Source organism: Nasonia vitripennis (genome assembly GCF_009193385.2).
Source record: "Nasonia vitripennis strain AsymCx chromosome 3 unlocalized genomic scaffold, Nvit_psr_1.1 chr3_random0008, whole genome shotgun sequence".
Classification (NCBI taxonomy): domain Eukaryota; kingdom Metazoa; phylum Arthropoda; class Insecta; order Hymenoptera; family Pteromalidae; genus Nasonia; species Nasonia vitripennis.
The window spans coordinates 1-215,644 of record NW_022279628.1 but is presented as its reverse complement, the minus strand read 5'-3'; the positions used below and the strand labels follow the sequence as shown (position 1 = coordinate 215,644).

General features: G+C 38.0%; 5 protein-coding genes across 12 annotated transcripts; 4 read left to right on the top strand and 1 right to left on the bottom strand.

The window, feature by feature from the left end:
* Positions 1 to 50,232: 50,232 nt before the first annotated feature.
* On the bottom strand, positions 50,233 to 109,591 carry LOC103315351. 3 transcript variants are annotated; one of them, XR_004227179.2, is made up of 5 exons: positions 108,336 to 109,591; positions 52,691 to 53,001; positions 51,517 to 51,778; positions 51,284 to 51,358; positions 50,233 to 51,210 (listed from the first exon to the last, which is right to left on the bottom strand). XR_004227179.2 is itself a non-coding variant. In XM_031927007.1 (5 exons), the coding sequence occupies exons 1-3, from the start codon at positions 92,276 to 92,278 to the stop codon at positions 51,730 to 51,732; spliced, it is 1,008 nt and encodes a 335-aa protein (XP_031782867.1). In that variant the 5' UTR covers positions 92,279 to 92,305; the 3' UTR covers positions 50,233 to 51,210; positions 51,284 to 51,358; positions 51,517 to 51,729. The 3 variants fall into 3 exon arrangements, 2 of the variants coding, with proteins under 2 accessions (XP_031782867.1, XP_031782866.1); XM_031927007.1 differs by lacking the exon at positions 108,336 to 109,591 and adding an exon at positions 91,631 to 92,305; XM_031927006.1 differs by lacking the exon at positions 108,336 to 109,591 and adding an exon at positions 91,631 to 92,305 and having other exon boundaries at positions 51,517 to 51,625.
* LOC103316743 lies at positions 103,700 to 107,911 on the top strand. Its single transcript, XM_031927008.2, has 5 exons — positions 103,700 to 103,914; positions 103,996 to 104,106; positions 105,457 to 105,639; positions 106,268 to 106,444; positions 106,518 to 107,911. Exons 2-5 carry the CDS (start codon positions 104,014 to 104,016, stop codon positions 106,746 to 106,748), a joined length of 684 nt encoding a protein of 227 aa, XP_031782868.1. The 5' UTR covers positions 103,700 to 103,914; positions 103,996 to 104,013; the 3' UTR covers positions 106,749 to 107,911.
* Positions 109,592 to 110,708: 1,117 nt separating the features above from the next.
* Positions 110,709 to 192,814, top strand: Ints3 (integrator complex subunit 3). 6 transcript variants are annotated; one of them, XM_032601835.1, is made up of 8 exons: positions 110,709 to 110,730; positions 110,872 to 110,979; positions 111,146 to 111,744; positions 111,812 to 112,373; positions 112,443 to 112,638; positions 163,860 to 163,992; positions 164,069 to 164,620; positions 192,481 to 192,814. In XM_032601835.1, the coding sequence occupies exons 2-8, from the start codon at positions 110,899 to 110,901 to the stop codon at positions 192,584 to 192,586; spliced, it is 2,229 nt and encodes a 742-aa protein (XP_032457726.1). In that variant the 5' UTR covers positions 110,709 to 110,730; positions 110,872 to 110,898; the 3' UTR covers positions 192,587 to 192,814. The 6 variants fall into 6 exon arrangements, with proteins under 6 accessions (XP_032457726.1, XP_031782856.1, XP_031782855.1 ...); XM_031926995.1 differs by lacking the exon at positions 110,709 to 110,730 and having other exon boundaries at positions 110,747 to 110,979; XM_031926996.1 differs by lacking the exons at positions 110,709 to 110,730; positions 164,069 to 164,620 and having other exon boundaries at positions 110,746 to 110,979.
* Positions 192,815 to 203,345: 10,531 nt separating this feature from the next.
* Positions 203,346 to 204,606, top strand: LOC100113581 (ras-interacting protein RIP3-like). Its single transcript, XM_032601841.1, has 3 exons — positions 203,346 to 204,033; positions 204,112 to 204,195; positions 204,274 to 204,606. Exons 1-3 carry the CDS (start codon positions 203,469 to 203,471, stop codon positions 204,576 to 204,578), a joined length of 954 nt encoding a protein of 317 aa, XP_032457732.1. The 5' UTR covers positions 203,346 to 203,468; the 3' UTR covers positions 204,579 to 204,606.
* Positions 204,607 to 204,813: 207 nt separating this feature from the next.
* On the top strand, positions 204,814 to 207,078 carry LOC103315298. The gene is made up of 2 exons (XM_032601840.1): positions 204,814 to 206,001; positions 206,077 to 207,078. Exons 1-2 carry the CDS (start codon positions 204,983 to 204,985, stop codon positions 207,050 to 207,052), a joined length of 1,995 nt encoding a protein of 664 aa, XP_032457731.1. The 5' UTR covers positions 204,814 to 204,982; the 3' UTR covers positions 207,053 to 207,078.
* The last annotated feature ends 8,566 nt before the right edge of the window (positions 207,079 to 215,644 follow it).

The window sequence follows — 215,644 nt, the reverse complement described above, 5'->3', positions numbered from 1 at the left end:
CTTGGGGAGAAGTTTCCTCCAATAGCTGCGCACACCGTCCTTTTCGATGTTAGGACCGGCGTGAATGTACATCTCTTTAAGAAGATCAGAGGGCTTCTTGCTACCTAGAGCGCTTCTCTCGAAAAGTTTGTCAAGACGCTGTTCAACAGTATCGGAAAACTCTTTTAGCAGAGCTTGTTTGACTACCTCGTACCTGCCTTCAAGGGGAAGGTTACGAATGGTGCTGTCTATTCTAAGGGCAACATCTCTGCTCAAGCTGCGCCAGAGAGTGGCGAATTTAAGCTTGTCATCAGTGATGTTGAGAACCTCGAAGTTGATTTCGAGACCAACGAACCAGCCTTCTGGATTGTGAGTCCAGAAAGGACCTGGATTGATTTTCTGAGCCAGAAAGGCGTCTGAGTGAGGACGAGAAGCGTCCGTGTGTGTTGGAATCAAATCTGCAGGGACCAAGCTGCCAGGAGCATTGGTTGCAAGTTGGTTCATAGTGGTTTGAGTATCCGTGTGAATCGGATTACTCTTAAAATTATCGAGAGACAATGATGCACTGGAAACAGGAACTCTAGCTGATGCCGAAAAAGAAGGAGCAGTCGGATTGAGAGAAAACGCTTGGTTTGAAGTGCTGAGAGCAGAGGCTCTGTCATTTTCTACACCGGAAGCGAGAGAAGTTTGTAAACTAAGCCTATCCGACAGCTGGTCGATCTGAGTCTGCAATGGAGCAACTGCTCCCTTAATCAAATTGGGAAGCTCGAGCTGAAGACTGCTTAGCGTAGCTTCTAAAAAAGCCTGAGCATCAGAGATTGGTTGGCCCAAGGAAGGATTGTCCTTGCCAGACCCCGTGCCCAGGGGTTCATCCTCAGAATCACTGTGTACTAAAGGCATGTTGGAGCCGAAAATTGTGCCTGATCGGGTCTTACTAGGAGACTGGCTGTTGCTCGCAGAGTGCCCGCTGGCGCTCATGAACGCTGGGAAAAGCTGCTCAAGATTGACAAAATTGCCTATTGGGTGCACGCAGGCACCTCACAATATAAACGCTACTAATTGTATACGGATCTTGAGCCGCACGCATACGCAGGGACATAAAACTAAACGCTACTAACTAGATTTCTGCTACGAGGTTTACAGTGTGACTAGCGCAAGTGTGCACGCAGGCACTGTATACAAACAATAAAAAATTACGCATACCTCGTGCAGAGTACGTGTATGAAAGAAAAGAAAAGAAAATTTGAATAAGCGCGCTAGCTAGTCGCGAACTATCGTGCAAAGCTGAAGTTGGCATCAATGAGCCATAAGAACACTAGTTGCTCGCGAACTACTGCGCGAAGCGAAGGTTGGCATCACTGAACCACGAAAACGTGCTGGCTGGTTATACCGAATCAAGGTTGGCATCAATGAATCACCGAAACGCGCTAGCTAGTTGTAAATCGATGCGCGAAGCTAAGGTTGGCACTACTGAGCCAGAAAAACGCGCGCGCTGAGAGAACGAAACAATTGCGTCATGGCAAGATGGCCGCCGAATTCTCGGAAACGAATTCCGTTGGCGCGCTTTCCTACGAACCGCCGCACGCTTTTTACTAATTGACGCGCACTTTTTTTATGTTCGACGCGCACTCGAGAAATTCCCGCGAAATACCTGGGGCGCTCGATGATGCGATGAGGAGAGCGGGGCAGACCTGGAGGCTCCGGAGACGATGTCCAGGTTGCCGAGCCGCCCCGCTGCCGAAGACGCTGCTGCGTTGAGAGCTGCTGATGATACTGCTGCTGCGCCGAAAGGCGGTCGCCTGGACAGGCTGGCCGCGGCGACGATGAACCGTTGAAGGGCGGTCGCCTAAATAGGCTGACCGCGGCAACGATGGCAAGTTGAAAGGCGGTCGCCTATATAGGCTGACCGCGTCGATGACGTCGCTTTTCCGCAGCAGGGCGGTTGCCTGAATAGGCTGACCGCGGCGATGATGCCGATGAATGCTGCGGGGCGGTCGCCTGAACAGGCAAACCGCGAGGCGGAGACGCCGAGTCCAGCGAGCAGCTAGCGGGTGCAAACCATCAGGCCGGCGAAAATCCGGCGAGGTCCCGCGCAGCCCTCTCCATGTCGGGGTCACCAATGTGGGATATGCCTGGTCCGGCTGGACCTGGGTAGAGGCCCACTTCCTCTAGGAGATAATTGGAGAGGATAATGACGTAGCCAGGACTTCTGCAAGAAGAATGTTTATTAGAACAAGTGTGGAACGTACATCCGTTCGACTCGAGAGCCAACGACTTTCTGATCGCGCGCAGGCGGCGAATTCTCCTCGCCAACATGGCGGCTTACCCCCACTCGGCGGAAGAGGGGAGAATCCCTACAACTGAACAAGGTCAGTTCACCAACAGCCCTGACTGACTACCGTCCAATTTCTCTCCTCTGTTTTTTATCAAAGGCGCTGGAGTAGCTGGTGCACAGGCAAGTCTCGGAATATCTTGAACCAAGACTACTCATTGACAACCTACAAACAGGCTTCCGCACCGGTCACAGCACACAGTCTGGCTTAATTAAGCTGACTGATGATGTCAGGCTTGGCATAAACAAAAAGAAAGTCACGCTTCTGTTTCTATTTGATTTCAGCAAGGCGTTTGATACGGTGTGTCACGTCAGGCTCCTGAGAAAGCTATCCTCTTTCGTCTTCTCCAAGCAGGTCATCCGCTGGCTTGCATCTTACCTTACGGGAAGAAAGCAGGCCGTTATTGGTGACAATGACGAGCTCTCCACCTTTCGGCCCCTGAACACCGGTGTCCCGCTGGGATCGTTTCTAGGTCCCCTGCTGTTCGCGTTGTACATCAATGACATTGGTTTTTGCCTGGATTCAGATGTGTCCCATATAATCTATGCGGATGACTTGCAAATATACAGCCAATGCCACCTTGAGGAGCTCGATTCTCGTTCTGACAAGATGAGAGCTAATGCCTAAAGGATAATGGGCTGGGCTGCACAAAATCACCTTAAACTTAATGTCCTGAAAACTAAGACAATTGTCCTGGGCTCCTCCTACTACATTAATACTTTACCAACTGTTGCTAACACCTACATCAACATAGGGGGAGCCCGGGTCGACTATGAATCATCCGTGCGCAATCTGGGGTTGGTGCTTGACTCCAAACGAACGTGGAAAGAGCACGTTACACAACTATGCAAACGTGCTCACTCATTAATGTATAGGCTTTACTTTTTCAGGAAAAGTACCAATCTCAAGTTGCGTAAACATCTCGTGCAAGCACTCCTATTTCCAATCATCGACTACTGCTCATTGGTATACTGTGACCTGACCCAAGAATTTGACACAAAACTCCAGAAACTCGTAAACACGGGAATTCGATACATCTATGGTGTAAGGAGGGACAAGCACATCCCCCTACAGGCGTGAACTGCAATGGCTTACAACTTGCCGGACGTAGAAACTACTTTGCAGCCTGTTTTCTACGAAAACTGTTTAATACAGCTGTGCCTTCCTACATCTTGGCCTTTTTTGACTTTCACGTCGCGCACAGGCCTGTGAGGGGGGAGGTGACGCCTCTGGACATCCAGACTTTCAAGACGGATACGCTGAAAGGTTCATTCCATATAAGCGCCTCATACCTCTGGAACTCGCTACCATCACGCCTTCGCAACACTACATCCATGTCACACTTCAAACAATTAGCTAAACAATATTTTTATGCACTTGAAAACTCATCATCATCTCACAAACACTTACACTCCTCCACTCTATATATATCATTTCACATTCACTCTATATATATCATCTCTCTCTCACACACACACACAAATTATAACTGGTTTTACTTTATACTGTTATTTTTGAATTGTACAACACAATGTACAGAAATAAAACTTATTTAATCTAATCTAATCTAATCTCTCTCTGTCTGTCTCTCTCTCTCTCTCTCTCTCTCTCTCTCTCTCTCTCTCTCTCTCTCTCTCTCTCTCTCTGTCTGTCTCTCTCTCTCTCTCTCTCTCTCTCTCTCACTCTTCTCTATTATTTTGCTCTGTGAACAGTACGTATATACAAAGTACGGAGCATTTAGTCGATAATACAATCGATATTATATTTAAATTTACCCTATGACTAGTACGGACATACAAAGTACAGAGCATTTAGTCGATAATACAATCGATATTATATTTAAATTTACCCTATGACTAGTACGGACATACAAAGTACAGAGCATTTAGTCGATAATACAATCGATAATATATTTTAAATTATCGAAAATCGCATAAAAATCGGTGTGAAAACAGCAAGATTGTATCAGAAGAACACGCATGTCAAGAAGGTAGCTACTTCTAAGACGAAAGAGAGATTTAGCTGTTTTTTTTATTCGAGTACATTATGTTGTACAATAATTATAAACGCATAAGTAAATAAAAGATTAATTAATAAAAGGGTGAAAATGGATCTGTTAGTGATTTTGTAGAGTGAGAGTGTACAAGATGAGATAATGAAGTAAGCCAGAGTGAGCATGTATGTGTGTGTGTTCACTACGATGGTCTTGATATTTGCGGTGTTTAAGCATCTAGCGTGATAGTAGATATCACAAAATTCACACTTTTTCGGGTCTTTATGCTGGTTTGTCCGTTTACAGTTGCCGTATGGTTGAAATGGCACTTCCACTTTCTTTTCGCCGTTTAGACTCATTTACGTCGATAACTCACTGGCAGTTGGTAAAGTAGAGATTTGTAGAAGGGTGATAAGTTATCGATAGAGCGAAAGAGTAGCTGTTATGACTCTTACCACTAGATGTAGTGATAGTAAAGAGAACGCGAAAGTACCGACCTCGTGTTATGTGGAATCGCCTTGATTTTGCTCCTACGACGCGGCAGATATCGCCTCGATGTTGATTGTAAAGCCGAGCCGAGCAGATTTGTAGGTTAGGAGCAGTGCAGAAAAGTTGACAGAAAAGAATTGCAGCCTCCGGTGATTTATATATCACTGTGAAGGTTGCAATAAGGTACGTGCAATTAGCTACAACAAAGAAAGCCCGAAGGCAAGATGCGTTAGAAAAGCAGTGTAGAAAAACAAGTGATCAGCAGAGCTGTCAGTTCTACTTACGAGAGAGAAAGAGACAGAGAGAGAGAGAGAGAGAGAGAGAGAGAGAGAGAGAGAGAGAGAGAGAGATCACACTGGCCGGCGGTGACCGTCGAGAGCCGAGTCGAGCGCGCGTACCGCGTGACGCCACAGGCTACGGCTTTGGGGGCTAGCGTGCGTAAGCGCGAGAAAGAGAGAGAGAGAGAGAGAGAACCGTCAGCGGACTGGACCTGGGCCAGTGGCCCGCCGCACAGTGGGCAGAAACGATCAAAACTACGCGCGAGGCAGTAAATCTAATCCAAATAAAATCATTTTTTTTAATACTCGTAATTATGTCTGCTTTCTTGTAGCACTACGGAAATTCACTTTTTAGGGGTAGAAACCACCCCTATCAACCCCTAAGCAGGCTAACACACCTAGCTCTGGATAGAGCGAGTTTAATCAACTCTTTTCTGTAAGAAAATTGAGATTTCAACGACAGATATTCTTACCCACCTTAACCCTTATCTTTGTCATCCCCACATACTTTTACAACCATCATAAACTATCCCTACCAACCTCTAAGTAGGCTTACACACCTAGCTCTGGGTATAAGAAGTTTAATCAACTACTTTTTTTATAAGAAAATGTACATTTTAACGTCCCCAAAGCAACAAACATTAATTTCTAATTAACTTGTTCTTGACTAGATTATTTAAAAAAATCTGTTCTAATCATTTGTAAAATGGTTTCACTATCATAAAATATTGTTTTGTGAAAAATTTTAATTGTTTCTTTTATTCAAAATTAAAAAGTGTATCAGTTGTTAAAAGTACGATGTTTAAAAAAGGATGTTTATGGAATACCTTAAATATTATCATTCATTTGCTTACTGAGCTAAAGTTATTAATTTGTCAATTCTTATTATCAAACATTACATACGTATAAGCTTTTAATTGGATTTGAAAAAAAATAAATTATGAAAATTTTTAATTGCCTACAGGTTTGTAAATCGTAAAATAATGTCACTTTTGTTGATCTTCCTCTAACTCATATAGCATAGTTCTCGGTTAACTAAACTAATTATAATTCTGAATCTATCCATTATCATGTTATTATGCTTTCACGCATAAGCATTACATATACCTATTCAAATTTGTCTTTGCGAGATACTAATAATAATATAATTTTCTATATTTATAATGCTTTTTACAGGTAAGTTTGAGTTTGTAATTCGTGTAATTCAACATAGTAATACAGCATTGTAATCCAACATTTTTTTCTTCATTAATCATACAATTTTTTTTAATTAAATGCTTCTGAATAGATGCATTTTGTAAATACTATAAATTTATGAATTTTATTATTATTTAAGACAATAGTTGTGCTTGCAGATTTAGTGTTTTATTCATTATTCAATAAGTACGGCAACATTCATGTTGATATTTAAATTACATGAATCATTCTTTAGTTAATTTTCGTACTTTTCATTATAGGGTGCATTTCTTTTTATATTTTTACATCCTACCAACTTTATTTATGTCTCTTATGTTTTTTGCAATCTCTAATCAATAATTTACATTCACCATTTTGCTATTTTTTATTTGTATTCATTGATATAAATTTCTTTATTTAATACCATACTGATACGATACCTACTAATCATGAGTTTTTCCATAAAAAATGAAGAACTATGTAACTTACTGTTTAATAGAAACATCAACAATAATACAAGTGAAGAAGAAATTCTGATGACTAGTATAAAATTTAAAAATTCATTTTCTGAAGAACAATTGCAACTAATCAGACAAAAAATAATAAAAATATTTTTACCCAACTTTAAAAAACAATGGCAAAATGTTTTTCGCAAAAAGATGCTTTTGTTAGTAAGTACAGTCAGTATTTAAAAAAAATTTACGATAACTTTTAATTTAACAAGCCTTGGAAGAAGTTCTGCAGCAGCTGAAACAGAATCAAAGCAGTCGGATGATCAAGCATAATGGGGCCGTACGCGAAAGTCTTATGAGGAAGCATCTGATATAACAAAAACAAGACGTATTTCTGATATTTCTTTATTGTATAGTGCTGAAGAATTAGCCAAAGCGCTTAAAAGAAAGATTGCACAAATTTCAGAAACTGAGATTGGGAGTCATAAGAACACTAACAATCTAACATTAGCTATGTATGCAGATACTAGACTTTCTAAAAATAAATATCAACATTTAAACGTTCATCTTGAAAGGATTTGTGGAAGTAAAATATTAATGCCCTATGATTGTATTAACGAAGCAAAAAGACTTTGTTATCCTGATGGTATAGAAGTAAATGGCTCTGGCGCTGAAGTAGACTTCATTTCCTTACTAGTTCATACAGTAAAGAGAATACTAATACAGATTGATCGTACCTTATTGGAAGGAATTGAAAATGAGACATTATTACTAATTGGAAAATGGGGAATGGATGGTGCTTCCGGGCAGCAAACAACAAGACAAAAATGGACACATAGAAGTTCTATGTGTATGAGTGACGATGATGATATTGATCTATCTAATAGCAACTGTGACGATAATACTTCAAGTGATGACGTAGAGGAAGCTCAACTAGGAGTTCTAATGCAATCGAGCAGTGATGCAACCGTTTTCATAGTTTCGTTTTCACCACTTCAGTTAAAAGCTAAAGATAGAGTTATTTGGACTAATAGTACACCTAATTCGGTTCATACGTGTCGGACAGTCAAATTTGAATTTAGAAAAGATACTTATGAATACGTAAAAAGCCTATATGATTATTATACAAGTGAATTAAAAAAGTGCGAGAAAGTTCTATTAAAATCGATGATTTGTCATTTAAAGTTGCTTATGACATTAAATGCACTATGATTGATGGTAAATTTTGTAATTCTTTAACAGGACAAAGAGCAACAAATTCCTGCAACATTTGCGGAGTAGGTCCAAAATTTATAAACGACTTTAATTACGTAAAAGGTCGACCATGTTTAGAAGAATTTTATCAACTAGGGCTATCAAGTTTGCACTGTATACGTTGCATGGAATACCTTTTAAAAATTGCATACAGTTCTGACTTTAAAAAACCTCAAGCATTATCTCAAGAACATAAAAGTTCGAAAGAAGATAGAAAAAAGCATATACAGAAATTATTAAAAAGCAAATTATCACTAACTGTCGATGTTGTAAAACAAGGAGCAGGAACAACAAACACAGGTAATGTTGCCAGAACATTTTTTGAAAATGCAAAGGTTGTAGTTGAGTGTATAGGAGTGGATGAAAATTTAATCAGTAGATTTCATAATATTTTGCAGGCTATTTCATGTATCATGATCGACTGCTCAGCAGTAAAAAACTATTGTGAAGAAACATACAAAATGTGTATATGATTGTATGGATGGTACAAAATGCCTCCGTCAGTGCATAAGCTACTAATGCATGGTAGTGACATAATAAGTTGTTTCGAAATCCTATTTGGTTGGCTAAGTGAAGAACCGCAAGAAGGCAATAACAAGATCTTTAGAAGAATTCGTCTAGAAAACAGCCGAATGGTGAACCGAATAGCAAGTAACGAAGATGTAATGCACTACCTTATGATATTATCAGATGTGGACATTAGTACACTTAGAATTAAAGATGAGATAAAAATTAAACCTTTAACTAAACAAGCGCAAGAACTTTTAATTTCAAATTTGTGACTTATAAAGCAGTAAAACTATCATTCTCTTTTTATCTATTTATAAAACTTACAAATGAAAAAAAAAAACAAAAATTGTTGAAAAATAAAAAAAATGAAAAAAATGAATAAAAAAGAAAAGAAAAAAACAAAAAAAGAAGAAGTGTGATGTAGTTCGCCTCCACGCGGTGCACTTTGGAAAACATAATGGGATTAAACACATGGCTAAACGAACTACTTTTTTGAAATACTTCATTTAAGTTTAGATTTACATTTTACAAGTTACCAATGTAATTTTGCAAATTTTTATAATCATTCTTACATAATTTTTGAGTTTTCTGCCTGTGTATGTAAATAAATGTGTATGATAAAGTAGTTTATGATAAAGGTGGATTGGATTATTGGAAATTAAAAATTTTTTTATTTATAAAAAAGTAGTAGATTAAACTACCTGTGGATAAAATATTAATTTCCTTATAAGATAAGCAGTTGATTGAACTCGCTTTACCCAGAGTCTGGTCGTTTAGCCTATTTAGGGGTTGGTAAGGGTGGTTTATGAGGGTTATGGGTGTCTGTGAAGATACAAAAGATTGGGGTTAAGGTGGGTAAGACTATCTGTCGTTGAAATCTCAATTTTCTTACAGAAAAGAGTTGATTAAACTCGCTCTATCCAGAGCTACGCGTGTTAGCATGCTTAGGGGTTGTTAGGGGTAGATTATTAGGGTTGTAAGGGTATGTGGAATCGAAGTATGTGAGGGTTAAGGTGAATTAGCCTATCTGTAGTTGAAATCTCAATTTATTTACAGAAAAGTAGTTGATTATATTCGCTCTACCCAGAGCTAGGTGTGTTAGCCTGCTTGGGGATTGTTATGGGTAGTTTATGAGGTTGTAAGGGTATGTGGGAATAAGGTGTATCGGGGTTGAGGTAGGTTAGCCTATCTGTGTATAAAATATATATTTCCTTATAAATATGTAGTTGATCCAACTCGTTTTACCCAGAATCTGGTGGTTTAGCCTGCTTAGGGGTTGATAGGGGTGGTTTCTACCCCTAAAAAGTGAATTTCCGCAGTGCTACAAGAAAGCAGATATATTTACGAGTATTTAAAAAAAATGATTTCATTTGGATTAGATTTACTGCCTCGCGCGTAGTTTTGATCGTTTCCGCCCACTGTGCGCCGTCTGCTGCACGAGCACGGCTTGTGTATGAGCGTGCGAGAATACGCCCTGCGTGGCCACATTGTGCGCAGGCGGCATCACTGCCAACGCGTTGTAGGGAAGGACTGGTCAAAATACAGAGTGCAATAAACTGTTAACCATTGTGAGTGATTATTTTCCCCTCTCCCTAGCGTTCTCCCAAACGTGGTGATCGCGCCAAATCCAACGATTAAAAAAAAAATCCTAGTGCATGCGAGGCCCCAGGTGTTGCACACCTGTGGTGGGAGGCACATCGTGGCAATAGATAAATTTTGCTCTGAAAAGACCTATGCATCGGGATATCTACTGGAGTGTAGGGGAAAAGTTTGGCCAGCACGAAAGTATGACAAAATCGGAAATAGTGAGAGATTCGCAGAGATTGTGCGAATTGTTAACCAGCCCTGAACAAATTGCAAATTCCATATTTCCGGCCAATGACGGAATCCTCAATGTCAGTTGGGTCGATAATGATGATGACAATACTAGAATCGAACCGTTACCATTGTGCAACGTGGTTATCGCTGCTTACACCACGGCACTGGCTAGACTTTTCTCTGAGTTGTAGTCGCTAGATGAACGTACTAGGGCACAGATTCCATCGTATATGTGAGTTCAGAGAACGGTGATAATGATGAGTATGAGCCGTTGACGGAGCCATTTTTAGGACAGCTTACGGACGAGCTGGCGAGCTACGGGCTTGGCTCCTTTGTCTCCAGAGGTCCGAAATTTTATGTAAGTACCGAACACCCGACGGCTGTAAATCGTGTATATGCATTTTAAAGGTATCCGATTAAATGGATCAGCAAGCGAAAAAATTAATTTTGCACGAGTGCGTGAACTTGTGAGAGGTGAAATACCGCCGGTGTTTGTGTGCTTTGTTGTGATTCGACGTACATCTCTGCAGTATGTTATCACACGCTCCGAGTGTAAAGTGTGTAAGTCTGTGTATTCCAAGCGTCGCTTTATAGCCGACAATAAAAGCTACGTATACGGGTACATAACCTGGATAAATGTAATCAATAAAAAAGAATGTATTCCGAACATGGCATTTTATAATTCAATACCTGTAGATATCGATTTTCTCCTCTCCTCCTCCTACTCTCACTCGTTTTTCTTCTCTACTGCGCTTAGATCCATCCGCAGCGAGGAGCCAGAGCATACTGACTTGTGTCCGGTTAGAATGTCTGAAGCCGCTGGAGCGGAGTGCGCGTCTCAAGCCTCCCGGAGGGGCGAGCCGTATGGCTAACCTTTCGAAAGCCTCACAGCGCGCGCACAACCGAGCTCCCAGGATGGGGTGGCCTAATGACTTGCCTTCGGCAAGCGTGACGACCTCTTGCGCATGCGCGTGAGAAGGGGGCCCCGCACCGCGCGTTCATGGCTCTCCTCCGCCAGGGGGCGTTACAGATTCTCACGTGTTATACACTCCTGGTGTTTCTCAGTCTGACGATCATCATCATCATCATCATGGTCGTAAGTTGGAGACATTTCTAGACATGTATGATTTGCGGTTCCACCTCGTGTGGCAAGACCGTGTTTGTCAGCAATTTTTTCAAATACATCGCACAGATGAGCGATACACAATTTGAGCGTTTATTTTGAAGTTAATACTTCTATAGGCTTGCCGGGTACACATTTTACTGGGGAGTGAATCGACGAGTGGCGACCGTCACGGCGGCGCGACAGACCGATCGTCACGAAAGCAGCGGCAGCTCTCTCTTCCCACCACGCACTCTTCGCCGTGCATGCTCGCACAACTCTTCCCTTACATATCAGCCGCACTTAATTACACACGCTGCAACCGGCTATCGGTTTTCTCGGATTTAGGACGCGCTAATATAGCGGTACCTTTTCATGGTACTTCAATTTTTTGCGTCAACTAGACGACGTGACCTTTTTAATATGCGCAAAACGTTTGCAGGTAAACATTATTGACTTATTGCGGTTAACATTAAATGCACTCTCTAAATCTCGGATTACGCACGTTGTGTCATAAAATATCGTACGATACTATTATTCTTATTATATTTTCTTTATTCGTATTATATTTTGCCTATCCTAAATTTACTAGTTGATCAATGATTACTTCACCTAAGATTTTTTAATTCTCTGTCAAAGTTGCGATTAAGTTGGGAAAATAAGAAAATCGCGGCGATTTACGCATCAAAATCACTAAATCAAAAAATTATAAAAATTTATCAGAAAAGTTACAATTAAATGTATCCTTGTAGATTAGTACTTTGCACTCAACGAAGACGCATTTGAATTTGCGTCGAAGATTAATTCATTTCAGTTTTGCCACGAAGACTATAAAGTACATTTGCAGTCCCGCTGCGAAGACTAGTAGAGATCCCAAGCGACCGAAACTTTTGATTCTCGACGATTTGATGCGCGAGTCGTCCTGTGCGAGTGTAGTTAATCTATTTGCCAAGGGCAGCCATCATTGTAATTTGAGCATTTTCTTTCTCTCGCAAAATCTCTTTCATCGGGGTCAGCGAGAAATATAGTTGAATTGCGATTGCTCGCAAATACAGCATCTTGGCCCTCTTACTATCTACTGCTGGACTTGAAGCAGGATATACCGGAAAATTGTGAGTATCGCCCGTGCATATTTCCGTTCGATCGGCATCAGTATGTGTATGTGCCGTGCAAATAGATTTAAAGCAACGTCATTACTGACAATGTCGTTCCGTGCCTGCCAGTCGTTCGTGTGTGATGTATCGAGCAACATCGAGGTTGGCAGAATCAGCAGCAGACCAATCAACATCTGAACAACAACAGCAGCAAAAACGCTATCCCATTAGGCGAAAGTATCTGGATATATTGAAAGTGCTGTTCTGTCATGGCAAAGCGCTGCTGCGTCAAGCCTGTCCCAAACTTGTGATAAGCCTGGTCGAGTGTGTACTGAATCTTCTGCGTAGGAACGTGCCACTGAGCAGATGTTATAAGAGCAAGTAACTTATAATTAAAGCTTAAAATCTCAAGCATAGAACATGCTAGGAAAATGATTTTAAGTACCTTAAGACTGTATCGATCGTGTGAGACAGCACCAGCAACAACAACAACAATAACAAAAATAACGCCAATGTTTACTAATAACAGTAGCACTGTCAAAGACAAGGCAAAAGTATGCTATGTATCAGCAGGTGTTGCAAAGGTTTCTACATTACAGAAAAAGTAGCGAGGACGATGAAGTCGGCAATGAATTGTTCTTACCGACCGCCGATAAAGCACTATCACAGTCACCACACTCAATTACTACAAATGGTCATGGCGAAGTAATATCTAATCTACATACTATCAGTAGTGTACCGCCAAGCCTTCGTGGAAATGCGCAAAATTTAATTAATAGCTTACGTCGGTCTAGTAACATTACCTGGAATAAACTTGGCACTGTAACGGTAGATGTCGTGCGTGCAAGAGGTGTTAATATTGTAGACTTGGTAAATAAAGCTGTGGAAAGTAGAAAAAGGCCTATTTCTCGTGGTTTTGGTCAGTCTGTTCGCGTACTTCGCAAGACATACATTCTTCTGGAATTTATAGGCAATCAGAAACTTCATATTGCTGTAGCAACGGCTCACTATGTTTTATTTTAACTTGGGTATGGACAAAATTAAGTAGCTCCTCTTACAAAAAGGATAATAAAACTAATAACAGCATTGGAAAGCTTAAGAATAGTAGATTAAGGGCAGCAGCCAACACTACGATAAATACTTCAGTAATATCTATAGCACCACCTGCTAAAAAACAAGTAGTATTACTAAAACAGCCCAAGCTCAAAGATATAAACGGGCAGCACCACAAAGAGTGAACTCAGAGTCATTTAGCGTGCTAGACACGTTAATCAATCGAGTGCCTTTCGAAATACATATACCGGAATACCAGTTTTTCGGACCTGGCACCAATCCCGAGGAGAGACTGGCATGTGGCGAGTCTGGTAGAAACCCTCTAGTGAGGAGAGAAGTATCGGTCTATTGACTTTTTTATGTATGGTCAGTAAAATCGCTTTTGATAGGGTTGATCAACGATTTAGGCAGGCTATAAATCGTACAAGGAGAAAGAGGTCGAGGTTAGCCGGTAGGAGACAGTTGTGACGAGATACGAGTCTCGCACATGTAAATACATGTGAAGGCGACCACAATAGACGCGGCATGCGCAGCGAGCGCGCGCGCGCGTGCAACGAACGAAAGGCGAATCCGCACGACCCGGATTGAGCGCGCGCGCAACATCCGCAGGGCGAGTTCGCACGAGCACGGAGCGCGGCAGCCGGCGAGCGACTCAGCGACGACGCGCTAGGCGGCGCACGCGGTGCGTCGTGAACGCACCTATACACATCCGCGCCGCGCGCCTTTATAAGGCGGATAGCGCGGTGCAACGGGCAGTACTACTCGAGCTCCACTCCGGGTAGTATCATGCGTGTCAAGACCGTACTAGATAGTAGGACGGGCTGCGCAAGTCTTACAAATAATTATTTATTCGCGAGAACTAGCCTTCGGCTCGAGAGCCTGTTCTGTTACTAAAGTTACACGCGGACTGTGGAATTGAGGATGTCCCGCGCTGCTAGTCTGCACGGACGCGTATTTTGCGTGCGGACGGTATTCTATCCTAGACTGCGTTTGGCGGACGTGTGTGTCCGTTGTACTTACTGTCGTAGCAGACAAGTCGCTTGTGACACTTCGGTGTCCTGCGGACTCTACGTTATGTCCGCTCAACTCGTTTCGTGTGTGGATGTCGATGGTTAGTCCACAAGTAAAGTACTCTTACCTGCACGTCGTGACTGCGAAGCTGATTCGAATTTATTTGTTCTGATTGAGGTTTAGTTATTATTATCAATTTAATATACAAGGGTTTTATTTATATTGATTGTTATGTTTTTATTGGCCCAGAGCACTTCACAGACGTTCAGTTTACAGAGTTGATGGAGATTCGCTATATTTAGCTTAGGATGTTGTCGTTTTATAGTTTTATTTAGTAAGTTTAGTCTTATTTATTTATTAATTGTAAAGTACTTATGATTTATCTTAACAACTTTATATTATTAATATCCTGCGCACTCTAGATGGTTCTAATCACCCTTTGTGGCAGATGCTGACTGTATTATCTACACGCGTTCACATGGCAATTTAAAATAGGGATGGTCAACTGCTCTTGCTAACGCCGGAGATTCCACTCGACGGACCTTAGCTTGTACTTCTCTCTGTGGCACTGATCTGTATTCAAAGGGCTCTCCGGTGTAAGCTATGCCAAAGGACGGATTTAGCACGCTCCCAAGGTGTTGGGCGGATTTAGCACGCTCCAAACACTAACACTAGCAAGCACCGCCGCTTCACCTTAGAATCAGTTGTAGCCGCCAGTGAGTAAGTCACTACGCAAAAGGGCGCTGCGTGGATAGGCTCCGGGGTTTTTAAAGTCTCGGTACCGATTCACGCAGTTATGAAATTTAGATGAAAAAGATCGTGGTAGTCCAATCAGCATTCGCCACAAAGGATCGACGCGTACGCCTTGTAATCGTCTTTCACGCTCACGAGGAGCGCTGACATAGAGGTTTTCGTAGCTCAGTTGTGTAATGTCGCAGTCGGGTGCACCTGCGATCCGTATGCACTCTCTACGTGCTCACACGGTTGCCGGTTCGCAGGATGTACAAATATATAATTTAAGTGTATAAACGTGGGACATTACATGCGCACACGTTACTACAAGGAATAGCGAGAGATAGACCTACGCCGACGAAATCATCTCGTGAGCCCACGTGACGATTTGGTAGACGAAACCCGAAACTCCGAATTGCCGTCGTGAGCACACGAGGCAACCCGAAACACCCGAGCGACACCGAGCCTCGTCTACGTGAGCACACGTGGGCGACACCCGGTGCCACCATAAAATCCTAACCTACATTCCGACATATTACTGTCTCCCTATACCACTGTGAGCCCACAGGGTTAACAATAGTTCCGCCGGCGATTCGCGCGGTCATGAGCTCGCGTCCTGGTGAAACAAAGTTAAATTCCTAACCAACAAAGCCAGCCTTACGCCGACATCTCACGACTCGCTTTATCTCTGTGTGCACATAGGATAAAGAAAAGAACGAGACGAGCGACGAAGATTTGTGAAGCAGTGCGCTCACGACTCCACAAATCCGAGGGATACCCTCAAAACACCGTGACACTATCATGGCGGTGACTATGCGCACACAGAGCGGTCGAGATCGTTGTTACACGACACATCCGGATCGCCGTGCGCACACGACTCCACCGTACCGAATGAATTCCTAATCAAAATCCGCCACCGACCCGTCATACCGCCACCGAACCGGTACACCGCAACCGCGAACACCGAATCATTCTTGTAACGAAATCGCGTATATATTCTTGTAAATTGTTAACCGCGTTAGTTTAAATAATTCTACTTGTAAAGGCGAAGTATTTTTAACAAGACGCATAATTGATTTATGTTTCAGCCGGGATTTAACAACTGATTCCAAATGCTATTGTTTAATTAAGAAATATATTTTGTTATTGTTGAGAATATAAAAACAGACTGTTTTTGCTCCTTTCCCCTATCCTGATCCTGGAACCGACTGACTATCCAGTCTCTTGGACTCTGAAATTCTTTAGAATTGTGAAAGTCGATACGACGAGATAGCCACCCGTCTACACACTCGAGGATCTGGAGGGTAAAAATTGACGGCTATTTTCACGAACAGCAGCTGAGTGCGTTAAGATTTATCTGATGAGATTTTTCATATTGACCAGGTACTGCGCAGTAGGGGCAAAGGAAAGAAGAAGGGGTATTTTGTGAGTTGGAATGAATACCCGGAAAAATTCAATTCTTGGGTGCCTGCTACAGATCTTGTAAATCTACACATATCCGATAACGACGACAACAATAACAACAAAAATGATGATGACGGATGAATTTTACATGGTTTGGTCCTGTAGCAATATATATGTTTACCCCGAGAACGCTGCCAATCGCTTTACCACACAACCCCCCCCCCCCCCAAATTTTTGTCTGCGCGGCAATTTGTTTGTCGGCCTCACCGAAATTTAAATAGCTCTTACCTTTCAACATATATCAATGAAGGAGAAAAGAGAGGGAGTCGTCTGTGTAACAATAAAATCAACACGCGATACTTACACTAACAATAAGTTACGCAATGATGACGGTGATGATGTTGATGATGATTATCAGGAGACTTTTAGTCAAATAAAATGCGGCGTTTATGACAACCTTCATACTCTTTTGTTTCGTAATACAGGTTTCTTTAATAGTGAGAGGCAAGGAGACTCACTCTAATCAAGCACCCCAAAGGGAGCACAATCCTATTACGTCCACGTCGTTGTTCCTGGGCAATACTAAAGTTAGGATATAAATATGGACTCCACATAACATTTGATATTGCATTTTTGCACTATTGACCTTACCAAATTGGCTTTGAAGTCAGCAAAGCATAATCACATTTTAAGTCAATTATTCTCTTAATGTTTATTACAATAACAAAATGATAATTCTACGAAAAAATTGAAAGGAAAATAATCTTAGGCTGATACTTCTTATTTGACCTTGAATTGACCTTCTCAAGGTCACTAAGGCAAACTTGAAATGTCATTTCCGACGTAGTTTTTTCCGCTGCTCCGTATTCCGAGGTCAAAAATAGGGGTTCCCGTTAAAAAAATACAATGACCTTCAAATGACCTTGAAAATCGAGTTCAAGGTCAAAGGTGTTGGTATCATTAGATGGCCCCTTTTGCTCCATTCAACTTTTGTCAAGGTCATCTTTCGACATCAGTAAAATAAAACCAGACAAACAGCTGTTTAGCAGTTTTTTTGTTATTTGACCTTGAATTGACCTTCTCAAGGTCACCAAAGCAAACTTAAAATATCCTTTGCGACGTAATTTTTTCCGCTCTATCCGATTCCAAGGTCTAAAATAGAGGTTCCTATTTAAAAAAATCACAATTACCCTCTAATGACCTTGAAAATCGAGTTCAAGGTCATAGGTGCTTGTGTCATTCGATGGCCCCCTTTACCCCTTCAACTTTTGTTAAGGCCATTTTTCGTTAAAATTAGTTTTTCCATGGTTTTTTGTCGTGGTCGGATTAAAATGAAACACCCTGTATATGGATAGACTACTACTTAGTGGTGTTGAGGTATGTGTACATCTTGTGCGTTCTCGTGACTTCTGTCATATGGATACCTGCGTGATTCTGCGTATACTGTACACATAAGCGAGGCAACACTATTGTTTCGCCTGGCTCACGAAAAAATGCTTTCTAAAGTCACAGCAAAGTATCCGCTTACACGGGTAGAAGTGAAAAATGTAACCCTGAACAGTGGTGTGCATGGTCAGTTGATAGATAATGTAATACTAGGTCAATAGTCGAAAAGAATCTTCATTGGATTTATTGAAAATAAGGCTTATAATGACGATACAAAACTCAATCCGTTCGATTCCAAAAATTTCAATATCAATTTCTTGTGTTTGTTTGTGGATGATGTACAAGTCCTACCAAAACTACTACAGCCTTTTTCAAATGCCGGTAATTCGATAACACGCGATGTTAAGAAAAATGTGTAGGAATCCGGAGCTAGCTGTTTTGATTTGGAAAAAACTAGTGAATGTAGAAGACAACAATTATAAAATGAAGAAAACTGTTTTGAACTATGAAAAAACTACTGTCTTCACTTATTAATTTTCTAAGTTGTAAAATATTACACCTGAAAAAAATCCAACTGAAGTATCTAGCAAACTAAATAAAACTGAAGACAACAAAAAATTACTGTTATCTGTGTCTCAATTCCGCCTTTTTTTTGCTATCTGCAGTTGATAAAGTTTTTTTTTCAATTCTGTTCATTTTTCTTTTTCGTTAGGGATTGAAGATATCGTTATCATTTAATATAAAAGTAAATATCGTATTATGTATTACTTTTTAGTACAGAATATGAATGTTATGATTGTTATAATCCTACAATTTACATTATATTATAAATGTAAATAAAAAAAATGTTTAATTAATACTATTTTATTGTTAGATTTTGTTAATATAATTGATACTGTTGTCCAATAATTACCAAGACTTTAAACATTTTTTAATATTCAAAATTTATTTCTATTTTATTCTATAATTTTAAAACTGGTTCTGTGTACAAGTAGCTATAACTACTTTTATAGAATGTTGGCTGTATTGAATATATTCATTTATATTCGACGGTAATTGATTCTTATGGAACGTTTTTGAAATCGCGCTATTGATTGGTTAGAATTTATCAATCGAGCAACCTGATTGGAGCATTTCAAAAACGTTCCACAAGAATTAACTACCATCGAGTGTACAACTTATATTTAACAGTATATTTAATAATGACACGTCAAATAATTAAATGTCATTAGAATTAATTTTTAAAAAACGCAAGCAAAGCGAGCGTTTTCTGCTTGTATTATATTAATAATGGTATGGGTGTGCAGCGATTTCTCAAAAATTTCTCATTAGACTTGAGAAAAAATGATCAAATTGCCGAAGAATTGGTTGCTCAGCTGTAAGATAATATTGAAAAATTTGTAAACGTGAAACGATGAAGTGAGAGGATATTTAGCTTACACAGCTTCCAAAAAATGCAACCCTACAGATTTTCTTTTGCTCTACAGCACCAATGATTCTATTGGTCTTCCACTTGTCACGGGACTGTTCCTCATTGGTCTCGCCTCCCATTAAATGTAGTGGTTTTTTAATATAAGCCAGCGTAGTTGCAGCACAGAGAGCACAGTTCTGTATCACAAGTTTAAGGTAGAAGTTCTCTCTTGGTGACAAGAAAAAGTATAAGAAGAAAAAGATGGCCGGACAATAGAGACATCACGATAGCCAGGCTCAGAACAGCCAGATTTCCACCACCACCACCAAGTATCGCTATCATCAAATTCTACCCATGGTATTCGGCTTGAACAACTCCTATGGAAAAATTATTCACATAGGGCTGGAAAATACCTCAGTCGGTTCTGATGACTTTAATCTGGTTGAGTACTAACGAATTTTACAGACTAACTTTGCCGTTCGCCGCCTGGCTGCAGTTTCGGGAGCAGTTTGACGAGATCGACTGATACTTCCAGGCGTACAGCGAGGAGGATATGCTGGATCAGCGAATCACCATTTCCGGCTTCAGCATCAGATTCATGATCAGCTACTCCGATCGAGCATTTGAATTGCTAAAGGATGATGAGACGACAATACGCAAAGACTCTGGCAAGTCTAGGGTGAAAGAAGTGCGTAAGCCTTCACTAGCGTTTAAAAGAGTGACCTTCGATAGGTTAAAAGTCTTGTCTAAAATAATAAATCATAAAATTAAGTACTTATTAAAAGTTAAAGAGGCTATAGCAATTATTGTGAAAGAGTTGGATGACTATAGCAAAGACAAATTAGTAAATAGTGAAAATGCACAGTACACATATATGGAAATGGAGGTTGATGCAGAGATAACAGAGCTGCATGCATAACACAAAGGAATGCGCACTTAGATCGCCTTGGCAGCAGAATCGATGAACTGATGGAGTATGTCAGGCAGACACAATGTGCACAAGCAAATTAAAGACCTTGCCCGAACCATATGAGCAAGCTACAAGAATCTCTGCATCACAGAAGATAACTTACTGCAATGCCAGCGCCCGAGAACAGAGGGGAGGGAAACCCAGATAACCCCAAGCCTCAAATCCCGATGGAGGAAGTTTCCACAGGATAGATGTGGAGGAAACAAAGGAGCAGATAATCAAGCTGAAAAGACAGCGTAGCAGAAAGTCGTCACAAGAAAGTCAAAGAAAAAGGAGGAAAAGGCAAGCAAAGAAGATAAAAGTGTCCCTGGCGTTGCAAACTAGAACAGGGCCAGCAAGACTTCCCAGACCAGATGCTTTAATCATCAAGGCTGCAGAAGGAAAGAGCTATGCAGACATTTTATCCAAAATGAAAGCGGCTCTGTCACTTAAGACACTGGGAAATAGCGTAAATAAAATACGCAAAACAGTTGCAGGCGATCTTCTGATAGAGATTGAACTCACAAAAGAAGTGAAAACCTTGGACTTCCAAGAAGCAGTTAAAGCGGTACTAGTGGAAGGCGCCACAATAAAAGCACTCCAGGAAGAAGAAACCATTAAAGTAAAAGATCTGGACATGCTTACCTCAAAAGAGGAGGTATTAAAAGCACTACAGAAGGAAATTGGCGAGGAGAACAGCATAGAAGTCTCTACGATAAGATCTCTGCGAAAGACGTATGGTGACACGCAGATTGCGGTGATACAGGTACCGGCTCAGATAGCGGCTAAGATCACTAAGCTACAGAAGATCAGAATAGGATGGGTAAACTGTAGGATCCGGGTGGCTAACCACAAAAACGAGCCGCTTAGGTGTTATAAATGTCTAGGTTTTGGCCATATCGGCAGACAGTGCACAGTAACTGAAGACAGAAGTAAGCTTTGCTTTAAATGTAGAAAAGATGGGCACAAAGCAAAGGAGTATAAGAACCAACCCAACTGTGTACTCTGCAAAGGAGGCACAGGGGGGAAAAGTGACAACGCAGCTGGTAGCTACGCATGCCCAGTTTGCCAAGCTGCAGTAGAAGCCACTGACAGACGAAAAAAATGAAAATAGTGCAGTTGAATATGAATCACTGCGCGACTGCACAGGACCTACTGAGCCCGTATGTCCGCGAGACAGAAATCGACATAGCCATCGTCTGTGAACAATACAGAGACCTGGACAAACCATCGTGGGATATGGACAGTACTGGTAAAGCGACGATATGAGCATGCGGAGACGCCACTTTCCAGGAAAAAAATGACAAGACGTAATAAAGGATTCGTACGCGCTAAGGTCGCAGGCGTACACATTTACAGCTGCTATACTCCACCCAACACGTCAATAGAACAATTCAGACAACTGTTGGACCAAATGGTACATGATGCTGTAGGAAGAAAACCGGTACTGATAGCAGGCGATTACAACGCCTGAGCAGTTGAGTGGGGCAGCCAAAGGACGAACGAAAGAGGACAAGCGCTATTGGAAGCATTCGTCCTTCTTGACTTGGTCTTAGTTAACCAGGGATTTTCTTACATATTTCAAAGAGGAGACACAGGCTCCATCATAGATCTCACGTTTGTCAGCAGCTGCCTGATTGGCTCAGTTAGATCGTGGATGGTGAGCGATCATTACACAAACAGTGACCACCAAGCGATAATAATGGAGATAAGAATATCAAAACAGAGATCCAACGGGAGGGCAACGACAAAAAAAATCGGCTGGAAAACGAAGTATTATGATAAGGAGACATTCCTGCTGGCTCTAGAAGAAATACAGCTGTCTGGATCTGCGAATGATAAGGTCGAGAAGGTAATGGGAAATATTACCCAAGTCTGCGACGCAACAATGCCAATGATAACTCCCAACAATAGACGACCGCCAGTATACTGGTGGGATAAACAAAACGACGGGGCCCGCAAAGAGTGTCATCGAACCAGAAGACATAAACAGCGGGCTAGGAAGAAATACTACAAGACTGGTCGTGGTGAAGAAATAGTAGACGCTCTAAATAACGAAATGAAGAATGCTAAACGGATACTCAAGAGGAAAATCTGAGAGAATAAACGACGGTGCCTGAAAGAGCTACAGGACGAGGTTGAGCTGGACCCCTGGGGGCGACCGTACCAAGTGGTAATGAAGAAGATAAAGGGAGGTTATATCTCCCCTCCTAAAAGCCCGGAATTGCTCGATCGTATTGTGACCACGCTGTTTCCCCTTTAACTGGAAGTAACAGCTATTCCTGAAGCGGAGGCGAATGACGAAACCATTCCAGCAATCACCACAGAGGAATTACTGGCTGCATGCAAAAGAATTGGAAACAACAAGACTCCAGGCCTGGATGGCATACCCAATATTGCATTGAAACGAGCTATACAGGCACGCCCCGATGTCTTTCTGGACTTGTACAACTCATGTCTTGAAGAAGGGACGTTTCCTAAGAACTGGAAGAAGCAACGCCTGGTGCTACTACCGAAAGGAGATAAGCCACCTGGAGAAGCTTCCTCGTACAGACCACTCTGCATGCTGGATACCCCGGGCAAGATCTTAGAGTGCATAATTGGTGTTTGAATAGACCAAGTCATTGAAAAACCTGGCGGACTTGCGGAATATCAATATGGTTTCAGGAAAAAATGGTCCACTCTTGATGCCATAAGCTTAATAGTTGACACCGCTAGAACTGCAACAGAAGGATAAAGATGGAAAGGAGGATCTAAGAAGTACTGTGCTATTATTACACAGGATGTTAAAAATGCATTTAACTCAGCCAGCTGGGGCAAGATACAGGAGGCACTACGGAAAAAAGAGGTACCCGCATATATAAGAAGGATTATGTCTGACTACCTAAAAGACCCTTTTGTATGACACAGAGAGTGGCATGAAAACCTATCAAGTAACCGAAGGGGTCCCACAGGGGTCAGTGCTCGGCCCACTATTGTGGAACATCATGTACGATGGCGTACTTAGGCTAGAGCTACCCGATGGTGCAACAGTTGTAGGGTTTGGAGATGGCATTGCAGTAGTGGTAGTAGCAAAGCAAAAGGAAGAGGTGACGGAAATTGCAAACGAGGCAGTAAGTATAATCCACGATTGGCTAAAGCAGACTGGACTTGAGCTTGCTAGCCATAAAACGGAGGCTATTCTTATATGCAGTAGTAAGAAAATTTAGACAATAACGCTGTCAGTGGACGGACATGAAATAGACTCTTAGCCGACCATTAAGTACCTGGGAATCACCATAGACGCCAGACTAACGTTTAAGCAGCATCTTGAGAGGGCGAGCAATAAGCAATAATACGGTGTTATACGGTGCCCCAATATGGGCGGACGCTGTGTTGGTGAAGTCCTATGCACGAAAGCTGTCAAAAGTTTATAGGAGAAGTGCATTGCGGGTCGCTTCTGCCTACCGAACAGTATCAGAAGATGCAGTGTGCGTTATTTTAAGTATGCCGCCTATTGACCGCCTAGCAACAGAACGAAAGAATATATACAAAGAAAACCGGCCTGGTGACAATACTCAAAAGGAAGTTTGGAAATCCGCAAAGGAACAAACACTAGCTGAGTGGCAAAGACGATGGGACTTCAGTGGAAATGGGCGATGGACACACCGCCTCATACCATGTATTGTTGGCTGGACCAATAGACGACACGGGGAAGTGAATTAATACCTTACGCAGTTTTTGAGCGGACATGGGTGCTTTCGAGCTTACTTACACTGCTTCAAGATAGAGGATAATCCAAATTGCCCAGTATCTTTGGAAGCAAACGAAGATGCGGAACATGTCTTCTGCAACTGTTTGCGATACGAAATGGAACGAGAGGGACTCGAGCAGTACCTTGAGGCTAGGGTGACCCCTGAGTCAATGATGACAGCTATGCTAGCGTTGAAAGATGGCTGGTACGCAGTAAACAACTACGGAAGGACTATTATCAAGAAGGTTAGAAATGACGAAGAGAATAGAAGGGAAGAACACGGCAAAATGGCTGAGTAAAACTGTTGCTAGACGAAAGCCACTGGGTAATAGATACAAAACGCTCCTCAGACTAATGCAGAGGTACGTAGGTCACAGAGTTGAGCTCTCACTCCCCTGCCCGATGCAGAGGAACGTAGGTGTCGGGGTTGAGTCTGTCCAGAGGATGGCCGGTCGATGCTGCTCGAAGTAGACGTCCGGACGATGCGGCAAGAAGCAGACGGCTGGACGATGCAGAAGGAAGAAGACGAGTTTGATCCTGAACCCCTAATCACCTTGGTTGATGGGGGATATACGGAAATGTCAAACTTCAAAGTTGGAGAAGCCAGTTGGACAAAAAGGCTAGTTAACGGGACCCACAGAAGTATTGTTCAACGATACTACCTATGGGGATCCGGTGTCTGAGGGCCACTTGTGCAGAGCTTGCTCTGCCTACGCGATATAAAAAAAAAACACATACACACACCCACCACACACATACACACGCATACAATACAAATACAATCCGGGATGCTGAGCGAGAGCGAGATAGCATATGGGAGAAGATCCGAGACAGACTGGACTTTATGGATAATATTGTGTCAAACGCATCCAACATTAATAAATCTGTTAACAGCGATCTATCGGCGATTATGATCCAGGTTAAGCGGCTTGAAAGAGGACTAGTGGCGCTGGAAACGAGCAAGGAGAGCCTTGGATTGATGCTAAAAAAAGCGGAAATGTCACCGAACCAGCAGCATATTCAGAAGGAGGACAAGGCATCGCAGACGATAGAAGCATCAAACGCGGTGACGACAAGAACGCTAAATAAGCGTAAGGCAATGTCACCAAGCCAGGCCAAAGAGTGACAAGAAAACTACGCTAAAAGAACGAGGAAAAATAAGGAAGTATCCTCTGTGGAAGTCGCATCAAAAATCCAATCACAGGTGTCTCCAGAAGAAAAGGCAGACCCACCCTGGCAGGAGGTTATTACCAGAAAGGAGAAAAAAAGGAAAGAGGAGATACGTGAAAGCACTATTGCCAAGAACAAAAATGGCACTAGAAAACCATGGGAGAGACTCACCAGGCCTGATGCACTTGTTATAAAAGCTGCTGAAGGAAATTCGTACGCTGATATTTTGCGGAAAATAAAAGTGGACCCTAAATTTATTATACACACATTGATGCACACCACACTGCTTATGTACACCAATAAAAGAAACAAAACCAGCACAGTACATAATGGAATGCTCACCAGATATATACAAGTCAATACGTGAAAACGACAACAAGGTTTTTGTAGGACATCAGTGCTGTAAAGCCTATGATCTGATAAACATTACCCCTTGCTACAACTGTGGAAGATACGGACATAGTGCATCAAAGTGTAGGAATAATCCTGCATGTATAAAGTGCTCTGATAAGCACAATGTAAGTGTATGCAATAACAATAAAATCGAGTGTGTAAACTGCATATTTAACAATAATAAATTCAAAACAAGTCTACCAACAGATCATCTGCCAACAGACAGACTGAAGTGTTCTATACTCAAAAAAAAAGATGAAAAAATATATTAACTCTATTGATTACCCAATCGCACCTGTATTACCGGCTTATGATGAAACAAGTGCAATTAAACAAATACACACAATACAAACTAACAGGTTACTATATCAGAGGTCAGTAGCACCAGGAAAGAACGTGGGAAAATTCTAAAGAGTTACGCAACTCTAAAGCACCAGTCAGCAGAATTATCCAGCAAACACAGCAGTTGAAGATTTTCAATAATGGAAGCACAAATAAATTTAATTGAAGAAATACAAAATAGTCGAAATGAACAAGAGCGGATTTATAGGGATGTCGAGACTTTTAATAAGAATAGAAGTAGTAATAATGATCTTATTATGTACTTAAACATCAGAAGCCTAAAGGCCAATTTCGAAAAGTTACAAATCCTTCTTAAAAGTCTAAAAATAAAACCATATGTTATTGTATGCACAGAGGTATAGAAATTAACACACTATTAGTATTATAGAATAAAGGACTACAAATTATATTACAATTACGGCGACATCAATAAAAATGACGGTGTTGTGGTTTATGTAAATGAGAATGTTAAACATACTAATGATACGATTGTAATAGGTAAGCTTAGAATACTAAACACAATTATCTCCCTAAATAATAAAAAACAACTAGAGATCTCATCGTTATACAGATCACGCGGACTAAGTTGTATATAATTTAATCAGAATCTCAAAATCTATTCAGATCAGAAAAAAATGTAAAAAATCATATTATAATTTGTGATTTTAACATAAATATACAGGATTACAATCATATAAGTGTAGAGTTCCTAAACAACCTTCTAGAAAATGGTTTTCTACCAGAATTTACAAACACAACTCTGTATATTTTGATATTAGAACCTACATTTGCGCAAAAGGCAAATGTAATTCATACAATATACGCAAACATCGTCGTATCTCCACCTACAATTACAACAAAATTAATAATACATATCCAAATGTTATTGATAGTTTAGACGATATAATAAATGATATTATAAATACCTGGATGCTCAAAACTATAAACAATAAGGCTAATATCAAATTCATTAAATTTATTAAAGTAACATGTAATGACTTGGAAAACATCAAAAATACTAATATTGAAAAATATAAACCAATTGAAACGATCTTCTTCGTGATAGATGGAATGGCTGCAGAAAATAGCAACAAAGCAAGAAATAGAGAAGCAACTGCCGCACCTGGACAGAAAATCACGGAATCAGCCAGCCATAGAATGACCTTTGACGACATTAACTATCTAGGATCAAACAAAGCCTTTTTCTACTTTGACAGAGGAATAAGAGGGAAACATGTTTTTACAAACTCAGTGTCTTCTCTCAAATTACAGTCACCGTATAAGGACATAGTAATAATAGATGAAATAATTTTCACATCAGACTGTAAATATGACTCATCTAATCAGCACAAAGAATCGTTTCCACACTATAGAGTTACCTGTGCGGTTGGACTTACGTGACCGGCTAGGCTCAACTCAACAGAGAAAATGTCGTACATAAGAGAAAAAATGCAACAACGGATAGATTTATGACAGCAAGATAAATGTTAGTGCGAAACTAGTGAAATAGTGCGAAATATGAAAAGTGCCATTATACAAAGTTAGAATATAATATTTTAAATGTTTCTTTACAATACCAAATTACAATACAAAAACATAGAATCTAAAAAATTATGCAATATAATCTTATTTAATGAGATCTTTAATGTCGTCGTCGTAGCATTACTCGTATAAAAGACCAAATCATGGAATCACTTAGTAATAATTAAGAAAATGTTAACAAAATTTTTATATATTAATATTAAAAGGATTATATGTCACTGTTAAATTTTTTTATTAGAAAATAATATATATTGTCATAAGAGTTGGGAGAGTTTAAGGATTCTTGTAACCCGACCTACTTTTGTATGCATGAGAAGGGTGGTATAAACTGTGTCTGGAAGTTCGACATGGTTTCATGTTATCCTTATGCATGAATGGAGATTGTATGGTATGTTGTATGACTAGATGTTATTGCTGAAGAAACAGCAATAACTAACCAGTACTCATGTATTTTTAGTATTGTTAATCCGGACCTAAGTACAGGAAATATTGTTTTTCTCTGCAGGATTGCGTCGTTATAGTAGTGTGTTATTGTGCAAATAATATAGTTGTGACCGAGCCTGAACGTTGCGCGATTCGAACACTAAGAATCGCGCATAGCTACCCTTAGCAACGAGATCAACGACGTCGTGGATGTTGTTGTTTAGTTAGAGTCTGGTTCTGTCAGCTGTTGAGAACAGTTGTGTTTACGATTGAATAAAGAGTCCGAGTTCAAGAGTGATTTTCTATAAATAACGTGTTGTTATTTTTATTATCCGAACCCGGTCATCACGTTTTGGGGGCTCGTCTGGGATAATTTATTCAAACACCATGAACGCCGAATTGGATTTTTGGTTATGAATTGCCTCACGGATTGATGAACAAGAAACGCATCCTGTTGTACGTAGTATCAGAGAGAAGGCTATCATGGAAATCGCGAAGGAAGATCAATTTAGGAAAGATACTGAGACAAGAATAGAACCGCTTGAGACGGAAGTGAACGATCAAGAATTGGTCGAAAAGTCTGTGTATTTGCGTTCTGAAAAGTTCTTAAAAATCGTAAGAACGCCAATTCAAACCCCAAGAACATCAACTCAACCAATTGCATCTCCAAGAATACTCTCAAGAACTGATCTGCAAGTTGAGCAACTACGGAATGAAGAATTAGCAAGGCAATATCATTCAAGCTTGCTGCTCATAAACGGCTGTGTCGATTTGCTTGAAAAGCAAAAGGATCTTCAACTACAATTTAAACAGCTAAGTCAATTGAACACAAACATCACAAACACAGACATAGAAACAGACATAATCACTGAAGGGTCAATTTTTGATGAATCGAATTTAGTTGACACACATTTGATACACGTCAAGAACGAATTAGAATTACCATCTAGCAACACAGTTAAACACCAGAATGTGTCATCGATGAATACCGTTGTTGATGACACTATTCTAAAACTACATAGACGTGGAGATACACTTAAAAAATATCAAAAAGACAGATTTAGATTTTCCAAAATTCTATGAGTTTGACAAAGAAAGATGCGATACTGCAGATGTTGGGTTCGTTCCGTTTCAGACCAGCAAAATCCGGTTCGAAAGGTTTATTGAGTGAGATGTCTGGCTTTTTGATGTCGTCGCTCCCATCTTTGCCGTTCGATGAAGGAGATCGGATACGAATGATGACATCATACACATCCACGCCGTTCGATGGAGGAGGCTGGATAAGAATGAGGCTGTTCCTGTAATGACACGTACCAACAACGACGAAAAATCCTGATTAAGACATTTCACCCGATTGAGACGCATCAACCCGAATGTGACCGAATCAAACCGATTTATGAAGACTACTCTGCTCACGGTTCTTTTGAGCCATGATTTTTCCCGTGAGCGTGAAGGTGAATACCGGAGTAGGGAATTGAGGAGAGGTTCCATGGCATGCCAACTCCCCACTCATGTCCGAAGGATGAATTTGAATGTGTTCGATTGAATTCAACCGCTTAAAGCTTGGATTCATGAAAGAGATTAGTCTTTTATTCCTGTAAGTGATGATTGGAGTCCGCATCTGTAAACGCCGCTCGGTAACTTGACGCCTGGTATGGGTCAAGGTAGAGGACGTTGATGGGATCCTGTAAGTCATCATTGGAATAAGACGAGGATTGTTTTCAAGAGACGGGTCCGTCTTAGTCCTGTTAAGCGATGATTGGAATGGCATCTGTAAGCATTGCTCGGTAACTTGATGCCTAGGATGGGTCAAGATAGAGGATGTTGATGTCAGTTCCTGTAAGTCATCATTGGATTGTAAGAGGATCAACCCGCTTGAAGGATGGATGATTATGATTGTCGGGACGACAATCTAAAAAGAAGAGGGCAATGTTGTAACCGAGCCTGAACGTTGCACGATTCCAACACCAAGAATCGCGCATAGCTACCCTTAGCAACGAGATCAACGACGTCGCGGATGTTGTTGTTTAGTTAGAGTCTGGTTCTGTCAGCTGTTGAGAACAGTTGTGTTTACGTTTGAATAAAGAGTCCGAGTTCAAGAGTGATTTTCTATAAATAACGTGTTGTTATTTTTATTATTCGAACCCGGTCATAACAATATCAACTCTGTATCAAATGCAATTGTTTTGTAACTCTGGAGTTAAATAAATAAATATATAAATGAATATATATATATATATAGTCACGTGTGAATACTTACACGTATATAGCGTTGCTAGTTATAATGCAATCGATGCATAAGTCAAATACCTAACCTACCTACCTGAAACCGGCGCTACTTTTGCACATTCAATTAACGATCGAATTACAACTCGTGGACGTAGCCGTGGCATATCTATCAAAAGGAATGATCCACACTACGATAAGTCACATGTAGGGAATATTACAACAAGAAAGGTTAATTCCAATAGATTAACTGCAATCGTTGAAAGTTCACTCGCGAAAAAACACCTATTGAAAAGTCCGAAATAAAATGACACTGTTGGAAATAAATAACAAAACGTTGCAACAATCTAACCTCCCTGTCAGATATAATAACGAAACCATTTCCAAAAAGTTTAAAAATGTTTAACGAAAATGATCCATTCGCGCTTAAAATCAAAGAAGAAAAATTCGACGATTACTTTTCAGTTCAGAAGCCAACTATTCGTGAAAGTATGTACAGCGGGCTTAACTCTGGTGCCCTAGACACAGTAAATGATATCTATAATAAAAAGCCAATCATCGCCACAGCTCAAAATAACAAAGTTAGCTCGATCGACACGAGACACGACTTTAACGACGCACTTTATGCAGAACACCAGGGATTAACCTTTGTCGAACAGCTGTTCGCTAATATAAGCCTTAATTGATCAATCTTAGATGAATTACCTAATCCCAAAAATCATGGGCTACCTCCTATAGGAAATTATTTTGATAAGCTTATGGCAGAGAAAAAATCGAGACGATATCGAGACGGAGGCTGGATCTTCTCGTTACACCAAGCACTAAACTTAATTCCTTATTACGACGGATCTAGACTTGCTTACACTATTTTGTCGCACAGTTCGCTACTTGATTCACGAATTCGGCCCAGAATCCGAACGCTGGGTGCTCAACTTGTTCGCATCGAAATTTCGGAGACATGCTGCTAACAGCTATACTTACGCAGTATAGTGGCGTTGGCGGAGCGGATGAAGTTTTAGCTGATCTTAAAGTAATCAATCAATATGCGGGAAAAATTGGTAGAGACTACGGACTGCGCGTTCAATTATTACACAACCGATGCCGCTGTTGTCTCTTGCAGTTACACTTTGAATCAAAACAAAAAAAAAACACCCGTAATAACATTTGCGAAACACAGAGCTCATAGCTGTTCCGCGACGAGAGCATATTCGCGACTGACGATGCAGTGCATCCGCCTCACTGCGCGCACTGATGATTCATCGGTGGTGGTAATGGAGGTGGTAGTAGTGGTGGCGGTAGAACGTGCTTTTGTTTTTCCGCGCGTGAGTTTCTGGCGTCTGAGAACTTATTGAGAGCGCGCGAATAATTTCACTGTGTCGCTGCTGCCGCCGCCGCTGTTGCTGTTGATATTCAAATGAAAAAAGAAGTACCGGACGGAAACTGCGCATAGGCGTGGAGACATCAAAATTAAAAGCTTCGCCAGCGTGCGAGTCTTGTGTTATTCTTATGTAAATAAAAATCAAGTTCTCCGACTGTTCTTCTGTTATATAAATGCGTGATGTGAAATGCAGTGTATAATAGCCTTCGCGTTTTTGTCGCGAACGCGCGAGCGATTCATTACAAAAAAATGTAATAGTTTTGCATCACTCGCTATACATGTACATAATGCACGCGAAGAATATCCAGCTTTCTAATATAACCAGTGTCTAATTCACAGCGCCGTATACAAAATAAATTACAATTTTTTGAAGATCGACACAAGTGTCTGAGTCCAATGAACGTTCAAGAGCCCATTCAGCGTGATATAGAAGAGTTCCAAGAAAGGGACTCAGGATGGACACTGAGCGAAATTTTGAATTTAAGCGTAAACATAAACAAATATAATCCGATGCGTTCAAGTTCTTTTATAGATTTACCTGAATTTAGCAAACGGAAAAAGGCATGTGTCAATGTACAAAATTTTGATGACGCATGTTTCAAATGAGCTATACTGTCAGCACTGTATCCTGCTAATCACCCAAATCGTGTATCAGAATACATAAAATATGAAAAAGAACTGAATTTTCAAGGAATTGAGTTCCCAGTTATGACAAAGCAAGTGCCTAAATTTGAAAAACAAAATAATATTTCTATCAATGTTTATATTTTAAAGTAGCATAATGAGATAATTCAAATTTGTACCAATTTACATTACAAAGGATGAAAAAAAGCCATATATTAACCTTTTGCTTATACAAAATTATTATACATATGATGATACCGATGAGCAGGTGTTAAATGATTTAGAACCATTAAGATATCACTACGTTTGGATCTCATTTGGTCTCTAGTCAAATATCGAAGAAAAATCATCGTAAATACATTTGCCATCGATGCCTACATTATTTTTTAGATGAAGATAAATTAGCCCAACATAAAAAAGATTGTGCTCAAATAAACGACTGCTGTTTAAAATTACCTAAATTATATGACAGGTTCCTCGCATTTAAAAATGTCAGTTATAAAGGAAAACTTCCGTCCGTAGTTTATGCAGATTTTGAAAGTTTTCTTAAACCTATAGTTGGTAACAACAGCCTGGCATACCAAGAGCATGAAGCATTTAGTATTGGCTATTATTTAAAATGTAGTTATGATGACTCATTATCGAGTTATCACAGCTACAGAGGTAGTGAGCCTGCGAAGTGGTTTATGAAAGAACTTGAGACCATAGCTAATCGAGTCGATGAGATTTTAAAAAATGTTGTGCTCATGCAAGCACTAACATGGGATCAGCAGCATGCTTTCCAAGTAGCAACAGTATGCCACATTTATGAAAAACCGTTTAATGATGGCAAACGAGTAAGGGATCATTGCCATTTAACGGGCAGGTAATATATATTTTTACATACTATAAAAAATACTGACGTTTACATATCTCACTATAAAAAATACTTATATTTTTATTTCAGATATCGAGGTGCGGCATACGAAGAATGCAACTTGAACTATCAAGACTCGCATATCATCCCAATTATTTTTCATAATTTCACGGGCTGTGACTCACACTTTCTCGTCCGAGACATTGCCAGCACTTTTCCAGGAAGAATAGAAGCTTTATTTCCTTCATCAAACATATTGGTGGCTGCGATATCAAGCTCAGATTTATCGATTCTTTTCGTTTCATGGCAGTATCATTAGATAAGCTATCATCATATCTTCAGGAATTGAATATTCTCAAGCAAGAATTTAGTCAAGATACAAGATACAAGCAATATTTACCATTGACAGATGAAAAATTTAATTTGCTCAAAAGAAAAGGTGTTTTTCCATAAGAATACTTGGATTGCCAGGAAAAACTTTCAGAAACGGAAGTTCCATCGATAGATAAATATTACAGTAGCTTGCATACTAGTGAATTTTCCAATGAAGATTATGAGCATGCAAAAAATGTTTGGCAAGCATTCAACATTTCTAATTTAGGAGAATATTCTAATTTATATTTGAAAACGGGTGTATTGCTGTTAGCTGAAGTTTTCGAGAATTTTCGCAACACTTGTCTTTTAGCGTAAGGCCTGGATCCTGCACAATACTACACAACACCTGGATTAACGTGGGATGCCATGCTAAAGTATACAAACATTCGACTTGAATTGCTAACTGATATTGATCAAGTGATGTTCATTGAGCGTGTTATAAGAGGTGGCGTGAGTCAGTTCTCTAATCGCTACGCTCGCGCAAATAACAAGTATATGGCTGATTATGATCCAGAACAAGAATCGAAATACCTCATGTATTTCGACGCCAACAACCTTTATGGATGAGCTCTTAAACAACCATTACCTTATGCAGATTTTCAATGGGTTGTTATGGGAGAATTTGGCTAATTCTCCCTTAAAAATATATTATTTGTTTTTTTAATGAGTCTGATGTACACGAACAGGCGATTCGCACGACTTGCTTCCACGATCAACACTCTTACTCTCTCCTTTCTATCTCATTAATTATGTGATCCCAATTAAAATTTATCTCAATTTCTTACCTTGATCTTTTTGATATGTGAGAGACACTAATGGTCCGATCTTTTCCAAATAATATTTAGTGATTTTGAAGGATGGATTGAACAAAATACTCCAGTTTATTGAAACCAAAATTCCGTTGTATTTATTCCTTTTTTTTTTATTTTCGACCAATAACAATCCTGTATTCGCTAAATTGAACCAATGAAATCCTCACTAAACCGAAAATAAATTACTTTTCTCTTAATTGATTCTAAAAGATGAATTTCTTTCTTTGTCTAATTGACTCTACAAAAATCTAAACTCTTGGATGAACTCTTAATGGTCCGCCGGCTTCGTCGCCCGATCACGGAGTGAGAGAGCAGCGTGGTTCGAGAGCGCTCGGAAGAGGTTCCGGACCTCCCACACGCTGTCGCCAGCTTACTTCCCCTTAGCCGCGTTACAGTGTCGACGCTTGTTGCACTCATTAGGCCTTACGGGGCCTAGCAACTAGTTGCGCGCCGAAACTGCAACGTAGCTCCGCACGTGCGCCTCTAGCCGTTGGCGGGGAAGTTGTTTAGGTTAGCGAGATTCTTAGCCACTTGATACTTTTGTGGCCTTGAGTCTGGCTGTACCTTTTTACGTGTGGAACTTTCTCGATCCTACTTTTGAAATTATTATTTCAAATGCGAGATCGGGAAAGTTGTCACGTAACAGGGTTGAAAACATTGATTTTAATGTGGCAGATGATTCTGAATTCGGCTACATTCTCGAAGTTGATTTGGAATATCCACAGCACTTGCACGATCTCCATAAAGACTTACCGTTCTGCCCGGAGCACAAGAAGCCACCGGCTCGAAATTTGATAAACTATTGACAACTGTAGATACAAAGTCACGCTATATTCTCCACTTCAAAAATTTGAAACAGGTTCTTCAAAATGGATTGCAGCTTACAAAAATTCACAGAATTTCACGATTTAAGTAAAGCCCTTGGTTCGAAGCATATGTAGATTTGAATAGCAAGATGAGACAAGAGGCTAAAAATAATTTTGAGAAAAATCTCTACAAATTAATGAATAATGCTGTGTTTGAGAAGACAATGGAGAATGTGCGGAAGAGAGTGAATGTCAAGCTGGTGAAATACTGGGAAGGTAGATACGGTCCATAGGCTCTCATTTCTAGACCAGAATTTTATAGTCGTACTATCCTTGATGAGAATCTCGCACTCATTGAACTCAAATAGACTGAAGTTTTAATGAACAAGCCAATTTATGTGGGACTGTGTGTATTGGATTTTTCGAAAACTCTAATGTACGGCTTCCATTATGATTATATGAAACGTGAGTTTGGTAAAAAGTGTAAACTGCTCTACACAGATACTGACAGTTTGCTCTATGAAATTGGCTGCGAAGATATTTACGTTTTCATCAAACGAGATATTCAGAACTTCAATACTTTAGATCATCCAGTGGAAAATATTTTTGGAATGCCTTGTGTCAACAAGAAGATTGTCGGTCTAATGAAAGACGAGTGCTGTGGACAAATTATGACCGAATTTGTAGGACTTCGCAGCAAAATGTATAGTGTGCGCATAAACGGAGAAGATTGCATAAAAAAGGTTAAAGGTGTGAAAAGCAGTGTCGTTGATAAGACAATTACTTTTGACGCTTATGTTAAGTGTTTAACAGATTATTCCACGCAGCAAACTGCCAGACACTCCTGAGTGCAAACTGTTAGGCAAACGAAGCTAGCATTAAGCCCCTACGATAACAAGCGGTATTTAATTCCAGGAAAAACGAACACGCTTCCTTGGGGCATTACCGAATACTAAAGAATGATGTATAAAGAAATGTTATGAATATTGTAAAATAACTTTATTTTCATATAGCCATTACAAATCTGATTTATTGATCCAACTATTGTGAGAATCATCAAATCCTAACCATTTTACATATAACTGATTCCCACGCTTTTTCTTATTACTAGGTACTTGTAGCCTTTGCTCTCTTGTGCATATGGCTGCATCTCCATCAGATCAGCTTGCCGTGTCTCATTCAAGCTACGCATTATGAACCTTTGACGCTGATAATTACGCTAAGCTGGTTTATGAAGTTCATCTACTAGTCTAGCCTTTTGAAAATTTTTAAGCAGAATCTCATATAATTCACTAATAGCTGAATCTATTTTTCTCAGTTTTTCCGCGTTCTCATCTTTAACGATTTGTATAGATAATTCTACAGCATCAATTGATTGTCTCAGGTCACTTAATATCGTAAACACTGTGGATCTCCGTATGAATTCAACGTTGAAGGACTGCTAAATTCACTGCATCGCTGCAAAAGCAGCTGCTCTTGCCATAGCAGGCACGATGAAAGCAAAATCCAAGTTTGGTATGGGTCTAAAACGATGAATGAAGAAAAAAAACCATCTATTTCACTGGCTAGAGTAATCAAAGCTGCTTCTATTTCTGCTATTCCCAGCAATAACTCTCGCGAAGTCATTCGTAGCGCACTCAAGGCTGCTCGTCAAGCTGTAAGTAAGGCTGTAGGGAAGAAAAGTCTTCGTGTTCCACGTGTGCTGCCAGTCTCTTTCAAAATTGGAGGATTTCTACCATTTCTTATTCCAATATTTGCTGGTTTGAGTGCGGCAGGTGCATTGGCAGGTGACGCTGCTGGTATCGCTAAAGCAGTGAATGATGTTAGTGCTGCTAAAAGGCAGCTTAAGGAAAGGCAAAGACATAACAAAACGATGGAAGCTATTGCGATCGGCAAGGGTCTATATCTCAAACCTTACAAAGAGGGTTACGGTATGTACCTAAAACGTGGATAATTTCGAGGTGTCTACATGCGAAATGCACTACTTACGAGTGGACCACGCCATCGTGAATCGGCAATCATCAATCTTGATAATGAAAGTGGACCTGGCACGCATTGGGTTGCCTATCAAAAACGAGGCAACGATGTAGTGTATTTTGACAGTTTTGGTAATTTACAATCACCTCAGGATCTCATGGAATATTGGAATGTGAATGGAGTCCAGTATAATCAAGAGAATTATCAGGACTTTAACAGCTAGAACTTGCGGCTATCTTTGTCTAAAAGGCTATAGCCGGGTTACTATGGTGAAATGGCCCCCTTGGAAAATGTATATATGTTATATACCATTCGATGGGGGATAAAAAAAAACTCCCATAGCCAAATTTTTAGCTCTCTGCCTAGTGCGCATGCGCAGTAACGTCGATAAACGTGTTTTTTTGATTTTATTTTTTTCTGAAGTCCCTATAGGATAAAAATTTTTTTAAAAATTCACATTGGTGTATTTTTATGTCATGAATAACTGCAATTTTTTTGGGATTACATAACCTCAAATATCGGATCTAAAAAAATTATTAAAGTTTTCAATCGATATTTTGACCCCCTTGTTTTTGAGGTGCAACTTTTTGATTTTTTACAACTCGATTTGAGCCAAAAACTGATTTTTTTGCCATTTTTTCACGTTTTTAGCTGGTTATGTTACAATTTAGTTACTAAAGTGACTCCTTTTGAGTAGTTTTGCATATCTTCCCATGAAAACATAATCAAATGAAATATTTTGTTCGCTCCAAGCCGTATTTTTTATATTATCTTACGTTTTCAATGATGGTCTTATCAGAATTTGAGGTAATAAAGGGTTTCTCTCTATATATAAAAAGAATATCGCCGCTGTCAGTGTCTGCTTTTCTCTTTAACCTAAAAATGCCCTCATTTGAGTGATTTAACGCCGAAAAAGGCCATTTTTGGTACCATGTAACCCAAAACTAACCTAAAAATGTCATAATGCAAGGGTTTTCACGCAAAAAAGCCTGTTTTTAGCTAAACATAGCCTTGAAATCGATCGTTTGAGGGTACTTTTGGCGTCTTGTGGTCTTAAAAAGGCCATATTTGGCTTATCTGCCTCTACTTAATTGATTATTCAAAATCTATTGACAGTAATAATTATCAGGTAAAAAGGAATTGAAGTTAAGTATGTTCAATTCGTACAAAGTATAATTTATTATCTTCATAGGCTATTTAAAATAAATTATGGAACGTATACAAGTAGCTTTTTAAAAATAACGAATGTTCACAATAGAAAAAATGATTCACTCATCATTGTCACTATCTTCATCAATACACACTTCAATTTGATCATTAAGAAACATTTTAGACAGAATTTCAGCTGGTCGTATGATTTTTGATAAATATCTTCCATGTGAAAGATAATAGATTATGGCAGCAATATGCGCACAACATCCTATAGTACGGTTACCGTTAGCACAATCACAACAGTGTCTTAAGATGCTAGAATAACCAATACCATTTGGTTTATACTCAACGAAACATTTGTATTGTTTTCTGTTAATATGCCTGGATTGAACTTCAAGTTTGAGAATATTGTTAGTCTCTTTTGAATATCCAATCTTCAAATTATTATCTGCGTCAAGCATTTCCGCTAAGTAAGATATTGTCTGTTTAAGCTGATATGTTCCTGTAAACAGAATTTTCAAATCTTTTATTGTTAATTCAGGAAAGTCTGGTAAATCATCCGAAGTTATTATTTTAAATGGTAGTTTCCGACGACTCCATCTTTTGTCTGCTACTAAAACTGCTAATGTATTTTCAACATTTTTTCTAGATTGCATAGCACTAAATATTTCATCTTGCATGTCTTCATCAGAATCTAGGCGTTTGCCAAACAAGTTATTTAAGTAGCAAGAAATGTTACAATAAGATCCAGTATTTTTCACCATTTTATTATCAAGTTTGTGATCTAATAACCTATATTTTTTCTTTTGAACTCCGTGCACTGCTTCAACAACCCATCGCAGTTTTGTCGTGAATCTTGTTTCATTTGATTCTTGCGTAGAAAGTTGAGATTTTGAACCTTTGAGTGCAGGCATCAAAACAATATAACGCATATTTTCTAATTTTTGTTTAATGTCCCTGAAACCTCTATCCAGTATAAAAATGTCCCCTTGGCGAAGAAGTTTCTGTAAAATATTCTGCTTCTCTTCCAATATTTCAATCAGTATTGTAGCATCATTTTTATTTGCAAGATATGGACCTAACTGGTCAACAACATAACCATTAGTAGTACATATAGTAAATGGTTTAGTCAGAGGAACTTTTTTTTGGCCTGAATAAGATTTTCTTTGGTACTCGTTATTAGAGCTTTTTTCATGCCTTATATAAGTACCATCAGCAATCAAAATAAGTTGTTTACCAGGATGTAATTTCTTTGCCATATTAGAAGTTTGATTTTCAATCAATTCATTTCTGTCTACATTTTCTAATCCAAAGTGTTTTGGTAGTAAATCTTTTTCGAAAGATAATAATACTGATTGACAAAAACGAGATACTTGTTGTTCGCTTTCAATGTCAAATATTGTAGAGATGAGCGAGTTAGAATTCCCAGAGCGCATTTTGAATAAAAATACGACAATGGCTTGTGTCGCTGTCCTTACACAGGAATTCTTCAGAGAAGTGAGTTGATCTTTAAGATAATTAATATTTTCCCACGTTAATCCCGTAAAAACTTTCAATTTTTTTTCAGGCATGGAAAATTCAGCTACTGTATCTAATAAAGTTTCGTCTGCTTTCATTGATAATTGACTCAAAAATTGTAGTAATTCATCAATATATACCGTACTTGTAGTGGAAAAAATATTAATTTTATTCAGTTCATCTTCATAAAATCTTTTTTTAATTAAATGTGTGCAACAGCATCTATTGCCATGTGGAATAAAAACATTCATTTTACTATAAACTTGAATTCGGGCCTCTAAAGGAACTAATATATTATTAGTCTGTTTTTGGTACCCACAAACAAAGCAATATTTATGTGCCGCAATCGTCCTTTGAATAAGTAATTCCGTGGTTGCTCGTACTTTTTGTTCCTTTATTGTGTATACAGATGATTGTGTACTTTCCTGAGATGATGAAGTGACAGTTAGCTGAGAAAATGATTCAGAAACATTTGAATCTTGAGACGAAGCAGTTGCTGGAACATTAACCTTTTTAGGTTTAGAGCTTGATATGTATTTGGCTAATCGCTTTCTACATGAATCACAAATTACATCATGGATGTAAATATCTTTATTTGATAATTGTTTAGCATATTCGATTTCAACTTCAGATTCGATTTCCTTTTCTCGACCAATTGATTTTCTAATATAAATATTACACATGGCACATCTTCGATCATCGCGTTTCCTGATGTTATCTGACTCTTCATTACTATTAGATGCCATATTTATTTAACCATTAGACAAGAAGATCACTTCTGAAATAATAAAATATAAATATTTTACAATACATTTAAAAATGCTGTTAGTTAGTTTTTAAAAATCTAAAAAAATTGTTTGCCTTTTTTTAAATTAAAAACTAGAATGAATAATAAATATTACAAAAATATTATAATCTAAGTTCTTGTATAATCCAGTTTTCTCAGTAGCTTTACATGAAAAGTAAAAAAATAATATTGCCTAGTAAAAGTGAAATAAGTTGTATTTCATTTATAAGTTTTTTAAGCAAATAATTTTTTTTTGTCATAAAAACTGTATTGAAGTGCTTGCACCTAGTGATTTTATAAAATCAACAAACCTATGAAATTATTATATTCAATTTGTTTTTTTGTAAAAATATGTTCTTGTATCTAGACATGAATAATAGTGTATTTTAAAATAAATAAATAATGTTGTTTTTAATGATGTTTCATATACGTATGTGTTTAAAGCATAGGTTAGCTTGTGTTTACTTTATTCATTTTACATTTTTTTAACTTAAAAGTTAATTGACAATTAATAAGTTCGCATCCTATTAGTTCTATTTTTCATTTTTATTATTTCTCATGTATTGTTTTTATGTAAAACCAAATATTTTTTCTCATCTCATAATAATTAACTATAGTAAAAATCACATCATATATAGTCATATGCAGATATTTATGTGCATTTTTTATTAATTTGACAGTATTTTATACATAAACAAATTAATTATTGTTCAAGACTTTCTATATTTTATCAATTTAATCATACTTGTATAATTAATATACCGCATTACATCAAAACATGCAACTCATCAATCGTCAAATCCGTTTCTAGCAAAAGTTTATTGTCATATTTTATTCAAATGTTTTTCCTTCTTAATTTTATTTAGTTAATAGTTTCAACAACTTTATGTTTAACTAATTTCTCATTTTACTTTATGTGATTAGCCTAAATTGGTTAAGTTAAATAGATAAAGACTCGTTCCCCTTACATGCATTGTACGTATATCTATATCTATAGGATTGAAAATTCATTTTTATTAATTACTTTTTTGTTAGCTTATTGATTTAAAATCTGATTGCTATTTTTGTTTTAGGATAAGATCGGATCTTTATGCGAGTACTAAAACAGTTTATAATTTAATGTTGGTTTAAACTTTTGATTTTATGCAAGAATTTAATAACGTACACAACATGTTTTTCTTATTTAGCGTATAAAAAGGTCTAATAATTATCTGTTATTATTATTACATTATTATATTATTATATTATATTATTATATTATTATATCATATTATTATATTATTATATCATATTATTATATTACTATATTATCTGTCATTATTTTTGATACAATTACTCTTAATACTACAGAATTAATAATAAAAATTTTATTTTTCTACCCATTAATAAGTCTTACTCTGCATATACCGGTAAAATACAAGTGTATTTATTATAAATACATGGGAGATTTTTTATTTATCAGTAGGTTGGTTACAGTATTTTTTTCAAAACTCAAAGTGTCGGCATAAAAATAACATTTTAGATATTAATAATAGGTTTTGATTTTAAAGAAGTTATTTAACAAAATATTAATTTATTGTGTAATATGTATTAGAAATACATATAACCCTAATATCAAAGCATATAATCTGTGATGTCAAAACTTTTGAAAAACTTTGTTAAATCTTCATTTTTTTAAAAGATATGTAAAATATATAGTACTCACTTTAAATATACAAGATTGTTAGTTTTGAAGTAAACAGCAGAAAGATTTAAAGTAGCCGCGTCAGCCTTCGGTTCCAACTAACTCCAATGTATTTGAAAATAAATACTTAACTACTTTATTATTTTTTCTAGTATTGCTATCAATTATCAGTCAAAAGCCGAAATAGTAAAAAGAAAAATCGAAACAATTTTTATTTGCTAGATTTTAATTTACTTTAAAAGTTATAAACTTATACTAACAGCGTTTTCACCATTCACTTGTATTAGTATATTATGGAGAAAGTACAATTGAGTCCGTCGTCCCGTACCGACCTCGGGACATACCGTCTGAAATAAGCTGTTTTTACGGGATTGGCTAATTCTGTACCGTCGATTGGGTTATCGAACAGAATTAGCCAATAATATAAAAGTGACTTATTTCAGACGGTATGTCCCGGGGTCGGTACGGGACGGGACGGGACGTATTGTACTTTCTCCCTTATATAGACAATTGTAAGAAAAAAAAAATTAGTTTTGAAAAAAACAATGTTGGCCATTGGTTTGCACATCGTTTAATTAATTAAGAAATCAAAATACTTTATTTGTTTATGCTCCTGATAATTCTTAATTTTATGATTGACCATTCACTACGCAGATCGTCTGCATTGCAGCCGCCGCGTCAACCGCGCGGCCAAGCATAACCTTTTATTATAAATACAAATAAACAATAAACAAAAAAGTGCGACAGAGACAATACTTTCGACCAATCACAGAACGTTTAAAAAGAACATAACATTAGCCATCAGTTTTATAATAAGGTGATATCACAATTCTGATAAGACCATCATTGAAAACGTAAGATAATATAAAAAATACGGCTTGGAGCGAACAAAATATTTCATTTGATTATGTTTTCATGGGAAGATATGCAAAACTACTCAAAAGGTTACTAAATTGTAACATAACCAGCTAAAAACGTGAAAAAATGGCAAAAAAATCAGTTTTTGGCTCAAATCGATTGTGCCACCATTTTTAAGGAAAAAACGTTAGTGCCATCGTAAAGAACGGGAAAAAGTACACAGAAAATGTCTACTTAAAAAGTTGCACCTCAAAAACAAGGGGGTCAAAATATCGATTGAAAACTTTAATAATTTTTTTAGATCCGATATTTGAGGTTATGTAATCCCAAAAAAATTGCAGTTATTCATGACATAAAAATACACCAATGTGAATTTTTAAAAAAATTTTTATCCTATAGGGACTTCAGAAAAAAATAAAATCAAAAAAACACGTTTATCGACGTTACTGCGCATGCGCACTAGGCAGAGAGCTAAAAATTTGGCTATGGGAGTTTTTTTTATCCCCCATCGAATGGTATATAACATATATACATTTTCCAAGGGGGCCATTTCACCATAGTAACCCGGCTATAGCCTTTCTGTTAAATGATATATAAGTGTTGGTTATGCTTTAGCTGTAGTCAGTAGTGTTAAAGTAGTCATGGAAGATTTACTAACACTGAGCATGCTTGGAACCTCATCTGTACTGGAAGCTCAATATTTTCCACCACTTGAACTGTCACCAAGCAAAAACTACGTTCTCGGGCTTGTGGAGTTGTTGACATTCAATTCAATACCCAACATCGATACAGGCAATAAAAAGTTTTACGTGGAAGGAGAAGTTATAATTTTGCCTACGGGCAGCTACGAAATTGAAGACATTGAGAAGAGTCTGAAAGAGGCGCTAACATCAAAAGGCAGAACACTCAAACTCAAGCCGAACAACAAAACCCTTTGATGCATGATCAGGTGTAATCAATCAATTGATTTCAGCCTGAAGATTCTATTGAAAATTGTTGGGGTTCACGAGTCGTGAATTGTCACCAAATACTGATCACGAATCCGACTTGCCTGCACTGTCAAGACTATAAATAACTTGCAGCAGCACCTCGTCGATCAAGATGGTCATTTAGTTAATTTTCGTGGTGAAGTTATAACTATTAGATTACATATAAAATCAGTCTGAGCATTATGGGCATTGTGTACAATTCTAAAGTAGGTAAAGGCTATAATACTAACTTACCATGTCGTCGACGAGTGCTCAAAGCGCTAACACGTCAAAACATACAGTTCCTAAGAAGCCTGAGTCTAAAAGTAGTTCTTGGAAAAAAATAAGCTACATTCTATTGTGCTGCTTTCAGCGAAATGGAAGAGGTACTGAGCATACAGTCACCTGTCGTATTTGACGAATCTGTTGTGCATTACGAGATTCATGCGCATCAGCCCTATACTATGTCAAATTTCAACAACAGCGATGAAATTCGCATAGGTATACAACATCAAGATTTATGTGTACTGCCTTCGCGCAGTTCATTACACATATGCGGAAAATTGCAAAAAGCAGATAGCACTGACCTCACGGGCACAGCGTTTGTAAACAACGTCATATGTCATCTATTTGAAGAGATTCGTTACGAGCTCAACGCCATAGAGATTGATCGATGCAAGAATGTGGGCTTGGCAAGTCTCATGAAAGGATTCGTATCATTTAGCCCCAGTCAGAGCTCAGTGATTGAAAATGCTGGCTGGCTCGATACTGCAGAGACTGAACGGCAATTGGTAGACAATAATGGTAACTTTGACGTATCAATCCCACTTAGCATGATCCTAGGCTTTGCTGAAGATTATCACAAAATCGTTGTAAATGCCAAACACGAGCTCATTCTCACAAGATCAAATTCCGATGTGAATTCTGTTATGCAGGCGCAAGTAGCCGCGGCTGGTCAAAATGTTTACGAGGATTATCAAGTTGAAATTACTAAAATTGAATGGCTAATGCCATATGTGCTGCTCTCGGATAAACATAAACAACAAAATTAAATTGCTGAATTACTTGGAAAAGGATAGACCTGTCACCATGAGTTATCACCATGAGTGGGGATGTGAAAAAAATTGTGTAAAGGCTGCTGGGAGAAAATCTTATAAAATGAGCAGCAGCAGCTTGTGGTAGGCAGTCAGTCACGATGGAATACGTACTCGATTTGCAAGGATTCAGAAAGCCTGTAAACGAATTTGTTGTCAAGGAACTTGCCATAGTTCCACTAAATTCATACCTTTAGACATTGGTGTTTTTTTTCAAGCCGCCCACCCTTGGCGCAGACTCACAGCCAAGTACAAGTCTGAAAATCTCTGACTGAAACGTAACTGAAACGAAACTGGCTAAAACGCTGTAAGTATAATGGTCTATCTTGGAGTTCGGGAGATGTGGCCTACGAAGAGCTCGAAAATGTGTTAAAAACTGTTCTACATAACGCCAGTGTTGTGTACGCCAGAGGAGCTGAGAAGAAGCGATGGCTCAAGAAATTCAATTTTCACGTAGTCGATATGGGCAAAATGGGCTTTTCCTCATTACAAAGGCTGAAATATGATATTTTGGAGCCACTCTGCCCACACCATAGATTTGCATTTAAGGAAAACTGTGCGCACAAAAATGTATTGTTACTGAAAAAATTTTATCACGATAATACGCCATCGCTGGAGAGGTCACTTAGCCAATTTTATTACACAGAGCACCTATCTTTTATGACTTTAAACGATATAGCATATTTACCGCGAGAATTTCTTATAACATTTGCCGCTAATAGCATTGAGCAAGCTTGGGATAAGCTGCCAGAACATTTAAAGCTAGACTCTGAAATTTTGGAGCGCTTACGCTGCCGAGAACACAATTCCATTGAGAGTGGAACCCCGCCTTTAAAAAGAGATTGTGTACAGTGTAAACTGAATGCTAACAACAACAAATAGCTACATGGAAAAGCGGGTGCGTTTTCAAGAAAAGCCAACAGTTCATTTAATGTGTACATGGGCATATGCACATAAAAATGCACGTTGTGGAGAGTGGGAGCAAGCATCCCGAGATCGAGAGCGTTTTAAATTAAGGATTGAAAGAACGGATGAAATTATTGTTTCAGTTCTTATGAAAAAATTCAACGAGTTAACCACTCTTACTGTGGACAAGACGATATAAGTATAGAGCATATTAGGCTTTTCTGTCATTTACGTTTTGACGCTCATCAAAAATGGATGAAAATAAAAGCAGTGCAGGATACGTTTCACCCCCAGATTGCAAGAACAAAAAAATACAACAAAAAAGAATACTTCTCCAAAATTTTCTACAAACACATACTCATTGCCTGGAAAACAAGGTTATAAAAGGTTTTAGCTAGGCGAGAATCATCTTTGCGTTATAAAAGAGCAGCCAATACATCAGCTTCAGTCATTCCTCGTAGATCGCTCGCTGCTTAAACATCAGTTTCAGTCAGTACTAATAGATCATTCGTCGTTACTTGAACGTCGCAAATGGATTTTAATGAGATAAATCGTCTCGGACGCAAGGATTTCCTACCGACGAAGAAACTAGCAAGTCTTGAGCTAGAGAAAAAATATCAGTTCACCAGTGTGATAGAAATCAAGACAAAGTATGGGGATAGAGTCTTCGTTGAACTGGAGGATTCGTTTAGCGTTTTTTTACCTGCAATAATGAGCAAGATACTAGCTGAAGATTTTTTCAAGCAATTGCGCTCAGAATGCAAAATAAAAAAATATACATGCAGTGTTTTGGAGGTGTAATGAATAAGATAGAATTTGGTTATTTCGAACAATAAAAAAAGGAAGTTTTATATGTGACTATGATTATTGTTAATCCTTGCTTTCTGATCCCTATGAATACTACGAAATTCTTAAAAGCTAATAACAAATATTGAATTTCAATCAAACTGTGACTGAAACTTGATGCGTACTTTTTTAGTTAATTTATTTGACATTTTTAAAACCGTTTACAGCCAGTGGATTTTCTACATTTGATAGTAAATCATGCTAATTCATAAGATAAAAGAATGCATGTAAACAAGTTCCAGTATACGCAGTTATAACGTTATTAAACGTGCATTTTACGCACTATGATTTACACGAAAAGATGTCATTTGATAAATCTTACATGCGCAAAGCCGAGAACTTTCTCTCTTTAAGTCATACGCGATAGAGAGCAGCCTGCTGGAGACAGCAGGGGGGTATGCCGTCCGAAGCCGCCCTGCAGCAGCCGCTGACGCATCACCACCATCGCACAGCTCTCGTCACACTTTGTAGTCGAGCATATTATGCCGATAAAGATGCTCGACAGCAGAGAGTATGCCACCCGAAGCTACCCCGTGCATGCACCTCGGCGACACTCACAAAACGCAGCGAGCGAGCGAGAGAGAGAGAGAGAGAGAGAGAGAGAGAGGGAGAGAGCTTTCGATAATACGCATTCGCCATGTGAAAGTGCGTGGCTCGCGGAACAATAGATGAAACTTGATCCGCGCACGGCTAGCTGCATCGAGTGCTGCCGTGTGTTCGAGAATTTTCTATCTCTTGATAATGACCTTGAGTAGCTTCCTGCAGGTAGCAGGGAGTATGCTGCCTGAAGCCTGCATCCTGTAAATACTTTTTAATGCAGGATTAAAAAGCTTCGTATTGACGCTGTAAAATGCCGCAAGCATGCACCGGCCGCTGACGCATCTCCGCTAAAACGTGGAGCGTGTAAGGGAGAACTCTCGATAATACGCAAAACAGCAGTGCCTGTAGATAAACACACTCGCGCTGTAACTTGATCCACATGCTCCACGCCAGTACGCTAGAATATTCTAATGCGTAATATTCTGCTGGGGTGGTGCAAGAAAGAGCTCCCGATGTTGCAGCTTGGCCTTGAGCAGCCTCCTGGACAATGCTCGTTGTCAGGAGTAAGCTGCCAGAGTCTCCTGCATGCATCGTCGCTGCTCGCATGAGTTTATATAGGGGTAGGGAGGCGCAGCTTTGCTCTCTCACCTGCACAGGTGAGTTAAAGCGTCGAGTGGTGGGGGGGGGGGGCAGTAAAGAAGACCTACTGCTAATGCTCGGTGTCAGGAGTACCCCTTTTCATCCCCCCCATCGCTGTCTTCGCGCTGCACACCTGGTAAAATTTCTTACCGACTGAGACAGGTGTGCTGATCACTACTCACACACACACACACACACACTTAAAGGTTGGCACTGCATGCCCATAAGAACCTATGTATAACGTGTAGTTGTAGTGGTGAGATCGCGTGTATGTATATGAAAAAGTCGAGTGTTGGGGGGGAGGGGCCAGAACCGGCCTTGTTTAGCTACTTATATTTTGTAAATTTTGCCTCTAGTTGAGCATATGAGCACGCATTAGATTTAGAAACGTAAATTTACACGCATCTTTTAGAAGCCGAGATGATTATAGGTGAACCATCCTCTTCCGCATCTTCACAGATTACATGACCACATGGTATATACGCGTGTATCGGCTTATTAATCTTACATACGTGGCAACAGGATGCTGAAACTAAAATTCAAAACGGTTAAAATTTTTTGAAGTTATTATATGAAAAGAATAATTATTCAGTAAAACATGTACAGTCACAATCATGTCCTTCAACGTCTGTAGATGTTGGCAAGCTTCAAACCACTTACGTAGTTCGGCAGCCGTAGCTATTACTAGCAAGGTCTGATTGAAACTGTAGTAAAACCATCGTTTCCTTCAATACTTTTTAATTAATGTATAAGGTTCACTTTACAAAGTGTTGGCAAACCTCAGTCCCGCAAGGGATTGACAGTTTGCAGCGATAACAAGGTCCGATAGTTTAAAAATTAGAAATATTAATCATTTATGTTTCAAAAATCATCTGAATATAATTGAACATAAACCAAACTTCACAAATCTTATAAAATAATATATTCTTTTTTCATGCACGAGTTAAAAAAAATTAATTTTTATAAATATTGATAATTATTAAATAATATTTAAAGTAACAATTTACTGACTTGTTGGTAAGGTGGAAGATCGCCTTTGTATGACAAGTAAGTCTAAAAATTCTTTGACTGTAATACTACCAAGTGGTAAAATTTAATTAATTAAAAAGCCAGTTAGCATGTTATTGGTAAATTTATTTATAAACGTTTGATTATTTTACCTGTGGAAACGACGTTCGTAGTACGCGAGTTCCTGATCTTTTTGATACATGTCCCGTGTCCAGAAATATCGAGGTGCGCGATGATGCAGTAAAGCGTCATAGCGCGTATTGAATACGTATGCTGTCTCATACATTTTTTGTATATTATAAACAATATGACGATTTACTAAATAAGATACATATATGTATAACCATAAACAAATTCTTAAAATTGTCTTTACCTAACATCATCCAGAGACCTGGACGATATCCGATTGTATCAAGATGGTGGTTGACATTTTCTGAGATGTTGTCGCTTTTTACTGCTCTTCCAAAAACTCAAGAACAACATCTTATTGTGGATTCTCTGGTACAACTAATGTTATGCGTTTTAATATAAAATATTGGGCATAACTGTTTTACTTGCATATAGTGAAATAAACACCCTGATAATTGTGCATTCAAAAACACTGTTCGGGTGGGTGTTATTAATGCTGGCTCATAATCCGATATTATACGTTCTACGTTTCTTCGTAATTCGGGAATAAGGGTACAAATAAATGTAAACAATGCTGTGTACTGTTACGTCTCCGCGTGTGAAGCTAAGTTTTTAATAAAAATTAATTACTTAACTTTTGATGGTAGAAATGAGACCTAACTGTTCCACGGTCAAGGCAATTTTACAAGTCCTGCAAAGGGCTGGTGTTGTTGCAAGGAGAATATGTTAAGTTTGGCTGCTTAGGGCTGCTGTCACCACTCCTGAAGATGTTTGAAAGTGCCGGGTCAGGAGGCCCGGGTAAGAAAGCCGTAGAGTGGACTCTGTCTTCAAGCCGGTCTATCCGCTCCTCGATTTTATAAGTATAATCCTGTATTATACTTATTTTGCAAATTGGATGAAATGGTATCAAATAGTCGTAAGACTATGTATTTTGTAGCAGTAAGCAAATGAAAAAAAAAAAAAAAATGACGTAATAACTCTAAGTTTTAATACTCGAAAATAAAACTCAAGGATCAAAAAGGTTAAAGAATACTATGAAATTTATTCAAGCGAAAATTATAAAGTGACTGCTCAGTTAGAGGTCTAGTCGAGGACTTATCGGTTTCAGAATACAAAAGCAGTGTTACCGGAGTTGGCTATAATCACTTTCTTACTCTATACGCCTCTTTCTTATACGCATGAAGAATAATATAACTTTGTTCTTTAGTATAAAATAATTATTATAAATTTCATTGCGGTTTCGATGCTAAAATGTAGGTGAGAGCTTTTACATGATTTTAGTATTTTACATTATTTTTCTGACTGCAATATTAAGGAAGATATGAGGTCCGAAAGACGAGAAAAGTATCAGGAGAGCAGGAGATCTAAGGAGGTACGTCACGCTATTGAGAGGCGGCTGATAATGGTTTCTATTAGTACTGGATTTCAGGAGGTAGTTGATCATGGTTTCTGTTACTATTGATTTCTGTAGAAAGAGTGCGTTTTTCTAAAGCTAAAATAAAATGTGTTTTATATGTATGAATAATATAATTTTTTAAATTTCTAAATTTACTCGTAGCAGAGAGATTATATAAGGCACTTATGGTCATGACTTAATCTAACGGATATAATAGAAATAAATGTTAGTAAATTAATAATAATATATGTGTATATTGTAAGTGCGTTTTTACGCAGCATGACTCGTTTGTTATTCGATTTATTTATCTTCTTTGGATAATTTCTCATTTACCACACGGTAGTCGGTTACCATACGATAGTCGGTACCGCGGGGTAACAACTCTCTATGTTCAAACGGGTTAGCAGTTGTCGGTAAGTTATCGACGCTAGTCATGGTAATGGGTTCAAATGCAGTGTATGGTTTTCTACGTTCTGATTTCTGATTTGATTGTAAAGTATTATTTGTCTTTTTAGAATCGAAAAAGTTTGGCTGTGAATTGGCTGACGTCACAGTACATAGCACTAGTCATTCGATTCGTTAAAGCGTAAATGACAGGAAAACCCTGAAAAGTTGTAATTTTATATAATTTGTAAAATAGATGTAAATAATAGACAATTATTTTATATATTTCTTACGACAAGCAATCTTGTAAAATGTATAATAAATAACTGTTTGACATAGACAGACACAGCGGGCTCTCATGGTCTTGGCTAGAAGTAATAAAAAAATAAGCGTAGATAATTAAAATATACATAATTTAAAGACAAACGTAATTTTTTGGTGCCATAATTTAGCACTAAAAAAACACTACAACCTCCGTATCATGTTGTTTTGTTTTATTATAAATAGATATCAGTAAGATACTTACGTCAAATGTACTGTCCATGTAAAGCACAGTGCAATTTCTTAAAGGCTCCATTATCTCTTCATGGATAAAAACTAAAGCGACGGATCCATCAGTCCCTGTACATGACCCCCTATAAAATCCAGAGATTACTAGTGCAAATATCCTTATAGAATCTTTGAGTTCATCGAGACTGTGCGGAAGAGGTGGTACATTTAATCGTCGATGAAGTAACATTCATGATCTTAATCTTTCTAATGTGAAGTGTCTCGCACCAACTCGATTTCTAGTATGTGCAAAAAATATGTATGTATTTTATGATCAACAATATTTTTAGAGAAAATGGTTTTTTTTCTATCTGATGTTGTCCCTCGGTGGTGATCAAGAATATTGATTTGTCTGTATCGGTCTTCCCGAGGCAGGTTGTGTGGTGAGAAAGGAGAGAAAAAACTTTAAAACATTGTCTCTTTTCTTCTCAACGTTTCGACGGACAATGCTGCCCTCATCAGGAGACTGATGTAAAAAATTTGTGTTTAATAAAAACTTGTTGGTGTATAATAATGTACAGTGTAAAATAAAACTTACAATTATAGAGAAAATCAGTACAAAATTTTTTAGATTCTAATTCGCGCGAGTCGAAATTTTCGTCGCGTTTATATAGCGTAGAGCAATGAGAAGAGAGTCGAGCGGCCGTCTTGACAATTTCTTCCGCTATTGACGTCAGAGCATGGCTTATGTTTGTTTTGTTTGCAGCTGGTGTATAAGAAGAGTGTATACTGTATTTAAATTTTGTGTGTCTTCCTTCTTATTAATACCGTTTTCTTGTAGGTGTATGTGTAGCATTTCGGAAACTAGTCTTTTATTTAAATTGATCTCTCTATCTTTAATGTGATAATTATCGAAATTGAATGTGTGATTCAAATTGTTGATGTGATCGGAAATTACAGTATTGTTCGATTTTTTGTGTTCATTCACACTGTACATTATTATACACCAACAAGTTTTTTTATAAACACACATTTTTCACATCAGTCTCCTAATGAGGGCGGCATTGTCCATCGAAACGTTGAGAAGAAAAGAGAAAATATTTTTTCTCTCCTTTCTCACAAAACAACCTGCAAATCAATATTCTTGTATTCTTATTGTTATTATGATGTTTTTATAGATATCTATAATAATTTATACTTAATTATTATACCTTAATGACACTTGATTGTAAATAACATCAAAGGGATCGAAAGTTGTCTCACACACTCTATATATCTCTTTTCTAAACTCATACTGCTGTAGGCAATCTTCTTCAATAGGATGCGGAATGTGTTCACGCACCTGTACTATTGACAAATCGTCATTGTCAATAATTTTGCCTGGACAAGCTGTGATTGATCTTGTGTTGCATCGATAGGTGGGTGTTTTTATACCCGGTCGCCAATCGCGATTATATAGGTAACCACCATGAAAATACTTAGTGGAATCCTTTCGAATACCATCGAGTACTGTCGGGAATTCCTGCAAATTTTAAAAGCTATAACTTAGAATCTATAAATTGTAATATATAAGTAACTAAATAAACATGTATACACAAATTAATTAATATAAATGGCATTGAGAAATATTAAAACGTATTTTCGTTAACCATTATGCATTTGAAGATTATCAATTGAGTAGTGAATAAAATAGTTAAAATAAAATAAAGTTACTTTGTCAAATTACAAAATAAATAAATAACGAATATAATATAAATATGATATCTAAATAAAACTAATTGTTGTACTTGAATAAAATAAATTACTTGTGCAGCAATTTTGATACGTAGGAAAACTCGCCATCCAATTTCTCACACACGTGCAAAAGAAGTCAAAGAAAAAAAAGTCGTGAGAATGTGGAAAAAAGACAGAGTCAGTGAAAATTAAAAATGAATAATTTTGCGTTAGTGGAACAATTTGAAAGCAATACTTTTAAATCTTATTACAAAATACGTAGCGGGAAAAAATGTAATCTTGTAAAATATGCCCTCCTTATCCGACCTGCTTTCTATTATATTATTATTATTATTACTATTATTATTATAGAATAAAGAATGTACTTGGTTTAAAATGAATGAACATTGTAAAAAGGTGTGGAAAATTTAATATTTGTATCTAACGCATCTAAATTTTTGTCTAACGTGTAGTGAAAATTACAATTAAAGAATAGTTTTAAATCGCGTGCACGTTTGCGGAACGAGTTGAAGGCGAGTGCGCATAGCGAGTCAAAGCCGCGTGGAATCATAAAAGGGAGCAGAAGGCCGTTTTTATAAGACATGTCTGATTTTCGCGTTTTTTGGGCTTGACAAAGGGCTAATTGCCGTTTTACGACTTGACCGTGGACTGGACGAAATACTCATTCAACATACTCTCAGGTCCTCCTAAACCACTACTACTAACACTTGCAATTGAGCGGTGATGCCATCTATGTAAAAACAATTAATTTAAGAAAATTTAGGTAATTTTCAGAAGCGGGTGTTAAAACTCTTTTGCACCTGATAAATTTTTTTTTCGTCAGACGGAAAACAGCGACTTTAGTCTCACTTTTTAGGCTTAATAAAATCGAAAATCGTGCACGTCTTCTAAAAAAATAATGTGGGAATGCGTGCTTAGAGTATGTGTGCGTGATAGAGAGAGAGAGAGAGAGAGAGAGAGAGAGAGAGAGAGAGAGAGAGAGAGATAGGTCTTTATTTGCTAAAAGCAAAAAATAATACAATATATATCACAAAGACTGTGTCGCATACAGTCTAACAAAAAGAGAAAATAAAATATACAAAAATACCGTCACATAAAATCACATAAAATCACATTTCGTCATATTTAATTATCACATTAAACTTTTCTAATATTACGCTGTACATTTAAGGTTAGGTCATAGACCTATCCGTATTGCACGTTTGAAATCTAAAAATACGTAATACTGGAAGAGTTTTTACGGCCTAAGGGCCGAGTTTGACTAGATTAAAACTATATTAAGATTAAGAATGCAGAGCCAGAGGGCTCAAAGTCATCACGATTCAGTGACCAGCAGGTGCCGCCGTAGTGCCCCCTTGAAGGAGGCGAGAGATGGCAGGTTTCGCAGAGTAGAAGGGAGAGAGTTTCAGAACCGAACACCCTGGACCTGGAAGGCCCTAGCCCCAGTTTGAGTACTCACGGTAGGGATGCTCAGTTCCGGGGGAACTCCCCTACTGGAGGGTCTTTGCTTGTGTTTATTAAACTGAGGCCAGATACGAAGGTTCACCGATCCGGATTATTCTGTATAATAGAATGGCCTCAAAGTAGAGCCTTCTGGAATCGGTGCAAAGCCATTCTAGATGCCTCCGGTAAGAAATGTGTTCATCCCTCCTAACCCCGAAGATGAATCTCACACACGAATTGCTCAGTTTCTGTATCCGTATTCGTTGTTCGTTAGACGCGTCCAGGATAGTCACAGCACAGTAGTCGATGTGCGGTTGTATAAGTGTCTCAACTAGCCTTCTACGAAGAGTCTCAGTGGTGCAGCCCCTGATAAACCGCAGGCTATACAGGGTTTTATTTACTTTTTTCGTGATAGCATCCACCTGCGATTTCCAAGTAAGTTTGCTATCCAATACAACACCGAGACTCTTGACCGTCTCACCGAATGGGACGATCACTCCGTCCGGCAACGGAACCCCAGGCAAGTTCCATGATTTAATATCGTTAACGTTCTTCATGGACTCGAAAAATATAGACTTGGTTTTGCCGGGTGAGAGAGAGAGAGAGAGAGAGAGAGAGAGAGAGAGAGAGAGAGAGAGAGAGAGAGAGAGAGAGAGAGAGCTAGATAGATAGATAACTTTATTAACACCAGTGGTCACATTACCGTATGGCGTATAACAATCAAACTACAATAGTAAAATAACATTTCTGAATGAATTCCAAAAAATTACGCAATCTATCAAGCACTTTCAAAGTAAAACAAAATAATTTCAGCGCAGTATAACGAAATTAATAGCGTAGGTTACGCTCTCCTCTCAATGTATGATGCACGCTTATGCGATTTGAGTCCTCTGTCCTTGCGCACAAAATTATAGCCAGTAATATTAAAGTTCGAGGATTCATGCAGTGGCGTAAGCCATGTTTCGGAAATGGATAAAATGTCAATTTTCAAGTTAATAATAAATTCCTCGATTTCAACAAAATGAGCTTTAATAGAATTTGCATTTAGCTGGGCTATGCACAACGTACTCGATACTGTTTTTAACTTATTCTCAATATCAACAATTGACAAACAGCTTGTGTTGTTATATTTCTTTGGCTCGCGTGATTTATGTCATTGCAATGATTCTATCGCGCTAAGTTACTATATTAATAATCTCGTGTCATCTTTACGTACTAAAACATTATCATCATGAACCCAAACATATTTGTAGCCTAACGAACGAGCATGATTTTTGGCAGCAGGATACAAATTATTCGCATATGGCGACAATATTTCATAGAAATTTATAATCGAATCACCTCCATTAGTGTACAAATCACGCATCTTTAAAATACCACTAGAACGCTTAACCTTGAGGACGTTGTCGCGAACACAAAGTGATTTAAACTCGATAACATATGAGTAGGTACCTATATCTTGTGACTGACCATTTGGAATAATAGCCTTCCGCGCATGTCTTGATTTGATCTCCTTATAACTGTACACATCAGATAACTCGGAGTCTAAGTTTAATTTATGAAACATTACAGCTGTTAGGTCTTCCAATGGGGTCTGGCAATTTAACGGTATTCCTGTGACCTTGATTTCATACTTCGCATTACCCCTTGCCTGTCTATTTTTTAAGCCTGTAAGTTCGATACGCAATGTAGCATTTTCCTCCTCCAAATCTTGCAAACGCTTACTATGCCCTGAGATGTCTACGAGCAACTTATCAACTTTTTCAGTAAGGTTGTTAGTTGTTACAGTTAGATTGCCTACGTTTGAGTAAGTAGAGACCACTTTACGAACAGCAAGTTTGTCATCTAACGAAAGAGTGCTCCAATCATCTGGTACATCCATAGCGCAATTTCCTGACGCAATGTCTTGACTAGAACTATTTGAAGTACCTGGTTGGGTATCTAAATCCGTACTATTGCTAAGCGAGCTAACGTCGTGAAACGAGTCGGTATTTAGATCTCTAGCGTTGTCGAAAGCAGAATCACGATTATAAATTTCGGTGGAATTTTCACGCTGAGCACTGATTTTGTTTAAGCTATAAAAAGTCGATTGACAGCAAGGTTTACAAACCTTCGCACTTACAAATACACATACTCATACCGCTACGAGTTGGCTGTGGTGCTCAACTCGTTACATGCAACGGGGTGAGACTTTACGTGAGAGGAGAGAATCACAAAAGGAGATGCCGGGAGCGACAATCGATCCGGCGCTCCCGAGATCTCTAGGCGCGCGTGTTACCGCTTGAGCCAACGCCGCCCTATTTCGGCACTCTCTATCCTGCCTCGATTACCGGCGTGGCGAGGGACGTTGTTCCTCGTTACAATGTAGCTAATTTGGTACAATAATTTGATGGAAAAGTATTTCGGTAAATGAATATATCAAAAAAACATGCCAAGAATATGTTATCACCAGCAGATTTAATTCCAATTTTAAAAATTAAATTAAAAGGGGAATTTTACAAGGCAATGTTGAATGCAATAATCAATACTATTGAAGATTTCATAAAAGCAATACGACAAATATACCCATCTACTGAGAATATGCACTCTCTGTATGGGCAAATCGAAGAAATTTTGCAGAAACGAGACGAATTGGTTCTTAGTTTTGCCAATAGATTGCAAGAGTTAGTGCTGAAGATTAAGGACAGCAAAGAAGTACAAGATCTCACAGCAACAGAAAAGGCCGCGATTGAAACTAAAATAAATAATGATGCTTTTCAAGGTTTTAAGGAAAGTTTAAAGCAAGAAATCAGAATAGAATTGGGAGCAGTAACCGATTTAACAGAAGCCATTACAAAAGTGATAGAAATAGAATCGAAATTCAATAAAAGAGGAATTTTATGCAATAAAATAAATAATATATATAGCAATTCGAATAATCACAATACAAGTAATGCTACTATATACGCGTGTCACATCTGTGACAGTTATGGGCATGAAGCATTATTCTGTCATAATTCGGGATGTGAATATTGTAAAAACAAGGAGCATTTATCGAACAACTGCAGAGAAGTTAAAGATGAAATTGAATTAATTTGTAAATTTTGCAATAATCAAGGACATTCTACAGACACGTATAAACTGAATAAAATTCAAGGCAATCGTTGCCAATATTGCCAGGTTATGGGCCATACTGTGACTCAATGCCCATTTAAAATAGAACATGAATTGCGTTGGAAGTGTAAGGAAAGTGGTCATGATCCAACTGCCTGTACAAAAAAGGTAGATATTAGCAATTCATGTGAATTTTTCAATAGCGCGGGCCATACGATAAAAGCATGCCCAGAGGTTATATGCAAACGATGTAATCAACTTGAACATCCAGTAATAACAGATTTATAATGTGCTCAATTTGTAATGCAGAAGACCATGAAGCCATATAATGTGAAAAAGTCAAAATATTAGTAGCGCAACACAAGACAAAATCTTTTCAAACGAATTTTCAATGTCAAGTCTGTGATGAAATAAGGCACTCAGCTAAAAACTGTCCTCAAATAGGTAATTAACAGCAAAGTTTTAATAATTCAAATAGTAAATATCGAAATTTTAATAACTATGATAATTTTAGAAAATATAGCAACTATAACAATTAAAATACTAATTTTCAAAATACAAATAATAGCCAAATAAAGTGTGATTAATGCGAAATGCGTGGTCACCCTGTATATAAGTGTAGAAAATTGAAGAATTTAGAAAGTATTGCTAGAAGAGAGGAAAACTGCACATATTGTAACAAAAGCGGTCATAACATAACAATTGTACCGAAGTAAAATCATTGGAAATGCGCGCGAGTAAATTTTGCAGTCTCTGCAAAAATACAAACCATATGAGAGAAGAATGTTTCCGATTACAAAACCAGCAGAGCGTAGAGTCGGGAAACGAATAAAGTCTTCTCAGACCGAGTGGCCGAGAAGTTGCACACAAATCCACTCAGCAATACAGAAAACACGGTTAAAACAAATGTCGTAATATCGTCTCAAAATTAGAACAGGGCAAATTATGAAGATCACGATCGGCAGGAGGTTCAATCGCTTGAGGAAAAAGAAATCAAACTAGAAATATATCATTTAAAATTGGATGATTTATTAGAATATATTGAAATAATAAATCCTAATTCTAAAAATTTATGTAATTACTTGTCGATAGTGGAGCACAAACTAATATAATAAAGCAAAATCAAATTCCTATAGGAACACAACTGCTAGGTAAAAAAAAATATTATTATACGGCATCGCAAATAATTCGACAAAAACATTAGGTATAGTAGAACTACCGATAAATGGCAAATACTTTGATTTTCACGTAGCACCTAATGATTTTGTGATTCCATATGATGGAATACTTGGAATTAAATTGTTAAGAGATAGTAAACTGCGTTTAGATGAAGGGTACTTAGAGGTCAATAATGTAAAATCAAAAATGTAATACAAAAACCGGAATGAAGTTATGCCAAAAAGAAGCTCTGAATATAATTTTGAAAGAAATTATTCGCGACAATGATGCATATAATATCGAACAACAAAATATTTTAAAAGAAACGGATCATGAGAATAATATTGATAAAATCAGAATGCAAGATGAAGCAAATCAAGAGATTTTTGAAGAGAGTAGAACTAGCAAAATCAGTAACATAGAGGATGAGTTAAAGCAAACTGAACAATCACATGAAAAACAGAATACAGAGATATATGAGGCAGAACCATTACTAGAATATGATAGTGTTACTGAAAACACATTTAATAATGATGTTTACGCCATTTTAAACACAATATCAGAAATCCACGAAATAAATGACAAATCAGAATTACAAAGTTTACAACAAAAAGATAAATGAAAACAAGCCTAAAAAATTGGAAAATTTTTTGAAAAATGATGAGAAAAATATAGAAAATTTTATTTGACGTAAATACAGTATTACGAGAGCAAGTAACGCCTGAAAAAGCGCCAACCTAAAGCAAAGACCTGAATTATAAGGAGATATTAAATATTATGAAGGAAAATAATATAAAACTATCTAAAGCGAATAAAAAAATTATTTTTGAAGAAAAAAAATATCAATATGTTTTAATAGACATCGATTATATACCAGAAGGGGCTTAAGTAGTAGAAGTATTTAATATAGATGAGAAATTAATTATACATATAGAAACTGAATTTTTAAATAAAAACCAGGAAAATAAAACCAGAAAACCGAGTCAGAAAGAAAAATTGCGAAAGATTGCAATTAAAAAACGGAGGTAAAAGAAACGACGAAAGAATCGAGCGCATGATAAATCAATATCCAAATGTTTTTTGGATAGAGGACGATAAATTAGGTATATGTAACGTAGAACAACATGAAATCAACTTAACTTCTGAAAAGCCAATATACGTAAAGCAGTATCCATTAGCACATACATCTAAGGAAATAGCTTTAAAAGAAATGGGCAAATTACAAGAAACGAAAGCAATCAGAGAAACAAAAAGTGCGTCCAATGCGCCAGCGTTAGTAGTCCCGAAGAAGGAGCTAATCCCAGGAGAGAAAAGATAGATTAGTGATAGATTATAGAGCCTTGAATGGGGTGATTATAGCCGATCCATATTTACTTCCCAATATTAATGAAATTTTAGACTTAATTGGAAAGAGGAAATATTTTGATGTATTAGATTTAAAATCTGGCTTTCATCAAGTAAGACCTTCGGATATTCACAAAACTGCATTTAGCCTACATCCATTAGGAAGATTTGAATTTGTCGTCCTATCGTTCGGTCTTAAAGACTCAGCCCGGACTTTTCAGCGGGTTATAAATAAAGTTTTAGCCAAATATATTGATAAAATATGTTTTAATTATATTGATGACATCATTATTTTTAGTGACACGATTGAAGAATTAGAGGAAAGATTCGGTCTAATAGCTCAAGCATTAATAGAAGGGGGGCTCAAATTAGAGCCGGAAAAATGTGAATTTAGCAAGACGTGCAAGGGCATGTTATTAGTGAAGCAGGTATAAAACCAGATGAAAACAAAATACAAACAGTAAAGAAATTTTCAATTCCCAATAACGTTAAAAATGTTAGGCAGTTTTTAGCTTTTATAAATTACTATAGAAGATTTATTAAAAATTTAGCAGAAATGACTAAGCCACTAACCATATTACTACAAAAGGATAGGTCAGTTACGTGGGGATTGGAGCAACAAACTGCATTTGACAAACTCGTAGAATCATTATGTTCAGCACCGGTCTTACAATATCCGCAATTCGATACACCGTTTATAATAACGACGGACGCAAGTCAATATGCGTTAGGTTGTGTAATTTCTCAAGGTGAGATTGGCAAAGACAGATCAATAGCTTATGCATCAAGAGTACTGCAGCCTGTGGAACTTAATTATGCGACCTATGAAAAAGAAGCTCTGCGTATTATGTATGCTCTAAAAACATTTAAAAATTATATTTATGGAAATAAATTTATAATTGTAACTGACCATAGACCACTGTTATGGTTGAAATCTGCGGATAATAAAGAAAGATTTTAGAGATGGAGATTAAAACTAGCAGATTATGATTATGAAATTGTGTATAAGGCTGGAAAACAAAATACAAATGCAGACGCATTATTGAGGAATCCTGTACCAAAAATGAATATATGCCCAGTAACAAGAGCCCAGAAAAGGCGAGAAGAAAATCAGACGTCGCAAGATTTGACAAATAATGAAAAGATAAAAATTATAAATGAACAAAGATCGAAACTTCATAATAAGAAGTTACAGATAAAAAAACGCAAAAGGGCCAAGTACAAAAGTCTCGAAAGAAAAGTGTACCAGAGTAGGAAAAACGACACGATAAGCAGAAAAATATAGTAGATTCCAAGAATACGATACAATTTCGCAATGATAATATTATTCAGAGTCATTAGAAGACAATATACGGGAATTATTAAAAAAGGAAAATATTCATTGGAATAAAAACTTAAGTGATAATGAATTTGAAATATTAAATAAGAGTAAAAATAAAATTGTTGTTGTATGTTTAAATACAGCCGAATCAGTAGTTACTGTTAAAGCTAATATCATTGTTATTCCAGTTATTAAAAACAATATTTTTGCAAAAAAATTATTTAATATTTAGCATTTCAAATGATCTAAGGATAAATAATATAAGTTGGGAGGAAATTGAAAAAATTTTGAAAACTATATTTGAAAGTACAAATATAAAGGTTGTTATCTGTCTAAATAATATAGCTTATGTAGAGGAAAAGCAAAGAGATAAAATATTTGAAATGTTACACGCTACTAAAATAGGAGGACAATTGGGTATAAATAGAACATTTTTTTTTTGTTTATCTGGAGAGTTGGAGGAATGCATAATGCACCATGACAGGAGTCGTGCGAGACTCCCCGTGTGTGAGGCTCTCCTGGTGTGGGACAACACCAGGCATACTCACTAAAACTCCCGCTCTTAGAAGGCCGCGAACCCCCCCCCGATAGCCGCTTTCGCATTCCTTCGGGGGGTCGCCTGTCTTAAGCTATTCTAGCCGACAACTAGTCTTGCAAGCAACCGTCATTGTTCTTCGCGCGGAGAACCGTCTCCACATATGCCGTTATCTCATCCTAGTTCTGCTTACTATCAAGCATCGTTTCAGCTACAGTCTCGGGCGTGAACGCCCCTATCGTCAGATCCAGTACTCTACGTTTCTCGGCCCGGGGGGCCCAGCGGGGGCAGTCAAAATACGTGTGTCTCGCGTCGTCCCGTTCGTCACCGCAGTACTTACACCCCGGTGATGCTACCCTGTTCATCGCGAACAGGTAGCTTCTAAAGTATCCGTGACCGGAGAGAAACTGGGTAAGGTAAAAGTTAACCCCCCCCCCCCACTTCCTGTCCACCCACGGGCATACATCTTTAATAAGGATCCTAGTCCACCTAACCTTTGGACATTCGGTCCACCTAGTCTGCCAATTGCGCATTGTTTTTTCTCTTTCTTCCGCGGCGATCGAGATGCTATTCGACGCTAAGCGAGCCTCGTAGATCCGCTTGCGTTCAGTCGCGAGAAGATCCATGGGGATTACCCCCGCGATTACCATCGATGACTCGGCCGCGACCGTCCGGTAGGAGCATGCTATTCTAAGGGCCCCCCTTCGCTGTACTTATTCATACTCATCGCGTCGACCCACACCTCTGCTCCGTATAATAGGATAGAGTTGGTGGTCGCCATGAGTAGCCGCCTGACTGTTGGCTTAGGCCCGCGCACGTTGGCCATGAGTCGGCTAAGCTGACCTATCCTAGTCATGGCTTTTTTACAGACTCGATTTAGATGTTCTCCGTAGTTCAGCTTCGTGTCCAGAGTTACCCCTAGATACTTTGCTGATGGTTTCGTTGTTATAGTCTCGCCGCCTACCTTCATCGGTATGATGGTAGGTATGCGCTTTCCTGTCAGGAGGAATATTTCGGTCTTATTAAGCGCTAAAGTCAAGCCGTGCTTCGACATCCACCATAGCACTCTACTCATAATCGCGTTTAGTTTCGCTTGCGCGATGTCCACGTTACGTGCCGTTATAACCGCGGCTACGTCGTCTGCGTATCCCACAAGCATCACGCCTCCCGGCATTTCGAGTTTTAGAAGCCCGTCGTACAAGATTCTCCAGAAGTCCGGCCCTAAGATCGAACCCTGTGCTACTCCTGCAGTTATAGGTCTTCTTCTACGTCCCTGCTTCGTGTCATACTCTATAACCCGATCCCTCAGATAATCTTCCGTAAGACGCATAATGTATTGCGGCACACCGAAAGACTCTAAGGCATCATGTATGTCGGTCCATCTTGCTGAGTTGAACGCGTTTTTTACATCTAACGTTACCAAAACTACGATGTCTCTAGTCGCGTGTCTAACCTCTTCTACCCTCTTTACCGCGTCTGTTACCTCTCTGATGGCCGATCGGCTCTATCTCGTCTCCCGCTTCGCGTACGGCGCTAAGTATTCGCGGTTTAATCAGCGCTTCCTCCGTCTTTCCCATCGTATCCAATAGACTCAATGGTCTATAAGAAGTGCCCGCGTCCGCTTCTTTTTTCGGTTTTTCGATAAGGACTAATCTTACCCTTTTCCATCTCGAGCTGAATACACCCTGTATCAGTCACAGATTGTAAATTTCCAGTAGCAGCTCCGGCCGTTGGATTGCGACGACTTTCAGCATTTCCGCCGGAATACCATCCAGTCCTGGTGTCATGCCGCTTTTCAGGGATGAGGTTGCCGCGATAAGCTCGCCCTCGGTGAAAGGGGGTATCTCGTCTATCGGCACATTCGTTCTTTCTGCCTGAGGTCTGATGGGGTGTGTGGGAAACAGCCCATCGATTACCTTTTCTATCACTTCTGCCTCCATGGGCTCCGTTTGTTTCATTTCGCCTATCTTTCGGGTAACGATTGCATATCCGTCGCTAAATGGATCTTTCTCCACTTCATCGACAATCTTTGCCCAACAGCGTCGCTTACTTTCCTTTATCGCGTCCCTCAGCCTTTTTCGCGCCCGGTCGTGTCTCTCGTACAAGTCCTGGGCTTCAGGCCTTTGTCTTTTCAGAGCTTTTTGAGCCTCCCTCCTAGCGTGAAAGCAATCTTTTCTAAGTTTTGCAATTTCCTCCGTCCACCAGTATACCGGGTGTCTTATATGGCCTCAAGACACCCTTGGCATAGCTGCGTCGCACAACTCCGTGATGGTACTGCTGCTTGCTTTGTGGATTGGATATCCACCGTCTTGTGCTGTTGGCACCCTTAGGGTTTCCAATTCCAGGATTTCTTGTGTATTTTCTTGATGTTCGTTATTGGTCTCCATGTTTAGTAGTTTTCTTCATCCCGGCCACCCGGATCCCCCTGTCTATAGGGGCAGCTGGTATGGCCCCAACACATGACTGAAGGCGGTACCAGACTGGGCACATCATACCGGGGTATAGCACGCGCTATCGAACTAGTCCACCTCGGCTCTCTCGAACCTCCCACCACGAACGAAGGTGCTCGTTCTGAAGGTGCTCGTTCTCTCTGAAGAGTTTCCGGCAGACGTTATTCGATATCGCGCACTCGCCTAAGCCGATTGACCAGAATTGGCTAGATTCCGGCCTCCCGTCTCGCACGTCAGCGGAAGCCAAAGATGGGTCAGGTCACTTCCGCATGCAACTTCAGATCGCCTCGCCACCCAGGTTCTCCTTTTGGCGGCTCACGGGTCGCACCGCACGGCCAACACGGCGGTTCGCTTGATTAGTTAGAGAGCAGCGTTTCGCTCGTTTATGGGGAGTGCTACTCTCATAAGCCCATCGCCCGGTCAGCTGCTAAGGTGTTAAGGCAGCTGCCTTCGACAAGGAGCGAACATTTCGATGGGATAAATAGAACATATAATAGAATAAAAGTTATAGGAAAATCTTAAGGTAGATATTCAAAACAGAGTAAATACATGCGAGGATTACCAGAGAAATAAGCTAAAAAGAATAAAAATTAAACAACCGATATGGTAATTAGAGATACACCTTTAAAAACTTTTGACAAAATCTGTATGGATGTAGTAGGTCCATTTAATGTTACTAAAAATAATAAATACATACTTTCAACACAGGATCAACTAACTAAATTTATAATTATAGCATTTATGACAGATCAAACGGCGGAATTCGTTAGCTGACGCGTTAGTTAAGAAATGTTAGAGGAAACAGATAGAGGGGCAAATTTTACAAGAAAACTATTAAAACAAGTAGCGCGTAGATTTAAATTTACAAAGATTGAAATTACGACATTTTCACTCCAATCGAATGGTTCTTTAGAGAGAGCTCACCACCCTCTGTGCAAATATATAAAAAATTTTACATCAAAGAAAATCGAATAGGATAAGTTGGTAGAGTTCGCACAGTTTCATTATAAAACGAGCGTTCATACGAACCATAATTTTACACCACATGAACTAGTTGGTTATCCAGCTAGAATTCCATCTAGCGAAACATTAAAAACCGCTGCCAAGACATCGGCACTTAGCTTCCTCCTATTCCGCTCGTGGAAGATAATTACATGTTTTCTAATAAATCTGTTTCGGATGTATGGTATCTTTTGACGATTTGAGAGTTTAGTTGCATGTACTCTATATGAGTCAATCAGGTAGAGGAGTAGGGTGTCAGTTAAAGGGATGAAACAAAAATTTGATTATTATAACTTTTCCTCTAGGAGGAAGCTATATAGGAAAAATTATAACACTAATAGTAAAATTTGATATAATTTTATAAATAAAATTTATAACCTTAGATAAACAATTTTTTTAGTATAATACTGTTTATTATCCAGGACGAAAATGTTAAAAAATAGAAGAAAACTCAAATAAAAAAACTCTCATAATTTGCCTTACGCGCCATGCATACGTGTATGTGTAATATAATCTAAATTTTTATGAAGCTCTTTAATTTAATGTAGATTATGGATGCATTATGGAATTTTTCTGTTTGTTCGCTTTGATCAGTTTTGTAAAAATTAAATCTTAAATAATTCAAAATCTAATAGAGCTAATAGGCAGCCTAGAGAAAGGGATCAAGACACCATGAAAATTTGCCTAAATCCAATTTTTAATATGGTTCATGCCTTTTTCTTGAGTTATCGTGGTGTATCGTTTTTCAGTAATTTTTTTCTCACGAAATAATTAGTGAAATAACTTGATAATTAGTCACTAAGTAATTCTTATCATTCTTAATCACTATGATTTTTTTCAAAAATTTCCGTAGAGTATTTATCGAGTTACAACGTTTTCAAAAAAATTTGAAAAAAAATTAAACCTCAAATACCTCAAAATCTTATTGAGCTAAGAAGCAGCCCAAGAAAGGAGATCAAGGCACCGAGGAAATCTATCTAAATCAAAATTTTTAATATGATTCATGCCTTTTTTCTTGAGTTATCGTTGGGAAGAGATTTTCAGTAATTAAGATTTTTCTCGGGAAATAATTAATAAAATAACTTGATATTTGTACACGAAGTAGTACTCATCATTCTTAATCACCATGCTTTTTTTGAAAAGTTCTATAGAGTAGTTATCGAGTTATCACGGTTTAAACAAATTTTACTTTTCATCGTATAACAAAAAGCGACGACCGATAATCTGGATTCTCTGCAGTAAAAAGATAGGTAATTTTATTCTCTTTCAGGTACATATTCAATAATTTACTTTTATGAACTCTGATCCACCCGGTAATATCTGTTGAGTGGACAAAAGCTTTCCCTATGCTCTGAAGTGGAAGACCCACCAGAGGAGAGCTGCTCACGTATTGAAGGAGGTGAGTAGGGTCTATCCACTACGCATGCCCCGCACGCTTAGGTAAACCACGCAGCTATTAGACTGATGTGTGAGGTACTACCATCTCACCATGAATCTACGACCAGATGGCCCACCTAAGAACAGGGTACTACCATCTTGCACCGATGACACAACTGATGGGGGGATGGGAGAGGACGTTCTAATAAAAGGTCAAAATTATTTATATTTTGCAAAGAGTTATTCATTTATTCTTTTAATAAACATTTGTGAGCGATGCTGGATCTCAGCCTACAGGAGATGGAGTGGACTGCACACATACTCTTCGAGAGCCTGGGGCTCATGGACTACTAGGTATGGAGGAGACCGGAGCAAGCAGCGAGTACTACCATTCGCACGTTACTCAGTTGAGAGCCAGATCATTAATGCTCGCTGCTGGCTCCAGGGCTCCTTATATACCCGAGTTGCTCTCTCTCTCTCTCCTGTGTTACATGCGCGTACGCCATCTACCCGCGCATAGGTAGACTATTTACATTTGGCTACTAGCGCCACTCGGTTGGTAACTTGCCTACGCCAGGCAAGTTATCTGTTGCTGTCCTCTTATCCCCGGGCTGGGCCTGCCGTCACAAACATGGCGAGATCAACTACTATCTCACACAGTTTTTAACCGGGCGCGGATGCTTCAGGGCTTATCTGCACCGATTTAAATTAAACGACAGTCCGAACTGCCCAGCTTATTTGGACGCTAACGAAGATGCGGAGCATATTCTCTGTGACTGTTCGCGATACCAAATGGAGCGAGAACTCGAGTGTTATCTTCAGATCAGAGTGATACCTGAGTCAATGATGACAACTATGTTGACGAGAAGAGAAAAGAAGGCAAAGACAAGGCGAAACAGTGGAATAAAAATGTAGGTAGACGAAGGTCACTGAGCCGTGTCCGGACGACGCAGAAAGAAAAAGACGTGATGACGACCACATCAATTAGAAGAGGGCGTAAAAGACCTGAGCCCCCCGCGAAGCATTACTCGACGATCGTACCGCGGGGAACAAGGGCACAGAAGATGGAGCTAAGTCCGCCTTTACCGAGGGTCGATAAAGACAAAGAGGGCATTCCATGGTACGGTTGGGTGTTTTTCATCTGTCCGTAAAAAAGATGGGTTTAGTCGGTGTGAATCCAACACACGGCTCACATTGCGGATGGGGCTGTTTCGACGATCCCATAAATATAGTCACGCTACGGTCTTTCTAAGATTTTTTCTAATACCTCTTCTCCGAGAGAGAAAAAAAACACACACACACACGGACATTTTCCAAAAACACTATATTTCGATTGAAATTACATCAAAACACAATTTTAACATGTTTCTAGACAAACTCAAAAAATCACTATTACAATGCTTCCTCTAGGAGGATGCAAAAATCAGAGCAATTGACAACGTTTAATGGATATTTAGAAAATCTTGTATTAAAAATGCAAGAGATGGCAAAGTTAGCTCGAGAAAATTTGATAGATTCAAAATTAAAATCAAAAGCATATTATGATCAATTTATAAATCCAATCGACCTAAAAATTTGTGAAAAGGTCTGGTTAATAAAAGAACTAAAATCCGGAAAATTTAGAAAAACCATAATTTGTGTCCATATGAGATCTTGAAAGTACATGAAAGAAGTAATGTAACTATCCATTACAATGGAAAACCAAAAACAGTTCATACAAATAAATTAAGTCGTTCCCATACTTGATACTACAATGTTTCAGGAATATGAACAACATGATTATTCGAATGATAATAATTTTTACGTTTTTTCGAAACAATCACGCTATAAGAGGATACGACGGCGGCACAACAACACCAAACATAACAACATTCTCTCTACTAGACTCAGGAGAATGCGACTTCTACAATACACAAGTAAATTCAACAAGCGTCAACATCGAGCTGATACAAGTCGCTGAATTCCGAGTAGTCACGGTAATACAATGTAAAATAGAAATCCACCGAACAGTATCAAGCTGTGGAATCTTCGGATATCTTATTCCTACAGAAAATGGAGAGCAGGAATATATTTATGAAATAAGTCATGAACAATGTAAAATTATTCACGAGACGGGAATTTTTTAAGTATGATAATATTCACACAATAGCATATAATATGTGTACCAAAAACGGTAAAAATTTTGCATCTAAAGGAATGATACAATTAATTACCAGTTTCATCAGGAAATGAAACCTGATTCTTAACGCCAAAAACGCATGTTCTGGTGAAGGAGGGAGTTCAAGTAAATTGTAACTCAATACTACCTACATACTACAGGATTTCGGAGGAATGGATAAAATTGACACCAACAGTAATTAAAATAGTATCACCGCATATTTTGAAACCAAACACGAAGATTGGATGGACATTTGAGTCTGTCGAAACATTGGCAACGATTGGAGTGTATTCTCAAGAAGAGTTGGACTAATTACTGTTGGAGTGGTGGATAAATAAAGACACTGTGAGGTTAATAATAATTGTAAATATATTGTTGAAAGTAAGTGGCATAAGCCACGAGTCGGCAGTACATTCGTTCAGCTCGGAGTCTAACAGGCAAGAGAGAGAGAGTATAGTACAGTATCGCATAGTCTGACTCCACGGAGCCGAGTATACAGTATAGTATGCGCTTAGAGTATATACGCGAGGCATGCGCACTGAGCTCGCTTTCGCTCGAGCTTATCTCGTTGCACGAAATCGTCGTCAACCAGTAGATGGCGCGACGAGTACCTTTTTTATGTATTACGACTGTATAAATTCACATATTACAACACGCCTCCTGAATTTTACAGTCGTGATATTTTTACATTATAATTCGATACATTTGTGTTACATGAGTTTTTAATTTCTCATACAATTCGTCATCGCATTTTAGATTAATTGAATTAAGAGCATTTCAAGTGAACTTGAGTTTTACAACTGAACTTGGCGATTATTACTTTGAACTTGGATTTTACAGTTGAACTTGGCGATTATTATTTTGAACTTTGGATTTTGTATAAACGCTTTAGATTAGTCTTAAAAATTGTTTAGGAACTTTGTTTTATCCAGAGTCTATGTGAAGATGTCTGCTAGATTACATTTTGAGTCAACTTTTACAATGTCGATTTCGCCCATTTCGTAACTTTCATTTATATGTATAATGATATTGCACTTCGATGTGCTTTGAGTTTGGAGTAAAATTTCCGAATTTAGCGACCGCGATTGCTCCAGAATTATCTTCGTATATAGTTGTAGGATCATATAAATCTATATCGAAAGATTCAGTTAAGAAGTTTCTTATAAACAATATTTCAGAGACTGCTTTGGATAGAGCAACGTACTCTGCAAATGTCGAACATTTTGTTGCCGCACCTTGTTTGTGGGTTTTCCAAATAATATAATTACGTATCCGGTTGTGAATTTTCTATCTCCATTGTCACCTGCGAAATCGGAATCTACCATACAATCTAGTATTTCGCTATTTACATTATCACAATATGTTAGTTTTAAGTCTTTAGTCTTGTACAAATATTTTAAGACTCGCATTGCATACTTATAGTGAGTTTGATCAAAGCAACTTTGATATCCACTTAAATAATTTACGCTGTATGATATATCTGGTCTTGTGCCTGAGCTTATATATAATAATTCGCCAATCAGATCTCTATACTTAATTATTTTATTTTATCTATTTCGCTAGCTTGACCTAATTTTAAGTTTTTCTCCATTGGAGTATCATATAGTTTGGCATTTTCTAGATTATATTTAGCAGCTAAAGACTCAATATACTTAGTCTGATCAAAGTCAATTTATCTTTATTATCACTATAATCAATATCAATACCAATGTATTGACTAACTTTTCCCATATCTTCCATTACAAGTCTTTTCATTAGACTAGATTTTACTTGTTTTATTTTGTTTTTATCTTTGCAGCAAATTAAAAGATCATCTACAAAGACTAGTATGTATATTGTATCTTTGGTTCTATTATTTATGTATAAACATTAATCATAATTACTTCTAACAAAGTTTAAACTTTCCATGAATTTATTAAAGCAATTATACCAAGCTCTTGGGCTTTCTCTGAGCCCATAGAGTGCCTTATGCAATTTGCAAACTTTATTGTCTCCTATTTCATAACCTTTAGGTTCATTGATATATACTTCTGTTTTAACATAGCCATTCAGAAAGGCTGTTTCTACATCCATTTGTTCTATGTACAAATTATTTTTGCAGCTATATGACAATAAAATGTTCAAAGTTTGCATTTTACCTACAGGTGAATAGACATTATCAATGTATTCTTTTTTGTTGGAAACCTCTATCAACTAGTCTTGCTTTATATACATTATTGTTTTTTCTTTTAAAAACCCATTTAACATCAATTACCTTTTTATCTTTTGGTCTTTCAACAATTTGCCAAGTATTATTTTTCTTTAGACTATTAATTTCGGAGTCCATCGCAATTTTCCATTGTTTATATTTATTTTAGTTTAACGCCTCCTCAAATGTATTCGGTGCATTTGCATCAATGTGATTTACATAAATGAAATGAGTTACTGGATTTCCATATCTGCTTACAGGACTTTTCTTTCTATTGGATTTTCTTTGCACTTTTGAGCTTGACTTATCATTCTCGGCAATATCAGAATTTAATTCGTTATTTCTACTTTCCCCGAAGGTCTGAGTAGAGATATGAGATTTAGTTTGATTTGAATTTACATCATATTCATTAATTTCGGATTCATTTTCCAATATCTCATTTTCTACATTTATAGATTTGCTATCTTCCAAATCTCTGTCTTTTTCATCATCAAGTTTTTCTAAGCAAATAATTTTAGTATTTAACTACTTGTACATGTCTAGCATGAATAACTCTGCCTTTGACTAGAACTTTATAGCCATTTTCCACATAACCTACTAGTACTCCTAATTGGGCTTTATCATCCTATTTGCTTTTTCGCAAAGCTTCTGAGACTCTTACAAAGACTGGACTTCCATAAATTTTCAAATTTTCTACGTTAGTTTTGTTACCAAAAAATATTTCATAAGGAGTTTTGTTCTCCGCTGTATTGGCAATTGTACGATTTTTTAGATAAGCAACAGTTTTCATAATCTCTTGCCAATATCGCCTGTGTATTTTTGCTTCTCGCATCAAGCATCTACCTATATCCATAGCTGACCTATTGTATTTTTCCGCTACTCCATTCAGTTCATGGACGTACGGTGGACATGTTACTAGTTGTATTCCCCTAGACAGTTTAAATTTTATTTACCGTTATCACATTGCAACCGTTTTACCTTTTAATTGAATTTATTTTCTACTAAATTCACGAATTCTTTCAGGCAACTGTCAGTTTCTGATTTATTTTTAATGCAAAAGATTCTAGTACATTTACTGTAATCATCAACAAATGTTACAAAATATTTTTCTTCACCATAACCAGTTGTGTTATGTGGGCCGTTCAAATCAGTATAAATGAGTTCTAAGATTTCGGTAGTTTTTGTTCTACTATTTTCAAACGGTCCATTGGCCATTTAGCTTTCAATGCGATTTGCACATTTCATTTCCTTACTTTCAATCTTTTCCGGCAGGCCTTCGACTAATTTGTTATTCACTAATTTTGATAAATATTGAAAATTTACATGGCTAAGTGCCCTATGCCAATTCTCTTTATCAGTCAGTTTGACCAAATTAAAATACATTGATTGGTACTTTTCTTAACTACGAAGATTTTCATGAAATATAGATTGTCTTTTTTATTAACAACTGCTATTAATTCTCTACGTTTATTGTAAATTTTGGCATCATCATTTTTGACTACTACTGTATAATTTTCAGTGACTTTTGATAAACTCAATATATTTTGTCTGATACCTTAAACATAATAAACATTTTTGACTTCTACTTGTTTTTCATTGTAATAATTTTTGAAAAGTAATTTTACAGTTCCGATTTTAGTAACTTTCAAATTTTTACCATCTGGTAATTTTACTTCAACGGCATTTTTCAACATGCCTTTTCCATTGTTTCCAATGGAGAAGGCATCACTTTTAAATGCGATTGCCAGAGAAATGGCGGGAAAGAAAATATCTCAAAACATATTGTCTGAAAATACAATAAGAAATTTAGCCGAAAATACATCTCACATGCTTATTGAAAAACTGATCACATGTGGGATGTATTCATCTGTGTTTATCATGATACACGGAAAGAAATTTTGAACTGTCACACCTCTACGGTTGCAAATTCTTGATTCAAAAAAATCTCGGTATTTGTAGAAACCAAAAATTTGACTTCTTTTAATTCCAATGTGACGTGCAGAACGTCCGAGTATTTTGGTATTCAATGAACTCGGTGTTGGAAACCCCTGGGTTCCAAAACCGAAGTTATTGACGTTCGAGTATTTCGGAGGTGTGCGTGTACTTTCATTTTTCGTTATTATAAAAAATCAATTGAAATGTTGAAAATCTTAGGCAAAAACATTAGACAAAGCCTGGATGATGTCAGTGATAACGGCGGGATTAGATCTCGGCATAGCGGAAACGCACGGAACAGTCGAAGTGGAGGAACTCGGAGTTGGAAGTCTATGAGTTTCAACATGGAAATGAGGGACGCAATGGCTTGCGTTCTAATAACACCGAGAATATCAGAACTCGTGCATTTCCAGTTGGAATTATATTAATACCAATTTTCTACTTTAACACTACAATTTTCTCGGAGCTTATGAATCTCGAATAATGCGCTGTTTTATTTCAAAATCCGTAATATAAAACTACAGTTCGATTTATTGTTTTATCTCCGAGGATTTAAGAGTTGTAGCATTTAAAATTTTCTTTTCGTGTACTTATAATCCTGCATATTGGAAAACTGATCATCCATACCCTTATTAGAGGCTACACGTTACACACGATTTTTGGATGGTTAATACATCTATGTGGAGTCATTTTTAGCTCACCCTAGTGAAAATAAATGTAATAAAGTGTAATAAAATATAAGAAAATGTAACAAATCGTACCATTTTGTACGTTTTTGTTGGATTTCGGACCTTTTTACGTTTTATTACAGTTTGCTACATTTTATTACATTTTGTTACGCTTTATTACAATTTATTACAAATCCATTGATCCAGAATTTCATGGGGGTCTCTTCTTACAAATGACAAATGTAACAATACGTAAAAAAGTATGACAAAATGTAAAAAATTGTCTGTAAGCGTAATATTATATAAGAAAATGGCGACTTTTTATATTTTCTTACTTCTGCTTATATTCTTTTACTTTTTCTTACAATTTCTTATGCATTGTTACATTTTATTATAAAATTAGTAATTAAAAAAATATATTGACTATATTAGGCGTTAAAATAACATATGTAATAAAATGTAATAAAATGTAATAAAATGTAAAAAAAGTTAACAAATCTGAAAATGTAAGAAAGTGTACAAAAACGTATGAGAAAAAAGGTCCGAATTTTTTTACGTTTTATTACAATTTATTACAATTTATTACATTTTTTTTCGACTAGGGCAGTAACGCATTTATTGACAACACTGAAAAATACAAGCAGCGTAAAAGAGCAGATTCATATGAATAAAAAGAAGAACAGAGTTTACGAAGAAACAGAATTACAAGAAATAAAGATTACCGCTACAATATCCGCCACAATGCCACCACCTATCCCTTTACTCCCACCACATGCAAATACCTATACAAGTAAAATCACAACACTGAAAGTTCAGACACGATCTGAGGCTAGTATATCTTTATTTTCGTTAAGACCATTATAAAAGATATCTACTATATAAAATCCCTATAATGTTATTCTACGTATACAACAAAATAGGTATACAAGACTTATATTTTATGAAAATTGGTAATTTATAGATATTTGAGACTAATGTTAAAACTCCGATTATATTATTCTGCATATACGATATATTCATATAGAGAATTTGTATTAAAATGAACTGATGTTTTTGATGGATGTTATGTAAAATAATATCTATAAGATTTTTTAAATATGTAAATAAAATTCCAGCATATTTAGTAATTTAAATACAAAACAGTAGAAATGAAAACATTTAATGATTTTAAACAATAATTATTAACAGAAAACTATTCTTGAACTTTTAAAGTAAATAAGTTAGAATTTTAAGTGAATAAAATTATTGTTAAAATGTGTTAGAATTTTAAGGATCAAAATTATTTGTAAACCGCTAGTTAATTTTAGTTTAATACTACAATAAAGTTGCCATTGTACCAATGGGCAATCAGCTAGTTGTGGGGGTGTGACGTCCTGCGACGTATTGCATTTAAGCAATATCAGCGGAGTCGTTGCGAAGCCGAAAACTAACGACTCAGATTAATAAGGAGATCAGCGAGGTTAATGAGAATCGATAAAGAAGGTCACTGCAGGGTACCCGGGAGGCTCGTTGGGGCTCAGGGCGGTAAACTCCGGTGCTCCAGGAGCCCGCGCTCAAGGTCGAGTCAATGCGTGGAATATTCTAGTCAGGCTGACGTCACCGGCCGACGTGCCACTCGTCGCATCTTTTCGTCGACTCGCGGATCACATTACACCTGTTATTCTTTCATTATGCGCGCTTATTCGTTATATATACTCTCCTCGGATAGCATATACGCATCTTCTCACTACATCAATAGTTGCTGCGTATTATCGGCAGCTCTCTCTCTCTCTCTCTCTCTCTCTCTCTCTCTCTCTCTCTCTCTCTCTCTCTCTCTCTCTCTCTCTCTCTCTCTCTCTCTCTCTCAAGCACGTATTCCAATACCGCAAACTGTATTGTGCGTAATATTCGGAGCGCTCTCTCTCTATCTCTCTCACATGCTACATCACAGGTCAGACAACATCTACGCAATGCATACCAGCAGTAGCTAGCAGCATAGATCAAGTTAGACGTGAGCACCTTTATCTCTACACATCGACGGCATAATAAGCTCGACTACAAAGTGTGACGAGAGCCGTACGACGGGGGTGATTGCGTCAGCGGTTAGCTGCAGGGTGGCTTCGGACGGCATACTTCCTGCTGTCTCCAGGAGGATGCTGAAGGTGTGCATCTGACATCGGGAGTCGGCTGCTGCTGCAGGCTCCTGGGGCAGCATATTTCGGTATACTCCGGGTAGCTTACGAGGGACCCACTCAAGCTCAGAAGCTACGGATTACAGAATTTTCTGGGAGCAGGCTATAGGTCAGCGTGCATATTTTGGCATGAGTCGAGCGGTGATCAGGTTGCATGTGTTTTTCCTTGCGAAACGTCAGCCCGGTGAACGGTAGCTGACAGTCGTTGCAGTATCGGGTTACCCAGCATTGTTTTTTCGCAGGTCCGTATATCCAGCGTAGTATGTAGCCGCGGATATTTTGTCAAGTGGTATCTTATTGTCACTGCTGCGAATCACTTTTGATCAAGTCATCTTTCGCTAGTGATATTCTTCTTCTACGAATGCGCGGCTCTTTTGAAGACGATTCGCATGAACGTCGCAGTGAATATAATGCTGTAACCGCTATTCTCGAGCGAATAACATTTACATGGGTACCGACTATGATGCTGATATGCACTACCATATAGAGGCTTTAAGTGGATGACAGAGACAGCAATCAGTCAAACTGACTTTTCCAGCGTAGATGATGATTCAGCAATTGGCTACATTCTTGAAGTGGACTTGGAGTATCCAGAGCAGCTTCACGACGATCATAGAGACTTGCCTCTATGTCCTCAGCACATGAAGCTACCAGGTTCAACGTACTCGAAGCTCATGACGACTTTACACTCTAAAGAGCGATATGTTTTGCATTATCGAAATTTAAAGCAAGCTCTGGCTAATGGATTGCAACTTCAACGAATACATAGAGTCTTACAGTTTAATCAGAGGCCATGGCTAAAAGCGTATATAGATTTGAATAGTAGCATGAGAAAAGAAGCAAAAAAATGAATTTAAAAAAATCTTTACAAGTTAATGAATAATGCAGTATTTGGCAAAACTATGGAAAACGTGAGAAAGTGAGTTGACCTGAAAATAGTTACCAAATGGAACCATTATGAAGCGGGATATTGAACATTTTGACACTTCGGACTACCTTTGGAATGCCACTGGCAAACAAGAAAGTAGTTGGCTTAATGAAAGATGAGTGCAACGGACGCATAATGACTGAATTTGTTGGTTTGCGCAGTGAAATGTACAGTATTCGAGTGGAAGGTTAGGACAAGGTGAAAAAAGTAAAAGGCGTGAAAACTGCTGTAGTACAAAATTCAATAACTTTTGACTATTACATACAGTGTTTACAGAACATGTCTACGCAATCTCGTGAACAATGCATTATTCGTTCTCACACGCATAATGTATTTAGTGAAAAACAAGTAAAATTAGCTTTAAGCCCACACGATGATAAAAGGTACTTGCTACGAGGTGAAACTGATACTTTACCTTGGGGCCATTATAAGATTATGCAGACAGATTAAGAATAAATTGTATATAATGTTAGAATAAAAAGACAATTTGTAAACATTTATTTATAAATCTGATTTATTTATCCAACCATTGTGCGTATTATCGAACCCTAACCATTTTATATAAAGCTTATTTCCTCGTTTTTCAATACTTTCTCTACAAGATAAACATCTGGATACTTGGCTTTAAGCAATTCCTGTTCGTAAAAACCACCAGCGATGGGTTGATCTCGATAGTCCTTCAGCTTGTACGTTGGCACTGGATACGTTGGCACAACTTGACTAATGGTGAAAATCTCTGTCGACCAGTTGGGCGTATAACCCTTCTCAAATACTTGCTTCATTTTGTTCACTCGCACCTTCTCTTCAACGTTAAATTTGGCTTTTTCTGCTTTCTTGGTGAGAGAAACGTTGAAGGACTTGAGTTTCATTCTCTCTGCTGACATCTTTAGGTTTCATACCGATGGTGCGGTGCTTGCTGTTATCGTACTCCGTCAGTAAATCAGGTAAGATATTGAGCCATTTATAATTACCCCGTAAACTAAATTGCATCCATATCTTGTTCTTGAGAGTGCGATTGAAGCGCTCACAGATTGAAGCTTTGAGATTGCTATATGTCGAGTAGAAATTACTGCCATACTGTTTCATAAGGCTTTCAAACGAGGAGTTGTAAAATTCTTTGCCTCGATCGGTATGCAAGTTCTTTGGCACGCGACTATGTTGCAGAATAGAATTCATTGCTGCTGCAACTTCCTTGCCAGTTTTCTGCTTCAAAGGAACAGCCCAAGCGTACTTTGAGAAGACATCGATAACCGTCAGCAGGTACTTGTAGCCTTTGTTCTCTTGTGCATAAGGCTGCATCTCCACCAGATCAGCTTGCCAGGTCTCGTCCAAGCCACGCATTATAAACCGTCGACGCTGATAATTACGCCGAGCTGGTTTATGAAGTTCCTCTACTTGCATACTGTCTCATCCTACACGATCGTATAGTCGAATACAACCCTATGAGTGGAGGTGTTAAAAACTCGTTTAAAGGCTGGTGGGAGAAGATATGAGTACGTGCTCGATGTGCAAGGATTCAGAAAGCCAGAGATAAATTATTGAAAAGTTCGGTAGTGCGTTTTAGTACAATGCCTGACGCGCGATCGATAAAATGGGGACGTTGCACGATCGAAATTGATCGCGCGTTTTATATTTGACGAAGTTGTTAAATTTCGTGGTATCTACGGAAGTAATGATCTATGATCATTTTTTTTTAATTTGGGTGGCTTAAAAAATATAATAACTATGCGGTTAAATTATCAAATAATAGTACATTACACACTGTAACGGTTGCCAGTGCAATTAACGCACGTTGAGCACGTTACGACGTCTCTCCGGGACAGAATCAACATTCTGTATAATACTTCTGTTGTTACAGCTACTAAAGTCGCAGCATGTGAGAGAGTAAGAGAGACAGAGAGAGAATAAGCATCGAGAGAGATTTAAATTCAGCAACGTACAATGTTGCCACCTGCTCACACACTACTGTCAAGAGTTGACAACAGTGTGTCAGAGGGCATAGGTAAATCTGTGCTCGCGCTAGCGAGCCATTCCGAGTCTGTCTTCGCTTCACTCCGTTTCGCGAAAAGACACTCTGCGATTGCGATTATTGTGTGCGAGGGTTGCGGGGTCAACCGAACCGAGGACAATCCGTCCGAGACCATCTTCACGTACATCTGTAAGTACTAGTTCTTATCAACTCTCGCTTACTCGGGCGACTTTAAGCCTCCTCCCTCTCTCACCTCGACTACATGCTGGTAGCTGGCATGCGCCCGTCTGGCGCGCTTGTGTAAGCCAAGTACCAATAAACAGTTAATCTAAGTTTTACAATAATCTGCGAGTGTCATTGACTTTTCCTCCTTTTGAATCCACGTCCTGAGTACTACTGTCACCACCCCGTATTCATACGTCTTTACGTCCGTGCGCGGATAGATTATAGTCGGTAGAATTTAGTGCCTTCTGCACCGCCGACGGGATCGGTGAATAGTAACATAAACAACAAACAATTTAAAATAATAATGACGGCCGAGCTACCGTCATAACACCTAGGGGGGTAAAGTATTGGCAAGTCCACAGCTCGTGTAAATTGTCACCCGAACCGAATTGCCACCATTTCGCCTTCCGTGGTGTGCATACGCTGGGAAATTTTACTTCCCGGTCAAGGGGTACGTAAAAATAGTAGATTATGAGTCAGATCGCATATAATTTTCGAAAAATATCAATAAAAAAATATGCGAGCAGAGGCTTTTTCTACTTACTTCCGTGGTGCATCTACTTTTTTTCTCCACGAGAAGCGTAGAATGAGCAATGTAGATCCCGCCCAGAGGTCGTACAGTACGCACTTTACTTACGTGGCGTATTTCCACACGGCTTCTCCGCCTTGTTCCACACCGTGCTTTTACCCTGGGTTGCGGCACACGATTATTTCGGGAGTGTGATAAAAAAATAAGTAAAGATCACAGCTAGATGTAAAATTTTCCATTTTTCCTGAATCTGTGGTCAAAATTTCCTTTTTTAGTAAAAAGAAATGTATATTTGACCTTGGGATGACCTTGACTTTGACCCTGGGGTACTCGGTCTTTATATTTGGATTCAGCGGCCCAAAAAATATGTCAGAATGATAACTTGACTCGATTTCACTAATTGTCGAGGATCTGACCTTCAAACGACCTCCAATACGGCCTGATGGATAAAAACAAATACCGGATTTTGATTCAGCGCCCCCAAAAACTTAAAAGATAGACGTCTTGTATTGGTTCTTGCTGATTTCTGCAATTTGACCTTCAAAGGCCCTTGAACCCGACGTGCTGAGGTTAAACGAATGCCAGATTCGAGTACATGGGTTTTGTCGATGGAAATACAAGTTCATTTTTTTGTGGGCCTGTGTTATCGCAGATAAGAATTTTCTAATAGCTTCTGAACTATGAATTAAAACTTATTGATAATTACTATTTTTGGAAATGCCAAAAGCACATAGCACTGGTAAACATACACTCAGGCCTGGTTATTGCATGTACATGTTATTCATGATTGTCTAACAATATTTAAGGTTAAATGCATATTAACATTACGAATGGAAATCAAAAGTACGTCTCCTGATATGCAAAAGCTTCTATCAATTCTTGAAAATGAGAATTCTTACTAATGCATTGGGAAATAAAACAAATTTATTGTAAGTTGACTGGGAGAAAATTTTTTTCTCCCTTCTGTTAATACCTGTTTTTCAAATTTTCTCAAATTTCTTAAATTTTTCAATTTTTTAAAATTTTTTGTGCATGACTTGAAGCGCACGATCTCCTACCTAACTTTTACGCTTAAAAAAAGTCCCTTTCATGCCCTTGTTGGAAAAAACACGGTGTTTAACAGGGGAATAAAAGCTATGTCAGACTCGGGTGAGGTGTTGTCAGTACTTGTCTACGTCTCGAGCGCCTTCGGCGCCCTCGACTCTGACTCGTCCTGAACACCTCACCCACGCTTGACATTTTTCTCCTCTTATGCTTATTGCTTATTTTCTCCCCTTGCTGCACAATGTACACGGCAGGGTCACCTCACTCCTAACGTCGCTCGGTTGATGTTAGGTATAAATGTTCATAGCTCCAAGGAAAATTAAAAAAAAATGATATTGTAATGATATACACAAAAAATTAAAAAGTTGCGCGAGTTTGATTATTTTTCTGTGCATGTTAATAACATAATGTGTAATGAGTTACAAATGTAATATAATAGTATATATGTATGTCAATTAAAACGAAATTACATATTAAAAATAAAGTGAGATTATAATCAAAGTAAGTCGAGTTTATAACAATATTTTTGCAAACATAATATAACACAAACTCAAAATTGTTATGTTCAATGATGGGCTCAATTGAATATATATGAAACAAGCATAGTAAGATACGTAGTAAGTACACAAGAATGGTTTGTATCTAATCAATATATTATTTAAGTTTTTAGTTAGCAATTATTCGATTCAGAACTTAATTGATCCCAACAATTCTGTGTTTGTTATATTATGAATAAAATAATATTGTGATATTACTTATTCTACAATATTTTATAACTTATATTATTTAATATACTATAATTTACTTTATTCGATTGATCATATTTCTTTTTAGATCTCTAATTTTGTTTCATTGAAATTATTATGTTACATACTATTATTGACATGCACTAAAATGTAGAATAAATCAAACTCGGCTAACCGTTTACTTTTGTTGAAAGTTAATATTTTTGAGACATTACATTTTTTTTTCAATCAAACTTATTAGAAGTATCCGAAATATGGTCTAGAAATAAAATGTATATTGATTTTGTGTGATCGAACTATGTAAAAATGTAGTTCGATTAATGAAAAAAAATTACATTAATTGAATTTTCTCATTAAGTTATTTTGTATATATTGCAACTTACAGAAAATTCTCAAATTTTCAGTTTGCGGGCTCCGCCTCAATCAGTTACGTCAGTGACGTATTTATGCTCCAGTTTCTAGACTGTCAGTCATAAGATCTACAAAAACTGCATTTCTGAACGGAATACTAGAAGACGAAGTATTCATGGAAATTCCAGAAGGACTTGAATTCGACAAAAGAGTAAAACGTGGAAACTGAGAAAAACGCTCTAATGACTAAAGACTAGCCCCAAGAGATGGAATCTTAGATTTTCAGAGGAAGCTAATAAGCTAGGACTTGAAAGAGATATAAACGACCCTTGTTTATTTACCTGGAGAAAAGAAGGTAAAATGGGCATGTTAGTACTGTACGTAGATGATATATTACTAGCAGGAAATGATTCAGAGAAAATTCAAGAAGTCAAAAACAAATTGTGCAATGTTTTTGAAATGAAAGATTTGGGAGAACCCAAATTATTTTTAGGCATGAAAATTCAGAGGGACAGAGAACATAAACTAATGAGACTAAACCAACCTGAGTATACACAGAAGATACTTGAGAGATTCAATTTGAACGAGAGTAGACCACAAGGTACCACAAGGTCACTCGTCAAGTGAAAAATAGATAGTCAGAGTTACCAAAGAAAATAAAAGACAGATAAACAAGAAGCAAATGACCGTATAGAGAAGCCATGGGGAGTTTACTGTACTTGGCAGGAGTCACTAGAACGGATATTGCATATGCAGTAAATTACCTGGCTAGAAAACAAGTTGCTCCATGAGAAGACGACTGGAAATATGTCAAGAGAATCTTTCGCTATCTGAGAGGCACTTCAGAGCTAGGATTAACTTACAGAGATTGCGGAGATAATTTAGAAGCCTTCACAGATACCAGCTTCAGGGATTGTGAAGAGTCTAAGTCAACAAGAGGATATGTGATCAAATTGTATGGAAATACAGTGAGTTGGAGGAGCTACAAACAGAGCTGCCCATCACTATCCACTTGTCAGGCAGAGTACCTCGCCATGAGTGAAGCTTGTCAAGAGCTAATCTCATTGGACAAGGCTATCAAAGATATCATAGGCAAAACGAGTTACTCTGTAACTGTTTGGTGTGATAACAAGTCAACTGAAAAATGCACTGAGATGGATGGATCTCAGAATCTCAAAAGTATCGATGATGATCTGGAGACTATTCAAAGAAAATTAAGAGAAAGAGAAACAACAGGCTCGAAGAGCCATGTTGCTGAGAATCATGGAGACTATATAAAGAGTTGTGTCCTTGAAGGCAAGGTGGTAGTTAAATGGATTAGCACCACAGAAAATCTAGCCGATATAATAACTAAACCTTTACCTGGTCCCACGCATATTACATTAAGAGACAAAATTGTCGGAAACTTCAGAGATTAAAAATATAAATACAGAGTCAAATGTTCTTTTCCTTTGCTTTCAGCATTCCGTAATCAGAAGTAGCGGACCCTATTAAAAATTTTACTCAAGATCGTATTTAAGAACTTACGTAAGATCTTATATCAGATCTTGTCAAAGATCTTGTGTAAGATCGTACATAAGATATTATCAGCGATTTTCGACCAAGAACGAAGATAAGACTTTACGGAGGATCTTATATAAGATATTATGTTCATGATAAAAATAAATTATTTTTATCAAATATTCATTCAAGATACAATTATTTGTAGAGAGAGAGAGAGTAGTAATTCTTCTACGTTGACTCGATCCCTCGGTGGTTATTCAAAATAGAATGATCTTGGCTCTATCGGTCTTAAGTGGCAAATAGTTTTTTTCGGTTGTTCTCTATAGAATTCTGTTTATATTACATTATAAGATATAAATGTAAGTGTCGAAATGGCTAAGGGGTTAAGTCATTGGTCTACTATTCAAAAGGTCTTGGGTTCGAGCTCAGGTCTCGGCGATTTTTTTTTATAATTTTCAACCCTGATTGAACCCTGAAATCCAGGACTGAATTCAGTCTGAAATCAACGCTTAATCCACGTTGCGTTTTTGAACTAATTTAAATTTTATTCAACGTGGATTCAGCATTGAATCAGTATGGAATCAACGCTAATTTCAGACTAAAATCAGTATTGGAATCAGCATTGGTTCGACGTTGATCGTTTCGACGGGGGATCAATGTTGAAATAATGTTGATTTCAATACTGATTTCAGTCTGAAATTAGCGTCGATTCAATACTGAATCCACGTTGAATCAACGTAGATTTCGACAACGTTAGCATCCCACGTCAAAACGATCAACGTTGAAATAATGCTGATTTGATATTGATTCCAGTCTGAAATCAACGCTGTATCCGCGTTGCGTTTTCGGACTAATTCAATGTTGATTTAACGTTGATTCAACGTAAATTCAGTATAGAATCAATGCTAATTTCAGACTGTAATCAATATTGAAATCAGCATTAAATCAACGTTGATCGTTTTGACGGGGATTGAGATATCTTTTTTGTGTATCTTCGCTAGGCCGCAATATTTTGGAATCGTAGTATCTGTTTGTGTAAATTTGAATTTGCTGTATTTTTTGCCGAAAAACCCATTATTATTCCACGTGTTCATGAATTTTTGGAACCTTGTTTAAAGTTTTTTAAGTGGATTTTTTGGTATTTCTGTGTATGTTTCTGTATCGGACAATAGTTTTACCATTTTCTCAATGTAGTCTGTTTTTTTTATCGCTACGGTCACGTTGCCTTTGTCAGCTAAAATGAACAAAATGTTTCTGTTGTTTTTGATGAAGTTTTTTGTTTCTATTAGTTTATTTTCAAAAATTTTATCTTCTATTCTCGTATGTTTTCTAAGTTTTAGATACATTTGATAGTTTGTGTATCTTTAACTTCACTTTTCGGGTTGAATTTTCTTCCTAACGATGTTATGAATTTGACGTTATTAGGAATGTCGGTGTCTGTGAGATTTTTAAACCATTTTTCACAGTTCGAGTCGGTAACAATATCTGTGGTTGTGTTGTTGAATTTCTTGTTGTGTTTATTGTTTAATTTCTCACGATACCGGATATTGTTTGAATCCTGAATATCGGTAATTTTTGTCAATGTGTTTTGCCGGATTAATTCGATTAAATCATTGTGTAATCTATCGGATTCAGATTCTAGAAATTTGATGTGTATGCAGATGTCTACTATTTCTGTGTTTAAGATTTTGATTTTTAAGTTTTGAATGAGTTTGTTGAATTTTTTCTTTCACGAGTCACTGTGAAAGTTGACATGTTTTACGTTACTTGAGATGTTCATGATGTGTGCTGGTAGTATGTCGTAGGTTCTGCAGCGCAGTAGAAACTGTCATTGTGATCTGGCTTTTGTGAGATCTCGTTGCAGTGTTGCCCATCTTTTTAGTTGTTGGTGTGCGTCATGTCCATGTCTTCTCCTGATGTCATTGAAGAAGGAGTCATATGTTGTAGTTGAGACCGGTGAAGATCCACGGTCGATAGTACAATTATTTGTAGAGAGAGTAGTAATTGTGCAAGATAGTATAAAAGATCTTGCATAAAACATTACGTAATATCTTTCCCAATTTCTTACATAAGATCTTATGCAAGATCTTACCACCATGATCAAAAGAAATCTTTTTATTAATAATTAAATCAAGATCTTATGTAAGTTCTTATCTAATATCTGATATAACACTTAAAGAAATACCGTTTTATTGATTACTTACTCAAGATATACATAGGATCTTATACAAGATCTTGCATACAATCTTGAGTAAATGATGAATAAAAAGATATCTCTTTAAGTGTTACATAAGGTCTTTTATAAAAACTTACATAAAATCTTGAATAAATTATAAATTAAAAGATTTGTATTGATCATAGTGGTAAGATCTTGCATAAGATCTTATGTAAGATCTTGGGAAAGATATTACGTAATCTCTTATGCAAGATCTTCTATACGATCTTGCGTAAGATCTTGAATGAATATTTGATGAAAATATTACTTCCTCCTAGAGGAGGCTTTGTAATAGTAAAATTTTGAGTTTCGTCAAAACTTCTAGAAAATACTTTTTGGTGTGTTAGAAGTTCAAATCAAGTGTTTTTAGAAAATGCCCGTATGGATGTGTGTGTGCGTTTGTGTGGATATATATGTGTGTGTATGTATACCGTAATATTTTTGGAACTACTCCGTCAATTTCTCCAATTTCTTCAATGTCTCCACTATTTTTTTGTGGACATTTTTGATTTTTGAAAAACACTATTTTGCGATTTTTTCAATCATCCCATTGTTACAAATAATTCAGATATAATGCATTTGAAAGAGAATAAAATTGCATACTTTTCATCGTTTGGTCCTCGGGATCGACCGCTTTGTTCGGCAGATAAAATGAAAAAGATGATTTTTTTTTAAATTTATATCTCTGAAACTAAACATCATAACTTCGCGAAACGTGTCAAAATATATCTAATTAAAATTACAAGGCATTTGAGTTATTTTTTCAGTAATAAATCAAAAACTGAAAAAATGAGTTTTTTTGTGCCTCGATTACGGACGTAAAAAGGCCTTATTGCACTTAAGATTTTGGGAAAAAGTTAATATTTTATGTGTTTTGGCTAAGTTCATTGCACAGCTTTTAAACCCCTATGTTTCGTAAGATTTTGAAGTTTTAATTTTTTTTCAAAAATTTTTTGATTCCTTATATCTCTAAAACAATGTAGTCAAATGCTTCAAAATTTGATTTGGTGATTTGCCATCAAAAAGCTATCTGCTGCTCAAATTTCAAATGATTTCGTCGAGCGGTTTTCAAGTAAAGAGCTAAAATGTAAAAATCGTTTTCTCGAAAATTGCGCCAGCGACTTATCTAATGAATAGCCTTTTGTTTTATGATGGTTAGGTTGGTTAGGAACACATGTAAACATGCGTGAATTCCTGTGAAAAATATTGACGGTAGTGTCCGTATTCTATAATAAAAAACCAACGGAACTCATTGTAGACAGGCTCTGGAGACTGTATAGAATCTAATCTTATTTTTGTATCGCTAATATCAGAGTTCCAATAAAGAGTTGCGCTTCGTCGTTTGTATTTTTCTTCTACAAGTCTGTATTATTATTTCTGGGCTCTGCGCACTCGTTCTATCAATAACTTATCTCTGTAAATAAATAAATAATATTTTTATGTTTTCGTTTCGCAAGCGCTGAATGACTTTGTTCCGATTCAACGTTTAACAATTTTTCTAGAGTAAATTTGCGAAGAGTGTGCCTCAGTGGGTATGATTGCTTTAGCACATCTGAGCAAGATAATCAATTAATTAGTGACATTCAATTAACTTTTCTTCTGCAGAGTAAATCTGTCTACTGTTGCTTTAGCATACTGATCTTTTCACTCAGATGTGCTAAAGCAGTCATACCCACTCAGGCACATACACTTCGCAAACGTAAGTAGTATATGGGCTGGTATGGAGAGACTGGGCGTAGCCTAGGGTGACGTGGCTGGCGCCAGTTGTTTATGTAAACAGAAGCCCATGTTTATATCAACAGTAGCTGATAAGGTTAATAAACATGATTTACGACCGCTACTGTCATAAACAGTCTGTCATCGATGGGTGACTTTTGTTTGTTTATTTATAAATAATTATAAATAATTTTTAAACAAAAGCTATATCACGCATACGATGCCATAAGGTTAATATAAACATGATTTACGACCGCTACTGTCATAAACAGTCTGTCATCGATGGGTGACTTTTATTTGTTTATTTATAAATAATTATAAATAATTTTTAAATAAAAGCTATATCACGCATACGATGCCAGCCCTCCCCCTTTTACTCAAGCAGACCCGAGCGCGACTCTCTCTCTCTCCCCTCTCTACGTCATACTCGCGCGCGTCCGCCAAAGCCGACGTCTACCTGTCGCTTGCGTATACCTGCTGTTTGGCTTTTATTGCCCTAGCGCCGGCTCTCATTCTTTCTGTGCTGTAATAATATGTAACCTGTATGATTTCCTACTATACGGTGCCGCAAAGCCTACTCTAAATTTCAGCTTTGGGGTTTGTTGATGGGATTTGTACACATTAAAATAGAGAAATTTTTGTTTGATACACTCTTATATCTATTTAATAAAACAGTAAAAATTGAATACATGATATATATACGCGCGCGCGTGTGTGTGCGTAGAACAATAAAGCATATTTACAGCTTAGAAACTAACGATAGGAGATGAATAAAAAAAGTTATAGCGGAAACATAACGTCGTACACATCTTTTGCGATTCTGGCTAAGCCAAACGCATAGATTTCTGTTAAAACTACATCTAAAACGTCGACGCTTACAGTGGCGAAATTTAAGTTTGTCTTAACAATTTCGTCGATTTTATATTTATGAAGGGCGTAATACTGTTTGAACGAGTTTACAGTTTTAAGAATTTCACGACACAGTTCAGCCTCTTCTCTTTTCAAAGCGTCTTTTATATAATCTAAAATTGAGTCCACGATGCGATTAACTAATCCCGATAGCTCCTCGAGCTGTTTAAAACGCAAATCGATGCACTCTTTTACCTGACATAAGCCAGCGAACGTTTGTTGATGCATAATTATACTAGGCGGACTCTCGTACTTTTTCTGCTTCTTGCACGCAGGCTGTGCAGGTGGATGCTGTTGTGTTTCCTCGTCATGGCCGCCGCCGCCGCCGACACTGCTGACGAACTGCTGACCGTTGTGGGTTGTCAATTCTGCTGTAGGTGCTGATGTTGGTGTTGGCCTCTCGTCGATGCCGATCGCCCTTGCTCCGAAGCTGTTTGTGAATGTGACATCGTGATTTGGAAGGAGGATCTTGCTAGGATTTCCAAAATCCTGGTAGAACGTGAAGGAGTGATTCAGATATGCATCCATAGCCTCCATCTGATCTTTGATCACTTCCCAGCTGTGTGTGTCGAGTGTCACATACTTGGCTGGCGATCCATTGGCACAAATTTTTAACACTGCTTAAATCTTTCGGGATAGTGATATCTCTCCATCTGTATGGACGAATTTTGCGAAATAAACCTCCGAGCCACGCACCTACACCTCGTCCGCGCTGGTACGTTGAACCGGAATAGACGTGTCTCACTCCTCCACCGCCTACTTGCTCGCCGTAGTAGCGCATGTAGTGACTCATCGTAACATAGCGTTGATCTTTCTCTCTCTCTCTCTCTCTCTCTCTCTCTCTCTCTCTCTCTCTCTCTCTCTCTCTCTCTCTCTCTCTCTCTCTCTGGTGAGTACAGTTGAGAGCTCTGCTTATACATCATTTCTCTTCGTGACCTTGTATCCGAGAGGGATAGACTTTACAGGCGTTTCAGGGACTCTAGGCTCGATTCGGATCTCCGCATTTACAGACTAGCTAGAGACTATGCTCACAAACAAGTCGAGGAAGCCAGGCTGAATTATTATTATTCACGCCTATCTACCTTGACCGACGTTGCCGAGATCTGGAGAGAGCTGGAGAAACTTGGAATTTCTGCCACTAAGGCCCCATTACCATCCCGATTTACCACAGATGAACTCAACAGGTATTTCAGCGCGATCTCCAACGATCCGTTGGCCCATGCCGTTGAGGATTATCTTCTCACCCTGGAAAATCTTGACCTCCTGGAATACTTCGAGTTCAGCACTATAACGGAATCGGACGTGTTGGCTGCGGTTTCGCACTTTGACACCCAGGCCAGGGGAAGTAACGGCATCCCACAGGTTGTTATTTCAAAAGCATTGCCGATTCTCGCTCCCTTACTAAGTCATATTTTCAACTTGTCCATGAACGAACCCTGCTTCCCATCTGCCTGGAAATTGTCACTTGTGCGCGCACTCAACAAAGTCAGTTCACCAACAGCCGTGACTGACTACCGTCCGATTTCACTTCTCTGCTTTCTATCCAAGGCCCTGGAGTGGCTGGTGCACAGGCAAGTCTCAGAATACCTTGAATCAAGGCTCCTACTAGATAATCTTCAAACAGGCTTCCGCACTGGTCACAGCACTCAGTCTGGCCTAATTAAGCTAACTGATGATGCCAGGGCCGGGATAAACAAAAAGAAAGTAACACTTTTCCTTCTCTTTGACTTTAGCAAGGCGTTTGACACTGTGTGTCACGTCAGGCTCCTGAGAAAGCTATCCACCTTCGGCTTCTCAAAGCAGGTCATCCGCTGGTTTGCCTCCTACCTCAGTGGGAGAGAGCAGGCCGTCGTTGGTGACAATAGCGAACGTTCCTCCCCTCGGCGTCTTAACATCGGCGTCCCGCAGGGGTCCGTTCTGGGTCCCTTGCTGTTCGCATTGTATATCAACAACATCGGTTTCTGTCTTGATACCGATGTTTCCCATCTCATCTATGCGGATGACTTGCAAATTTACAGTCAATGCCACCTTGAGGAGCTCGATTCTTTATCAAACAGGATGAGTGCTAATGCCGAGAGGATAATGGGCTGGGCTGCACAAATCAGGCTAAAACTCAATGTTAACAAAACCAAAGCAATTGTCCTGGGCTCCCCCTACTACATATATCTACTTCCCTCAACAGCTAACACTTTCATTAATATCGGGGGTGCCCAGGTCAGCTTTGAATCTTCTGTGCGTAATCTGGGATTGTTGCTTGACTCTAAATTCACGTTACACAAGTGTGTAAGCGTGCTCACTCGCTAATGTACAGGCTTTACTTTTTCAGAAAAAGTACCAATCTCAGATTACGCAAGCACTTAGTGCAAGCGCTCCTGTTTCCCCTTATAGACTACTGTTCTCTTGTATACTGTGACCTGACGCAGGAATTCGACTTAAAACTACAGAGGCTCGTGAACACGGGGATTCGGTAAATCTATGGTGTAAGGAGAGATGAGCACATCTCCCCATACAGGCGGGAGCTGCAGTGGCTTACCACTGCAGCTACCGCATTTCGTAGTAAGTATTTCACTGCTTGTTTCTTACGAAAAATTTTTAACACTGCTGTACCTCCGTAACACTACATCCATCGTAGTATTCAAGAAACTAGCTAAAAATTACTTTTTCGAACTCGAAAACGCATAAACACATAATAATCGTGTACACAATCACGCACACGCACACACTTGCTCACTCTCGCTTAACCCATCTTCACCTCAGCATACTTTCACACTACACACCTACTAAAACAGATACCTCAAACTTATTATTTTTATACTTTTACTACTCTGCTGTACATATTGAATCGTACAACATAATGTACGCAAATAAAAATTAATTAATCTAATCCAATCTAATCTAATCTAATCTCTCTCTCTCTCTCTCTCTCTCTCTCTCTCTCTCTCTCTCTCTCTCTCTCTCTCTCTCTCTCTCTCTCTCTCTCTCTCTCTCTCTCTCTCTCTCTCTCCTCTCTCTCTCTCTCTCTCTCTCTCTCTCTCTCTCTCTCTCTCTCCTCTCTCTCTCTCTCTCTCTCTCTCTCTCTCTCTCTCTCTCTCTCTCTCTCTCTCTCTCTCTCTCTCTCTCTTCTCTCTCTCTCTCTCTCTCTCTCTCTCTCTCTCTCTCTCTCTCTCTCTCTCTCTCTCTCTCTCTCTCTCTCTCTCTCTCTCTCCTCTCTCTCTCTCTCTCTCTCTCTCTCTCTCTCTCTCTCTCTCTCTCTCTCTCTCTCTCTCTCTCTCTCTCTCTCTCTCTCTCTCTAGCGATTACGTTTAAAGTGAAGCGTAACCGTCAGCGTTCCATATTCGAATGGTATTCGCACTTCGTGCTGATCCCTTATATCTATGACAATCGAGCGAAAACTGTGATGTAAAATTGGAATATAATGAGCAGGTGCAAAATGTCTCACGATATTACTGCCGAATTTGTACTTTGCACTATCCACGGAAACTATACGCAGTAGAGCAGCTTGAGTGTCGCCTATAGTGTGTGGCTCGCATACATCCGTGTACACGTAGAGCTGATCGGGAATAGCTCGGGAAAGCGATGCTGGTCTGTTTCCTAGCACGACTACACTGCCCATTGACGATATGACAAAGGTGCCGTTTTTTCGCCGAGTCTCGTAATCTTCGAAACCGAAAATACCGCAAATTTTTTCGTTAAAGGTTGTCTGATGCTGATCCTTGCAGGCACACTTGCGCTGTAGCATGTAGTAGCCCTGTTGAATGGGTGCAACTTCGAGACGCAGGTGATTGTGAAAGGCGACTGATTTATTTATTTCGTTGGCTAGTTGCTCGATCTTGTCGTAAATGCCGTGCGGAAAAAAATGCGTTTCCTGCTCTGCCTTTTCCGATTGTTTAAACGTGTAAAAGGCATCCGATTCTTGAATGTGCGTGACAGTACTCGGCACGTGAATTTCGACGAGCGCAACGGACCAATTCCCGCCGAGTCTGAGCTCGCGCGAGAGCTGCGTTGTAAAGCAGCTGGTGGCGTTTTCGTTGTAGTACGTCGTACTGCTGTTGCTAGGCAGAACTAGGTAAAAATCGTTCTGGTCCATTTTAAAATTTTTTGTACTTCAGAGGCTTTGATCCACGAGTTGAATTTGTCCGGATAGCCCACTTGACGAGTAGCTGCTTCTTCGAGCCACGACCCTTTGTACGAATTACGTGTTCTATTTTGAATTGCTCAGCAGCGTCCGACATGCGTTTCGTGCCAACGTGAGCAAGCTCCTCGAGATAGAAAAAGCCGTCAATCTCCTCGCTGTTCAAATTTTCCAAGATAAACGCTGGTAACTGCTGTCTGTTGGATATGCGCTTAATCTTGAAAACTTCCTCGCTAAAGTTTTTTTTGTATCCCTTCTCGAAAGTATTTTTCGTGCGACTAATGCGTACGTAAGATCCGGGCTTGTATTTATTGATTACACCTGACGCCATCTTTTCGCGATTCTTGTAAGTCGATTGCAGACGAGCTCGTTTCGCTAAATTTTTGCGCGCTTTCGCAGCATTGTAGATGCTCACGTCACAGGGGCGCATCTTTGTACCGCTGTGTTGCGTATGATTGTAAGCCTCGATGATTTTCTGCACCACGTCTATGTAACGTTGCGTGTTATTGTGAGAAAAGTATCGCCACATTCGTTCGCGTATAGTACGGTTTAGTCTTTCCACCACAGCCGCTTGGTATCGGGGTTTCGAGCTGTACGGAATTTGATGTCGCGTTTTTTCAAAAATTCCTGAAACGTCGAGCCTACAAACTCCTTACCCTTGTCGGATTGTAAGAGTATCGGGACGCGACCGTTGCTGGCGTAGAGGCTCCATCCACGCGTGTTTACTCAATACGTCCACCACTACGAGTAGGTAACAGTATCCGTCGTTGTGCTCATTGATCGTGGTTAATTGAAGCAAATCGCACTCCCATACGTCGTCAATGTTGCGCACGTTGTAACTTAATCGCGGAAATTTACGCTTAACGGTGTAAGCCGCGCTAAATAATTTGCCTTTTCGATTTACACGCACGAGATTGCGCGCACCCGCGTAACCAGCCTCGTGCGAGACATCGTAGTATTGCTGCTCGTACGATGACGACGACGCCATGCTTAAAAGTTTGCGAGATGTAGCCACTTGTTCTTTGCTCGATTTCTCGTCAAAGCAGGCGTTGCCGGGGATTCGCTGCTGCTGCTGGTGCTGCTAGAGTTGTGTATTTCCATCAACGCGTCGATACTCTCTTTACTAGGCAGTCATCGTTTCGCTGTATTATTCGGCTCTGTCAAATTTTTACCAATTTTCACTATTTCCGGGTTTCCAATCAGCTTTATCGGCGTGTCGACTGTCTTGATGAATTTGACGAAAGGTAAACGGCCGATGGGCACTTCCGACTGATCCAGTGTTTTTTTCCTGCGTGCGACAACGTCGCTAATCAGTTCTATAATGTTGGAATCTTGTATGGGCCGGCCCGCTATACTAACTCTGCCAGTGCTATCCCACTTCAGATGATCGCCGGCAACGGTTTTCCAGTGATTCAGCAGAAGGAGCGTTTTTTGAGCGTAACTCTTGGGCACGCTGTCGAGTATTATTTCTTCAGTCATTGGTGCCGATGTGGCCTCTATTTCGTCGACGTCGCGCTCGTAATCGTGTTCAGCGTGACGTTCGGAATCTTTGAAAAACAGATATCGCCGCAGTACTTGTAAATAGTTTTGACATTTTTCACGCTGTAAATTTATTCGAATGTAGAATTGTGTGCATCTCGGAATCGAGTCTCGAGAGATTGTTGCCACACGTTTGAACAGAGTTTTCACATGACTCGTTTACTACTCGCGGTGCTGCTGCTGGCTGAACGTTTTGCATGCGCGAAAACATCTCTTCGGGCACGATAATCATTTTTCTCGCACGATCCATTTTAGTCTTCCGCTGGTGCTGCTGCTGACTTTGAATTAAATAACTTCGAGACAAGAGCCCCGATAATAGGTGCGAGTAGAAGCGGCAAAAAAGCACCACCGTGCTGTACGAGAACTCGTTTCTTTTTGTGCCAATCGCTGACAGATTTCTTATTATTGCAAATCGTCAATTTTCTCAGCACGTTTTTGTACTTTTTGAGTCGTCGTTTCGCTGTCGCTCAGTTTCCGTATTATCTTTCAGTGTCACCGATGATTTATCATTTGAAAATTCGTCAGCAGAATTATTGTTAGCTGCTGTATTGTTCTCATTTGGTACTATAAATGATGATCTTGCTGTCTCGGCGTTGTTGTTGTTTTAACCAAATCACGATCTTGTCTTCTTGGCGTCCCTGGGGTTCCAATTAAATCATGGTTCCGTTGTCGTATCTGCTTTTTTCAAAACTTCCAATTTTTCTGTGATGCCATGCAATGACTCTCCAGATTTTGAGTTGTCTTCTGTATTTTCGTCGTCATGTTGAAATAAGTTTTCAATCTATAAAAATATTTGCTTTTTAATAACAATAATTTTTAATTTTTATAAATAACTTAAAACAATAATTAAAATTCTTACGTTTGGTAAAAATACTGGGGGTGAGTAAGTACTACTTCGGCTTGATCGATTATGCTGATCTTCATTTTGCTTTAATGGCATAACAGATGTGCTCGATGCTATATTTTGTTTAATAGTTTAAGCACTTTGTCTTTCGATACTTTTTTCACATACTGCACACTTCAATTGCAAACTTTGCAATATATCATTGGTTTTCTTCACTTTAAACTTTAGCTGCTCAGATTCTTTCTTAGTTAACGCCACATCTAAAACATATAAAGAATTAAATTAGAATAATATATAATAAATAGAATAGTCAATAACATTTTTATTTAATCTATGGGGGTCGAATCTGCGTTTATAATGATGCTTTCGACATCTCCGAAAACCAAATTGTTTGTCTGATATTATATTATGTATTTCCATAAAATTGTAGAGCCTAATAAAAATTATTCTTTCAAGGATTTTCGCAATGTTTGAAATGAGGGATATCGGCCGGTAGTTAGACATCAGAGTCTTAACCCCAGCTTTATAAATAGGTATAACTTCAGCCCTCTTGAGGGCTGAAGGCCATACTGATTTCTCAATGCATAAGTTATAGATGTATTCCAATGGTGAAAGAATGTAATCTGCTATAGTTTGAAGGGTAGCTACACTTATATCATCCACTCCACCTGCTTTTTTTTCATGGAGTGTATTATTTCATGTATCTCTATCGCATTCGTAGGTCTGATGAACATTGATTGATTATTACTGATTGGAAGTTTTACCTCATTTTCGTCCGGTACGACAATATGATTACTTAATGTTACTCATATTGTACAGAAATACTCATTCAAAGTGTTTGCTATTTCCGCTTTATTTTCAAGCTTTACGTTATTGTCATAAATATATTCAATTTATTCCTTTTTTGTACAGTTGATTTACCTAACTTAGCCTTAATTGTTTTCCACAGTTTCTTTGGATTATCACTGTTTCGCTCTATGGTTTCGCGATCGTATTTTACCTTAGCATCTTTGATGACTTTATTTAATATTTTTGAATAATTAATATAGTCCTGTTTCAAAATTTGACACGTTGGTTTGCTCTTCATTAAATTATACAAGTTTTCTTTTCTTTTGCAAGAGATTAATATCGCACTTGTTATCCAGTTTTTGCGTGGTACAGAATCTTTCTTTTTGTTTTTGTTTGCTTTGTTTGTAATAGTAGCTTTATCAATACAGTGTTGTATTATTTCTATTAATGATTCTATAGCAAAATCCGGGTTATCTATGCTCAAGATAGAGTTCCAATCAATTATAATAGCAGAAATTAGTAGAGAGATTGCCGATGCCGTGTTAAAAAGGCGTGCTGAATTCGATCACGACACCACCATGCGGTGTGTACTCGAACTATACGTTTAGAATTTAACTGTTTCACTAACGAACGCGAGTCGCGTGGGCACAGGAGGGTACAGGAGGAAAAGACTGACACTCCGATGTACTATTACTCAACTCTGAAGACTTTATTTAAACTACTCATACTGAAGAAAATTGAGCGTGTGCTGAGTCTGGCGGCCAGTCCCAGAATGTCGACCGGGTGCGTACTCCCCGCTCGCCACGGCGTGGCGTCGGTCGAACGACATCTTGAGGCTGACTCCGGCGGTACCCCGCTAGTCGAAGTCAGGCCTCGGCTGCAGCGTCTGCTTACGCTGGCGCCGACGCTGTCCAGCGCGTGGCGCCACATACGCATCTAGCAAAAATCTCCCATTCTCGCGTCTGCGCACTCACCAGCTGCAGTCTCGCGCGCTGATTGGGTCACCGAGCTCGCGCGCTGTTCAAAAAGAGATGAGGGGAAGAGCTTTTCGGGAGCCGACAATGCGCAAAGCTAGGGTTCAAATCTTGTGCAGGGATTTTTTTTTATTCATAATATTATTTTACATTAAGTATAATAAAGTACATGTAGCCTCAATATAGATATTGTTTAATGATTTTTATTCTTATTATGAAACACTCTAAAAGCCAAAGTTGAAAATCTGTAAGTGGAAAGTTAAAAACGTACATTTTAAACTTTATAAAAGATTGAAGTACACCTATATTAATCTTTAAAAACTGCCCGATGTTCGGAAAAGATTAAAATGATTATTTAACATTGTTGTGGGTTGCGTCAAACGATTAAATTTATCAAATTACATTTTTGTGTATATAAGTCTTATTTCGACCTCATATATTATTACGGGTTGAAAAGAATTAGGTAATAAATCAGGCTGAAAATGATTAGGTAATAAACCAGGCTGAGTAAAGATTATTCAGGCATATTATTATGCTAATAAGAATGTTAAAAAAACGAAATAAACGAATGTAAAAAAATTGTAATTATTCGAAGGAGTCATGATTAAAACGAAAGGAACAAGTTAAGCTTAAGCTTAAACAAAAATAAATCAAACTAACAAGCCACCCCACCCTCTCGATAAACATATGCTACTTTCGATTAATTGACTCCAACGACGTTCGTGGCGGCGCGGTCAACATCGTGGCTCGGTATTCTTATGCACTCGAGTTCAAGCCCGATGCCCGGCATATTTTTATTTCTTTTTTCTACTTAATTATAACATTGATATTGTATGTAATAATAAGTAATATCTTATTATTTTATTTATTTTAATTATCTTATACGTACAATATCGTTTCCGGCTAGGTACTAATAATTAAGGCATATTATTAGACTAATAAAAATGTTTGAGTAACAACAGGAATGCAAACTCATTACCGCCCACAATTAAAAATTATAATTATTTAAACTTCTTATGGTTAAACATAAACGAACAAGTTAAGCTTAAGCTTAAACAAAAATAAATCAAACCAACAAGCCACCCCACCCTCTCGATAAACATATGCTACTTTCGATTAATTGACTCCAACGACGTTCGTAGCGGAGCGGTCAACGTCGTGGCTTCGTATTCTTATGCACTCGAGTTCAAGTCCGAGACCCGGCAAATTTTTTTTTAACTTTCTACTTGCTTATAAAAATATATAATATGGAATAATAACGAATATCTCATTATTTTATTCATTTTAATTATCTCGTTCATATGATATCGGTTTCGTAAGTACATGTAAAACCAAAAATAATTTAATGTTTATTCATACAATTGAGGACTTTAATTTTATGAAAAAGTTAACAATCGTACTTATATTCATTGCAGCCCCCCTACATACTATACTTATCTAAATCAAAAAATGATTGCTGAAGCAAAATATCATATTGCATTGTTATTTTATTAAATTTTATCGTTTTACTTATTAATTCTGAATAATAATTAATTATTAATTATAGAATTGTATTAATTCTGGTACTTATATATTGCAGGTCCCTGGTGTACTTTAATATAATATATATTCCTTATTTGTACATATTATATAAATTTTATAAGCAAGAAGAAAAAGAAAGAAAAAAAATTTGCCAGGTATCGGACTTGGATTCGAGTGCACAAGAATACTGAGCCACGACGTTGACCGCGCCGCCACGAACGTTGTTAGAGTCATTCAATTAAAAATAGCATATGTTTATCGAGAGGATAGGATGGTTTGATGGTTTAATTCAGTTATGTTTATTAAGCTTAAGCTTAATTTATTTCGCATTAACAACATTTGCCATTGCTAACGAAGATTTCTTAATTTTTTCGGGTTATATTTATGAAGATGACCTTTTCTGTGCCCATCTCCAGCTGCGACTCCTCTCTGTATATCAGAAAATTCAATTTTTTTCACAACAATGGGTGTATTATTCATTACAAATTCAGGTAACGTAACAAATTGTAAAATGCATGCATCCTTTTTATGATAATTTATTATAAGGTAATTCAATTTTCTTATAATGCATATATATATAAAAATATATATATATGCGATTCTTCAAAACAACAACAAAAAGAATATAAAGACAACAATCGATTATTAAGTCGACAAATCCACCAGTACATTATATATGTATGTTATATCTTGTACAATAAATTATTAAATATTTTTCAACAAATATAAATAATAATACATTTTGATAAATATTTATACATACAAATTATTTGTTATCGATCGCATTCTATATTTCAAATGAATATTTGTAAAAAAATATTTATATTCATAAATGCATTTGTGATAATAAATGTTAGGAGGATAAACTAATATTTATTCATTCAGTGATAAATGTACAGTTTTCCACACCACCGTTTAGGTACTGTTTCAGGCGCGTTGGTTTTTTTTTATTATACTTTGAATTATTTTATGAGAAAAAATAGTAATATCAAATAATTCAACGACATGATTAAATTAAATAATATTACATTATTTTTTCATAAATTAATTCAAAATATAACCGTGGTCCCATCGCCCATCGAAAAAAATATCCTTTTAACTTTCATTTAGTTGCAGCAATTATTTATATAAGTTGCATATGTTCCGTTAGGAACATGTATACTTATTCAGATAAATTCATCATCTATATTCATAAAATTATTTTTCAATTTTAATCAAAGAAGTATACAAAAATAATCACAATAATGTTTGGATTCTATTTACACCATGTCATATAATAATACGAAATAGTCTCATGCAGTATTGTGATTATTTTTGCCTATAGAACAATTTTTAACATTAACATTTCTAATGTACTACAAATATTTTCTTATTTGATTGGTTGTAGTTATTTCCAAATTATTTTTAAATAATTATATACATGTATATATTTTGTCACGCAAAATAACGCTCTTAATCTTGAACAATTGTTTACCTTAGAAGCTAAAGCTATACTGCAATGACCTTAAAACCATATACCTCAACTCAACTAGTATTACCAGAAATAAAAGTATTATAGTACCGATAAATAAAAAGAGAATTAGTAATAACAATTGTTATATTGAAGCGATCTCAACGTTTATTTCACTGCCGAACAATTTAAACGTGAGAAATAAGTTAATCGAGTCAACAAAAAATAATTAAAGAATTTATAAAATCCAATTGTTGAAAGCTGAAAGATGTATGTTTCTACTTAAAATATTAAATATAAAATAATTTATATGATGCTAAAATATTAACAAAAAAGTAGCAGTATGGAGGCTTCTAATTATGCGTATTATTGGATAAGATTGAGTTTTAAGTTTTTTTTATTGTTATTTTATTATAATTATAATGCCAGGCCTGTGGTCAGATCACCTTTTTTATCTTTGAAGGAAAATGGTAATAAAATGGTAAATGGTAAATAAATATCTATATGTAACACAAATATTTACAGAAACAATCGACTAAGAAAATCAACAGTATATAAATATATAAACTCAAACATTTTTAATATTTTTTAACTTTTGATTTTTACTAATAATATCTTTCTTATTTGATTGTTTTGTAATGTTATTATGCTCTCGAGTTTTAGCAAATATTTTAGTAAGTATGCATGTTATCTATGTTCATAACAAATAATGTCTTGATCGAACCAATTTGGGAATTTCTCACGAGTGTACGTTTCAACGATTTCTAGTAAGTGATACAATAATTTTCTTTGGTGCCATACACTTTCATGATAAATGTTAAAAACTTCTAATTGACAATTTACTACACTCGTTAATAATTCGGTTGGTCTCGTCAAGTACAATATATCTGGCGTGTCTGGTTCATTATGCGAATACTCTCTGTAATGGATATATTTTTCATTATCAGTTGTTAAAGAATCGACACTTTTAATAAAAACATTTTTGCATTCATCACAAGGAAATTTACTTAAACATTTTTTGGCTATATTTCTGGCATTCCAGTAGAATCTACGTTCATATACATATCCATAGTATCAGCAGCGGTTATAAGTTCATTAATTTCCTGTAATTCCTTTGACTCGTATTCAAGTAAATCAATATTCTCATTAGTTAAAGCTTCTGCATTTTCTGCAATAGATAGATCTACACTACTTGAGTTCATTAAAGATCCCGAATCTTCACGTGTGACGTTACCTCTGTTACTGCTACGAATAAAATCTGTTGACACAATATGACGTACTGCTAAACGATACATTCTACAGGTTGGATTAGAATTATATCCACCTCTTCCGCGTAATTTGGCATGATCATGTTCTACTGAATCTTGATTGCAAAGACCCGTTGCTAACTCGTAGTCTGGAAAATCTGATTTTAAATCTGTGTAAAGAGTAACCCAAAGCGTTTATAGTCAAAGGGATTCCAGAAAAGCATGGTGGTTTTTCCACTTGGCACTACCCAGTCTTTTGACCAAACTACAAATTTCTCAAGACGCTGCTGAATCTCTGGATTCCTATCTGACAATGGACGTTTCAGCGGATTTGTTGAATATAAATACAAAGAATTACATGCATCTATTACAGCATTAAGATTTTCAACAAAATCAGCTGAAGCTGTCCAAGTCGCCGATGACATTAATCCATTTGGATCTTCACCCGCTAACCTAATTCTACTTGCCATTCGCTGGCTCAATAATTGAAACGCTAATTTTACTTTCATGGCATCAAAATGATTGGGATTGAAGTGATTCTCACTCAGATGTCCTAATAAATTTGATGTTCCATGACTCCTGTCAAGTTCCCATGTCTTGATCAAATCTTTAAAACTATTATAATAACATTGCCATTGATTAAAATTTTGTCATGGGATCTTAACTGAGAAAGTAATCTTTTAATAAGGTGAGGCCAATCAAAAGTTGCAAAATATTTTTTATCCTCAAAAAAAAAGTATGGCATATCTGGTGTGACATTTAAAAGTTTAAACAACTTTTGATTGCTGCTACCTTGATCGCAAACGATTAATCGAACGTCAGCAGTAATTTTTTTTAATTCAATTAAAAGAATTTGAAGAATTTCCAGAAGTTCCTCAGCTGTCGCGCCATGTTCATTGAATCCAAAAGCTAACATTTGATGCCATGGATTCTTAGCATTGATACTATCCAAACAAAACAATAGTGCATGCCTAGCGATTGCCTTGCTTCTAAAGTTTTTACCCATATCAACTAAGCCTTCGATTATGTCGTACTTCTTGGAATATTCTTCATACGCTTTTATAGACATTTCGTCAAACTTTAGTGCACATACTCGTTTATCTTTTGGCATGTTTTGCAAATTTTGTCGAAGTTTTTCAAAAATAATTTTATTTACTCCCGGAACAACATCGTATTCGGAAACCCAATTTCTACCCGTAGATTCTGAAGGTAAATGTAATTCCGCTGTTCGCAAACGAGTATAACACGCTGCGGAATAATAATACATCTGTTTCGCTAAATCTTTTTCATCTTTTGCGTAAGGAGTTTTTGCTTCATACAATTGCAACTTTTTGTTATAATATATTTAACTTTTAATTTCTTACGCAAACGAAGATTTTTCATTTTTTCAGCTTTTACAGATTTCTGCAATCGCTTTACTTTCATTGTCAAAGAATCAACTAATATCTGTTTAGAACGAGCATACAACTTACAACATCTATAAACTTTTATTTTTCTTTGTGAAGTTTTTGCTTCTGTAAATGCTGTATTTGACGTATATACATCATCATCAATATGTAAATAGTCAAGGTCAGTATCCTTCTCGTTAAATGTACAAAAAGATTGTTTAGCTGAAGGATAGCTGAACTTAGCCATTGACAGATTAAATAAAATCTCATCCTCGCTGGAATTTACACCTATATCGACATGTTCACCTTCAGCTGCATGCTCCTGCAAAATAATGAATGAGTTTACCTGTTGTTCCGGATGATGTACCTCCATTTGTTATTCATCGTTGATATCCTGCTGCTGTTGGTCCTGAAGGTCGACTGACAGCTGCTGTTGTTGCTATTGGTCCTGCTGGTCGACTGATAGCTGCTGTTGTTGCTGTTGGTCCTGCTGGTCGACTGACAGCTGCTGTTGTTGCTGTTGGTCCTGGTGCTCGACATCCTGTTGTTGCTGGTGGTCCTGCTGGTCGACACGCTGTTGTTGCTGTTGGTCCTGCTGGTTGACATTCTGCTGCTGTTGTTGATGCGCATCCTGCTGCTGATCTTCATTGAGCACGTTCTGCTACTGATGTATTTGTTGCACATGCTGATTCTGCTGCTGTTGCATCCTCCAAGGAATCGGATTTCGATTGCGTCGCAACCTGGTTTTACCAACGTCCACGAAATCTTCATCTTGAAAATGTTGATTACAGACACCAGCTGTTCTTATCGACGAGGGGGACCAGTTAGATAGCAGCTGATTCCCTACAAAATTATATTTTAATTGAAAACAAATTATAACATGAAAAAATGTTTTTTTTTAATTGATAAATTTAATAGGAATATTTATTCATATGTAATTCATAAATTAAAATTTGTTGTATTAAAATTTAATAAAAAATAATGTAACTTAATATAAATGGATGTAACTAACAAATTATTTCATTATTTATAAAAAATAATATACAGTACTATAGTCGTCGCTTAGCTTTCATTTTTGTACTACTCAACCAGCAATTATATCCTACAGCTAATATGTCACTCTCGTTGCAAAATTCTACTAGAATACAGTCATTGTTCTTAACTAACAATCGCGGATCACACTCCATTATTAATAATAATACCGAAACTTTCTTGTAACAGCTAACTCTTTCATCTGACATGCATTGTCGGCCTTCATGCTCATATCTATCACGCCAGAGGTCAAGTTCAAGATCAACAAGTCCGTTTAGTTCCAAAGAGTCCGCCAGGAGGCGTTATATATTTGCGCGCGCCAAATATGAAACTGTTATTCAAATGTAGTCGATTTATTAAATTATTGCTTTCACACAGCACTATGCATACTTTGTATGAAATATCGTGAGAAATACAAGTCATTTTGGGCTTCCAATTTTGTATTTAATACATAATATTCTGCATTTTATATTTGAATATAGAATTATAGCAGAGATGATCTGTAACTGAAATGTATGATCTGAATGTCAATCTATGACATTATACTATGATTAATATGGACATATGTAAACTACGTATCATTTACGCAAGCATGTAGTCAATGTATATTCAGTATATATGTCACTGTTAATTTTCTATATTATAATTTGACTAATATTATTCAAAAAGAATAAATGAATAATCATACAGAGTGTATTTTATACGATCAGCTGTAGATACAAATATAAATAATATATAATTCTGAACTTGTATAATAATCTTGTAGTGTATCTCGTGTTTGTGTTATCCTGCATTCATAGTGCACAGGTTAGGATAGAATAAACAAACTATTGATCATTTAGTGCTTTACATGAGTTGTAAAAAAAATAATTTTTTTTTTAATTTAAGATTTTGCGTGTATAAAAAATGGCCAATAAAAGAGGCAATTACTTTAATTACCTTAGGGATCCAATTATCCCTGTTCCACATTCAACTTTACAAAGTCGTGAACAACAGAGAGTGAGTGTATATATATATATATATATATATATGTATAAATTGTAACTTTTTACCATGCCATCGTTCTGTTTTATTGATTCGTATGAGAATGTTATCCTGAGGTCCTCATAATAAAGGGTGGACTCTCGACTGTATTTATGTAATGTATATTTTTCACAAAAAAATTAATTTAGCGCTAAATGCAAATATATTTGAGAGTGTGTCTCCGCGGCCGATATCGCGTACGCGAAATGTAATTTAGCGTGCGCGAAAACTTTGTAGCGTGTGCGAAATCAACTAACAAATTTTCCGGGAAAATCTGTCGCGCACGCTAGAAAAATCAACCTTTCGCGTACGCTAGATATTTCGCGCACGCTAGATATAAACTTTTCGGGCACGTTAGTATTTTTAAGAGCAATTCTTTCGCGTACGCTAAAGTGCTCCAAATTTTCTTATAAGAAGCAAACGGAGTACTTATACATAGAGATGTTCCATTCATCCTTCATAAGTCACTCCTGTTGCTTCTTTTATATATAGGAAATGTAGAGCACTTTAGCGTACGCGAAAGAATTGCCAAAACAAGAAAAACTCTAGCGTATGCGAAAATCTCTCGCTCCATCTCTCATACAAGTACTCCGTTCGCTTCTTACAAGAAAATTTGGAGCACTTTAGCGCACGCGAAAGAATTGCTCAAAAAAAAAAAAAAAAAAGTTCTTTTATACCACTCTAACCTCAAAATATGCAAACTTTAATTGCAATTTTCGGCTCCCGTGGTATAATATATACTATTCTAGCGTACGCGAAAAGTTGATTTTCTAGCGTGCGCGACAGATTTAGCGCACGCGAAAGGTTGATTAGTAGCGTGCGCGAAACATTTTCCGGAAAATTGTCTATAGTTTTCGCGTACGCTAAAATTTTCTCGCGTACGCTACATTTTTTTTCGCGTACGCGATATCGGCCGCGGAGACACACTCTATATTTGATTACCTTATTAGTAACCGCAATAATAACGGCTTTGTTTACAAAAATTGTTTTGCATCAATAAATTAAATTTTTCTCGAGAAATTAAGTAAAAGTTTTTGTCCGGCCTTTACGAAACCCTCTACTAAATACGATTTCCAACAGGAAAATTCCGAGCAACGGTGTCACTGAAAACTTGTTCCAAACTTTGGTCGGTAGATCGATAAAACAGGACGATGGCATTATGCTCTTAACAATGTATCGTTCTATATATATATATATATATATATATATATATATATATATATATATAGATTTTTTTGCATAATACAATTTAATAAATCTCATTAAATTAAATATATACATATATACACCTTACATTTATTTATTTTTTATTTCATGAACTATAAGGTCGATGATGAAGAAGAAAGAAATAATGTAAATAGAGAAGTCGATCCGATTATTGAAAATATCGAAATGAATATTGGCGATATAGATGATACAATCCAATTAAATGCTAGTAGTAATGATGATTCCGATAATGTTGATAATATCAGTGTTGAAAATGGCGAACTCAATGAAAACTTAAATGAGGTTTGTAAAATTATAAATTTACTATATTATATTAAAACAGGATTAAGTATAATTTGCTGTAAATATAATTAACGTTCAAAGTTTTTTTAAAGCTTATAAGTTGGCATATACAATAATTAATTTAAAAGTAGTTTTCGATCGTACTAAAAAGTTAATTCTCACACAAGTGTGAAGTTATCACACGACTCGAGAATCATCTTATATTTTTATAATTATGGGTGCGTATATTGCAACTTTAAAGACTTGTGAAATGCGTAAACTTTTACTTTACACACACACTGTATCGAAAATAATACTATTTAATAATATTTAAAAAATTATACTGAGTAGTATATACAAAAAAAAATGTTCAAATAAAATACAGTTTGGAAAAGTTGAAATATATATATATATATATATATAATATATATATATATATATATATATATATATATATATATATATATATAATATATATATATATATATATATATTATATATATATATATATATATATATATATATATATATATATATATATATATATATATATATATTATATATATATATATATATATATATATATATATATATATATATATATATATATAGTTATATATAGTTATAACTATATTAATTTTATGAATAGATATTGAATGGCCCTGAAATAAATGAGATGTGTCCTGATGTAATTGACAATGATGTAGAGGATGATAATGAAGAAGAGCAAGTTGAAGAAAGCAATTATGCTGACATCAATGCTGAAGTAAACGTAATTTTGAATGTTGATAATGATAATGAAGCTGTACAAGTACAAATAAATGAGGTGGTTTTATTTATTTATAAATAAATTATAATTTCAACATTGAATTTTTATAATAATCATATTTTTATTATAGGAAGTAAGGCAGCCTATTTTTGAAGGAGTTTCACTTACAAAGGAGGAAAGTGATTTACTTATCATGAGCTACGTTGTTCGTCATAGCCTTTCAGATGTAGCATTAGAAGATCTTTTAGAGTTGATTAATTGTCATCTTCCAGAAAAATTAAATTACTCTAAGTATAGATTTTTAAAAAGGTATCCTAAATTATCTGAATTGAAGAGTTTTTTTACTGTCCGGATTGTTTAGAGTTATTAACATTTGGAAATGCTTCACACACAAGATATAGGTCTTGTGACAAAGTATTTCTTCTCAATTCATTGAAACGTAACGGACACTTTTTCTACATATTCCGTTGAAATCCCAATTAATTAACTTATTTTCAAGTCCACTTTTTAATGAATTAAACAGAAATCACGCAAATGAAACACTGAGCGATGTAACTAGTGGAGCAGTATATAAATTTTTAAAAGAAAATAATATCATTTCTAATTATGATATATCTTTGCAATGGAATGCTGATGGAGTACAGACGTTTAAATCTTCTAAGGTATTCATGTGCCCAATTCAAGTCACGAAAAACCGGGCTTGAATTTATTTATGAAACCATTTGTTGACGAATTAAAAGATTTGCATGAGAATGGTTTTCAATGTTTACCACCTAATTCTGATGAACCAGTCACAGTGAAAGTTCATACAATTTTGGCCCCAGTGAATTCTGTTGAAAGATGCGCACTCCAGAACCTACATCAGTATAATGGCGTATGCGGCTGTACATTCTGCCTAAATCCAGGTGAGCATATTCCTGTTGGTAGTTATGCCCGCGTATACAGTGGAGGAGAAGGTGTAAAAAGAACGGAAGATCAACATTTCAGAGATGCAATACAGGCTCAACAAGAAGAGAATACTATTAATGGAGCAAAAGGAGTTTCTGTATGTTGCTTCCAGTTTTTAATATTATAAGATCCTTCCCACCTGAGTATATGCATTCCGTTTTACTGGGAGTAGTAAAACGCTTTCTTTCTAATTGGATAGATCCTAAAAATTATAATGAATCGTGGTATATTGGGACTAAATCACCTATTATTGATGATAAATTTACACAGATACTACTTCCATCTGAAGTTACAAGAACTCCTCAATCTACTGCAAATCTCAAGCAATGAAAAGTATCTGAATACAAGAACTTTTTGCTATACTACTCATTGCCTACATTAAAAGATATCCTTCCATCTAATTTTTACAAACATTGGTCTTTATTTGTTTATGCTGTAAATGTATTCAATAGTGATAACATTGAAGAACGTGCTTTTTTGAAAGCTACGTCTGCAATAAAACTTTTTGTTACGAAAGCAGAAATGTTGTATGGAAAACAGATTATGAAATATAATCTTCACCTAATGTTGCACATACCAGATGCAGTTAAAGATTTTGGAGCACTTTGGGCATGGTCAGCATTCCCTTTTGAATCTTATAATTTCGTTTTAAGGAATATGCTGCATAATTCGCAAGCAGTGTTACAGCAAATTTGTAAGTCATACTAATTGTAGTATTCAGGTAAATACATTGTATCTCAATATGATGGAAAAGTATAAGAGTAGAACTGGACAACGAGCATTTGATGAAAATCGCTTAGTTGTATTTGGAGAAGGAACAATGGTCACTCTTTCATTAATTGAAAAAATATTGATTGAAGCACTGATTCATGAAAGTATAAAAGAATGCGTAACAAAATATGAGAGATTTATTTATAATAAATATTTCAAAATTGAGATTAAACTCTTAAAATCGAAAGTTAATGTCATTTTTAACGTTTTCATTTTAGTAACAATATACCTGTGACCAGATAAGGCTTATATTTCAAAGAACTTGTTTGTAAAACTAATGAATATAGCTCAATTTTTTCTGGAGCTTTTACGGAAAGCACTAAACATGTTAATCATGCCAGAATTTATAACGTTTTGGCCTTCTATCATGTTTCTTGACGACGGTGTAGCCTCACTCTATTCACACGGAGTGTGTAAGGACACTGACAAGATTTTTTATCGTGTAAAAGTTTATATTTCGACATTTTTTAATGAAGCTCCATAAGAGCTCTGTGTATTTCGGAGACTTTTTGGCTGCCATCTTTGTTAACCTTCAAGCGCGCGAACCGAGCGCGCGAACCAAGTTTAAACTCCCAATGTGAACATACGGCATCGTACAAAAATCTACAACAGCATCCCGTAATATAACAAAAACGTACGATTTCAATTTCCATTCGGGGTAGTTAGGTTTAGACATGAGTTCGAGAAAACAAACATTTTTTTATCGTAATAACTCTTATCCTTGACATGGATTATGCAATAGATGAAAGAATTTTCATTCCTACATGTTGTTTAGATGCCTAGCCTAACTCTCGCGCAATAGACTATAGCTTTCTGATGCTTAAGTCGGTGCGGCCTATGTAGTTAACCACTAGGTGCGTTATCTGCACTTTCAGTCGCCAACGCCAACCCTGACGTTTCAAACATACAGAAAAAAAATCTTTGCAGTTTTTAATTTTTTCGAAAGAGTGTTGCTACTTTGGGATGCGACCAGAGATTAGAGGAGAGATTGCCGATGCCGTGTTAAAAATGCGTGGCGAATTCGATCATGACGCCACTTGCGGCCTGCGATCGAACTATACGCATCTAGAAAAGGAGCGTAGGGGAAGTATACGCATCCAGCGGCAGTGGAGGAGAAGGGAGAGGCGCTATATATTCTTAGGTCTACCGCGCCTGACGCGGCGGAGGAAAAGTGACAAACGGCGACTGTCGAATTTGCGCATCCACACCTCGCGGTAGTTTCAACCAACGCCAAATAACTATTCGGGCATATTATTGGACTAAAAAGAATGTTTAAACAACAACATAAATGTAAAAAAATTTGAATCTAAAACTTTTGAAAACTCATGATTAAAAACTTTAACTTTTTAGAGGGATTATGGTTAAACCGACACAAACAAGTTAAGCTTAAGCTTAAACAAAGCTAAATTAAACTAATAAGCCACCCCAGCCTCCCGATAAACATACGCTACTTTCAGTTTTCATATGCCAACGATGATCGTGGTGGCGCGGTCTACGTTGTTGCTTGGTATTCTTAAGCACTCGGGTTTGAGTCCAAGTCTCAGCAAATTTTTTTTTCCTACTTGCTGATAAAATATATAGTATACAATAATAACGCAATATGCCATTCTACTTCTGCAATTATATTTCAATTTAGGTAAGTATACGGTACAGTGGGCACCTGCAATGTATAACTACCATTATTTATAGTTTTTACGTAAAGAAAAAATACAATTTTAAATAAATTTAAATTATCTTATTAGTACGATAACGTTTTATTAATTACATTGATATTAAAAAAAAAAAATTATTAATTTGTATTCCTAAAATTCAAGTAGTTTCATTGTATACTTTTTTTCATAAACGATTAAGAAGTAAATTATACCTATATTTATTGCAGGCCCACCGTATACTTAGCTAAATTGAAATATAATTGCAGAAGCAGAATGGCATATTATTGCCTTATTATTGTATACTGTATATTTTATCAGCAAGTAGAAAAAAAAAAGATTTGCTGAGACTCGGACTCGAACCCGAGTGCATAAAAATACCAAGCAACAACGTAGACCGCGCCACCACGATCATCGTTGGCATATGAAAACTGAAAGTAGCGTATGTTTATCGGGAGGCTGGGGTGGCTTATTAGTTTAATTTAGCTTTGTTTAAGCTTAAGCTTAACTTGTTTGTGTCGGTTTAACCATAATCCGTCTAAAAAATTAAAGTTTTTAATTGTGAGGGTTGATTTCATAAAGACGATCATGGCCACTGGCATTAAGGGCTTAGAGTTTAGTCTGTAATAGAGTTTATCGGTGATTGTTTATAAATATATCATTGTTTATGAATCATATTCACCGCGTAAGCCCGAATCCTTGACAGTTACCGCCGCTTATATTATTTCTCCTCTATGCTCTGCCGTGCCGCGATGTGATTGTGTACTCTCTACTTCCCCCTTCGCCGCTGCTGCTGGTTGGGAAGCTAGTTGCGTACGGCCGCCCCTACTTCTCCTCCGCTGCTTCTAGATGCGTATAGTTCGGAGCGAAAACCGCAGGGCGGCGCTAGCTTACGACTGCATATCGCACGGCACGCTTTCGCCCATGCTCATCGGCAATCTCTCCTCTCATCTCTGATGCGACTATGCAAGTCTGGTCTTGTCCTCTCTTACTCCTTGATTTTAATTTTAAATTTGAGAAAAAGATAAAATCTTCCTAACTAACCTGACTATAATTATAATTCCATTTGTTTTGATAATTATAATTTAATAATTTATTTATTGGTATTAATTATAGGTATTAAAATTATAGTAATGTCAAAATATGATGGAGCAAGCCAAAGTGCAATTTACTTCTCGGTTGCTACTCACATCTTGCATTGAAAATAAGGATGAGTTGGAAGAGGTACATTTATTTGATTTTAATGAAATAAAATAAATAAATAATTGAATTTTGAGATAATTTTTCTACAGTTAAGCTCTTAGACACTGAAAATTATTATACCAAAAGCGTAACAAATAAGTACTAAAAGTAATGCTAAATTTAAAATGACATATTTATAAACTTTCAGAAATTCGAGCGTTGTTACTTAGTATTGCAGAATTTGAGCACTGGTCTATCAGAAAAAGATATTCATGATAATCTGAGTAATGCTGTTTGTAAAGATAAAACTCACGAGGAAGTATGTTTAGGATTTTTGATGGCAATACTTACTGAACCTCAAGATGCTTCTAAGCATTATAGAGATCTAACGCTTGTAAATCGTGATGGTTTAACTGTTATCCTAGCTCACCTAAATCAGATGGTACTTGAAAAATATCTTCGGCTAAATGATCTTGCAAAAAGTCAACTTTTGTGGCTACTTCGTGAAATGATAAGGACTAGTGTCACAAATGTAGATAATCTTTGTTTAAGTTTGTTAAGACATGCTGCTGGCGGAGATATCTCACAGCGCAACATTTTTCTAATTGATGCTTTATTAGATATATTTCAAGAAAATAGATCTTGGCTGGATAAATTTCCATTCTTAGTTGCTTCAGTAATATATACTTATTTACGATTAATAGAAGATCACAGTGCTTCACATTTAACAAATCTGAGACAAAAGGAAATAACTTTTATAGTATCTTTGATAAGAGAAAGAATAACAGACTGCTTAGTTATAGGCAGGTAAGTAATTCCTGTAATTATGTTCCTTTAAACTTAAATTATTAACAAATTGAAATTCTTTGTACAGGGATTTAGTTCGACTCCTTCAAAACGTTGCTAGAATACCAGAATTTGAAACTCTGTGGAAAGATTTGCTTCTTAATCCAAAATCATTAAATCCAAATTTCACAGGTATTTTGCAGTTGTTACAAACACGAACTTCTAGAAGATTTTTACAATCACGACTAACACCTGATATGGAGAGAAAACTGGTTTTTTTAACAAGCACAGTGCGATTTGGGAATCATAAAAGGTACCAGGAGTGGTTTCAAAGACAATATCTTGCAACACCAGAATCACAAACTTTGCGGTGTGACTTAATAAGATTTATTGTTGGTGTTATACACCCTACTAATGAGCTTCTGTGCTCAGATATAATACCCAGATGGGCTGTTATTGGATGGCTCTTTACAACTTGTACTTTACCTGTAGCAGCCAGTAATGCAAAGCTTGCCTTATTTTATGACTGGTTGTTCTTTGAGCCAGATAAAGATAATATTATGAATATAGAACCTGCTATATTAGTAATGCATAATTCTATGAGATCACATCCTGCTGTTACAGCCACACTATTAGATTTTTTGTGTCGAGTAAGATTTTTTCAAATTTATATACAAATTAAATATTATTTTAAAATAATTGTTTTATTTTTTTTTAAGATAATACCAAATTTTTATCCTACTCTAGAGGATAAAGTAAAGAGTGGTATTTTTTCTTCTCTTCGTCAAATATTAGAAAAACGAGTTTTACCAAGTTTGTATCCATTATTCGACAGTCCTAAATTAGATCGAGAACTAAGGACTAAAATCAGAGAAACTTTTAAAGAATTTTGTTTACCACCCAATGCAGATATAGGTTAGTAACATACATATACAATTACAATAAACAGGGAGAAAAATAAAGAAGATTCTACTTTTTCAGACTATTAAAACCAATTTTATCCAAAATTGGTTAAAGCTACTAAGAAATCTGTAGATTCTAATGTGCAAATCAGTAGATTTTACTGATTTCCACAGTTGGTGTTACATATTTTGCATAAAGACAACCTCATTTTTTCTGGATTCAAAAAAGAAATATTACTGTCTCTCCAAGCATTCGAATTAATACATAAGTGATCCTAGAGATTCCAGTTTTAAACTAAATTTTTACATAAAAAGATTCTTCAACTTTTTCCTTGACTCTGTTTGTAACACAGATACTAAGTATCTTAAAATGGAAAAATCGGTAAAAATAACATGTATTTTTAAGCACAATATATTCCCTTTTCAATGGAATCTTTTTTTTCTCTTTGTGAATACATGCAAAAAGTATAATTACGAAAAATCAGACAATAGGGAACAGACATGATTTATAAAACCTTTTTTAAAATAAAGTTAAGAATAAATCTTACAAAAAAGTACAAGAGCTAGATTTTTACTGCAATATTTGTTAAGTAATATTGTTTTAAAAATTCAGTTTGCTAATAATACGTTTAAACGATTGAGAGCTCACGTGATCAATATGGCGGCGCGAAGGATGAAAATATATATAGATGTATAAATGTATGTAAATTTTAATACATAAAATAACCTTATTGTTTTCTCCGAAATCATAATAGAGATGAGAGATAATGCTTCAAAATCAAAATAGATTCTTGATGACTGGATTTATGCACTCAAATGCCCGTACGTTAAGTTAGGTCTTTATCCTTTGAACCGCAATACCCCACGTATAGCAAGTCATAATACATAAAAAATAAATGCTCAAGCCAAAACCCTCCCTACTGAATAAAAATAGATGACAACCAGCTGATTATTAGCTGATAATCAGCTGGTAATCGGCTAATAATTGTGCCAAAACGTCAGCTAATTATCAGGTGATATCAGCTTAATATTTTTTTAAGCTGATAGTTACAAATATGCATTTATAGAAGATAAAATGCTAATGATAATCAGCTGATTATCACTAGCATTTCATCGCATATAAACGCATATGTTAAAGAGAAATCCATTTTGGCATTCTCCGTTTCTCTAATTTTCCGAGTTCATGATTTTTTATGAATTAGATTGACCTCTCTATTATATTAAAATCTCATTTGAATCATCAATTAATTAATAACCTTGTGCAATAGCATCAACTTAAAGGTAACTATTTCAGACCCGTCTCACCGATCGCCAAAACGAACAACTCCCCTCCATTGAAACCCATAAGGTCAATATATGCACAAGGTTGTAGTTATTGAATTTATTAAACACACTTCAAATAAAAAATAATATAAATGATAACCTGCGCAGACTTAAAAAAATTTCTGTTTATGATACCAAATTATCAATGACTATGATTATGATACCGCTTCAAGAGGTCAGAGCAGAATAAGCTCTCGAACAAATTTTTCGCGCTATTTGTACATTTTTTCTCGCATGCGCAGATGTCATTGATATACATCAGGAAAGAATGTATATTAACTCAACATGCTTAGTCTTCCGAACATTCAGTCTGTTTCTGATACTGCAGTTATTCGGGTGAATAACTATAGAAGTATATTTTAGACGATTTTATTAATTAAAATAATAGGAGTCATTGATGTTACCGCTTCTTCAGGTCAGAGCAGAATGAGCACTGGAATTAATTTTTTACATACGCTATTTGTAAATATTTTCGCGCATGCGTCTTTGATAAACAACAGGAAAGTATTTATATAAACTCAACCTGCGCAGTCTTCTGAACGTTTAGTCGCTTCTGATACTGCAATAATTTGAGTAAATAACTATAAAAGTGTTTAGCGCATTTATTTATTAAAATGCTGCTGCCATTTTATGAAAATTTATATTATGGTTTTCGCATGCATTTATCTTAAAATGCTGCATCCATTTGACAAAATTTACTTTTAAGTGTTCCAGCGCATTCATTTATTAAAATGCTGTAGACGTTGTATGAAATTGTCTATTATAATTTTTAGCTCATGCATTTATGAATGTAATATAGGACATATCAATATAATATAATTTCATAATATAAGATGATTTCTACTTAAATACTTCAACTCACAAAAAAACAGTCATAAAATGTTTAATTTATAAACTGCGAAATCGCGGGTACAAGCCCATATCTTAACTTTCTTTTAATTGCACAAAAATAATAATATCCCTGGTAGCAAATGGTCGATAAGTTCTGGCCCGTTTCCTAGCGACTCGGTAGAAATGAAACCCAGAATTCGTCGAGAAATATGCATAGTTTCTACGCTGAAATCCGAGTAGCAGAAGTTCTCTTAATTTTTTGCGCATGCGCGTACGGTTCAGGCCAGGCACAGGCATACTTGAAGTATATGACGTGTATTGTAGAGGCTGTCTGTTATGTTATACAGCAAAATAGCATAGCAGACAGAACTACAGTTCTCACAGTTTCAGTCAATGTTGAATGATGAATATTTAGCCTATTAATTCATCTAGAATGATTTTTAAGGGAAAATATAACTTTCAAAGCGCCCATTAAGAGTGAAAACCTTACCCTACACATGCATACTGTCATATATGACAGTATGTACAAGCATGCTGTACTGACTGACTTTGTGTTGTTCAAATGCAATTACTGTGTGAAAAGTGTCATCGATGCTAATAGTCACCAATGATGAGGTTTGCACAGGTATTTCAATCTCATCAGTATGCGAGCGCAGTCATTGTCAACGACCAAATATCTCATAATCATGCTAAATTCATGATATTGAAATTTGATGTCTGTTTGATCTCTGTTCTTTTGCATTAAGACTTGTTAAATTATTTAGATACAGCCTGCCGTCTCAGTTTTCATTTAACAGTCTTGGTTTGGCTTTGCACCCTGAACCCTATGGCTTTGGCGTCAATAAATGCAGGTGGGTCTATACATGAAAGTCGAATTCATATCAGCTAGAATGAATACAACTCAATATATTTTTACAACATGCCAACACAAATTAAGTTGCAAAATTTCAGCCCACTAGGTGATATGAATTCGACTTTCATGTATAGACCCACCTGCATTTTTTGACACCAAAGCCATAGGGTTCAGGGTGAAAAGCCGAACCAAGACGGTTAGATAAAAACTGATATGGTAGTCTGTTTCTAAATAATTGAACAAGTCTTAACGCAAAAGAACAGACATACACCTTTAATATCATGGATTTACCATGATTAGGAGAGATTTGGTGGTTGAGAGTAACTGGCTCGCATACTGATCCCTGGCGAAAAAATCACGTGATTTATCACATGATTATTCGCGTGATAAATCACTCAATTTCTCATGTGATATATCACGTGGTTATTTGGCGTGATTGATCACGTGATATATCACTTTAGAAATCACTCGGTAAATTTAAATATTTGTTTATATTGATATAAATTGTTTATTTTCCATCTAAATAATTATAAAATAGTTGATGACATTGATAATTCACATACATAATTCGCAATAAAATAGAAAAAAAATTTCCCTGACCAAGACTTGAACCTCTGTCCTCCACTTGACAATCCAATGTCTTACTACCTGAGCTATTTGTGCTGTTGCAAGTTTCAAACACCTAATCTAATCATACACAAAAATATATTTATATTTATTATTATTATTTTATATAGATTATACGCATACAGCATATATTAATAATAATAATATAAACACTCCACCGCCTGGGTCAAGGCCACACACCCCAGGATCATCATCCGACGTGTTGAACGCCGAATGGCCCGAACATCTACAGCTGATAGATGTCCCTGCGCAGCCCACGATTGATCCAAAGCTCCAGGACATTCGTCTCTACCATCGGACAACCCCGACTCCGGCAGCCACAAATCCGACGACGCAGTTACAAATCGTCAGTCAAAAAATAGCGGCCAGGCAGTCTGCGCAAACAGCACAACGCAGGAGCATCGCCATCTCTCCTCGGAAGAGGAGGCCGCCACCAGGGAAGCTGTCGCCGACGAAGCGAAGGCCAACTGCTCCCAGACTCCCAGGACAGCGTCGCAAACCGAAGATCACCTCTAACGAGATCCTCAAGGTTCCAATGCTACTCCCCCTAGGGTCAAGGAGAAGACTCCTCCGGGGCCCATGGCCTCGGTGGCGTTTGATCTCACGATTTCCGACTAAAGCGCCACGCGCCCTCTAGTCATTTTTGAGTGGACCGATCCCTGTTTGGGATATTTTGCTGATGGTTTCGTCGTTATAGTCTCGCCGCCTACCTTCATCGGTATGATGGTAGGTATGCGCTTTCCTGTCAGGAGGACTATTTCGGTCTTATTAAGCGCTAAAGTCAAGCCGTGCTTCGGCATCCACCATAGCACTCTACTCATAATGGCGTTTAGTTTCGCTTGCGCGATGTCCACGTTACGTGCCGTTATAACCGCGGCTACGTCGTCTGCATATCTCACAAGCATCACGCCTCCCGGCATTTCGAGTTTTAGAAGCCCGTCGTACAAGATGCCCCAAAAGTCCGGCCCTAAGATCGAACCCTGTGCTACTCCTGCAGTTTTAGGTCTTCTTCTACGACCCTGCTTCGTGTCATACTCTATAACCCGATCCCTCAGATAATCTTCCGTAAGACGCATAATGTATTGCGGCACACCGAAAGACTCTAAGGCATCATGTATGTCGGTCCATCTTCAGAGAGGTCTTCCGCTTCGCATACGGCGCTAAGTATTCGCGGTTTAATCAGCGCTTCCTCCGTCTTTCCCATCGTATCCAATATAGACTCAATGGTCTATAAGAAGTGTCCGCGTCCGCTTCTCTTTTCGGTTTTTCGATAAGGACTAATCTTGCCCTTTTCCATCTCGAGCTGAATACACCCTGTATCAGACACAGATTGTACATTTCCAGTAGCAGCTCCGCCGCAGTAAGGTTCGGTGAGAGATATACGCTGAAGTAAGTGATGCGGCCCACCCTTATCCGTACGTAGTCATCCCCCGTCTCTGATTCTGCGATTCCGCGCCTGGGCACCCAGACTGCGGCGGTCCTTGCATCGTTGGACACTCAGCCGGGTGTGTCTTGATCCGTGTACTGTTCGCTTATCACGAGGATGTCCGCTTTCTCCTCTGCGACAAATTTCGGTAGGAGATCGTGGGCGAGCCTACTTCTGTGCAGGTTGCCTTGAAGTATCCGCGCCATTATCCTTGCGTTTTTCCCGCTTTTAAGGCCGCCCGGAAGACCGCGCACGTACCGGTGCCTGGTGCATGCACCGTCTTGTCCTCGGCCATCTTAGCGTCTTTGCATAAGAAACACCTCCTTTGTTGGGTTGGCACAGTGCATAGTGCTGCCTTGTGCCCACTCGCGCCATACTACCAGCAGTTGGCGCTCCTGTCGGGTCCTTTACATCTCGCCTTTACGTGTCCGTAACCGAGGCAGCGATAACATTGTGTGGGGTTCGCGCAAACCCTCACTCGGCAGTTTATCCAGCCGATACGGATCTTCCTTTTTTTGAGCAGAGCGGTGGCCTTAATCTGATCTTTTTCGGCCACTGCCACCCTCTGCTCCCTCGTGTTCGGCTCGAACAGATGGACTTTGGCATCTTCTTCGCCCGTCTCGACTGTGATAGCACTGCGAACATCGTCGTAAGACTGTCGATGTCCCTAATTTCCAGTGTGATTCTGGAGATCTTTCCCCTGACTGTGCCTGCCTTTCCAATGGCGGTTTGGATGGCCGTTTTAAGTGGTTTCATTTTATCATCACTCTTACCTACGCCAATCAGAACGCCGCCCTCTTTTATCTTTTGTCTTGCTGAGATACTTTTCCTCAGTTGTTGAGGCTGGTCTTGCTCCTGATTTTTCTTTTCCTTCTTCTTTGCCTTTCTCCCTGCCGCTAGTTGCCAAGGCTCTTGTGCCTCTGCAGTTTTGTTGCTCGTGGATGGTGCCCTTCTGTCCTCTTTCTTGTCTTTTTTGGCGGGGGTACCATCTCCTCCGTCGGATGATGCCCGTTCCCTCTTCTTCGACTTTGTCGTCCTCTGAGGCTTTTGATTGTCCGCTCTGGGTTGTTGGGGGGACTGCCTCTTTGCAGCATCTTCCATCTTGTCGAGGGTCGTGAGATCTTCGATTATGGTGGATCCTATAATAGGTAATCCATCCTTAATCGTAATATTCACGTTCTTCTGCTTCTCCAGAGTTTTCATCATTTCTCTGGTCGTGCACCTTATTTCCAGTAGCTTGTCTCGCAGGCTGGCATGATCTTTTAGCCATTACTTTATGGTCTGGCTCTCTTCATCTACCGGTGCCTTCTTCTCGAACCGGTACTCTGCTGCACTCATGGCGCTGGCTATGGTGGTACTGCTGCTTGCTTTGTGGATTGGATATCCACCGTCTTGTGCTGTTGGCACCCTTAGGGTTTCCAATTCCAGGATTTCCTGTGTATTTTCTTGATGTTCGTTATTGGTCTCCATGTTTATTAGTTTTCTTCATCCCGGCTTGTGTCCGACCACCCGGATCCCCCTGTCTATAGGGGCAGCTGGCATGGCCCCAACACATGACTGAAGGCGGTACCAGACTGGGCACATCATACCGGGGTATAGCACGCGCTATCGAACTAGTCCACCTCGGCTCTCTCGAACCTCCCACCACGAACGAAGGTGCTCGGCTCTCTGGAGAGTTTCTGGCAGACGTCATTCGATATCACGCACTCGCCTAAGCCGATTGACCAGAATTGGCTAGATTCCGGCCTCCCGTCTCGCACGTCAGCGGAAGCCAAAGATGTGTCTGGTCACTTACGCATGCAAGTTCAGATCGCCTCACCACACAGGTTCTCCTTTTGGCGGCTCACGTGTCGCACCGCACGGCCAACACGGCGGTTCGCTTGATTAGTTAGAGAGCAGCGTTCCGCTCGTTTATGGAGAGTGCTGCTCTCATAAGCCCATCACCCGGTCAGCTGCTAAGGTGTTAAGGCAGCTGCCTTCGACAAGGAGCGAACATTTCGATGGGATAATGTTTTTGATAAAGTAATGGTAATTGCTGATATACCATTAGTCTATAGACAATTTGCTGCGCAATACGATTATTACATTATTTTTAGTAACAACCTTTTTTCATTTTCAAAATCAACTGTACTATTAGCCATTTTTCAACTGTATCGTTTAAATGTAATAATAAGTGAATATTATAATACATGTACTATTTACCGTATAATTTTTAAATAATATACATTTATCTACATCTACGTACGGTCGCGTACGTTCACGTACATTCGCGTACGTTCGCGTACGTTTCTGTACAATTGTGTAAAAAATGTCCGAATTCCACTCAAAACGTACGCGAACGTACGCGAATGTACAGCATTATAACAGTTACGTACTGAAATGTATTGCAAATGTACGGTTATAATATATTTCCATTAGGATTTTTATGCTAGAACAATCAGTGCCAAACACATCGATTACCCCTCATATTACTATTTTGTTTAGTTTCTATTATTTGTATTAATTAATTAATCAAAAGTATTATATTAATAATAGAGGATATATCGTCGGTCCCTACGAAGACTAGCACGTCCCAAATCCCTCTGGAAGAGTAGTACTTTTCATTTTTTGCCGCGAAGACTAGCACTTTTTACTTGTTTGCCGCGAAGATTAGCACTTTTCACGAAAACGCTTACGGTTTTGGGGCTTTATGCTAAAACAATTGTTGATATTTATGAACGCCAAAGTGGTACATAGTTACATTAATATGCAAAGTAACGGCTAGTACCAAAATTATTAAATTATCATACGTTTTTCTCATACTACAATGAGCATTAGTTTGAGCAATGAAACGTGCTACTCTTCGCGGCGAAAAGTGAAAAGTGCTAGTCTTCGCGGCAAACAACGAAACGTACTAGTCTTCGACGCGAGCTCTAAAATCTACTACACTTTGTAGGGACCGACGATATGTTGTGAAACGCATGATGTAATATATATTACTAGCGTGATTCACCTCGCTCCCCTACTGAAAAAAAGCAGATGACAATCATCTGATTATTAGCTAATAATCAGCTGATAATCTGCTGGTAATCGTGCCAAAACATCAACTGATTATCAGGTGATATCAGCTTAATATTTTTATTTAAGCTGATAGTTACAAATATGCGTTTATATAAGAGAAAATGCTAATGATAATCAGCTGATTATCAGGTGATAATCATTAAAAAAATGTTAACCTTCAGTATATTTTTTCGAAGTTGTTTTAAATTAATAAAAATTTATAAAATTCACATAATGAGAGGCAATACGGTTTTACCATCCAGATGATGAACACCAAAACACTGGCTGTGAGTTGCAAAATTTTTATTTATTATTATTTTAAAAAATTTTTGTTTAAATCAAATTATTATGTCAATTCCTAATAGGGAGTGGTGGTAAAAATTTTAAATAATAATGATTTGAAACACGAAAATTACCCATTGATTCATAATAGTAGGTAAAATTTTGAAACTGAATAGTACATTACACAACTAGAGGCGAAAGTTGGCTTTTTCAATCGAGAATGATGATTAAGCATGAGTGGGAGTCGAGGGCGCAGCAGGCTTTCGAGACAGACACGAGTGCTCAACCATCATCCGAGTCTGAAAAAGCCAATTCGCCCCTTGTTATGTGTCGTGCTTTTTATAATCAGTGCATTAGCCTGCCTAAAAAGCAGAGTCGTCCAGTATCTTAAAGTAGAATTTCGTTGTAAATCTGAATTATGTTCGATGCCACACAGACCGATGGTATATACATACATGTATGAGATGTGCCACACACATACATACACGAAAATGCAAATATATAAGGCGAAAGTGTTTTTTCCCTACCCTACTGAAAAAAATCGCGCGATTAGTCGTTCACTTTTATCAATAAATATCTTCCCTCTTCTATTATCTATTATCACTTCATTAATAAAAAAAATTACCAAATATTATTGATTATTCATTCACTGATTATCATGAAATAAAGATGCTAGCATTTCAGAAAAAATATAGAAAAATATCATGTCTCATTATTCTCTAGTAAGCAACGTTAAATTTTTAATACTATTAAAAATAGTATTGAAAATATTAATGATCTAGAAAATTATAACAAAAACTTTTTCATTGATGGATCGGGAGGTAGTGGAAAAAGTTTTTTACTAACTTCATTGATTATGTGCCTAAGAAAATTAAATATTCCTGTTTTACCAGTTGCATGGACAGCAGCAGCAAATTTGCTAATAGATGATAGAATTTCCCACTTAACATTTAAATTTCTATTAGATATAACAGAAGAAACTACATGTAATATCTCAACTCAATCTGTATATGGAATGAAGCTTCAAAAAACAGAAGTTATTATTTGGGAAAATATCAATGACATCTAAATGTACTTTCAGTGCAGTTGATAGAATTTTACGCGACATTTGAACGTGTGACGACATTTTTGGAGGTTATATTGTGATAGTAACAGGTGACTTTAGGCAGACTTTGCCAGTTGTAAGATATAGTAATAGAACCAAAATTATTGAAAATTATATAAAAAACAGTTTATTGTGGGTTAAAGAACAGTCAACGATTACTAAAAATAGGAATAATAAAATAAAGAAAAATAAGACATAATTGGATAACAAGTGCAATAATAAACTCTTGTGATAGAAAAGAACAATTGTATAAAACTTGGCAGCAAGATCCAACAAATGAGACTAAAGAGAGAATATTAAAATTATGAGAAAATTATAAAGTCATTAAAGATGCCAAGCAAAAAAACGATCGTATTGAGGTTGAAAATAACTGCTCAAATCGTAGAGATCACTGAAAAATAATAAATAAAAATAAAGCAATCACACAAAAACGCTTTGAGCATTATATTGCGGATTCATCTGCCGCGGGTCGATATTCTCTGAATCCCTAAGCTAGTCGCTTTTGCGGCGCAAGTTCGCAGAGAGAGAGAGAGAGAGAGAGAGAGAGAGAGAGAGAGAGAGAGAGAGAGAGAGAGAGAGAGAGAGAGAGAGAGAGAGAGAGAGAGAGAGAAGGTTGGCGTGAGGTTACGTTGCATGCCAGGAAGTCGGCCTTTGAAGGTGATGAGTTGCGGGTGATGGTGCGTCGTGGATGGCGGTCGGCGATCCCTTTGCGTATGCGCCGTCTTCTTCTCTCTTCGAGCTCGGCGATGATGCTGGCTTTTGCGGCTTGTGGTTGCCGTTGCGGATGTTGCAGGTGTGGGTTGCTCCGCAGCTCGTCGTGTCAGTCGATTAGTTTCCCCGCAGGATAGGCGTGGAAGGCGTCGAGGGTGAGCGGCTCCTAGGCGACGCTCACCTCCTTGGCTCGCCGGCGGATGGCTGATCCGACCGGCCCGGTTGGTGGCTGATTTGAAAGAGAGCGATATTTTGTTCGTGTGCCTCGACTTGCGCTCGGCAGTTCCCCTTCCCCTTCGGGTGTCTCAAGCTGTCTTCTGCTGTCCTGCTGCTTGGCTCTCTCTCTTTCTCTGCACGTGTCTCTCACGCGTTTTCTTTCTTGTGTTGTGCCGTGTCGCCTCTCTTTCTCACTCATGCAACTCTCATAATCCCCCCCCCCCTTTATTCGTTACTTCGCGCTTGGCTCCTGCTGCCTCGACCGTCGGTGTGTGTGACTGTGTACGAGTCACGTTTGTGCGGGGTATAATCTCACTGTAAGTGGGCTATATGCCTTGTCGTAAAGACGTCAATTTTCAGTGAGATTAGTCTTTGCAATGCAATTACTAATTGCAAACATTCGAAGATTTTGGGGTATATCTTTCATCTTCTGTATTTATTCACGGTCAATTATGTAGCACTATCAAGGGTAAGATCAAAAGCAAATTTAAAAATTTTACTGACAGAATATTCAACATTAAAAAACAAAAAAGATAAAAATAGTATGCAATACTAAATCCGTCGTATTCAACGAAATATTGTACTTAAATTATAATTATGCGAAGATTGTGAAGATAAGCTGCTGCAAGAGATAAGGGCTATAAATTTTAAAGAGGCTGCAAGAATGAATGCGCTGTAATATGATAGTGGCTGTTAAATTCAAATGCTCTGTAAATTTAGATTTCAGCCGCAAACATAAAATGCGCTGTAAATTTTGAAACGGCTGCAGGAATCAATGCACTGTAAATATTTATAGTGTCTGTGGCTGGGTCTGTTATTTAAGCGAAACATGAAAAATAAAATAAATTATAATATTTTAAGGAGATTGCACTAACTTAAAAATTACATTACTCGGCAATCAATGCTCGCATTTCAGGCGCTACCGTAGGAGACCTATAATATTTACGTAAATTAAAGCGATTGTATATTCCCTTCTCTATTGCTTCATCTTCTGTCATGACCAACCGATATGCGTTCTCCCCGATCCTTTCGGATATTTTATACGGGGCCTCGTACAGGTGAAAGAACTTCGAAATCTGTTTTTGCATAGCATCGGAAAGATGCGGCACGCGCAGCAGAACCTCGTCCCCGACGCTTAACACAACTTTGGAAACCGACTGTTGGGTCTTGCAACGTGACTCAAATGCTTTTTTCAATCTGCGTTTTCAATTTCGCGTAATAATCTACGTCACAGCGACGCGCTTAGGTGTGCAAGTGTGTGAGTAGAAAGGTTGTATTTTTGTAGCTTACGTTGTAGCAACAAGAATACAATCTAGGGGCTATCTGGAGTGAGTGCGAAGGATAGGGAGCTGCCACGTCGTTGTTGAGCAACCGCGAAACGTCGTTGGAAGCAGAACACACCAACATGGCGAAGAAAGTAGAGAAGGTCGTCGAGAATTGGTGCTTGGGCATCGACGAAGAAGAGATGGACGACGCCCTCGAGAGTATGCAGTTGAAGCCAGACGGCAAGCGGTTAGATCGCGTAGCTAGGCTAAACAGATGGCTCCTCGGAGATTATACCGAGTCAGATTTTAGACAGAGCCTAGACACCTCGACAATAATGGCGAGAGTGAAGAGGGAGGAGTTGCGAAAGTCATTCATCGACGCAACAGCCGAGCAAGTATCGACACGCTCGACTTATACGGGCGATTATGACGCCGAACAGCCACACCCTCTGAAGCTGTTACAAGAGATCAAGGTCAACGAAGTCATGGTGACGCCGGCGATCGAGATGAACTACGGTCAACCGGCGCAAGGATTAGGCCAAACGACAGGGTCTAACCTACAACTGCTAAACGCGATGACAATGCGAGACACGTTCGCAGAAATGCCAGTCACTGAGGAGAGTGAACAGGCACAATCGCCAGCATCGACGCCGGAAGACCAAGCCAGGTTAACGGCGCAAGACGCGCAAGGACGAGACCAGAATGGAATAGGCACAATAGAGGTGCCGACAGGGAATCTGGTCACGACAGTAACCACGACGACGACAACAACGCCGACAACTACGGCGAGCGAAGGCAAAGGCGAGTACGTCTGGCAAAACGGAAAGTTCTGCAGTGTGAAGGTCACTGCACCACGCGCAGTCATGGGCGCAGCGGCAGTGACTAGCGGATTAGACGCCAGTTCCCAGCAAAATGCTGCAACAATGAGCAATCGACCGCTCAACCCAGGTTACGGTGAAGACGAGCGTTGCAGCGCACAATACGCCCAGAGTCACGAGGTATCAGCGCAAAATTTGGTAGCTCAGAATCACATGCTAAGTCAGTCGATAGCTGAGAATACCGCAACAATGAGGGCGCTGATGTACAAAATGGAGGCCATGATGTCACAATGGCCGACTAACATAGCGTCCAGTACAAGGGTGGAGCCACCAGCAAGCGAGGGCAATCCACAGAGCTCACGCAGAACCGGTCATGTGAATTTCCAGGATACGTATAGTATCAATCACATGAACCACAGCAGCTTCCGCGAAGACGCAGGCGCAGTGGCTGGTGGTGCTGCATACGCAAGCGCTGAACGAGAGTAGCAACTACGATGGGTCGCGAAGACAGAGCAACAGACCCATCGGTCCTGCGGTGAACAAATGGGGGATTAAGTTCACCGGGGACTCGTCACAGAGCGTCGAGAACTTCTTGCAACGCATGGAAGGACGCAGAATGTTAGACGACCTGTCCGATGTGCAGATATTAGCGTCATTACAAGAAGTATTGACAGATAATGCGTACGTGTGGTTACAGAACCGGCTCTCCGAACAGGGAGAATGGTCTATCTGGGACGATTTCTGCGAGTGCATCAAGCGATGGTACGGGCAGACGCAAGGCTACCAACAGAAATTACTGAGCGAAGTGATTTCGCGGATGCAAGGGCCTGGTGAACGCGTGCGGATGTACGTGAATAACCTGCAAGGTATAATGCGGAGGATGGTGCCCCGACCAGACGCTAGCCAGCAACTGGATCGGATCTATTACAATATGCTGCCTAGTCTCAAACGCGGGCTCCAGCGGAAAGATTTCTCTACCGTGGAGCAGTTGCTCGAAGCAGCAGTCGAATTCGAGGCCGCACTAGCATGCGAAGCCTCGTATCGAGCACCTCCGAAGCCTGGTGTAGCAATCGTCCCCGAATGCGCATTTAAGGGCGAAACGCCGAAGACTGGTGGTAAAACGCCGGTGGCAGCCATGGGGTTTGCGGAGCAAACCGACACCCTGCCCTTATTGGTTGACGCCATAGGCAAGCTATTCGACACGAAGCTTGCAGCAATGGCGCAACCGGCGAAACACGCCAACGCCAGAGGAGGCAACAAGGAGTCAATCCCTCAGCGAGGACGCTCAGGACCTAGGAAAGAGAGAGGCAAGTCTCCTAGTCCGAAGCGCAAAAGCCAGAGGTCTGTCGGACCAAAGAGAGCAAAAGAAGCCAATAGAGTGCTTCAAATGCCGTGGAAAAGGTCACATCGCTCGAGAATGTCCCTTGGGTAAGGGAAACAGCAAAAAGGAGGAGTAGGCGAGGTTACTGCTCCTTTTGAACCGTCGCGCGAGGAGTCTTACCGAGAGGAGAGACACGTGACGGAGGGCGTAGCCGATACCTCGCGCGGAACCTCATGCGATTTTGATCGTATGGTCGCACTGTTGTCCAGCGAGTCTCGCCAGCCGACGATATCGCCAAACGAAGACGAGTCGCGCTGGTGGGTACAAGTGGGCATCGGAGGGTTCAGAGTAAGGGCTCTCTACGACCCTGGCGCCGCTATGACGGTGATGGGATCGTTAGGACTTCAGATCGCTAGGCCTGCGGTCGACCTTTGCGACAACGCGATGGCCGTCAAGCACAGTGTGCAAAAGGTCAGACGTCGCCGATCGTGGGATTTGTGGAGTTGCGGCTGTACAACGCGACGTAACGGTGGCGATCATGCCCGAAGCGACCAACGAATGTCTAGTTGGGACGAATTTTGGACGCCTGGTCGGCGCAGTCCACGATCCAAATGAAAACGTCCTGTATCTGAAGAAGGAGCGAAAGATTGTCCAACTTCAGGTGACTGCAATAGCTACAGCAGAGGCGATAGATATCGCCGCGGTTGGACTCGCGTACGTCAGTGACGACGAGCACGCGCAGATTCGCCGAATGCTGGACAGCATCCTGCCTAAATCCAATCGTACGATCGGACGGACGCACTTGATTGAGCACGGGATAGGCGTTGGATCGGCCAGGCCGATAAAACAGAAGTATTATCCCGTGTCGCCAAAAATAGAGGAGGAGATGTATCAACAAGTACGAGAGTTGCTTGCTGCGGGAATCATCGAACCCTCCGACAGTGCTAGGTCAAGTCCGGTATTGATGGTGCGCAAAGCGAACGGGCAATATCGTTTTTGCGTCGACTAACGGAAAGTTAATGCGCTGTCAAAGGCATATCCATTACCTAACATGGATGATATCCTTCGTAAACTGCAGAAAGCGAAGTACGTATCGACGTTGGACCTTAGCAGCGCGTACCATTAAATACCGTTGAAGCCAGAGGCGAGACCTCTGACGGCCTTTACAGTTCCTGGGATAGGTTTATTCCAATTCACGCGTATGCCGTTTGGTTTAGCCTACGCTGGAGCGACCTTCCAGCGAATGATCGACGAAGTGACCAGCCCAGATCTCCAGCCATATGCGTACTCGTACCTCGACGATATCATCATCGCGACGGAGACGTTTGAAGAGCATCTCGAGTAATTAGAGAAAGTGCTCCAGCGAGTGAACGCGGCTGGATTGACGATAAACCGGGACAAAAGTGTCTTTTGCCGAGAAGAGGTGAAGTACCTCGGCGTCCTGGTTAATCACGATGGTTTTCGCCCAGATCCAGAGAAGATAGCGCCCATTGTGGCTTATCCAGCGCCGAAAAACCTCAAACAGCTTAGACGTTTCCTAGTAATAGCGTCGTGGTATCGCAAATTCTTGCAAGAATTCGCGACCGTCGCTGAAGCACTCCATCGCCTGACGAAGAAGGCAGAAAGTACGAGTGGGGGGCGGAACAACAAGACGCTTTCCAACGAGTGAAAGCGCTAATAGCGTCTGCACCGATTCTTCATCGCCCAGATTTCGAATCACAGTTCGTGTTGCAGACGGACGCCAGTGACACCGGGCTCGGCGCGGTACTTTTCCAAGTAATCAACGGAGAAGAGCGGGTTTTTGAATTCGTGAGCCGCACGATGTCGAAAGCCGAAAGAAATTACAGCGTCACGGAGAGAGAATGTCTCGCTGTCATCTGGGCTATACGGAAGTTCAGACCCTATATTGAGGGGTATCAATTTAAGGTCATCACGGAACACAGTAGTTTGCGGTGGTTATGCAACTTGCATAATCCCACCGGACACCTAGCCAGATGGGCACTAGAAATGCAGGGCCACGTCTACACTGTGGAACATAGGAAAGGCCTGCTAAATGCCGTACCAGACGCGTTGTCGCGTATGTACGAAGAGGACGCAGTACCAGTCGAGGCAGTTGGATGGGCAAGCGAGACCCAGGACGAATGGTACTGCGAAAAGGTCCGTGAGATACAGCTGCATCCGAGCAAAGATCCGCTGTATAAGATGTACGGAGTGCAGCTGTACTACTTCTGCCCGGATGAGAAATTGTCAGCGTCTATGAATGACGATACGGCATGGAAAGACGTCGTGCCAAAAGAAAAGCGAGTAGAAATCTTGCGAGAATGTCACGACGAGCCATCAGCCGGTCACCAGGGGCGTGAGAAAACTTGTGCGCGCGTCGCAATGTACTATTACTGGCCCGGTATGTACATCGACGTCGCTGAGTATGTTCGACGATGCTTCGTTTGTCAGCAATGCAAAGTCGAGCAGCGCCCGCCAAGCGGCCTGATGGGGAAACGACTGATTACTCGGCCGTGGCAGATCATAGTGGGAGATGTCATGGGGCTGAAACCAGAGGAAACTAATATATTCTCATATTCGAAGACTTGTTTACCCGCTGGATAGAATGCATTCCGATTAAGCGGGCAAACGCAAGGACATTCCTGCTGCATCTCCGAGAGCGAGTCTTCTTGCGGTACGGTGCGCCAGAGGTATTCGTGTCAGACAATGGCACAGAGTTCAAAAATAAAGCCATTGATCAGTACCTCAGAGAACAAGGCGTGCGGCATGAATTGACACCACCCCCAGGCGAACCCGGTAGAGAGGGTGAATCGCACCATAAACAACATGGTGCGCGCGCTCATCGAGGAAAGCCATAACACATGGGACGAGCGATTGAGCGACATCGCCTTTGGTTATAATACCGTACCCCATTCCTCGACAGGTGAGTCCGGCTATCCTAATGTACGGGACTCAGCCGAGGAAACCTTCCGCGGCAAGGCGTGAGCAGGACGCCGCCGCAGAAGAAGAATTGCAGCGACGCGCGATCGATACATGGCACGATCGCATGTGGGATTTAAAACAGCTGCGCGAGCAAGCGTCACAGAGGACGCAAGACATGCAAGATCGCCAGAAGCGCTGCTATGACGCCAAGCGTAAACCGGTGTCATACAAAGTCGGAGACTTAGTGATGAGGCGAAATCACGTGTTGTCTTCTGGAACAGAGCAACGCTCCGCGAAGTTAGCGCCACCATATATTGGGCCGTACAAAATAGTAGAAATACGCGGCACCAATACCTATCGACTGGTCGATGAGGTGGGTGCGCAAGTAGATCTTGCACCAGCTGCGCAGCTGAAGCCTTTCTTTCCGTCAGCGACGGACGAAGAATCGCAGAAGAGCGAAGGAGATGGCGACGCTCAACCTCCGAGGGATGCGAGCGCAGACGCGGGTACTAGCGAAGTACCGGCGCAAAGCGAGCGAGACTCTGTCTGCGAACAGAGCGAAGTAGCGTCCAAACGAGCGAAGTCGCCGGCCGTCCGAAGCGAACGGAAAAGACGCGCGTGACCGAAATAAACCCTGCGATCAAGAAGAGAGGCCGTCCAGGAAAAAAGGTGAACACGGCTAGGCGTGTGAGACCTACGCCAGAGACTCCCAGAGCGGAGATCGATACCGAGAAGAGGAGGCCTGGTCGTCCGAAGGGTTCGCGCATCCGCGGGCATGCAACGACAACTACTAACCCGTCGACGTCACCGCGGAAAACGCGCGCACAAAGGACTGCGGACCTAAAGTAGGAATTTTATATGCTTAGGGATGAGTCCAGAGGAGCTGCAAGCAGCCTTTGAGCGGGTGATGGCCGCCTTAACCCGTGAGGAGGAGCGGCCACATGTGGTCATCAGGGAGGTAGGCGAGGGAGAAGATCCCTGGAGTGCATTCCCTCCCGATGACGAGGTGGAAGCGTACCTCGCTCCGGAGACGGATGGAGAGGAAGAGGGGGCGTTGGCGATGTACCGCCAAAATCCACCTGCGCTGGCTACTGAAGTGGGCGAAACCACCGCGACGGGTCTACGCCGCCCACGTGCGCCAGAACCAGCGTCGTCGCGTGTCGGGCGACCCGTAGCTGCCCGACTGCAACGCGAGCCTGTCCTCCGCGAAGACAGCACCGCGCAGGGACGTGCTCCGCCGGCTGGCTCGAAGGCGATGGAGGAGTCTTCGAGCGAAGAGGCAGCCGAAGCGGCGTGGAACCAACACCGCGCTAAGTTGGTGGAGGCGCTGGCAGCCGCGCTGGATACGCGCCGGCTGGAGGGTGAGGCGTACCGACTGTATACGCAGTCGGTGCGCAAACACGGCGATGCATTCCGTCGGTGCGCCGGCAATTGGGCGCGCTTGCTCGAGGAGGGGCGAACGACGTTTTACGCCGCAGAAGACGCGCGACGTAAAGTCGCTGAACGTCGCAAGCGGGAAGACCGCGAACGACAGCTGACAGAGGAGCGACGCCAGCGCGAAGAGGCCGAGCGCGAGGTCGCCAGGGCAGAGGCAGCCCTTGCTGAAGCCCGAGCCCGCGCACGCCGGTTCCAGGCGTCTGGACGGGCTAGCGCTGCGGAAGCAGAGCGGCGCCCTCGCGCGAAGAGCGCGGTACGCGTAACGACATCGGGGGCCGCAGACAGGACGTCACAGAAGTCCTGCTACATCTGCGGACACCCCAATGTCGCAAGAAGTAACAAGTGCCCAAATGTACGGCTGCATAAGGCCAAATAAAAGCCTAGATCCCAATATAACCATGAGAGCGTAGTTTTCTTTTATTACCCCAGTATCCCCAGATCCATTATCGCGCTGCGTGATGTGACAATTCATCGCGGACGTACGAAGATAGAATCGATATCGGATCTATAGATTGATTCTAGGGAGGGGTTGTAACGAGTTGAGCACCACAACCAACTCGTAGCGGTATGAGTACCGCTGCGTCGCGACGAAATCGCGTAGAGTCGCGTGCGCGATAATAAACACGTGCGAATTCGGCAATAGGCGCGAAAGAGATAGAGAGGGCGAACGGGCGGGCGAATCCTTGAGGAGCGCGCTCAGATAGCTCTCGGCCTTCGATAAAGATACACGTGACTTCGCTAAGCTTTCCAAGGTCTCGCGGTAGTGTTAGTGCTGTGCTGTGTCCAGCGACCTCGAGAGGATTTTTGCGTGTGTGAGTGTGACGCGGAGCCCGGTGACCCCAGCCTGAGCATAGCGGTCCAGGGTGGTTACGGAGTCTTGCGGCCTGTCCAGGACTACGAGTGTCTTCGATGAAAGAGAGAAGGTTTGTGCACGCGCAGACCTTCACGTCGATACACGCGTGCGAGCGCGAATGTCTAGCGTCGCGGCGAGTCGCAAAGTTGTTGGCGACTCGCGTATTATAATTTATCATTGTAACTTCACGTTTATTTCGCGACTGACAAATATAACCCTAGTCTTTTTATTTAACGTGAGTCGTCGTCATTTCTGAACCACGTTCGCTTATTTCCGATCCTTGTTCCTTCCTGCGAATACCGCCGCCTCCGCGGGCGTTATTTAAGAGTATTTATTTAACGCAGTTGAGCAGCAGAGCACGCGCCGGGCGGCGCGCAGACCCAGCAAACAGAAGCAGCTGAATCAGCTGCATGCAACGGTGGTGTTTCGCGGGCGGAGAAGAATCCTCCGCTACATCGAGGGAACGCGATCAAGTCGTTCGACGAATTAGTTGTTGATCGAATTCACACCCCGTTACAACCTCATACCACTTATTGTTGACTGAACCAAAAGATGACACGGGAAAGCCGACATCTCACGACTCGCTTTATCTCTGTGCGCACACAGGATAAAGGGAGGAACGAGACGAGCGACGAAGATTTGTGAAGCCGTGCGCACACGACTCCACAAATCCGAGGGATAACCTGAAAACACCGTGACACTGTCCCGACCGTTTCTGTGCGCAAATAGAGCGGTCGAGATCGTTGTTACACGACACATTCGGATCGGCGTAGCCGTGCGCACACGCCTCCACCGTACCGAATGAATTCCTAACCTCAAAATCCGCCACCGACCCGTCATACCGCCACCGAACCGATACACCGCAGCCGCAAACACCGAATCATTCTTGTAACGAAATCGTGTATATATTCTTGTACATTGTCAACCGCGTTAGTTTAAACAATTCTATTTGTAAAGACGAAGTATTTTTAACAAGATGCATAATTGATTTCTGTTTCAGCCAGGATTTAACAACTGATTCGAAATTGCTATTCTTTAATTAAGAAATATATTTTGTTATTGTTGAGCATATAAAAACAGTTTCTTTTTTGCCCCTTTCCTCTATCCTGATCCTGGAACCGACTGACTATCCAGTCTCTTCGGGAAAGTTAAACCGTTACAAAAAAAAGTTTACAATTAATAAGAAATGAGGTAAAGCAGAGGATTATTATTATTAGTAGAATGCGGATATATTGATTAGTATAATAATAATCTGTATAAGCCGTGTACACCATGTTTACTATGCGAAGGCTCGGAACTAAGAGAGAGCTGCAAGCAGGCTACGCAGTTTCGGCGTCCCTCGCAGCCGCGTGATACTTACATACGTACCGCGGAGAGGGGAGGCTCACATGTGTGCGTCCCCTGACACACTCGTTAGCGAGCTCATTCATTCTAGCACGCAGACTATACAGTACAAATGTATACTATATCTCAACCACAATCATATTATTTTTTTCTAATACGACAAACCAAAATTATTATGTTTAATTGAGGTGTAAGTCAGATGATTGGTAATTTAAACTTAAATAATATATTGATCAATTACAAACAACTCTCAAGATAATTGCTACGTAACTTGCCATGCCCCTTATATTTTGTTCATGGTACATACTTTTACATTTAAAATATTTCATTTTATTGAAATAACAATTTTATAAGTTTATGTACACAAATAAAACATGCAAAAAGTTACACTTACAATTAGACAACACCATGAACAAAATGTTAAGGGCATGGCGAGTTACGTAGTAACTATGTTGAGAGTCTTTTGTAATTGATCAATATATTACTTAAGTTTAAATTACCAATCATTTGACTTAGCCCTCAATTAAACATAATGATTTTTTGTTTGTCGTAATTTAATTAAAATAATATGATTGTAAACTTGATTGATTGAGTTGATTTTTAATTAATCTTAGTTGTTTTTAAATCTGTAATTTCAACGTAAAAAAAATTATTGACATGCATGATGATACGCAAAACATCAAACGCTACTAACCTTTTTACTTTAGTTAAGTTTTTTTTTATAGATTATAAAATACACAGATAGTAGATAATTGATTTGTTTTTTTATATATTCCAGACTTATTATTCAAATTTAACTGTCACATTAACGTTAAAGTGTGTTCAGCTGTGTACTGCTTAAATATTTATTTAAATGTACATTTTTGAAAATGAGTTATATTGATGTGAATTTCAGTATTAGATACAATTAGAATTGTACATAATTTTAAATATTTTGATATTTCAACAGAAAAATATGTATATATGGGACGTTTCACGTTAACCGGACCATCAGTGCACCCAAAATTTGGGTTAACCTAACAAGACGTTTGAGGTCTCAAAATGATCGTCTGGTCAAGGGCTTTTGAAAAAGTTCTGGCCTTTTCAAAAATCCAATGTGGCGCATAAAATATGGAGCCTGAAACCCACGTTTTCATAGCACATTCAACAAAAACAATAGTAAAAATGTTCTAATTTGTGAAATATCCCACCAAAAAGCATGTACAACTCATGATAGGACATATTATTGACAATGCTGAGGGAATTCCAAAATCAAAATGGCGGAATCAAAATGGTGGACATTATACCTCCACCAAACCCATTTTACCGCAACAAATGATTTTTGATCAGTTTAAAGTATCGATATGGGGGTTTTCAGGGTCACTGAATCTTATTTTAACCTCGACATTTCAAAATTCGAAATGGTGGATCCAAAATGGCGGACATTATACCACCACCAAACCGATTTTACCGCAACAAATGATTTTAGATCAATTTAAAATATCGATATGGGGGTTTGTGAGGTAAATGGTTATAAATGTATTATCGGAATCAGTATTTGTGCACATGAATCTTATATTTTTCCGGTCTATTAGATTTAGAATTATCTGTCTGCGGTTTTTGCACTTACATTTTTCTATTGTTCTGTGTATATGTATATGCCTGCGTGGATGAAAAAAATATATAATTTAGCCAAATGAATCAATCTTTAATGACATTTTGTTCGTGGAGTTTTTACTGGTGATAAATGGCTTTCGCCGATATCATAAATTATTCTGTTCCTAGGTTCATTGGCATTTGAGTAATGCATGACTCAACGTTTTATTATGTTCTGGGATAAATCCATGCCCCATTTGTATGTTTGTGACAGGTGGACAGTTTTTAAATCTCTTTGTTAGGAATTGACGAGTTTGTTCGTGATCATTTTTGGTGTATAAGAAAAATTTTATATTGAATGATCGCCCATTAGCCCATGAATAAAGAGCTTTAACATCTAGAATTGCTTTATTTTTTGCAGCTTGTGAGCTCGCTCTTGTAGCTTCTCTCTTTACTATCGCTCCAACTCCATCGCAACTACCTTTTCCGTGTGCTGTTGCAAAACAGTGCCATTCAGCATCAACGCCAAAATCTCTCTTATGACTCATTAAACTACTCATTTGATAACGATTTTTAAAATGCTGTTTAGCACCATCAGTAGCATATATTACATTTTTTACTGTGGAACAAACCTTGCGAATTTCAGATATAAGCTTTTGCTGCATTATGTATACTGCAGTGGCATCATGAGTAGTACAGCCGGACATAGATACTGCACTGAAATGCTTTAGCTTGCCTTCAGATTGATAATAAACAACAACAGAAAAAATCGTACTTTGATCATTATTAAAATGAAATGCCTGTGCAGCATCTTGGGCTGTAAAAGCATAGTTCTCAGCAAAATCCAATTGAGCAAGAACCTCTTCATCTGAAAGATTATTTTTCTTCCCAGAAATAAACTTTGATTGTTCCTTAGCGATGAAGTGATGAGGTATCAACTTTTCTAGGCTAGAACATAAAGTTTCAATAAATTCTTGCGATGTTAGGCATTGTTTTATCAAAGTGTATCTATCGGTTGATTGCCACGTGCTGAAGATGACTTTATCAATATTGTGCTCATCCATAATGTTCTCAACGTAATTAGAAAACTTTTGAATGTCCGGACAAAATTTGCATTCATTCAAATAACAACTTGGTTTGGGATCCTCACATAGAACGAAATTCAAACAATCTTTATAATTCTTCAGAATATTGAGATGTTTGAGATTTTTTCTATATTTACTTCGTCAATCATCGCCTTGAAATTTTGGTGTATCGTACATACACATACATTGTGTGTACCAGAGGATCCTGCAAAGACACAACATTTTGGTCTCAGTTCCGCAAACTTGGTAAGCCCAATCGGATGTTCAGGAAACTGTTCTTTAAATTGATTATGAAGGTTCTTAATATAAGTAAGTAATAATGTTTTCTGCACTTTTATTTTTTCACCATATAAATAAATACTGACGGTATCTTTTTATTTGGCATAATTCTGCTGTTAAGATCATTTTCGTAAAAATCTTCAACTTTCTGAGTAGTTTCTGCAGATAATGTTTTTCCACGTTTTGCAACAGGAGAAGCCAAAACTCCATCTGATTCTCTTAACTGTTTTGCCTTACGAGCCATTCTGTGAGACACACCAAATTGGTTCATAATTTTACGTATTGCCCAGTGTTCGGGCAAAATAGTAAGAATACTGACACGTAATGGATCGTTCTCCGGCAGGGATTGGAATTTGTTTTTAAGTCCAGTTAAAATATCTGTAAGATCATCTTGCATAGGTGCATCCGTGTTTGAAACCAAAGGTGAGTCAGTCTCTGATTCAAAATCAACACTCATACTGACGTTTGGAGATGACAAATCATGTAGTTTGTAAAAGGATTTTCTACATGTATCACAAATCAGTGAAGATGTTGGATAATCAGGATAGACATCTTAAAATTCTTTGGAGATCTTCCTAAGAGATTTGCTGTGTCCTGTATTAATATCAAATGGATTAACGCATCTATCGATACGATATTTTTTCGCAGGAGAAGAGATTGTTGTAGGATATGAGAAAGCACAACCAAAACAAAAAAAATGTTAGAAATAACAAAATTACGGCTAGTACAGTTGAAGAAGGAGTTGCCGATAAAGTAAGACTTACTCAACAACTGCCTTAAAAAGGATGTTGAAGAAGAAGTCGCCAATGTATCTATTAATGTACCTATTAACTATCCTAAAAAGGACTGTTGGAGAAAAAGTCGCCTATGAATAAAGCCGCTGATGGACTTGCTCACCAACTATCCTGAAAAAGACTGTTGGAGAAAAAGTCGCCGATGAAGAAAGCATTCCTTGAAGAAAATATTCCTTTCTATGGGTTGCTAAACGTGGGAAGGGGTTGGGGGTGTAGGTAAAAAAGAGGGATGAAATAAATCACTTGAAAGCAATAAATTCCTTTGCCACAAAACAGTTTTATTTGCTGAAGTCTTTGCACAAGTTGTCATTGGACACGAGCCGTGTACTTGCAACATTAGGCTGTTGGAAGAGGGGCGAGGTACAGCGCTGGACCCGGCCTCCTTATGTGCCCTCCGCGATGCTACTTCACTTGTGGGTAATGCGCAGCCGCCTAGCGGCGCGCCGCGATACTAGCGCCGCGGTGATAAGCGCTGCAGCGTGCGTGGCGTGTTCGGCGGGTTGCGCGTTAGCAGGGGCTTTTCGCGAGAGAGCCTGCGGGTGGGTTATGATAAATATCCGCCAGTTTATATTGGCCATATTGAATTTTGAAATTTCGTGGTTAAAATAAGATTCAGCGGCCCCTTAAACTCCCATACCGATACTTTAAACTGATTTAAAATCGTTCATTGCGATAAAATAGTTTTGGTGGTTGTATAATGTCCGCCGTTTTGGATCGGCCATTTTGGATTTTAAAATTTCGAGGTTAAAATAAGGTTCAGTGGCCCCAAAAACCCTCATATCGATACTTTAAAGTGATCTAAAATCATTTGTTGCGGTAAAATTGGTTTGGTGGTGGTATAATGTCCGCCATTTTGGATCCACCATTTCGAATTTTGAAATGTCGAGGTTAAAATAAGATTCAGTGACCCTGAAAACCCCCATATCGATACTTTAAACTGATCAAAAATCATTTGTTGCGGTAAAATGGGTTTGGTGGAGGTATAATGTCCACCATTTTGATTCCGCCATTTTTGATTTTGGAATTCCGTCAGCATTGTCAATAATATGTCCTATCATGAGTTGTACATGCTTTTTGGTGGGATATTTCACAAATTAGAACATTTTTACTATTGTTTTCTATGCGCCACATTGGATTTTTGAAAAGGCCAGAACTTTTTCAGAAGCCCTTGACCAGACGATCATATTGAGACCTCAAACGTCTTGTTAGGTTAACCCAAATTTTGGGTGCACTGATGGTCCGGTTGACGTGAAACGTCCCATATATATATCTTCCTATAATATATGAACACTTTTGCAAGATTTACCCTTCCCCCCACCACATCCACTACTCCCATAAACCCCCCCTCACCATGGCCAAAATAATGTGAAATTCTTTCATTTTTATGTTCTTTTTGAAAATATCAAAAGCTTTCCCCACCGTTACCCCCCCCCCCCCCCCCACCAATAAAACGTAACCTAAAAGACTGCTCTCTGCGTTATCGGGCTTGAGACTGTCATATGTTATTGCATAGTAAAATATGGCCGTATTAACATAGATTTTCTAACTTTAATACTAGATTTTGCATGTACGTTAATACTTTATTACTAGACTTTAATATAGATATTCTAAAACTAGATAGTATTAGTCAGGAGTGTTTGAATAATGTCTTAGAGAAAGGATATGTACTAGGTTTCCAAACAATAACTAGACCAGCAGCACCTGATAATAATAGTTCTTACATTGATAATATCTTTATTAAAACTAAATCGCAACAAACACTTGTAAAATAGAACATATGATTACAGATCACCATCCACTACTTATAGCGCTTGAAAAAACTGCTGTCAATTCATTGGCACGTAGCTTCCTCCAACTAAATTTATAGGTTTAATGACTAAAATATTGTTTTAATATACAGTATATCTGCCTGCTAATGTATGAGGCGGTTTTTGATACATAATTTAATATATACTAGCAGGGTCACCTCACTCCTAAAGTCGCTCGGTTGATTGGGTATATATATTTATAGGACTGAAGAAAATTAAAAAGTAATAAGATTTTAATAATAACTATAAAAAATTGAAAGATTACGCTATTAAAAATTTCAATGAATTTTCAATAACAAAATTTGATGCCATGTTCGATTTCGATCTCGATGAATCAGCACTTATAGAGAATGATTTAGGTAACATGAGTGAAATATGTGAATTCTGTAATGCTAAACATTTTAAATTTGAAATATTATGTGATAAGAAGTTTTTATTTGTTGCAATAGAGAAAACGTTGTATTATCTGACAATATCACTTATCCTTAACGTTTAAAAAAATTAGTTTCTGGAAATACTGACGAAAGTAAACACTTTTTAAATAATATTAGTGTTGTAATATAGTATGTCCTGTATGGAAAATTCCGACTATACTGTAAAGTATAGCGCGCTAGACTGATCGAGTGCGCTAATGAGTGTGTGAGGGGACGCACACATGTGAGCATCCCCCCTCGCGGTATGCGTGTGAGTCACATGACCACTAGCGGTGTCGAGACTAGACGGTCTCGCATCGCTCTCTTGAAATTGAGCCGCCGCTGAATATACATGGTGTACACGACGAGTGGTATAAAAGCTGTATATATAAAATAGAATAAATCCACATTATTATTGAATGGAATAATTCTCTCTGGTCTCATTTATTATGATGGTAGCAGACCGTAGTTTGTATTTAATTCTATCCCACATATATACTCTCGAGTGATATGAGAGATATTTAAAATTTAGTGAGGTTAAGATTCACGTGGTGTGAGAACATTTTCAAAGTTAAAAATCAGTTAAAAAAGAGAAACATAAGCAACAATAGAAGCTAGAACTATACGACTAACAATAAAAAAAAAAAGATTTTGAGAAAAGCAGTAAAAACATTGTGATGCACACATATTAAGAAGTGCACGTGAAACACATGGTCTAGTGCGAGTAGAGAGCACTTGAGTTTATGGATAACGGAGCAACGCCAGAAAGAAAGTAGAGAAAATTGAAACGCAAGATTCCGAACACAAAGAAACGTTCGAGAATAAAGTAGAAGTTGAAGAAAATTCTAATGTAAAAGTGAAGATTAAAATTAAAGTAGACGAAATGGAGAAGACAAAATTTGCTATACTGGTGTTTGATGGAGAGGATTACAATAAGTGGAAGAAAAGAATTACGATGTTCTTAAAATTGAAAAAGTATCATGAAGTGATAACTAGAGAAAAATACGCAACAAAAGATGAAGGATCATGGAATGCACAAGATTTGAAAGCTATAAATATTATATATAGTTCGATCTCAAATAAGCAATTAGAATTTATATGCGAAGAAACTACTGTGTTTGGAATAATTAAAAAGTTTGATAGTATGTATGTTAAAGAATCTACAGCACTACAGATCGCGTGTAAAAATAAGTTGAAAAAATTAAAACTGGAAAAATACAGTGACACTACTACGTTCTTTAATGATTTTGAAAAAGCAGTGAATGATTTATAAGGCGCAGGGGCTAAAATAAGTGAAAAAGAGAAACTGAATTATATGCTCAACACATTGCCAATCCAATATAGTTATATTGGTGATTTAATAGGCACGCTACCAGAAAGTAAATTGACAGTGGACTATGTCAAGTATAAAATAAAGCTTGCTGAAATGAAGAACGGGAACAAAAACGTAGAAAGAAATACAAATATCTTTGTAACAAAGAAAGGAAGGTGCTTCAAGTGTAAGACCGAGCATTTAGCAAGAGAGTGCCAAGTTAGCGGCCAAGCGGGACACAGCGGCACAACGTGGCGAGGTTCAACACGTGGCTGCGGTAGAGGCAGAGACTGCTACGGCAGAGGGCGCGGCAAATTCCGTCAGCAGCAGCAAGAAGCGAGTACCAGTCAAGCGAGCGATACAGATGTCAGCGCCTGGGTTGCAACAACGCACGCGGCGCGAAATTAACTAAGTATAGGTAACAAAATTAATTGGTTGCTCGACGACGGTTGTTCAGATCATATAATTAATGATGATAGCTATTACGAAATTTATATTGAGTTAAAAAACCGGTTAAAATCTATTAAGGAGATAGTAGTAAATTAGAAGCAACTAAAATCGGTAATGTTGTAAGTTATTTCAGAGCATTTGATAAAGAAAATAAAGTTGTAATCAAAAATGTTTTGTACGTAAAAGAAATAAATACAAAATCTGATTAGTTATGCGAAATTAACGGATAAAAATACAATTATATCTACAGGCAACATTTTAAAAATAATTGATGAAAAACCAAACGTAATGGCAGTTGCTAGTTGCTTATAAAGAAAATCGTACATACAAAATCACGAGTAAATTTAAAAATGATAAAAATACCGTGAATAGCGCGGAATGCTATAAAAATAATATAAGCCAAAATGAGAAATGGCATATAATGTTAGGGCATGTAAATTTTGGCTATTTAAATATCTTAAGTAAGAGACAGTTGTTGTGAGGAATACCAACTGAGTTTGAATCGGAAATTTTAAAATGCAAAATATGCATAGAAAATGAAATGCATAATTTACCGTTAAATAATAACAGAACAAGAGCGAGAAATATTTTAGAGATGATACACACTGTCGTATGTGGTAGTTTCAAGACCTTGGGTCCAAACGGTGAAAAATATTTTGTTTCTTTCATTGGCGATTACAGTAAAATAGCCAAAATTTATTGCATTAAAACTAAGGATAACGTGTATGATTGTATAATAAAGTATATAAACGAAGTAGAAAATATCACTGAAAAGAGAGTAAAAATAATACGATGTTATAACGGTAAAGAATACTTAAATAATCGATTCTATAAATTCGCAAAAGAGAGGTATTTATATAAACAATTATCCAGCGTATGTACATGAGTTGAATGTTACTGCCAAAGGTTCAATCGAACAATTATGGATATGGCGCGTTGTTTATTAGATGAGGCTCAAGTAGATAACAAATATTGGCCAGAAATTGTTAGTGCTGCGACGTATTTGAAAAATTATACTTTAGCAAACACGATTGAAAAGAAAACTCCATAGAGATATCTCTTGATAAAAAACCGAATGTTGAAAATTTTAAATTATACGGGAGTAAAGTATTTGTTAAAAAGCCCAAACAAAAGAGAAGTTCAAAATGGGATAAAAAAGATGAAATGGGAATTTTGTTAGGTCAAAGTGATGTAGGATATAGAGTCTTATTAAATAGTAGAACGATAGTTGCGAGGCACGTCGATGTTGTTGAAATAGATGAAAAATGTATTGGCCTCTATTATGACGATAAAAACATTTCTTCCCGTACTCCAACTCTCGAGTCGAGTAAGAGAAGCGAACTTAAGTTCGAAAACGAAATTGATGATGGTGTATTTGATAGCGCAGAAGAAAGTGAAAATGTAACCGCAAAAAGGCAAACAAATGTAAAGAATAGTGATAAAGATAGGTTAAAGCCAAATACTCCACGTCGATCAACACGTTAGAAAAGGAGTCAGATAAGATATCCGGAAAATAGCGCAAATAGAGTATCCATACATTATTGTAGAGTAGATACACCTTGTACATTTGAGGAGACGATAAATAGCAATGAAAGCAATGGATAAAGAAATGGATAGTTTGTATAAAAAGAAGACATGGTTAGTTGATAAACGAAAAGATAAAGAGATCCTAGATGTAAAACGGGTATATACAAAAAATCTAATGATATATTTAAGGCTAGGTTAGTAGTAAGACGCTTCCAACAAATGTTTCCTATCGCGATGGGTTTTTTGCACTTGGTTTGCTCGGCTCGCTGCAGCCCCGAAAAACGGTAAGGATAGAGGGCGGTTCGGCATAATAGAGACACGTGGTTTATCAGACGGAACTGTATATTCTTAGTAAATTCTTACAATTTATTATCGACTCATACAGCTTGCTGAGATAACCCGTGAACAAAGGCAACTCCGACAAACAAATACCCATACACGAAAGATATCCCGCGTGACTCGCGCGCATCTGAAGGCTCGAGAAGCAATCAGATCACACACACTTGCTCGCACTTTTCGTCTCTCATTCACTCACACAATTATGTCGCACGCGAATTCCGCAAACGCCGAACGACTTATCCTAGAATTGCCCGACCACCTTACGCCTCGTGCGTCCAAGTGTCGGCGCCACAACAAATTCTAAGCATATTGAAATTCATTATCATAGACCTAAGTTATAGCCTAAGGGTCGAGTCACACTAAAATAAATATATATACAGTGCCAAAGGTCTCAGAGTCGCTACGAATCGCTGGCCAGTAGGTGCCGTCGCAGTGCCCTCTTGAAGGAGGCGAGTGATGGTAGGTTTCGCAGAGTAGAAGGGAGAAAGTGCCATAACCGAGCACCCTGGACCTGGAAGGCCCTAGCCCCGGTTTCAGTGCTAACGGTACGGATGCTCAGTTCCGAGGAACTCCCCTACTGGAGGGTCCTGGCTTGTGTTTGCTGAAAAATGAGGCCAGATACGAAGGTTCATCGATCCGAATTACTCTGTATAGTAGAATGGCCTCAAAGTTGTGCCTTCTGGAATCGGTGCGAAGCCATTCAAGACGCCTCCGATAGGGACTGATGTGTTCATCCCTTCTAACCCCGAAGATGAATCTCATACATAAATTGCTCAGTCTCTGTAACCGTATTCGCTGTTCGTTCGACGCGTCCAGGATGGTCACAGTACAGTATTCAATGTGTGGTTGTATCAGTGTCTCAACTAACCTTCTGCGGAGAGTCTCTCTGTAAGTAAAATCGTCCTCGACAATATTTGAGCGTTCGTATTAGACTTCTGATGATAAGTAAAATTGTTCTCTCGATGATAAATATTATTTTAATTTATAAAAACTAAAGTATAACGAATAACTATTGAGCTTTATGCGTGTGGAATGGAACTGTTGGTTAGTGTTATATTTTTAAATTGTCAATTGTGGATAGTACTTCGAAGAAGTAAAAGAGAACCGTTATTAACTTTATTAATATTATTGGAGTTCAGTTGGAAAACAAATAATTCTTTTGCGTAGGATGTTAAATATTACTTTGCAAATTGAGAGGTATATTCGGAATGAGTAGAAATCTCAATCTGGTCTAGTCAAATTGTCAATAATGTGGATTATTGTAAATAAGTAAAAAAGTCCTTCAAATGTTTGAGATAACAGTCTCTTAAATCAATTGGTTACTGGCATTACTTTCACTGAAATTTACAAGAATAAGTCTCGAACATAAGTTTTCTCTTCCGTAAGTAAAATAGATCGCATCAACATTAGACGATACTCATCGACAAGCAACCTTACAGCACATTGATAATTAGTATAAACGATAAAAAACGACTACTTTCCTGTTTTTAATGCCTTTGTATCAAGACTAAGGGTTCTAGTTATTATTCAAAAATGTCTTTTTACGTTATACTTAAACTAACAAGGAAAGGTACCCAACCCGAACTCACCGATTTTGATGATTTTCATATATGTTGTAGAACATAAAAAAATAAGAGACACGTATTTTTTTTTATCGGCTAATTTTCACTTTTAAGGGGTAAAAACCTCCCCTAAAGTTAACCCCCAAAAAGCGTTTTTTTTAAATATCTCGGCTTAAAATTAATTTTTTTCAATGAAACAAATTGGAGGTTATTTCTTACAAAAAGAGCAAGTATTTCATGGTGATTTGAAGAGTAAGAGTAGCATCCCCTATTTTTTAGGGGTTGAAAACATATATTTTTTGGCATAATTTTATAATAAAAATGTTTAAACCGACTAAAAAAAATTGGAAAAAATGTTTAAACATCCGTAATAACAAAATTTAGTTGACGTCTTTCGGTGTTTTCATAAATATTACCCCTAAGGGGGTAAACCACCCCTAACACAAAATAACTATAAGTATACTTCAATCCATAATATTTTGTAGAAGGTTTGTATATAAGGGTTTTCGAGATCGCTCTTTGCAAATCTGATATCAGATTTTGAAAATTCAAAATGGCGGAACCAATGTGGTGGACGAAAATGTCGAAAAAAAATTTTAACTTTCATAAAAACTTGTTATAAATGTGTTATCTTTGTAGCCTGTACATGTGAACTAAAGAGCCTTAAACCCTAAACCCCTAAAGAACAAATAGGCTAAATGGTTGTGCTTTTTAACCAAACCACCTCAAATTCCTAAATTTGTAAACAAGAAAATTCTGTGTGTGAAGCAGTTTTATAATTTCCGTAGAAATTGTTATCAGAATGTTATTGAAATTCCTTTATTGTAAATTCAACTTATAATGTATTTTTGTTTATAATATTAGAGTATAATAATAATCTACAATCTTTTATCTTTTGCCATAGTGCATTTTTTGTATTGAGCATAAAATATATTATTTTACGATGTTTTTACAATAATGGTAGTCCTCATAAAAGTGTTTAAAGCACAATGCTTTTTTGCACCAACCACATCGTACAATTGCAATGTTTGTGCACCCTTCTATTTCACAATGTGTTGCACAAGACTTTCCAAAACTGAAATCTATAGGATTATCAAATTTATCTGGTTTTTCATTGACGTAACCGCTTTTATACCAGGAATATTTAAACAAATCTATATATCTCGGTGAAGACAGTTGGTTGTGAACCAATGATTGAAGTTTAATTATATTATTTCTCACATGTAAATTCATATCATGATCCATTACATTACATTATCAGAAAATGTTCGGACAAAGTTTTTCCAAATTCGGAATCCATAGACATCAAGTGGTTGTATTTTTCCTGTGGTTCCAGTTGGAATTTTTTTATGTTAATAATTTTATTTTGTGGCATTGTTTCTTCTATAACTTTGTCACAATGACCACTCCAAGAATCAAGTAATAGTATTGAGTGATGGCCTACATAGGGATAAAATATTTTTTCCAACCAGATTTTGAAGTGATCTGCAATTAAACGACTTACTAATTAACTGATCAACGATATTACAATGTAAAAATTGTTATTAGTTCCCTTACTTGTTGTTAATTTTCCAGATTTGGATGCTTCCACGTACACGTTTTCTGGTCTAAATATGTTTTGTTCTACAATAGGGCCAAACTTGCCACTTGGTTCCTTTAAAACAAGAAATAGCGGTGACAACAGTTGTCCAGTAGCTGATATTAGTGGCTGTATAGTATAACTATGCGTTGTTGCTGAAATTGACTGTACCAGACATTGCACTTGCTTTTCTCCTTCTACTGCTAATGTTCTTCCAGAATGCATTTCTAGCTGAAATCCGCTCTGATCTGTATTATACAAATTTTCGAGTCCAATCCTTGGTATTCACGATTTAACGTCATCGATAAATGCTTCAGCTTTAGCCGTAAGTTCTGCACTACTTTCTAGTGTTTTTCTTGTTATGAACTTATTTATTTTCCTAGAAACTATTCGGTGTGCTTGCTTAAATTTGAGTAACCAATGTTTAGAAGCATTGAATCTAATATCATCAAAACCAATTTCTTTTTTAGCTTGTAAGGCCCATCGAATTATATCTTCATCATGGATAATTGAACCACTGTCGAGAGCTGCTTGAAAATTATCCAGGGTATACTGACAAATTTGTGCTACTTTTTCTCTATACGTGCCACCTTTATTAATTGAATGAGCCCAACGACGTAGCTGACTAATAGATGATACTTTTTTGAATCTGTTTTGCACTGTTTTGAGACTTAAATTTTGCTTCGTTTTGCTACTTCTCCAAAATTCTACAGCTCTTTTTTTGTATTCAAAATCTAGTTCTTCATTATCTGCTGTACATTGATTTGTTGGTGCTATATCCGGATCAGGAAAATGATGTTGCACTTCATCTTCAATTATTTCCGCATTATGGTCTTTATACTCTTCTTGAAAATCCAAGGAGTCATCAGTAATCATTTCTACATCGTTGAAATCATGTGTTGCATCTATTAAAATTTCTTTTATTTTTTCGGCCAACTCTGTTTCGTGATAATTCGTGACACTATCTGGTATGTTTAACGCTTGAAAGTATGCTAATAATAAGTTTAGAACGTTTAACGGATTAATTTTCATTTTTCAATCTAAAATGAAAACAAGCGGTAAAATTTATACAAGCTGTGTTTTTGCATGTAAGGCACGACTGCTACATTTCTACCAGAATAAAACGAGTGAATGTAAATTGAATCAAATCATTAATTTATGCATTGGAGAAGAATTCTCGTTCCACTTTGTGATGTTCGGAAAACTCTATTTTTGGTTTTATTCAACTTTTATTCACTTTGAAATTGAATAATGTAATCTATATAAAATCACTAAAGAAAATTTTCTACAACTGTATGATACCACTGACAAACAAAAAGACGTACTATTCGTACTTTCCGGCATCGAACTAGAATACCCACAAAACTCACTCACTGCCTAAAAAATAACACAGGCAGCTGAGGTAAACACTCGATGAAAACAATCTAAAAAAAGAACATACTGATTCGCACATATTGTCAACAACTTTTATGAGTGAAAGACATTTATCTGTGGAATTATCATTGAATGTACGATAACATTCATTAAACTAATGAATGCATATAAAATTCGCTTTCAATAACAACGTGTTCTTTAATTGCAAATGAAGTTCGAGTATTAATATTCTTTTATGTATTTTTACCAATAACAAAAATTATCATAGTAATATAATAATAATAATAAGAAGAAGATGAATAAGCATAATTGCAATAGCAATAATAACAGTAATACTGATAATAGCAATGATAATGAAAAATAATAATAATAATTAGAATAATATTTATTATTAAATTTAGATTTTTTGATAAATTCATTAAATCGTAGCAAATAGTATTATTATGGAATTCCAGACTGTAAATATTTTACTATAGATACAATAATCATTACTTCGAGAATTCATCTAAAAAACTTTCGGCTTACGAAATAAATGTAACAATGAAAAACTCCCAAGTTTGACAACATTAAATTTTATTACAAAACGCAAAAGAGTTTGATAAACTAATTTTATTAACCTATGTTTTTTCATTTGCAAAAAAGTGTGGACTTTTTGAATTTATAAAATTATATAATTATGCAATTTATGAAATACTTTATAATTTATGAAATTACTTTTGAAATTATGCTAATTTATAAAAGCAGAAAAATAAATAATCTTTGATTGAAACATAAAACGAGACGTTATTTGTTACATACAAAATGATAGAATAAAATATCGGTAATATGTCTATACTCGTGTCTACGGTAAAGCATAGGCCTTCGGCTTGTCTGGAGGTTAGGGGTTTGGAGTCGTTTGGTTAAAAAGCACAACCATTTAGCCTATTTGTTCTTTAGGGGTTTAGGGTTTAAGGCTCTTTAGTTCACATGTACAGGCTAGAAAGATCACACATTTGTAAACAAGTTTTTTTGAAAGTTAAAATTTTTTTTCGACATTTTCGTCCACCACATTGGTTTCGCCATTTTGTATTTTTAAAATCTGATATCAGATTTGTAAAGAGCGATCTCGAAAACCCCTATATACAAACCTTCTACAAAATATTATGGATTGAAGTATACTTATAGTTATTTTGTGTTAGGGGTGGTTTACCCCCCTAAGGGGAAGTATCTATGAAAAAACCGAAAAACTTAATTTGTTTATTATAGATATTTACAAATTTTTTAGTCGTTTAAAACTTTTTTATTATATAAAATTTTTTTTCGATATTTCCGTCCGCCATATTGGATCCGCCATTTTGAATTTTCAAAATCTGATAACAGATTTGTAATCAATGACCTCGAAAACCTCTATATACATACTTTCTACGAAATATTATGTATTGAATTACATATTTACAGTTATTTTGTGTTAGGGGTGGTTTACCCCCTTAGGGGTAATATTTATGAAAACACCGAAAGACGTCAACTAAATTTTGTTATTAAGGATGTTTAAACATTTTTTCCAATTTTTTTTAGTCGGTTTAAACATTTTTATTATAAAATTATGCCAAAAAATATATGTTTTCAACCCCTAAAAAATAGGGGATGCTACTCTTACTCTTCAAATCACCATGAAATACTTGCTCTTTTTGTAAGAAATAACCTCCAATTTGTTTCATTGAAAAATATTAATTTTAAGCCGAGATATTTAAAAAAAACGCTTTTTGGGGGTTAACTTTAGGGGAGGTTTTTACCCCTTAAAAGTGAAAATTAGCCGATAAAAAAAAATACGTGTCTCTTATTTTTTTATGTTCTACAACATATATGAAATTCATCAAAATCGGTGAGTTCGGGTTGGGTACCTTTCCTTGTCAGTGGTGCAGCCCCTGATAAACCGCAGGCTATACAGGGCTTTGTTGACTTTTTTCGTGATAGCATCCACCTGCGGTTTCCAAGTAAGTTTGCTATCCAATACAACACCGAGACATACGACCGTCTCACTGAATGGGACGATCACTCCGTCCGGCAATGGAACCCCAGGCAAGTTCCATGATTTAATATCATTAACGTTCTTCATGGACCTGAAAAATATGGACTTGGTTTTGCCGAAGTTGATTCGCAGACCAGAGTTCTCCGCCCAGCCAGAAACGTGCCGCTTCTGCTAGTCGAGCCACGACGTCCAGGAAATTGTCTTTGTTGATGTGTAGATAAATCTGGAGGTCGTCCGCGTAAAAATGATGTTTAATTGTGGTACGGTCGAGTATATTTCGCAGGTCGTTGGCATAGAGACTGAACAGCAGGGGTCCCAGGACAGAATCCTGTAGAACTCCCAGATTGGTTCAAGCCACTTTGAGGTTCCGTTTTTATTCGAAATTACCATCTGAGATCGCCCCTGTAAATATGATTTAATCCACAGGAGAGCTGCCCTAGAGAACCCCAACTGTCGCAGTTTAAATAGTAACTTCGAAGGTGAGATGGTGTCAAAGACCTTGCTGAAGTCAAACAGCAACATAATCGTCACCTTCTTTTTGTCAATAGCCGTGCGTACATCGTCTGTCACTTTTAATAACGCAGTCTGTGTACTGTGATGTTTTCTGAAACCGGCCTGGAAGGGGTCAAGTATATGATTTTTATTAAGATACTCCGTGATCTGGGTGTGCGCAATCTTGTCGAGTACCTTTGAGAGGACGCAGAGCAGTCAAATTGGACGAAAGTCTTTAACGTTTGAAGGAGCGCTGGTCTTTCTTAGCGCGATTAACTGTGCCTGATTCCAGATACTCGGAAATATTCCCTAAGCGAAGAAGCAGTTAAATAGATTAATAATGAATTCGCCAATAATTGGGAGGGCTTTGACGACTATCCCGCACGGAATACCATCGACACCCCTCGCTTGCAAGGAAAAATTTGATATAGCAAGGACGACGTCGCTCATACTAACAGGGCTAAAAGTAAAGCCCTCCTTGCTTGCAAGTAAGATAGTGTCCGTTGCATTGTCTATATTTTCGAAGGGTGACACCGATACTCCCGCGAAGTGCTCATTTAGCTCCCCCGGCGTGAAACCAAAAAACTCCTCCTCCTTACGCCCAGGCAGGAGGCCGAGATGACGCATTACCTTCGATATATTTCTGTTATCATCAAGAGCGTCCGATAGTTGTTGGCGAAGGAAGGATTCACGCTCTTGAGCAGAACGCATGTCGACCTCATTGGTGAGTCGAAGAACCTCATCGAAAAGCTCCGCTCTCCCCGTGCGCATATAGCGTAGCATTGCGTTTATTTATGAGGATCCTCAACTCTGGTCCAGACCAAGGAGCATATTTCCTACGTGGGCAAACCGTTTTTAAAGGTGCCAATACATCAATTGCTAATTTTAGATTGTTATTAAGAATTCATAAAGCGCCCTTCAGGTCGGTTCCGATGGAATTCATGGCCAGTCATAATAAGACAAGAGGTCGACAAGACTAGAAGTGTCTATGCACTTGTAATCTCGGTAAGAGAAGGTGTCACTCACGGGAGTGGGAGAGTAGATGTCTAGCGAGACATCTATGACACAATGCTTGCTGAAACTAGGCAGCCACTCATTCTTAGAGTCCAGAATCGTGTCGTTATCGTCGGTCATGATAAGGTCAATCCATGTACTATGGAAAACAATAGTATATTATGTACCAAGGGCGTAAAGTGGGCTTTTTTAGGCTGAGTGTGGAGTTTGCAGTACGAGTCAAGGCGAGTTAGCCCGAGCCTAAGGCGGGGGCGTTTACGAGCCGCAGACGAGTACTTGAACCACACGAGGCCAAAAAGCCCGCTTAGCCCTTGATGCATACCATATTTTTTGTAACGCATGTACTGATTTTCGCGTTTCAAACTGCACTTGTTGAATTTCACGCGAGTTTAGAAGATTTGCCAATGAAATGAGTAGCAATGTGCCTAGTTGTAGCTTAAATAAATTATTTTTTGTAACACGCGAACGATTTTCGTGTTTTTCGTACGTATTAATAGGGACTAAAGTGACTCTTTTTTGACCGGCGGGCAAAAAAGTTATTTTAGCGGGCAATAAAAACCTTTATTGCCCGCAAATTCAAACAGCGAGCAATAATGGCCTTTATTGTCCGCTAAAAAGTCTTTATTGCCCGCAAAATTTTTTTTTTGTAATTTAAAAAAAAGTTGATTTTGATAAATTTGCATTATTTATTTATTTTATATAATGTTTGAACAAGACAAGAGCACGGTTGTCGTGTCAAAAAATAGTCACATCAGTCCCTCTTAGCACGTACGAAAGAACGCGAAAATACGTCCGCGCGTTACATAAAATATGGTGTGCACCAAGGTCTAAGTGGGCTTTTTGGCCTCGTGGATTTTGCAGTACTCGTCTACGGCACGTAAACGCCCTCGCCTTCGGCTCGGGCTAACTCGCCTTGACTCGTACTGCAAAATCCACACTCGGCCTAAAAAACCCCACTTTACGCCCTTGGTACACAATATACTATTTCTTAAAGAGTATAGGGTTAGAAAGTTTGGAAGTTTTGAATTTAAGTTTATTTCTAGCATTGCTCTTCTTTTTTTGATGTTCTAACGTGTTTTTAAAGAAAATTATTGTACTCAGGGAGCGTGGGGTAAGTACTTTTGCGCCTGCTGCTGCATTTTTTCACCCGCCGGTCGGAAAACGACTACTTTTGTTATTATAAAAATCCGGAAAACTTAAGCCACCTAAGGAAATTTCTTGCAGAAAACTCAATTCCATTGTTTTGAAAAAAAACTCCAATCAGACGCATAGACTTGCGAATAAAAACGTAAGCGTTTTTTGCAGATTTTCTCTCATTATTTATAATCGTGTTAAGTCACGACTCGATCTATTTATATGTTATTGTACCTACTTTGTGCTGATTCTGCTATCGGCTCTGCTGCTAGTGTTGTCAGGAACAATCGGCTAGTCGTGTGCAGGGATAATAATAATATATAAATCACGATTGTAGTTTTTAATAAGGAATTTATTCTTTATACTGTTAGATCGATATCGCGACTTAAATTACTGGTAGTTATGTCGACAGCCCGTAGCGTCGTAGCAGAGTTCAGCTTGAGTAACAAATGTAGACTGCTCAACGCCTCGTAATCGGGTGTATTCGTCAACTCCGCTGAGCACTTATTGTACGCACTCATCATTTTTGTGCTTACGAGCTTATTGCTACATATTACAATACGTCTCAGGACGTAACAATCGAGAGAGAGCTTGCACGCCTGGATCGTTGCAGTGGTTGAATATTTTGTATATGAAACTGGACCTGTTGATAAAAAAAAAAACAGCTCAAAACCGTAGTCGCACATACTACGACACATATACGTTTTATTATAGTTCATTACTATACATGTGACCTAACTAGCATTTTTTTGAACGGCGTGAAATTATGCCAAGCAGAAGTGTTACTTAGGTCACAAGTATCGTATAGTATTTTATAGAACAGCCTATTTAAGGGGTCAAGCCTGGGTTAAATCCTGCAAAAAAACAAAAAGATATTCTTCTTACCAAAAAATTTTTTATTTGATGTAATTTGAAAAAAAAATTCTATTGAAAATATATAAAATATACACCATTTTTATCGAAAAAAAAACATGTATATACCTTGTAAAATCATTGACCAAAATTCATGACATTTCACTATATAAATAAGTGTTTTTAGTCACTTGCCACGGCTTTTTGAAAGATCTGGACCGTCTTCTTTACTCTATCCGGGCTTAAAACGTACCTTAAACATGCCCCCTCGGACCGATCGAGAGACATTGCTAAAAAATATAAATCAAATACTGCTAGCAACAAATTTTGTTGCTAGCAATGTTTAATTGATATTTTTTAGATAACAAAATTTGTTGCTAACTATATTTAATTCATATTTTTTAGCAATGTCTCTCGATCGGTCCAAGGGGGCATGTTTAAGGTACATTTTAAGCCCGGATAGAGTAAAGAAGACGGTCCAGATCTTTCAAAAAGCCGTGGCAAGTGACTAAAAACACTTATTTATATAGTGAAATGTCATGAATTTTGGTCAATGATTTTACAAGGTATATACATGTTTTTTTTTCGATAAAAATGGTGTATATTTTATATATTTTCAATAGAATTTTTTTTTCAAATTACATCAAATCAAAAATTTTTTGGTAAGAAGAATATCTTTTTGTTTTTTGCAGGATTTAACCAAGGCTTGACCCCTTAAGCTCACTGTCACACCTATCCATGTCATAAGCAGTCCTCTTATCCACCGTGAGGTTAGCGCACGAGAGGATAGTCGTGATCGAAGTGCGGGCTTAGGTCAAACTGTGCTATAAAATAGAGAAGTTGCAATAGATTTATTTTACAGAAAAGCTTGTGTAAATAAGCAGTACCACTGTGAACTTTTTTTGCTTTATTTGTTAATACGTTTGAAACAATAATATTCGATTTTATGTAACAGTGATTTTCTAGTTGAGGCTTTAATTCCAATGCAGTGGTAATGATACCAGATCCAACTATTGTCGCATCGAATACTATTCTCATTCACAGATTTAGTATATTTACCATAAGTAAAAATATGATTAGACTTTTCTTTTACTAATTTTTGCAATTCTTCAAAGCTGCAATTCGTATAAAATTGCTTCCTCCTGAAGGAAGCTTTGTAATAGCAAAATTTTCAGTTTTGCTAAAACTTCGTAAAAACGTATTTGGAGGTGTTCAGAGTTCAATTGATGCGTTTTTAGAAAATGTCCGTACGTATGGCTGTGTGTGTATGTATACCGTTATGATTCAGGAACCACGTGACCGATCGTAATAAAATTTGAGGTGCATATATGTTTTCTGATTCTGAATTCGGGAACGAATTTTTTTTCTGAATCTGACCATTTTATGGCCATATTATAGCCATTTTCCGATTCTTGAAAAAATATTTTTCCTTTTTTTTACGATATGGTTTATACAATATATTCAATCATAGTGTATCTAAAAGAGCATAAAATTGCCTACTTTTTCCCGCAAGATTTTCCAAATTGACCGTTCCGTTCTATTTATTTATTTGTTTATTTATTTATTTATTTATTTATTTATTTATTTATTTATTAGACCAGTAAAATTTACAGTGTTAATCTTACAATTTATACCCGAAATCCCCGCAAAGGTAAACACAGTTACCTGATCGTAGGGCTGGGATGTACAAAATATAAGAATGAATACATATAAAAATAAAGTACTTATATCTAAATTCTTACAAACTAAAAAACAAGTTACTGATTTGTATCAATTTCAACAAATAAAACAAAAACAATGTAACTATAATATATTATTGAGATCACTTTGAGTTAACAGTGACTTCGATAATGTATATTATATATACAGCACCTCAATCTAACTACTAACAGTTGAGTTTTATCCAGTCTTTAATCATTTTCCTTTGTACATATTTCTCTATATTTACAGTTTTTAGATTATTTGGTAGATCATTAAAAATTACTATGGCTTTTTTAAAACTATTCTTATCGCTAATTCTTTTCTTGTTCTGGGGTATAATAATACTACTGTTTCTAGTTACGCTATCCAATGTAAGAAATTGTGTTTTAAGGTCATCATAGTGTAGTCTCAATGCTTCAAAACAGAATAGTTGTTCAATATTTAGTGGATTGTCTAAAACTATAAAATTGTTTTTATTTACTATTTTTAGTATTTTTTTGTTAGATCTGTAGTATACCAAGGTTATTTCTATATACGCTTCCCCAAGCTATGATTCCATAACTTATTATGCTATGAAAGAAAGCATAATAAATCATACGAAGAGTTTCAACTGTCATTGTTTTAGCAATTTTATAAAATATATATACAAGGTATTTTGTTTTTTTGACTAAGTATTGAATGTGTTTATTCCATTTTAAATTGTAATCTATGACAATCCCCAAATATTTAACGCTTTCAACTCGGGTAACAACTTTGTCTCTTATTTTAATATTTGTTTGAGCTGGCACACTATCAACATAGCTGCCGAAAGTCATACAGACTGTTTTATCTATATTAAATGATAATGTTTTGAGTGCTAACCAGTTATCATTAATGTATAGGATAAATACTAATGGTCCTAGGATAGTACCCTGTGGTACACCTATATTTACTAATAAGAATTCGCTCTCCTTTCCACCTACTTTTACTCTTTGATATCTATTGTTTAGATAACTTGCAAGGAGATTCATCGCCTGGCCTCTGATCCCTATACAATACAGTTTATCCAATAACATACAGTGATCAACAGTATTAAAAGCTTTCGCCAAATTCAGAAAAGTTAAGATTGTTGGTATTCGTTGATCCACGTTATTGTATAGCATGTACATTAAACTTTAGAGCATTTTTTGTACCGATCTTCCTCATCAAACCAAATTGTTGCTTGGATATTACATTATGTCCTTCTAAAAAATCGTATATTCGATTATTAATAATTCTCTCAAAAATCTTAGCACTATTTGGTATGAGGGAGATTGGTCGATAATAAGTTATGCTATGTCTTTCACCAGATTTGTAGATCGGTGTTATTTCGGCTTGTTTGAGAAAATCAGGCCAGATTGCTTTTTCGATACACAGATTAAAAATATGTGCTAATGGTTCTGCGATGTAGTTGCAAATTACCTTTAGCGTCTTGGCATTGATTTTATCAATGCCACCGTTTTTGAATTTCAAATTATTGATTATAGTTTTGACTTCTGTCGAATAAGTAGGTTTTAGAAAAATAGACCTTGAATTCATCTCGGGCAGTTTGAGTTTAGCATTATTTGGTTTTACAATATCATCACTCAATTTACGTCCCATTTCACAGAAAAATTTGTTCATATTTTTAGCTATTTCTATTTTGTCTGTAATTTTGTTATCATTGATCTTTATATAATTTATGGCATTATCGTTGGATTTTTTTACCTATTCTTTTATTTATGATTTCCCATACCTTTTTAGGATTGTTAGCAATTTTTCAACTAGGCTTTTATCATATCTAATTTTAGCATCTTTAATGACCTTGTCTAAAGTTTTAGTGTACGTTTTATATTCATATTTGAGTTTTTCATTATTAACATCCATTTGCCATAATTTGTATAAGAATTCTTTTGTTTTGCATCAATTTACAATAGCATTCGTGATCCAACTTTTTCTGCCGCTTTGTTTATATTTTCTTGGTTTTGTTTTGGATAACTCAATACAATGTTTAATTTCAGATATCAAATTATCAGTTGCTAAATTGGGATCCTGCATCGATAAAACTTTATTCCAGTTTCTGTTTTCTGCTATGTTTACTAATTTTTTGTAATTTAAATATGCTGTTGGTTTGTTATCTTCAATTTTCATTTTATCGAGTGCAATAAATATTGGGTAATGGTCAATTATTGATAGTTTGAGTTTATAAGTTACTGTATTTAGGTTATCCGTTTTTATAAAAATATTATCAATGAAGGATCCTTTGGATACTCCCATAGACGGCCTAGTAATACCAACAAAACCTGGTATATATTCTTTTTTAAAGAAATTGCACAGAAATTCTTGACTTGCATGATTGCATTCTAATAAATCAATATTAAAATCTCCTATTACTAAATGATTTTAAATTTAATATAAATTTACTCTTTGGTATTCCATGTGATCTATACATAGCGGAAATTTCAATATTACTACTATTAGTTAAATTAATTCTAGTATTTACAATCTTAATTCTACCCTGTTGAAGGATTTCCATTCTTTGAACTAAATTCTTATTTACAAAGACAACAACTCCGTCATTTCTATTGATCCCACTATCGTTGTAGTAGGACTTATATTCGTAGTTAGTGCCGATCAATTTATATATATTATGATTCACTTGCTCAAAAGTTTCAGTACAAATAACGCTGTATGTCTTTTCTTTTTGCACTGAATCTTTTTGTTTTAAGTTGAGATAATCAAAAATATCCATTAATTAATAATTAGTAGATTTGCCGCTTCTTAACCTTGAATCCCTTTGTTGAGTAGGTGGCTGTTGCTTTGTAGTTTTTGCTGTCTTTGTTGGTTTTGGTTGTTCTTGTTTTTGTTTAGGTGTTTGTGTTACTTCGTTCTTGTGTGAGCTTTGGGTTTCTATTATAGGTCCCTGCTCATGGTAAACTGGGCGTACCGTCGATAAAGTAGGTCTCACCAGATAGTCAGTGGACTCTATGTACTTGCTTTTTTTTCTTGAAATGCTGCATTGCGTTGAATCACTAAGATCATGTTTGATGTCCAAATTTGTCTTGTATTTATAGTTAGTGTATTCACAGTTTAAAAATTTCATGGTATCATTTGTGCAGCTACTGGTTTTGTGATTTTCTGCGCATTTAAGGCATACACTAGTGTTGTTACATTTTTTGCTGTTATGTCCAAACCTCCCACAATTGTAACAGGGTCTTATGTTGATCAAGTCATATACTTTGCAGTTCTGGTATCCCACAAAAACCTTGCTTTTATTTTCTTTAATATATTTATGTACCTCAGCAGGAACCTCCATTAAAACTGTAGTCAGATTATTGTATTTATTTTTATACTTGTGTAGATATTTACCTTTGTTCGTAAAACTACTAAAATTTCTTGCGTTTATATCTTCTTCATAGTCTTGTCCCCCAAAGTTCTTACAATTGTCGATTCCAACAATTTTAATCTTGGGATTTTTTAATTCATCTTTTCTAACCTCACAAACACCTTCAAGGTTATGTTTTAGCACCTTTTCTGTTAGTGTAACACTTTCACTATTCAAACAGGAGATGATGAGTTCATTCTTTTTGTTAACGGATATATTTATAGTTTGAATCTTTTTACCAGTAGTTAAACACTGGATAACTTTTTCCTAAATGTCAACTGATTTGTTATCCATATTTTTCACTGTTATCTTTGGCACTTTTTTTCGAGTGGCTTAGGAAAACTTGTTATCCCTGCGTACGACATATTTGCTGGTATCATCTCATTTTGCTTAATTTGAATTTTCTCTTTTAACATTTTTTTTCATTCAGTTCACTCACTAACTGCTTTAGCAAAAAATGTTCATTCTTGACCGGTTTGTACTTTTCTTCAATATTGATCTCAAGTGAGTTTTGTGGTGTACTTGACGCATTCAGTAGAAGTTCATTCCTAATTTCTTTTGATTTGCTTAGTTTGATTTGATAATATCGCATCTCACACATTTTTTGATGACAAAACTATAAGGCACTTGTCGCGGTCGTGCCTAAAAACACGAGTATTACTAGAAATAAAAGCATTTAGTTGCCAAAAGTTCATAGAACTATTACTCAAAAGAATAGCTATTATGTAGATATTTATGTGTACAACCCACTAAGCACTCAAAGCCCTAGATTTAAGTAAAGTCGCAATAAAAAGATAACTAAAACTGCGTTCCCGACGCGCGGCAGGGGTAACGTAGGTGAACAGTGTGTCTCTCTCAGCTGTTCGATTCTAATTTGCGCGAGTCGAGATTTTCGTCGTGTTTATATAGCGCGAAGCAGTGAGGAGAGAGTCGAGCAGCCGTGTTGACAATTTCTTCCGCTACTGAAGTCAGAGCATGGCTTAGGTTTGTTTTGTTTTCAGCTGATGTATGAAGTGTGTGTATACTGTATTTAAATGTTGTGTGTCTTCCTTATTAATACCGCTTTCTTGTAGTTGTATGTGTAGCATTTCGGAAACTAGTTTTCTATTTAAATTGATCTCTCTATCTTTAATGTGGTAATAATCGAAATTGAAAGTGTGATTCAAATTGTTGATGTGATCGGAAATTACAGTATTGTTCGATTTTTTGTGTTCATTTATACGTGTACACACATTCCTTTTTGTTTGGCCTACATACATAGCAGAGCAATCTTTACATTCAAGTTTAATTTACTCACGAGACTGAGATCGATAACTCCATAAGTTTTCTAGATGTTCTATTGATTAAAGATAAAGAAAAATTAGTAACTGATTGATACACTAAACCGACCTCCTCTGGCAGATTTTTAAATTACACATCACAACATCCTATGTCTTAAAAAATCGCCATGGTGTACAATCATGTCGATAGAGCAATGAAATTATCTAACAAGAAATTTCACAACAAGAACATTGAAAACATCAAAAAATTACTGCACGCAAATCATTACCCACCCGCCTTTGTTAACAAATATATACGAAAAAGAATGTCAACGATAACTTATGGAGTTATCGATCTCAGTCTCGTGAGTAAACTAAACTTGAATGTAAAGATTGCTCTGCTATGTATGTAGGCCAAACAAAAAGGAATGTGTGTACACGTATAAATGAACACAAAAAATCGAACAATACTGTAATTTCCGATCACATCAACAATTTGAATCACACTTTCAATTTCGATTATTACCACATTAAAGATAGAGAGATCAATTTAAATAGGGTATTCCTTCGATACAGTCAGTGCATCGGTACCATGATGGTCTGCTCACGTTTAAACTTTTGCGTAATTTATGATTTGTCCGACGATTTCCGACCTTTTCTCAGTTAGACAATTATCCTATAATCTGCGTAGCCATAGACCTATACACGAGCATCTGGCGCATTCAAACTTTGGGTTCTATTCGACCTTACCCAGACTAAAGCGTGCCTGGAATTCTCTCCCTCAACGTATCACTGTCATTGAGCAATTGTCGGAATTTAAAGTGAATCTCAAATCATTTGTATCGGCATTTAGTTAGGTAACTTGGTTTATATTATCTTGTTGTTTTATATTGTTCGTTCTATTCAATAATTTATGTACATGAATTCTATATTTTTGTAAGGTCATTCTTGCCCGTTGATTTATAAATAAACAAATAAACAAATAGAAGACTAGTTTCCGAAATTCTACACATGCAACTACAAGAAAGCGGTATTAATAAGGAAGACACACAACATTTAAATACAGTATACACACACATCATACATCAGCTAAAAACAAAACAAACCTAAGCCATTCTCTGACGTCAGTAGCGGAAGAAATTGTCAACACGGCTGCTCGACTCTCTCTTTACTGCTCCGCGCTATATAAACACGACGAAAATCTTGACTCGCGCAAATTAGAATCGAACAGCTGAGAGAGACACACTGTTCACCTACGTTACCCCTGCCGCGCGTCGGGAACGCAGTTTTAGTTATCTTTTTATTGCGACTTTACTTAAATCTAGGGCTTTGAGTGCTTAGTGGGTTGTACACATAAATATCTACATAATAGCTATTCTTTTGAGTAATAGTTCTATGAACTTTTGGCAACTAAATGCTTTTATTTCTAGTAATACTCGTGTTTTTAGGCACGACCGCGACAAGTGCCTTATAGTTTTGTCATCAAAAAATGTGTGAGATGCGATATTTCACGCAATTTTCGACCGATCAGGCTGAAATTTTGGGAGGAATCTCCTCTCGCACAAACCTAAAAACTAATTTTTTTCATCCCGATTGTCTACGTTTTTTTTTAAATGCGGGCACAATTTGTTCAATTTTGGCGTGTTTTTTGAATAAAAATTTTGGTGTTACACGATTATCTCTGAAAGACTTTAATCAATCAGGCTAAAAGTTTGTGTGCGAACTTATCTCATCATAATAAGGTGCCAAATTCATTTTGGGCTTGATCCTGCACAAATGCGCAGAATGCCGTCACCTCCAAAAATCGCTAAAAACAGTTTTTTGGCTTTAACTCGAATTCTAAGCATTCTACAAAAAATGTCTAAGGAGAAAGTTGTAGATATTTGAAAAATACAACTTTTTCCTGTTGACATCAAATCATGAAAATGCTTATAACTCGAGTAAACACCCAAAATCGTTTTTTAACAGCTAAAAATCTAATTATTGGCCATAAACCTTTGCAGCTTTACGTTTACATGAAAATATTAAATGTAAAAGTTGTAGATATTTTCAAAACACAACTTATTACCAAGGCAAATATATTTTGTAAATGCTTTGATGCAAAACAAAGCCTCAAAAACGATTTTTGATAAAAATAGTTTAATAACGATCTAGATGCGACGCGCCCACAGGCCCCAAGTTTTGTAGGGATATCTCCTTATCATTATAAGCTTATAGTTAAATTCTGAACATCATCCCGTACATGTATATAAATAAGACAACATAAACGTAATTGTATAAACTCGCAATAAGCGCATGAATTTTGACAACAGACAATTGATATTTTTTCAATTAAATCAGCACAATTTACTTTTAAAATTTGAGTATATTGTACTGAAATAGAAAACCTAAACTTAATAATAATGAAAATTACTCAGATTGATGAAAGGCTCTGAGAAGCCTGACACGTCCGTCTAAACTAAGGCTAAATATACTCTAAACAATCAATTTTATAAATTATGCCTTACTACTAAATCAAATTTTAGCTGGACTAATTAATAAAAATCTTCTATTTTGTTCCATGGAATTCTCTTGAAAATATTATCCCTTGCTGCAACTGCTTACCATTATGTTCAATTTTTTCACCTAAAAAAAGGATAAAATAAAAATCAAAAAATAACCTCTGCAATGTAAATAATATTCTAAGTGAAACCATTTATGAACTAAATGCAGTTTGTACATACGTATAACCTGCATCTTAGAAACACTGCATCTGCAAAAATAAAAATTATATCAATCGCATGAAATGTATTCAAATTATATAGAACATATTGTACCTGAAAGTTACACACTAACGAATATCTAGTGTTATCGATGATCAGGCAAGAGACCAGTGCCCTTGATTATACTGCTCCCTTCCAGCCAGAGTCTTGATGAAGCTTTTTTCCAACCCCAAGATTGCGATGCTTCAGATACCAACGTCAATAATATCTTCAGTTATACTCTGGTGCATGCAGTAGACTGCGATGCCAATGAATGCAGCGTTGCTCGTACACCTAGACACACAGGAAAATATATTACAAAGTTTTCTCACAAATAATTATTGATAGATTAAGTCCACTGATCTTTTAAATAACAACGAATAACAAAAACAAAAAATGTTTTGTTTGTTATCAGTGCGAATGTAAAACACAAACGTTTAATATATAGCGAGCGTCGATGGGCATAGCGAGCGCGAAGCGTTTTGCGTGCTTGAGCCTGCCACCGTGGCCGTAGGGCGTAGCGCGCTAGTTTTAAATAAATCTTTTAGAGTACAATAATGAAATGATAGAGCCTCTAAATGGAACAATTGTCTAACTGTTAAAGAACAAAGACGTTTTGCCATTTTAAATTGTTTACGTCATCCTCATAATTTTTATTCTCTAGTTCATGTAACAACTATGTTTTTAAATCCTGTTTCTGCACTGATTTAATATGAGCAATTACTAACCTTGCTTCATTACTTAAAATGTCGTTGTTTGAATTTGAGATTAATTTTAAGTCCGAATGTTCAGGACATATTCCAAGGACAGGACTTGATCTTACAGCATTTTCTAATTTATCAAATTTACTAAAATAATACACATTTTCACAAATCAGGCATACAATTGTCTTAACTTCTTGCTTAAGATGGCACTTATAGAACAGACGCTCTGGCTTTAGCGATTGTCCTGCGCTCGCCTCGGCCATTGTCGAACGACTTTTGCGCGTTTTAATGTACTGGCTGGAGAGGGTGCAAATTTGTACATGAAAGCGCATTATTTAACAAAAAACTTGTGTCAAAAGCAATAAAGCTTGAGTTTTGTATAAATAAAGCCTTAAGTAATTATATAAACTTTTAGCAACTTATATCCTTTAAATTTTTTGGAAACAGCTAAGAATTTTTATTTTTTCAAGACTGTACCTATGAATAAATACTCTTAAAATCTTCATAAAAATTTGTATGAAGTATGGATTATATGATGATACATCATCTATGTAAGGATATTATAAAAATTTTATAAAATTATTATAAAATGTGTATAGAAAAAATCTTTGTTTACAATTTGTATACAAAAATGATTCTAAACAAATTGTATACAATGTGCATAGAAATTTTTGTAAAATTCAAAATTTTTGATTTCGTTATATACAGCCTATATATAAAATTGCGTTTCGTCTTCATTTAAGATAAAAACACACCTCTGCTCATAAAATAGGACAACACTAGCAGTTTTTATTTTCTTCGTCAACTTGATGTACACAGAGACCAACTTTTGCCTTGTGCATGCACTTATAAAAGAATATGAAGATCAAGTCTTTTCGATATCCTGCTCTTGCCCACCCGGTCCTAAGTGAAGTCTTCTATACGCGGAGAATCAGCATCGAGGCCTTGCAGCGAAAGCGCAATGCTAGCAATCCGTACGCGATGCAATGGATGGCTCAAGAAACAGTTTTGTGGCATTATACAAAGAAAATTTGTGTTTTACAAAAGCAAAATTTGCCCCCTGGCAAATGCCAAAACATTACATTGTTTTGTTTGGTGTCCTTGCGGAAATGCTGGTGTCGAGGCTTAACTTTAAGCAGCCTTCCAGCCCATGCTCGTTGCCAGGAGTAAGCTTCCTGCCAGAAGTAGACTTTTCCCCCTGTAGCGCTTTCGTTACTGCCCTCTCTACGTGAGCCTATATAGGTAGGTTTATAGAACTGGCCCTGTTTAGATACTCAAAGAAAACAAAGTAAATCCCTTAAATAGTTAATTTTCCTTCACAAATTTGTGTAAAGCAGAAATTTTAGGCTTTTCTTCGCGTATCTTCTCACTGTGTAACGTCATTTGCTAGAATTTACTTTTTTCTTCGCGTAGCTTTATTACTATACGTTGTATTTTTTACAGAATTTATTAATTTATACATTTTCATTTCTTAAAGGAAAAATAGATGAACTACATAAAGAATTATGTACCGAAATTATTTTTGGGGCAACTGAAAATTCAGTTATTGAAGATCATTTGTGTCAAACGGAACCACTGTTTAGTGATGAGGAGGAAGACACCCAAGCACCGTAAGTATTAGTAAATGTAATTTGTAATTCAATATGCATAGCAGATTAAATATCCTTATTATCATTATAATTGTAGCATCATACCTATTACCAAACTAGAACCAATTTCTGAAAATGAAAACATCTATTTAGAAATAGCGAAAGTAAAGAGTAACAATTATAAAAAGATAACTACTACGAAAAAAGACAATTCATTGCCATTCAACATCACATTGGAATCTGAAGAATTAAGATCCGTAATAGAGAATTTGTATTTTGAAATTGATAATGAAACTAGATGTCAAGTTATGGAGAGAATTGTACAAATGGTTGTGGAAGACGAAATTGATACCGATGCAATATCTAATTTGGCATCTTACCTCTCAACAATATTATCAGAACAAATAAATTCTGACATATTTCCAACAGATCATTCGAATGATGAAGCATTTATGGACAGTATAAGCACGCCGCTCTTTGTGATGTTTCGTAATCAGTTTCAATTATGCAAGGAAGAAGATAATAGAAAGAAGTTATTAGCACGAGTTATAGCGGAGATGCAAATAGTTCAGCCAAAAATTGGGTACTTACTATTATATTTTCTCAAAGTGTGGGGAAAAGAAGAAGAAAAACGAGAAGTAGAATTATGGTTTGTACTCATTATTAAATTTATTGAAATTTGTTTTTTTTTTTTACAATTAAACGATTCATAATTCTCACGCCATATTAGATTGTAACGTCTAACGTTGTATACTACAATAATTTATAGTTTCAAAATCACAAGCAAATAACTTGAAACAGTTACAAACATTGCAACTTCATAACAACTGCAAAGTTTGATATCCAGAGCGCTCACTAGAATTAGAATACGTTATGTGTCCAGTTAAAAGCGCCAGTCGATTATGAGTTAAGTTTTAAAATGCAAACAAATCATTTTTGTTATATAAGTTTGATTTACTTATACTCGCGTGTGCGAAATTAGGAAACACTGCGAGATTTTTAAAATAAGGTTTGTATAGCGCACGCTGACAATTGGTTTGACAATTTGGTGCATATTCACCGATGTTGTCCAAAAAATGCTATATCGCCAATAACATTTCAAGTATATTCAATCTAATTTTTGAAAAACTGTTATTATTTCTAAAAATATCCAAAGAACAATTTGTGTAGAGTAAAAGTTAAATTAAATGATTAAAGAAGCAGCTAAGAGGTGTAAAACGGAGAGTGAGGCAACGAAAGAAGAAAGGGAAAATACAGAGGAGAAAAAAGAAAGTATGGACAAGGTATGTAGAGAGAGGGGGGGGGGGGAGAGGGAGAGATATTCAATTGTTTTTTTATTGTTGTACATTGTGTTGTTCATATACAATTATAGTATATTATAAAAAGAATACAAATTTTGTGTAAGGGTGCTAGTGCGTGTGAAGAGTGTGAAATGGAATGAAGTGAAATGAGATCAATGAGAATGTGTGTATGTTTGTGTGATGTTTATGTGTTTTCCAGATTGAAGAAATAATTTTTAGCTACTTGTTTAAAGTGTGATATGGATAAAGTGTTGCGAAGATGAGATGGAAGGCTATTCCAGAGGTAGGAGGCGCTGATGAAAAATCAATTCTTCAGCGTCTCCGTCTTGAAGGACGGGATGCCCAGTAGAGTGACCTTACCCCTCACAGGCCTGAGCGCGACGTGGAAATCAAAATAGGCTAATAGATAAGTAAGTATTGAGGTGTTGAACATTTTTCTTAGAAAACAGGCCATGAAGTATTTCCTACGTCCGGCGGTGTTAAGCCATTGCAGCTCACGCCTGTAAGGGGAGATGTGCTCGTCCCTCCTCACACCGTAGATATAACGGATCCCCGTATTGACAAGCCTCTGCAGTTTTAAGTCAAGTTCCTGAGTCAGGTCGCAGTAAGCAAGTGAGCAATAGTCAATGAGGGGAAACAGGAGTGCTTGCACTAAATGTTGGCGCAATCTAAGGCTAATGCTTTTCCGAAAAAAATAGAGACGGTACATTAAAGCGTGAGCACGTTTACAAATTTGTGTAACGTGCTCTTTCCACGTAAGTTTGGAGTCAAGCACCAGCCCCAGGTTGCGCACCGATGATTCAAAGTTGACCTGGGCTCCCCCTATATTTATATAGGTGTTAGCACTAGAAGGTAGAGCGTTTATATAGTAGGGGGAACCCAGGACGATAGCAAAAACCAATATCATTGATCTACAACGAGAACGACAAGGGGCCTAAAAATTAAAGACAGGAATGCACTGCAAACCAGAAAAGGGATAAAAAAATACGAGAGAAGAGGGGGGCTGGTGGGATGAGCAATGTATGAAGAAGAGGGCGGGAATGTATGAGGAAGAAAAAAGAAAGTAAAGAGAGGAAACTTGAGTTTGCGAACGATATCGACAGACCAAAAGGGAATTAAGGCAATTATACAGGAGTAAGCAAGAGGTAGGATTAGAGAAAGAGGTAAAAGAAGCGAAAGAGGATCGATATGTACATGACAAAATTTCTTAATTGGAACCACTTCATACATGGTCTGCGCATCTACTTTCAATTTACCCCATTTTTCATCATCAAGATGTGCAAGCATTGCGTAGTTCTGTTACTTCACTTAACAAGAAAAAATTAATTAAATTAATTTTTAAAATTACATTTTAGCTAGTCAAGTTAAAGTTACACTTATTGCAAGTAAAAGAAACGCAGGCAGCTTCGAAACGCAGAAAGGGGTGAGACAGGGACGTAAAAAGTAAATAGTTGAGCCCGCTTCTGTTCAACGTGGCAATGGCGGACTTGAAAAAAGAGATGAGCAAAATTCAAGAGGGAGGGATAGTACTGGGGAGAAGAAAAATTTGGACGGTATCATATGCAGACGATGTGGTGTTGCCGGCAATAAGCGCAGGAAGCGCAAATGCTGAGAAAGTTTAAAAAGGTTATGAAAAGAAAAGGGCTAGAGATGAACACTAAAGAGACAAAGGTCTTTAAAAACGGAGGAAGGAGAAAGAAGGACGAGAGCTTCAAATGGGAAGAAGCATTAGAAGTGGTGAAGAAATTCGAGTATCTGGGATACACAGTGAAGGAAAATGAAAAAAAAAGAGGAGCGGATAAAAAAATGAAGGAGAACGCAAACTCGCCGATACTCACGGTATTGGGAATAGGTGAATCAACATTCAGAGAAAATTCGAAGTTGAGAATGAGACTATTCAAAGCACTGGTCCAAAGCGTAATGGAATATGGAGCAGAGATATGGGGCTAGAAAAGCCAAGAAGAACTGGAAAAAGTACAAAGGAGATACGTGAAATGGGTATTGAAGCTGGAGAGGACAACACCGGAAAATGTGATCCATTGGAAAACAAAACGGTTCAAGCTGGAAACGAGGGCTAGAAAAAGAGCGATTAAGTATAAAGGAAGGTAAAATTACATAAATTTCACAAAAGAAAATACATTTTTAGGAGACTACTGGAGACTCCTGAAGGCAGAGGGTAAGAGAGGAGAACGGAGGGAAAGAGGGAAAAACGTGAGGAAAAACGAACTGGAGAAATGCAGAATCTCATTGTTGGAATATATCAGGAGAGTAGAAGAATGAGAAGGGATAGAAGAAGAGATTGTAAAGAACAAATAAAGATACGCCGTGACAAAAGTGGAGAGAGGAAATGAAAGACTCAAAATATGCAAGGGAGATTAAAGAAATTCTACAAGAACAAGGAAAAATCCCGCAATGCTTGACTGGTCTGGCCATGAGTCTTACTAATCTGGCTACCAATTTCCGCACCACAATTGTTACTTCCTCTCCTCCTGATGATGTCTCGTACTCTAAGAAAAGCGAACTCGCGAAGAACTCTCTCGTGCAGTTAATCAAAACCGGGGGGATCTACTCCAGGTTTCGTGCTCGTTGCCGTCCGGAACTACAATGCCGCGTCGCGGGTCTCTGCGCCACAAGAACCTCATCGAGCCTGTCGATAATCGATATTTCTCGCACGCAGGCGACTAAACAGGTGTCGATACAGAAGTCAATACGCGCGCGATTCGAACCGCGACTCATTCTCTCACTCTCTCGCGCCCTTGTTTTCACCATATTTCTGGCTCTGAGCCGCGTACAACGGCGCCAGTATGAACTGGGCTTATGCCCTCTACACATTTATCTCAGATGTTAGCAGACGCGCCTCCACCGGTTGCCAATCGGGTCTTCTCCCTCCACTCCAAAGCAGTCGGGCCTCGGCATACGTATAGCTATACAACCGGCGCGCGCGCAGCTGCTGACTCGTCGTGCTGCTGGCCGTGCGGTTTCCCCCTCTCCAAAGATAATGGCAAGGATACTCCAAAGAAACCTGCACAGAAGTAGGCTTGCACATGATCTGCTAATCCAACACGTGAGGAAGCAGAAAGTGGATATCCTATTGATCAGCGAACAATACAAGAACCTAGACCCACCCTTTTGGGTGTCAAACGGCGAAAAAACCGCAGCCATTTGGGTGCCCGGGCGCGGGTTGGCGAATGCGGGTACGGGAGAAGACTACGTAAGGGGAAGGATGGGTCGCATAACATTCTTTAGCGTATATCTGTCACGGAACATAACTTCCGCCGACTTTTCAAGGAAACTAGGGGTATTGGAGGACGCTTTTAGAGAGGTCCCCGGGGAAATCGCGATCGGGGGCGACTTCAACGCGAGGGCCACAGAATGGGGCATGCCGACGACGAACCCAAGAGGCAGAGCCATCCTCGAGATGGCAGCCAGGCTGAACTTGATAGTAGCGAACGAGGGTAATACCACTACCTACCGTAGAATAGGCTTTGGGGAATCAATACCGGATGTAACCTTCGCAAGCGAAATGACGACCCGCAACATAAGGGACTGGCACGTCACAGAAGAATATACAGCTAGGGATCACGAGTATACTCTATTCAATATCAACGAAGACCGTCAGATCAGTACAAGGAGAAATCACAGTCGAGCGCCAAGATGGAACACCCGACGCATGAACCGAGAGACACTCGCGGTGTTAATTCAAAGCGCGAACCTCCCATCCAACGGGATCCCGCACGAATTAGGCGGACGCAAAAGAGCAGAGACAATAGTAGAGAAAACTACTAATCTGATAACTGAGATCTGCGATACGACCATGCCCAGGGTGTCTACCAGCCACCAGAGAAGACCGGTGTACTGGTGGACAGACGACATTGCGGAGCTTAGGAAAGAAAATTTCTACTCTAGAAGAAGGGCTCAAAGAGCCTGGAAGCAGAAAAGACCTGAAGCCGGAGACCTTTCCAAAAGACAGGACGAATCGCGAAAAATTCTCAGAGACGCGATAAAAGAGAGCAAGCACCGCTGCTGGACGATGATCATCGACGACGTCGAGAAAGATCCATTCGGAATAGAAAAAGTAATCGATGGGCTGTTCCCCACACATCCCATCAGACCCCAGACAGAAGCGGCGGAAATACCGGCAGACGAGATACCTCTTTTTACAGAAGGCGAACTCATCGCGGCAACTTCGTCCCTTAAGAGTGTCAGAGCACCGGCACTGGATGGCATCCCTGTGGAAATGCTCAGGAACGTCGCGTCGCAACGGTCTGATCTGCTCTTGGAGATGTACAACCAGTGCTTGGTGCAGGGAGTTTTATGCTCGCGGTGGAAAGAAGAGGGGAAAGACGGGGTAAGCACTGGTTAAACCGCGAATACTAAGTGCTGTACGCAAAGCAGGAGACCTTTCCGATAAACAGTATGGCTTTAGAAAAGGACGATCCACCATAGGGGCCGTTAGAGAGGTAACAGATACGGTAAAGAAAGTAGAGGAAGTTAGACACGCGACTAGAGACATCGTGATTCTGGTAACGTAAAAAACGCGTTCAACTCGGCAAGATGGACCGACATACTTGCTGCCTTAGAATCATTCGGTATGCCGCGATACATTATGCGTCTTACGGAAGATTATCTGAGGGACCGGGTTATCGAGTATGACACGAAAGAAGGGCGCAGAAGAAGGCCTATAACTGCAGGAGTTTCGCAGGGTTCGATCTTGGGGCCAGACTTCTGGGGTATCTTGTACGATGAGCTTCTGAAACTCGAAATGCCGGGGGACGTGATGCTCGTTGGATACGCCGACGACGTGGCCGCGGTTATAACAGCACGGAATGTGGGCATCGCGCAAGCGAAGTTAAACGCGATCATGAGCAGAGTGCTATGGTGGATGGCGAACCACGGATTGACTTTAGCACTTGATAAGACCGAAATTGTCCTATTGACAGGAAAGCGGATACCGACCATCATACCCATGAAGGTAGGCACCGCCGTGTCGAGATTTGTATCCTACAGTAACTGTTACCGTTTCAATTTAATAATTTGTAATCGCTCAAATGTTAATAATTCTTTTATTTATAAAATTGGAAATAAGAAACGAAACAAGTTTTCCGACGACCGGTGATAGTCGATACTGTGTCGTAGGCCGCGTGCACGGCATTCGTAAAGGATCGTCCGGGGCAGCTTTCCTCCTTCGACGATTTTGACATGATATCATGCAAATAAGTAAATCGGTAAATGAAGGAGGGTACGGGGTGAAATGCGCAGAGGCTTTCACGGACGATTGGCCATAGGAAAACTTGTGCTTAAGAGAAACGTTCGAAAAGAAGTAGGTTGCCTAGCGATGAAACAACAATTATGTTTTTTGACAATTGAGCGAGCAGGCGATGGAAAATTGGGCAGATGTTGGCGAGCGATCGAATAGTTCGGACGTTTGGTCTCTCAATAAAGTTTGTCTTTTCTAATTCAGTGTCTCTGTGTCTTCTTTCTTCGTGCGCACAGCTGATAGTGATCAAGATCAGCTACAGTAACATAATATATATCTAAACGACAATAATTTACATATGACTACATTCAATCTCGCACTACAAAATGCTGATGCAATTGTTGCTGCCTAATCAGCTACTGTCAATATGTGTGCTTCTCAATTTACAATGGATAATGAAAGCACAATCATTATGGTTGTAGTGTATATTTCACTGATCAAAATATCATCATTATCATTACATTGTACACAAACGGTTATTCCCACATTATCCACTCATAAGAATTAGGAAAAGATAAAGGAAAGGAATAATAAATAAATGTATGCAAAATATAAAATTATTTTTTGTTTATTAAAAATTACAACCTAATACAAACATTATATGTAACGACGTGTATTATATTATCTCAGAACCTCTTGTAACCTTGATGTTCTGGGATAGAATTTGTGTTGCTGGAATACTTGCTGAAATAATTTTTCCATTCTTTGCTTTTATCAGCAGGCTTCAAGAGCAAGGCTCGCCTCGATATGTATTACATTGTTTGCCATCTTGTACTTATCAAGCGTTTTTATCTTCAACTAGAGGTGTATATGAAACTTTATTTCGACTCATTTTGGAGAAAGTCGTAACCACACTATAATCTTATAGTTATTTGCATAGCTTTATACAGAGAAAAATGTTGTGGGGAAATTTTTTTAAAATTAAATAATTGTTTTAACATCTACACTTATAGGATTATACTTGACAATGCGATCATGTATAATTAAACAATATGCTGTTGTATCAGCGGGTATATTTTCTTTCGTTTCAAACTCGAAACGTATCCACAGCTGCTTGTTTCAATTATTTATTCTGCTTGGAACAGTCAATTACTATAAGTGGTACATGTGTGATGAATGCTTCCTTGCTTAAAAGAGGATTCATATTTTCATGATAATAAGCACTTTGAAATTGTGCATACATATCATACAACATTGGAACTTGATTATTATCAATATTAAGATTAAGATTATTGTATGGATAATTCTGCGAGTTGAGAAAAAGTTTTACATTGCTAATCTTACAATGATCAAAATGTCTACAACTTTCCGATTATGTTCTTTTCTAGCAGTTTGAAAAGCTAGGATAATGAAGCGTGGTTTTTCCAACTGGTTTGATGTTTTGACGGTCCATACATGCTGAGTAGTACGTGGAAGTACTGGATTTTCATATAATTCCCAAGACCGAAAACTCATAGCAATGGGTGTATATCTTTTTAAATGTAGTTATAAAGTTGTATTTTCCTTTTGTCTGACAAAACTACATAAGGCACAAGCCTCAATAATTTTTCGATAGTCTTCAGCAAAACCAAAAATCATTGATAGAGGTATAGTGATGTCAAAATTTCCCCTGTTATCAGTTATTACTCCCTCTTCTGAAACATTAGTCCATCCAGAATTCTCATTATATTTACTCTGACTTGGTGCGAAGGAAACATAACCTTTCATTGTACTAGTGAGACCGACATTTTTGCATCGATCAATTTCAATCGCATTTCCTCAAACAGATGACATATAGCATTATTCATAAACTTGGTATGTTGCAGCGCAGTACCATCTGGATTTGTTAATTTAGCAAAAATATGTAGTAAACTTTTGGAAGGTAGCAAACATAAATCTTGATGTTGAATATAAATACGAAATTCATCACTATTATTAAACGATGCTGATGTATATGGTTGATGTGTATAAATCTCATAATAAGCAACAGACTCATCAAAAAGGATTGGGGATTGTATATCAAGGACTTCCTCCATTTTTTTTTCTGGTATACAGCAGCAAACGAAAACGCAATTTATTTTTTGCTCCTTATTACTTTTCTGAAACCGTTTCGGTAAATATATAATTTGTTTTGGAACTTTAATTATTTTGTTACCTGGTGGAACTGCAGGGAAAAACTCGTGAATGGTATGAACTTAATTTTGATTAATGTATGCTCCAGATGTGATATTACACTCTATTCGTAAGGCATTCACTTTGAGAATGGCTACAGGCAAGTCAGAGTTGTGAGTTATATAGGGTTTCATCAGTCGTGGAGTGAAACCTAGTAGTCGAGCTATCGAGTCTTTGGGATGAAAGTCTACTTCATGACTACATATAATGACACTTCTTAATGTATTATTATTAGGTTTGGTACGTTCAATATCTTCTATTTCATAGCTACCAGTTGATAATTCAATGATTTCTTGTCTAACATGAAATTTATTGCTTTTGAAGTCCACATTAGGTATGGAGTTAAAAGTTAGTAATTCAACCAATCCGAGAATGTTCATTTTATCTGAATAGAGTTTAATCGGTGGAAAGTATTGAGTTTCCAGAACAGGCAAAGTGCCTGACAGGCTCAAAGTTAGCGATACAATTATTTTGAATGGAAGTAAGATACTGATAGTTTATCGATCCATTCACTTCTTATATAGACGAAAATTGTCTGTGTCACCGAGTTGATTGCATACAAATTTTAGGCAGAGATAACCACATACAAAAGTATCAAATTCTTGATATCTTTTATAATTATATTTAACTTTATCAATATTCAAGTATTTCGTAATTGACAAAGACTCAAAAATTAATGATGGCCGTTACAGAAAAGGTTTCGATAAATTTATAATAAATATACAACGCACGGAATAACTTTAGTATTTGACTGTGAGACTTAAAAGTGACAAGATAGCTGATTTTAATCAACAGATTTCTGTGCTGCGAGAAGTAGAGAAGGCTCGTAATGCTATAAAACGAAAACACACTTTATTAAAAAGTCAGAAAATAGATTTTGAGAAAGCAGTAAATAATTCTGTTAAGCCTATTGTTGAATGAAAAACACATGAAAGAAAAAAGGATACCTAAACTAAAAACTGACAGAAAGAAAAAATTAAAAATAGAGAAAGTGGAGAAAAAGTATGATCTTGCAGAAGATAGTGAAGACGATATCGAAGACTATATTGAAGGCGATATTGAAGTTGATACTGAAGATGATATTGAAGTTGATACTGTAGATGATACTAAGTTTGAATCAGCTTCAAGTGAGTCTAAAGAAGAAGATCTTGAAGAGACTATTAAAAAGAAAATAATGATATAGAAGACGAGTACATAAACTTATTGATGGTCAAATGCAAACTTTAGATACAGTTTATGGTGTACGAAGAATGCGTAACGATAAACTCAAAGTCAGTGATAGTTTTATAGATTTTGATAATAATTTCATTACAATTGGTCAGAAAAAGTATAATAAGAGGCCTGGCCTCATTCAATTGTTGTTCATGAAAAATCCTAATCAAAGTTTAATTACGGCTGATGATATGATAGATTATGCTGAAATGTTTAATGATACCAACGCACATAGAAAATATTATCTTCCACATGAAGCTATCCGTGTGCAAGACAGTAAAAAGTATACTAATTACATAAGCTAGTTTATCAAGGAAACCAAGCTTAAGAAAGATAAAGGCTTATCATCCATATCGTATAAAATTGCTTGTAAACGCATGTATGGACTACATTTATTGGGATGATCCAAATGAGCTTGTTGATCGTTTAATATTCCTGACTGCTAAAACAGCAGCTGGAAATCGGAGTCATATAAATGAAATGCAATCCATTATTGACGAACTCCGTGAAGCTGAATATATTTATTAATGTAAAGAATATATTTATTAGTGTAGCGTAGAGCTATCACTCACTATCAAAATGAGTATCGATGTATTCGGACGACAACTGATCCATACTGACACAGTTCGTCGTCCACCATGTCAGGGTTTCAAGCTTACTGCAGACGGACAATTCGATTTGGAAAACCATAAATTATGTAACTTAGCTGATGCTACAGAAGCAAATGATGTAATAACGTTAAAAGTCATGAAAGAAAATGTTAAACTGGATAACTCTCATAATAGTTGGATAAACAAAAATGACGTGTAACTATGGATATAAATAAAATAAAAAAAACATCAATAATAATTTGCTTGCTTATTTATTTATTTATATACCAATTTCCTTACATTTTCTTAGGAGTACTGAAATAAGAATTGCATGTGTTTTTTTAATCCTCATTTTGAAACGTTCTCGATTACGTGCAGCTTGCTCCCACAGTAATTACAGCAGCACCATTCTCACGTATAGCAGCAGAATCATCCGCAGAAGTAGCAGCGTTAGTAGTTAAATTAGGGCTTTTAAAAAGTCCATGAACACGTTATAGTTTTTTGGATAACTATTTTTTGTCTCCTTTTCTTAAAAACTTTTCGACTCACTCTCTTATTTTTCCAAAAAAATACTGGTCTTTCTTTTTCTCCCGGATCAAGCATTTTAGCATGTAGGTTATACTTGAAACTATACACAAACAGCAGACGAACAAAATCGATATATATATATATATATATATATATATATATATATATATATATATATATATATATATATATATATATATATATATATTGAAACACTGGGGTCTGCTAGCGCAGCCCAGCGTTCTTAAATCTATGTTCGCGCGCCGTCACGCTCCAATGCATACACGATGGCGGGCCGCCTCGGCTCAGGGCGCCAGGCATCGAGATGCCAAGGATCCCGCGATCCCCTTTCCGTGTGAGCGCCACCGTGTGTTGGGACCTGACGGCGTGGGAGATGAGCTCGGCTAGCTCTAAGGAATGAGTGGAGTATCGAACAGGGTCGTGGGTCATAAAACTCATTAAGGCTTGCTGCTAATATGATATGTCGTATTTATTCTTCATTTTCCCTCTTAACAACCACGGCAACCTGCCAATAACCTGCGGCCTCTACAGTCCAGAGGCACTACGCTGAACTAACTAAACTACTATGCGGCACGTCACGCCGCCGATCGAGGTCATCGTGAGTAAGAGCGAATTCCTATACGCGGCCCCGCAATGATTTTAATAATTCTAACCTCCTTCCGGGCAGATCACCCGCGCCCACCGAGCAATCGACGCCACCGCCACGCTCGTCAGCGCGCCGTCCGCCGACTTGTCGGTGCGGGCGAATACCCGCCTCGCCTCTCTGATCGTCTACCGGCCCCGACGACCAGCGCGTCCGCCGCGGCGTATTCTCGCGAGTTCAGCGATTTCCCCGGCCCATCAGACGCTTATTTTTCCATATACCGCGTCGTGAAAAACCCGTACTACTATAATAAATCCCCCAAAAACCACTTCGCGATGTGACGACCTCGCCACGACCGCGCGACGACACACAACACTTGCCCGTCTTCTCCGCGCACACTCGTGCATTCTGACAGCTTCTTAACGGAAACTCTAATAATAGCTAACGTAACTTAATCGCTAACTTACTTACTAACGGTAGCTCGGTAACACGCACTAATCGGTAGCTGATAGGGATAGCGGGGGTGAGGAAACGATAGCGGGGAGGTACAATAGGGAATTGTGCGAGAGCGAGAGCATGGAAAAGACAAACGGTAGCTTGAGCGGAGCGTAACGGTAGCGTGAAAGGAACGATAGCGAGGAAAAACGAGAGCTTACAAAATTCGCAACAGGCGACGAGACCTCACGGCACTCGACTCGCCGCCCTTGCCACGACCGTCAAAGTGCATTACGTCGCACTAACCGTGTCGCGACGCGGCAACACGTGGCCGCGGGGCCAGCGCTGCGCGCGCTCCGCACGCGAACTACTCCCCCTTCTGTGCGCCTACTCGCGACTCGACCTGCCACGTTGCGAGGTTGTCGTCGCCTCTCTATTGCGCGGCGCAAATTTTCCACTTGTAACGTGCAGTCGAACTGCCACGTTACAATACATATATATCTGGCAACATCGTAAAGTTGGTTAGGAAGGGTATATATATATACACCCTTCCTAACCAACTTTACGACGTTGCCAGATGTACGGACTGCCGAAATCAAATACAACTAAACATTCGCTTGACCAGGTACCTAGCGGTAGTACTACCTTAAGTGCTGAATCAAATGATTCCTAACTAAAAACTTGAACAATATATTGATCATAGTTAGAAACAACTCTTGTGTACTAACTACGTAACTTACCATGCCCGTTTCATAAATACCAATAAAGTAAGAAGTTAAAAATACGAACGAACACACAGATGCACACACACACACACATACGCACACATGCATCCGTAAGGACATTTTTCAAAAACACTATTTTTTTACTAAAAATGCATCAAAACACACTTCCCACATGTTTTTACGCAAACTCCAAAAATTACTACTACTAGGTTTCCTTAGAAAGGAAGAAAAATTTTAAAAAATTGATGTCGCATTCTAACATATAAGAAGAAAGTTTAATTTAAATGAAAACATTAATTTCTCCTCTCAACAAAATGAAACGATTATGACAAGTTACGGAGAAAGTACTTGAGAGTTGTTAGCAATTATTCAACATATTAAGTTAAAGTTTGCAACCATTTTACTAAGCCCAATCCTCAAACTTCCACTTGGGTGCTGTATTTTATATGTGCAAGTTTGAGTTCCTAAAAATTCTCAATCTTCCTAAATGATCATGAATGTAATCCTCGAAGTTCTCGTTGTGTATATGTGAGTGTGTGTGTGTATATACATATATATATATATATATATATATATATATATATATATATATATATATATACACACTCACTTCACTTTTTCAATCAAACTCGCTATATACAATATAGCGTGTTTGTAATACATAGGGTGACCCAATTTAAACGGGCACCGCTCATAACTCGTCAGGGACAGCCACAATCGAAAAAATGGTAGAGACCAAAATTGTAGGATATCGGAGGGGCAACCCGATGGTGACCTTGGATTTGACCTTGAACGCGTTTTTCAAGGTCATTTGAAGGTCAACTTTGGATTTTTAAATAGGAACCCCATTCTTTTATTGCGGGAATGGAAATAGCGGTAAATTTTACGTTCAGAATGGTATGTTCGGTTGCGGCACTGAAGGTCGAATTACGATTTTTTGCTTCCTCCTAGAGAAAGCTTTGTAATAGTAAAATTTTCAATTTCACTTAAACTTCGTAGAAACGCATTTGAAGGTTTTTAAAGTTTGAATCATTAGTTTTTAGAAAATATGTGTGTGTTTTTTTTATGTGGCGTAGGCAGAGCAAGCTCTGCACAAGTGGCCCTCCGACACCGGATCCCCACAGGTACTATAGTTGAAAAATACTTCCGTAGGGTCCGTCGAATAGCCGTTTTTAGTTTCTCCTTTGAAGTTTGACATTTCCATACATCCCCCATCCACCAAGGTGATTAGAGGTTCAGGATCAAACTCGTCTTCTTCATTCTGCATCGTCCTACCGTCTTCTTCATTTTGCATCGTCCAGCCGTCTGCTTTCTGCAGCATCGTCGGATCGTCTACTTTGAGCAGCATCGACCGGTCATCCTCTGGACAGACTCAATCCCGACACCTACCTTCCTCTGCATCGGGCAGAGGAGTGAGAGCTCAAGTCAGTTACCTACGTTCCTCAGCATCGGTCTGAGGAGCACTTAGAGGTACTCAACCCTAGCTCCTACGTTCCTCTGCATCGGGCAGGGAAGTGAGAGCTCAACTCTGTGACCTACGTTCCTCTGCATCAGTCCAAAGAGCGTTTCTTATCTATTACCTGGCGGCCTTCGTCTAGCAACAGTTTTACTCAGCTGTTTCGCCTTGTCCTTTCCTTCTATTCTCTTTGTCATTTCTAACCTTCTTGAGAATGGTCCTTACGTAGTTGTTTACTGCGCATCAGCCATCTTTCGATGCTAGCATAGCTGTCATCATTGACTCAGGGGTCACCCTAGTCTGAAAGTAATGCTCGAGTTCTTCTCGTTCCATTTCGTATCGCGAACAGTTACAGAAGACATGCTCCGCATCTTCGCTTGCTTCCAAACATACTGGGCAATTTAGATTATCTTCTATCTTGAAGCGGTGTATGTAGCCTCAAAAGCGCCCATATCTGCTCAAAAACTGCGTAAGGTAGTAATTCTTCCCCGTGTCGTCTATTGTTTCACCAACAATACGCGGTATGAGGTGGTGCGTCTATCGCCCCTTTCCACTAGATTCCCATCGTTTTTGCCACTCAGCTAGGGTTTGTTCCTTTGCGGATTTTCAAACTTCCTTTTGAGTATTGTCACCACGCCGGCTTTCTTCGTGTATATTCTTTCGTTCTATTGCTAGAAGGTCAATAGGCGGCATACTTGAGATAACGCACACTGCATCTTCTGATACTGTTCGGTAGGCAGAAGCGACCCGCAATGCACCGCCCATATTGGGGCACTGTATAACATAATCGATGTAGTTACACTGGCTAGGAGTAACCTTCGACTCTGCGTTGGCCCACCTACATTTGGCATTAGTCACGATAGTGTAGCACCGACTTTTGCTGCCTTATTGCTCACCCTTCGAGATGCTGCTTGAACATTAGTCTGGCATCCATGGTGATTCCCAGGTACCTAATAGTCGGCTGCGAGTCTATTTCGTGTCCGTCTACTGTCAGTGTTAATGTCTCTATTTTCTTCCTACTAGATATAAGGATAGCCTCCGCTTTATGGCGAGCAAGATCAAGTCCAGTCTGCTTTAGCCAATCGTGGAATATACCTGCTGCCTCGATAGCGATTTCCGTCACCTCTTCCTTTTGCTTTGCTACTACCACTACTGCAATGTCATCTGCAAACACTACAACCGATGACCCTTCGGGTAGCTGTAGTCTAAGTACTCCATCGTACATAATGTTCCACAATAATGGGCCAAGCACAGACCTTTGTGGGACCCGTCCGGTTACTTGATAGATTTTCATGCTGCTCATGTGTCATACAAGAGGGTTCTGTCTTTTAGGTAGTCAGACATAATCCTTCTTATATATGTGGGTACCTCATTTTTCCATAGTGCCTCGTGTATATTGACCCAGCTGGCTGAGTTAAACGTATTTTTACCATCCAATATAATAATAGCACAGTACTTCTTGGATTCTCCTTTTCATCTTTTTCCTTCTATTACAGTTATACCGCTGTCGACTACTAAGCTTACGGCGTCAAGAGTGGAGCGTTTTTTCCTGAAGCCGTATTGATATTCCGCTAGTCCGCCTAGTTTTTTAATTACTTAGTCCATTCTAACGCCGATTATGCGCTCTAAAATCTTTCCCGGGGTGTTCAGCATGCATAGTGGTCTGTATGAGGCAGCTTCTACAGGTAGCTTATCTCCTTTTGGTAGCAGCACCAGGCGTTGCTTCTTCCAGTTATAAGGAAACGTCCCTTCTTCGAGACATGAATTGTACAAGTCCACAAAGACATCGGAGCGTGCCTGTATAGCTTGTTTCAATCCAATATTGGGTATGCCATCCAGGCCTGCAGCCTTTTTGTTCCAAATCCTTTCGTATGCAGCCAGTAATTCCTTTGTGGTGATTGTTAGAATGATTTCGTCATTTGCCTCCGCTTCAAGAATAGCTGTTACTTTCAGTTGAAGGGGAAACAGTGTGGTCACAATACAGTTCAGCAATTGCGGGCTCTTTGGAGGGGGGATATAATAAAAAAATGTATCATAATAAAAAACGATACCATCTATTTGCTGTAAAAATTTTAAGCCATTTCGGCGACAAATTTTCAAGCTACAAATCGAAAACAAAAAAAAAAATGGATTTTAGATGTTGTACGATTACGGGATTAAAAGACTTTAATTAAGTTGAAATCTTGAGAAAAGTTAGATCTTTTGCTTACCTTGGCTAAGTTTTTTTTTGCAGCTTATAAAATCGATTAATTTAAAAGGTATTAAGATTCAAATTCTTTGTCTCTCACCCTGTATAACTGAAAATTACTATTTTTGTTAAACTCATAACACTCAGTTAATACTTTTCTGCCGTGTTATAACCAGGGCCAAAAGGGCCCTGTTTACTGTAAATTAACGTCGGGCGTGCAGGAGGCACGGCTCGGCCGACTCAGATCATGCACGTGTTTTTACACGAGCCCGCGGAGGCGGCGTAGGTCGGGTCGTAGGAAATAACACACGAGAACTTTAGATAAGGAAATGTATATTCAATTGTAACTATACACGGAGGTGCAAATGCCGCACACTTCGACGAACGATAAAGAGAGACGAGAGATATTACCCCGTCGACGTGAGAGAGTGAGAGTGCAGGTACTTACAACTCAGTAGTGGCAGTAGTACTTGACGCAAACGGGCGTAGTCCAGTCTCGGACGTGGAGATGCAACAGTTCGGACGGGCGTCGCAGCGGCTCGTCGGTAACGCACGGACGAATATCGTTCGCTCTCGAGATGCTCGCAGGACTCACAACAAACCCGCGTATAGTAGCAGCGCGAGCTACTCGTGTGGATAGCGCAGCGAGACTAACTCTAGTCGCGGCTCTCCCGGCCGTCGGCACATCATTGTCATATCTCGCCAACGCTGTGCGGCCAGGCGGCAACCGCGCTACCTATGCTCTCACTCTCTCTGTCTCTATCTTGCCTCGTCTCTCGTTCTCGCTCGTTTCGGCGCTCGTTGGTAGCTTGCTGAAACAATAATCTTATTACAATTAGTACATGATTAGCCGTTAGACATTTGACGTGCACTCGGTCGTCACAACACCCTCCCCCAGACGCTGTGTACCCTGCCAGGTGTACCAGCTCGCACTCAGTCATGTCTAACTGGGTAATAAGAACTTGTAATAAATATCAATTTTTACAAGGAAAACTTAACTTTTTATTATCATCATTAATTAGATAATACAAAAAGAAAGAAGTAAAAAAAATAGTTCATTTTTAGTCTCTCGCCTCTCTTTTTACATACGGCCGTTGGCCAGTACGGCAGTCTTTTGCCTCTAAAAAAACATTAAGAGAGAAAGAAGAGAAATAAGAAAAAAAAACAAAATGCTTCATTGCACGGGATTGAGGTAAGGTACAGGAGGAAATGAAGTGGTTCGGCCATTAGCCTGAGCTTCTTCTTCTACTTCTTCTTGTACTTGTCGCCGTACGTTAAGTCCATTCCATGGACGTCGTAATTGGGGCACTCGTCCAATCGAGCAATACCTCGGTATCCGCAAATGGGGCATTGCGGTCCAGGTTCTGTGTAAGTCGGCAGCCTGTTCCTCGCTCGACGCTTCAATTCACGGTTACGGTCGAACTCTTTGTTCAACTGTTCGTTGGTTAGAGTCGGCCGTTTCTCTACGGCTGTTGCTGCTGGAGCGGCCGTGGTTTTTGACGTCGTGTCGGGTTGACGGCTGGTTGAATCTGGCCTTACGGCTGTTGGAGCCGTCTTCGGGACAACCGGTGGCGCTGCAATGGTTGCGGCTTCGCTTTGCATTTGGCCTTTAGAAATACCACGGTTTCTACTAGGGTTGTGTCTCCCTTAGGTAAATCCGGCCGGTGGCCATACTTCTCCTTAATTTCCGACCCAATAGCGATGGCTTCTTCCAGCGCAGCGATCAGCTCGGTTCTGAGCTGTGTCGCTCGGTCTCTCGCCTGCTGTCTTCTGACTAGAGCCTGAGCGAACTATGCGTCTTCTATCACCTGCAGTTCTTTCAGCAGAGCTTGCTTCCTCAGTTCGATCTCGGTCGGTGATTCCGGGATAGCAAAAATCGACCGGTTGAGAAGTTCACTTCCCACCTCTACTCCGGATGGGACGTTGGCCGGTACTGCTGGCGCGTCGTCGACCGTGTGGATCATCGACTCTTCGACGATTGTTTGCACAATCTCCTCTGCTAACTCCCTGATGTCGTCCATCTTGCGATCAGCCGTCTATGTGGGGAGAAGTGAATTATGAGTGGAGAATGGGACGGTATACAGAAGAATGAAGCTCCCTAATCGCGTGACTTTAATTGTCAACCGTACCCTCCGCCTTTTGCGCTCGCGTTTTCCTAGGAGACAAACTATTCGGAACGTCACGCGGTTTATTTTTCGAACCTTTCGGTCTTCCGCGTTTCGCTTTGTCTACCTCGACGCTTACGGTGTTTGTCGGGTTTACAATCTTCGCCGGTAGTATTTTGCGTTTTCCAAGTAACCGCGTTTTTCTCGGCCCTCCACGCTTTTTCGGTCGCTCGCTACTTGCGTTAGATTCTTTCGCTTCTTCAATTTCTTCATTGTTGATGGACGTAGTCCCGATGTCATCTACTTGATCAGTAACTTCACAGTCGTCTGCTGCTGCGACAGGCTCACAGTCGTTTTCTTCTCTACTGTGATACTTTTTCAAATATTCGATAGCAGTCGGTCCATCAACCGTTCCGTTTCGGTCAACTAGTTCGTAAATACCTGGGCTCAGTATACGGCTGATTTTGAAGGGGCCGATAAACGGTGGAGCAAATTTAGCTGACACTCCCTCCGCTGCTGATGACAGTACTCTATTCTCCTTCCAGACTTCGTCGCCTACTGAGTACTCCATGTTTCGGTGTCGGCTGTTGAAATATTTGGCCTGGCGCGCTTGCGCTTCTTGAGCGTTATCGTTAGCCGCTTCTTGGAGTTCTCTCAGCTTCTCCATCCTAGCCTTCCATTCAGATATAGCGATCTGATCTTCGTTGGCTATAGCTTCAATCTCCTCTTGTCGAAGCAGAGATTTGGGATGGCTCGGCTGTCTACCAAAATTCAGCATCGCCGGAGAAGTCTGGAGTGATTCTTGTGAAGCCGTGTTCATACTGAATGCGAACTCTGCAATATGTTCGTCCCAGGTTTTATGATGACCCTCGATATATTCGCGGATCAGCGTTTTAATCGTGCGGTTCGCACGTTCTACTGTGTTAGGCTGAGGGTGATACGGTGGTGCGTACGTATGTTGTACTCCCTGTTCCTCTAGGAATTTATCCATAGCCTTATTTCTGAACTCTATTCCGTTGTCGGAAAAGAAGACTTTTGGCGTTCCGAACCGTAGAAAAACCCGTTCATTCAAGTTTTTAATGATGGTCTGAGCGTTGGCCTTTCGTATAGGTATGCATTCTACCCACCTGGTAAACATGTCTTGAAACACCAGTAAATATTCATAACCGTGAGTAGACTTTGGTAGCGGACCCATTACGTCACCAGCAACTGTTTCCCATGGCCGCGAGAAGTTGCGACTGCCCATCTGACCAGCTGGTTTTCTTTGTTCAACTTTGCATTGCTAACAGATCAAGCAGCTTCGGACGTAATTTGTCACATCTTTTTTCATCGATGGCCAATAGTATGACAGGGCGACTCTTTCTTGCGTTTTCTTGCGGCCAAAATGACCTGACGTCACTTCGTCATGACACTCGTTCAAAACTTGAGCTCTTTTCTCTTTCGGAAGTGCTAATTTCCAAGCATTCTCATCTTCGAAAACATCATCGACGAATGCGTCAGGCCGGTAGGTATATAATTTTCCACCTAATAACTTCCAGCCAGGAAATTCTAGCGGGTTATCAGTTACTTCCTTCTTTAATTCGGTGTACCATTTGTCAGTTGTTCCGTCCTCTGGCGTAATACTCGCAATAATCGGGAACCACATTCATTGAGCATTTGCGATGTTCGATTGTGTAATCATATTCCTGCAATTCAAGTGCCCATCTGGCTAAACCTCCAGTTGGATTTCGTAAATTACTTAGCCACTTGAGACTGCTATGATCGGTAATCACCAGAAAATGGTAACCTTCAACGTACGGACTGAATTTTTGTATCGCCCAGAGAACCGCTAAACATTCACGCTCGGTCGCTGAGTAATTCCGTTCTGCCGGAGTCATAGTGCGACTCGCGAACGATAACACACGTTCTTCTCCTTCTATCACCTGCGTTAAAACAGCACCAAGGCCTGTGCCAGAAGCGCCGCATTGTAAACAGAAGATTTTATTAAAGTCTGGTCGATGGAGAACCGGAGCGGATGCTATCAGCATTTTAGTTTGCTCGAACGCGCGTTCTTGGTCCTCCCCCCAAACGTAGCTTGTTCCTTTCTTAAGCAGTCAATTTAAAGGTTCAACTATCGTTGCAAAATCTTTGAGGAACTTCCTGTACCACGACGACATTCCCAAAAACCTGCGCAGTTGTTTTAATGTCTTCGGAGTCGGGTACCCTATAATCGGAGCGATTTTATCCGGATCCGGACGAAAACCGTCCCTGTTGACGAGCACGCCAAGATACCGCACTTCCGATTGATAAAAATGACTTTTCTCGCGATTTATAGTCAATCGTGCTTTGGCTAGCTTCGTCAGCACGATCTCTAAGACTTTTAAATGGTCTTTGAACGTTTCGGTACAGACGATAATATCGTCCAAATAGCTGCAAGAGTGTGGTTCGAGATCGGGCGTAATCAAGGAATCGATCATACGCTGGAAGCAGGCAGGAGCACCAGCTAAGCCGAACGGGAGACGTTTCCATTGGAACAACCCCATCCCCGGGACCTTGAATGCTGTATACGGTCGACTTTCCTTTTTTATTTTTATCTGATGGTAAGCGTTGCTCAAATCTATCGTAGATATGTAACGAGCACATTGGAGGTTACTCAAGATAGTATCCATGAAAGGTAGGGGGTAAGCGCTTACTTTGGAAACTTTATTTAATTTGCGGAAGTCGATGCACAATCGACGCTTTCCACTATTCCCCTTTTTCACCATCACGACGGGACTAGCCCAGTCGCTGAACGAAGGCTCGATGATATCTGCTGCTAGTATCTCTCTTACTTGAGAAAAGATCATTTCTTCGAGTTTCTTCGAAACCGGATAGAATTTCTGCTTGATCGGACTACATGTCTCTACCTCTAGATCGAACTCCACCAAGTTCATAAAGCCGAGCGGCCCATCATCTTTAGGAATTAACCGATCGAGTAATTCTTCTAACATCCGTTTCTGGCCTTCATGCAAATCCTGCAGGCCAATCGAAGCTAAGACCGGACGAGTGGATCCGTCTGTTACCGCTTCACAGGCGTTTATGACTTCGGTTGAATTTTCAACCGTTCACGTTCGTTCACGAGGGTTAAGCCTGGCGTCGAATTGTAGAACGAAGTCAGCGCCTAAATTGCATCCTTCACGTAAGTCAGGTACTACTACTAGCGTAGTAAGCGTCCTGGTTTGTCCACCGATCGTGAAGGGCAAGTCGACTGTTGCAGTCACCATTGAGGTTTTACCGTCAGCCATGCAGGCGACTATTCCGTCACATGGTTTTATTTCTGCGTTACATGCACTGGCTAGTTGTACGGACGTAGCCCCGATGCAAGTTTGAGTGGCTCCTGGGTCGTAAAGGGCCCTGACCCTGAATTCACCTACCTGCACCTGCAGCCACCAGCGCTGGTCGGATAAAACAGCGTTACTACTGGTCGCTGCACAGTGTGCTATTGCAGTCGGATTTCGTTGTTCAGTCGACTGTGATGCCGAGATCCCTGAATTAACCTCGGGGTCAGTACTGTTCCCCTTTGGCTTTTCCCGCACAATTGGGACACGTCTTCTTCGTAAAGCCCGGTGACTTACAAGTCCAGCAAGCTAGTTCTCTTTTTTCCTTGTTTGCTGAGTCACTCGATTTTCCAGACGATTTATTGGCCTCCTTGGAGTCGGATTTATTTTTCACATCTGTCGGCGCCGTGGACTTCGTCTGCTGATTTTCCGCAAAGGTTTTCTTCTTACCCTGGGTAGATCTATTGGACCCTTTTTGGTTCTGACGGCCGTTGTTATCCTTCTTTGCTATTGAAGGGTAATTGTTGTTGACCCAAGTCTTGAACCAGAGGGGTGGCTCCTTTGCATCCGTTGGACAGATAACTGCTATCGCCGGCTGATTTTTATTCTTTGCTTCTCCTGTGGATTATAAGCCACTCCTGGTAGCATAGATTTCTCCGGAGTAGGGGGTGGCTTGTAATGTGATTTTGCTCTCGTCCGTTTCTCGGCACTCACAGCTTTACTCTTGAATTCGTTTAGAGTTTCGAATTCCATTCGACCGAAAATCAATTTTAACTCTGGATTCATATTTTGATATAAAATATCCAGCTGTTGTCGAACTGGTAGGGCATCCGGCATACGGTTGAATATCATGACCATGCTAACGTAGTAATCGTTTACGTCTTCGTGTGGTCCCTGCGTACATGAACTCGCCTCCACAATTAGTTGTGAGCGCTCTTCGTCTGTCATGCTGTACGTTGCTCTGGCTTCCTCGCAGAAATCTTCCCACGTGTGCCATTTTGGACGTTCAACCCTAGCCCATTTCAATGCTCTTCCTGATAGTAAAGAAGTGGTGTGTGATAACACGTCTAACAATTCTTCCTCTGAAATTCTTGGACGAGCTAGTTTCCTGCAACCTTTCACTAATCTGATAAACTCTTCTACATCTTCTGTTGACGTGCCTCCGAATTTTATATTCCATTTCCGTATTTTGTCGTTAATATCGGCGGAATTTTCTCTCAACGTACTTTGGAGGTTAGAGTCATAATATCCAGACGTATTAGTCTGTAGGTTGCTTGGCCCGCGTTCTGAAACCAGGCGATTCGGACATATTGGCTGGTCCCCCTCTCTCCAAACATTCCCACTCCTTTGCTGGGAATCACCAGTATATTGTGGTTGGTTTATTCTATGCTGATCGCACGTCTGGTAACACTGGCTTTGATGACATGTAGGTACTTGTGCCTGTTGTGCCATTCTGTTCTGTGAAAAGATATTCCACTCGTAACTCGACTGTGGTAACGTATACGGAGACTGAATCGGCCGTAGTTGGCCAGGCGTATGGTTGTGTGGTGTCGACTGTTGACTTAGCCTTCGCTGAGGTTGCTGGTATATGTCGCTATCTTCTAATTTTGAAGTTGAGAGATTCTTGTTCGTTGGTTCGAAATACCTAGTCGTGTACGTGTCATTAAAATCTACGTGTTTACTCTTGGTCTCTACTGATGGTGGTGCATCTTCTTTCGACCGTGTAAATTCTGATGTTCTTAAACGGGTACTACACGCTGGGGGCTCTCTCTGAGCGCTGTTAGCTATGCGTAATTTCTTTATATATTCGCACGCCTCATCTCGTATTTTCTTATACTGTGCGATTTCGTCGTCTTTCTTTAATAGGTCGTCGACGACTCTTTTCGGTAAATTATACGTGCAGCCGTCGCTGGCTAAATACATCAGGAAATCGACGTTCGATGTTCTCTCTTGTTCATCCGCTAATTCTGGGGGATTCGCGTCTATTCTTATTTGATCTGTATTTTCGAGGCTTTCCTCAACAACGTCATTCCCTACCGCGCTAGTATTATCGCACGGATTACCACCGAAAATTGTTGCTAACGGTTGTCGAACCTGTTCTCTATGTAGCGGTTGACCGAACCCCATTGTTACTGGTTCCAACCAGCTGAATTCGTTTTCGATGCCGCTTGGATTGCTGCAATCCGCAGGCTGATACGCCTGTTGCTCCTGACTTTCGGCATCAGGATTGCTGATTGCATTTCTTGGGTGCAAAATTCTTAGATTTATTTGATTCGCGTTCCGCTCTTCTTCTTCAAATATGCCGCTGACTTCCTGAGGGATATAATTCGTTATGTACGACGCGCGTCGTGTCGCCTGCGACCTAAATAACTCCTCCGAATTTAACAAGGTTAACGACGGACGGAAGTCTTCTGGCGCGTAGTCACCTGCTAGGCACCTAAACAATCGACGCATTCTGTCTTCATCAGCCCCCCTATCCTCCAAACCTAAGAAATCTAACGCTTGACCTAACGTATTCGTGTCCATCGATCTTACGTGGTCTTGTATCGCTACATGCGATCTGCTTAAGTCTATGTACGAGCCAGTTAAAGACATTATGCTCGTTGAGTATTCTGACATACAGGGTGGGCCATTTTAATCAAACCAGTCTAATAACTCCTGAATTAAGCCATGAACTGAAAAATTGTTCAGATGAAAGTTGTCGAGGATCAAGGGGGACATCTTTTTGTGTTTTGACCTTGAACTCAAATTTCAAGGTCATTTGAAGGTCAAATTTTTTTTTTAAATAGGAACCCCTATTTTTCATAGCAGATTCGGAAAGAACAGAAAATTTTACGTCCGAAACGGTATTTCAAAATTTTTTTCATGACCTTCACAAGGTCATTTTAAGGTCAAATGTTAAGAAATACTGTAATTGCTATTTAATCGCATTTTCTGATAGAATAATAGTAGTTAATGTACTTTTATGATGAATATTCATACCCAATGTGACAATGACCATGAAAATATTTACCTTGAAAACAAAATAATTCCCTAATTTCAGCGCTACCCAGGAACAACGACGTGGACGTATTAGGATTATGTCCCCTTTGGGGTGCTTTTTTAACGTGAGTCCTCTTGCCTCTCACTGGGGTGCTTGTTTACTGTGAGTCCCCTTGCCTCTCACTAGGATGCTTGTTTAACATTCGTTAACAAATTTTTAGTGGTCAAAAGTAAATTTTGAAGTAAACATGATAATTTTAAATATCTGAGTTCTTAATGGGAGTGGGAAATGGAACGTTAAAAATCAATCTTGTCAATTCATTCACGGTCGAAGCAGAGTCAAGTAAAAGTTTAACGTTTCAAAAGCGTAAAAAATGGTTAAACAATAAAGGTAGGATGTTAAAAAATACATTATTTAAGATAAAATATTAAACATCATTTTGCTTTTGTAATATTAAAAAAAAATTTTAATAATTGTATTTGCCAAAGTGCATCACTTCCAGTTTAGATGTTTTTTTTTAAGTTGAATTTCTTTAATCTAATATGAATTGTAACGATTGTTTTCACGCTGTCTTCAATTTAAATCACAATGTCTTAACGTAAGAAAATTTGATTTAAAAATTATACAGTTGAAAATTCCTCCTTTTTTTGTTGTCACTTTCTTATTTTGGTTTAGTTTCAATTTCAATAAAGAGTGAATGTACATAAAATAGTTTTTCTTATTATAAACAAAATTTTCAACATGGGCGATTATCAATCCAATGAAATTGTTGATATGATAATGATCTTAGGCGAAACCCAAAACAATGCCAGAGCCACGGTGCGACTCTACGCTGAACTCTTTCCTCTAAGAAGGCGTCCTACTCACGACACATTACTCAGATTACTTCGAAGAGCTCGTGATGGACATCTTCGTCGTCAACGCAGACACCACGAATACAACGAAAATGATCCTAATGTTATAGCCGCCTTAGCAGCTGTTCATCTCAATCCACAAATTAGTAGTCGACAAATTGAAAGAGAAATCGGTATACCACGAATAACAGCATTGAGAATTCTCAATAATCTCCACTATCACGATTACCACATAAGATTAGTTCATGAGCTGAGGCCACACCATTTTCTAATGCGTATTAACTTTTGCCAGTGAGCTTTAGGAGTTTTACAAAATAATCCAGATTTTTTCAGATTTGTTATGTTTTCTGACGAGGCTATATTTCGCAGTCATGGTCAATTAAATAGGCACAATAGTCACTACTGGTCACCTGTAAATCCCCACTGGTACAGGACTATTGACCATCAAAACCGATGGAGTTTAATCGTGTGGTGTGGGATCATTAATGGTTACGTGATTGGGCCATATTTTTTCTGTCAAAATGTTAACCAGAATAGCTATTTGGCATTGCTCAGAGATCGACTGCCAGAGCTTTTAGAGGATGTTGACTTTCGGACGTTTCGGACGTAAAATTTCCTGTTCTTTCCGAATCTGCTATCAAAAATAAGGGCTTCCTATTTAAAAAAAAAATTTGACCTTCAAATGACCTTGAAATTTAAGTTCAAGGTCAAAACTAATTGCACAAAAAGATGTCCCCCTTGATCCTGGACAACTTTCATCTGAACAATTTTTCTGTTCATGGCTTAATTTAGGAGTTATTAGACTGGTTTAATTAAAATGGCCCACCCTGTATAATAGAAGCAGAGCCGAATCAAATTCAGCACAACCAAAAAAAAACTCAGGATTCAACAATCCAAGTTACTCTCGAAGTGAATTTAATAATTAGTTGTCGACACTGGAACACACGTTTGCTTTTTCGATTAATACGTGTGATTTAATTTTAATCACTCAATTAAATTTGTAGAACGGTAACAATAATTTGTTTTTGAACCGCGATAAATTGCCTGACAGAGCAAGTAATCACGCACGTTTTGTGCTACAAGTTTTAAAATCTGAGAAAGAGAAAAAAAACTTACTAATTTGTAAAAAAAAAAAAAAAAACAATTCCACTTTAATAAATTATTTGTGAATTTAAATGTTACTAACTCCCTCTATCATGCAAATTTTTTTTTCCTCTACGCGAATTCGAAAAAGCAATTATACGCCGGAGCGGCTGTGTGTTGATTGTATATGTATATTTATTCGTACGTTTCTGTACTCAACTACACAGCTATTTTTCTCACAAAACCAGGCTCAAGATCTCACGAAAATTTTCTAAATTATTATCGCGATTTATGCCTTAACATTCCTAATAAAACAACAATTTGTTGAACTGCGAGATTACGGCTTAAACAGTAGTCAAGTTCAAAAATTGCATCAGAGTGCAAACAGAATTCTCAAAAATCCATACCATAGTTTGAATTCCTATACTGACTATAGTCCATCCGTCTCACTCGCACTCAGCCAAAAATTCCCTGCCTAACGGGCGACACTGTATGAATTCGAGCTCTCGGTTCGCGGCACGCGATGTAAACAATGTATACGCTCGCTGTCGCTAGCCGCTCGGTCGTTGACCGTTTCGAATTTTGAAGGCTGATGCCTGCCGCTACAAAGTTAAACTGCTCGTATTATTCGACGCTGTCTAATACTTTTACCGTTGCGGTCAGTTTTTTTTTTCCCGAGTCTCACTTTCGCCTACAATGTGTCGACACTGTAGCACGCGTAGCCGCTATACAATTTTTGTACACTCGCGAGTTAAATAGCTTGACCTTGACACACGTTTTGGGGCGCCATTTATAACACTCAGTTAATACTTTTCTGCCGTGTTATAACCAGGGCCAGAAGGGCCCTGTTTATTGTAAATTAACGTCTGGCGTGCAGGAAGCACGGCTCGGCCGACTCAGATCATGCACGTGTTTTTACACGAGCCCGCGGAGGCGGCGTAGATCGGGTCGTAGGAAATAACACACGAGAAGTTTAGATAAGGAAATGTATATTCGATTGTACTATACACGGAGGTGCAAACGCCGCACACTTCGACGAACGATAAAGAGAGACGAGAGATATTACCCCGTCGACGTGAGAGAGTGAGAGTGCAGGTACTTACAACTCAGTAGTGGCAGTAGTACTTGACGCAAACGGACGTGGTCCAGTCTCGAACATGGAGATGCAACAGTTCGGATGGGCGTCGCAGCGGCTCGTCGGTAACGCACGGACGAATATCGTTCGCTCTCGAGATGCTCGCAGGACTCACAACAAACCCGCGTATAGTAGCAGCGCGAGCTACTCGTGTGGATAGCGCAGCGAGACTAACTCTAGTCGCGGCTCTCCCGGCCGTCGGCACATCGTTGTCATATCTCGCCAACGCTGTGCGGCCAGGCGGCAACCGCGCTACCTATGCTCTCACTCTCTCTGTCTCTATCTTGCCTCGTCTCTCGTTCTCGCTCGTTTCGGCGCTCGTTGGCAGCTTGCTGAAACAATAATCTTATTACAATTAGTACATGATTAGCCGTTAGACATTTGACGTGCACTCGGCCGTCACAAACTTTATAACTCGCTTACTAAAGTTCAAAATGTTTTGAGAAAATCCATGTTTTTATGAGGTTATGAGGACCCTATGGTATTCAAAATATTAAGGTTTAAATTTTTTCATGAAAATTTTATGATTTAATATTGAGACAGTTTCTTTTTTAGTAAAATATTTAAGATTTGTATGACATTAATCATTAATAATTATTTTTTCAGTAATATTCTCAATGAGATGAAAGCTGCAGTATATAAAGATTTCTGTTCACAACGAGAAGAAAAACTTGACGCTTGTTTGATTTTCGATCTTAAAGTATGTATTTGAATATATATATATATATATATATATATATATACATCTATCTACAAATATACATATATATACGCGCGGGCGCGTGTATGTGTGTGTCCACTACCCCCTTCCTTTTTACACTCCTCCACCATTCTGCCCAACCTCTCTATAGCTCTTTTATAGTTCTTCCAAGCCTGTATAATTTTATTAACATTTAATAATTATGTTACAGTATTTTTTTCACAATACCACAAAGATGAACTTTCTGCGTTATTATACTTAAGTAAACCTATTAAACCGTATAATTTATAGTATGTCAGAATTTTAATTTTACTTTTCCTGAAGTAAAAGTCTAATAGAATTAAGATATCAAACTGATCCAAAATTCTAGAAAACTTAGAGTTTACTTTAAATGAAACTTAGAATTATTTAGTAAGAATTAATATATCGCTGTTAACCGAATTAACAGATGTACATAATCAGTAAAGTGTCAAGTATATTGTTATGTTCTGACTACTCCTTATTGAATAGGCAAGTACGTAATTGTATGTGTAGTGACAAAGTCTGCAAATATGTTAATCTTGCCTAACACTCTCACTGTTAGTGGATGTAAATAAGAAACTTACCTTTTGCTTCGTTTGGATGATCTCGAACACTGCTACAGGTTTGCTCGTTCGGAATCAAGGTTTTAGTAAATAACTCTGAATATGTTGAGATTCAGTTGAAATACGAGACGGCCGGTTTATTTATTCTTGATTTTACAAGAATAAATACTTTGGAAATGTACGAATGATAAAGATTTTGCGTGATATAGTTTGAATGTAATCGAATATAATTTACCGTCAATTGTCGAACCGCACGTACGGAGTCCGCGACTGGCTACGAACTGTCTTTGAAAGCTATGCAAGGCTTATTTAAGACCTCGCATCTTTTCAAATGTTCGATTTTAGTTTCGCAATGTGCATCGAACGAGTTTAACAAAAATGTTTAGTTTGCACTTCGCAACTCGACTAATGGCGACACTGACACACTGAAACACATTTTGGCTGCAATGAATATGAGATTCAACAGATTTCGTCAATTTAGATCATTTTCAGATATTTTAATTGTAAATGATTCTTGAGTGAATATACGTCGAACGACGTAATACCAGGGGGGCCAAGTTATTGCAATAAAAAAATGTATAGTTTCTATAGTATATTTATATGATATATAGGTTACAGATAAGGAAATTAAAAATATAGCGATGCTATCGCTCCCCTCGCCGCTTAAATATATTCTTCTTTTAAAGACGTTTAAAGATTTATTATTGTAAAAAAATATTTATTTACATCTTAAAGAAAAAATTCCTGGCGCTTTCGAAATTAAGGGACTAGGTTTGTGTTTCATAACAGTAGGCGGTCTGGTTAGGATAGGTGGTGGGACTGTTATTGGAGAAAATATTGGAAGGATAATCTTGATTTCTCTTAATTCTGATTCTTCATAAACACTATTCTTTATTTTATTTGTGTGAGTTTTTTCTTCTATGTTGTTTGCATTTTGCAGTGTTGTAAATAAATGTGTCACTGAACTGAAAATTGCTCCAAGTAAATGTATTGACCATCCAAAAATTGTGTCTAAGGTGTAGCCTCTGATGATAGTATCGATGATCAATTTTACAATATGTAGGATTATAGGTATCATGATAAATACAAATAAAAACGACCCACATGTGATCAGTTTTGCAATAAGCATGTTCCATGTACTTTCGGCTAAACGTCTTATTGTGTTTTCAGATGTTTTCTCTCCTGCCATTTCTCTTGCAATCACATTTAAAAGTGATGCTTTCTCCATTGGAAATATTAGCTGTTGCTGAAGTTAGCCAAGCTCATTTTAAGAGTACACTCCGCTTGTTGCCAGTGTTTCGACAGACTCAAAAGTCCATCCAATTTTCGTGTTTGGCTTCAAGATATGAGGTGATGCTGTTTTAGTTGGTGTTGGTGTGAATTTTATCCATTCCTCCGAAATTTTGTAATATGTTGGTACTATCGAGTTACAATTTACTTGAATTCCTTTTTTTATCAAAATATGTGTTCTCGGTGTTAAAAACCATGTTTCGTTTCCTGATGAAACTGGCAGTTGATTTAGGATTCTTTTAGCTGTAGAATTTTTACGATTTTTCGTTTATCTTAAAGTCGTATTTAAAAATTCTCGTTTCATGAAAAAATTTTCATTGTTCATGACTCATTTCATAAATATATTCTTGTTCTCCATTTTCTGTAGGTATAAGGCGTCCAAAAATACCGCAACTTGATAGTGTTTGGTGAATTTCTGCTTTATATTGCGTTACCGTAACTTCTGGGAATTCGGCAACTCGTATCAGCTCGATCTTGACGCTTGTTGAATTGGCAGGTGTATTGTGGAAGTCGCATTCCCCTGAGTCCAGTGACGATAATGTTGTTATGTTTGGTGTTGTTGTCCTGCAGTCATATCCAATGACTGCTTCATTTATTTTAAAAACTGTCATTACTAAAGATATTTTGAAGATCATGGTTAGAAAATCCTAGAACAGAAAATATACGTTAGTTTTCTTTTTTATACATAATTAGCTTATTTGCATGAACTGTGTTTGGCTTTCTATTTTTATTAATCATGACATTGTTATTTTCAGTGACATCCAAAACTTCAAAAGGTCCCAGGTTTTGATTTTTCTCTAATTTTCCTGATTTCGGTTCTTTTATGAGCCAAACTTGGTCTCCTTTTTTCTAGTGAGTCATTCGATTGTGGAGAAGAAGCTGTTGTTTCAATTTTTGAAATTTAAATCTTTGTGCTACGACTTTTAAAATTTTGCTTGAAAAATTCGCACCTCTATCCGTAAGGACAACTTTCGGTGAACTAAATATACATATAAATTTTCTTATAAATGCATCTGCAATTGTTTCTGCTGTTTGATCTTGTAAAGCTACTGCAATTATTAATTTTGACAGTTGATCTTGTATAGTAAGAATGTACTTAATTTGGTTCTTAGTGATATTTAGCGGACCTACAATATCCATAGCTGTTTTGACAAAGGTTTTAGTTGGTGTGTCCGTTATAACTATCGGTTCTCTTATTTTGACTCTTTTTAGCTTGTTTCTTTGACAATCTTCGCAATTTTTCATTCTTTTCTCGATATCTATCTTTAAATTTTCCCCAAAATATTTACTTCTAATACGATTGAATGTTCTATGTACTCCTGAGTGCCCTCCTATAGCGCTTGAGTGATTGAGTTCGAATATCTTATCCCTGTCTTTTGATTCTACATATTCTATGTAATTAAAACGGATTACTACTTTTATATCAGAACTTTGAAAAACTTTAATTAAAATTTCTTCTACTTCAGGACAGTTGATATTAATTATTTTTAAATCTTTAGAAATGTTAAAGCTATTTAAATTTTGACGTATTATAATTTCTTTTAAAAGTTCGAAGCTTTTTAATATACTTTCTTTAATCTTCATTACTGATAGACCTGTATCAATACATAATACAAATAATTTTTTTTTTAATTTAAATTAATAATTTTTATTACATTTATATTTATATGATCATTAAATATAATATTTTTGCTATTAATTTACGAATATACTTTTTGATCAAAAGATTTGCCTTGTTTATTTATGAAGTATGCGATACTATCTCTCCTAAATTGTATAGGTTTTTTTGTATAAACAATGTTTTTGTCTGCTTCAGTGTTTATTATTTTCTTTCCTGTGTTTTTGCTTTCATAGGTTCTTCAATCTTACTTTTATTTCTTCCTGCTTTGGTTTTGCCTCACTTTTTGTTGTTATTTTGATTTTCTTTTAGTTTGATCCGTTCTTCATTTAGCTTTTGAATTTTCATGTCATTAATAGGTATTTTGAGCTCTCGTGATTATATTTATTCGAACATTTTCTACTGGGTTTCCTGACAATGCATCAGCGTTTGTATTAATTTTTTCTGGTTTGTAGATAATTTCGTAATCATATTCTAATAATTGTAATCTCCATTTTTTAACTCTATTACTTTTATCTGTTGATTTAAATTATAGTAAAGGTTTATGGTCTGAAATTATCTTGAATTTTTTACCATAAATATATTTTTGAAATGTTTTTACTGCAAACATGATTGCAAGTGCTTCAAGTTCTTCAAATGTTTAACTTTTCTTAAAAAATCATGGTTATTGAAGGTTATTATAACTATAAAGACTACTTTAAATATATACTTCTACTATTATATTAAAGTATACTTAAGGTATCTGTGTGCCGTGAATCCATTTACATCTTTTCTCAATAACTGACATATTTTATTAGTTTATTATTAATTTAATATTTTATCATTTTTTCGATATTTTTCGTATATATCTTATTTAAATCATCATTATTTTTACTTTTATCCTCGAAACTTTTTGAAATTAAAGTTGTTAAATTTTTTTAACGTTACCGTGGATAACGCTACATACAATAGACACAAACTGTGTTAAATGTTTGGCCTTGTGATATGTTGATTGTCACGATATATTCTAATCGCACTGGAAACTGTCGTCTTGTAATTTCAAAAGAAATTTCTTCGTTTGAAGAAGTCAAATCAATCCGTGATATTAAAACAACTTTACTAAATTGTTTACGGCTAATTATTTCTGTCTGTATACAAAATTCCATCATTTTCCTTACTATTAATAGAGTACCATTACAAAACCCATCATTTGAATTAAAATTTCTCAGCAAAATCATTACAGCACCTACTTTTAAACGTAACTTATGAGGTGGTAGGCTATTTGGCGTAAGTGAATTTAAACATCCTATTGGTAATATCTCTTTATTACCATCTTCGCATGAATTTACATTTAGATACTCTCTTACATCGCCTTGCATCCTATTTAATATGTTATTATTAATTTTTAATACAAAATTATTGCATCATTGTTTTTCGGCTTTAAAATTACTCTTTCGCAAAGTTTATTGGCATTGGTTGATAATAATTCTGTTAAAAGTAAAGTTATATCATTGTTTATTTCAAATTTGTTGGAATATTTTCCACTCAAATTGTGTATTTCAAATTTGTTGGCATATTTTCCATCTCCAATTTTTACTTGGAATTTCCTCCATAAATGACTATTTCTCACTCAGTTTTCAATAATTTTTGTTCGATTCCCATGTTTGACAACAGGTAGTGTTTGTCAGAAGTCACCTGATACAAGCATTACTTTGCCACCAAATTCAATGTCATTATTACATAAGTCTTTAAATAGTTTATTAACTGCCTGAAAAGCATGTTTTGATGCCATTGTTATTTCTTCCTAAATTTTGACTTCTACATTTTTCAGATTTTTTCCATATATTAAATTGTAAGTAATGTTGCACGTTGAATCTTCATTTATATTTAATAATAGTAATTTAAAAGATACATGTGAAGTTCTTTCATTTATTAATAAATTTGCTGCTATACCAGTCTATGCTACAGGTAAAACACTTATTTATCTTTATTTAAATGAGTGATAATTGTATTTAATAAATAGCTTATTCCACTACCTCCAGGTCCATCAATAAAGCAACACTCCACCTCATTAGCTTTATTAATTGCACTATTTATTACTGCATCGTACATTTTACGATGTTTATTCGTTAAAGAGTTTATAGTATATAATTAATCATTTTTAATTTTTAATTTGTTGCATAAAATTCTCCATAATTGGTTTCTTTGACATCCTAACTCAATTTAGGTAAATTGAAATCATTCAGTGTATACCCGTGACTTGTTAAAATAGAATTGATATGTTTTAGTAAGATATTTTCACGTATTTCTTAAGTTAACAATGGACTGTAAAAATATGCTTTATATTTTTCAAATAATTCTTCAACATTGACTGGGTGATAAAATACGAAGATATAACCAAACAAGTTACACCGAGATTTAGAAAAGTTAACCTTGAATGCTTATTCCAAGCATTTGTCCCATTCTTCATCAATGGTTATTAATTTTTTAGCTACAATTACTTCATGAAATGTTGCGTATGTAATATTTTCAAATGTTTTTAATTCTTCATAAGATTAAACCCCTCTTACATGTAATAATAATAATCTTAAAAAAATCTTTCACGATCCTTCAGATTTACGAAGTACAATCTACTTAAAATTGGCTTCTGAACTCTTTTTCTTGGTATCCATTTCTTTATTTTTTTATTGAAAACGTAAAAAGATGATATCTCAACATACAAGTACTTTCCAGCTTGCGGATCGTTTGCATTTAGTTCAAACCATGCAGTCAAAGTTGTGTTTAAGTTTTAATTAGTCAACTCTTCTTCTGATCCTCTCTTAATGAATACAAACTGTTCATTTTTTAAATGTACAGCTAATTGGTAAATTACGTGTAATAAAACATACATTACTTCTAGAGGGCTTACATATCTTGTATTTAAATATTGTTTTATTTCATCGTAGTTGAAATTTTCTTCTTTACATTGTTTTCATTATCACCTTGACTTATTTTTATAAATGCACAACCATGACCCTTATAACAATATTTAAATAAATATTTGACACATTGAATAGTTTAACATACTTTAACATTAATATAACAATTAAATTTCAACAATAAATACGGATTGTATGGAGTTACAAATCGATTATTAGCTATATTGTTTTTATTGAAATGAATTTGATTTTCATTGTTACTTCGTCGATAAAGGGGATATCCAGTATTATTAAAAGTAGTCTGCTAATTAAACTATTTCGGAAAGTTTTTAGTACATTTTTTTGTTTTGTTATCTATACATGGTGAAGTTATTTTTACCTCAAGGGCCATGTATCATTTATTGCTTAACGATATTATGTAACCTTGGATATTTCATTTCATCAGGTATTTCTGCACTTATAAGTTGATCAACATCATCTGCATTGTTCAGTTCATGATTTTTATGAATAAAAGCCAACAAGTGCATATGTGGTAAACCTCTTTTCTGAAACTCAATTACATAAGTATATGCAATACATGTTCCAAAAACGCTATTTTAAAAGAATTTTATTTAATAATTCATTAACTTTTGTATTAAAAACTTTTGCTACTACCGCAGGTCTATCAATAACTGATTTATGTTTTCTCAAATTTTGTTTAATTTCCTTCCATTTTGGGTTACATCTCATTTGTAATGAAAAGATCTGGTTTACCATACTTTTCAACTATTGTCATTGAATTTAAAAAGTTTTGTTGTAACGATCGTGAACTTCCTGAAAATGTTGCTGGTAATATAACCAGTTTTTTCCATTTTTACGTTGTCATCGTTACTTTTATATTTTAAGTGATCTATGACACCTTTGTATAAATCTGTCCTTAATTGGTTTTGATTTTTATAAAAAAAAAAAAAAAAAAATAATCTTGAACCTTTCACTTTTGCCCAAGCATCAACAATGTATTGTTGAGTTAATTTTCCTAAATTTAAGTAAGGATTAAAATCGTTTATAATGCTGATTTTATGACAATAAAATTTTAGCATTGAAATATTGTTTTTGTTATTTTTATTTTTCATATTGGGCATCTATCCAAAGCCTCCATTAGGATACATAAGTGGATATAGCATATGATCTACATGACTACTAATGTACAATATATTAGGTGCTCTATCTTTTGAATATATATACACACACAGCTCGATCTTCTGGTGGTTGACCATTTTCACCTACAAATACCACAGCTACTTCATCACATTTAGCTGCGTTATATCTACGTTTATCATGATTAGAATTGAGTGTTAAATACATTATAATTCTTTACTATTAAACTCAACGTTGTGGTTTTTCAAACGATTTTGTCCTTCCATTTCGACTTCGTGCATCATTTTGTATGATTTAGCGTATATGTTTAATTGTCGAAAAAAATTATCTAATTCCTTAAATAGCATTAAATAACATGACACAACAGTTTGTAATTGTGATTTCGCGAGGCGATTTCACATGCATATCTTCTGGCTCCGTTTTCGTCTGGATGTATGGTATAAATATTAAATTTGATTACTTATTCGAATAACTTGAGAGCCTCTACCGAAAAGAACGTCAAATCTAGCTCCAAAACTTGCGAAGGCAAGTGCATTATTATATCATTTAATATTATTTAAAAAGTGTTTACTTTTGTCAGTATCGCGCCGCGCGAGCATGAACGCATGATTGTTTATATTTTCGATAGCTAGCTTTCATTACCATAATCATCACCCTTCTCTCTCCTCCTCTAACCCGAACAGCCGAAGATGGAACCAGCAGAGAAGAGCTTCGAAGAAGAGTCCCGTCGCGAAACTGGGGCGACGCGTATGCTACGTCTTGCGGCCGTGACGGGCATTGGATGGCCTACAGCCCACTCGGAGGTGGTGCTACAAGCTTTCTCAGAGCTGGTGACCCTCTCCGAGGCGGCGAGCCGCGCCTGTGAAGAGGCCGAGCAAGCGGCTGATGAATGGGCCGAGAAGGAGGCCGAGGCCCGTGCCGCCGAGAGGGCCGCTGACGAGGCCGAAGACGATCTCGACGAGACGGCGGCTACGGTGGTCGAGAAGAGTGGCCGTCAGTAGATAGGCTATAGGCATACCAAAACATAGGCATACTAAAACACCCCCTCTCCTCCCAAAGTGTTTTGGTACCCGATGGAAGAGTGGGAATGGTTCTCCCTCTTTTCCGCATACTAAAACACTCCCTCTCCTTTCAAAGGGTTTTGGTACCCGATGGAAGAGTGGGAATGGTTCTCCCTCTTTTCCGCATACTAAAACACTCCCTCTCCTTTCAAAGTGTTTTGGTACCCAATGGACGAGTGGGAATGGTTCTCCCTCTTTCCCCATACCAGAAAACTCCCTTTCCTCTCAAGAGTGGGATGGATCTCCCTCTCTCCCGCACACGAAAACACTTCCACTCTAAGTGATTTGCTAACCGATGAAAAAGTGTACTCCCTCTCTCAAATATGTTTTTGGAATGCCTATAGCGTTCTCTAATTTTCTGTTTCACGGATTAGAAATCAATCCTTATTGACGCGTGTAAGACATCCTCGAACCGATGCCGATTTCGGGATTAGCTTTTGAGGAAAATGTGGGCGTGTACCGTAGAAAAAGATAATCCTTTGAGGTGTTTGCTTTCTTACACACCTGTTTCACGGATTAGAAATCAATCCTTACTGACGCGTGTAAGGCATCCTCGAACCGATGCCGATTTCGGGATTAGCTTTTGAGGAAAATGTGGGCGTGTACCGTAGAAAAAGATAATCCTTTGAGGTGTTTGCTTTCTTACACACCTGTTTCACGGATTAGAAATCAATCCTTACTGACGCGTGTAAGGCATCCTCGAACCGATGCCGATTTCGGGATTAGCTTTTGAGGAAAATGTGGGCGTGTACCGTAGAAAAAGATAATCCTTTGAGGTGTTTGCTTTCTTACACACCTGTTTCACGGATTAGAAATCAATCCTTACTGACGCGTGTAAGGCATCCTCGAACCGATGCCGATTTCGGGATTAGCTTTTGAGGAAAATGTGGGCGTGTACCGTAGAAAAAGATAATCCTTTGAGGTGTTTGCTTTCTTACACACCTGTTTCACGGATTAGAAATCAATCCTTACTGACGCGTGTAAGGCATCCTCGAACCGATGCCAATTTCGGGATTAGCTTTTGAGGAAAATGTGGGCGTGTACCGTAGAAAAAGATAATCCTTTGAGGTGTTTGCTTTCTTACACACCTGTTTCACGGATTAGAAATCAATCCTTACTGACGCGTGTAAGGCATCCTCGAACCGATGCCGATTTCGGGATTAGCTTTTGAGGAAAATGTGGGCGTGTACCGGGTGCGCACACCGACATCCTTTGCTCAGGTGGTTGACAATGCAGCATGGTATACTGATCGATGCCCTTTAGTTTTAGAATAAGCGTTACACCTTTCATACGAATGCTGCGTATTGCTTTGGAGAAAAAATGTGGGCGTGTGCAGGTTGATGCGCACGCCAAGGACCCCGCTCAGGTGGTAGACAATGAAGCATTGTATAGTGATCAGTTACACCTCTCATGCGAAAGCTTCATATTCCTTTTGAGAAAAATGCAGGCGTGTGCAGGTCGAATAAGAAATTAATCCTTATTGCTGTGTAAGGCATCCTCAGACCGTTGCCAATTTTTGGAATGAGCGATATGTTTCTCTTGAAAACGTGGGTGTGTGCAGGTTGGTGAAGTGATGAACCCTCAAAGCTGTTTTCCACGTTAGAGATAATTTTCGCACACACTTGAAACTGACGATTCTTGAAGAGATAATCTTACGCTCAATCTCTCTCTCTCCCTCCAAGAAAGCGTAGGTGTGCACTCGAGTGATTGAGGGATGGTCAAATTTTGTTGAGAGGGAGGAGATTTTAAAAATTCCGGTGGGAAGTGTCTAAGGGAGGTTCTATGAGAAGAAAGTGGAAATTTTTCGGCAATTCGAAGGACTTATGGCAATTGAAGTGGAAAGGGAAGCTTCGCTGTCCACCGTATTTAAGGACCCGGTGCATGCTTCGTCAGTCAATTCACTCCTCGTTTCCAAGTTCATTCGGCAAAATAGTGAAAAGTGTTCTCCCGCCTTCGAGTATAACCCCTCAAGATACACCGGAGTCAGGATTTTTCTTGCAAGCTGACAAGAAAATGTCACCGAAGAAGCTAAATTCACCAATGCAGCCTTCTCGAAGCCGACGGAGTCTGCAGGTCGCCCAGGAGCGTATACGTTGGCTGGTCGCCAACGCACCAACTCTCCTAACAATGCTCGACTACGTCTCCTGGGCAATGGACGTGGTCGAAACACGTAAGTGAATTTTTTTTTTTTTATTATACTATTCAAAAGTTTTTTTCTTTAAATTAATTTATTAAAATTTTTTTAATGTTGCAGTGCCACAACCACCAAATGCTGCTTTGCAGCAATTAGCATCGCGACGATCTCCGATGGCTGACCTGCCACGACGATCTCCGGCGGCTAACCTGCCACGACGATCCCCGGTGGCTGACCTACCACAACGATCCCCGGTGGCTGACCAGCCTCGACGATCCTCGACGGCTGAGCAGCCGCAGAGATCTTCGACGGCTGAGCAGCCGCAGAGATCTTCGACGGCTGAGCATCCTCGACGATCCTCGGCGGCTGACCCGACGCAGCGATCTCCGACGGCTGACCCGCCACGGCGATCCCCAATGGCTGAGCAGCCTCAGAGATCTTCGACGGCTGAGCATCCTCGACGATCCTCGGCGGCTAATCCGGCGCAGCGATCCCCAATGGCTGAGCAGCCTCGGCGATCTTTGACGGCTAAGCAGCCTCGACAATCTTCGGTGACCCGAAGAAGACGGTCTCGGTCGAGCTCAAGTTCTAGCTCGAGTTCGAGCTCGAGTTCGAGCTCTAGTTTGAGCTCTAGTTCGAGCTCCAGCTCTAGCGGAACATGTACATCTGTTAAAAGTATACGCGATCTCAAGCCGATTCCTAAGATCGCGTCCTCGAATATGAAGAGAAAAGTAAATGGTAAAAAATATTAAATTTATTCTTAAAATTATATAACTTTATTTAAAAAAATGCTAATCTGTTTTTTTATTGTTAAAGATCAAAAAGGCAACGAGCAGAAGAAGAAAAAGGTAGGAGAGAGAGAGACGTCACCAAAACCAGGAACATCTACAATGACTTCAGGTAAAAAAATGCTTTAACTATAAATTAGTTTTATTTTGTATACAATAAATTTATTTTTTGTTTGCTTTAATTTTTCAGAGGTTACGAGACCAGTACCGAGACGTGGTATTTTGCAATTAAAAAGGACTGATAGTAAACAGCAGCAGCAACAACAGCAACAGCAGCAGCAACAACAGCAGCAGCAACAGCAGCAGCAACAGCAGCAGCCACAGCAACACCAGCAACAGCAGCAGCAACAGCAGCAGGAACAACAGCAGCAACAGCAACAGCAGCAGCCACAGCAACAGCAGCAACAGCCGTCACAGCAACAACAGCAACCTCAGCAGCAACAACAACGCAATTTACCGCGGATTATAGATGATGAGATAATAATAGATCACTAGAAGAGGAAGAAACTGAAGCTAGAGTTGAGTGGCGTGATGTAGAATCAGCTTTTCAAAATCGAATTAGAACAGGTGTAGTTGTAAATATAAAGCATGTGGACATTCTAAGTTTTTTTAACGATGCGCAAAAGCTTTTCAAGGTTAAAGTAGAAGATTGCTTGAAGGAATATAACGCTGTAAAAATAAATTCTGACTTTATCGCAGAATTTTCTATGCAGAAAAATGGAGAGGAAACGACTGACATTAAATATTTTACAAGTGAAAGTGTTACAGCATTCATGTCAACGAATTTGGAAGAATGGTTTAAAGATCATATCAAAGAACCTATTCTCACCCAGCTTGAAGAATTTCAGGAGAAAGATTCTGGCTAGACCCTGACGAGTATTATCAGTTTGTGTATCAATATGAAAAAATATTCTCCAATCAAGGGGAGTTCCTTCATTCCACTTCCAAAGTTTATAGAAAAGAAAAAGGCATGTGTTAATATTCGTAATAATGATAATCAGTGTTTCAAGTATGCTATACTTTCAGCATTGCATCCTAGTGAAACTAATCCCAATAGAGTTAATCAATATCGTATGTATGAGAACGAGCTGAACTTTGGTGATATAGAATTTCCAGTCAAACTTAAAGATGTACCAAAATTTGAAAAATTAAATGATATTTCAGTAAATGTATACATGTTAAAAAAGTATAATGAAAAGTTTGAAGTATCGCCATGCCATATTACAAAAGAAAAGAAAGAAAAACATGTAAATCTACTCCTCATTCAAGATTTTTACATAGATGAAAATGAAGAAAATAATCATGATGTTGGCGGAAGCCTGCCTAAATACCACTACGTTTGGATTAAGTATCTGTCTCGAATTTTAAGCTCTCAATTAAGCAAATCTCATGTAAAATCATACCACTGCGAAAGGTGTTTACAAATTTTTTACTGTAAAGAAAGGCTGGAAATGCACGAAAATTATTGCAAAAATATAAATAAATGTCGAATTAATTTGCCCGACTTTAAGAATAACATTCTTAAATTTGAAGATTATAATAAAAGTGAAAAAGTTCCTTTTGTTATTTATGCAGATTTCGAATGTTTGTTAAAGCCTACTGAAAATGAAAATGCTTTTCAGCTTCATGAAGCATATAGCATAGGCTATTATATAAAGTGCAGCTTTGATGACAGTTTATCTGTTTATAAATCATACAGACATAAAAATGAAGATGAAGAGACACCGGCAAAATGGTTTGTTCGAGAATTGAAAGGAATTAGTGAAAAGATTGATCTACTCTACAAAAATCCAAAACCAATGAGACTTACAGATCTAGAAGAATTATCTTTTCGGGGGTCAACTGTTTGTCATATATGTCGAAAGCCTATTAAAAATGATGAACTCGCAGTACGAGACCATTGTCATCTAACAGGACGGTACGTTAGTTTTTAATGTATACAAATATTTGACTTTAATGCTGTACAACATGTAAGACATTTTTTTCTATTTAGTTTCAGAGGGGCAGCTCACAATTCATGCAATTTAAATTACAAGGATTCGAGGTTTGTGCCGGTTATCTTTCATAACCTCAATTATGACACACACTTCATTTTGAAAGAGATTGCTACTTCTACAATAATGACTGGACGAGTATCTCTGATACCTCACAACAAAGAAAAATATATTTCATTTACGAAGTTTATAGATGACTGTGACATCAGTTTTAGATTTATTGATTCATGGCGTTTTTTACCATCATCGTTGGAAAAGCTTGCATCATATTTGGAAACAGTGCCGATAGCAGTAAATGAGTTCAAAACTGATGGATTTACAGATGAGCAAATCAATCTTCTGAGACGAAAAGGTGTATTTCCATATGATTTCGTAGATGGATTGGACAAGTTGATGACTACAAAACTGCCAGAAAAGAATGAGTTTTACAATAAACTAACAGATTCTCACATTATTGATGAAGACTATCATCATGCTGTTACAGTGTGGAATATGTTTTCTACAAGAACTTTGGGTGAATATTCTGATTTGTACTTGAAAACAGATGTTTTATTATTAGCTGACGTCTTTGAAAGTTTTCGAGAGACATCACTGAAAGCGTATAGTTTATGTCCTACACACTTTTACACGACTCCAGGTCTCACATTTTCAGCAGCTCTAAAAATGACAAAAGTGGAATTGGAGCTTCTCACAGATATAGATATGCTGATGTTTATTGAAGCAGGCATTCGAGGAGGAATAAGTCAATGTTGCAATCGGTATGCTAAGGCAAACAATCCCTACATGGGATCATCATATGATAAGAAGCAGAAAACGAAGACGCTCTTATATTTTGATATTAATAATCTTTATGGATGGGCCATGGTGCAGTATTTACCAGTGGGAAAATTCAAATGGATTGAATATGAAACAAATTCAAATTTTTTCAATGCACCACCAGACTCTGATACAGGCTACTTTGCAGGTACTAGATAATGGACTTCGACTTAAAAAAGTGCATAGGATTCTGAGTTTTGAGCAGAAGCCTTGGCTCAAACCATATGTTGAATTTAATACAGAGAAGAGAAAGCAGGCCAAGAATGAGTTTGAGAAGCTTTTCTACAAGTTATTAATTAATGCAGTATATGGTAAGTGCATCGAGCGAGAACGATCTCGCGTTGATGTGCGATTAGTGAATAAATTTACTGGTCGATATGGAGCAGAAGCACGTATAGCTCAACCAAATTTTCATAGTTGTGCTATCTTTGATGAAAATTTGGTTGCTATACAGCTAAAGAGAACAAGTATTACAATTAAAAAACCAATATACGTTGGTCTCAGCATTCTCGATATGTCTAAAACATTGTTATACGATTTTCATTATTCGTATATGAAGCGGCGACTTGGGGAAAAATGTAAACTCCTTTACACCGACACAGATAGTCTAATATATGAAGTTGATGACGTGGATATGTATAAAATAATGAAAGAAGACTTGCACAAATTTGATACTTCTGATTACAAAGAGAACAATCAATTTGGAATTCCACGTGTCAATAAAAAAGTGCCTGGATTAATGAAAGATGAATGTAATGGCAAGATTATGACAGAATTTATTGGTTTACGTAGCAAAATGTATAGTATTTTGATAGATGGATCTGAGACTGTGAAAAAAGCCAAAGGCATAAAGTCAAGTGTTGTGAAGAAAACAATCACGTTCGAAGATTATCGAAAATGTCTTGAAGAACAAATTATTGTTAAACGTGAGCAGTGCAACATTCGCTCTAAATTACACATAGTGCATACTGAAAAACAGAACAAAATAGCACTAAGTCCGCATGATGATAAAAGATACTTATTACCTCATAGCACAGACACTTTGCCTTGGGGTCATTACCGAATTATTGAGGAGCAGATGGCACTGGCTGTAAGTCAAATGGAGGAGGATGAAAAAATGGCTGATACAAGAGGAGAAAGAGTGGGGGAGATGGAATTGGAGAAGGGGTATGAAGCGACCAATACTAAAGAAGAAAGCGAGAGAGCAATGGAGAGGGGGAGCGAATTGTCCAATGAAAACAGTGCAGCACGAGTGGGGATGACACTTTATGGCGATACAGGCGAACAAATCTTTATAGAATACGATGTTTGTGAGGAGCTAATGCACGAATGGAATCCATCGATGGAGGGGGCATCTTCCAATAGAAGAGATATTCTACAAGAGGCTATGGAAGGGGCAGACATCGTGGTGGGGAATGGGCTATATGAACCGACGCACCACGGTGAAAAGCACATTCGAGCAGTCGAGCTTGAAAATTACCTACCTTTGGAGAAGAAACCAAGACTCACTTAACATTTTCAAGTAAGTTCATAGCTGATTCTCACTATTTTTTTTTGTTCTCAAAGAAAATCTTTTCTCTAACACACAAATTCTTATTTTTTTCACGTTTCAGAATGGATCTATCTGCACTTAACAAAATTGCTGAGCGCGAGTTCTTGCCTAAGAAGAAAGTCACGGACTTAGAAAAAGATCATGAGTACATGGTGACTGAACTCAAGGAGGTGAAGACTAGATTCGGCACGAAGATCGTGGCTGAGATTGATGACAGCTTTCAAATATTTCTGCCAGAAAAGATCTCATCAGCAATCTTGAAAGATCAAGAACTTTTCAATAATCTTTCAAACACAGCAAATAAACTTAGTTTATTTATAACATATCAGGGTGGAACTTCTTTTAAGTTCACCACATGCTAAAATAATGAAATACAAAGACTGATAATTATTAAATACTATTTATTTGTTAAAACTACAATTCACATGAATAAAAATACATTATTAAATATAATAACAATTGCTTTCTTATTTTTTAGAACCTTGAATAATTTATACAATCTCATTTTTATCTATCCAACTATTGTGATCGCTACTGAATCCTAACCATTTAACATATACGCGTTTACCACTTTTCTTTAAAACTTTTTCTACTAAATAAATTTCCGGATACATAGTTTTATGAATTTCCGTTTCATAAAAGCCACCAGAGACGGGTTTATCATAATAATCTTTGAGGTGGTAAGTTACTGGATCTGTTTTTACAACTCGCGTTATTGTGAAAATTTCCGTAGACCAATTTGGTGTGTAACCTTTTTCAAAAACATTTTTTAACCTACTTATTCGTACTTTATCTCCTACTTTGAATTTCGGTTCTTTCACTGACGACTTTTCAGTAGGAAAACGTCTCTTGACCTCTCTCTCATTTGCCTGTGTAACATTTTCAGGCTCGATTCCTGTTGTCCGATGTTTTCTCGAATTGTATGCTTTGAGCAAGTTAGGTAGAATATCCAACCATTTATAGCTTCCTTGTTTGCTGAATTCTGTCCACATTGCATTTTTTAACGTTCTATTGAATCGTTCGCATATACTTGCATGAAGATTACTATGTGAAGAGTATAAGTGTATATTGTGCTTCTTCATAAGTTTTTGAAAAATTGAATTGTAAAATTCTTTTCCTTGGTCAGTTTGTAGATTCTTCGGTACTCGTCCTTCTTTCAGTATTGACTTCATAGCTGCAGTAACATCCTGACCACTCTTCGACTTGACTGGCACGGCCCACGCGTACTTTGAAAATATGTCTATGACAGTGAGTAAGTAGCGGAAATCTTTGTTCTCGCTAGCGTAAGGAATCATTTCCACAAGATCACCTTGCCAAGTCTCATCTATTCCGCGTATATCATATTTTCTTCGCTTGTACCTGCGGCGTGCAGCTTTATGCAGCTCTTCAGCTACTTTTTGCTTTTCCATCTTCTTTGATTATAAAATTATTCAATTGACCAATAATATATTCAACGCTTGCGAAATTACGTTGAGAAATATCATTAAGATATTTTAATTTTTTGTCCACATCAGATTTAAGGCTTTCAACTTGCTCCCTATATTGGTCTATAAGTTCACCAATTCCAGTAATTTTAGAAGATATATAATTTACTTCCGTCTGCAGGATAACTTGCAGTGAATGCAAAGTGATTGCATCTTTTGGATTGCGTGGCTCTCCGAGATTACAGAGTCGCTTCTCCTCTAAGTCAAAATCGCCGTCTGATGTAAAATTAAAACCATTTCCTGGAGGCCCGCGACTCACTTGCTGCGAGCTCCCAAGTTTTCTTCCGAACACATCGAGACTCATGGTAGTACTGATGCAAAGAAGAAAGATGCGTATCAATATATATGCCCAGCTTCACGCAATTCTTCAATAATTGAATGAATTTCGTTGGTGTGATTGTTATTTCCAGCAGATCGTTCGGCAATCAATAATCGAAGTCGTTCGACAAGCTCATTTGGATCGTCCCAGTAGACAAGATCTATGGAAGAATTTTTCTTAGCTATTTTATATTTAGGTACAAGTCCTCCTCCGCTGCTGTTGTTCTTTTTACGTGGAGTGCTGCGGAACATTGGAGCTAAAATATTCTTATATTTATTACTTCTCGACATTCTTATAGATTCATCTTTGCTGAATTTTTTCCGATGAGCATTTGATGCTTCCAGAATCTTGCGATAATTTTCACGATCTGCTGAACTCAGAAGAAGATCATCGGGATATTTTTTAAATAGCAATTCCATTAGTCCATTCGTTTTAGGATAACTTTCATTTCTGACTTTGACATATTTATCATCAAACTCTATTTCTGAATCACCAATCATATACACTCCATCAACCTTTCGCACTCCGTATATATTGTCAATTGTTCTACGGCTTTTATCTAACAATGATAAAAAATCTTCAGCTGATTCATTTTTTCCACTCGTAGATTTAAATGTAGAATTGGTTATTGTGTTAAAAGCATTATCATCATCATCATCATCATCATAATCATAAACAGTATAATCCATTAAACTTGATTTATTATTATTATTATTTTGATCGTTGAGCAAACTTGATCGATCGATTCTTGTTCGTTTTTTCATTTTCTTACTGCTGTTTTTAACAAAAATGTGATTGGATGGTTGCTGCAGTGGACTTTCACTTTTCATCTCAACAAGTTTTTCAAGTGGTGTGACGACTGGTTTTAGAGTATCGCCGATGACTTTTTCAAAATCATCTTTCTCCTGTTTTAATAAAGTGTATTTTTTTTAATAGCCTCACGAGCTCGCAAGAGCTCACTAAGAACATTCTTCTCTTTCTTGAAGTCTGACATGCTGACGTGGCGATGTCTACAACTGAACTGCAAGTTTGAGACTCATAATTCCTTTTTTATTGCAAAACAGTCAAATCCTTTTCTGTATCTACCCTCATTCATCGGTCTATCTTTGTCAATGACGATGAATCCATATCTATCATTCTTCCAACATTCAGAACAAAGATTCCGAAATTCATTGAAAGTTAAATCAGTATTCACATGATCTTCATAGATATGTTTAAGATTTACATCATCTTGTCGATAAATTACTAACAAATTGACATTATCCCTAATGAGATGTTTTCCTATATGAGCATAAGATTGACATAGATAGAAACTATCTACACTCTTATGTCTTCCCATACAGAAGAATGCTCTGACGTTATCCTGCTTCTCACATGCCACATCATCAAAAATCATAATTGAATTTGGTAGGGCTTCATCTGGAGATACTACAGATTCATGCTCACTAAACGGAAGATATGATACTCCTTCAATCGGATCCAAGACATTTTTGAGAAATTGATACTTTGGCTGATTCAAGGATTTAGAGTATACATATAAATTCTCAAATCTAAGACCATTGGGGTGTGTAATTAGAGCCAATAAACTATTTGTTTTTCCACAGTTTGATGGACCACAGAATACTGCTCGTATACTATCTGGTAGTAATTCCCCATGACGCTTCTTTCTCTTCTCTTTTCCAAAATCAAAATTCGTGACAGGGAGTTTGACGTTTTGCTCGGTAAAATCCATGTTCACGCAACAAAGTCACATTCAACATTGAGCTCTTGAAATATAAACGCTCGTTTTATACCATAAACGTCAGTTGTGAATCAACACTCGAAGAGAGATGATCATACACAAATCTCAGAAACAGCCGAAAGGCTATGGATTGCTTGATAAAGTTATCAATAACTTACCTGTTGAAATGCATCTTCCTGGATATCAATACTGCGGTCCCGGAACCAAATTAAAAAAGCGAATGAAAAGAGGAGATCCTGGTATTAATCCGCTTGATCAGGCATGTAAAAAACATGACATAGCTTACTCCGATAAAAACGGAGATCGTAAAGCTGCTGACAAGAAGCTTGCTGAGGAAGCTATGCAGCGTGTCAGAGCCAAGGATGCGAGTCTTGGTGAAAAAGCGTTTGCTTTGCTGTTAACAGTGCTATGAAATTAAAAGGAAAAACTGGAATGGGACTGAAATTTAATAAGTTAGTGACTGTAGCTAAAAATCAATGACAGCAAGTAAACATTCTCGCAAGGTTATTCAATCAGCGTTGAAGGGTGCACGTCAAGCTGTTAAAAGTGTAGGAGGAAAGAAAAAAGTTATCATTCCACGTGTTCTGCCGCTTCCAGCAAAAATTGGTGGAGTTCTTCCTTTTCTCATTCCATTGTTCGCAGGACTAAGTGCCACCGGTGCTCTAGCAGGAGGTGCTGCTGGAATAGCTAAAGCTGTTAATGATGCTAAAGCCGCGCAGAAAAATCATGAAGAAAGTAAGAGGCATAATAAGACCATGGAAGCTATTGCTTTAGGCAAAGGACTCCATCTTAAGCCCTATAAAACTGGGATGGGATTATTTATGACACCTCATATTGGTTGTGGCAGCAATCAAGTGAATAGAAAAAAAAAACTTCGATTTAACTTCGAATCGTCCACTGACTGACTACGATCTAAAAAAATATGTTCATATGATGAAAATCTCAGATTTCCGAGGTGTTTTCATGAGAAATAATTTGCCTCCCAATGGTCCATGGTATAATGAATCTGCAGTGGTTAACTTGGATGACTATCAAAATAGAGGTACTCACTGGGTTTGTTATCGCAAGCAAGGTTCTGAAGTGCTTTATTTTGATAGTTTTGGTGATCTCAAACCTCCAAAGGATCTCATGATGTATTTTAACGTGAAAGAAGTGAAATACAATTACAAAAGATATCAAATTTTGACTCATTCATATGTGGCCATCTTTGTCTCTACTTCTTAGCTGGAAGACTATAAAAGAGGTGCTCGCAGCCGAATGAATTCATTATCATCCGATCAGTCATGGAAGATAGTTTCACTCTGAGTCTAACGGGAAATCTTCTGTTCTAGAAGCACAATATTTCCCTTCAATCGAACTACCAGAGCATAAAAATTTTGTTTTGGGCTTAGTTGAACTTTTAACATTCAACTCTATTCCAAACGTTGACTCATCAAACAATAAAGTTCATTTGAATGGTGAATTTATTACTATTCCAACTGGCAGTTACGAGATTGATGCTCTTGATCAATTTTTACAAGCAGCTTTGAAAGCTAAAGGAATTAATTTTTCCTTGAAAGCTAACAACAATACTCTCAGAAGTGAAATTACTTGCAGTCATCCCTTAGATTTCAGACCACACGATTCAATAGGTCGTCTCCTTGGCTTCACTCCTCGTATTCTCAAAGTTAAAGATCTTCACAGCTCTGATTTACCTGTGAAAATATTGAAAATCAACGCACTGCGAGTAGAGTGCAACATCACTGCAGGTGCTTACATCAATGACAAAAGAGTTCACACAATCCATGAGTTCTTTCCCCGCGTGCCTCCAGGATATAAAATCATAGAAGTTCCGTCTCATGTCATATATCTACCGCTCAGCGCCAAGTGCATAGATCATCTACAAATTCGAATCGTCGATCAGGATGGAAATTTGGTGAATTTTCGAGGAGAGGAAATCACTATTAGACTCCACATCAAATCTGTATAATGGGCATCGTTTACAATTCTGGATCATATATAAGTCAGTCATCATGGCAACCAGTCATCAGTCGACCGAAGAAACTCAAACCGTTAACACGCAAGAGCATTCAGTTTCTGAAAAGTCTAGGACTAAAAGTTCGTGGAAAAAATTCACGTGTATAATTTTTTGCTGCTTCCAGAAAAATGGACGAAATTCTAAGCATTCAATCAGGTGTCGTATTCGATGAGTCTATTGCTCATTACGAAGTACACGCACATCAGCCATACTCATCATTAAGCTTTGACAACAGCGATGAAATTCGTATTTCTATCCAACATCAAGATCTATGTCTCCTGCCATCACGTAGTTCTATCCATGTATGTGGAAAATTGAAACTCAAAACTGGTTCATCAGCTCCAGCTAAAACTACATTCGTGAACAATGGCATTTGTCATCTGTTTGATGAAATTCGTTATGAAATTAATGCTGTGGAGATAGATAAAAGTAAAAATGTTGGTTTGAGCAGTCTTATGAAAGGATGGACTTCATTTAATTCGAATCAGAATAATATGCTAGAAAATGCAGGCTGGCTTGGCAATGAAGAAAACGTCAAATCGTTTGTCGATGAAAAGGGAAACTTTGACGTTGCGATTCCGCTGAGTATGATCATGGGCTTTGCAGAAGACTATAAAAAAATTATAGTTAACATGAAGCATGAGCTCATTCTTACAAGATCGAGAAGTGACTTGAACGCAATAATCCAGGAAGGTACTATGACATCTGGTGTAACTGCTTATGAAGATTGTGAAGTAAAAATATCGAAGATAGAATGGTTAATGCCATATGTCATTGCATCTGATAAACAAAAAATTCAGCTATTGAATTTCATTGGTAAAGATAATCCCATCTCTATGTGTTTTCGTTCTTGGGAGATATTTGAATATCCTCTTCTCCCAAGCACGAATAAACACGTCTGGACAGTGAAAACATCAAATCAACTGGAGAAACCACGTTTTGTAATTCTCGGACTACAAACAAAGAGAAAAGCTGTAAGAACTGCAAATGCGAGTAGATTTGATCATTGCGAGATAAGTATGTGAAACTTTTCTTAAATTCACAATATTATCCATACAACAATATGAATCTCGATATTATTAACAATCAGTATGCGATTCTCTATGATACGTATGCTAATTTTCAAAAATCATACTATGGAAGAGATCCACAGCCGATGCTGACAAAATCTATGTTCATCGAGAATGAACCGCTAATAGTTATTGACTGTTCACGACAAAAGAATCTCTCAAGAACGCTCCTGTTGATGTACGTCTAGAGTTTGAGGCTAAAAAGGATTTTCCCGCAGATACTTCAGCCTACTGCATGATCTTACACGATCGTATCGTTCAGTACAATCCATCAGTGGGGATGTCAAGAAACTCGTCTAGGTTGCACAAAAAAAAAAAAAAAAAATGGAGTATGCAGTAGACATGACTGGTTTCAAGCAAACCGGAGAAGATTATATTCTAAGGAAATTGCAATCATTCCTCTCAACGATAATAGTGAGCCTATTGTTCTAATATTTAAAAATCCCTTCCCCTGGAAAAAACTCTCTGACAAAATACAAAGGGAAAACAACTGGCTTAAACATAATCATCATGGCATGAACTGGAAAACCGATGGACATGACTACTCTCAAATTGGAAACTTGCTTCG

What these genes read in the sequence shown, in the direction of transcription:
- LOC103315298 (XM_032601840.1), top strand. Translation starts at nt 204,983, where the DNA reads ATGAAAAAATATTCTCCAATCAAGGGGAGTTCCTTCATTCCACTTCCA. An exon ending in CATTGTCATCTAACAGGACG is followed by an intron (nt 206,002 to 206,076) that starts GTACGTTAGTTT and finishes TTTTCTATTTAG; the next exon opens with TTTCAGAGGGGCAGCTCACA.
- LOC103316743 (XM_031927008.2), top strand. Translation starts at nt 104,014, where the DNA reads ATGGCCAATAAAAGAGGCAATTACTTTAATTACCTTAGGGATCCAATT. An exon ending in TCAATGAAAACTTAAATGAG is followed by an intron (nt 105,640 to 106,267) that starts GTTTGTAAAATT and finishes TTTTATGAATAG; the next exon opens with ATATTGAATGGCCCTGAAAT. An exon ending in TACAAGTACAAATAAATGAG is followed by an intron (nt 106,445 to 106,517) that starts GTGGTTTTATTT and finishes TTTTTATTATAG; the next exon opens with GAAGTAAGGCAGCCTATTTT.
- Ints3 (XM_032601835.1), top strand. Translation starts at nt 110,899, where the DNA reads ATGATGGAGCAAGCCAAAGTGCAATTTACTTCTCGGTTGCTACTCACA. An exon ending in GACTGCTTAGTTATAGGCAG is followed by an intron (nt 111,745 to 111,811) that starts GTAAGTAATTCC and finishes TTCTTTGTACAG; the next exon opens with GGATTTAGTTCGACTCCTTC. An exon ending in ACCACCCAATGCAGATATAG is followed by an intron (nt 112,639 to 163,859) that starts GTTAGTAACATA and finishes CATTTCTTAAAG; the next exon opens with GAAAAATAGATGAACTACAT.
- LOC100113581 (XM_032601841.1), top strand. Translation starts at nt 203,469, where the DNA reads ATGGCTGACCTGCCACGACGATCTCCGGCGGCTAACCTGCCACGACGA. An exon ending in TATGAAGAGAAAAGTAAATG is followed by an intron (nt 204,034 to 204,111) that starts GTAAAAAATATT and finishes TTATTGTTAAAG; the next exon opens with ATCAAAAAGGCAACGAGCAG. An exon ending in AACATCTACAATGACTTCAG is followed by an intron (nt 204,196 to 204,273) that starts GTAAAAAAATGC and finishes TTAATTTTTCAG; the next exon opens with AGGTTACGAGACCAGTACCG.
- LOC103315351 (XM_031927006.1), bottom strand. Translation starts at nt 92,278, where the DNA reads ATGGACCAGAACGATTTTTACCTAGTTCTGCCTAGCAACAGCAGTACG. An exon ending in ACAAATTCGGCAGTAATATC is followed by an intron (nt 53,002 to 91,630) that starts GTGAGACATTTT and finishes TAAAATTTGCAG; the next exon opens with GAATTCCCGACAGTACTCGA. An exon ending in TACAATCAAGTGTCATTAAG is followed by an intron (nt 51,626 to 52,690) that starts GTATAATAATTA and finishes TGGATTTTATAG; the next exon opens with GGGGTCATGTACAGGGACTG.